We start from the raw sequence: 248,644 nt of genomic DNA, 5'->3' as shown, positions 1-248,644 counted from the left end.
CTAACCAACATCCATATCTTTCCAGCTCTCTCTACCCCTTCAACTCCAATAAACTTTTGACTCCACTGGAACCTACAATTCATGGATTTTGCCACACTTTTTGCTGTCCTTCATCCCTCATGTGTTCTTAATGTCCCTCCTCACACAGCATAAATTCCAGGTCAATCATTATAGTTACTCTTTTGCATAATGCATTTATTCATTCAGCACGTTTTTGCTGAACACCAGTTATATGCCAGACTCTATTCTAGGCACATGGGACACATCAATAAAACAGACACATATCCTGTCCTTGTGGAGCTTATATTTTGGTGGTAGGAGACAAACAATTAATAAATAAGTAAGTTATATTATATACTGGAATGGTGTTCTCAATTGGGAGTAATTTTGCCCCTCCCCCTGGGGGGGACATTTGGCAATGTCTAGAAACATTACTAGCTGTCACAACGAGGGAAGAAGTACTACTGGCACCTAGTGGGTAGAAGCCAGAGATGCTGCTAAACATCCTGCAATGCAGAGGGCAGTACCCAAATACAAAGAATTATTCAGCCCCAAATGCCAATGGTGCCACGGTTGAGAAACTCTGTTCTAGAAAGTGTTAGTAATTTGGTGTGTGTGTGGGGGGGGGGGGGGAAAGTAGAGCAGAGTGGGGGGATTGAAGAAAAATTTGGTTGGAGAGTATGATATATATATGTTTTTAAGATTGTATTTATTTGAGAGAAAAAGAAAGAGAGCATGAGGTGGGAGGGGGGCAGAGGGACAAGCAGACTCCCCGCTGAGCACAGAGCTTAACTGCAGCAAGGGAGGGAGCTCAAGCCCAGGAACCTGAGATCAATCAAGAGCTGAGCCCAAATCAAGAGTCTAGATGTTTAACTGACTGAGCCACCCAGGCGCCCCAGAAAGTGTAATTTTAAGTAGGCAGTCAGGTCTGGGTCAGCCTCATTAAGACGCTAACATTTGAGCAAAGGTGTGGAGGGAAAGAGACCACCAAATGGGTTTCCGGTTTCATTGAGAAAATTAAAGTACCCAGGGCAGGAGCCCACACATTCTTCCTTCTCTCCAATTACTTAGATGAACTGTTAGTGCTTCTAGTAAAGGCCACACCTACCCCTCGGAACTCTCATTCCCTCCCCCCATTCAAGGCCATCCATGTGCAGTCCTCTCCTCTGAAACACCACCACCACAGTCTCCTTTGACCCTCTCCCCACTCCCCAGCCACCATCTTATTTTGCCCCTGTCTTTGCTGCAAAGGTTCCTGAAAGAGCTCAGTATTAGCACTGTGTCTCCAGTATCTTTCCTCTCATTTTTCTTAAGCTCAGGAACTTTAGGCTTTTGCTCCCAAACTGCTCTTAATGTGGTCACCAGGAATATCCACCGAAGCAAATCCAGTCTGTCCTTCGTGCTCAGTTTGCTGATCTATGAACAGCATCTGACATTCTCCGTCACACCTCTGCCTTGGTGCTGCATCATCTTCTGCACGAACGCTTGTCTGGTTTTCTTCCTATCTCTATAGCCAATCTCCTTTGCTGGTTCCTCCTGGCCTCCTTTTATTTATTTATTTATTTATTTATTTTTTTTTTTTAAGATGTTATTCATTTATTTGACAGAGAGAGCACACAAGCAAAGCAGGGAGAGCAGGAGAGGGAGAAGCAGGCTCCCTGCCAAGTGGGGAGCTGGATACAAGGTTTGATCCCCGGACCCCGGGATTGTGACCTGAGCTAAAGGCAGAAGCTCAACCAACAGAGCCACCCAAGTGCCCCTGGTCTCCTGATCTCTACATGAAGTAGTATCCCAGGACTTCGTCATTGCTGATCTCATCCCCATGTACTCTTCACCCAGCTTCCCCTAATGTTAAATCTGACATAACCATGATATATTTATCAAACCTAACTGATGAAAACTATGAACAAAGCTACAGACTTTATTTGAATTTCACAAGTACGGTTCCCAGGTGCCCTGTTTTTTTTTTTTTTTTTTTTTTAAGATTTTATTTATTTATTCATGAGAGACACACACAGAGAGAAAGAGAGGCAGAGGGAGAAGCAGGCTCTATGCAGGGAGCCCAACGTGGGACTCCATCTCGGGTCTCCAGGATCACGCCCTGGGCCAAAGGCAGGTGCTAAACCACTGAGCTACCTGGGCTGCCCTGACTGGTTTGGTTTTAAGACTAAAGGGATCCCTGGGTGGCGCAGCGGTTTGGCGCCTGCCTTTGGCCCGGGGCGTGATCCTGGAGACCTGGGATTGAGTCCCACGTCAGACCATCCGGTGCATGGAGCCTGCTTCTCCTTCTGCCTGTGTCTCTGCCTCTCTCTCTCTCTCTCTCTCTCTCTCTCTCTCTGCGTGACTATCATCAATAAATAAAAAGTAAAAAAAAAAAAAACTAAAAAAAACCTAAAAGTCCTGTGACTCCCGGGTGGCTCAGCAGTTGAGTGTCTGCCTTTGGCTCTGGTCTTAATCCCACTTAATCCCAGGGTCCTGGGGATGGAGTCCTGCATCAGGCTTCCTGTGGGGAGCCTACGTCTCCCTCTGCCTATGTCTCTGCTTCTGTGTGTCTTTTATGAATAAATGAATAAAATCTTAAAAAAAAAAAAAGACTAAAATACCTGTGCTTCTGGAGTCCCCTCAGTCCTGGGCAAACTAGGATGGTCAGCCACCCTATTGACCAGTGTTTCTATTAATCTTTTTCAGTCACAGGATTCAACCCAGAACACCATGTTGCATTTAGTTGCCGTCTTCTTACTTTTTTCTAATCTGCAACAGCTTCGGTCTTTCCTCCTCTTTTATGACCTTGACACTTTTGAAGAGTGGTGGTCAGGTATTTTGTAGAATGTCCCTTAGTTTCGGCTTGCCAGATGCTTTCTCATGATTAGACTAGGCTTATGGATTTTGGGGGAAAATACTCACAGAGGTGAAGAAGGGTAGAAATTTGATATGTTTTACTCACTGCTATATATCCAGTGCCTTAGGACTGAGTGCCTGGCTCACAGGCACCAAAAATCTGTTTGTTGAACGAATAAAGAAGGTGACTGGATGATTCTGTTGAAATTATTTATTATTGTTTTGAAGTTTTAAAATGTTCTTACTAAAAATACTATCTTATCATACATCTTATTCGGAAGCTTTTTTCCCTCAACAATATGCTCTGAAGATCTACTTTAGGATGCATGGAACTGGCTACTTTACCCTGCATTTACGTGATTATAAATAACTATAATGGTTCTTTGGATTTTCCTCTTTACACATATATTAAATTTTCTCAGGAGCGGAACTAGGGAAGAATTGCTAGATGTACAGCAGACATATTTACATGTTGACGGATACTGATAAACATTCAGCTAACGTGGCTGAACGCACCCACAGTGCTCTGGCAGTGTTTGAAAGTACTCATTTTCCTCACATCTTGCTGACACACGTGACAACCTAAGCGCAGTGACCGCCTTAGGACTGCCTGGTCACTCCTCGGACTACATCTCCCAGAATACACCGCGGTCCCACGGCCTACCTGGAGGGCGTGAAATGGAGTGACCAATCCCTGAGGATTCCAGGAAGGTGGTGCAGCCTCCACTCCTCACCTACCTCTGGAGAGCCCAGAGCAGCGAGACTACCATTCCCATCAGCTACCGCGGATTGTCCGGCCCAGCCACCATTTCAAGACTCGGCAGGGACAGTAGAGGGCCTGGGACTGCACTTCCCGGCAGGCCGTGCGGCCCAAGGGGCGGAACTCCATTTCCCAGCAGGCTCCAGGCGGCGGGCGCCGTGGTGCCTTGTGTGGGATGTAAGCGCGGAGGTGGGCGCGGGGGACCCAGGCCAGGAGTCTCCTTGGGATTTGGGGGGCTTGGCTTAGGGGCGCCTTCTGGACGGACTCCAGGTGCCCGGGGGTACGGTCGTAGAGGGGGGCGGGGCGGCCATGGAGGGTCCTCAGCCGGGCGCACCCCCTTCGGGGCCGCGGCTTCTGCGGTTGTGGGAAGCGAGGAGGCCCTTTACAGCTTCGGTTGAGGGGTCTCCTACAGAAGAGGGGGAACAGATGAGCGGAGGGTGGGCGGGGAAGCAAGAGAGTGTAGGGAATGGGGGTGTAGGACGTCAGCCGAGCCTGGGAGGGGGTCCCTGGTGGTGCCCGCCCGACCCTCCCTCCGGCTCCTCCGCAGGCCGAGGCCCGCCGCCATGGGGCTGAAGGCCGCCCAGAAGACGCTGTTCCCGCTGCGCTCTATCGACGACGTGGTGCGCCTGTTCGCTGCGGAGCTGGGCCGAGAGGAACCGGACCTGGTGCTTCTATCCTTGGTACTGGGCTTCGTGGAGCACTTCCTAGCTGTCAACCGCGTCATCCCCACCAATGTGCCCGAGCTCACCTTCCAGCCCAGCCCCGCGCCCGACCCACCTGGCGGGCTTACCTACTTCCCTGTGGCGGACCTATCCATCATTGCCGCGTTGTATGCCCGCTTCACCGCCCAGATCCGTGGCGCCGTGGACCTGTCTCTCTACCCGCGAGAGGGAGGTGTCTCCAGCCGAGAACTGGTGAAGAAGGTCTCCGATGTCATCTGGAACAGCCTCAGCCGTTCCTACTTCAAGGACCGGGCCCATATCCAATCCCTCTTCAGCTTCATCACAGGTTGGAGCCCGACAGGTGGCAAAGGGCGAGAATCCTGTTTCACCTGGGAACCTCGGCCCACCCTTTCACAACACCATATAGTTTGCAGAGCCCTTTAAGACCTATAGGCCTTGCAAAGTGGGGGAGGTGTTACAACCCTATTTGCAGCTAGAGAAACTGAAGCTCAGAGAAGGGAAATGATGTGCCAAAGGCACAAAATGGCAGGGCTGGGACTGGACCCCAATCACTTGGCTCTGTCTCCTCAGCATACCCATCTCTGCCATTGAACAGTTACAGGAGCCCCTCAGCCCAGTATGAGGCACAAAAGGCAGATGCAGATTTGGGGAACAAAGAGCCAAAATCTGGCGACATCTGAGACACTTAAAGTGAACAGATGAGGAAGGGGCCTCATGTCAAGGAGCTTAAGACTCAGGACTTGCAAAGAACATTCTTCTTTGCTTCAAGCTCAGTTGATTGTCAGATCCTGGAGTGCCATGTTGAGAAGGAGTCTGAGGCTACTTCTGAGCCTAGCAGGAAAAGAGTACAGAGATAAATTAGAAGTATCTACCAGTGGGTGTGTGAAGAAAGAGTGTTGGCCAGAGGGTCCTGTTTTTGCTGTCCCTGTTAAAACCTAACAGGTACCTTAAAGCAAGGAAATCGTTGAATTATAATATGGTTGCAGAGAAAGAGAAGGGATAGAGTCAAAGGCTGGGTGGAGTTGTAGAAGAGCCAAGAAGGTCTTTTGCTGGGGCACCTAAAGTGGGAGGGAGAGGCTTCGAACACATAGGAGGAAACGGATTGAGAGTTGATGGGCTGGAGCATCTAAGGTTTGGGCACAGGCTCAGAGGCGAGGATGGAAGGGAGCATGGCCCATCACCACCTGGCCCTTTCCCCCAGCTCGGAGCTCAGAGGACTCTCTCATTACCTTCCCTTCTGCAGGCACTAAACTGGACAGCTCTGGTGTGGCCTTTGCCGTGGTGGGGGCCTGCCAGGCTCTGGGCCTCCGAGATGTCCACCTGGCCCTGTCTGAGGACCATGCCTGGGTAGTGTTTGGGCCCAACGGAGAACAGACAGCTGAGGTCACTTGGCATGGCAAGGGCAACGAAGATCGCAGGGGCCAGACAGTCAACGCGGGTGTGGCTGAGCGGGTACTGCCCCCCCCCCTTGTCCACTTCACATTCTGCTTTCCTAGCCCAAGCCACCTCCCTTCTTCCTATCACTACCTCCAAGAAGAGGGAGTGTCCACTCCTATCTCCTATCCCTCCCCTCTTCCTATCACCATATGCCAAGAAGAGGGAGTATCCCTTTCCTGCCTGTCATTCCCTGGAGCAGGCACAGGTGAGCCATCATGAGACATCTGGTCTTGTCCTCTTCCAAGAGCTGGCTGTACCTGAAAGGATCATACATGCGCTGTGACCGAAAGATGGAGGTGGCATTTATGGTGTGTGCCATCAACCCTTCCATTGACCTGCACACTGACTCCCTGGAGCTGTTGCAGCTGCAGCAGGTGAGGGGACCTGTGGGACCCTGGGGGGGATGCTCACCCTTCCTGTGTTTCAGCTTCCCTTTTGGTACCATGGGTTAATCATGCTTGGCCTGGCCTTTCCCAGGGCTCTTGGGGGACTAGAACTAGGATGTGAAAGCACTTTGGGTCCCATAAGGGGCTGGTTCCCGAATTCTGGCCCCACCTACCTGGTGGGAGGTCCCTGCTGGTGCTGGACCTCACATCTATCTGGTAGGCTGAGCCCCTCCTCACTTTCCCCCAGCTTATACCTCTCTCCTTCTGCCCCCTAGAAACTGCTCTGGCTGCTCTATGACCTGGGACATCTGGAAAGGTCAGTAGGGGGAAGTGACCAGGCTGGGCCTCAGGGGGCCAGTTGGCAGCCTGGACTCATGACCCTTTCGTAGGTACCCCATGGCACTGGGGAACCTGGCAGATCTGGAGGAACTGGAGCCCACCCCTGGCCGGCCAGACCCACTCACTCTCTACCACAAGGTGGGGACATCTCAGGAAGGTACAGAAGGGAGGCCTAACAGTGGCTGGGGTCCCCTTCTACCTGGGGACTGGGAGGGGGCAGGTGAGGAGAGAGGAACTTTATGTGTATTGGGGGTATTGCCCATCCATTTCCCATTTTGTATTTACTATGTGCATATTCAGTGCAGTCTGGGCTGTTTGGGGTGGTGTTCTGGGTTCCCTGGCCTGAATTTGTCCCCTTCGCCCTGCTTTTTGTGCTGCCTTTTTATTGTCCTAGAGTATAACAGAGGTCAAGTGTGGCTGGAGCACTGAGAAGGGGTTGTTAACTTCTGGGAGGTGGAAGGGGGTAGGAGGGACATTGGGCTGGGTTTAGAAGGCTTTGGTGTTTGTGTAGGAGTGTGTTGGAAAGCCTGGGAAATGGATGTACCCTGAGCTTGGAGGATGGCTCCCTTCCCTTTCATAGCCCTTGTTCTGTGGGAGTCCTTGCACTGTGGCCAGGCCTCAGCAGGCAGTCCTGCAGATTCTGGGGAGTGAGGCTAAAAGTGGTGGAGGTGAGATTGGAGGTGGGCTTTCTGAGATATTGCTGTGCCTTATGGGTGTGACCCAATGGGATTTGTGCCATCCACGGCAACTGGGGCTGCTCCCTGAGGTCTCTCTGCTCTATTCCCAGGGCATTGCCTCAGCCAAGACCTACTACCGGGATGAGCACATCTACCCCTACATGTACCTGGCTGGCTACCACTGTCGCAATCGCAATGTTCGAGAAGCCCTGCAGGCCTGGGCTGATACAGCTACTGTCATCCAGGAGTGAGGATCCCCCCGCTAGGGCCTTAGCCCGTCCTCTCTCCCCCACCCTATCTAATTTCCAACCACCCTCATCCAGGCATGAGGCCTGGGTCCCAAGCCCTATCCCCTTTCCATCCAGTCCAGGCAGCCAAGGCCACCATCACCCAGGAGGTTGGGACCCCTGATGAGGGCCTTGCACCTTTTCTGGCTCCCCTGTCCTCCCAGTTTCTAACCAACGACATCCAGCTGTAGAACCTGCACCCCCCCACCCTGTGCCCTTCCTTTTCACCCTTGCTCGGACCCATCATTTCCAAGTGAAGAACCCAACCACTCACCAGGTCCCTGGGGGTCCCTGCCACAGCCAAGACCCCACAGTGCCCTACTGCTCTCACAGCTACAACTACTGCCGCGAAGATGAGGAGATCTACAAGGAGTTCTTTGAAGTAGCCAATGATGTCATCCCCAACTTGCTGAAGGAGGCAGCTAGCCTGCTGGAGGCTGGCGAGGAGCGGCCAGGGGAGCAGACCCAGGTGAACCCAGGTTCACCTTCCCCTGTGAGCAGAGCTCCCCGTCATTGGGCATAGAGACTGCTCCATGGGACTGGGACCTGCCCTGGGGAAGGTGTCCATGTGCAGAGAGCTACATTCTCTGCTGCAGTGGCTGGGGCTCTGGGCTGCCTTTGAAGGAGCTAAGGGTATTTCCAGGGTTTCTAGCCTATGCCTTCAAGTAAAGGGGGGAAGCCCACCTCTCACGGTCAGTGCTCCTCATTCAGTTGAAGGGTGGGATGTAGATAAGGGATGGGTTCTCCCTCCCCCAAGTCCTGGCTAAGGACTGGTTTTATAAAAGGGAAGAGGTTCTAAGAGATCTTTTCCCCTATGTTCATCTCTTTTGAAGCCAGGGCTCTTGCCTAGCCAAGAGGCCTGGCCTGTGCCCTGTGACAGGGGGTGCCTCAGAGGGTCTAACCTGTACTTTCCTTTCCCCATGCCCAGGGGGTGCAGAGCCAGGGTTCTGCCCTACAGGACCCAGAGTGCTTCGCCCACCTGCTGCGGTTCTATGATGGCATCTGCAAGTGGGAAGAAGGCAGCCCCACACCGGTGCTGCACGTGGGCTGGGCCACCTTCCTAGTGCAGTCCCTAGGCCGGTTTGAGGGACAGGTGAGGGGAAGCAGTGCAGGGCAGGTGGGGAGGTCAGAACCTTTGTGATCCTGAAGATATTGGCTTGTCTCCTTTGGGTGCAGTTGAGACTGCGGCCCTGGGCCTCGATGGCCGAGGCTGTCCTGGGGTTTTAGCCCCTGGTCCTGCAGCCTCGTCCGTCTTTCCTCCCTGCTCAGGTACGGCAGAAGGTGCGCATCGTGAGCCGCGAGGCCGAGGCGGCGGAGGCCGAGGAGCTTTGGGGCGAGGAAGCCCGGGAAGGACGGCGGCGAGGCCCGCGGCGTGAGTCCAAGCCCGAGGAGCCGCCGCCACCTAAGAAGCCGGCACTGGACAAAGGCCCTGGTGGAGGCCAAGGGGCGATGTCGGGACCCCCTCGGAAGCCCCCAGGGACAGTCCCTGGCACTGCCCGAGGCCCTGAAGGAGGCAGCACAGCTCCGGCGCCAGCGCCCGCAGCGTCGCCACCACCAGAGGGTCCGGTGCTCACTTTCCAGAGCGAGAAGATGAAGGGCATGAAAGAGCTGCTGGTGGCCACCAAGATCAACTCGAGCGCCATCAAGCTGCAGCTCACGGCACAGTCACAAGTGCAGATGAAGAAGCAGAAGGTGTCTACACCTAGCGACTACACGCTTTCCTTCCTCAAGCGCCAGCGCAAGGGCCTCTGAACTGCCTGTCAGCCCTTGCGGTGGGAGGAGGAGGGCACTCAATCGGATGGAGGCGCCACCCCAGTCACCCAACTCCCCCGCCCGCCCCTCTGAGCCCAAGCCCCGCCCCCGGGCCTAGGGCCCTACGCCCCTCCTTCAGGCCCCACCCCCACCCGGAACCCTGGCTGCAAGTTGCTGGAGTACTTAACTACTCCAGGGCTCTGCGGTTCGTTGAGATTTAGAGCCCATCCCCCAGAATCCCAGCTGGCCAATGGAAACCTCACTTTGAGCTCCATCATTAATCTTTAAAGGTCCAAGCACTGGAAACGCCCCACTTCAGAACCGAGGCTCTAACCTTGGGCCAGACCAGGTCTGCTCACCGTTGCTCCCGGCCCGCGGGTCTCAGGTTTTGCCCTACACCCAAAAAGCACAGGTCCTGCCTTCAACCCGGGAACCTGGGACTCCGCTCAGCCTCTAGGAGTACATTTCCACACTTAAGAATTCCATCCCCCCCAAAAAAAAAAAAAAAAAAAGAATTCCATCCCTTGGGAACCCAAGCCCCCAAACCCCAAAGAACTTAAGAAATTTCAGAGTTTGGAAATCCTAGCTTCTTCCCCTCTCTGTCCCGCGAGTCTGGGACACGAAACGCAGTCTCTGGCCTGTGAATCCTGAGCCCTGCCCCCCCTCCTGACCAAACTGGCCCCAGATCAGAGCAGACCTCTTTCCGACCCTCTGGGAACCTCCCCGAGGTCCAGCCCGTCTCAGGGGACTCTGGAGGAAATCTGCAGGGGTTTACGAGTGGGTGAGGGGAGCCTGATCTCTTCCTGTTTTGTACATAGATTTATTTTTCAGTTCCAAGGAAGATGAATACATTTTGTAAAAAAAAAAAAAAAAACAAGCACACGTCCGTGTTTCCTCGGGGAAATGGCGGGCGGGACGGAGGGGGTCGGCCCTCTGCCCCCCGGCCGTCGGGCTTCCCACCTGCAGGGCGCGGGGAGCGGCTGTCTGGCTGAAGGGCCGCGCTCGGCTCGGCTCGGCTCGGCTCGGCTCGGCTCGGCTCCGCCGGGCCTCGGGGCTTCCCCTCCCCGCAGAGGGCCGGTCCCGCCGGCGCCTCCTCCCGGCCGGGCGGCGGGGCATCTCCTCCCGGCCCCGCCCCCGCGGCCTCCGAGCCACCCTCGCCGGCCCCCGCGGTCCTGCCCCGCCCCGCCCCGCCCCGCGCCGCGCCGCGCCGCGCCGTCCCGCGCCGGCTCCGCGGCTCCGCGGCTCCGCGGCTCCGCGGCTCCGCGGCTCACGACCGCCCGCCCGCCCGCCCTCCCGCCCGGCGCCGGGCAATGGCGCTGCTGCGGGACGTGTCGCTGCAGGACCCGCGGGACCGCTTCGAGCTGCTGCAGCGCGTGGGGGCCGGGACCTATGGCGACGTCTACAAGGTGCGCCAGGCAGCCGCACGGGCGGGAGAGCGGCGGGGAGGGCACCGGCTGTGCGCCCCACGGCGGATCCAGCCCCAGCCCCGCCCCCTCCTCATCCCGCTTCACCTCCTCCGCCCCTGCAGGCCCGCGACACGGTCACTTCCGAACTGGCCGCGGTCAAGATAGTCAAGCTAGACCCAGGTGAGGGCCCGGGGCCAGGGCCGCTGCACTGGAGGGAGGGCAGAGCGCCCGGCGGGCGCTAAGAGTTGGCCCCCTGAGAGGCAGGCCCCAGGCCCCAGGTACTGCCACTTGGAAATATGTCTGGCCCAGATGTGCCCATTTTGCAGATGGGGGCACTGAGAGCAATCCTATGAGCCCTCCCCCATGATGCCCTGTGCTCCCCAGGGGACGACATCAGCTCCCTCCAGCAGGAAATCACCATACTGCGTGAGTGCCGTCACCCCAATGTGGTGGCCTACATTGGCAGCTACCTCAGGTGAGGCTGCTTTATCCCCTTGCCTACCCCCAGGCAGTCCCCATGTGGCCCTGCCATGTGCCCACCCCAGTTCTGTGCCCCCCTCCCCCAGGAATGACCGCTTGTGGATCTGCATGGAGTTCTGCGGAGGGGGGTCCCTGCAGGAGATTTACCACGGTGAGGGCCAGAACTCCAGGCACCAGAGGGCCACAGCCTTTTTCCCAACCAGCCCTTCCCCAGCATGGGGCAGGAGAGGAGAGCTGGGGTCCTGGACTTGGGCCCTTTACTCCTTACTGGCTGTGTGACCTTGAAGAAATGGTGTCTTCCTCTGGGCCCTATCCCGGACTGTGCAGGGAGGGGATGTGGCCAACACCTCTTTCACCTAGTAATGCCTGGGTGGCCTGGGAAGGTCAGCATATCCTCCAGACTTCTGTGCCAGCCTTCACCCCTTCCATTACAGCCACTGGGCCCCTGGAGGAACGGCAGATCGCCTATGTCTGCCGAGAGGCACTGAAGGTAGCTGGGCCCTTGAGGCTGTTCATACCTGAAGTCCCCAGGAGCCGTGGGCAGGGAGCCCAGTTAGCCTGGCCAGTGTGCATGCGTGTGTGTGTGTGTGTGTGTGTGTGTGTGTGTGTGTGTTGGGGGGTGGGTGGAGTGCCTCAGGCAGAGCTGGCCTGAGGGGCTGTGGGTCCTAGGGGGGAAGGGGCCCCAACCCTGTTGCCGGAAGCAGCACATTTCCCTCTTGGCTCAGTCACTTCCTGTTTGGGGAGAGGGGAGGAGGAAGCTGCTTGGGTGGGGGGCCCAGTGGTGAGAGGGGACTCAGGAAAGGGGGGATAGTCCTGGGTGGTTGCTTGCAGGAGCTCCTCTTTGTCTCCAGGGGCTGCACCACTTGCATTCTCAGGGGAAGATCCACAGAGACATCAAGGTAGGGGTCTGGCCAGGGGCATCACAGGAGGGAGGAGGAAGCTCTTGGGGGCACCAGACGGGATTCTCTTTCCTCCATTCCCACAGGGAGCCAATCTTCTCCTCACTCTCCAGGGAGATGTCAAGCTGGGTCAGTACACCGGGAACACAATCAGGGTGAGGGTTCTGTGGGAGCTCATGGAGTCTTAGAGTCTATATTCAAGTGTGGGGTGTCCTTGGGCAAGTCACTTTACCACTTAACCCTTGGTTTCCCCACTGAGAAAGTGGATCCTTCCCTGCTAGAAGTTTGACATGGTTGGGTCTGTATGGAGTCTAACGTGGCACTGCGCACTTGGTCAGGGATAGAAGGTGGTTGACCCCTCTCGGAGGGGAACCTTGCCTTGCCTTACCTTGGACCTGTGGCAGTTGTGGCTGAACCTGGGCTGCCTACTCTCTCAACCCTACAGGTGCATTCCGAGCCTCAGCTCTGAGGTGATTGGGGAGTGGTAGCCAGAGGGCGGGTGGGAGTAGCTCTTTCTCCCCACAGCTGACTTTGGGGTGTCAGGCGAGCTGACGGCGTCCGTGGCTAAGAGGAGGTCTTTCATTGGGACTCCATACTGGTGAGGCTGTACAGGCCTTGGGCTGAGGGGGGGCAGCACAGGTGGGGCATCTGGCCATCCCCTCTGTGACCCTGCCTCTAGGATGGCCCCAGAGGTGGCTGCTGTGGAGCGCAAAGGAGGCTACAATGAATTGTGTGACGTCTGGGCCCTGGGCATCACCGCCATCGAGCTGGGCGAGCTGCAGCCCCCTCTGTTCCATCTGCACCCCATGAGGTCTGCCCAACACTTCTTTGCCCCTTGCCTGACCTCCAGGGCCCTGCTGACCTTCTCCCCTGACCTCGTGCTCTCCACAGGGCCCTGATGCTCATGTCGAAGAGTAGCTTCCAGCCGCCTAGGCTGAGAGACAAGACTCGTTGGTGAGGGCCCACATCCCCTGCTGGGGCCTCCTTCCCAGCAGTCTCCGCGGGGGCGGAGAACCTTCTGCCAATTCCCAGGGCGCGCCTGAGGAGCCCTGCTCGTTCAGTTTTTGCGAACCATCTGTGGGAGGGACCCAAGCCCTGCTCCTGGGCCAGGGGATTCAGGGTAGGCCGGGAGGAAGGGCTGATGGTTAATGATGGAGGTGCTGCCCTGTCACCACAATATTGCTTTCGCCAGCTGCCCTTGGCCTCAGTCTGGTTCCTGGGAGCAGACTCCCTCCTCTGGAATGGTGGTAGGGGGCAGCTGGCAGGATGCCCTACATGTATTCTAACCTGGGTCTGGGGGCGGGGGGGCGTTTATACCCACTAGGACCCAGAATTTCCACCATTTCCTCAAGCTAGCCTTGACCAAGAACCCCAAGAAGAGGCCCACAGCAGAGAAGCTTCTGCAGGTGGGAGACGGGAGCAGGGCAGGAGCCTAAATTCTTGAAGGTAGAGGCCTGGGGGCCAGGAGGCCAGGAGGCCAGGAAGCAACCTGTGCACCCCCTCAATTCTCTAGCACCCGTTCACAACCCAGCACCTCCCTCGGGCTCTTCTCACACAGCTGTTGGACAAAGCCAATGATCCCCACCTGGGAACCCTCTCCCCAGAGGACTGTGACCTAGAGGTAAGTGAGGGGAGCTAAGGAATGGATCTTGACCTCGCCAGGTGGTAAGGAATGCAGAAGTGATACAGGTTAGATTCCTTTATTTTTTTTTAAGATTTTTTTTAAGACTTTATTTATTTATTCATGAAAGACACAGACAGAGGCAGAGATAAAGGCAGAGAGAGAAGCAGGCTCCCTGTTGGGGAACCTGATGTGGGACTTGATCCCAGGAACCTGGATCACGCTGAGCCAAAGGCAGATGCTCAACCACTGAGCCACCTAGGCACCCCTTTTTTAAAAGGATTTATTTATTTATTTATTTATTTATTTATTTATTTATTTATTTATTTAGAGGCAGAGAGAGAGCACAAGTGGGGAGGAGGGGCAGAGAGAGAGGGAGTAGCAGGTACCCTGCTGAGCAGGGAGTCTGATGTGGGGCTGGATCCCAGGACCCTGAGACTGTGATCTGAGCCAAAGGCAGACACTTAACCTATTGAGCCACCCAGGTGCCCCCAGATCAGGTTCCTTAGTAACTTGAATATTTCCAGCACTGGGAGTTTTTCTCCAGACAAGCCCCCCCATTAGAAATCTTCCCTGGGCCCATCTTGCCCTCAGTACCATCCGCTTGATAAACTCCTGGCCTTAGCTCAGGCTGCCCTCACCCTAGCTTAGCTATCTTTTGGTTTCTGTGTGATCTTTCGCTGGTTTTCTCATCTTCTAAAGGAGGGTGCCGTTTAATCTTATAATCTCGGAGGGTTGTGAAAACAAAACACATCCGTGTATATAAAGCACTTCTGTCATACCTGGCGGGCAGTGAGTGCTGGATGTGTGTCAACCGTTTGTGTTCCTTCCTAGACTTACGACATATTTCCAGACACCATTCACTCCCGGGGTCAGCACGGCCCAGCCGAAAGGACCCCCTCGGAGATCCAGTGTGAGTCCGCTTGGGAGTCTACATGTGTGTTTATATATTTGGTGTGTGTGTGGGTTGTGTGTGTGTGGATTTAGTGTGGGAACTGTGTGTAGATTTGGTTGGGAGTTGTGTGTGTGGATTTGGGGGCTGTGTGTGTCTGAATCTAGTGGAGGGCTATGTGTATGGGTCTGGTAGGGGAGCTGTGTATAGATCCGGTGGGGCTTGCTGTGGTGGGGATCTGGTGGGAGCCTGTGTGGGGATCTGGTGGGTGGCTGTGGTGGAGGCTGTGTGTGTCTGAATCTGGTGGGGGAGTTGTGTGTGGGGATCTGGTGGGAGGCTGTAGGTGTGTGCATGAATCTGGTGGAGCACTGTGTGGAGGCATTTGTGTGAGTATGAGGGTCAGTCAGGAGCCCACCTTGCTAACTCGCGTACCCTGGGCCCCTCAGTTCACCAGGTGAAATTTGGTGCCCCACGCAGGAAGGAAACAGATCCACTGAATGAGCCGGTGAGGGGGCCGGTGCTGTGGGAGGGTGGTGTGCGGGGGCAGCCGAGGGAGCTGTGTTGGAGGTCGAGTGCCTCAGATCTCTGAAGCTGCAGCAGCTGGGCCCTGAGGCCTGGGAAAGCCGTGTGGGTGGGCTTGCCCCCCCGCCCCAAAACATGGGGTGGGAGGCTCCTTCCTAGGCACAGTGACCACACCTTTCTAGAAAGTAGGCCTGTACAGGCACGAGCCCACCCCCACCCTAGCATGGTTCTCTGCCCATTCTGTGTCTGCACCCAGCTGTCGTACCCACCAGCTCTGGCTCTGGCTGCTACTCTGTCCCCCTCTCACCGATCTTCTGTCCTCCTCTTTCATAGTTTCCTTGCCTCTCCTTGTTTCTCGCTCACAATTTTCTTGGCTGTTACCACGTCATTTTCCATCTGTCTGTCTTCTCTCCCACAGTCTCTTTTTTAAAGATTTTATTTTAAAGGTAAATAATAAATAAAGATTTTATTTATTTATTCATGAGAGATACACAGAGAGAGGCAGAGACACAGGCAGAGAGAGAAGCAGGCTCCATGCAGCGAGCCCAACGCGAGACTCAATCCCGGGTCTCCAGGATCACACCCTGGGCTGAAGGCGGTACTAAACCGCTGAGCCACCAGGGTTGCTCTCCCAGTTTCTTGATCACCCTCTCATGTTGCTTCTCTTCCCTCTGCTTCTCTTTTGGTTGTTCTGACTTGGTTTCCCCTCAGTGGGAGGAGGAGTGGACACTGCTGGGAAAGGAGGAGCTGAGTGGGTGAGCAAGAGAGAGGGAGGCTCCAGGGGAGGGGTGAGGAGGAGGGAGGCTTCAGGGAAGGGGCAGAGGAGGGAGAGGGAGGCTCCAGGGGAGGGGTGGGGGCTTATCTCGTCCCCTCCTGCCCAGGAGCCTGCTACAGTCGGTTGAGGAGGCCCTAGAGGAAAGGTGAGAAGCTGGGCCTGAAACAGGGGTGGGGAGATAGCTGGACCTGGGGCCTGGTCAGATTTCACAGCTCATGTCCCTCTGGTTTGTCCCCCCCCAGGAGCCTGACCATCCGGCCAGCCTTGGAACTCCAGGTATGGAGTGGGGAAGCAGGGCCCCTGTAGAGGTGCAGCTGGGAGTGGGGCCAGGTCACGGAGCCTTGCTGACAGTGGGGCTCAGTCCCCTGACTTTCCTGCCAGGAGCTGGACTCCCCAGGCGACACCATAGGAACCATCAAGCGGACCCCATTCTTGGGGCCGGCCCCCCCTGAGCCTCCAGCGGAAGACCCTCTATCCAGCCCTCTGGGTGAGTCCAGGCTTAGGGGAGTGGGAGGCAGGCTCGGGGTGGGGCTAGAGCTGGAACTCATAGCGGGTCTGTGCCTGTAGGAACCTCACCTCCACCTCTCCCAGGCCCTGCCAACCCCCCTCTGCTCCCCACTGCCTGGGCTACCATGAAGCACAAAGAGGATCCAGAGGTGAGGGGAGACCACAGAGGGGCTGGGACGATGGGACACTGGGGGTGCTACCTTGGCCCTGACTTCTCCCTCCCTTGCAGAGATCATCGTGCCACGGGCTCCCCCCAACCCCCAAGGTGCACGTAAGTGTTTCTTCTGCAGCCCTGCCGCCCTGCTGCCTCATCGCCTGCCACCCTGTGGTGCCTGCCTTCTTCATTGGCCTCTTGCCTTCTCCTCAGATGGGTGCCTGCTTCTCCAAGGTCTTCAATGGTTGCCCCCTGCGGATCCATGCTGCTGTCACCTGGATTCACCCTGTCACCCGGGGTAGGCCGGGGCAGGGAAGAAGCAGGAGCCTGGGAATCCACAGCTTGGGCTGGGGATGGGGTGGGATGGGAGGGTAAGACTGACCTCTAACCCTGTACCCACACCCCCAGACCAGTTCCTGGTGGTGGGGGCCGAGGAAGGCATCTACACCCTCAACCTGCATGAACTGCATGAGGATACACTGGAGAAGGTGAGGCCTGGCAGGCGTTGCGGGGCAGAGGGCCCGGGGGGCGTGGAGTGCTGACTCCCTGTCCATCTGTCATTCCATGGCCTCTAGCTGATTTCACCCCGCTGCACCTGGCTCTACTGTGTGAATAACGTACTGCTGTCACTCTCAGGTATGGGTCGGGGCAGGCGGGAGGCCAGGGCCACACCCTTCCGACCATCACTCTCTGAGCCCCTCTCCCTCCCTGGCAGGGAAATCCACGCACATCTGGGCCCATGACCTTCCAGGCCTGTTTGAGCAGCGAAGACTTCAGCAACAGGTTCCCCTCTCCATCCCCACCAACCGCCTCACGCAGCGCATCATTCCCAGGTCAGGGACCCAGGGGAGCCTGGCCAGGCCCCGGGCAGCGGGCAGCGGGTGGGAAGGGGGGAGGCAGAGGAGCAGGGCCAGGGTTGGAATATGGCCTCCGTGTGCCTGGGCTTGGATCTCGGATGTCCCTTGGCCTCTCTGAGTCCAGTCTCCTCATCTGTGAGTCATGTTGGCAGTACCCGCCCCAGGCCCATTGCAAACCGAAGGGACCGAGTGAGGCAGTTGTGGTTATTGGGGGACGGGGCACACATTTACTGAGCATTTGCTGTAGGCCTGGTCATAAGCTAGGCTTGTAGACAGCAGATCAAATGTGTCCTTGACGGTCAGTACCTGGCCCCAAAGTGAGCCAGAGGGAGAGCTGAGAGGGGTGCAGAGGCCTCTGGGAGGCTGGCTGTATAACTGCATGGAGCTGGAAAGTACATGGTGGGCTTCCAGGCAGGTGAATTTGGGAACAGCATTCCAGGCAGGGGAAGAGCACCAGTGAATTCTTGTGGGTGATCTGAGGAGTTGGAAGGCTGTTTGGCCTGAGGGAGGAGGGTGGAGAAGCCTGAGGGAAAGATGCATGAGTGGCAGAGCCCTTCCTTTGATGCCAGGTCCAGGACCTGGGTTTTTGTTCAACTGGCAGCAGCACCGTGAGCATTTTAGGAGGATCACTCTATATGTCACTCGGGACTCTCCTTGTTGCAGGTGAAGCAAGTCATTGACTTAAGTACAAAAAAGAATTTAGGGTTCATGTAACTGCGAGTTCAGGGGTAGAGTTAGCTTCAGGCCAAGCTGGATCCAGGCTTAAATGGCTTCATCAGGACTCTCCCGCAGTTCTTGGCTCTGCTTTCCTCTATCACTTTCATTCTCAGGTAGGCTTTCCTGTCCAGTGATGGATGCCCATAGTTCCAGGCCAGCATTCCATTAGCTAACAGCCCTGCAGTACTAGAACTTCCATGTCTGAGTAATTCCCACAGAGTCTGGGGGCCAGTTGTCATCGATATAGCTTAGGTCCCTGCCCACTTCTGAGCCTGTCCCTGTGGCCACAGCATGAAGAGCTTGGGCTGGGGGGCATGGGGGCCAGGCCTGGGTTACATGCCTTTTCTTAGAGCTGGGGGTCGAGAAAGCAGGGCTCATCTCGTCTAGACAGATAAAGACTAGAGGCTGGCTGTGCTGAGAGTGGTAGCAATGACAGGGAGGCTGGTGAGAGGGCACCCAGGAAAGAGGTCGGCGGAGTGACCTGAGGCTGTGGGGGTCAGGCTCCGGGGTGGTGAAAGCTGGATGGCCTTGGGCCAGATTCAGGAAGCAGGGTTGACAGGGTCTGGGGCCCCGACTAGAGTGAGCAGGAGGGAGGATGAAAGGACTAGGAGGCCTCAGGGATGTAGATTATGTCGTGTGTTTAATGAGATGTTCAGGAGGATGTCCGAGGTAGAGTCCCTTGTTCAGTCATCTAGAGAGTATCTACTCAGTACATGTCTGGGGGCTCTGTGAACTAAAAAGTCCTCGTGTTCCCCAGACATTCTTGTCACAACAACCAACCAATATAGAAAAGGTATTCCGTGGTGATGCACCTAGGGGAAAGTGGTACAGGAAGAATCAGGAAGGATCTTGCTGAGACCATGCCATTTGAGTTAAGAGTTAGAGCAGGCCTTGTTGATATCTGGGGGGAAAGCATCCCAGGGGGTGGGGGCAGGCAGCCAGTGCAAAGGCCCTGGGGCAGGAAAAGGCTTGGCCTATTTGAGGAACAGCAGGAAGACTGGTGCAGCCAAATGGATGGAGTACAGGGAAGATGATCTGGGGGGCCTTGTAGCCACAGTGAGGCCTTTGGCTTTGACTTGGAGCCGCCTGAGGGCCACTGCAGAAGAGTGACATGGACTGAGGTCTTCATGGGATCCCTCCAGCTGCTGTGTTGAGAATAGACTGAAGGGGATCCCTGGGTGGCGCAGCGGTTTGGTGCCTGCCTTTGGCCCAGGCGCGATCATGGAGACCCGGGATCTAATCCCACGTCAGGCTCCCGGTGCATGGAGCCTGCTTCTCCCTCTGCCTGTGTCTCTGCCTCTCTCTCTCTCTCTCTGTGTGTGACTATCATAAATTTAAAAAAAAAAAAAAAGAGAGAAAGAGAGACGCTCTCCCTAACTCCCTCTCAACTTGAAGTCTATGATAGGCGACTCCTCATGAAGCCAATGCAGCTCTTTCTGCCCACGGGTCCTGTCCCGTGCTTTAATAAAAAAAAAAAAAAAAAAAGAAGAAAAAAGAGAATAGACTGAAGGAGTGAGGGGAAAGCAGGAAAGCCTGTTAGGAGGCTCTTGTAATCATCAGGTGGGAGGTGACTGTGGCATGGGCCAGAGTAGCAGTGAAGGAGCTGAAAAGCAGCTGAATTCAGATTTTCTTTTGCAAGTTGAGTCAGCAGGATTTCCTGACAGTTGGTGGATAGAAGAGAAAGAGGAGTGAAGGATGACTCTGGGGTTTTTGGCCGGGGAAGCAGGAAGGATAGGGCTGTCATTAGGTGTGGGTGGAGCAGAATTCAGTGTTGTCACATTGAGTTTGAGATCTGTCTGCAGTGGGCTGGAGGAGGCTGAATTCGAGGAGAGGTCTGGGCTGTGGGCCTAGAGGTTGCCCTGTCCAGGTGGCTGGTGGGAGCTGGTAGGGATGGTGGAGAGGTCAGGCTATGTGGCTACCCCGGCGGTGGGGGGCTGGGGGTTCAGTCCCTTCCTGCAGTGGGCTCACTTCACCTACCACATCGGGAGCCCTGTGGCCCTGGGGCTTCTTCCTGAGCTCAATCCCCAAGCAAACCTCTGCTCTGTCCCAGGACCTGCAGGAAACAGGCCCGCCTGAGCCCCAGCGAGTCACTGGGAGCTTTGGGTGTGTGTTTGGAAAACCACAGAGTCACGATGTCCACTTCAGACATAAAAAGTAGAGAGCCAGAATTGTTTGGAATAAAAAAAAAAAAAAAAGCAGATACAAAAATATCTGCCTCTGTCCCATTCAAAGGCCAGTTGGGAAGGAGAATGGCCAAAGCAAAGGGAGAGAGAAGAAAAGAGAAGACGGGGTAAAGAAAAAGGGGCACAGGCTGCCTCGGTGGGGCCCACATCCCAGCAGAGGGCCCACACAGCCAAGGGTGCTGGGAGGAGGTGGCAGGCCTTCAGACGTGCAACCCTGTTCCCCAGAGGAAGAAACAGGCTCAGAGGGTCCCCTGAGGGCTTGGGGACAGCTAGTAACCAAAGCAAGGACTCCGCTTTTCCCCTGCCACCAAGGCAAGGCCAGCCATCCGCCAGCCCCCTGTGGTGTCGCTGTAGCCCAGGCAGTAGAGGGCAGGCCTTTCGTTCATTTGTGGTTTTTTTGCAAGTCTTTTTTTTTTTTTTTTTTAAAGATTATTTATTTATTTATTTATGATAGAGAGAAAGAGAGGCAGAGATACAGGAGGAGGGAGAAGCAGGCTCCATGCTGGGAGCCTGACACGGGACTCGATCCCGGGACTCCAGGATCGCGCCCTGGGCCAAAGGCAGGCGCCAAACCGCTGAGCCACCCAGGGATCCCCTTCTTGCGAGTCTTAATCTTCTTGGGCCTACCCGGCAGGGCTGGCCCTCAGCTCCTGCACCTTCTATGCTCTTGTTTCCTCATTCGCGTCTGCTTTTATACCTTGCCTCTGCCTTTATAAAGAGGATTTTCACTGACCAGAAGTAGGTGGGGAGGTAATAATTCAGAATGGGAAAAGCCAGTCCTTCATGAGTGCATGCAGTGTGCCAGGCTGTGTGCAAGGCCTTCTCACTACGAGTTCGGTGCCATCGTTACCCCCATTCTACAGATGAGGAAGTTGAGGCAGGAGGTGATTAAGTGAGTTGCTCAAAGTTGCACAGTTAAAGGTGTTTCTGCGACCAAAGCCCTGGACTGTAGGCGGCAGAGGTGGGTGCTGGTGTTGTGAGACCTGCATCCGATCTCGTGCCATGCACAGCTAAGCTACTCGGCCTCTCGGAGCCTCAGTTTCTCCCCTATGAGGCAGGGAAGGTGATAATGCCTATCTCAGGGCTCTGTGGGGCCTTGACCGTGGCTGGCACCCATGACACATACCCCGGTCGTCACCTCCACAGGCGCTTTGCCTTGTCCACCAAGATTCCAGACACCAAAGGCTGCCTGCAGTGTCGTGTGGGTAAGAGCAGGGCTGGGGCGGGAGTAGCAGGGGAGGGCTTGGGTCACAGGGTCACAAGCATGACCCGCCTGCCTCTGTTGCAGTGCGGAACCCCTACACTGGCAGCACCTTCCTACTGGCTGCCCTGCCTGCCAGCCTGCTCCTGCTACAGTGGTACGAGCCTCTCCAGAAGTTCCTGCTGCTGAAGGTGCGGGGCAGGCGGGGAGGGTGTACGGCTGAGGCCTGGGTGGTGGCAATGGGCCTGCAGGGGAGAGATGGAGACCTGAGCACCCCTGCTGCCCCCAGAACTTCTCCAGCCCCTTGCCCAGCCCAGCAGGGATGCTGGAGCCACTGGTGCTGGATGGGAAGGAGTTACCGCAGGTGTGTGTCGGGGCTGAGGGCCCCGAGGGGCCTGGCTGCCGAGTTCTCTTCCACATCCTGCCCCTGGAGGCCGGTTTGACGCCTGATGTCCTCATACCACCTGGTGAGCTAGAGGGGTGTGTGTGTGTGTGTGTGTGTGTGTGTGAGAGAGAGAGAGAGAGAGAGAGAGAGAGAGAGAGAGTAGCTCTGGTGGCTAGGGATTGTGTTCCCCACAGCTTGGAGCTCCCAGCCTCCCCTCTGCCAGGCTTCTGTAAAAGGTTTCATTAGACCACAGGGCTTAGCAGCTAAGAAAAACCTAACTGACGCTGTAGGGGGCCGCAGGGACAGAACCAAATGGGCAAGGTGGAAGCGAGAAACCTTCATTCTGAGCAAGCAAGCAGGACACTGGGTTGGGACAGCTCAGGGGAGCACAGTGAGTGGCCAGGGGCCTCAGTGCAGGCTTTCATTCTTAATACGACAGCCCTGCAAGGTCGGCATTGTCACGCCTGTGTTACAAACGAGGGAACTAAGGCTCAGAGATTTGTGGTTATGCCGTGATGGAGTCACACAGGGTACTTCTCCAGGCTCCAGAGACCCCGCCCTCCCACGGTTCCCTGGGTCTCACCTTGCCACCCTGAGCCTCAGGCCCCAGCTGGGTGGGGTGGGGGTGGGGGTGACTTCAGTCCGACTGCTGTGGGGTTGAAATGTGCTTGTGGGGACAGCTGACTGTAGCCATATCCCGTGTCTTTGTGGGGCCAGAGTGGGGCTGGTGACTCAGCCAAGCCATGTCTCCCTTGTCTGCCTGCAGAGGGGCTCCCGGGCACAGCCCACCAGGTGATCCAGGTGGACAGGGACACAGTCCTGGTCTGCTTTGACCGTGAGTGCCCCTGAGGTCATGGCTGGGGGCGGTAGAAGGGGTGAGGGGAAGGTGAGGGAAGCCATGTGAATGTGGGTCTGCCTCCCCAGAAGGGAAGGACCCCATTCCCACCCACCAGCCCTCTCCCTGTACAGGCTGCGTGAGGATCGTCAACCTGCTGGGCGAGCCCACGGCCATCCTAGCACCCCTGCTGACTTTTGACTTCCCCATCGAGACTGTGGGTGAGTGAGCCAGATGGTGTTGGGGTGGGAACATCCCCAGGCTAGAGCATGTGATATTGCCTAGGGGCCTGGGGCTGCACTGGGACAAGGAGGCAGGTGCCACAGCTGTGGTCTATGAGGACCTTGGTGGCCCAGACCTGGGCCCAGGGGGTGACAGGGGAGCCGGCATCCTCAGGGCAGGTGTAGGGCTCATGGCAGCCTGATTGCTCCTAGTGTGTCTGCAAGACAGCGTGCTGGCCTTCTGGAGCCATGGAATGCAAGGCCGTAGCCTGGACACCAACGAGGTAAGTGGAACTCAGGAACCTGGCTGCCCCTGACCTGGTTGTCTCCACCTCATAGGGGAGGGCCCGTTGGGGTGACCTCAGTACCCCTTTTCTTCCCAGGTGACCCAGGAGATCACAGATGAGACAAGGATCTTCCGAGTGCTTGGGGCCCACAGGTAGGATGGGGTGGCCCCGCCTCCCTTTCAAATGCCCCTGAGGCTATACAGATGTGCCCACAGGCCTTCCCTGCCTTACTCACCTCTGGTTCTCTCTCCTTTCCAGAGATATCATCCTTGAGAGCATTCCCACTGACAACCCTGGGGCTCACAGCAACCTGTACATTCTAACGGGCCACCAGAGCAGTTACTGAGAGGGCCAGGTCTGGCCAGTGGCATCCCCTCACCCTGCCCCCAGGCCTTAGCTGCCTTCTCTTTTAGGCAAAAGGGCCCCTCCCAGGTCAGAGGAGCCCAGGCTCTGCTGGTCTGAAGGGCAGAAATAATCCTGAGAAGAGTTTTGGGGCTGCAGAGGAGAGGAGAGCCGACCCCAGACCTCCCAGGCCCCGCAAAACTGGACCAGAGGAAGCTGCTGTCACCTCCCCCTCCCCTGTGGGCAGCCCAAGCCCTGTGGCAAGCGCCCCGGGCAGGGTGGGAGCAGGCCCAGGCAATCCATTCCATTTTGTTCCACATGTCCTTTCTATTCTTCCAGCCAAGAGCCTGCCCCTGTACCCTGCCCTGGGGAACATGGTATTTAAGAGAGAAACTATATTGGTATTAAAGCTGGTTTGATTTTACTCCACTGATCCCTTTTTGTTGGGGATAGGGGGTTGTGGAGCTGAGCCCACTGTCTCGTCTCCCTCCTCCTTCCCTCCCTCCCTCCTGCACATCTTAATGTGGCACCAGGTGCTCTGCATGTCCTGTGGAAGGGTGGGTGGACCATCAGTGTTCTGGTGGCTCTAATGGGGGAGCCAGCTGGAGGTGAGGGGGAGGCTTGTCGGGGGCACTGTCTACCGGGCATCCAGGGCCCAGGAAGGGCCAGCCACTGGCTGCTCTACCTTGTGCCAGCGAGGCTTCGGTCTCTGGACACAGTCTGCCCAACCTGTATCCCCTGCCCAAGCCTGGGGCTGCCTCCCTGCCTCCCAGCTGCTGTCTAGGTATCCATGTGCTCCATCAGGCCAAGACCACGGAGTATGGGCCCCATCATCAGGCTAGATTCTGGGAAGATTAGCCTGTGTCCATTTAGCAGGTATTCCAGATAGGCTCCTCAGTGCCAGACCCTGGGCTCACAAAGGGGTCAGTACCAAGATGTGGACCAGCCCCCAGTGAAGGGAGCCATCTTTGCTGGAGCCTGCATCTCAAAGGGGCTGCCTGTCTGCCCATGGCTGACCTTGTGCTTTGCATGGTCATTCTTGCACTTTTCCCTTGGTGGTCTCCATATCCTCAGGCCAGGGTGCCCCCTTCCATCCCCTGCATGGCTCCAGGCACTGACCAGCCTGCTCTTGACCAGAGTCTTTGGGCAGGTGAGGCCAAAGAGGCAGGATGGCCTTAAAGGAGAAGTCAGGTGCACACACAGGACCACGACTGCATAGGGTGGGAAGGCCCTGGGTCTGGGGGAAGAGCTTAATTAAGCAAAGGCCCACGGGTCAGTTCTCTAATGCAGCCTAATTATCTTTCTTCTGATCTTCAAGGCAAGTGTTTGAATTAAGAATTTCTTTCCACCAGGTGGGGTGCTGGTATTTGATACATGGATGCAAATGGGTGGGTGGGTGGTGGGTAATGGAAGCCTATGTTAAAAGCCTGCAGCAGCCCAGTCCCTAGCACCTGCCAGGGGCCCCTGGCCACCCCAGGTTGTTATATTGTCCTCTGCCCTCCTGCAGAACCCCGACTGCTCTGACTCCTAGGGTTTTTTGGCTGAAATAGATTGCCAGACAGGGAAGGAGACAGAGCTTCTGTGCATCAGCACTCATGCTTGAGTTCTCCTTGAGACCTGAAGGAGGGTGACCTGTACCTCCCAAGATCTGAAAGTCTGCACGTGCCCAGAGAACAGGTGATGGACCAAATGGTGGCATGATGGGGATGTTTGTTCCCTAACTTCCCGTTTTCCAGATTTCTGATGGAGATGGAGGACTAAGTTGAAGAGTGCTGGAGCTGGGGAGGTAAGCTCCCACTCTACAGAGGCCCCTGACACTGGCCCTAGGTGCCTGGGGAGAGTGGCCCTTCCACTCTCAGAGCAGTGGGAGAGCAGCCGGTGGCAACGAGCACCACCTTGTGGCCTGTTGCCACAAGGAGGCTTTGGGGAGTGAAGAGGGTAACAAGCTAAAGTTGGGGGTCAGGGCAAAGCAAGGGCTTCTTTTTTTTTTTTTTTAAGATTTTATTTATTTATGCATGAGAGACACAGAGAGGGAGAGAGAGGCAGAGACACAGGTAGAGGGAGAAGCAGGCTCCATGCAGGGAGCCCGACGTGGGACTTGATCCCAGGTCCCCAGGATCACACCCTAGGCTGAAGGCGGCGCTAAACCGCTGAGCCACCTGGGCTGCCCAAAGCAAGGGCTTCTGATAAAATATTCACTGGCATCGCAGGCTGGCCATAAGCCAAAGAAAGGCCAGGCTGCTGGCAATTTGTGCTGAAAAGACAAAGTGTTACTTTATTTATGTACTTTTAAATATGTGTTCAGTGTCCCTGGCATGCCATTAAAAACAAACAAACATAGATATAATGAAAAGTCTCCTACCTAGTTTGCAGTTACTGAACCCTTCTGAAAGTATCTAAGCAGTTCCATATGATTTATTCTTTTTTTTTTATATGAATAGTAACATATTCCATACACTGTTCCCCTCTTTGCATCTTTCAGAGCTAGTGGTGTTCTGTTGTATGGCTTTCCCACAACTCCTGTCCATTCACAGTAATTAGTTCCCTACTGATGTAAATTAGTTTCTATTGCTTTAATACTAAGAGCGACACTGCAATAAATATCCTTGTGCAATAATTATACCAATGGCACTATACACATTCGAGTGTCCTGCAGGATGAACTGGTAGTGGCATTGCTGGGTCAGAGTGGCCTGTGTTTGTTCTTGCAATAGCTGCTGTCAAATGGCCCTCCCTGTGTGTAACCTCTGAGGGCAGCTCAGCCTCTTTAAGCCATTCTGTGGGTAAGTGGAAGAGGCATGGGTGCCTCAGGACGTTTGGGTAACTGGCTCGTAGCCCAAGAGCGAGTCATGGGCCAAGGTGACAACCAAAATGTGGACTTCAGCATGGCGAGGGCCTGGCCATCTGTGGCAGGGCCAGTGCCTGGTCACTGCCTGGTGCACAACAGGCCCTCAGTCATGCTTTCAGAATGAAGGAATGGGCACAAGGTGGTTCTGGGGTGGGCCAGCTTGCTCAGTTGTGTTTTCCCAATAGAGCAAATCCTAAATTGGCCAGTAGGGCCTTTGGGAGATTTGAAAATACCGTAATACTAAAATGCAACAACAGAGATGAACCTCCAAGATAGAGCACTAAACTAAAACAGCAAATCACATGAAACTACACATATGTCAAAACCTCAGAAACGAGCAAAATCTAAAAATAATCTCTCAAAAAATAAAACCCTATAATGACTTAGAAAACAAAAAGCCAAGATAATTTTTCCTAGATTATGAAATCAGTGTTGTGAGTAGGACAATGGGTGAATCCCTCTCTATTGTGTGTGTGTGTGTTTTTTTTTAAGATTTATTTATTCATGAGAGACACACAGAGAGGCAGAAATACAGGCCGAGGGAGAAGCAGGCCCCATGCAGGGAGCCTGATGTGGGACGATCCGGAGTCTCCAGGATCATGCCGCTGGCCGAAGGCGGCGCTAAACCGCTCAGCCACCGGGGCTGCCCATCTCTATTGTTTCTTAAAACAGTTCTGTTGAGGGGCATCTGCCTGGCTCAGTCTGAAAAGCACACAACTCTTGATCTCGGGGTCATGAGTTCGAGCTTCATATTGGGTATAAAGCTTACTTAAACTTGAAAAAAAAATAACAGCCTGGGGTACCTGGCTGGCTCAGTCAGAAGGATATGCAACTCTTGATTTCAGGGTTGTAAGTTTGGGTGTAGAGACTACTTAAAATCTTAAAGGGGCACCTGGGTGGCACAGTCAGTTAAGCATCTGACCCTTGGTTTTGGCTCAGGTTGTGATCTCCAGGTTGTGACATCAAGCTCTGCAAACAGCAGAGAGACAACTTGAGATTCTCTCTCTCCTTCTGCCCCTCCCCACTGTGCTCTCTCTCTCTCTCTCTCATTGAAATAAATCTTTAAAAAAATAAAATCTTAAAAAAAACAGAGAGAAAAAAAACAGAGGGGAAACTGGCATCCAATATACCACATATATTGAAAATGTACTATCTGGTGATGACAGATGTATGCACCTGGGAAACCACCACCACCCTGTTTCCCTTTCCCCTTTGTAATCATACCCTCCTCCTCGTAGTAACCACTGAGCTGCTTTTTTTTTTTTTTTTAAGATTTTATTTATTCATGAGAGACACAGAGAGAAAGAAAGGCAGAGATACAGGCAGAGGGAGAAGCAGGCTCCATGCAGGGAGCCCGACGTGGGACTCAATCCCAGGTCTCCAGGATCACACCCTGGGCCAAAGGCAGGTGCCAAACTGCTAAGCCACCCAGGGATCCCCACTGAGCTGCTTTCCATCACTACAGATGAATTTGCATTTTTCAGAATTTATATGAATAGAATCGTATAGTACACACTCCTTTTTTCTCTGCCTCTTTCACTAAGCAGATTATGAGATTCACCTGTTGTTACATGTGTTCATAGCTATTCTTTTTCATTGCCAAGTACTACTGGATTTTATAGATGTACCATAGTTATGTGGCTAAAATTATTTTTTTAAACATTTTATTTATTCATGAGATACAGAGAGGGAGAGACATAGGCAGTTTGGCTAGTCACCTGTTGGACATTGGGCTATTTCCAGTTTTGGACTATTACAAATAAAACTGCTATAAACATTCATGTTTATGTCTGTGTGCATATAGCTTTCATTTTTCTTGGATAAATATTTCGGAGTACAAGGGCTGGATCATGTGGTGAGTATTGAACTTTTTAAGAAACTGCCAAATTGTTTTCCAAAGTGGTTGTACCATTTGACATACCCACAATCCAGGTAGGAGAGTTCTAACTCCACTTCCTCAGCAACACCAGGTATGGTCAGTCTTGGTTAATTTTAGCCACTCAAGGACACCTGGGTGGCTCAGTGGTTAAGCGTCTGCTTTCGACTCAGATCGTGATCCTGGGGTCCTAGGATTGAGCCATGTATCAGGGATGTCTGCTTCTTCCTCTGTCTATGTCTCTGCCTCTCTCTCTCATGAATAAATAAAATCTTAAAAAAATAATTTTAGCCACTCAGATGTATAATCTCATGGTGGTTTTAATCTGCATTTCATTCATGACTGATGTTAAGCATCTTTTCCTGTGCTTATTTACCATCTACACAACTTTGGAAGAGAGTCTGTTCAGGGGCATCTGGCTAGCTCCGTCAGTGGAGCATGTGACTCTTGATCTTAGGTTTCAAGTTTGAGTTTGAGCCCCACGTTGGGTGTAGAGGTTAAAATCTTTAAAAAGAAAAAAGAAAAAAGAATAAATTGTTCAAATCTTTGGCTCCTTTTTAAAAAATAAGATGGTCTTCTTATTGAGTTTTGAGAGTTTGGATACAAGTCTTTTATTAGATATATGATTTGCACATAACTCTTTATACTATGATTTCTAATCTGTACCTAAGTCACAAATTCCACTATTTCCCTGCTAGTTCAAATTACCTTTGGGACTCCTGGGTGGCTCAGCAGTTTTGCGCCTGCCTTTGGCCCGGGGCGTGATCCTGGAGTCCCGGGATCGAGTCCCATGTTGGGCTCCCCGCATGGAGCCTGCTTCTCCCTCTGCCTGTGTCTCTGCCTCTCACTGTGACACTCACAGATGTGTCTCTCATGGATAAATAAATAAAATATTAAAAACAAAAAACAAATTACTTAAAATAATGGGAGGTGGTAGGGATGCCTGGGTGGCTCAGAAGTTGAACATCTGCCTTTGGCTCAAGGGCATGATCCCAAGGTCCCAGGATTGAGTTCTGCATTGGGCTTCCTGCATGGAGTCTGCTTCTCCCTCTGCCTACGTCTCTGCGTACGTCTCTGCCTCTCACTGTGTCTTTTCATGAATAAATAAATAATATCTTTTTTAAAAAATAATGGGAGGTGGTAAATAAGCAATTTTTCAGGAAAAACAAAATTATGAAAAGTTCTTGATGCACAACAGATGCCTCATTCCATAGTAGATATTATTCCTAATTCAAGTAATGGAATCACAGGGGGAGCTCTCCAAAGGGCAGACACAGGTAAACAGCCATGGACTAGCCCTTCTATAGTGTCAGCTAGTGACATGATACTACCGATCAATCTTGCCAGGGGTTGGGGTTTCTGAACCACCAGATGTAGAGGGTTTTGTTGTTGTTGTTGTTTTAAAGATTTTATTTATTTGTTCATGAGAGACACACAGAGAGAGGCAGAGACACAGGCAGAGGGAAAAGCAGGCTCCCTGTGGGGAGCCCGGTGTGGGACTCAATCCCAGGACCCTGGGATCATGAGATGCTCAACCACTGAGCCACCCAGGCGTCCCCAGATAAAGAGTTAAAACATGGAAAATGCCAAAGATTATTAAGAAGGGCTGGAACTTCCTACTGTTTACATTCCAACACCAATTCTCTGACACCAACTGGGTGTCCTACAATCTGATTCAATTCTGACATGAACTACCCTAAGTTGGTGAAGACCCTGCAGGTTAAGGAATTCAGCCAGAAGTCCTGGGTCTCCAAGTAACCCACACCTCTGTCAAACCCAGCTGCAAATTCAGGGTTTCCACAACTCCCTTCAAGTTCATTAATTTGCCAGAATGACACACAGAACTCAGGAAAGCACTAAATTAATGATTACTGTTTTCTTATAAAGAATTCAAATGAATCACTAGATGAAGAAATGCAGTAAGGTCTGGAAGGGTCCTGAGCCCAGGAGCTTATGTCCCTGTGGAGTCCGGGTGTGTACCACCCTCCTGTCACATCAATATGCTCACCAACCCAGCAGCTCTCCAAACTTCATTGTTCAGAGTTTTATTTTAGGTTTTTAAAGACTATTTATTCATGGGAGGCACACAGAGAGAGAGACAGACAGACAGACAAGACTTAGGCAGAGGGAGAAGCAGGCTCCCTGCGGAGAATCTGACATGGGACTTGATCCCAGGACCTCAGGATAACATCCTGAGCCAAAGGCAAATGCTCAACCACTAAGCCACCCAGGCGTCCCTGTTTAGAGTTTTTCCTTCTTTTCTTAATAAAGAACTACAGGGGACAGCCCCGGTGGCCTAGCGATTTAGCATCACCTTCAGCCCAGGGTGTGATCCTGGAGACCGGGGATCAAGTCCCACGTCAGGCTCCCTGCATGGAGCCTGCTTCTCCCTCTGCCTGTGTCTCTGCCTCTCTGTGAGTCTGTCATGAATAAATAAATAAAATCTTTTTAAAAAACTACATTTTATTTATTCATGAGAGACACACAGAAAGAGAGGAAGAGACATAGGCAGTGGGAGGAGAAACAGGCTCCATGCAAGGAGCCTGATGCAGGACTCGATCCTGGGACTCTGGGATCACGCCAGATGATCTGGGATCAAGGCAGATGAGCCACCCAAACATTCCGTTTAGAGATTTATTTATTCATTTATTTAATTTTTCAAAAGGTTATTTATTTATTCATGAGAGACACACACAGAGAGAGACAGAGACAGAAGTAGGCTCCATGCAGGGAGCCTGATGTGGGACTCGATCCTGGGTCTCCAGGACCACACCCTGGGCCGAAGGCAGCACTAAACTGCTGAGCCACCTGGGCTGCCCCTGTTTAGAGTTTCTTTTTCTTTTTTAAAGATCTTATTTATTTGGGATCCCTGGATGGTGCAGCGGTTTAGCGCCTGCCTTTGGCCCAGGGCACGATCCTGGAGACCCCGGATCGAATCCCACGTCGGACTCCCGCTGCATGGAGCCTGCTTCTCCCTCTGCCTGTGTCTCTGCCTCTCTCTCTCTCTCTCTCTCTCTCTCTCTCTGTGATGACTATCATAAAATAAATAAAAAAATTTAAAAAATATTTTATTTATTCATGAGAGACACAGGGAGAGAGAGAGGGGCAGAGACACAGGCAGAGGGAGAAGCAGGCTCCATGCGGGGAGCCCGATGCAGGACTCGATCCTGGGACTCCAGGATCACATCCTGGGCCGAAGGCAGGCACTCAACCACTGAGCCACCCAGGAATTCCCCCCGTTTAGAGTTTTAAATTGAGGTTTTATTAATAGTATGATTGATTAAATCATTGGCCACGTGATTGAATGCAATCTCCAGCACCTTTCCCCCTTCTCAGAGGTGAGGATGAAAGTTGGATGGTTTTTCTGATCAGTGAGCATCCTGAAGTGATCCCAGGGCTCTCACAGCTGGAAATAAGTCACCTGTTAGTTTAAACTCAGGTATGGTCCAAAGGGGCTTGTTATGAATAAGGAAGGACACTCTTATCACTCAGGAAAGCCCATGGGGTTTTGAAGCTCTGTGCCAGGATCTTGGGACAAAGACAAGATACATGATTTTTTATTGTGCTGCAACCTTATAGAAAGTGAAGAGGCATCTGTGTCTGAAATCTGTGTAGTTCTTGCCACTGCAGCTCAAGAGGTATCCTATTCAAATCAGAAGTGCTCTCTGATCTCATTGAATCAGCACAGTACCCTGTAGGAGTAGCATCAATGTCTGTACTCTGCAGACAAACTGAGGCATGGAGAAATTAAATTACTTCCCTAGTTGCCAACTGGTGGATGGCTAGCCTGGGTCTGTAAGGCTCTAACTTGCCTCAAAACTTGGAAGAATTAGCCTGATGGTCCTCAACCAGAAAGTGGCATGAACTGCATTCCAACCCATGCCAGGAGTCTTAGACCAGTAGACTATAGTGGTAGACTGTGTGACGTCGGGGTAGTTGACTTAACCTCTCTGTGCCTCTGTATTCTCATCCATAAATTCAAGATAGTAACCATCTCTGAAGGTGGTTGTGAAGGTGAAATGAACTACTCTATGTAAAAAGCCCAGAACAGAGCCTGGAGTGGCAAATACCCAAACTCCTAGCTCTTAAGTTTGTCCTTGAAACACTTTTAAATATTGATTACAGGGGGCCCTGGGTGGCTCAGTGGTTTAGTGCCTGCCTTCGGCCCAGGGCACGATCCTGGAGTCCCGGGATCGAGTCCTACGTTGGGCTATTGGCATGGAGCCTGCTTCTCCCTCCTCCTGTGTCTCTGCCTCTCTCTATGTCTATCATAAATAATATATAAATATTTTTTAAAAATATTGATTACAGGGGTGCCTGGGTGGCTCAGTCAGTTAACTGTCTGCCTTTGGCTCAGGTCATGATCCCAGGGTCCTGGGACAGAGCCCCCACATTGGGCTCCCTGCTCAGCAGGGAGTCTGCTTCTTCCTCACCCTCTGCCCTTCTCACTCCTGCTCATGATCTCTCTCTCTCTCTCAAATGAATAAAATCTTTTTTTTTAAGGTTTTATTTATTCATGAGAGACACTGATAGAGAGGCAGAGACACAGGCAGAGGGAGAAGCAGGCTCCATGTGGGGAGCCTGATGTGGGACTCGATCCCGGGTCTCCAGGATCAAGCCCGGGCTGAAGGCAGGCGCCCAACTGCTGAGCCACCCTCAAATGAATAAAATCTTAAAAATAAGTTGATCACATACTTGACCATAAATAAAATTATACTTTAAAAAAGGGGATTTTCTTTATTTGAGGGGAGCAGGGGCAAAAGGAGAGAGAAAATCTCCAGCAGACTCCCTGCTGAATGCAGAGCCTAATGTGGGGCTCAATCCCACCACTTGAGCCAAAATCAACAGTTGGCCACTTAACTGACTGGGCCACCCAGGCACCTCCCAAATTATACTTTTTTGAAGAGTAGAGATTTTAAAGGCCATTATTCTATTCTTTTTTTTTAAAAGGATTTTAAAATTTATTTATTCATGAAAGACACAGAGAGGCAAAGACATAGGCAGAGGGAGAAGAAGGTTTCCTGTGGGGAGCCCAAAGCCGGACTCAATCCCAGGACCCGGGGACCACGCTCTGAGCCAAAGGCAGATGCTCAACCACTGACCACTCAGGCGTCCCTAAAAGGCCATATTCTGCAAAAATAGAAATTAATAAAGACAACCAAAATATTTTAACTTGCAGTTAAAAAATACTCTCCTAAAAATCCTGGATAAAAGAGGAAATGCATCTGAAATGACTAGAAAGTGGTGAGAAGGACTGGTCCATCAGAGGGCAGACAGAGCTGTAGGCTTTACTGGGGTCAGTACAGTAGTACCATTATTATGTTAATAGTACATCCCTAAGTATCCAGCTAGGTGAGCCAGTACAGCATGTGACTCTTGGAGTTGTAGTTTCAAGCCTCAAATGGGCATGGAAATTACTTAAAAAAATACAATCTTGGGATCCCTGGGTGGCGCAGCGGTTTAGCGCCTGCCTTTGGCCCAGGGCGCGATCCTGGAGACCTGGGATCGAATCCCACGTCGGGCTCCCGGTGCATGGAGCCTGCTTCTCCCTCTGCCTATGTCTCTGCCTCTCTCTCTCTCTATCATAAATAAAAATAAAAATTAAAAAAATACAATCTTTTAAAATATAATACATAATGGGACGCCTGGGTGGCTCAGTGGTTGAGCATCTAACATTGGCTCAGGTCATGATCCTGGGATTGAGTCCTGTGTTGGGATTCCCTGCGGGTAGCCTGCTTCTCCCTCTGCCTATGTCTCTGCCTCTCTCTGTGTCTCTCATGTATAAATAAATAAAGTCTTTTAAAATAAAATAAAAAATTTAAAGATTTTATTTATTGGTGGGAGGGGGAGAGGGAGCATGTGTGCAAGAGTGGAGGGAGGGCAGAGGGAAAGGGATGCCCCCGCTGAGAAGGGAGTCTGACAAGGGGATCGGGGATCCAATCTCAGGATCCTGGGATCATGACCTGAGCTGAAGGCAGATGCTTAACTGACTCAGCACCCAGGTGCCCCAAAGCACATTTTAAAAATATGTTGAGGGGATCCCTGGGTGGCGCAGCGGTTTAGCGCCTGTTTTAGGTCCAGGGCGCGATCCTGGAGACCCAGGATCGAATCCCACATCGGGCTCCCGGTGCATGGAGCCTGCTTCTCCCTCTGCCTGTGTCTCTGCCTCTCTCTCTCTCTCTCTCTCTGTGACTATCACAAATAAATAAAAATAAAAATAAAAAAAATAAAAATAAAAATATGTTGAGTTCTTAAAATGTATGGAACAATTTCCAGGTAACCTGTTTCCCTTTCCAATGTCTTCAGTAAAAACACGTAGTGAATACCCTTCAGTAGCTTTCTCTATCCTTCAAATGCAGACATGAACATGCACAGATATATATAGGGTTTTACAAAAACAAGATCATGTAATATGTATTTCTAGGCTTTTCGTATTAAATAACAGCACAGAAGTCCCTCTAAATCATTTGGTATGGATTTTTAAATTTTTATTATTATTTTTTTAAGATTTATTTATTTATTCATGATAGACATAGAGAGACACAGGCAGAGGGAGAAGCAGGCTCCATGCCGGGAGCCTGACATGGGACTCGATCCCCCGGGATCGTGCCCTGGGCCAAAGGCAGGTGCTAAACTGCTGAGCCACCCGGGGATCCCGATATGGATTTTTTAAAAAGACCTTATTTATTCATTCATGAGAGACAGACACAGGGAGAAACAGGCGCCAGAGAGCCCGACGAGGGACTCAATCCCGGGTCTCCAGGATCACACCCTAGGCTGAAAGCAGTGCTACACCGCTGATCCGCACCCGGGCTGGGCTGCCCTGCCCTGCCCTGGTATGGATTAACTGACTTTCAAGTTAGTTGGGGGGGGGGGGGGGGGAGGGTTGGAAGGCTGCCTAATAATCTAGGCTAGGGATTCCAGTTTGTTGAACCCTTCGCTTATTAATGGAAACTCACTGTTTCCAGACTTTCACTCTTACAGTACTGTAGTAAATGAAGTAGAAGACTATGAACACATTACATTATATAATCACATGCTGTGCTGTGGGGCAGATTCCCAGAAATGGGACTGATACTTTCAAAGTGCTTATTTTTAATTTTTCTTGAAAGGGGTACAATTTTAATAGACAACAGAACGGTTTCCAAAAAAAAAAGAAATTGAGTAATGTTAGCACATTTGTTGTTTGCTATTTTGATGGTTAGATTCCTCATTATCACCTTAATTTGCATTTTCCTGCAGGGGGGCAGTGTCTGGTGCCTTTTCATGTTTTTTTTTTTTTTTTTTTTTGCGGTTTGAATTTGCTCTTCCGAAATTTGTCTATTCACAGCCTTTGCTCATTTTATATTGTTTTCGTCTTTTTTCCTAATTAGTTTTTAAGACTTCTTTGCATATTAGCCCTTTATCATGTGTGGCAAGTATATCTTCCTAATGTTTTATTATCTGTTGGCTTTTATCCTACAGTTCTAATTTCTTTAGTGATCAAGTATATATTTACTAGTCTGAGTTTCTTGTTTTCCTTGTCTCCACCTCTAGATAACCCTGTTGGTCTCCTATATTGTTATTTTAGGTCTGTTTTATTGTTTAAGATCCTATACCATTTGTTAGCTGAATCTTTACTGAATCTACACATGGGGAATCTATTTCTGGTCTATTCTGTCGCGCTCATCTGTCTTTCCTTCAACAAATCACATTGTTTCATTACAGTGTCTTGCCCACTATTCCGAAAAGCGAGTTCCTCCTCAACCTCGTTTACAGGTTTCCCCACTATTCTCATAATTATATGACTTTAAGATGATGTAATCAACCCCCAACCTAGTTGATTCTATGGAAATACAATGTATTTGCAAATTAATTTTGTTTCTTTTTTTGTTTTGGTTTTTTTTTTTGTTGTGCAAATTAATTTTGAAATCGAATTATTATTGTTTTCTGCCTAAGATGATGTGTTCTTCCATAGGCTCAGTATCGCTTTGATCCTTCAAATAGACTATTTTATAGTTGTTTTTTTTTTTGTTTTTTGTTTTTTTTTAAGAAAACAGGAAGTCCCTTTTTACCTGCGGCGCGTCAACGGTTCCGGTTTACGGTCGCGCGCCAGCCCCTCCCCCGTCCCTCGGTTCCGGGTTACTATGGGAATCGAGACTTAACGTCACTAAGGGCTTCCGCGCCGGACCAAGGAGTCGACCATGAAGCGAAGGTCGGAGAGGCAGCCTTGCCCCATCTACGCATGCGCTCTCCTCTCCACTCCTCCCCGACCGTAAATCTCGTTCTGCCGGGTACCGCCGCGACCTCTCGCTTAATCCCAGAGAAACTGCTCCCCGGGGGAGGAGTAGAAAAAGAACCGGACAAGCGACAGCCAATCCCATGACACTACGACGCAACCGAGAATTGACCCAATCAACTTCAACCAATGAGAAAGACCCTGCCCCCTACGTCACAGAGCTTGCCCCGCCCCATTCCCCTCCTTTCTGGACTCCGAGCTCAGTTCGCGCAGTAACAAATGAAGTGCGCGCTGCGACACCTCCCAGCTCGCCAGGCTCGGCCGCCATTTCTTCCCCCCGGCCTAACGGTCCGGCCAATCCCAGCGTGCATCGAGAGGGGCTAAGGCTCCGCCAATCGGAGGCCGCCGATTCCGACCCCTTGCCTGGGCTCGGCCCAATCCAGGACTCGGACCCGTCGCCCCCGGACCGCCCCCGCGGCGCCCTCTCTCCTCCCTCTTTGTGCGTCTCGCGCCGCCGCCGCCGCCGCCGCCGCCCGCCGCGTGAGAGGACGGGCTCCGCGCGCTCCGCGGCAGCGCAGTCGGGTCCCCTCCCCCCGGAAGGTTCGCGAAGAAGCCGCCGCCACCACCGCCTAAAAGGAGCCGCCGGTGCCGGTCCCCGGGGGCGCCATGGCGACCGGAGCGAACGCCACGCCGCTGGGTAAGCTGGGCCCCCCCGGCCTCCCCCCCGTTTCCGGGCCCAAAGGGGGCTTCGAGCCGGGGCCACCGCCTGCTCCCGGGCCTGGGGCGGGGCTGCTGGTGCCCGGGCAGCCGCCGCCCCCGCCCGTGGGCTCGGTGGGAGCCCTGACCGCGGCCTTCCCCTTCGCGGCGCTGCCGCCGCCGCCACCGCCGCCGCCCCCGCCTCCCCAGCAGCCGCCGCCGCCGCCGCCCTCCCCGGGCTCCTCGTACCCGCCGCCGCAGCCTCCCCCTCCGCCGCCGCTCTACCAGCGCGTGTCGCCGCCGCAGCCGCCGCCACCCCATCAGGACCAGCAGCCGGGCCCGGCCGGCGGCGGAGGAGGTGAGTCGGGCCGAGAGAGCGCGAGAGGCGTCGCGCGGACGGGCCCGGCCGCCTGAGGGGCGCGCGGCGGCGGCGACGGCGGCTGCACGCGGCAGGGGCGCGCGCGCGCACGGGGAGGCCCCGGGCGGAGGCGCCAAGGGGCGCGCGGCCCGGTTCTCGGGCCCCGAGTGCGCACGCGCACTGGAAGGGGTGGGGGGGGTGGAGCGCGGAGGGTGTTGTGCGCAGGCGCAGTATGGCTGCCGGGCTTTGTGGCCCGATAATAAATGGAAATGGGGTGGGGGGGCTCTGTGTTGCTCTCTACAGCTTGGTACAGGAGAGGGGTGTCGAGCGGGTTGAATTGGTGGACGGGTTGAGGGATGTGCGTGTCGGGAGGGCGTGAAAGGGTCAATTGATGACGTGGAGCACCTTTCTGATTCTAGAGAAGTCCAAAAGGTAGGAAAGCGAGAGTAATTTATCTCTCTGTGCGAAGTTTTTACTGCAGTGAAAGGAAGAGCTCGAAAAATCCTCAGTGGTGTGGTTGGAGCCGGTGCACTTTTGGAGGAAGGAATATTTTCCTAATCTCCATTCGTTTATCTTAGAGAAGTCTGATATGTCTCCCCTTAGTTGTTGGGGCTTTCCAAGTAGAACTGATTTGTGTGTACCAGATGTGTAGAAAGTTTACGCTTCTGTTTTGGAGGAGGAGTATTTGGCTGCTGTTGGATAGCTTGTATTTTGTTGAACTTTTGATACCTCATTTAGGAGTTCTGATGTTAAGTGTCTAAATTAGCCAGGAAAACTGAATGCTTATCTTGACTAAACTTCTGAAGAAAAAAGTGAGCTTTTTGAAGAATTGGGCTTTTTCACTTAGTAAATTGTAAGTTTGGTTGTGTTCTGGTCCCTTTAGAAAGGTGGCTGGTGGGGTTTGGAGGTGGGAAGAACCAACAGTTTTCTCAGCATACTTTACCACATCTGATTATTCGGTATATTTTGTCTCCCCTGGGGTTTTTAAAACATTTGTGGTTGATGTTGCATATCTGAAACTGTAGGGATTAAGATTTGTTAGCTTGTTTACATACTTCACGTTTTTTTGACACATGTTATAAATATGAAATATGTTTTTGGACCCAGAGCCAGGTATCTTTGTGGCGGCTGTGTGTCTCTGATTTCTTGGGTATGTCTTCCATTTTTTGCCATTTACGTTTTAGGTCAAGTTCTCAGTTTCCCAGTCTGCCGAGGTTGTGTGTAGTATTATAAGTATCGTGAACTGCCTGTTGGTAGTTAGTTTGTTGGTTTATATTTGTATTTGATGGGTTTTCTCTGCCTTTAGACTTCCCAAGTAAGAAGCGGAAGAGGAGCCGCTGGAACCAAGATACAATGGAACAGAAGACAGTGATTCCAGGAATGCCTACAGTCATCCCCCCTGGACTTACTCGGGAACAAGAAAGAGCTTATATAGGTAAATACACGTTCTGCACCCAAATATGTTTTCAGATTGTTATGACTTATTCTGAGCAGCGTTTTATGTGTCCTAAATTTGAGACTTTAAAGTCTTGTTCTTTTGAGATGAGGTATGGTCAGGTGTACTTTTATGACTTCGACATAATCCATCAGTTTTTGCTCTGTAAGTCCTGCATTTGAAGCTCCTGGTTTCGGTCTGTTCGTAACAGCAGTGTTCTCCATGAGTGCCAGGAAGGTAGAGGGACCCATTTAGGAGTGAGGGTAGTCCCCAGTCCAGTACCCCACCCTACACTTTTCAGCTGCTGTTCATTGCCCGTTGGTGAGGTGAGTGTCTTCTGCCTCTCTGGACACGGCCCCAAGTGGAGAACACTGCAGGTATTATAAACTAAGTACCTTTTTCACAGCATGGCCTTTCACCATTTCATATTCTTCCCTCCCCTTCAAATGTGGTCTTTTACTTTTTATAGGTACTTTCTGAAAAACTCAGTTTAATCAAAGAGTGGTCCTGAAAGTGTTGGCAGTATACATCCCTTTTTACGATTTTGTTGAATTTAACCTTTCCTTCAGCATCTTTTCTGGTTTGGTCTTTGGAGAGCTGCCTTAAAACGAAGGCTCTTTTACTATTTATTATCAAAGAATTCTGCTGGGAAAGGGGTACTACTTGGATATGGCATGAGGTGATAGGGTAAAAAAGATCTTAACTGTTGGGAAATTTCAAGACAATAATTATAGTAATTGTCCACAATGTAAATGAAGTTAACCTCAAAATTACCTTTTTTTTAAATACAAGGTTTTTAATGCGAGTTTCACCTTTATTCATGTATCTCCAGCTGTCTCCAAAAAGTTCACTTGATAAGCATTTCCTACTAACCAAATAAACATCCCCTTTGGAGTAAATTAGGGCAAAGGCCGCCTAGGCCTGGGAGGCTGTAGCCTTTACAGATAAAAAGCTTCAAGGCTGGCATGTGTTATTCTTGAGGATCATAATTTCTTACATTTTTTAATTGCTGAGAGTTTTGAGGTGTTGGAATTGTTTGTTTTTACAGTACTAATATTTCTTCTTTCCCCACTGTTCCAATTTACTCCTATCCACCTCCTTGTCTCATTAGATTGGCCTGGGTCTTTACAACCTTTTGGAAATGTCCCTAGTGGAATGGCATCCTAAGAACACAAGCAGACTTAGAAAATGGGGGAAAAAAACTTACTCTCTACATCTCCAATTATCTTCCTGTGCAGGGAGTTAATGCACTGAGCCCTACAGGCTGTTTAGAGCTATAATCAAAAGTGGATAGAGCCAAAACAGAGGCAAGTATAGATCTCAGCTGTTTCTCACATCAGACCCCACACACCCTTATAGTTAGGAGTGCTGCCTGCCCCTGTGAAGGTGACTTTCACCTTGATTTCTTTAGCTTAATACTTGACTGTAAAGTCTTAAAATTTTCTGGCGTAGAAGAGCTTAGGGATCCACGTATCTTAATTCATCTTCTGTTTGTCATGGTACACACTACTTTGTACAATGACCCCAATATCTTCTCTTGATATGAATGTGGATTTTTAGTTCTTTGGAGTTGGATATGTGGTATAGCCTATGGGATGTATTTAAAATTAAAAGGATATCTTGGGTTAGACATGCATTAATCCTGTTGTGGAGCCAACTCAACTTCAACACAACCCAATAAGACTTGTCCTTATTAGGGATGCTTGCTCACAACTCTCAGACGCTGCAAAGGTAAGAAACAGAAACAGGTGGTTCTTCAGCACGCTGAAGACCGTGATCTGGCTCTACAGTTCCCATTATCTTGAGAAATCACCCGGGTAACATTTCCCTGAAATCATTGAACTTTTGTGAAACCCTCCTCTCTTTTTCACATACAGCCTCATTTTGTCAAGCTTGGTCTGAGGGCCACACACATCTCCTTGATCCACATTTTCTATTTCTACACCCCTACTTTGACTCCCCTCATGAGGAGCAAGTCTGAGCACAGACTTTAACATCTCATGGTTACTGGTTTATTAAGGTATATGGATTGTCACATAAGATTTGAATAAAAGCAACAGATATTGGGAGATCCTTCTTAGTATGGATCTGGTTGTACAGAAAAAGTATGTATAATAAACTTTACGAGGTGTTGAATTGTTGTTAAATGTCATGTGTTTAAGAAATTTTGAACCTGGTATCAGTGAAAATGATCTATGTTCAACTGGTATTTTTCCTTGTCCCATGTTAATTGGGTTTCATTTTGGGCTATGCTTAACATTTAATGAAGAAAAATAAACTCTCAAGAGTCTTGCCCTCAAAGTAATTTGGTTGGAAACAGGGTATTGGTGATAACATATATGGTTTGTGCAGGTGCCAATTGTATAGCAAGCCTTGGGGGGGGGGGGGAAGGGAGAGGTGAAAGACCTAATAATTGCTTTGATGTTAGCCTTAGTGAACAGTCTATACCGCTAACCCCTCTTCCAACAAACTGTTTGCTTCCTTAAGTGATAACCATTTTGAAGTGAAAAATACCTATAGATGTAAATGGACTCCTGCCGATAGGTGGTTGGGGGTTTTTGCCTCAATGTGTTCACTGATCAGTCGTCCCTTTCAAAGTCTCCGAGTTCTTCATGCTTGTTATTGAGATTTGAGATGTTTTTTGGTAACATTGTCTTTTTTCCATCCTTTTTTTTTCTTTCCTAACCTGGTTTCTTCCAGTGCAACTGCAGATAGAAGACCTGACTCGTAAACTGCGCACAGGAGACCTGGGCATCCCCCCTAACCCTGAGGACAGGTTGGGAAACAGTTTTAACCAGCTGACAGTAACGCTTTTTACCTTTTTCTCAATACGTTTTACTGGTGGCAACATACTGTGTCATTTCAATGAAATCGTAGTAAGACGACTGATAAATACTCTGACCATTCTGGGGCATAGGGTTTAATTAGCAATCTATATGGTCAGTCGTCAGTTAGAAAATTGGAATGGAACTTAATTACTAGCAGAATAAAAAGTTACAGGAAAATGGACACCTGGTTTTCAATTGGTAAGCATGTAGATTTTAACCTGATTTACCCACCCGTAGGGACAGTGAAGTGGCCCGTTAACCACCCTTTTCAGTAACTGCTTTGGTTGAAAGCTGAGGGTGTAGAGCTTTTCTCACAGGTACACGGTGCAGGGATTCAGAATATTTTTGAGCATCACTGAATTTGAGCAGACCAGAAACTCAATCTGGTTAGCTCATTGCTCCAGTCTTCCTGCTCATGGTTTTGAGATGGTTTTAAAACAGATGAGATTTCTAACCAGCTTCCTTCACTGCCAGTGAATTTTCCGCCTTGGCCATTGCCTTGGGGGTATTGGGAGGGGCCAGAATATTCTCACCTGTTTTGGGAAGGCTAGTAACCAACTCTAAATTACCTTTATTTTTTAAAGAGTGTGGTCTTCAAACAGCTGTGGTCACGTCCTTTCCGTGTATAATTTCTCTCACCTTTGAAAAGTAAAAAGTGAGAGAAATGAACTTTTTAATCAGGAATTTTATTGGCTGGTTGAACTTGAACAGCTAAAATCCAGTCCATTTAATAGGAGGGCAATATGCCTCCCTCGCATAGAATTGCTCGTAGTGCATGCAGCATTGTTGAAAACACTTCACTTTAAAAAGTAGTGTTTTGGGCTTTCATTACCCAATTAATGGCTCGTTAAATCAGGAAGATGATATAATGGTTTTAGAAGCCACTCACATCTTTCTGCTATCTTTTGCCAGGGAACAAATTTCTCCAAATGGGTTTTTTAATTTTAATGAATTTATCATTTTTTTATCCTGTAGTTTTTGTTTGGAGGGGTTGTGTTGTGTTGTGTTTTATTTTATTTATTTATTTTTTAAAGATTTGCATTATAGGTTGTAGACCACAACTGTTTAGTACTTTTTTGGCCTTTTTCCCTTTAATAATATGTCTAACAGGTTACCAGGCAATTCCTCAAAAGGTTGAATTTTTAACAAACCTTTGCATCCTGGAAAAATGGGATTAGTTGATTTATATGATGCCTATTCGGAGTGAAGAAGTTGGGCCAGTCTAACCTCTAGAATAGTAGCTTTTGCCTTTCACATCCACAATTTGGGAAGAGGTTAAATGGTTGTGAGGCTTTTAAATGACCAATTTGGTACTGGTAAACCTTGTTTTGTTGATCAGTCAGAAATGCTAATTCTAGACAGCTACGGGTGGGAGTTAGAAATGTCAAGCACGTTAGAAGTAAAACCAGAGCAGTTTTTTTTTCCTCCCTTGTATTCAGTTTGAAAGAGGGCCTAATGCCTGATTGGTCTTGCTTTTGAGCCCAGGTTGGAGGGAACTGCATGAGTTTCTTACCTTATTAAGGTTATTTCCTAAGAAGGTGTATTCTCAATATTAAGCCACTATGTTATTTTGATGTTAAGTTGCACAGTAAAAAATGTTTTTAAAATCTCTGTAGAGTTAAATGTATAAAATGATAGTCTAATGAGCTGGGGTATGTTGCTTTTGTTCACTATTACTGGATTGTGTTAACAGTTTATATATAAATGTTAGAAACGGAGGTGTCATTTAGCCGTCATTAGCCATGAACAAAGCTGACCTTTTATTCCATCGTGTGTGTAACGTGGTATGACATGGTTCCCTTTAGGCTGAAGACAGTGGGAGCAGCCGAGTTCAGTCCTTGCTCTCCAACTAGGCAAGGTTCTCTCAACTAAACCAAGGGTATAGGAGTCTTGACTACTTTCAGGATGTTTTTTTAATAACCTGATCCACATGGTCTCTTCCCTTCTTGCAGCTGCTACTAAATTTTCATTCAGAATATCAAGCTATGGTCCTTTTTGTAATCTCAACTCAGAATTCTAGGAGTGTAACTTCTCTCTTTTTTTTTTTTTTTTTTTAATTACCGCAAATCCAGCTGTGGTAAACTGACCATTTTATCATTACTATTTTTTACTTGTAGCAACAGCATTTTACTCCTTAAAAAAAATGAGAGAGAGAAAATCTGCTTTCTGGACTTGTAAACTCTGGTGGAGAATCCTAGGTTTTCCCCTTGCCGTTTGCAGGTCCAGACCCTAGACAAGTACTTGACCAAATCTGCATTTGCAGCCTCTAGCAGAAGCTGCTTTAGCACGTTAACGTTTTTCTCTACCCAGACTCCCCAACCTCGAACAGCCAGAAAACAGGTTGACTCCTGGGCCTTGGACACAGCCAGCCAGGCCATTGAAGGAAAAGCAGAGACGAAGCCTTGAACCATCTCTCTCCATTGTGGGGCCAAGTAGCTGCAGCAGCCTTGAGTCCCAGTTGCATTGGGTTAAAGAGCTTATACTTACTATGTGGCAGGGGTCCAGACACTCTTCCTGATAGGGCACGAGCTCTGCAAGAGTTCACATTTTACCTAAACTTGGGGTTTCCGTGGTTTATAAAGTTGTAATACTGTACGGTTTTTTAAAATGAAAAATCCGTATCTGGCAAGAAGAATCCAGAGGATGATACTGTCCTTGCCATTTACAACCCAAAGATTTTCCCCCAGAAGGACAGACTTTTTTTCTTCTCAACACTTAGAAGCAAAACCTTTTTTTTTTCTCCCTTTCTCACACACACCCCAGTCCCCCTAATGCTAAGCCAGCTTTCATCTCCCTATTCCACACGATCTTGAATAGCACACGTTACGGTCGGTTCCTCCGAAGAGTGTTGTGTTAGGGTCTGAGAGGCAGAGGGGCTGGGAAGACTAATTTTAGCCCATGTGGGATGAGAAAAGTAAAGGCAAAGCAGTAACGGTGATCTGTTTCCCACAGGTCCCCTTCCCCTGAGCCCATCTACAATAGCGAGGGGAAGCGGCTTAACACCCGCGAGTTCCGCACCCGCAAAAAGCTTGAAGAGGAGCGGCACAACCTCATCACGGAAATGGTTGCCCTCAACCCTGATTTTAAGCCACCTGCAGATTACAAGTAAGCAGAGGGACTGGGTTGTCCAGGCCATGGACGTGTGCAGATCACATGTGATCTGGGAGAATTATTTTGGTACTAATGTCACACCTCTTATCCTCAGATCATGTATAATTAATACGTGGTACCTAGGTTCATTCTAGAAGAGCTGTGGGTTATTTGTGTCCTCTCTCAGAAACATGCAGAGTCTAGGAGTCTTTTCTTTTTTAGACCTCCAGCAACACGGGTGAGCGATAAAGTCATGATTCCACAAGATGAGTATCCTGAAATCAACTTTGTGGGGCTGCTGATTGGGCCCAGGTGAGTAACTGCTCCCCACTTGGGATAATTTCTAAGAACCTATGAGACGTATCTGCCTTAGGCCCAGTTGGGTGCTGGTGGCATTGATGGTTTACCTTCCTGGTCTTTGGTGGGAGTTCATGCCTTTCTGTGAGAAAATCTCTTCAACCGCATTTTACTGCAGAGAATCAGATCTTGAGGATTGGTGTGGCTGACCTTAACTTAGAGATCATGGAGCTCTTGGTGGAAAAATCCCAACTCTGTGCACTCAGGTTTCCAGCCAGCGTGCTCAGCCCACTCTGTCCCCTGTGGCCTGTGAACTTGCCTGTCTAGTACAACTCTGTGTTTTCTGCCTCTGACAGAGGGAACACCTTGAAGAACATAGAGAAAGAGTGTAATGCCAAGATCATGATCCGAGGGAAAGGGTCTGTCAAAGAAGGGAAAGTTGGCCGCAAAGATGGCCAGATGCTGCCTGGAGAAGATGAGCCGCTTCATGCCCTGGTTACTGCTAACACCATGGAGAATGTGAAGAAAGCTGTGGAACAGGTAAGGCAGCCAGAAAGGAAGCCTCTTGCCAGAAAATCTAGTGGTGGCTCCAGCGCTTTATGTAACTGTAATTGCCCATTGCATCTCCACCAGATAAGAAACATTCTGAAGCAGGGTATTGAGACCCCTGAGGACCAGAATGATCTACGGAAGATGCAGCTTCGGGAGTTGGCTCGTTTAAATGGGACCCTTCGGGAAGATGATAACAGGTGTGTGATCAGTTTAGAGGGGAAAGTATGTACAAATCTGAAGAACCTATGGAAGTAGGGAATTTGGTTATAACTCTTGAGATGACCTTGCCTCCTCCCTCTCCACCCCACACAGGATCTTGAGACCCTGGCAGAGCTCAGAGACACGCAGCATTACCAATACCACAGTGTGTACCAAGTGTGGAGGGGCTGGCCACATTGCATCTGATTGCAAATTCCAAAGGTGAGGGGCTGGGGTTGTGTTTTCTTTGTAACTCATAGTATTTGAGATATTTCTTGAGCACCTGGTTGGTTGCTGTTAAGCTTTGGACCTGAGAGAGCCTTCATTTCTGTGAATGTGGTCTATAATGGTGTGATGTTAAAACTCAGGAAGATGAGAAGCAGTTTATGTAGAACACCTGACCTGTATTTTGCAACTCCTTTTGAGTTCAGAAAAATTAGAAATTTCCATTCTAGATATAAATATTTTTACTATAGCTTAGTATTAACTGGCTTTTGCTGCTTAGGATTGGTTTCAAAAGACTAAGCCATCTGGATTTTTGACCAGTTTTGAACCAGCACTTGATAGCAACATTTTTCTGCTTTTTTTTCCTTCCCCCAAACTGGGAATGTAGGATTTGATGAAAGTTTGTTCTTTGGAAGAGCCTGTGCTTCCTGGCCCATGTGGCTGGCTGGTTGCTCAGAGTCTTCTCTGTTGTGGCAGAAATCCACATGGCATCCCAGATGTAGAGCTGGGCACAGAACTGAGGACTTGAGACTATTTCGAGGAATGGGTAGAAAGGATGATGGAATTCCTCAAAATTCTGTCAGTTCCTTAGGATAAAACTTTTTCTTGGGATGCCTGGGTGGCTCAGCAGTTTAGCGCCTGCCTTCGGCCCAGGACATGATCCTGGAGTCCTGGGATCGGGTCCCATATTGGGCTCCCTGCATGGAGCGTGCTTCTCCCTCTGCCTGTGTCCCTCCTTCTTTCTCTGTGTGTCTTTCATGAATAAATATATAGAATCTTTTAAAAGAAAAAAAAACTTTTTCTTAATGAGAGGTGGTTTTTTTTTTCCCTTCTCTTTCTCTCCCTCCCCCTCCCTCTCTCCCATTCTCCCCCCCCCCCCCATCCCACCTTCAGGCCTGGTGACCCCCAGTCAGCTCAGGATAAAGCACGGATGGATAAAGAGTATCTGTCCCTTATGGCTGAACTGGGCGAAGCACCGGTGCCAGCATCTGTGGGTTCCACATCTGGGCCCGCCACCACGCCCCTGGCCAGTGCACCTCGGCCTGCTGCTCCTGCCAACAACCCACCTCCACCGGTGAGTTTCAGTTGCTTATTCTTGTGGTCTGGCTCCCCATCCTCTTCCTCAGAGATAGGGGGCTCTGGCCAGGTGGTTTGGGAAGAGTGCATTGACAGACATGGCTGGCAACATTGTTCTTCCGGATACCAGGATGTTTGGGGATCTTTCCCTTTGGGAAGATTCTGTTCTTATGTGTGTTTTGGTCTTGGCATAGCCGAAAGAACAGTGTTGCCACCAGGGGGCGTGGGCAAGGGACATTGACGGGAAATGCTCTCACGTAGTCTCTCATGTCCACTACCCAGAGCCGCCCACCGTGGATGAATTCTGGCCCTTCAGAGAGTCGGCCCTACCATGGCATGCATGGAGGTGGTCCTGGTGGGCCTGGAGGTGGCCCCCACAGCTTCCCACACCCATTACCCAGCCTGACAGGTGGGCATGGTGGACATCCCATGCAGCACAACCCTAACGGACCCCCACCCCCTTGGATGCAGCCACCACCACCACCGATGAACCAGGGCCCACACCCACCTGGGCATCATGGCCCTCCTCCAATGGGTAAGTAAGTGTCAGACCAGAAACCTTGGGGCTTTGGGATAAGCAAGGGTTGACATCAGGTTCCTGCGAACCAGAGGCAGCTCCCAAAGTGGCTGGGTATTTCACCAGGTCTCGTGCCATGGCTAGCGCTCTAGAAGGAGCAAGACTTCATCCTGGTTCAGGAAGTGGTTACTGTGTGGGGTAGAAACAGGCTTGCTTCTTTTTAAAGGCAAGGTTCCAGAATAAGGGTAGTGGTTACAAGCTGTGTGACCAAATAAACTATCGGTGGGGGCATCTTCCTCTGCCAGTTCAAATGTCCTGCTAAGTCCCTGCTCTTTCCTTCCATCAAGATCAGTACCTGGGAAGTACGCCTGTGGGCTCTGGGGTCTATCGCCTGCATCAAGGAAAAGGTAATGCAGCCTGTCATCTGCTCACTCTCGGGTATGCCCTGGGTCTGGGAGTGGGGTCTCTGTCCCAGGTCCATCTCCTCCTTTGAGGCCTCACCCTTGCCTCCACCCACCTGCAGGTATGATGCCACCGCCGCCTATGGGCATGATGCCACCGCCGCCGCCGCCTCCCAGTGGGCAGCCCCCGCCCCCTCCCTCTGGTCCTCTTCCCCCATGGCAGCAGCAGCAGCAGCAGCCTCCGCCACCCCCTCCGCCCAGCAGCAGTATGGCTTCCAGTACCCCCTTGCCATGGCAGCAAAGTGAGTGGAATATTTTGGGCTTGTGGGGGTGGGTGGGATGAAGAGGTGGGGCTGAGAGGAGCAAGAGAACCTCACAGCTCACAGAAGCAGGCAGACACCCAGGGAGGAGACTCTGCTCTCTGTTGGGGGTGTAAGTGGAAAGGGCCTCATGGCCCCTGGGGGTCTTGAGGAAGAGAGCTGATGTTTGGTGTGGTTGTGTCTGGGGACTGGTTTTGGGGGACCTGGAGGGAACATGCCATTGTGGGTAGGGTGCCAGAAATCCAGGCTCGCACAGGCTGGGCACTTTGAGCTGCCGGCTGGCCTGCACCTGTGTGGAAGGCCAGGTGGGGAGGGTGCTTGCATGCTGTGGAGAGGGGATGTGACTGGGGCCTGAGAGACTGCAGGGATGGGACCGGGCTGCGGGCAGAGTAGCTGTGGCCTTGAGGTTGAATGTGCCGTTCGGTGGTGGCGGCGGATGGGCGGAGGGATGTCAGAGCCGGTTCTTGTGTCTGGTACCTTCCCCTCAGCCCTTCTAGGGGCATTGGTGACAAAGGGCTTATTCTGTTAAGCCCAGAGACCTCGAGGCTGACCCCAGGGTAGTCCTGCCCACCCCTCCACTCCCCATCACCAGGACAGCCCCGCCCGCCCGCCCCCCACCACCGTACCGCATGCCAAGCAAGGAGCAGGCGCCCCTCGCCCCCCCATCCCAAGGCAGCAGCCGCAGAGAGCCGCGGTGTGCCCCCGCGCGTGTGACCTTGGGCTTCTTTACCACCCCAGATACGACGACTACCACCACGAGCGCTGGCACAGGGTCCATCCCGCCATGGCAACAGCAGCAGGCGGCTGCCGCAGCTTCTCCAGGAGCCCCTCAGATGCAAGGCAACCCCACTATGGTGCCCCTGCCCCCCGGGGTCCAGCCGCCTCTGCCGCCCGGGGCCCCTCCCCCTCCGCCGCCTCCGCCGCCTGGTTCCGCCGGCATGATGTATGCCCCGCCCCCTCCTCCTCCGCCTCCCATGGACCCTTCTAACTTTGTCACCATGATGGGCATGGGGGTGGCGGGCATGCCGCCCTTCGGGATGCCTCCAGCTCCCCCACCGCCTCCACCACAGAACTAGACTCGGTTTTTTAAGAAAATATATATTATATAGAGAGAGCATTGGTCTCGTTTAAACACACGCCGAACCTCACCATATGGAGCCAGACATTGGGATGCACGCATGTGATTTGTGTGCACGCATGTGTGTGTGTGCACGCACCGGGCTGGGCCAAGCGACTGAGGACTCGCTTGGGAATGGGCAGGTGGTAGTAGGGGCGCCAGCTTGGGCTCTCCTGGCGCCCCGTAGCATCGAGTGTCTTCTTTGTCTTCTTTCTCTCCTCACCCAACTCCCTTTGCCTCTCCCCAAACCGGGCCGCCAGGATCCCTCCCCGCGGCGGCGATGGCCCGAGCCATGAGAGTGAGGACTTTCCGCGCCCATTGGTGACCCTTCCAGGCAGACAGCCTCAGCAGCGCCCCTGGTGGACAGGATGGTTCGGCAAAGCAGCCTGAGTTATTTTTGTGGACGGAATCGGAACACGCTGGCTCCATATCGTGAAATTTTTATTAATTTTTTCTTTTTCTTTGTTATTTCCTTATCTCTTCCTTTCTTCAGACTCCGTCCAAGGAGATGCTCTTCCCCGATCTTCTGCTGCAATTAGATTCCTTTCCTTTTTCTCCATTCCTTGTTCTTCTTTTCCCAAGGAAAGGAGGGAGCAAATGGTTTTAGGTGCAAGCTTTGGCCATTAATGTCAGGCTATGTGGGAGGGGGATTCCTAAGATTTTCAAGGTTGCCATGAACACCCCAGAGGATTTTTTTTTTTTTTTTTTTGGTAGTGTGACATTTTGTCTTTGCCACCTGTAGAGTAGTGGGTTAATTTCCAGGTCCAGGGCCACCACCCATCCTGACACTCCTGCTAGCAATAGGTGGGCCCACCTGAGCCACCTTGGCCTTGTCTGCTACCCTGGTGAGTCCTTTCCATGCTCCCTGAGCACCTGAGCTGCCTCAGATTCCATTTGTTCCTCTCCTTCCTGGAAGGTTTCTTTTTAAATTTTATTTTAATCCCAAACATCTCAATGTTTTGCAGTGTCTAGGGGTTTGAGCCCCTTGTTTTTCGTTCTACTTCTTCTTTTCTCTCCTTTTCTCTCATGGAGTGATTATGTTGACAGTAATGTATAATGCGCGTTCTCTTCACTGGTTTATCTGCAGAAATTTCTCTGGGCTTTTTTTTTCGGTGTATGATTCAACACTGCGTTAAAGGGGGATGTTCCATTGAATAAAAGAGCAGTGTGGTTTTCTGGGTCTGTTTCTTCATTTTCTTTTCTCATCAAATCCCCTGTACCCCTAGCAGCTCCAAAGTTACCTCACTTGCCTGCATTCAGCACCTGGCCCCAGTCATCCTGTTCTCTCTGGGGAACCCCTGGGACATTCATTAAGGAGCCTCCTGTCTGCGTCCCTTTGTGTGGCAGCTAACTGTGTGGGTGGTCCCATGTCTCCCCCTTGTTTACTGGTTATAGTGGAGAACCAGGTTCTTCACCACTCCCACCCCTGCCTCCATCACCCCTTGATCCTTGGTCCCCATTGTTTTGAAGGCCTTTCCCTGGGGCTTGGACCTCCACATTTGCTGAGCTCCAGTTGTGCTCTGCCTGGAAACTGCCACCTGTCTAAGGCTCTGGGCCTAGGGAGGCATCGGCACTAAAGGTCAAGCCAACTAATCCTGCCTGTGAGGCACAGAGCAGCTAAAATTAAAACCGCCAAGTGGCTTTTTCTTTCTCTGTTGGTGACTTGCAGCCTGCCAGCACTGCAGGCTTGGGGGGGGGGGGGGGGCAAAAAAGTGCCCTGTCTTGTGCTTTGTAAGCGCTTCTTTGCTAAGGGTCTCAGGCCATTTTGTTCTATCACATCTGGGGCAGTGGAGAGGGCCTTTTGTGGCACCAGGAATTTCCATGTCAGGGCTCCACAAAGTATGAGGTCCTTACCCAGCTGTTGCTGTCCTGCTCCGTCCCTGGGGGGAGCTGCATCAAGCCTGCTCTTTCCTGACCGCCTTTGCTTCTTTTGGGGAGGTTGAAGGGGACAGCAAGCGCCTGCCACCCCGAGCACCTGGCAGGGGGACAACTCGAGCCTGGGCTGCTTTCCACTGTCAGGTTGGGTCTGACCACCACTTTCTCTGGAGCAGACCCCAGTTGTGTGGGCCCTGCCGGGTTGCCAATACATTTCTGCTACAGGCAGGTGGGTTAATGGAGCTTCAGAAGCAAGGCAAGTTCAGTGGGTTTTCCTAACCAAGCCCCAAACTTCAGTTGACTAAAAAGAATGATCTTTTTCTCTTTGTCCTTAACTGACAGAATGGGAGCAGGGCCCAGGGCCTAGCAACCCTCTTTGACCTTGGCTTCACCTCATTGCTTCCCCCACAAGCTTGGTTTCCCTGGTGGGCTCATTGGGCGGTTAATTAGCTCTTTGAAGCTCTGGAAGAGGCAAAGTGGCGCTATGTGGGTTTTAGAAATAAAATCAATAAATGACTTAACCACAGCCCAGCTATCTCCTGCCTCTCTCCCCTGGGGCCAGCTCCATTCCTATGCAAGCTCTCTCCCTGCTCCCTGCCATCAGCTTTTGTTAAGGTTTTGGAGGGTAACAAAGTGGCTAACTAAGGCAACCTTCTCAGGCCTTTCTCTAAGGAGCTTCAGACCCTGAAATGGAAGAGAGAGGGAAGGCTTGGCCCTCAAGTGCAGGGAGCACCTGCTTTTGTGGCAAAGTGGGGGAGAGATGAGAAAGGCTTCCCCAGCCGCCTTGAGACTGTGGAGGAAGAGACCTTTGCTCAACTCTATCTGTCCATCTTCTGCTGTAGCACTGGCTCCCTCCCTGCCCCAGCTTGGTGAAAGGAATACCAGCTGGGAAAGGTCAGTGTTAGGGCTTCGGAGAAACCCAAGATTGGTCCAGAGAAGAAGGCAGAATTTCTGGATAGAAACCCAGTCAGACATAAACAACCTTGAGTCACTCAAGTTAGTCAAGTGCTTCCAGGGTTCAAGATTGATCTGCACACGCAGCATGGGGGAGTGAGGGCTTGGAGAGGACATGAGAACACAAGGAGTGAGTCATTTTGAACCTTTAGGGTCTCATCATGCTGGGTTCGGGCTTGCAAAATAGGAGGGGGCCCAGGGTGGTGTCACCCCCAGAAAAAGCCTAGAAACTTCTAGTTGGGCACACAACAAAACCAAAGAGACCCACAAGAAAGATCGTGGGAGAAATCTGAAGTCATTCTGGGCACCTGGTGGGCTCAGTAGGGAAAGTGTGAGACTTGACCTCAGGGTCGTGAGTTCAAGCACCGTGTTGGGCATGGAACCTATTTTTTTAAAAGTAATTTCTTGGGACTCCTGGGTGGCTCAGTGGTTGAGCGTCTGCCTTCAGCTCAGGGTGTGATCTTCGGATCCCAGATTAAATCCTGCATCGGGCTCCCTGCATGGAGCTTGCTTCTCCCTCTGCCTATGTCTCTGCCTCTCTCTCGTGAATAAATAAATCTTTAAGAAAAAAAAAGTGATTTCTCTTTCCTGGTAGAAACGGGACAAGTCCCAGCTGAGCAGGTGTCTGGAGCACAGAAGGGCAGGCACCATCGCTGAGGCACAGGAAGAGGGCTGTCAGAGCGGGCCAGCTGGAAGAGGATCAGATGATTTGGGGAGCAGGATGGATAATTTGGGAATGATTTGGGAACAGGTTCTTAGTGCCAGGAAAATAAACTTATAAGCAATTAGGGGTCAGTGCAGAGAAGGTTTGTGTGGCCAGAGTGCTGCCACAACCGGGGTGTGAGGTGACAGCACAGAAATGGGCCACTTTGTCCAGAGATCACTGCACCAAGGAGCCTTCTGAGCTCTACTCAGCAGCCCCAGATGCTAGCCAAGCCCAGAGACCCGGTTCTTGGAGGGTGGGTGACCCTTGCAGGCCTGTGGGGGGAGCCTGGGGATGGGAGCTCCGGAGAGACTAGGGAGCCACCAGGCACTCTACTGAAATAGAGCACGTAGAAGACTAAAATTAACTGGAAAATACAGAGAAATTTAAGAAAGTTTCTGTATGCTCACTGCATCCGTGTAGGCACATTTGGGTGTTTTCCTGATCTTTGTTCTCACTTGGAAGCATGGCAGCTGTGGGAGATAACAGTAATGCGGGGGTGGGGTGGGGCAGAGGCAGGCAGGAGAGAGCAGCCCTCTGGAAGACTCGGAGTTTAGACCCTACATTAAACTCGTAACTCCAGGGCTGGGTCTACTGTGGCTCAGAATGTCCTCGAAGACAGCTAGGCCTTCCCCAAACCAGGCTCTCAGTAGCATCCTGCGGCTGTCCAGGCCTCTCTGACCTGCTTCCTTGGCCCTCAGACCAGAACACCCAGTTCTCTCCACCAGCCCACTGCCCTGGGAAGCCCAGGCACCCTTTGAAATAGCATAAAGCCCTGGGCTCCTTTTGCTCAAAGAACAAAGCAGGATCCAAAGTCTGCCTCCGTAAGAGTAGGAGGCAGCAGCTGGAGGAGGCAGGAATTTATATTCTCGTATGAGTGTAAATTGGAGGAAGGAGTTCACAGCTCAGAAAAGTAAACCAACCAGCTGAAGGTCACACAGCAAATCAGTGCTGGGGGCCAGGGCACGAGCAGTGGATTGGTGACAGAGCCTCTAAAGGGAGGTCCCGTAGCTGCTAGGCCACGAAGACTGAGTGGTGTCAGGTTCCGGCTGCAGAGGCTCCCATTTTCTAGGTGAGGTCACGCTGTGGACCCAGGCCCACTGAATCTCTGTCTGGTATGTGGGCCTGGGTGGGAGGAGCGAGTGGAAGGAGGTGTCTAGTCACCTGGCAGCTGCGTCAAAGGGAGATCTCACGCCACTGACCAATATGAGTTGGTGGGGGATGCTTCAGTTTATTCTGCCACCGTGGGCACAGTACTACAGTTCCCAGAGGCCCCTGCTCTAGGCTAGCAGCCCCTAGCGAAAGCTGGCCCGTAATCTGACTACCATCCCTCTCAAAAGGTCACTTCAGAACTCCCTGAAGGACAACAACGGGGGGGGGGGGGGGGGGGGGGACCAGAGTGGCTCAGCTTGGGTGGAGGTGGGGTGGGAGCAGCGACCTGCCTCAAGCGACCTCCTCCATCCCACCCCCTGGAACCCAGAGTCCTGGTCCCCCTTCTCTGACACCAGGGTCCTTTGCTAGCTACATCTGTTCAGGGCACCCTCACAGCTCCTGGCCCTTCAGCCTGCATGGGGGTGTCCTGACCCCTGTTGCCACCACATAAGCCTGTGACCACCAGACCTGGGCACAGACACCCCTCCCTCCCCACCCCCATGTCAGGCTCTACCACGGAAGCCTGACCAGAGGTCTTCCAGCTTGTGGGCAAATGTCTAAAACAGAAGCCAAGCTGCTCTGACGAAGGCTGAGCCTCCGGACACCTGTCCTCCCGACAGCCCTCCCTAGCTTCCGCAGGAGCGCTGACCGGCCCAAAATCTGGCCCCACCCCTTCATCCTCGAGCCAGGAGAAGGGCCCAGATCAGAGCGACGGCTCAGCCAAGGCCCAGCCCGCCAGCTCCAGTCCAGCCCTAGGCCTCTCAGGCAGCGCTGCTGTGTCTCATCTCTGACTCTGCGAAAGGCCGAGGCGGGCACAGAAGACCCCAGCATGCGGGTGAGGTCTGGAAGAAGTGGGTCAGCGCAGGGCTGTGAATGAGCCAGGCCAGGCCTGCTCTCCCTGCCCCTCTCCCCTCTCCTCCCCTGGCCACCAAAATAGCTCACTAAGCAGTCAGGCCAACACCCTCCCCTTGCAGGGGGAGGCGGAGCAAGCTGCCCAGAGCCAGGCTTTAAAACCCCCTGGGCTGCCGGCGAGCTCCACTCCCTGGCAGGAGGCAGTGCCTTGGGCACCCGGTCCACCCATCCATCCACCCATCTGTCCGTCTGTCCGTGCCTCCAGCCTGCCCTCCTGCAGCCATGTCCCGGCCACTGTCAGACCAGGAGAAGAGAAAGCAGATCAGTGTGCGTGGCCTAGCAGGTGTGGAGAATGTGACGGAGCTCAAGAAGAACTTCAACCGACACCTGCATTTCACACTCGTCAAAGACCGCAATGTGGCCACCCCAAGAGACTACTACTTTGCGCTGGCCCACACTGTTCGTGACCACCTCGTGGGCCGCTGGATCCGCACGCAGCAGCACTACTACGAAAAGGACCCCAAGGTGCTGCTTGGAGTGTCCTGGGTGGGAAAGGGGTCAGGATAGGGGGGTCCCCAAGAGGGCCAGATTGTAAGTGGCAGCCCTTTGTAGGGTCAGGGTTTTCTGCGGGCAAAATCAAGGGTTCCTTCCAGGGACGGAGGTTGGAGGAACAGGGGCACCAAGAGTTGCTGGTGCCAAGACGACTCAGGTAGAGAAACCTGGGGTGGGGGCAGGTGTGTATGTTGGGGGCTCGGATCAGGTGGGCTGGTTGCAAAGGCTTGGTGCCCATTCAGGAAGTGGAGGGGCTTCTGGTGGTTGGGAAGACCCCCGGGCCTGGGTTGGACCTGAAGTGGAAGGACGGGTCATCAAATGTGCATGCGGTGTGTCTGTACCACCGGTGGTGCTGGACAGCTGGGGTAGGGGGATCAAGTGTCTGTTGGGGTCATGGTAAATGTCAGCAACCTGACACTCTCGGGCGGGGGGAGGGGCCAGCAAGTGGGCCAGGGAGGGGACCTGGGAAATGGGGAGACCAGGTACCCTCAGCATCCCGGATTCTGGTATCTCTCTGCCCCTTCTTGGGGCTGAGGCTGGAGGACCAAGGGGAACTAACTGGGCACTGCAAGGACAGGAGGTGGCCAACTCTCCCCGTGACTCATGGTGACCTTGAGCAAATGACTGATTCCCCTGCACCTCAGGCTTTGCCCTCTGGGGGAGTACTTGGAGGTGCTTCTCTGGGTCCTGACTCCCCCATGGGCTGCCCGGAGGCTTATGTGCGATGGCAGGGGTTTTCAGCTCTCCTAAGCACCCCAGTCCCCAAGGTAGATATGGGAGCCCCATTTTGCAAATGAGGACATTGAGGCTCAGAGAAGAAAAGCGATGTATCTAAAGTCAGAGGCAATGCTAGACCAGAACCTTCCCGATGGTTCCAGAAGCCTGTGATGAGGAGAAAATAAATGGAGATAGGGCTGGCAGGAGTGGGACAGGAGGTGTGAGAGGCCTGGCTAAATGCTGCTAGGCAGCCCTGACTCCTGCCCTGCACCTGTCTCTCTGGGCAGAGGATCTACTACCTGTCTCTGGAGTTCTACATGGGACGGACACTACAAAACACCATGGTGAACCTGGCCTTGGAGAATGCCTGTGACGAGGCCACCTACCAGGTGCGGAGGGGGACGGGAGTGGGGGTGAGAGCGGGGCAAGCCTGAGTAATTGGGGGATACACCTGCTGGCCTTTGGCCTTGACCACTGCCACCCCCTGCCCCCTCCAGCTGGGCCTGGACATGGAGGAGCTGGAGGAGATTGAGGAGGATGCAGGGCTGGGCAACGGGGGCCTGGGTCGGCTGGCTGGTAAGTGTGCAGGGTGGCAGGGGTGGGGTGGGCAGAAGGGTTCCTTCTTGCCAGGCCCCTGACACCCACCTCTCTGGAAACCCCTAGCATGCTTTCTGGACTCCATGGCAACACTAGGCCTGGCTGCCTATGGCTACGGGATCCGCTATGAGTTTGGGATTTTTAACCAGAAGATCTGTGGGGGCTGGCAGGTGAGCAGCCTTGGGCCCTGGTCTGGTGGGGACCCAGGCCTGATGGAGAGAAACCCCATTGGATCATCCATCTCTGGATAGATCCAGAACCAGCCTCAGTTTTGACAGAAAGCATCTTTGTCTCTTCCCCCTGACCCCAAAGACTTCTGGTCACTCTTGGAATGGGTGGTCCATGCCTGAGGGACTTCTCAGGCTCCCATTACACACACCCTGTCCCATCAGATATCCTACCAGGCCAGGGGCCCACCCCAGGGCTCTAATTTGCACTCTATAGAGGGCACACTAGGGCTACTGCTCCTGCCCTACCCATTGCCCCTCTGGATCTGACGTTGCCTTCCTTTCTCCCCAACCTGCCTTGGGCTCAGATGGAGGAGGCTGATGACTGGCTTCGCTACGGAAACCCCTGGGAGAAGGCCCGACCTGAGTTCATGCTGCCTGTGCACTTCTATGGCCGAGTAGAACACACCAGCCAGGGGGCCAAGTGGGTGGACACACAGGTGAGGGAGTGGGGGCAGCTCCCAGTGAAAGGGTAGTGGGGAGGAGACTCTGGAAGAAAACAAGGAGATACAGAGAAAGAGCCTGGGGGCTACTGGACCCGGTGCGCTTTCCAATGGAGGACACTGAGGCTCAGAGAGGTTAAGTGGTCTACTCGAGGTCAAACAGCTGGAGCTAGGAGAGGCTGGAGACAGGGTCATAGAGGACCCAGGCCAAGCACAGAGCCCAGGAGGAGGAGGAGAGAGTCTCTACCCTGCCCCCCCAGTGCCCTTCCCCTGGCCTGGCTCCTTTCCACCTCACAAGACTCTTCCAAGAATAATCACGGTGACTTGACTCCCCAGCACATCTAAACTGGCAGCTCGATGGGAAACAAAGCAACAGCCCAGAAAGACAGGGAGAAAATGAGCACCATGAGAGAGGAATTGACTTGTTCAAGGTCACACAAGTTAGAGGGAGCCTAAAGCCAAACCAGGTGTCTGAATCCCAGCTCCATGAGTTCTTTCAGCTGTGGCTGGAGGTCATGAACCTCCAGGTGACTGCACGGAAATCTCTTGGCTTTCAGACGCGGGCATTTGTTCTGCTATCATCTGTGATAAGATTCAGCAGGGGCTCTGGCGGCCCACCTAGCTCTCTGCTCTTGGGCCAGTCCCTTCCCTCCTTGAACTGCAGCTTCCACTCTGTTCCAAGTACAGGCTCAGTTACTTAGTGCTGGGAAGGAAGGGTGCTGCCCCTGGGGGCCATGGATGTGCCCCCTGCCCTGTAGTGACAGGAACTGTCGGCAGCAGTTATTGAAGTTTGCCAATTGCGGGAGGTGGGGCCAGCATTAGTCATTGCTAATTAACCCCCTGGTCAACCAGGCAGAAGAAGCCCTTCGGACAAACTTGACATCTGTGTCCCCTTTAGCTGGGCCCCAGGCTCCCCCCAGCCCTCTCAGGAGCCCACAGCGTCCTCTACGTTGTGCTCAGGCCAGGTGGGCCTGCTCATCACCATCACTACAGGGTGACCACCAGCAGAGCCCCCCCTCTGTTCCTCACAAGCAGCCAGGCAAGGTGGGGTGGGCGGTGTGGGGAGTTCTGGTGGGGGATCCTCTCTATGATGAGGTCCAGAGACGTTGAGAGGTTTGCTCATGGTCACCCAGAGTTGGCGCTAAAAGCTGAGGCAGGAGGATGCCTGGGTGGCTCAGCAGTTTAGAGCCTGCCTTCCGCCCAGAGCGTAATCCCAGGGTCCTGGGATCGAGTCCCGTGTCAGACTCCCTGCACGGGAGGCTCTCTGCCTGTGTCTCTGCCTCTCTCTGTATGTCTTTCATGAGTAAATAAATAAAATCTTAAAAAAAAAATACGGGACAGGGAGTTGGCAGGGCACAGGGACAAAGGCTGGGATTCAGCTCTCAGGGTGCCACGGGGTCATGGGGCAGACACCCAGCTCCTGACAGCACACCGGACGTCCCCCCGCAGGTGGTGCTGGCCATGCCTTATGATACCCCTGTGCCTGGCTATCGCAACAACATCGTCAACACCATGCGCCTGTGGTCGGCCAAGGCCCCCAATGACTTCAACCTCAAAGACTGTGAGTCCAGCCCTGGCCACTGGCAGCCCCACCCTCCCTGGCCTGCACTCAAGTCCGAGCCTGACACTGGCCCCACTTTCCCCCCTCAGTCAATGTTGGTGGCTACATCCAAGCTGTGCTGGACCGGAACCTGGCTGAGAACATCTCGCGTGTCCTGTACCCCAATGACAACGTATGTTGTCACCTCCTGGGCTGGGAACAGGAAGCCTGAGAGCCTGGGAGAGGGCAAAGGACCGGGAGGGATGGTCTCTGGTACCTAGTCACACTCAGGACAGTTTTGTTTTTGTTTTTGTTTTTTTTCTTAAGTTTGTTTGTTTATTTATTTTGGTAATCTCTACACCCAGAGTGGGGCTCTAACTCATGACCCAGAGATTAAGAGTCATGTGCTTTTCCAACTGAGCCAGTCAGGTGCCCCGCACCCAGGATATATGGTTGGCTCCTTTGTGTCCTGTTTTTCCTCTGAGTTCTTTAAGAGGATGCCTAAGTCCTGGGGATAGCAAGTTAGGGCAGGGCGCTTTGGAGGAGCTGTTGTTCCCTGGCAGTGCTGACAGTACCCCTGGTCCTTGTGTGCCCCCTTCCTAACACTATCCCCCGCTGCTACTTCTTGGTGGGGGAAAGACCCTGGGCAAAAGTCTCCTGGCCATACCCGCAGCAGCATTAGGCCACCCCCTACCACGACCTTGACTTGCTCAGCCTTGCGTTGAACTATTTCCCAGTTCTTTGAGGGGAAAGAGCTGCGTCTGAAGCAGGAGTACTTTGTGGTGGCCGCCACCCTCCAAGACATCATCCGCCGCTTCAAGTCTTCCAAGTTTGGCTGCCGTGACCCCGTGCGCACAAGCTTTGATGCCTTTCCAGATAAGGTACCAGGGTCCAGGGAGGGTCCCTCTCTACACCTCCCAGGATGTGTGGCATCGCCTCTCCCCTCCAGTCTCAGCTCACCCCACTCACTCTATAAATGAGGAGGTAGAGGCTGGAGGCTGGTGGTGTGTGAGGGTGACCTGCTCAGAAGCCTCAATCGATGGGCACATACCCTGGAACGTCACCCTCGTCCTGTCCACAACTCCTCCGATGAGGCCTACTACCCTTGGCTGAGCCCTGGAACCACATTGGCCCCTGGAAGGGGCTCCAAAGGGTCAGAGGACAGTGATCACAGCCGTGGTTTGGATCCCAGACTGACTCCCAGCCCCACTCTCCACAGGTGGCCATCCAGCTCAATGATACCCACCCGTCCTTGGCCATCCCTGAGCTGATGAGGATCCTGGTCGACCTGGAGCGGCTGGACTGGGACAAGGTGGGCTTCAGGACCCCTCCACCCCGCTTGACCCTCTCTGTCTCAGGGTTCCCTTCCTAGTCTGGGAAGCAGAAGTATGTGAGCGCAGCACCCATGGAACAGACAACAGTGCGAGGTCCAGGGGGCGAGTGTCCTAGAACCCAGGGATGGGGCCCAGGCTCTGGGCTACACACCATGTATGGAGAGCCATCGGAGTTAGGCCTGGGGGTTCCTGACTCCCTAACCCTGCCTATCAGGCCTGGGATGTGACGGTCAGGACCTGCGCCTACACCAACCACACCGTCCTGCCCGAGGCCCTAGAGCGCTGGCCCGTGCATCTTATTGAGACTCTGCTGCCCCGACACCTCCAGATCATCTATGAGATCAACCAGCGCTTCCTTAACGTGAGTGAGGGAGGCCTGGGCTGGGGGACGGGGGAGTGCTGCGGAAGGCAGGTGCAGCGCAGCCTGAGACTCCGTGGGCAGGGCCCTGGGGGTATGGGGCTGGGGACCTGGGTTCCTGAGTCTGCGCCTGAGCTCTGGGCTCTCCCTACACAGCGGGTGGCAGCTGCTTTCCCAGGGGATGTAGACCGGCTGCGGCGCATGTCGCTGGTGGAAGAGGGCGCGGTGAAGCGCATCAACATGGCTCACCTGTGCATTGCGGGCTCACATGCTGTCAACGGCGTGGCTCGAATCCACTCGGAGATCCTCAAAAAAACCATGTGAGCCCTCTCCCTCCCGCTGGCTCCTCCCCTGATGACCCCCGCTCCTCCCGCTGGCCCCGCCCTCCCTCCGGGGAGGGGTCCTCACTACTTGACCCCCAGCTGGCCCTTCCCACAGGTAGCAGGCATTTATGTGTCATGGCCCAGATGTCCAGGACAGTCTTGTCCCCAGATGACCCCTTCTCACCTACAGCCACCCCCTCACCTCCGGGCCCCTCTCTGCAAGAAACCAGAGCGGGGCTTCCGGGACTCGGTGTTCCTTCCGCAGGGATGAGTAGTGACTCTCCAACCTAATCCCGCAGCTTCAAGGACTTCTACGAGCTGGAGCCTCATAAATTCCAGAACAAGACCAACGGCATCACCCCTCGTCGCTGGCTAGTTCTGTGTAACCCTGGACTGGCAGAAGTCATTGCTGAGGTGAGAGGTCACTGTATGGCCAGTAGGTGTCAACATGGGTCACTACGGGGATCAGCAGTGTAAGGACATATAGGTGGGTTATTATAGGGGGCCCCCCAGGAGGGCTGAAATCCATCCTGCACTGCGTTCCCCAAGCCTTGCATGTGCCTGGAGGAGGGGAACCATTTTCTCATATGCATGAGGATGCTCTGTGGGCTTGTGGAGGCCAACCAGGTGGGAATTCACAGTCCAATGGAGAGGGTCACCAACAGGTCACATCTGAAGTGAGACTGGCAAGGGGCATGGATTGTGAGCAGGGCCTCAAGGTCATTGCATGTCTGAGGAGAAGGCCAGGAGAAAGGCCCCCTGGGGTCAGGGCGGGTCAGCCATCAGAGTCCCAGGTCTGAAGGGAAAATGCAGTGCCCCGCACACACTGCATCCCTGCTTGGAGGCTGGAAAAGGAGGGGGTGTCTGCAGGGACTGGGCTTGGCTGAGCTGGAAAGGGACCCCTCCGGGAGGGAGAACCAAAAAGGGGCACAGGCTTGACTGTGAGCCATCTCCCACAGCGCATTGGGGAGGACTACATCTCAGACCTGGACCAGCTGCGCAAACTGCTCTCCTTCGTGGATGACGAAGCCTTTATCCGGGATGTGGCCAAAGTGAAGCAGGTAGGCAGTGCTATGACCTGGGACACTTGTGCCAGGGTGGGAAGGAGTGGGCCAGAGGTGCTGGGTGCCCGGGTCGGGAATGGCCGAGGGAGCTTGACTCTCCCGCAGCCTTAGGCCCCTGATGGAGTTGCCTGGAGTCCATGGTGAGAGCGCATCATTTGACTCCACTGGAAGAGTGTTAACATTGATTAGCAATGTCTGCTCTGGGCCCAGCGTGGAGAAAGGTGACAAGTGAACCTCCCGTCGTCTACCTTTCTGGGCAAGAAATGGCACTGAGGCTAAGTCCTATTGGTGAGCTCTTCCCCATCCCCACCTTCAGGAAAACAAGTTAAAGTTCGCTGCCTACCTAGAGAGGGAATACAAAGTCCATATCAACCCCAACTCGCTCTTCGACATCCAGGTGAAGCGAATTCATGAATATAAACGCCAGCTCCTCAACTGCCTCCACATCATCACCCTGTACAATCGTGAGTGGCGGGGTTTCACTCTGGCTCTCAGGGCTCCCCTCTGTACACCTGTTGGTGTACTACATACTTCCAATTCAGTGTCTCTCTTTTGGCTTTGGGCCAACTCTTGGGACATAGATTATCTCCATTTCATAGACAGGCAAATGGAGGCTCAGAGAGGGGGAAATGAGAGATTGGAGGTTACATAGCCAGTGGCTGTCCAAATCAGGTCTACTATCTCTCAGCCAGGGCCCTGGCTGGATGCATGCTGTCAGGAGGTATTGCCAAGAGGGAAAACCTGGCCCACTGTTCTGTGTTTCTCCACAGGCATCAAGCAGGAACCCAATAGGTTTGTCGTGCCCCGAACTGTGATGATTGGAGGGAAGGTGAGAAGTCAGGCCACAGACTGTGGCTCTGGTCCTTTGGCATCCAGGTTGAGGGTGGCCTGGCTGGGTTGCAGGATAGGGGGCAGGACGCTGGGCTGTGCAGCTGACTCCAGACTGTGTCCCCACAGGCTGCCCCTGGATACCACATGGCCAAGATGATCATCAAACTCATCACAGCCATTGGGGATGTGGTTAACCACGACCCAGTGGTAGGAGACCGCCTCCGTGTGATCTTCCTGGAGAACTACCGAGTCTCGCTGGCAGAGAAAGGTGGGGTGCCACCAGAGGGAGGCTCTGAGGAGTTCAGCCAGGAAGGAATATCTGTCACCTGTTCCTTAGCATACTGGCACTTGGAAGAAAAATCTGGGAGAGGACAATCCTCAAATCACAAGGATGTCCCCCTCTGATGGTGTAATTTCAGGCAGTACAGAATGAAATTATAGAGAAGATTGAAATTAGTGGGAAGATTTGCCCTTCAAATCACACACACACAGTGGGGTGGAGGTGGGGAGAGAGTCCAGGTTAGATTTCAGGTGTTCAAGATCATTAAGCAGTTGGGGGAGGCTGGTGGTGAGATGGAGATTCAGTTGGTTACTTCTGGAGGGTGAGGGTGGAGGGGGCTCTGAATCTGCTATACCTATGGCCAGCCTAACTCCACAGTCCCTAGCTGGGGTGGGACTGTACCCGGAACTGAGCTTGTACCCTGTGGCTGCCCCACAGTGATCCCAGCTGCTGACCTCTCCGAGCAGATCTCCACAGCAGGCACGGAGGCCTCAGGCACTGGCAACATGAAGTTCATGCTCAATGGAGCTCTGACCATTGGCACCATGGACGGAGCCAATGTAGAGATGGCAGAGGAGGCGGGAGAAGAAAACTTCTTCATCTTCGGCATGCGGGTAGAGGACGTGGAAAAGCTTGACCAGAGAGGGTATGGGGGTCAAGGGCTCCAAAGTTCACAGTCCACGGGCAGGAGGCCTTGAGGTGTGGCTACTAGAGGGCAGGGCTCCCTGGAAAGGCTGGCCCAGGCTGCACAGCGTGTTAGTTTTGGCCACGAGGATTCTGGAGAACTTGGGAGGAGGGACTTATAACACAGAAGGCTAGTGGCAGGGGAAAAGAAGACACTTGGAACTGAAGGAAAAAGAAGAAATTATATCAATTCTAGGACATATTATTTCTGGCATTTCTGGCAGCTGTGGCAAAAAGAGAACTAGGAGTACAGTAAGAACAGCTGTGCTTATGGTCAGACGTGCAGTTCTTCAAAGTAGATATTTTCCTGGCATTACATTTTTTTAATTAAGATTTTATTATTTATTCATGAGAGACACACAGAGAAAGAGGCAGAGACACAGGCAGAGGGAGAAGCAGGCTCCATGCAGGGAGCCTGATGGGGGACTCGATCCCAGGACTCCAGGATCACGCCCTGGGCCGAAGGCAGATGCTCAACTGCTGAGCCCCCCCAAGTGTCCCAATATTTTTTTAAAAATAATTTTCCGCCTTGCTTGTAGTTCTCTCTTTTTTTTTTTTTAAAGACTTTTATTTATTTATTCATTAGAGACAGACAGACAGAGAGACAGAGAGAGAGAGGCAGAGACACAGGCAGAGGGAGAAGCAGGCTCCATGCAGGGAGTGTGACGTGGGACTTAATCCTGGATCTCCAGGATCTTATCCTGGGCTGAAGGCGGCGCTAAACAGCTGAGCCACCCAGGCTGCCCCATCCCAATATTTCTTAAAATTTATTTTAAAATATATTTTTTCCTTCTCATGAAAGCAATACGTGCTTCCTAATTAGAAAAATCCCAAATAACAAAATAAGTCATTCATAATCTCATCACCCATTTTTAAAGCCACAGCCCTTTTTCTACGAATTTACGTGTACATGTGTACATATATAAAAGTTGGGAATAATGCACATACAATTTTGAGGTCTTAACACAACTTTGGATCCTGATGTCATTAAATGGCCTTTAAAATATTTAACATGTTTGTATAGGGTTCTATCGTAATGGACACACCATAACTTATTTAAGCAGTTCCCTGGTGTTGGACCTTATGGTTGATTTCTGCTGTTTGTCAGTGTAAATATCACTGTGATGACCATCCTTTTATATCTACGTCCACATCTTTATTTCCTTTAGTTGATTATTAGAGGGGATATTTCTGCGCCCCAAAAAGTATGAATTTTTTTTTTTTTTAAGCATGAGTTCTTAAGGCTCTTGATGCATGTTGCCAAATGCTTTCCAGAAAGTTGGTACCAGTTTACACTCCCACCTACTGCTTCTGAGAGCTGGCATTAAATATTGAAAGGAAATCCTCCTGTTGGGCTTGACTAGGAAGTTCAGACTTTGTCCTTTGGACAAGAGGGAGATAGGACATGTTTTGAGCAAGATCCAGCATGTTCAGAAGCAGGCTCCAGAAGGAGAGTCTGGGCTGCAAGGTGGAGACTGGACTATGTGTGTGTGTGTGTGTGGGGGGTACAGGTGGGGGCCCAGGGTAGGGGCTGATACCAGAACGCAAAGAGAGTGGCCTGAGTGTCAGTGCTGGGGATGGGGGTCATGGATGTCCTCTGCCTCTCTGCCCCTTCCTGTCTATGAATCTGACCAACTGCACCCACTCCTTGACCTGGGCGGCCAGATGGAAGTGGGGAGGAAAGAAAAGAGATGAGACTGGCCTTGGGGAGGGCTTTGAACCCTGAGGGGTGACTTAGGGGTGCTTGCACTGGCTCAGAAAGTGGCACCCAGGGGGCAAGCTGGCACCGGGCCAGCAATAAGTGCGGTTGGACAGTGAGTTTAAGGAGCTTCCTGGAGGATTGGTCTGTTGGTTCCTCCTGGGGCCTGAAGGCAGATGGACTTGGGAGAGGGAATGGGAAAAGCCATTCAGGAAGGAAACACACCAGTTGGGAGAGGTGGTGGCATGTGAGAGGAAGAGCACTTGGTCTAGGGCCTTGGCTCTGCTGCTTCCCTTTCGTCCTCTCCAGGCCTCAAGCACATAAGGGGAATGAGAAGCTGAGCAGGGAGGGGATGCCTGAGTGGCTCAGGGGTTGAGCACCTGCCTTTGGCACAGGGTGTGATCCTGGGTTCCTGGGTTCCAGTCCCACACTGGGCTCCTTGCATGGAGCCTGCTTCTCCGTCTGCCTGGGTCTCTGCCTCTCTCTCTCTCTCTCTGTGTCTCTCATGAATAAGTAAATAAAATCTTAAAAAAGAAAAAAAAAAAAAGCTGAGCAGAAAAGGGAAGCAGCCTCTGGGGAAGGACCTCCCGAGGGGTTGTGGCCCCTCCAGGGAGGGCAGCAGCCCGCTGGGCCTGACTTTTAAAATTTTTTTATTTTTAAAGATTTTAGTTATTCATTCATGAGAGACACACACACAGAGGCAGAGACATAGGCAGAGGAAGAAGCAGACTCCCTGTGGGGAGCTTGATATGGGGCTCCATTCCAGGACTCCAGGGTCACGACCTGAGCCAAAGGCAGATGCTCAACCACTGAGCCACCAGGTGCCCTGGGCCTGGCTTTTGACCCTGGGACTTCGGATTTCTCTGATTTTCTCCGGAGAAGGAGCCAGGAAGTCCTTTTCATGGTGTGGACCCCTCTTCCCCCACAGGTACAATGCCCAGGAGTACTATGACCGAATTCCTGAGCTCCGGCAGATCATTGAGCAGCTGAGCAGCGGCTTCTTCTCCCCCAAACAGCCAGACTTGTTCAAGGACATTGTCAACATGCTCATGCATCATGACCGGTGAGCTGTCCGGCCAGGGAACTGTGCAGGTGGGACTGCTGGGCTGAACTGGGCTCAGGTGCTGCATGGGGAGACTGGGCAGGGGTCCTGGGCATTTGGGGCCAGGCTCCTTTGGAAGCATGGAAGCAGCTTCAGTCTCCTGGCTCCCAGAAGACCACCAGGACAGGACGGGCTCGGCCCTTGACCTTATGGAGCCTCCTCCCTCTCTATTCATCTCCAGGTTTAAAGTGTTTGCAGATTATGAAGAATACATTAAATGCCAGGAGAAAGTCAGTGCCTTGTACAAGGTGAGGCGTCCCGGGCCAGGGGTTGGCAAGGCTCTAGTGGTCCTGGCTGGGATGTGGTGGAAAGTGCAGATCCCACTGGCAGAATGAACCCAGAGCTCTCTTTTGGCCTGTTTAGAACCCAAGAGAGTGGACGAGGATGGTGATCCGGAACATAGCCACATCAGGCAAGTTCTCCAGCGACAGAACCATTGCCCAGTACGCCCGGGAGATCTGGGGCATAGAGCCTTCACGCAAGCGCCTGCCAGCCCCGGATGAGACCATCTGAGCCTCCAGACCAGACCCCAAACTAACCTCTGAGTTTGTTTGCAATCCGTTGTGCCAGCCCAGCGCCTCATCCACGGCGGGGTACTGGAGTTCCATCTCTCATCCTCTCCCTGGAACCCCCCACTTCCCCCCCAGCCTCAAGATCCCAGTGTCCAGCGTGACTAAGGACACTGCTCCCATCCTGCCCTCTGGCTCCCCGCTCCCTCCTATTTATGGGTCTGACCAGCTGCACCCACTCCCCAATAAATTGATTCTCCTTGGGAGCCTCCTTACTCTTCTGTTGGGAAATATTTTTAGGTCTGGGCAGGCACAACAGCAGCTGCGCAGTCACCGTGCCTTACCCACCCCCACCCGCAGGTGCGTCCCCTCTGAAGGAGGGGGCAGCCCACAGGGGCGGGGCCCGAGATTCTCCAGCCTCCGTTCGGGCGTCACCCTCCACGCCTCTCTTCCCAGAGCTGTGTCCATACTAGGTCAGCGGCCTGCCAGGCTGGCCGAGGGCGGAGCGTCCTCCTGGGTGGGGCCCACCAGGCTGGGAGCTGGAACTTGGGCAGAGGCCTCCTGGGCTACAGAGGATCCACGCGGTCCCGGGCTGGACTTGGGAGGGGGAGGAGCCTGTGGGTGGTTGGCGCCTTCTTGGCTCCGCCCTTAGCCCCGCCCCACTGCGGCGTTTAAGGGTCTCTAAGCAGGTGGCTACGCTAGGTCTAAAGTGGTGCGGTGGGGGGGGGGTTAGGGCGGTGGACACTCACAGTCTAAGCTAGGCCGGAATTGCCCTCCCCCTCACTTTGGGGAAACTGAGGACCAGAAAGGGCCTGTTTCTAGGCTTCATATCACGAAGATTGAGGTGTGGGGGAGGTCCTGCTTCCCTGCCCTAAGGCAAGAAGGGGCAAGCCTCGAAAGGCACGTTTGAGGCCCGTGGTTTCATAGTGAGTGTATTTGAACATAAACGGCCGGAAATGGTTACCGGCTCCCCTAGGCTTGGCTTGTGGGGACCCCAACTGCCTGTGGCTGCCCCTCCCAAGTTCCTCCCCGCAGGAGGTGGGGGGGCTCTCACGCGGGTCTCCAGTCTCCAAGCTGCGCCGAACCCACGCCAGCTTGCAGCTGCCCCTTCCCATCTGGTCCCGCGGGGAGCCAGGCTTCCGGGGCCCGACCCTCCGGGGTGAACCCGAGCCCCCCGCCCCCATCCCCAGACATAGAGGCCCCGTGTTCAGGTCGCCGCGTTTTCTTTCCTACCTCCCACAGGCCCCTGTCCTCGAAATGTTCCTAGCCCCTCCTCCAGGCTGTCCCTAGGACCCGCTGCCCCTACCCCCCCGCCCCCCCCGCCTCATCTCTACCAGGTTATGCCCCTCGCGGCCCGCAGGAAGACGCTCGGGCCCGGGTCCGGTTAGCCCCGTGGGAACCGCTTGTCTCGAAAACAGGAACCAGGGCCGGGGGCTGGGCGGGGCGCCCCTTCCCCACCGCAGTCCGCTTCCTGCCCCTCCCGGCTTCCTCTGCCCAATACCAGGCAGGGCGGGGGGCAGAGGGGAGTCTGGGTGGAGGGGGAGAGGGCTCTCGGTTTAGTTGCCTCCCTCCACGTCCCGCGAGGCCTGACCTCCGCTCGCCCACCCTCTGCGCGGCGGGTGGCGCAGCCCCAGCCCGCGGCCCCGGCCCCCCGGGCGGCGCGGCAGGGGACGGGTTAAACTGCGCAGGGACCGCCGCGTGCGGGGCGAGGGGGAGCCCCGGGTGGGGGAGGCGCGGCCGGCTGTGCGGAGCCCCGCGCAGGGGCGGGGAGGGAGGGGAGAGGAGGGGAGGGGAGCGGAGGGGAGGGGAGGGGAGGGGGCGGCCGCGGCGCGGGGGCGGGGCGGCGGGAAGCGGGGCGGCGGCGCCGAGAGCGGGAGGGAGCCGCAGCCGCAGCAAGGCCGGCGGGCGGGAGCGCACAGAGGTGGCGCGGCCCGGCCGGGTGCGGGATCCGTGCCGCGGGTCCCAAGAGTGAGTGAGCGAGAGCGGGCGGGGCGCCGGGCAGAAGAGGGCCCGGCCCCCACGGGCGCCCCCCTCCCCCAGGGCAGCGCAGGCGGGCTGGGGGCGGCGGGAAGGTTGGTGGGTGCGGAGTCTGCGGCCGGGGTCCGGGTGGGAGGGGAGAGCCGGAGCGCCCTGGACAACCCGCGGGAGGGGGCGGCAGCCGCGGGGCATCCCGCTCTCCCCAGCCACGTTTCAGCGGGACCTTCTTCCACGGACCCCCCCATTTGACAGATGAGAAAATTGAGGCTCCGAGAGGCCAAGTGACTCTCAAGGTCACACAGCGAGGCAGCGGCAGAGCTAGACGGGGGTTGGCTCTGGGTGGTTCCTAGGAAAAGTCCGCCAGAGAACTCAGTAGGGGGGTCCACCTCCAGCCCAGGGGAGTTTGTGTAGGGGCGGGGTACCTTTTTGTGGGGCCAGGCTCTGGCAGCGTCGGAGGATGAGGGGTGTCAGGGCGTTGCGGCTGCAGAGCTCGTCCTGGACTGCGGATGAAGGGGGGGGGCAGCGGAATGGGCGTGTGTGCGCACCCATGGGGGGGTGTGCATGTGTGGGAGTGTACATACGTGTAGGTGCACTGTCTTGTGTGCGCGCACGTGTGCGATTCCAGCGCCTCTATGGGTGCGGAACTACAGGCTGGCTCGAGTGGGCTGCACGTCCGGGACCTGGTCCCATCAACGGGTTTGCATTTTGGGCTGGAAGGCTGGGTATGTGTGCCCCAGGGTTCCTTCCTGCAGGTGTGCGGGGGGTGAGTGCCATTGTACGTATCTGACGGAGGACGGAGGCAAGTGCCTGAGGCTCGCGTGTGTGAATGTGTGGGGTGGTGTCTTACACCCTAATGCGGGCCCCTGGCCTCGGGTATAGAATGAGTGTGTGTCCCTAGCGTGGGTGCGTAAGACCCTGCGGGTGACTAGAGTTGCCTGCATTCTCCACCCCTCATGGCGCTAGCGCCCCCTTCTGGGCACCCTACTCCGTGTGCTCCGAAGGTGGCCGGCCCCGGTGCGCTCACAGCTCGGCTGTGCCGCATGGAGCCTGGGTCAGGAACTCCGGCTGGGGAGGGAGATGGTCTGAAGGGCTGAGCCAGGACCCCCGGGGCCTTCACTGAGGAGGTGGCTCGGGAGCGCGCGGTTCCCAGGCTCAGGCTTCCAGCTGACGCGTCTCGGCCGCAGCGGGCTCCCCCCACCCCCCACCCCCCGCCCCGCCCCAGGAATGTTCTGCGCTTCAGCTCGCCTCCCCAAGGGCAGGCCCCTGGGGGCTGCCGCAGCCCCGCCTCTCCTCCCCGGGAGCCCGGGAGGGGGCGATGCGGGCAGGACGCCTGGGTTCCTCCCTCCCTCCCATCCCAGGGAGAAATTCCTCCGAGGTCCCCTCAGGCTCTGGGTTCCCAAAATAACCCTGCGGGGGAAGGGAGGCAGTGGAGGGCGGGAAGCGGGAGGGGCGCGGAGCCGAGCGCGGGGTGCTGCAGGTGCCTCGGGGGAGAGGACGCGAGGAGAACAGGGCCTACGGGGGCTGGGGCACAAACCGGTCCCCGGAGTCCGGCTCGCCCAGATCCCCGGGGAGCCCCTCCGCCTTCCCGCGCCTCCGAGGGAGAGCCGGAAGCCTCTCGGCGGGTCGGTTTCCCAACTGGTGGGTTGCACCATCCCGGGCCGGACCGTTTAACCCCGGGAGTGGCCGCGGCGGCCGACTCCGCCCCTGCCCAGCAGGGGGCGTGCCCGCCCCGCCCGGGGCCCGCCCGCCCGGGGCCTCGCCCCCCGCCCCGCGCCGGCCCCTCCGCAGACTCCCTCTTTGCCTCTCCCGGGACAGGGTCCGGCCCGAGCCCCGCGGGAGGCCCAGAGTGCAGCGTGACCTCGCCCACCCGCGCCGGCGGCCATGGCGGGCGCTCTGGACCTGGACAAGGGCTGCACCGTGGAGGAGCTGCTCCGCGGCTGCATCGAAGCCTTCGGTGAGTGGCACGGGAGGGCACCCTCAGCCTGAGCCCAGCCCGAGCCTGGGGCGGGGCCCCTGCCTCCCACGACAGACCCTCGGCCTAGACCCACGCAGTTCCGCACCCTGCCACCTTTTTAACGAAAGCCTGCTCTTCATCACAGGGTGGAGAGGGATCCACGCGCTTCAGACAGATAAAATGTTTCCCTTCCCTAGTGTGCTGGCGTTGAAGGAAGGGAGGGGTCCCCAGACTCTGGCACGCGAAGAGCATTATCTGTCTTCCCGGAGGATCCGGAGGAACTCTCTATCTCTGGCCTGGGAGCTGTTTCCGGCTGATGGGGGGCGGCTTCTCTGGTGAAGGGGTGCCCCTTCCCCCAAGCACTCAGGAAATGACCTCTGGATTCCTGACCCCAGGGAACCCAGACTTCTTCCGCCCCAGCTGGTTCCCCTCGGGACGATGGGCCGGATCGGATGCTCCCCCTCTCCGGTTCTTCTTCGGATCCTGCCTCATCCCTCTCCCTCCTCCCTACCTTTTCTCTCTAATCTGCCTCTTGGTTTCAGAGTCCTGGGAAAGCAGGTGATGGGCGGGGGGCCAGAGATCCAGCGGGCTCTGGGGTAGGCTTGAGGGACCCCAGCTACGGGCCGAAGGGCCAACTCGCTTCTCTCTGACCCCTCGGAGTTAGATGATTCCGGGAAGGTGCGGGACCCGCAGCTGGTGCGCATGTTTCTCATGATGCACCCTTGGTACATCCCTTCCTCTCAGCTGGCGGCAAAGCTGCTCCACATATATCCTTCCCGGGCCTCACCACGGCCCTGCAGTCCCAGTCCATGAGGGAGCGTGGCTGCCCAGCCCAGGCCAAGATTGGGCTTCGCTCCTAGAGCGTGGGCCGCTCCTGCGTCCTAGAGTTCAGGGCAGCCTCTCTAGGCGGCCTAGGCTCCACCCCTCTCCTCCTCCCGACTCAGGCCTCGCCCCTTCCCGCCCCCTCCCCACCTGGGCTTTGCTCTTCTGCTCCCTACAGTAGAAGACCTGTCCCTACTCCCAGCCCAGGTCCCTCCTCCGGCCTCTCTCTCAGAACCCAGGCCATGCTTTCAGCCACCCCCAGAACCTAGCGCCCTCCTCAAGTTCACCCCACATCCCCGCCTTCAGCCCCTTTCCGACAGGGCCGTCCCAGATCCCACCCCCAGCATTTCTCCTAGGTCGGGGCTCAGTCCTCAGCCTCCCTCCAGAATTCTAGACCCTTTCCCTGCTTCCCTTTCTAGAATTAGTCTCCATTCTTTTTTTTTTTTTTCTAAATTTTATTTATTTATTCATGAGAGACACAGAGAGGGAGGCAGAGACATAGGCAGAGGGAGAAGCAGGCTCCATGCAGGGAGCCTGACACCCGGCTGGATCCCAGGACCCCAAGATCACGGGCGGAAGGCAGGTGCTCAACCACTGAGCCACCCAGGCATCCCAGTCTCCATTCTGTATTTCCTTAACTCTCCTTCACCTATCAACAATCCCGGAAGGATAACTCCAATTCGCTGCAGGTGAAAACGTGCCACCTGGTCAGGTGAGTCTTCCTTTTGGGGCTCTGTCTCCTCCTCTTGCTCCCTTTGCTCAGGCTTCAGACTGGCCTGAAGGAGAGGAAAGGGACTGTTCTGGGAGTTGCTCATGTAGGTTTGAGCCCCGGCTCTGTCCATGGTGGGCCTGCTGCTGCAGGGCGTGCCTTCCTGGTCTGGGCCTGGGTATTCTAATCTGCCCAGTGGGTGTGGGGAAGGAATGAGACAGCAAGTGGGGGGACCACAGTTTGGGGCTCTTTCCCCCTCCCTGGGGAGCTCCAGCCCCTCGGGGATGGTGGGGGAAGGGCTGCCTTGGGTGATAATGAGTTTCCAGCAGGTACTGGATCTCAGCATTCCCAGCAGAGTTTGACTTGAACCCTGAGCTCGCTGAGCAGATCAAGGAGCTGAAGGCTCTGCTAGACCAAGAAGGGAACCGGCGCCACAGCAGCCTCATTGACATCGAGAGCGTGTGCGTGGGGGCAAGCTTGAGAGCTGGGGAGGGCACTTGGCATCCCACACCATCTGTGCTTAATAAATGTTTATTGAGTTGAATGCGTGAGGGTCATGTCACTGTCTTGCTTAAAAACCTCTGGCTCCCTGTCACCTTCACAATGTCTAGGCTGAGGATTAAGGCCTCTGATGGTCTCTGGCCAGTTTTCCTGTCTCATCTTCTACAGCCCCCTCCCATCCCATGCACTTCATCCCGCAGCTACACCACTGGTCTGCTCACCGATCTCCAGTCTTGCATCCCTTCCCACCATGGTGCTCTGCTCAGCTCGGTCCCCTTGCCTGCCTCTCTGTGTTGTAAAGACTCTGCTCAAGTATGGAGTGTCTGTGGGCTCACAGGTCTTCCAGGGCAGAATTTGTCATTCCCTCCTGTGTCCCACCCATGGCACTTGGTGCAGACGCCATCAAAAGACCTGTATCCGTGCCATGCTGTTTTGTGATTGTTTCTGTGTCTGTCTTCCCCAGTAGACTGTGAGCTCCTCAAGGGCAGGAAATGTGTCTTGCTCATCTCTCTACCCCCAGCACCTAGCACAGTGCTGAGTGCCTGAGCAGGGGGAGATAGCGGGAGTTGCTGGGGGAGATAGTGGGAGTTGCTGGGGATGGGTGCATCGGTGTCTGGCACGGTGCCTCAGACTGTGTGGGTCCTCAGTCAGCTTGCGTGGTGTGTCTGCGTGAGTGTGGGGGTCCTAAGGGATGGGGTATCTCCAGCAAAGGGCTCATTGCCCTTGCCTCACTTCCCAGCCCCACCTACAAGTGGAAGCGGCAGGTGACCCAGCGGAACCCTGTAGCACAGAAAAAACGAAAGATGTCCCTATTGTTCGACCACCTGGAACCCTTGGAACTAGCAGAGCATCTCACCTACTTAGAGTATCGCTCCTTCTGCAAGATCCTGGTGCGGCCCAAGGGCCTTTGGTCCAGGGTGGAGTTTGGGCTGGGGGGGTATTGGCCCTAGGAGGAACAGAGTTAGGGTATGGGGTGGGTTGGGGGGTTTCAGGGTAACCAATGAAGGGCAGCTGGAGGGTGAGGAGTGGCCATCTGTGGGGGGAGGGGCCTGCAGGGGCTGAGGCCTCTCCTGCCCCCAGTTTCAGGACTATCACAGTTTTGTGACTCATGGCTGCACCGTGGACAACCCCGTCCTGGAGAGATTCATCTCCCTCTTCAACAGTGTCTCACAGTGGGTGCAGCTTATGATTCTCAGCAAGCCCACTGCCCCTCAGCGTGCCCTGGTCATCACGCACTTTGTCCACGTGGCAGAGGTGCTTTCCCCTCCCTCTTCCCCAAGCACCCTGGTGGGGGAGGGGGTTGTGGGGCAGTAGGGTGAGGCCCTCCTTTCCACTCACCCACTGCCTCCTCTCCGGAAAAGCCGGGCCAAATCCTGGGCCTGTTCAATGACTCACTGCCTTCCCCCTCCTCATTTGCACCCCCACAGAAGCTGCTTCACTTGCAGAACTTCAACACTCTGATGGCCGTGGTCGGAGGCCTGAGCCACAGCTCCATCTCCCGCCTCAAAGAGACTCACAGTCATGTTAGCTCTGAGACCATTAAGGTGCCTGGGATAGTGGGGCTCATGGTGTGGTGGTGGTCAGGGGAAGAACCTCATCAAGCCCTGGGCCCAGTTTCCCAGGTCTGGCCTCCCTGAGAACTCCTGGTAGTGTTGGGGGCTGTGCACTCCTGCCCCCATTTGACAGATATGGAAACTGAGGCTCAGAGGGGTTCAGTGCTTTTCACAGGTTACACAGTGAGAGTGGCAGAGTAGGGGCTCACAGGGCTGCCTGACCCCAAAGTTTGTGCTTTTCTCCTCCTTTTACTCATTTTTTTTAACATATTGGGTGATGTATGTATAGAGATGTATATAAAGCATATGTAGAGATTAAAGAAAAGTTATAAAGAAAACGCTTGTGTAACTACCACCCAGGTCTGAGAAATAGAACATTGCCAGCCCCCGAAGCTCCCAGCACCTTAGAACATAACTCCCTCCCCATCAGAGGTAACCAATGCTATGACTTTCGTAATGATGACGGCCTTGCTCTTCTTTATAGCTTTACCACTTACGTATGAATCTCAAAGCAATATGGGATTTTTGTCGCCTGTTTTTGGATCTTCTATGAATGGAACTCTGTTGTATGTTATTTTATGTCTTGCTTCTTTCAGTTTTACGTTCTGTTACTTAGAGCAGTTGTTCATTCAGTTCTGTTGCCGTATAATATTTTATTCTAAGTCTACCGCAATGGATATAGCTACTCTACCATTGAACATCTGGAGGTCTTCCCAGTTTGGGCTGTTACAATCGACACAGCTAGAAACGTTCTTCTGGATCTTTGTCGTGTGCTGCTTGCCTTCCTGAGCCTCAGTTTCTTTTCCTGTTAAATGTTGATGATATTCCATGCCCCAGCCTGGTGTAGAGGTGTGGTCCTTGGCAGTGGGTGTTCCCTTGAGCTCATGACCCCTGAACTCTGACCCCTGGGGCTAAGGGAGACAGTACAGTGCTGGGGGACAGTGAGGGAAGATTTTCAACCTTTCACCCATCCCTGACTCTGACTCCTCATCCTCTCCTATGTTTCCAGGGCTGCGGGGGAAGGGCAGTTGAGCCAGTGATGTGTGTATGTGTGTGTGACCCTCTGCCTTTTGCCTCCCCTCCCCAGCTCTGGGAAGGTCTGACAGAACTAGTGACGGCCACGAGCAACTATGGCAACTACCGGCGCCGGCTGGCAGCCTGTGTGGGTTTCCGCTTTCCTATCCTGGGTGTACACCTCAAGGACCTGGTGGCTCTGCAGCTGGCACTGCCTGACTGGCTGGACCCTGCCCGGACCCGACTTAATGGGGCCAAGATGAAGCAGCTCTTCAGCATCCTGGAGGAGCTGGCCATGGTGACCAGCCTTCGGCCACCAGTGCAGGCCAACCCTGATCTGCTGAGCCTACTCACGGTGAGGGGTTGGGAGCAGGGATGCTGGGGGGCCGGGCACCAGGGCGGACAACCATATACCTGGTTTTAGATTTATGCAAGGCTGTGGATTTGGTCTTGAGTTCTAGGTTCTGATCAAGGAACTGAGATCCAGCCTGGGCTCCAGGGTTTGGAGTGGACTCAGATGAGTTCCAGGCTCCAAATGGGGCTATGGACTAAGGTCTGATTTTGAGGCTGGTATGTGGGCTTTTTGTGCTGAGCTTGAAGCTGGGCCTGGGTCCTGGGTTGAGTTCCTGGGAATGGGTTATATTGAAGGCTTAGGGTCCAGCTCTGGGTTCTGGATGCAGGGTGGTTTCTAAATATGGTCTTTTTTTTTTTTTTTAAGATTTTATTTATTTATTCATGAGGATGCAGAGATATAGGCAGAGGGAGAAGCAGGCTTCCTGCAGGGAGCCTGATGTGAGACTCTATCCCAGGACCCTGGGATCACGATCTGAGCCAAAGGCAGATGCTCAACCACTGAGCCACCCAGGCATCCCTCTAAACATGGTCTTGAGCTCTTAGAAAAGACCTGGGATTGGTCTTGGACTTGGTTTTGGGGTCTATGATGAGAGTAGGTTCTAGTCGATCTGGACTAGGTTCTAGACATAGAGCAGGGGCTTGAGTTTTGGGTCTAGTGTGAATTCTTAGTTGTTTCCAGGCTCTGGGCTGGGATCGGGATTGAAATCTGAGTGGGATTCTGGATGCTGGGTTGGGTTCTAGGTTGGGGCTTAATCTCAGAGCTCTTGGCTATGTTCTGACCTAGATTCTTGGCTGGATTCTTGGCAATGCGTTGTGCTCCAGGTTTGGGCCAAGGTGTGGGTGCTGGTTCTTGTGCTAGGCTGGTGTGTGGTTGCTGGCTCAATCTCTTGACACTGAGATCATGACTGGAGGCGAAATCCAGGCTGCACACTTAACTGATGGAGCCACTCAGGCGCCCTTCTAGGGTGTTTTCTAAGCTGGCCTTTGTCCTGAGTCTAGCATCTGGACTGGGTTCCAGGCTGAGTTGTGACCTCTAGGTGGACCTATGACCCTGGGCTCTGGACAGTGGGCTCCTGAGGACAGCAGGGGCAGTGGGTGTGATCAGACCTGTGTGTCCCAGGTATCTCTGGATCAGTATCAGACAGAGGATGAACTCTACCAGCTGTCCCTGCAGCGGGAGCCACGCTCCAAGTCCTCGGTGAGATAGGGAATCCCTGCTTCCTAACTCTGCCTAATGTCTTCCTCCCCTACTTCTGCCCTTCCTGAAAATCCCAGGACGGGAGGGTAAGCAGAGCTCTCAGAGGCTACCTCACCTCTCTAGCTTGTTGGGCAGGCAGGCTCCCTTCTCCCCATGGCCTCCCCGCTCCTCTCCCCTGGGCTCTGGCCTCCCTCCCTCTGACTCTCACTCAGTCTTGATCATCCCTGTAGCCAACCAGCCCCACAAGCTGCACCCCACCTCCCCGGCCCCCAGTTCTGGATGAGTGGACCTCAGCTGCCAAACCCAAGCTGGACCAGGCACTCCTGGTGGAACACATCGAGAAGATGGTGGAGGTAAGACTGTGGTAGCCAGCTTTGGCCCCTGAGCAGTTGGGAGACAGGTCGGTAGTGGTCAGTGAAGAGTGGTTTTGCCAGGCCACTACCCCCGGATTGATACCAGTGCCATGTTCAAAGGCCAGCGCTCCCTCCCAGAAGGCAAGGGGCATAGCCAGTGGGTGGGGTTGGGGGTAGGGGCGTGAAAGAGGGAGATAAAGTGGGAGATGGAGAGCCACTCACGTCTGAGACACCCTTCCTGACATGGACTGAGAACGTGGGCAGGACGTGGCTGTGCCTGTTTTATTTTGCCTCGTGTGTCCCTCTGTGTGCTCCAGTCTGTGTTCCGGAACTTTGACGTCGATGGGGATGGCCACATCTCACAGGAAGAGTTCCAGATCATCCGTGGGAACTTCCCTTACCTCAGCGCCTTTGGGGACCTCGACCAGAACCAGTGAGGAGAGCTGGGGGCTGGGGGAGCGGGAAGGCAGGCTCACTTCCCCTCCGTGTCAGCTTCCTCCTGTGCAAGATGAGGCCACTAAACCAGATGATCTCGGCAGAGGAAGCTACCAATGTGGGGAGGGGCTCTCATCTCAGGGGAGAGGCTGCCGGCTGTGGAGGCACAGGTTACCCCACTTGTTCAGATGGGGGGGTTCCACCTGAAGCTTGCAAAGACTGGCCTGGGGACAGAAGTGCTGCTTTACTTGTGGAGCTCATAGCTGGCAAAAAGTGTGGGCAAGTTCAATTCCTGGGTAGCCTGTTTTAATGAATAGAAAAGAAAGGCCTGTAATTAGCAGCACCCACGTACTTATCAACAATTCACATATTGACAATTTGGACAAACAGCTGGTTCTCTGAAGTAGGTTGGACATGTCCCCCACAACCATGTTTCATATCCTTGTTTTGCTGAACTCTAGTCAAAATTTTTAGTCCGACTCGGGTCGAGTTATATTTTAATGTTACTCATATTTCAAAAATCTGTTGTTTTTTTTTCATATTGCAAAACTCCGTGGTGAAAAAGAAATCCAGGTAGTAAAATAGATTTATAGTGAACAAAGCCCATGAATGAAGTAAGAAGTGAAAGTTCCCTTTTTCCTCTCTGATCTTTCCTATCAGGAGAGGTTATATTATCTTTAGCAACATGTTAGCAGTGTTACTGGCTTGGCAACACTGTATCCTTCCAGTCTTTTTCTTTTCTCCAAGCTTGTACAAGTTGATTTTGTTTGTCTGGGTCTGTTCCGTGGACAAACAGGAGTATCCTATACATCTGGCTCTGCCCATGGTGCTGGTTGTAGTTGCTTTGTTTCTGCTTCTAAGAACTGAGACCGAGTTCTAGGTTAGGTCCCTGGGTTGGTGGGTGGATTTTTTTCCCAGGTCCCATTTTCAGTAAGGGGTCAGCCCTTGGAGACCTTGGATATAGCTTCACGCAGGGGTTTCAGCCTTAACTCTCCACCTTCTGCATGCCCCAAGCCTCGTGCCCAGCTCATCTGGGTATCAAAACGCAGCACCTGGCTCACTGTGGGGTGGGGGGACCAGCACCCCCCCTCCAAGGGCAGCCTCAGCATCTGCTCCTCACTCCCTGTCTCAGCTTGAAGCTTGCTCTTTGTTTCTGTAACCCGGGGATTACCATTTCTTTCTCGAAAACTCACCTGTGCATTTAAAGCAAATCTGGATGTATTTTAACTAGGATCTATGTATTTGTAGCAGTAGGGTTTTCAGGTTTTTGTGTCATTGTTGTTTTTTAATCACTGTCTCGGTAGAACTGCACATCTTGTTTTTTTTGCTTTTGTTTTTGTTTCCCACTTAACCCTTTACCATGGACAGCTTTCCATGCTGCTTCATGCAGAACGACCTCATTCTTTAGAATGGTTGCAGTGGATCCCACTATGTAGCTGGGCCTTCATTTGCCTCACTATTCTCCTGCTGATGGACATGTAGACTGTTCCCAGTTTTTCGCTATTAATATACGCCATGCTGCTGTGAACATCTTTGTACCAATGCACTCAGGCCACTATTTCTGTAGGAGAAATTCCTAGAAGTGGGATAATTGGATCAAAAGATATGCACATTCTAAATTAGGAGAGAGACTGCCAAAGTGACCTCAGGCAAGGTTGTGCTGGCTTGCACCCCCATCAGCAGTGAACAAGTGCCCATTTCCCAACTTCCTTGCCAACAGTGGACGGTATAATAAGCTTTACAATTTTGTCAGTCTAATTGGCAAATGGTGTCTTGGTTAAATTTGAATCTCTTCAATACTAGTGGGGGTAGGATATCTTTTCATATGTTTATTGGCCTCTTATATTTCTTCTGTGGACTGCCTGTTCATATTCTTTGTCCATTATTCCACTGGATTTGTTGGTCTTTTTCTCATCGAATTTCAGAATCTCTGTTAATGGATATTAACCCTTTGCTGTTGAACGTGTTCGCAAATATTTTCTCCCAGTCTGTCATTTATGTTGTCTTTTGCCATATAAAATTTTTAAAAAATGTCGTGTGCTCAGTATGTCAGTCTTTTCCTTTATGGCTTCTCCAATGTGTGTTATGTGTAGAAAGACCCTCATCTCCTGGAAATTACAAAGATATTCTCTTACACCTTTTCAGATACTTTGATAATTTTATCTTTTTTACATTAGCGTTCTCAGTTCAGTGAGGAATCTAGGGTGATATTTTTTTGTAAATGGCCAGTGGGCCCCCAATGCCCTATTGAACTGAAGGATCACCGGGATCACATCATGGACCCCCACATATAATGGGCAGGAACTTCCAACAATGACCAGCCCTGACAGAAACAGTTCCTGGTGGCCCAGGACCTGTTAATGACACAGACACTATTGTAAATGCTTCATATATGCTGCCTCACTTAATCCTCGCAAAAACTCCCTGAGGCACAGGGATGATCACAATCCGCATTTGTAGAAGAAGAAACTGAGGCACAGGGAGATTAACTATCCCAAAGGTCACACAGCCAGGAAGCAGCAGACCAGAACTTGAACTGTGGTCTGTATCCAGAGCATGTGGTCACTCTTTCCCTAAAATGTGTTGATGGGTGAGAAAAGGGTTCTGTGGGAAGCCCTGGATTATGTGGGGAACCCTGAGCGCAGGTGTCTTTCTGGCATTCACTCACATGACAGTGAGACCCAGGCGGCTTTTTCGAATCTTGCCTGGTCCTGGAGCTCATCAGAAATCTCTTAATTCTCAGGGCTCCCAACTGGTGTTCCAAAGAGCTCACTTTGGAAAACAAAGTGGGAAAGTGCACAGCCCTTTTAGTTAGTATCCACGCCAAGTGTGTAAAGTGGGCAGGACAGGAATTACGATTGCCATTTTTGTGGTGAGGAAACCCGGGGAGAGTGACTTACCCAAGACCTCACAAGTAGTTAGTATCGGCCCCCACTCACCCCCTCACTCCAAGCATCTGCCTGCCTTCGGCTAGCGTTCTCTCTCCTGCACCGGGAGTTCAAAATCAGGAGTGGGGTGAGGGTCTTTTCTTTGGTAGGGAGGTTCCCAGTGGGATGGATTAGGCCGGTGGTGGGTGGTCCCCGGGGGAGGGCCCCCCCCTGAGGCGCTCCCCTTCCCCCGACAGGGATGGCTGCATCAGCAGGGAGGAGATGGTCTCTTACTTCCTGCGCTCCAGCTCGGTGCTGGGCGGCCGCATGGGCTTCGTGCACAACTTCCACGAGAGCAGCTCCCTGCGCCCGGTTGCCTGCCGCCACTGCAAGGCCCTGGTGAGCCCCCGCCCCAGCCACGCCCCTCGGCCCCGGCCCCCCCCCCGGCCCCGCCCGCCCCTGGCCCCGCCCCGGCCCCGCCCCTGCCGAGCCTGCTTAGCTGGGGCCGACCTCCCTAATTCCGCCTGCGTCTCCTCTCGGGGTGCTGCGCCTACCTAGCCAGCTCCGGGGGGCCCGAAAGCACCAGGGTCAGTGCCAGCCCCTGCCCTTGAGAAGGAAGACGTAGAGTCATTAGCCCTAAAGACCTCTTCCCCAGCACGGCCCTCTCCTCTATTTCAGATCCTGGGCATCTACAAGCAGGGCCTCAAATGCCGAGGTGAGCAGGGCTGGTGGGCTGAATTTGGGGGGAAGAGTTACTCTCTGGGTAGGGACCCTTTTTGTGTGTGTGGGAGCAATTGCGGAGCAGCGAAGTACCTTGCAGCCAGAGAGGCACGATAATTGTATTGAAGTGGGGGGTAGCCTTCAGTGGCCTTTTATTTTGGTGAGCCATCGGCCCAGGAACAGAACTCTGGGGAGGGCTTGGCCCTGCGGGCAGGATGAAGAGAGCACTGTGGAAAGAGATTCTCATTTTGGTGGTGGTGGGGGGGGGGTGCTCAGGAGCAGAAGATACTGGGGAGAGGGGCCTGCTAGAGAACCAGGTGGAGGGTGTTCTGACCAACGCCTGGCCGGCCTCCCCATCTGCCTCCCCCAGCCTGCGGTGTGAACTGCCACAAACAGTGTAAAGACCGTCTGTCGGTTGAATGCCGGCGCCGGGCACAGAGTGTGAGTCTGGAGGGGTCTGCACCCTCACCCTCACCCACCCATCACCGGGCCTTCAGCTTCTCCCTGCCCCGCCCAGGTAGGCGAGGCTCCCGGCCTCCAGGTAAGAGGGGATCTCATTGTGTATTGGCCTGTGAGGGGAGGGAGGCAGGGCCATCCTGGCAAAGTATTACCTTATCCAGGAGGGAAACCATTCCAGAGTTTGTAATTCTATTGTTTTGGTGGGGACGGTACAAAAAGGTTGAACAGGTAAGGGGGCCAGAGGGTGGCTCAGGAACCCTTGTTCTTCTGAAGCTGAGAGAGGCTAATACAGAAAGAAGAGTAAAAATGAAAGGCTTCAAGAGTCCAATCACAGGAGCACCTGGCTGGCTCAGTCACTAGAGCCCGTGACTCTTGATCTCAGCATAACAAGTTCAAGCCCGATGTTGGGCATAAAGCTTACTTAAAAAAAAAAAAAAAAAAAAAGATTCCAGTCACACTCTTACTTTGTGAAGGGGATTGACATTAGATTGAAGAGGGAATCATGTCAGCCATTTGCTTGCATTTCCCTTTTTGGCTGCTCTGGACACCATTCTGAGAAAAGTCCCTTGCCCTGAAAATCTTTGGTGGCTCTCTTGGGGTCTCTGGTGGTTTTAGGTCAGTTTGCTGAATGATAATTCCCCCAATGATTATTTTGCTGAGAACAGTCTGAGGAACCACATTAAACTGGGGTCTAAGGCAGTTGACCACAACTGTTTGGGTTGGCATAAGTCCTCAAAAATAGAAAAGATGAAACCATTTGCATCGAGCCTTCCAGAAGTGCTGGGGTCTAAGACATGAAACACACAAAACTGACACTTTAAGCAAACTGCACTGACAAATCGGTGGTGGTGAAAAAAGCTGTAGCAGAATGAAAACTTGGAAAAAGAGCCTCAAAAATGGGGCCAGTTGGTCATTCAGTGAATTGATTTTTGGTGGATGGGTCTGCTTAGGGATGGGGTGGGGTGCCTCCTGTGAGTGAGGGAAGGGCTGCTGAAGGCACAGGGACCCTGGAGTGACCTCCACCCCCACCTGCTTCCCTGCAGAGATCCGAGAAGAGGAGGTGCAAGCAGTGGAGGACGGTGTATTCGACATCCACTTGTAATGGATGGTGAGTCCTCCCTCCACAGCCTGTGCCACTGAGGGCTGGCGGTATGGGGGAGGAGGCAGTGGGAGGATCAGGGAGACAGGCCCTCTGTCCAAATGGCCCAGGCCAGGTGGACTCCTACTTTTTGGGGGAGGATCTTCCTTACAACCTTTGGTTGTTGTTGTTTTTTCCTTCTCAGTTGTGACTGGATCAAGCACTCCTATCTGCCTTGGAGAAAAGACTTGGACCAGAGCAGGAAGCCTGGGGTGCTGGGGCAGCAGGCTGGGGCTGGGGGGTGGGGTGTGAGGGTGGCATGCAGCTGGAGGTTGGGCCAGGGCTGGCGTCCCTAAGGTTGTACAGACTCTTGTGAATATTTGTATTTTCCAGATGGAATAAAAAGGCCCATGTAATTAACCTAGACTGGCAGATCCTAGAATCTTCATGGGGGGGAGGCAGGGTGGGGGCGGGGAACTGCGATCATAGGGACTAGAGTGTTGGAGTCTAGAACTTTGTAGTCAGAGAATCTTGGGAGATCAGGAATATCATGTATTGGGACTAGAATTGGGGGGTAGAACTTTAGAAGCAAAAAACCTTGGAACATAACAATTTGGGGAACTGGTGGTCGTGTATAACCACAGCCTTCAGCCTATAGCTGAAATTCCTTTACTTGACAGGTGACCTCTCAGCCCCTGCTTGAATACTTCCAGCAATGGGGACCTCACTGCAGAGAACCATGGGGGAGAGAGGGCAGCCCAGAGTGCCTGCGGGTAGGGGAGAGATGGGGGCGGGGCCTCAGGCAGCCCAGGCCCCAGGAGCCCCTGCTGGGCTTGCAGGCCTTAGGGTGGGGGCTGCACTCCTTAGGCTTGCAGCCTCCTGGCCTAGTGCTGCTGCCAGCCGGAAGGACGGTGACTTCCAGAGGAAATGCATATTGATCCTGCTCTCAGCCTCCTGTGGCTTCTCCCAACCCAGCTCTTCCCTCCTGAGTTTGCAGCACAGAGGTTTTGGGGGTCACCGCTACCTGAAGAAGTCAAAGACCACCTCCAAAGCTGGTGTGGGTGGAGAGGGTGGACTGAAGGTTTTCTAAGGATTCTGAAGCCAGGCCAGGCTCCAGCAGCAGCCCCCCGCAAGAGTGGGAGCTACCTCTTCAACCCCCCTAACCTGTCCTACAGCAGCTGTGGGTTATCCTGGGGGTGGAGGTTTGAGCACCCCAATTCCTACCTGCAAAGCAATGGCCTCAGCCCCTCCCTTGGGGTTCCCTGACTCCATGTCCACCTCTCCCCTTGAAACCCCACTCCTCCTGGGCCACTCCTCACTGAGGTCGCCTCCTCCCCCCTCTTGCAACTTCTCCACTGCAGCACCACCCTCCGTTAGGCCCCCAGCCCTGTCCCCCAGCAGGTCCCTCACACTACCCTTCCTCGAGTCCACAGCCCCCTCCTGCCCTTCCCCCTCTGAAGGCTGTAATATCCGTTTCACGATTTGGGGGCTGAGTTGCTATAACAACAGACGGTGATTGTGTTGTGAAGAGCAGCTCCCTCCCAGTGCCGCCGCCTCCCGCGCTGCCTCCATCCCTGCAGCCTGGTCGGCTCCCCTCCCTGCAGCCCTCAGCCCCAGCCTGGCCTCTTCCCAGTGTGCATGTGTGTATGGATATGTGTGCCCAGGTCTGCCCTGCCCAGGGAGTGTAACATGTGACTGTCATCTTATGGTTGCATGTATGAATCTGGTGTATGAGCTTTTACATCGTGTGTGTGCACAGACACACACGCTGAATTTGCTGCATTTTCCTTTCACCTGTGTCCCCGCTGGACTGTGCCTGGGGGAAGGGCCACATTGGGTGGATACCTTTTGGGGAGATGTCTTGAGGTGGTGGGTCCCGATGATGGTGGGTACTCTGAACCTTGGACCTTAACGGGGGAGACATCCCTGTGGCTGGGGGGGAAGGGCAGAAAGTGCAGCAGCTGCCAGGTGACCTTTCCTGCCCTTGATGAGCAAAGGTGGCCCAGGGAGCTGAGGGTGGGGACAGAAGACAGATGCTCATTCTTACATCTGTCCCTGTCCCTTCCCTCTTCCTATCCTGTTTTCTACCCATCTACAAGGGTCTGACAGAGTCTCTGAGTCACTGCACCTGTCTGCTTGCCTATCTGTGCCCTGGTGCGTGGCTGGACCAGTCTGTGTGTGTGCGTGTGCGTGTGTGTGCATGTAGGCTGTAGGGAGAGGAGGAGTGGGGGGATGGGTGGGGCATGGGCTGTGGGGTCAGAGAGGTCATTTCACATCTCCAGGCCCTGACTCAGCAGTTCCCATTCTCTGGTTCCTCTAGTGGCCTTGGTGGGGCCAGCCTGAGGGTCTTTCCAAGGTCAGAGTGGGTCTCAAGTCTGGGACCTGCCTCGGGAGTCAGTCCCAGACCCCTAGGAGATGCCCTCGCAGTCTGGGTCCCCTCTTCCCCCATATAGTCAGAGAGGAACACCACTGGTGGGTGGGTATGTGTGCCCCTCTACTAGGTAACTGGCCACTGTGCAAGGTGCTTCATGGGGGGCAGAATGACCCTGTGCGCAAGTCCTCCATGCACACCTATGCCCTGGGCATGCATCTACCTCTGAGAGCCTAGGCACCTGTGTGCTCAAGTTTGTATGTGTCTCTGTGTTCTTGGACAAGCATGTGCTTCCTGTGGGTGTCTTGCCCCGGTGGGGCATTTCTGCAACTGTCCCTGGGTATCTCTTTGGGAATGCCTGTGTGCACATGCATAGGTGTGCATGACTCTGAGTGTGCCACTGTGTGCCCATGTGTGCAGCAGTGGAATGTGAGTGTTCTTGCATGTTGCTTCTGGCTAGAGAAGCATCACTTACTACCGGCTATGCAAATCATAGCCCCTGCCACAGATGTCAGCGTTCTGGGGTAAGGTGGCAGAATGGTCTGGCACGCGCGCGCGCACACACACACACACACACTCACACTCACACACACTGTCGTTCCAAAGCCCAGTGTCCACCTTTGTGGTACACACACTAGGTGCCAGGTCCACCTTTGATTGGCCGAGTGAGTGAAGGGCTGTCCCCTTCCTCCCACACTCATACCTGCACACAGACTCCCTCATGGGGAAGGCCTCAACCCAGCGCACGCTCATCTGAGACTCCTGGTTGAGGGGAGAACAGAGGACTGAACTGCTGCCAGCATTCCTTCAGTGATCCAGGCAAAGTGCAGCCTTACCTCTGCCCCCAAACCACCTCCTACCGCAGTCCAGAGTTCTGGGCAGGACTGGGAACCAGGGTTCAAATTCGGATTACCACCAGGCAGGGGTGGGAAACCCCAAGCCCTCAGGTCTACCCCGCCATCATCGCTGTCTTTCCGTCCCCCACGGCCTCCTTCCTTATCCCAGGAGAGACCCTCACGCCTCAGCTCTAGGGGAAGCCGGGGACGCCCTCGGGTGGTGGGAGGCAGATGCCAGGCTAAGGGCTGGAAAAAGCCCCCAGAGCCCTCCGGCAGATCCTCCTTCCCTAGGCTCCAGGCCGCCCGGGCCCGTCCCTGGGCGTAGCCAGTAGAGGGCGCTGCGGCCCGGGCCCCCTCACCGATCCTGCTCCGTCGGGGGCCCCAGTCGGCGCCCACAGCCTCTCCTTGGGCACGTCCCAGTCCCGGGCGCTGCTCCGCTGGCCGGCGGGCTGAGGGATGCGGGACCCGAGGGCGCGACCCAGAAGGGGAGAGGCCAGGGCGCCTGGGTTCCCGGAAAAGACATTGGGACTGGGGTGGGGGTCGGCCCGTTTGGGAGCCTGGGCGCTGGGCTGAGGACCGCGAGAGGCGGGGAAGAGCTCGGATGCCCTGGGGCCGGGACGCCTGGGTCCCCGGCAGGGGAGGGAGGCGGGCCCGTGGAGCCGCGGGACGGGCGGCTTCTGCGCCTTCGCATTGGCTTCGCCGCTCGTCCGTTAGCACCGCGTGGCCCAATGCGCGCGCCTGGGGGGCGGGCACTGGTGCTGATGCTGCCGTCAGTCGGTGTTGCAGGGATGCGGCGGCGGGAGCAGCCGCCCTGACTCGCAGAGCATCCTCCTCCGAGCGGCACCGCGGCGGGGCGGGCGGACGAGCCGGCGGGCGGGGACGGCGGGGAGCGAGAGAGGCGCGAGGCGGCCGACGCCGCTGGCCCCGGCTCTACCACCCGCTGGATTCGGGGAGGCCCTGGGGCTCCGATCCCCACCCTCCAGCTCCTGGCGCCCCAGAACCAGGTAGGGGGGGTGCTGCGGCGGAGACGGGCGGGGGGCGGGAGCGGATCGGGGGAGGGGAGCGTGCGGAGGGGCGGGGGAGGCAGGAAGGATGGATTGGGGGGCGGGGGCGCTGCCGCGCTGAGAGGGTTGGCTGGGTGACAGCGAGGAGGCTAAGTGGCTGAGGAGGGGGTTGGGGGTAGGAGGCTCCCTGTGGAAGGGGCACTGGCTCTGAGCTGGGGTGAATGGAGAGAGGTGGGAGGGAGGGTCGTTGGGGGGAAGGGATGGGGCGAGAAGGAGGGGCATCCGGAGGGCTGGGAGGGAGGCTCTGAAGGGGGGTCCCCAGTCTGTGCTGGCCCCAAGGGCTGGAAGCAGTGCTCGTCCAGAGGGGCTGGGAAGCTGTTGTGCTCTGAAGGGTCTGCAGGGGAGAAGCCAGCGAAGAATTGGGCTTAGTGGGAGAAGGGGAGGGCGCTGGAGAGGGGAAAGAGAGAAGTGGAGAGGCAAGGCAGGAGCAGGGGCCAGGCCAAGGGCTTCATACTGGGGGGCACCATTGAGGACCAGGCTTTACTGGGGGATGGGAGCCAAGGGGAGAGGAGGTGATTGGGAGGGAGCAGAGGTGAAGGTGCCAAGGTGCTGGAGGCAGAGATGGGTCTGTGCCGGTGGAGAGCCAGGAAAGATGGGGGGCCTGAGGGAGAGGAGCGGAAGCTTGCGGGGGAAGGTTGGGGGCGATGGAGAGGGAGACTGGGAAATCAGCAGGAGGGGGCTGTGCTGGGGTGGGAACGCGCTGGGGGCGGGCGACAGGGTGATGGTTAGAGAGTGCTGCAGGGAGAGGCAGCTGCAGGGCCCTGGGCTTGCTCCCCCACCCCCAAAGAGGAGGGGACCATTTCTCAGGTCCCAGCCTCTCCCCCAGCTGAAGGAGCCATCTGCCCTGGGTTCTTTGGGCTGGGTATGAGCTCCTGAACCCCTGATGGCCCTTTGGAGGCAACATTGGCTTTTCTGGGGGCTGCTGCCTTCTTTACTTGCAACCCCCACTGGAGTCCTGGGCAAAGGCATCTGGTGCCTCATGGAACAAGCAAGGACTGGGAGGGGATTGTTTCTTGGTGCCTGGAGGTGAAGGGGGTAGTCGTCCAGACCTGGAGGGATGGAATAAACCTTAGAGGGTAGGTCTTGGGTGTTCAGTCCTCTCAGCTGCTTTGGGGATTTCCATACCCCTCTGGTTTTGTACCTGTGTCGGAGATGGGGTGGGGTGGGGTGGGTGAGGACCTCCCCCTCACTCCCACCCCTCCCTCTGTCCACCTGCCTTGTGTCTGGGTATTCCTTCTGGGGGACTTTAGGGCTTTACATTCTCTACCTTCTGCCAGAGAAGTAGAAAGAGGGAAAGGAGGCAGAAGGAAGAAAGAGTGAAGGGAGGTCGGCTGGTCTGTTAATCGTGAGGCCTTCTGTTTTGTGGATGCTTGAGCCACTCCAGTCCCTAACTCCTGCTGCCCCCAGGGATGCCTCCGGGGATGCTGGCATCTGAGGCTGGGTTGGATCTTCCTGAGGGTTGGGGAGAAGGGTCTAGCTGGAGGTTCCTTCATTCCTACCGGAGAAAGTGTCCTCAGACCCATTCTAGCTTCAGATCCACAGGGGTGGTAGCTGGGTGGCTGGGGAGTTCTCTCCAGGAGTCAGGATTCTGTCCTGGCTTTTCAGCCTGGGCTGAATCCACGCTATGGGCTCCTGAGAGGCTGGGGCTGGGTTCTGGAGGGGCTGTTAGGGACCTCTCTGGGAAGCTCTCACTCTCAGCCTGGGTCCAGTTGCTGCCTCCTGCCCGCCCTTGTCAGTGACACAGACAACCTGACACCGATACGTACACTCGGTGGCACCCACCCAGACACACACCTACACAGACACACACACCTGCATACACAATACACCTCCCGGCGGCACACCGCCTACATTCCCCTCCCGGAGAGACTGCCACCTCGCTGCCTGCCTCAGAGACCTCCCCCAAGTGCCCTGCTCTCATGTACATGACACACACACACGGCCCCTGCATACCCCCCAGAGCCCCAGCTCTGCACTGTTGGCCTTCACCCACAGTACACACACACACAGCCCCCCTACCATCTACCCATTCACCTCCCCAGGTTTACACGATCATGTCAGCACACCTGCACTCTTCCATGCACACCCGCACCCCTGGGACACACCCTCCTGGACGCCTCCTGCCCCTGTCCACATCATGAAGTGTCACGTTAGCATGTTGCCTCAGGCCTTTGTGTGTGTGCATCCCGGCATACACTCATGCTTGCTAACACCCTTTATGCCCTGGCTCACCCCCTAAGCTTCTCCCCCATTTTCATTCACTCCCGTACACTCTATATCTGCATACCCTGGGAGAGGCCTCACCCCATCCCCCAGCCCCAGGCCCTCCTACCCCTCCTGACCATGGCCACAATCCTTCCTGGTCACTCAGCTACACCTGGCCTTCCTCAGAAACTCCCACCCCTGGCACTAATCCTTGTGACTCTACCCCTGCCTGATGCTGGAGCCACACTGTCCATTCATTCCCAGCTCCAAGCCCAGCCCCCAGGGGGACGCCGACCATGTGTCTCACATGCCACCTACGCTGCTGCTCCATCTGTTGGGGCGGCTCCCCACCCAGCCCCATCCACACCGGCAGGCCTGTGGGGCTCAGAGACACACTCAACAAATAATCCAGCATCTGCACGGCACCTGATCATTTACAAAGCCCTCTTGCCACCACCACAGGGGCACCACGTAGGCTCAGCTCTGCCCCTCACTGAGCCTCAGTTCCTCATCTGTAGAATGAGGGTCCTCGTACCTACCTTATGCCTTCTTGCAAGGACTAGATAAGGTGACAGAAACAACGGTACATCATGTTCCTACTGTGAGCCCGGCTCTGGGCTAAGCGCTCTGAACTTTACCGGATGTATTTGCCAGGAACGGATCGAGCCTCTAGCAAGCAGCAGCTGTTTTCATCATGGTCATATAACCTTCCACACACATGTGCTCACACCTGTCATGGATACCCTTAGGAACATTCCCAGGTACCTCATGCTTACTCACAAGGCTGTCCCTGGAAACCACGTGTCCCCTCTGTATCACTGGGGTGTGCCCACCCAGGCCGGTGTCCCCCAGCTCTGCACAGAATAGGGGTGAGCTCACCCGTCCCCTGGCTTGCACCCAAGCTCCTCGGTGCCTGTGCTCCAGCCCCCACTTTGCCGAGTCATTCAATTGCACCTCAGTCCCCAGCTCATCCAACTCCTCAGCCCCACACACCTGACAAACAGCCTTATCATGCACGCCTTGAGCTGCCACCTCTTGTGCCAGCCCCCTGTGTGCTTCCCTCCATGTACAGAGACCTGTGCAGGGACCCTCCCATGTACACACCATTCACTTCCTGCCAGTGCTGCTATGGGACAACCCTCTCCAATCTTCCTAGACAGGAGGAGGTGCCCCCCAGAGTAGGGGAGGGTCCAGGGGGCAACATTTGAGTCTCAGCTCTGCCACTTCCAAGCTATATGACCCTGGGTGGTGGGGGTAGCCATTTCCTCTCTGAGTGTGTTTCCTCATCTGCAAGAGGGGGCAGTGATAAGACTTGCCTTGATTACTTTCCCCACCTGGTGGAATCAAAGGAAACATGAGACACGTGGAGTTTTGCACATTGCAAGATGCTGAGATGAGTAGTTTTAAATGTAATCATTAATAAAACATACTTTAGTCTATGCTAGGCACTGTTATAAAGTGCTTTATGTATATTAACTCTTAATTTTGACAATGCTGGTATTACCTCTATTTTACACATAAGGAAACTGAGGCCCAGAGGGGCTGAATAGTTGGCCCAAAGTCACACAGCCAGAAAGGGGGTAGAGCTGGCGTTTGAACCCAGGCTCCAGAGTTAGTGCCTCTGGTCACTATTTGTTTTTTGCTCATAGCTGGGGTGTGGCCAGGTACGGACATGCTCTAGGTCTTCCCAAAAAAGTCATCAGGGCTGGAAGGAGGGAGCAGAGAAGTGAGGTCAGAACTGCTTGTGGCCCACCAGGCCTGGCCCCTCCCAAATGATTCAAGGGCCCCCTCCTGAGCTTTTCTGAGCAGTAGTCATCCTGCCTCAGCTCACAGTCTCCACAGAAGGGGAACTCACCACTACTCACCACTACCCCCCACCCCCCCACCTCCCACTCCCCTCACCCCCGCCCTGGAGGCAGCCTACTCCATTGTTGGATGCTTTCAATTGCCAGCAAGCTTCTCTTTAGCTCGAGCCAAAATCTCCCTCCTCCTAACACGCACTTCTCCCACCTGTCCACGGGCTGCCTTCTGGGGCCACCAGAATGTGTGTAAACCCAGCTCTTCCTCCCTGGCGCCTGGGGGAGGCCCCTGCTGTCACACTCCCAGCTGGCATGAGAGGGAGCTGGCGTGAGGAGAAGAGAGCCAGAGGGAGGCTGGCATTCCCATGGTTGGAGGTGTGTGTGTGTGTGCATGCATGAGCACGCACGCGTGTGCGGTGTAGATGTGGCCAGAGATGGGGGTGGGTGATCTGAGGAGAAGGCGCCCAGCCAGGGGCTCTGCCAGTGTGGGCATGGACAATCCCTGCTCCCGGAATTTGCATCTGTTTGCTCAGGTGGCAGTGGTGGTAAAGGCCGGGTGTGTGTGTGGTGGTGGTGGTGGTGGTGTGGGGTGTGTGTGTGGGAGTGTGGGTGTATGTGTGGGGGGTGGTCACTGAGGCTCTCTATCGGGGGGAAGGCCCAGGTCTGAAATGGTGGGTACAGTGGGAAGCGCCTAGAGTGGAAGGCCAGGAAGCTTTGTTTTAGTCTTGCTCTGCTGTGTGGCCCTGGATCAGTCACTGCCCCTCTCTGGGACTCTGTTTCCACCTCAGATAAAGCCAGAAGATTGAACTCTGTGACCTCTGAATTCTGTGGTTTAGAGTCTGAGCGGCCTACTCAGTCTGGGTTGTCTGCAGAGGGCAGTGGTCCTTGTGGAGGCCACATCAGAGAAAGGTGGGCTCTGAGCTCCCCACGTCCCTGCAGCCTGTGGGCAGCGCAAGGTGGCAGGAAGGCCACAGGCATGAGAGCCAGTGGCCCCCTGACCTGCACTCACACTTGGGCAAATGAGTTTCTCACGTGAAGTTCAAGCTGCTTGTCCGTAAGCCTGGGGTGATGAGTGGACTCACCAGACCCCTGGAATTCGGGGTTAAATGAGACTGTGCAGGCGGTGGTCCAGCCAGGTGGTCCAGCCAGGTTCTGGGGTGGTGATCCCAGAAGTCACAGCCTACGTGCCACTGTGGCACTAGCCTGGCCTGGCTATGGAAGACTAGAAGGAGGTTGTCAGCCTAGGAGGACCTGGAAAGGGTCTGTGGAGAGGGCTCAGTGGGTGAGAGAGTAGGCCAGGTCCCAAGAGTAGCCGAGGCATCCCCAACCGACCCCCCCTCGGTGGGTCCCCTCCTCACTGGCTCAAGGCTGCAAAGTCCATCTGTGGGTAGGAGGCACTGGGTAGCTGACTGGGTGCAGAATCCCAGGGAACATGGGAGAGGTCAGGTCCCCAGAGGAACAGGGGCCAGAGATGGCTGGTAGTGTGCACTGAGCTGACTTGTCAGTCAGTGGGCACTGGAGAAGAAGAGTGTGTCTTGGGGAACAGTGGCTGGACTGTGGGTACAGGGGGCTTCCAGTGCCCTGCATGAGCCTGGGGGAAGGGCCATTGCCCTGTAGAACTCTAGGGGAACCATTTGTTTACCTGATGTAGTTGTGCAATGCAATGGCAAGGTGGCATGGAGATCTCCAGCCGGTGGCACGGAGATCCGAGGCCAGAGAGCTGTGTACCAGCAGAGGAAGGATGGTGTGTCCTAGGTTTGCAGGAACCCCCTGCATCCTGGGGGGAAGGGTGGGTTGGAGGCTGGGTCAGCAGAAACTTAGTTCCAGGGACGGGAAGAGCAGCAGGCTTCCCAGGGAACTGTGGGGGTGGGGTGGGGTGGAAGGAACGCAGGTGTCCACTTAGCACATACTCCTCTTGGGGCCCTCACTGTCTCACAAGCCTGAAGCTGCCCCAAGGGTCCCTAGGTCCGTGGAGAGAGGACCCAGGGAGGGCTGGGGCTTCCTTCTGGCCAGCCCGGCAGTCCCTGTGCCGGCACCGAGCCAGGCTGGCCTGTGCTGCGGAGCTGTGGGCTGTGGGGAGAATGAGTAATGAGTCGTGAGGGGCCCTGGTTCCCAGACCCTGCCCTCACCCCTCCCTGGAGACACTGCACAAGCCCAGTGTCTGCCCCCCACAGCTGCCTCACAGCACAGGACCCGCTCCCCTCCCACACTCCCCCTCCACAGCTTGGCACACACAGCCCCGAGGAGTCACCCCCTCCTGGATTCTCATGCAGTTTGCCTCCCCCCACCCTCACTGGCCTCCAGGTAAATTCCTTCTGGCTCCTAGGACCCAGGCAGCTACCTCCTAGCCTCTGGAGGCCTCCTCACCAACCTTCACTTGATCTGTGCTCTGCCAACCTCCCCAGCAAGGGAGACCCTGCCCTGAGGCTTTTTCAGTAAGAAGCCCTCTGGTAGCTCCCCTAGGGTATGACAGAGGGATTGGGCTCCATGGTGGGGCAGGGGGAACTAATCCCCTCCTTCTCCTGAGCTGAGGGGTGAGTGGACAGAGCACGAAATCCTATTCCCTCTGCTAGAGGAAATCGATAGCTAATTAATTCCCTCCCCAAAATGTGTTGGGAGGTGGGGGTGGGGGTGGGGAGAGAGGCAGGGCCAGTGAAGACTGAGACCCTAGCAGAGGGGGAAAATGACAGAGGAAGGGTGTCACTCTTTCGGCCTCCTGGCCTGTGGTCTCTGCCTCGGTTGAGGGTCTCCCTGCCCCTTCTGGAGAGGAGGGGGTTTGGCCTTTCCCTTCCCCAAGCCTAAGGGTCCCCCTCCCCTGCCCTAGGCCAGGGTGGGGGTGCATGTGTGTGGGGGTAAGGGCGTCAATCAGCCTGGGAGCAGGTGCTGCATTTAATTTGATTGGCTAATTAGCCCGCGCATGTTAATTATCTCCATTACCCAATGAGGAGAGGCAGTGGCAAAGCTATATATAACCCGGACAGTGTTCAGAGGGAGAGGGGGCTGTCTTCCTGGATTGCCTTCTGTCCCCTGCTTGGGAAGGGGCAGCCCTTGGAGGGGCAGTGAGGCAGGACACTTGAGTCCCCATCGACGCCTGTGGGATTGGGCAGGGGGTGGGGTGCTGGGGGTGACAATCAGAAAAAGCCTGATGGAAGGACTTGAGAACTTGGCTTTGAGGGTCTCTAGGAGATGGCTCCCCAAACTCTCCCGCTCTTCTCCTGAGGACTTCTCTGTCCCTTCTTCCTTGGCACACTTGTCATCCAACCATCCCTGCCCTCCCTGACTCTCTGCTCACTCCCCTGCTATGGTTTTTTAGGGTGCCCCTAGCTTTTTCTCTCTCCCCTCATACTCCGGCTTCCTCCCATGTAGAAAGGGACTACACCCATCTGATCTCCCTCACCTCTCCTCCTTTTGTTTCTCACTGCCCTGAGCTACACCTGTGGCTGCCCCATCGTTTGTCTCCTTGTGGACAGGCTGGAGTCTGGCCCATGTGGATATTAAGTTCCAGTTCCCTGCTGATGGGCTGTGTGCCCTTGGGCAAGTCCCTAGACTTTCTATGTGGGCTTCCCCAGTGGTTAATGGGAATAACGGGACTTCTCAGAGTGATTAAGTAAAATGCCATTTGTAAAAATGCCCAGCATCCAGGGCTTTGACTAATGCTGTTTGGAATAATTTTCTCCATCTTCTCTTTCCTCTTCTCCCCATCAGGCCACCTTTCTCCTCCATCACTCTTCTGTCACCTTTCCTGCGATTACCTCCCCTGCCCCCGCCCCCCTTCCATCTTTTCCTATCTCTTCCTAAACTTTGGCCCCTCCCTGCTTCTTTCCCAAGCTTCTCCCCACCTCCTTCCCTTCCTCCCTCCCCAAAATAAAATCAATGCAATATTCAGGAGGGTTGTTGGATATAAATAATTACGACTCGGAGTTTAACGAGATGCAAATTCCCCTCCCCGGTGTGGGGTATAAATTGCTCTCTGACAGCCCGTTACAAGGGTAATCATTTCAGAAAGGCAATTTTATGTAAATAAGCTTGCTTGCCTCCTGGTGGCTCCCCCAGCCCTGGATGGGGAGGGAGGTGGAACTGAGGGGTGAAGAGAACCCAGGTATTGGGCCAGGCCTGAGGCTGAGGACTGGAAACTGGATGTTGAGGGTGACAGACATTTAGGTTTAGGAAGGATCTGGGCTGGTGATCAGTGGGGTTGGGACCCAGGCTGGGGTGAGTGTTATCTGGGGGGGGGGGGGGATTGGAGATGTGGAATCAGATGCTTGTGTCCTTGCATGGATGGAGACGGTTTGGGGCCTGGCCGATCCTCGCTAGCTTCTCTCCCTTGCCCCCTTCTCAGCCAGGTTACCCAATGATCCCATTGATGAATTGGCGTTTAATTAATCCCAATGAATTATTTAGCAACTTCATTATCCAGCATCAGGAGCTGACGAGAGAGCCGCGACTGGCTGGCTGGTGGTGGGAGCACCACACAGATGTTGGGTGGCTCTGAGAGAGGAAGGGGCTGGGGTCACCAGCTTGGGGTAGCTCTCCAGGCCTCACCCCCAGGAGCTGGCCCTGGTCCTGACCTGGGCTCCCACCGAACCTTTAAGAGGCTACTACCCACTCGCGCACGTCTCAAATTAATAATCACCCTAATGAGTGCCATCTCTCTGCAAGTGCTGGGCCCCAGAACTACCGTCCACGGTGATGTCCCTTGCTCTGGGACCCTCTCTGGGTCAGGGCCAGCTCCTCAAATCCTAAAGGGAAACAACTGGGTGACGGGGGAATCAGCACCAATGATCCCCTCCCTTAACCCTTCCCCTCCTGCGAGCCCCTCATTAACCCTTTCCTCTCTGTTTCCCCGCAGGCATCCCTCCCCCACCTTTCGTTGGAGCCCGCAGCGGGGGAGGGGCGCCTCCTGCTCCTCCTCCTCCTCCTCCGCCGCAGCCGCCGCCGCCCCGGGAGGCCGGGACCTGGGCCTCTGCGCCTCGCCCCGCGGCCGGGCTCATGGCACCGTGAGCCGACGAGGGAGCCCCGCTCGGCGCGGGGGGCACCCGGCCCCCTCCCCGCCCCATGCACCCGCGGCTCTGAAACCTGAGCGGGGCCGGGGGCCGGGCGGGGCCGGGGGGATGGCGGCCGGGAGCCCGTGGCGGCCGCCGTCGCCGTCGCCGCCGCCGCCGCTGCCGCTGCTGCTGCTGCTGCTGACGCTGGCGGCGGGCGCGGGCGGCCTGGAGTTCGGCGGCGGCCCGGGGCAGTGGGCTCGCTACGCGCGCTGGGCGGGCGCGGCGAGCAGCGGCGAGCTCAGCTTCAGCCTGCGCACCAACGCCACGCGCGCGCTGCTGCTCTACCTGGACGACGGCGGCGACTGCGACTTCCTGGAGCTGCTGCTGGTGGATGGGCGCCTGCGGCTGCGCTTCACGCTCTCGTGCGCCGAGCCGGCCACGCTGCAGCTGGACACGCCGGCGGCCGACGACCGCTGGCACATGGTGCTGCTGACCCGCGATGCGCGCCGCACGGCGCTGGCGGTGGACGGCGAGGTCCGCTCGGCCGAGGTGCGCTCCAAGCGGCGAGAGATGCAGGTGGCCAGCGACCTGTTCGTGGGCGGCATCCCGCCCGACGTGCGCCTCTCGGCGCTCACGCTCAGCACCGTCAAGTACGAGCCGCCCTTCCGCGGCCTCCTGGCCAACCTGAAGCTGGGCGAGCGGCCCCCCGCGCTCCTGGGCAGCCAGGGCCTGCGAGGCGCCGCCGCCGACCCCCTGTGCGCACCCGCGCGCAACCCCTGTGCCAACGGCGGCCTCTGCACGGTGCTGGCCCCCGGCGAGGTGGGCTGCGACTGCAGCCACACGGGCTTCGGCGGCAAGTTCTGCAGCGAAGGTGAGCCCGGGGGAGCCGCCGCCGGGCGCCGCGTCCCGGGGTCTTGGCCTGGGGGTGTCCGCACCAGCACGCGAGGGTCGCGAGGGGCGGGTGAGGACGCGCGGTGCGGACAGGGAGCGCCCGGTCAACCAGTGATCTGTGTGGTGCGGCCAGTGCGGGACGCCCTGGGGGTGGCGCCGTGTGGTCTGGCCCTGCGGGGGTGGCCGGAGGGCGAGGGCCGGGCGCTGGCGGTCCTGCGGGTGGGGTGAGCGAGGGAGTGTGGGCGCCGGACTGGTGCTGGCGGGGGGCGCGGGAGAGGTCGCGAGGACGGCTGGCGGGGGCGGCGGGGTGGGCCGCCTGGGGGCGGAGCGCGAGGGGCCGGGGCGGGGCCGGGGCGGCCGCGGTCTGCGAGCCTCTGAGAGCGAAGCGTGGGAAGTACCGCCGCTGAGGCTCGGGCGGGACGGGAGGCAGAGGGACCGGGCGTGGGGAGAAGGGCGCGCAGCAAGGGCAGGTGAGGGGGGTGGCAGATGGCGGGGTTGTGACTGGGAAGGGAAGTTTTGGGGGAGGGAGAGCTTCCACGAATTCCCCAGAGGCGGAGCCGAGTGAAGAGGGGACAGGTCGCTGGTGGCGCCAGGCCCGGGTCCCTGTGGGCTGTGGTTCAGGGGGAAGGAGGGACTTGAAGGCACTTGCTGTACTTTGGTCTGGTGGGGGAGTGGGGGAGACATTCCCCATCAGTTTGGGGGTGGGGATGGGAATCTCCTTCGGCCCTGGTCTGCGGTGCAGGCATGCTTTCCTCTGTCCCAGATCGCTAGAAGCTGCGGGCCATCTAGCAGCTGTGTGTGTGTCTGCCCACTCTCTCAAGAGGTGGAGTCTTTGGGGGGAGTGTGTGCATGTGCATGTGTGTGCCTGCATGTGCCTACAGACTGGTGCAGCCCTAGGACTGCTTTGGGGATGGGTGTCCTGCTGGCTGCCAGCATGCGGACAGCCATGGGAGGAGTTGAGTCTGCAGGTGCGGCCCTGGGTTTGGGATATACAGTATTTTAACTGTGTATCTGCGGTTGTGGTGGGGGAATCCTTAAGGAGAGTGTTTGGATTGCTTTTGTGGGGTTATTTATATAAGGTTGTGGGATATATCTTCAGGAACTGTGTGTATTAAGTTAACCTGACACCTTCTCACCTTTTCTCCAAGGAGTTCAGGTGCTCCCTAAACTGTGAAAGTGTGTGTCTGTGTGTGTTTGCCTGCATGTGGAGCTGTGAGTCTGGCACTGTGTGTGTTATGTGCGAATGGTTTGCTTGAACAGAGTAGTGTTTACAGATGGGAGTGCAGTGCCTAGGAGATTGAATAGTACACAGGTGTAAGGGTGTGTGCTCATGTGTAGGTAACCGTGTGCATGTGTTTTAATGTGAGACCTCAGTAAGACATTGGAACTCCATAGAGAATCTTCCTTTTCAAGACTTTGAACTTGATTTTCTGATCTCTATGACCTTTCCCCTCCCAGCCTTTCTAAGAAAATAGGATGAACCACACTTCTAACTTGATGGAAGGGGGAATTTGAGCTACAGAAAGGTTACAGTAGTTAGTCCCTGGTCTCACTGGCAAAACTGGGCCTAAGTGTTTGAAAAATGCAGCCAGAGGCACATTGGTCCACCAGAGCCCCGGTGTCCATTCACTGAAAGGATTTATTGGCCAGTGAGGTGCCCAGTGAGCCAAACAAGGTGTGTGCTTTTGAATATGAGCTGTGTGGTTGTGTGTCTGAGATGTGTGGAGGAGAGACAGTTGTGTGTATCATATGGATGTGTTGGATGTGTATGAGATAAATGTGTTAGCTGTGTTGAGCTGGGAGAGATGGCTGCATATCTGACACATTTTGTGTGTGTGTGTGTGTGTGTGTGTGTATGAGATTCATGAAGAAAAGGAAAAGGGGTATTAGGTGAGTGCCATACAGCTGGTTGGGGGAGAGTTACCTCTGTGTGTATGTATGTGTGATAGCTGTTGGGGAGTGGTGGTGCTTTGTCTGTGATAAAAGAGCAGAGATAGTCCTCTCTGCCTTCCTAGTACCGAATATAGTACCAGGCCCTTAGTGGGTGTTTGATAAGGATTTGTAGAATGAATTAAGATATACTAATAAGTATTTGAGAGAATAAAGGCTTGGGTATGTGCATATGGAAATATGTCTGCGTATATTTTCAGATATATGTTGTGGGTGGGCCTGGGGTTGTAAACACTGATTGTTTCTGGAGGTGACAGGCACAGTGACAGCCCTACTGATTTGTCTCCTTCTCCCCACCCTGTGACCTCATTCCCTCTCTTTATATTTGTTCCTATTTCCTGGGCAGCTTTTGTAATATCCTGTGCTCATTACACTACTTCTAGTACATTCTCATCCAGCAGAGGAGGAAAGGAATGCACTCCTACCTTTGGGTGTGGGGGTTGAGGAGGAAGACTTTAAGGGGACTAGGCCTGGCTCCTCATCCCAAGACAGATCCCAGGGCCAGAGTCCCCAGGTTTCCCCTGAAGTTACAGTCACGTCATTATTATCTGCTTTGAGTGATTCTCAATTTTATGGAGATTGTGGGCATTTTAAAAAGCCAGTAATTCACAGTACCTTTCCAAATAGGAGTTATTTTTATATCTGTCCGCTGTGAAAATGGACGACTCAAACTGCTATGAATTCAGGAAAGCTTTTAGATGACTTCAATGTTATATTTGCCATTGTGGTTAATCAAATATACATTAGAAAAAAAGTTTTTTAGCTTTATATGCAAGACATATCAATTTGCCTTCAGTATCTGGTGTGCATATGGATTTGTGGATGCTTTGGAATCCCCCCTGCCTTCCTGGGTCTGGGCCTACCCATTGACCGAGAACTTCCCTGTTAGGAAATGTGCTTTTCCCTGCCCCCGCCCCTCCCCACCCAGTGTGAGGGGGGCAGTTCTAACCACAGGTAATTGAAGAGAGAGCTAAGTATGAGTAACTAAGTGTGTGTACCCACTGCTGATTATCACCAAAGCTGGGATGGAATCGACAGGGACTGTGCAGTGATTTGGATGTGAACTCCTCCTGTCACTCATGTGTGAGGATAAAGGGCTGAAAAGTGACCAGGGGAGAGGCTGTGCAGGTATATGTGTGAGACCTCGAGTGGAATGGGTGCACAGATGTATAGGACGGATGGCAGGGGTCTACCTAGTTCAGGAGAGGAGTATAAAGCTACTTGTAGTGATGGTGTGCCAGCAGGGAGGTAGAGGCATGTTATTCATGTGTGGGCTTCTTATGTTGGTTGGTGATTGAATTCTATAAGTAGCTATTGAGGCCTTCTTTGTGTGAGGCCTCATGTTGAGAGCTGAAGGGGGGTCAGAAATGAATAAGATGCTGCTCGGGGTGTCGGCTGTTTAATTGGGAAAACAGGTAAAAAAGCAGTCCAGTGTGTGGTGAAGAGCACAGATTCTGCAGCCAGACTGCCCAGGCCATGTGACCTTGGACTTCAGCTCTCTCTGTCCTGGTTTCTTTTTTTCTGGAAAATGGGGGGTAATAATTTGTACCTACCTTACAGAGTTGTTATGGGAGCTAAATCAGCTAATTCACATGAAGTGCTTAGACTAGTGTCTGGCACATAGAAGATGGTCAATAAACACCAGCAAAAGAAAACAGACGAAATAGTGTAATATATTCCCAAAGAGATGCAGCAAGGCAGTGCAGCTTAGTGATCAAATGCAGACTCAGGTCTGGGTTTCTTTCTTTCTTTTTAAAATTTTCTTTAAAGATTTTATTTATTTATTTGAGAAAGAGATAACGAGAGCAAGAGCACAGCAGAGGGGGAAGAGGGAGAAGCAGGTTTTCCTCTGAGCAGGGAGGCCGACACTGGGTTTGATACCAAGACCCCAGGATCATTATCTGAGCTGAAGGCAGGCGCTTAGCTTAACAGACTGAGCCCTCCAGGGGCCCTTCAGGTCTGGGTTTCAATCTGACTTCTGCATTTACTAGGCCTATGCCATCAGGTGAATGCCTACCCTTCGGACGAATTTTTCCTTACCTGTAAATGGAGATAAGCATGCTTGTCCCACAAGTCTGTTGTGGGTATTAAATGAATGTCTGGTACATAATAAATGGTTAGTAGATGGTAGTTACTATAACAAGCAGAATGCTATTGATCTTTTGAGGAGGGAGATGGTTTTACAAGTTGGGGAGGGGGATCCGTAATAAAAGGCATGCTATTGAAGCAATATTGCTATTGAATAAAAGGCATGCTATTGACCTTAGGCATGGATGAGTAAGCTTGGTTTGAGGAGGCCACCCCATGCATAGACAATAAAAACAAAGACGTGGAAGGAAGGGATGTGTACGCCATGTCCGTAGAGGGGCACCAAGAATATAAGAAAAAGAATGGAATCTAAAGCAGGAGAAGCAGGTTGAAGTCACATCTTGGAGTTTTGACTTAATCATTCAACCAAAATTTATTGGCTATTGTGTCCTGAGTATTGGCAAATGCAGCCACCAAAGAATCTTGAGTAGATATATGAATAATAAGAGCTATATTTCAGAAGCTGGGAGTGTGGTATAGAAGCATTAGAGGGAGCAGAGTTGTGCAGTGGAAAAATCAGTTGGGAGATAGTTCAAGAGAGAGAGATTTTGAGGCTCTGAACCGTGCTTGTCTTGGAGAGTGGTGAGGATGGGGGGTGGCACTTGTGACAGTAGTAGAAGCAGCGGTGCTGGTGCTCTGGTGCTCGGGAGCTGTTGCTGGGATGGAAGCTCTAGGACTCACAGGGAGGAGTCAAGGGTGATGGGGTTTCAAGTTTGCTTGAAGGACGGTGGTGGTGGTGATGGTGGTGGTGGTGGTGGTGGTGGTGGTGGCGGCGGCAGCGGCGTAGGCAGCAGCAAAGTGAAAGGAAAGTGGAGGATGGATGGGGAGCAGATTTGAGAGGGTTGGGTCACAGATCATACACGTGTCAAACTGCGGTGTCCCTTGATCTTAGACCAAGGCATCCGGGCTGTTGGAAATGTGAGACTGGAGCTTTGAGTTGCAGGCAGGGCTGTGGATGGAGACCTGGGTGCCACAGGGGCCTGTATGGAGAGAGAGACTATTTGAAGTTCTGGAATTGGATGAGGTGGTCAAGAAGAAGGTGAAGAGACTTCAGAGGAGCCCACAGTTGGAGAGGAGTGGCCACAGACATAGCGAAGGAGCAGTTAGAACAAAAAAAGAGACCAGATCACACAGTCAAGGGGGGAGGGCACAGGGCCTCACAGCTAGTGAGTGTTTTTCTCTAGGTGCCTTGAACTTTTATATCATTTAATTCTTGTGCCACTGCCAGAGATGGAAAAGCTAGGATCTGAACCTGGAGCTGACTCCGAGACCTGTTGCCCTGCCCACCTTTGTCCATGCTGCCTCCCGAAGCTCAGGCAGTTGGTCAGTTGTGCCCATGCATTACTCGTGTTTGGTTTCCTGGGGGGTATTTGGGGACAGCATTTCAGCAGAAGCCAGTAACCACCCCCAAATTCTTCGGGTCACAGCTTCTCCCTCAAGTCAGTATGTGACGAGGGTGTGTGCCTGTGTTTGTCAGCCAGCTGTCCCAGCACCAAGGAGGGCAGTAGAAATCGATCAGTAAAATCTCAGTCTTCAGGAGCCGGGGTGGGAGGGAGGGTGGGGGGGAGGAACTCACCCCGGAAAGTGGAGCGTTATCCCATTAAAGTACAGAACTCACCAACACTGAAACCATTTCAGATGGAAATCTTTCTGAGATATGTTGCACACCTCTCTGCCTCCCTAAACATAATATTTGGAAAGTGATTTAACCTTTTCCAGATGACTCAGGATGTCGTGATTCCCCTCAGGTATTGGCCTGTCACACAGTGGTTCCTTCATTGAGGTTTGTCCCTGCCTGACATGATGCCTGACTGCTGTATTTGGAGTCCTTAAATTAGCTTCTCTGAGTTTTTCCACCTCCTCTCTTAAGAGGAGTTGTCAGGTGGCACCTCTCTCCCCACCTCTCTGCGAACTTGGAAATCAGCATTGCCAAGCGTGTTGGGGCTGTGTGTCGCCACCAGTGATGGGGTTCTCGGCAATGTCTGAGAGGTTCTCCCATGAGGAGATAACAGTTTTTAATGTATAACTGTCAATCATGTTCGTTTTGGCTGCTCAGAACCTTTTCTTTTCTTTTGTTCTGGTCTTCATCACTGTCCTTGATAACGAATCTGCTGGAATCCCGAGTTCGTATTAGGCAAGACAATACCCTCTATGCCCGCTGGTGGGGCAGATAAGACCTCTGTGTGTAAGCTGAGTAAATGAGTCACATATGTGGGATCATTCAGTCAGCTGTAACATCCGATACCCGTGGTCCTGACAGTTTCTGCTGCTGGAGATGGCTCCAGGCTCAAGAGAGCAGTACAGGGGGTGGCTGGCATGAGAACCCAGAGAGGAGAAAGATACCCACAAGGAAAGCCTCACATGGCAGAGTGGTTAAGAGCAAGGGCTGCCCAGGGTCGAATCCGACTTTGCTACTTGCTATGTGTGTAAACTTGGGCAATTTACTTAATCACATTGTTCTTCAATGTCCTACTCTATAAGATGGAGGTGACAGTGTTGTTGCAAGGACTAAATGAGTTGCATGGAAATCCTTTACAACATGCCAGTCACTATTGTAAATGATCAATAAATGCTACTATGATCATTAACCCCGGTGGTCAGAGAAGGCTACAAGGAGGAGGTGAGACTCAGCCAGATCTTGAATGGGGGCTGAGATCTGTGGAGTGAGTGAGTGAGTGAGATCCATGGAGGTGGAAAGGAACAGGCAGGGTTTTCTCTCCAGCAACACAGCCTAAATGAGCAGTCTAGGAGATGTGAGCTGGGTGTGTAGGGGGTAGGGGGTGGGCGGAGGGGGGAGTGGCAGGTGGGCGAGGAGACCAAGATGGTTGTGCTTTGGGGGAGATAAGATAAGAACTGTAGAGTCAGGTCAGCTAATAAAAGTCTTGACTTCCAGCCAAGAATGTAGCCCATGGGAAGTTTGAAAGCCACATTTTGACTCTGTCCCTCACCAGCAGCGTGCCATGAGACAAGTCTCTTCCACCTTATGAGGCTCAGTTTCCCCATCTCTAGGAGAGACTGATATAGCAGCATCCACTGATGAGGGATGGAAACAATGCACAGAAAGAGCCAGGGACACTTGAAGTACTCAGTATGTGAGAAGTGTTTTTGATTATTCATTCAACAAACATAGGCATGCCTTTTCCTGAGCCGGGAACTGCAAGCAGCTGGAGGTAGAGATGAATGAGACATTGTCCTTGCTCTTGGATATTGCACAGTCCAGCCAGGAAGCCGACATGGAAATGCAATTGCAATAGAGATATAATAAAGTGAAATAATAATACAATGTACATATTGAGAGTGGGCACAGAAGAGGGGCGGCTAGCCCTGCCTGCGAAGCCAGTTGGGAACACAAACAGAGGTATACTGACCTGGTCTTAAAACAAGAGCTGAGGGTGGGAGGAGTGAGAACAGGGAAGGATGTTTTAAGCCAAGGGAATGGTATGTGCAGAAATGTAGCACATCAGAGGATGGACGGCAGCTGGGTGTGGCTGGAGCCTGGATTGTTGCAGGAAAGGAGGTTGGAGGGAAGCATGGCCGAACTTCCAATGGACTTACCTGAGAAGGTCAGACTTTATCCTGGAGGCACTGGGAAGCCCTGGAGGATTCTAAGCAGGATCATGACTTGGTTAGACCACTTTGGTGGTGCGTGAACTAAGAATTGTAGGAGGAAAGACTGGCTGTAGGGGGGGGATCATTGAAGAGGCTTATTAATATTCCAAGGAGAAAATCGAGGAGGGTCTGGACATGGGGGCTGTGGTGGAGGAGGGATGGGGGATGAAAAGCATTTCCAGGAGTTTTTTTTAGTTTTTAGGATTTAATTTATTTTATTTTTTTGAAGATTTTATTTATTTATTCATGAGAGAAACAGAGAGAGAGAGAGAGGCAGAGACACAGGCAGAGTGAGAAGCAGGCTCCATGCAGGAAGCCTGATGTGGGACTCGATCCTGGGTCTCCAGGATCATGCCCTGGGCCGAAGGCAGTGCTAAACCACTGAGCCACCGGGCTGCCCAGTTTTTAGGATTTTAGATGGTGGAACTGACAGGATCTGGTGATTGATATGAAAAAAAAGAGCGAGGCTGATTTCTGGATGCCTACCTTGATCAGAGAAAGCAGGCAGGAGGAAAGGGCTTGTGGGAGAAGGGTTAGGAAGTCCATCTTGGACGTGTTGAGGGTGAGAAGCCCATGAGACACTCAGGTAGAGCTTCTCTGAAGGCAGGTGGAAACATAGGTTGAGAACATGGAAGAGAGATTTGTATCAGAGCCACTGGAAAGTTCTGAGCATGAATGCATATGTGCACGTGTGTGTGTGTGTGTGTGTGCATGTGTGTTGATCACAGCAGTATTTAGACAGGTGTATCTGGCACCTGTGCCAAGAGAGCCTAGTTGGGGATGGACAGGGAGACCACCCAGGAGGAGGCTCTTGCAGGAAGCCAGGGGTGAAGGGTGAGAGTGTGGGCTATGATGACTTAGGAGCACAGTGATCAAAGTCAAAGGTGATTTTGTGCTGCTGGGCAAGATTCCTTTCCTGTCCACAGGAAGTAGGTACTACCACCAAGCTCATGACGTTGTTGGGAGGGTAATGGTGAGATGCATGGTGAGGGTCAGTATGGTACTGGGCACTTGGCTAACTCATGGTCTCTCAAACCTGGCAGAAGAGGGGACATGTTATTGGGTCACCCAAGAAATGTTGGTTGAAAGCAGTACCTTTGCCAAAAGCAGGGAAATGGGCACTTTGCTGCGGGGATGGAGATAAGCATGACTTTGGTGGTGGAGTTTGAATGTCAGAGAGCTGTCTGAGTAATTGCTCAGCACACAGATGGGGACGCAGAACTGGCACCCAGGGAAGAGGCCCAGTCTACAAACACAGGTTGGGGAGTCCTTAAGCCATGGAAGTGAGCTGTCACCAAGGAGGGCAGGGAGAAGGAAGGAGTGTGGAGGGCAGAGACCTGAGCCAGGAAGGGTCTATGATGGCAGGTATGGGACACAGGTGAATCAGCAGAAAGCAAAGAACAGCAGAGAAGGAGAGGTCAATGAGTCTCTAGGAGCTGACTCTTGGAAGCCAGGAGAGGGAAGGCTCAGGCAGCCAGCAAACCAAGCTTGCTTCTTGCACCTTCCTAAGTATAGCACGGCCCACGTTTGTGGCAGGTGGGAATCCTTTTTGAAATACTGGCCATGTTGGATTATCTAGAAATCACCATGCCTCTTTATTCGTACAGATGCTGGAGAGATGGTTGTGCTGACCAGGGTCTTCACAGACTGGGGCCAACGAGGTTCTGACATGAGACTCCTCATGAGAGCCCAGGGATTTTCCTAAGAGCTATTTTTCTAGCTCTCTGGCAACCCCTACCATAAATGCAATGGGATTCAGTTTATTTAAGAAAATTATTGTGGACAGAGCTTTTGGGGGATGCAGCTGGCAGGTAAAAGAAGCTCTCTGTGTGTAACACACGTAGATATGTTAAGGCTTGTGTGAAATGCAGATAGATGGTCGGTGGATAGAAAGGGAGGGGGCTGTGTTCATCAGAGGGCAGGAGTCTTAGCGGGCGGAGGGAGTGTGGGGTGTGGTGGTGGTGTATGCATCTAATATTAGGTATTAGATCACTGTGTGGGTATTGATTCTGCATTCAGCCTGTGTGTGTGTATGTATTACGGAGGTGGGATAAGGTCTGATAAATGACAGTGTGTGTGTTTCTGGAGTGCAGCTAACCCCCTAAGAGCCACTGAGCAAATAACATAAAATGATGCTGGAGGTAGGAGACAGTGTGTGCATGTGGGCGTGAGTGTGCACTGAACAGCGGTTTGTATGTATATGTGTGTATCCTGGGGCCTGCACGCCCATGTGCACGTGCATATGTATGTGTGTGTTTCCCCACAGGGTCTGTACGTTTGTAGGTTGTGCTGTTTCTCTGCCCGCCTGTTGCTTCCTCTAAAGTCTCCCAGTAGGTGGGCATGTGAGAAAGGTTTGGAGAAGGAGGTGACCTGGCTCCCAGAGCAGGAGTTGTAGCTTCTCTGGAGGAACTGTCCGCATTTGGATGAAGACCTCAGGGCCAGGCCCAAGCAGACCCCTCCTAGGTGAGGGCTGGCTACCCAGAGGCTGCGGCAGGACCTAGGGCCAGGGCCTCAGAAGTGATGTAGTCTGCCTCTCTCATTTTTACAGGGGAGGGCCTGGTGGCTCAGAGAGGTTACGTGCCTGGGGTGGGAGTCACATGGCACTTTGAGGCACAACTGTGTTTTCTGACCTCTATGGATAACTTTTCTCCCCTGGTCGGGTGGGAGGTGGTTGCATCTGGGTGTGCAAAGGCTTCAGGTGTGGGTTGTGAGAGATTATATGTGTCTCTGGATCACTGAGTGCCTATGTGTGTCAGTGTGTCACCAAGTGTGAGTGTGTCTCGGGTAAGCTCCATGTGAGTGTGTCCCCATCTGTCTTCGAGGCACAGTGGAATGCAGGGGAGGAGTGTACTTGAGAAAGTCAAGACTGCCTGCCTGCCACACCTGGCTCTCCTCCGATTCTGCATGTGACCTTGAGGGTCACTTCCCTGCCCTGGGCCTCAGTTTCCTGAAATGTAACATGAGATTTGGGTCCTCCTGGACTGCGTGACCCCGTGTATGAGGCATTGACTCCCGGGAGCAGCTCTCTCTCAATCTTGTTCCTAGCAGAGCCTTCCAGCCTGGGTGACTTGTGCCAGGACCTGGGTGGGCTCAGGGACTTTGAACTCATCACCCCCTGGGAACCCTGTTCTTGGTACCCCCACTAATGAGCCCTCCTTTCTTCTCTCTCTCTGCCTTACCCTTTCCTGCACCTTGCTGGCCTGCAGAGGAGCACCCCATGGAAGGTGAGTGATGCTTTTTGGTCATTGGGGTGGTGGATCAATCACCATGGGGTCTTATATGAGGGTATGTCATTGGCCACCTAAGGGCTCCCTCTCCTGCCCCATGTTTGGGACCTGCTAGGGAAGGATGTCTGGGGGTCCTCTTGGCTGCCTCAGCCCCACGTCTTGCCTGTTCCCTCTTTATTAGTTTGCTGGGGAGAACTGCTGGGCAGAGGGCAGGCCTTTCCACTTGCCAGTCTTCAGTGCTAGCCTGCCAGCTGGCATTTCCTCCTTTTTAGGGAGGAGACAGGAGTAAGGGTGAAGGGATGGCGCTGGAGGATCTGAAGTTCCAGAAGTGAGTGAGGAGACAGCTTTTTTTGCCCAGCCCAGCTGAGGGAGCCTAAGATGGCCACAAAGTTGGGGGGGGCGGCCCGCGGCTGGGGACTGCTTGGGTGGTCTGCTCTGGGTCTGAAAAATGCAGGCAGAGGGTGGGGAGCTGTGTCCCTGGGTCACTGGGTCAGCAGGTGTAGGTGGGTGACGGCTTCTCCACTCTGACACTTGAGCAGGCCCCCCCTGCCCCCAGGGCTGGTAGGTAGGGGCGATCTCCTTCTTTCTTTGGCCCAGGCCGCAGGCCAGGGGTAGGGCAGAAGCATGCCTCTCTTTGGAGTCCCTCTGTCCATTCCTTCCCTGTCTTCTGTTTCATTTTCCTTCTCTCTCTCTCTCTCTCTCTCTCTCTCTCTGGTTTCTGTGTTTACCTTTCTTTTTCTCCAGGGCTCTGTCTCTGGACCTCTTTCCTTGCCTCGGTTTTCCCCCAGGCTCTCCCTGGGCTCCTGTCATCTTCTGAGTCTTCCCCTCTGGCTTTGGTTGGCTCTGTCCCTTTTATTCCTCTGGGGTGGACAAGGCCAGGGAGAAGGGATGACTAGGTGAGATGGTCCCCCAGCCACTGTGGAGAAGGCAGGCAGCAAGCTGGGCAGGAGGTGGGACCCGGTCACCATACCTGGCCCACATTCTTACCCTGGAGAAGCAAGAAGCAGGTGGGGGGGGTGGAGGAGCTCCAGGCTGGGAGCTCCCTGGGCCAGGGCCCTGGCGTGCGAGGAGCAGGGGACAGCCTCCCGAGTATGCTCGAGGATGCCCGAGTCCTGGGTAGGAAAGAAGGGGAGGGCTTTTGGCTCAAGTGTGGCCTGGAATCTGTTATTCCTTGTGGTGTCCATGGTTTGGCTTGTTGCTTACTGATGTCTCTTCTCCTTGGGTGACCACCGTTCCCCTGATCCCAGCGGGCAAGCACCCATCTGAGTGTGTGTGTGTGAGAGAGTAGTGTGTATCTGTGTGCACACGTGTTCGGGAGGTTCCGCTGCTGCGTTGTGTCTGTGTGCCTCCGTGCACACCTGTACCTGTCTGCTTGGGTGCTGGTGCCTGAGCGCATGTGGAGGCGCGTGCACTCCCGTCATCGTGTCTTCTGTGGCGTGGCCCACATCTCTGTGTGCCTTCGTAGTAGTGTCTGCATCTATGTCTGCATCTCTGCATGTCAGTGTTTACCTCTGTGTGTGTGAGAGAGAGAGAGTCTGTGTGTCTGGGTGGACGCAACCTTCTGAGGGCTGGAGATAAGATTTAGTGCTGATGTGACTTTTACTTGCTCTTGATGTCATGTCTCCTCCGGAACAAAGGGAGAGATGGAGGGAGGAATAGAGAGGGAAATGAGCCTGAAGGGAAAGGCTTGTGGGGAGGAAGGATGGGGCAGAGAGATGGGAGAAAGGAGGGGGGTAAGTAGAGGCAGGAAGGAGAAGTAGAGGGAGAGGCAGAAAGGGGAGAACTTGGCGGGGGAGGGGGGGAAGAGCCAAGCTAAAGGAGAAAGCAGGAGGGCCTCTGGGGAGAGGTGGCCGAGCCAGGAGGGGACAGAGAGGACCCAATTCTTTTCTGAGCATGTCGGGTAGACAGGGACAAGAAGGGACACTGTCGGGGACAAATGGGGCATGAGGCCCTACAGACACTGCTGAGCCATTTGTTGGGGGCGGCATGGTGACCTGTTGGCTTGGAGATGGCACTGCGTGTGCCCGCCTGTCAGCGTGTGTGTATACACACCGGGGCTGTGACGCCTCTGTGTGTCTGTCTCTCTGTGATGTGTCTGCTTGTGTGTCTCTCAGTCTTGTCCCCTGCAGCTGTCTTCCTTCTCTTGATGCTGGTCTTCTTGGGGGTTCTGATAGAAGCGTTAAGGAGTGAGACTGGGAGTGGTTCCAGGGGGTGGGGTGGGCTGGGGCCTCCTCTGGGGCACAATGCTCTGGACTCTGCAGTTGAGATCTTGGAGTCCTCTTTTCCTGCCCCTCAACACTGTGCCTCAGGCCTAGCTTTCTCCTGGGGACCCGGCCATCCTGCTCCCCAGCCCCTGACAGCATCTCCTGGGGATTCTGGTTGCCCTACCTCCTTTCTCCCTAGCCTCTTGTAGCAGGGAGAGAAGACCCAGAAGCAGTCAGATAAAGTGCCCTAGGAAAGGACCCTTGGTAATGCCATCCATCACTGCCAGCCTCTTCTCCCGGGGGTGGGAGGAGGGGCTGATGCCACAGGTGGAGGTGGGGAGGGCTTACCCAGGCAGCCTGGGCACGGGGAAGGAGAAGAGATTTCAGACCTGGGAAATGGGGGCGGGGGGTGTGGGCTTAGGCTTTAGGGAGTGTACCCTCAGGCCAGGCTGGCTGGAGCCAGGGGTAGACAGGGCAGGGAACCGGCCTCCCCTTCACCAAGATGGCTGGTGCTGTCATGCCTGAGGGAGCCGAGCAGCTGGTTGCCGTGGTGACAGAGGGAGAGTGGCGCATGCTAATGAGGCTGCCTGGGAGCTGGGCAGTGGAAGGGTCTGCAAGGGGAGAGATGAGGCTCTGTCCCGCCCCATGCCGTCCTACAGGTCTGCGGGGCACAGAGGGCCAGTCGTGGGGCACCCAGCTCCTGGGCCTGGGTCTCCAAGGATAGGAGCCTGCGGAGAAGGCTAGTTCTGTCTGGGAGAGTTGGGTAAAGGTTTAGGGCTCTGGGTCTGGCTCCTGGATTTAGGGGATTTGGAAGAAGATGCTAGTGGATCTCGGGTAAAGTTTGTAGGGGGCATTCAGAGCAAGGAATTAGACTCAGTCCAAATGCTTGGTCCTCGCCTGTTTTGTGGATAAAACCTGTGTCTTCCGGAGAGCTGTTCTATCCCGATGCAGCCCTTCCCAGCTGCGGTCCCCTCCCCCAATTGGCTTGGGACGCAGAGGTGGGGGAGACCCATGCCTTTCCCCCAGAAGAAGTGAAGGGGGTGATGTGAACCTCTGCTCACGTCTTGCACAGGGTCCAGGCCTTTGCCCTGACCTCCTGGAGCACAGGCATCCTGGCCTCTGCTTTGTCTCAGAGGCACCTGGAGTTCTTTACCTTTATAATCCCACACTGGCCTGGCTTTTTGTCTCTGGGGCTGGCCACCCTCTCATTGCCACAGCGCTAGGGTGGTTTCCAAGGGCTGCTCCTTCCCGACCCTTTTGGCTAGAGACCTGGGACGCAGGGTAGGGGGCAGAGGGAGGGCCTGGCTGGTCATCTCAGGGAGCCCTGGGACCTGGGGCTGCCAGCCTTTCTGGGGGAGGGCTTTCTGTGGCTGGTGTTCCCCGAGGACTAGGATGCTGGTCCCATGGGCCAGATATTTCCCCCTAAGGTTTAGGAAGGCCTGGGTCAGGGCTGAGCAGGCTTTTACAAGGGGCCAGGTAACTGGAAAAAAATATCCCAGCCCAGCTTGCCTGCAGTCTTGGAGATAGGCCTTCTGTTTCCCATTTTCCAAATCAAATCAGCTCTTTGCTCATTTCAGAGAGGGCCAGGCCAGAGTAAGGGGGTCCGTAGAGTAATTTTGACCTCTCAGAGAGCCAGACCTCCTGCCCATGGGCCTTGGCTGCCCTCTTTGGTACTTGGTGTCTCAAAACGTGGGCCCTAGTCCCCTCATCAGGATCCAAGCTCAGGATCTCTGCTCCCGCGTTTCTGGTTCTCCTACCTGCTTCTGCTCTAACTTTATCCTGCAGAATCCGGGAGTGCAGCAATCTATATGGAGGTTATTGGTGGGAGGCAGCTGAGAGTTCTGGGGCCGGACAGATGCCTTTCTGAAGCCCACTTTGGTGGGAGATTCCTCCTAAGCCCAGGCCCCCTCGTACTCCCCTCCATCTTTTCTCCAGGCTCACCAGGGTGTGGGATGGGGTGGAGGGTGGGGTCGGAGGTCCCCCCTGGCCACTTAATCCCACGCTAACAGGACACTCTCTCTCTCTCCAGGTGGCTTTGATTTTTGTGTCGTGTTTTATTTTCTCCTCCATCCGAATCGTTTTTTCTCGTTGACTGTTTTTTTTTCTCTCCGCCTCCCGGAAGAAAAAAAAAAAAGAAAAAAAGAAAAAGGAAAAAGCAGCCCTCCCAGCCTCATGCTTCTCCTCCTTTTCCTTTTTTTTCCGGCAAGAAGAAAAAAAAGAAACCAAAATCTCCTCTCCCCCCTTGCAGTGACCCCCTGCCCCTACCCCTCCTCCCGTTCTGCCTGTAACCCCTTCACCCCCTTTGGTCCCCCCTTTCCTCTCTCTCTCACTCTCTCTCTCTTCCCCCCCTTATGCCCTCCACCCTGTTTCCGGCATCTGGGGGGGCCCCCTCCTCAGCTTCCGGGCTGGGGGCTTTCCCCTGATGCCTGTCACAAGTTAAAAAGGGTTTTTAAATTGTGGCAGCAAAAGCTTTTTTCTCCCCTCTCTCTGGCTGATTTTGATGACTCGTGTTTTCTTTGTTTCTTTCCCCTTTTCTTCTTTTTCTCTTCTTTTTTTTTTTCTCCTTTCTTTCTTTCTCCCTTTCCCCTTTCCAAGGTCCGGCTCACCTGACGTTAAACAGCGAAGGTATGGTTTGAAGTTCTGGTTTGGATTGGATTGGATTGGATTGCCCCCAACCTGCGACTGGATTTTCTGTTCCTCTCCCCGCCTCCTCTCCCTGCCTCCACCTGTCCCCCCTGCCTTCCTGCCCATCTTGCCCCCTGCCTCTGTCGTCTGTCTCTCCGTGTTCTGGGGACTGGGGTGCTGGGGTGGGGGGGGCTGGCCCCCATCTGTGCTCCCTTCTTCCCTTCCTCTGTCCTCCCTGCTGTGCTCCATCTGCCCTCGCCCTCATCTCACCTTGGTTTCTGACATCAAGAGATGTTGCAACTCCTGCCGCTGTCTCCAGTCACCCTTTTGAGTTTTCCTGGTAGTGTATCTTCTTTTTCCCTTCTCATGGTGGTGTTTTATTTCCTTCCACCCATTCCGATCATTCTTTCTTTTCTGTGGACCCAAATTCAAAGAGAAAAGCATGGGCTGGAGGAAGAGACTTTTAGGCAGCCTCGCCGACCTCCCCCTGTGGCTGCGGGGTGTCCTCTCTATCCACAGTGGCAGCGAAGAGGGGTGGGCAGGGTAGTGGAGGTGCAGGACGCCCCCTTCGCACAGCTGTCCCACTGTCTGCCCTCACCAGTATCCCTTGACCCTGTTTGACAGATGAGGACTTTCAGGCCCAGAGAAATGAGGTGACTTGTTAGTGGGTAGATGACATTTAGTTGGTGGTACCATTGGGGTTGCTTCTCTGTTTTTAGCCTCCCTTCAAACAAGTCCCTACCATCTTCCAAAGACCTGGTGTTCAGCAAACCTGACGGCCCAGGAATCCTGACTGTAACTCCCCCACTCCCCAGCGCTGAGCTCTCCCAGGTCTCCTGATCATTGGTTCTTGAGCTCAGGTATCCAGATCCTTAGGCATTGCTCCCCATGCCCAGGGTGGTCCTCCATTAGGGCTCATTGTCCATAGGGAGTCTTTAGCCTGTAGGCAGGAGAGGCCTACCAGATGAAGACTGGGCTGCGGGGAGAGACTCAGATCTGGAATCAGATTAGGTTTGGGAAAATAGGGACCTGGGATTCTTGCAGGGATGTGAAATTATGGCAAGAACTGTGAGGGTAAGGGGACATCCCAAGGGGGTAGTCAGGACCCAATTGGTTCACTCACATACTTCTTGCCTCTCAATGCCTGGTTCTGGGGGTGTTGGCGGTGGCACACCTTTGCCATAGATGAAGACGCAGAGGATCCAGAGCCCTGCCCCTTCCTCTGAAAGGTCCACAGCCCACAGCTCAGCTGTTATTCTAGCTTTACTTCTGGGGTTGTGGGATTGAGGTAGAATAGGGGCCCTGACACAGACTATTAAACCTCATTCTTGAGGTCCTCATCCCCGGAAGCCATCCTACAGGGTCTGGCAATAGGTGTGGGGGCCTGGGAGCCAGACACTGAGTGCACAAGTCGCTGGCAGGGGTGGGTGGAGAGCTCAAGCCAGTCTGGAACCCAGATGTGTGTGTCTGCGGGGGCTTCGGAGATGAGGCTTGGGGGTTGATGAGTGGGAAGTCATCCCTAAGAAAGGCCTTCCCCACATCCACGATAAGCTCCATCCAGGCAGAACCTCTGTTGGTGTGCAGTGCCCTGCTGAAGGCACAATGGAGGGACAAAGAACAGATGGAAACCATGGCCCTGCCCCTGAGAAGCCCCATGATCCGTTGGGCCGACAAGGGGACAAAGGTGACGTTAAGAGTGCTCTCTGCTGAGTGAACCAGGTGTAGATGGAGAATGAGGTTTGCCTTAAGGACAGGCAAAGAACACAAGAGGCCTTTGGTGTGTGAATCAAGAAGGTTTGGGAGGAGGGGAGCCTGTGTCAGGCTTTGGAAGGACTTGAGGAGCATGAACTCCTGCCCTGCAGGAGAAGGTGGGAGCGAAACCGCAGAGTGGGGAGGACAGTGAGCAAGATCCTGGAAGTGGAGGCTTGGGGACCCACAGATCCGCAGGGCTGGCCTGTTTGCAAGTTCTTGGGAAAAAGATGCTCCTGAGCCAGCAGTGAGGCCCCCGGTCCTCCTGCAGTCTCCCCACCCCTGGGCAAAGGGCAGAAGTTGGTGGCTGTGGGGTCTCATGGGGTCTGTGGGGCTGATTTGGCTTGTCATCTGGCTCCTTCCCCAGAGGCCCTGGAACAAGTGAGTCCTCAGAACAATACCCTCTCCCCCACCCTCCAAGCAGGACCTCTACCCTGGAGAGGGCCTTCCATCACCTCAAGGCTGGGGTGGGACTGGCTCAATAGTCCCCTGTGCCTGACTCCCCAATTCTGCTTCTCCAGTAGGGTCCTTACTGTTCTCCGAGGGGGGGGCCGGGAGAGGAGGAGCCGGCGATGTGCACCAGCCAACGAAAGGTCAGTGACCCCACGATCCCCAGAGAGCCCAGCCCTCACTCCTCACAGGCTAACTGCGGTTCCTGGGGGGCAGCTGAGTCAACAGAGGTGTACCCCTTAGCACCCCTTCTGAGGTCCACAGAGACTGCTGGGCCTGCATCCCTGGGACCTTCACACCCTGGTGTGAAGGGCCACAAACCTCCATTTCTTTCCTAAACCCCAGTTGTCCTAATAACCCTTTTCTGGAACACAGATGTCTTTTGGTGGCAGTTGTTCAGGTCTATCCCTGGGAACTATCTGGGAAGCAGGGTAAATCCCCCACTTAACCATCAAATTCTGGAAGCCTGTGAGGTGCCAGCAGCCTAGGGGATTCTGGTTAGGAGACATGGCATTTATAATATGTAGTATCACCTACATGAGCCTTCACCACCCTTTGCGGAAGGGTTCATTGCCCTGGGTTTACAGGTGGGGAAACTGATACTTGCTCGAGATGAGCCCCTGCAGCCAGCTTGAGGCCTTTCCATCCATCTCAGGGCTATATAGATTTTCAGCCACTTTCTGCACTGAGGCTGCCAGGCACTGGGGCTCTCGAGTCCTGTTTGTGTTCTGTAGCACTTGCCGTGCTGTTGGCTTGGGTTCCTGCCACCCCTGCCTTTCTCCCCACTGTTCGGTATCTCTGTCAGCCAACTCTTGAAAAAATGGGCAGGCCAGACACTGGAAGTCTCCCCTGAACTCTCCGGGCAAACCCACACACTGTTCCCTTTGTCTCCACGTCTACTTTATCACTCACCACCCTGCATCATAGCTGCCACTTCACCTGTTTGCCTCCCCCATCAGACTGAGCTTCCTGAGGGCAAGGGTTGGTTGTTGTCATCCGTATGCCCCTGGTGCTTTTACACAGCTCCTGGTACATATGTAGGCATGTGCTCAGCAATTTTCTTTTTTTTTTAATTTTAATTTTATTTATTCATAGAGATGCAGAGAGAGAGAGAGAGAGAGAGAGGCAGAGACACAGGCAGAGGGAGAAGCAGGCTCCATGCAGGGAGCCTGACGTGGGACTCGATCCAGGGTCTCCAGGATCACACCCTGGGCTGCAGGCGGCGCTAAACCGCTGCGCCACCGGGGCTGCCCAGCAATTTTATTTTCAATGGGTGAATGGTCTCTGTTCTCGAGGGGCTCATTGACATTCTAGCAAATAACTACAAGAAAGCATTGTCCATGCAAAGTGTATGAAAAGTGCAGACTTTGTCCAGAGGAGTTAATTTATTCATTCATCTAGAGAGAGAGGCAGCGTGCGTGCACACACAAAGTTACACACCAGTGCAAGAGTAGTTTATCAGCAAAATAGTTTGTAGTTTATGAAGCTTCATCCTGTCTGTTCTCTTTCTAGATGCCTCAGCAACCTGTAAGGTAGGCCGACGGTTAGTTCGCCTCTTTGTCCAGAGGAGAAAGCTGGGGTTTAGAGATTTGCCTCTTGGTCAAGGTCACCAAGCTGGGGGAAGAGCCGGCATTAGGCCCAGGTCTTCTTTCTCACATCCCACTTCCTCTCAAGGGAGCAGTACAAGATGTTACTAGGCAGTAAGTGCCAAATGAGCAGAACAGACAGCTGTAGTGCTTGAGAGTAGAGAGGGACGAAGGAGGGCTGGAGACCTTCCCGGAGGAGGGCTTTGAGCTGGGTCTGGAAAGGAGGCCGCCTGCTCTGTCCCTCAGGGCTCTTAGGAGTCCAGAACCGTTAACAGTGGTCTCCAGCTGCATTCAGCTTGACGAGGGACACTTGTGAGGCTCCAAGCTCCCTGACCTTGGGAGGTGAGCAAGTATCAGCCCTGAACCCCCCTTCCGGTGCGGGGGTAGAGGAGGGTGCGGGGTGGGCATCAGAAGCTGCACTTGTTGCTCAAGCCCTGCTGGGAGTTGTAGTTCCCCGGGGGTCTGCAGGCAACGGTGGGGAAGAGCGCCCCCTGGTGCTGTGGGTCTGCCTCCTCCCAGGTCTGGTTTGTGCTCCCCTGAGCATCACAGGCATCCTTATGGCCACAGAGTCCTCCTCCCCACCCATCAATCCTTTGAGGTCCTGCCGCCCTCCTCCCCATTCAGGGTCTGTCTCTGTCCTTCCCACCATCCTTAGGTTGTCTCGTTTACATTTGCTCATCTCCTTTTTGTCCCTCTCTTCCAATATTTACCCGGGTCTCTCTGGCTGCTCCAAGTCTCTTTCCATCTCTGGGCCTATCTGGGTTGGTGGCGGCGGCGACGGGAATTGGAGAACACATAGACGCCTCCGAATCCACGGTTGGCCTTGCCTCCTCTCCTAGGAGATCCGAGGCAGAGCCCAGAAGACTCGAGGAATGGCCCCGTTTCTTCATTTTGCCTTGGCAGCTGTGGTCCAGCCTCTGGCCCTCCTCTCTGGTCTCTTTTGTTCTGTCCCAATCACTTTTTCACGAGATTGCTTTATTCTTTCTTTCTGTTTGACTGTCCCTTTAATGATCATTACTTTGACTGCAGTGAAGGTGAGGAAATGGGAGGGGAGGCCTGGCTTCCGGGAAGGACTAGTGTGTGTGGCAGGCCCAAGGTCAGACGCACTCCCTGCTCTGGTCCTCCCCCCACCTCCCCCAGGGCCTGGGCAGTGGGCCTGGTTGCTATGGAAACGGCCAGCTCCCCCCCAAAGCCTTGGCTTTCATTCCCTTGAGGCCCCTGCCCCCTCTCCGGCTGGCCCTATTCCGTCACCCTCACCTGTTCCCCCCTCAGCGTGCTGCTTGTCTTAAACCAGACTGCTTCGCTCTATCACCTCTTGCTTCGTCCATTTCCCTTCTGTCCCCCGTGGCCATTTTTCCCCTTCTCTGTGGTCTCCCTCTTCAATGCCCTTCTTCCCCATGTCCCCTTTCTGTCTCTGCCCGACTCCCCTTGGCTTTCTGGCCCTTCGCGCTGGAGCCTGAAGGTAGGCAGAGCGGGGTTCCAACTGTCCCTGGGGTGCTTATGCCCCCACCAGCCTTGCTGCCCTGTGGCCTCAGGAAACCGGGCCTTGCCAGCTGCAGTGAGTGCGGTGCCAGGCTCTGGGGCAGCAGCTGGGGCCTTGGCATCCGGAGGCAGTGAGGATGGAGTCTGTGGGCAGTCTGCCCAGAGGGAGAGAAGCAGGGCTGTTGTGCGCCGGGGAGGGGCATTTGCAGAAAGTGCACCCGGGTTGCCGCCGCTCTTGCACGTGGTGCTTGCTTCTGTGGCCTGGCTCACAGAAGCGCAGGTGTCTTCTGAGGGCTGTGCGTGCGCCCTGGCGTTGCGCCCTGTTCCTTCCTGGGCCTGGTGGCTGATACTGAGCCCCCCTGCGCTGCGTGCAGGCGTGATGCCAGCCATCGCCATCCCCATCCACCACTGTGTGCTGGGGAGAAGTGAGTCACTGTCATAGTCCAGGTCCTCTGTTCAGCCCTGACTCCGCATCCCATCCTCTTCCTTCTGTGTGTGCTCTAGCTTGTGAAGATGTGGGGCTGCGACCCCCACTTCCCTCCACACAGCTATTGTCCTGCCACTTGTCACCCATTTACAGAATGTTACAAATCTCTAAGGTTCTCCCAGTCTTTTTGTCTTTTTTTTTGCTTCTGCTTGAAAAGTGCCTATGGAGGGAGCCCTATGTTGGGTGCTTACACACAGACACAGATGTACACCCACATGCACGCACACACGCATGAGACCTGAGCCATCTGCTGGCACTCAGGGGTCCTACTCCTGCCTTCTGGGGCCCCTCCTGGGGCCTGTCTGCACTGTCCTCTCGGGTCGGACTAGAAGATGGGGCTGGGGCTGGTAGCTGGCGTGAGGCCATCTGTATGAGCCCCACCCCCTGACCCACTGCTTCCTGGTGCACGTTACCACCACATGCATTGTCTTCCTGTGTGTCGTCCTCATGCTCCACCCCACCATTCCCTGTCCTCCTTTTCTGCTCCCTGCTGCCTGACAGGCCGGCTGGCCCCATCCCCCCCATGTGAGGCCTGAAACTGCCCCAGGCATTGAGAGTGGCCTTCACTGGAGAAGAGGCAGGAGTGGGAGGTGGGCTGCACGCAGGAGACCCTTGGTACCCCAGCCTTAGTGGAGGCACTCCAGAGAGAAGTCAGGTGGAGCCTCTTATTTCACTTCCACATCCCTTTGTTCAGGGGCACGACCAATGGAGGATTCGGGCCCTGTGGCAGCTAAATTGTCAGCTGCCAGTGTGAGAGCCACTTAACAGTCTCCTGCTTTGGAAATGGACAGGGGCGAAGCAGACTTCTGACAGTTAAGACAGCTGGGTCCAGAGAAGAGGATGGACAGGCTGGGGGATGGGAGAGGGGCTGAGCTTGCAGATGGGCCTGCGGGACTCCAGCCAGTGGCCAGGCGACATGCCCTGGGGCTGCTGGAGGGGCAGAGGGCGAGCTGGTGCGCCCTGCCCCACTCAGGCTCTCCCATTTCCCCACACCACGGCATCCAGGCAAGGAGGAGTTTGTGGCGACCTTCAAAGGCAATGAGTTCTTCTGCTACGACCTGTCGCATAACCCGATCCAGAGCAGCACGGACGAGATCACTCTGGCCTTCCGCACCCTGCAGCGCAACGGGCTGATGCTGCACACGGGCAAGTCGGCCGACTACGTCAACCTGTCCCTCAAGTCTGGGGCTGTCTGGCTGGTCATCAACCTGGGCTCAGGAGCCTTCGAGGCCCTTGTGGAACCTGTCAATGGCAAGTTCAACGACAACGCCTGGCACGACGTCCGGGTCACCCGAAACCTGCGCCAGGTAGGGGGAGCAAGAAGGAGGCCGGGGGACCAGCTGTGCTGGGGCAGAATGGGGGTGTGGGGAGGGGGCAGCCTGCACTGTGGGTGTGAGGCGTCAGGGCCAGGCCGCGAGGTGTGGTTCTGGAGAAGTTTGAGGCTTGCGTTGTGAGAGCCCAGGGGCGCAGGGCAATGGGCGGGCTGCAAGCACCAGGAAGCTGAGCTGAGAGGAGGCTGCAGAGCTGCCCAGGGCTGGGGCTTGAGGGAAGGGACAGGGTCTGGCTCACACTGGTGGCAGTGGCCAGGGTTTCAAGGGCCCTGGACTAAGAAGTCAGGTGACCCAGCAGGAGGGCAACTGGGGAGATGGAAGAATGGGTAGAGCATGGGAGGGTGAAGTCCTGGGAGCCTGTGGGAAGGCTCTGGCCTGGCGGAGTAGCTGTGGGTACCCTGAGTCTAGGGCAGAAAGGCGCAGATGAAAGCCTGGGGTCTGCAGGGGGACAGAGTGTGGCCCACCTTCAGGTGGGGTCTTTCCAGGGCAGAGGCAGAGATGGGGTCTGGGCAAAGTGGAAGTGCAGGAGGTGTGAGGGAGAGCAGTACTGCAGAGCATGTTTGGCTCCACCTCTCCTCTGGGCAACACACTTCCTTCTTTCCCTTCCCTGTGGGCCCACCAGCCCCTGGCTATCTTTCTATGGCTCCCAGGCCCCTTGCAGGAGCCCAAGGAAGACTCTTGGGTCAGCCCTTGAAGGATGAGATTCCTCTCTGCGGAGGTCCCTTGGCTTTGGCTCCCACATGGACTGCCTGGAGAGGGCATAAGCTCTGTAGTCCTACAGGGGCCCTCTGTAGCACTTATACAACCTGGGGGTGCTACGGCAGCTGAGGCCATCTCTGGCCAGGCTTCTGCTGGTCCTCTTAGCACCCCCCCCCCCAGCTTGTTTCTGGCACTGACAAATTCCTGCCTCTAGCAGAGTCCATGCCAGACCCTTCTACGAAATAAGAGCGAGGCTGCTGTGCGTGCAGGTGGTGCCTGTCTCCACCTTCGGACTCCTTTCTCTGTTCACTTGGGCAGGGGCCGGGGCTCAGGCTTTTCTCTGCTCCTTTTCTCTAGGATGCACTGCTTTTTCTCACAGCCGGTGGCAGGACAGCTTGTCCAGCTCCACTTCTTGCAAGCTGAGTGCCGCCAGGGATGGAGACCATCTCTGTCCCAGGAGGCACCACTGCTGCTGGGTTAGGGCCTCCTTTTGCTTAGCCATCCTCTCTGGGCTTCCTAGATCTAGCTGTGCGACAGCTAACCTTCCTCTGCCTCTGCTCCTTGTCACTGTCCCTGCCAGGCTCCTCCTCCTCCCCTTCCTCCTAGAAAGGCTTCTCAGTGGGAGTAGGGATGCTGGCAACCTCATACTCTTTTTCCCTCTACTCTTCCCCACTGCTGAGTGATGACCTAATGGGGGACCCTCCTCCCCTTGCTGTGAGGACTCTGTGGTGAATCGTGCTGTTCTTTCCCAAGCCTGTTGCTCCCTGTTGCAGTGGGGCTCCGACCTGTGTGCCTGTCCTCATTGCTCCTCATGCTCTGAGGAGTGCCATGCTCAGGGTGAGAGGGCTGCTCAGTGCAGTGCCTTGCTTCGTGTCACATCATTCTCTGACCCCATCAGAGGGCTGCCCTGGTTGTCACTATTGTCTGAGTAAACCTGAGTGCATCATGTATAGTTGTTATACTTGTCGGTGCAAAACACATGGCACCCACTGGGGGCACGGGGCAGGGGTAGGGGGAGTTGCTCTTGTGCTCCTTGCTGGTTTTCCCTCTGCAGGACCAGGGCTGTCACCCAGTACTGACTCTGGCACCCCGCTGCAAGCCCACATGTTGCTGGTCAACAAACATGTTGTACATTCACGATGCTACAGAAGGGAAAAAGGACAGTCCCTCCCCACCTGGTTCTCCAGCTCTCAAGGAGACTGGATGAGTCTGTTAAAAGTGAGCAGAGCAAAGCTATTCAAGTGCCAAGTGAGCAGCAGGGACCTTAAAAGTTCTAGGAATTTGAGAGGCACTGAGAGGAGGGTGAAGTCTGTGGCTAGGGGAGGCAGGAAAGCCACACACGGTGGGCAAGGTCTGGCCTCAACAACACTGAGTGTTGACAGTGACCCGGAGTGGCCTCTTTTGCGGCTCCCAGAGTCCGGGGATCAGGCTGGTAACTGCTGGAAACCACTTCCCCCAGCGCCTTTGACGATGAGTCAGAGCAGAGCCTGGTCCTGGCAACCCCGAACACAGGCCTGCAGGCCAGAGAGGGTGTCTGCATAGAGTTGGATTGAGAGTGCTCTTTAGGAAGGGTTTCTGGAGGGATCCGTGTCCCCACATGCGAGGTACAGTCCTGTCTGGGTCACTGACAATCACCGAGAAGGTCAGCCTCGGGACTGCACTCTGGATGCAGTGTCCTCCCTCGAGGCCCAGCCTGTAGCCAAGTCCATTCCCGGCAGACCTTTTGAACCCCTGCCTGTTCTTCAGGGCTTCTCAGAACAAGTGACTGGGTCCTGTCATCCCTCGAGCTGTGCTTCTCGACCAAGGACAGTGTGTCCCCTCAGGAGACACTGCCGATGAGACAGCTGCGTCCTAGCCTTGTCATCATGTTCCTTCCGCGTGGTCAATATGTGTGTTCGTTCTCTCTACCGGGTGGTACGTTCCTTGACGGCTTAAAACCAGCTAACTAGTGAGCATGTATAGTTGTTTCTGGAGCGGTTTTTCTAGTTCGTTTAGTCTCTTTCTTGAAGCTGGTTAGACACGAGGTTCTGGGTACGACGACCCAGCGGGTCTATTTCACACAAACAGCGAACTGCTTCTGATGCCTTGGGAGTACCTCCTCTTCCCTTACAAAGCTGGAGGAAAGCCTCTCCCTCCAGCCCTCTGGATTGTTCAGGACTGTGTCCCCCCTCCTTGTTTTTTACAGTGTTTCTCAGAAGACACTGGCATATCTCTTTTCTCTTACGAACCTTGCCTAAGTTTCATGAACGATCCTGTGAGGTGAGACATAGTCCCATTTTATCAATTAGCAAATCGAGACTCCGCACCTTCGAGAACTTGCCCCCAGTGATCCATTTAGGAGATGGTAGAACCAGAACTCTGTTTGACCTCAAAGCCGTGCCCATTTTTCTGCCTCCCAGGGAGAGCCTGGTGGTTGTCACTGGTGCAAAATGCAAAGACTGCTCTAATTTGTCATTTGTCTGGTGGATCTGCCATTCCTGGATGTGCCCAAATCTTGAAACATCTGAGCATTTGGCGTATCTCTCTGAAAAACGGGCACCCCCCATCCCTGCATAGAGGGAGCACCTCTTTGTCCCGAGCTCCTCTTGCTCACGCTTCACAAAGGTTGCCTGCCTCCAGGTTTCTGTGATTTATGATTTGTGTGCAGAGTTCCTGTTTTGGCTGTCTTAAGGGTAAAGGGCCCTCTGTTTCTGTGGGTGGGGAAAAGCTTTACCCTGTGGGCTAGTGGGATTCCTCAGTATTCCCTATCCTGGCATCGGGAAGGCACGGCCTCCTGGGTACCCCTTTCACATGCTCCACTCTGGTTGATTTGGCCACCGTCGCCATGGCTTTTGGTTTCTGGGCCCTCCCCTGCCTCTCCTACTCCAACCTTGCTATTTCTCAGAGGAAGCCAGGATGTCTTGAATTAGTAGAAGGTCCAGACTTTGAATCACATCTCTTTCCTCTCAATTCTGTCTCTGAATTTGCCATTCTACTTGTTAGAAATGAAAGTTGTCCCAAGAAAGTTGAAAACTGCTTTTTTTTTCCCTTTCTTATTTTAGTCTCCACAACTAATTCTAGTTGTGGTAGTTGGATTTTTACCACCAACCCTGCCCCCTGCTCCCAACTTTTTCTTCTGCCTTGCTTGACTGGTCAGTGATACCGGACAACTCTTACTTTTTTGGGTGCAATTTAGCTGCCCTGAAACTAATTGTCCCTTGTCCTGACTGGTTGGCCTCTTCACTTGGTGACAGTCCTGCCAGCTGGCAGTATTAATCCGCATATCCTGGGTTAGCCCCTTGCACCAGTCACTGCACCTGACATTAGACTCTTTCTTGCCTTCCTGTTATGTGAACCGCCTCGGCATCACTAATAATTGATATTGGTTATTCGGTACTTTTTCTAGCTGCTAAATATCGAATTCTGTTATTTTTCATTATATGAGGCCCTTATTAATTGTCTTTCTGAATTAGTCTGTGCCCACTGGTTATAATAATGCTGTAATTAATGGATCTGTCCCTAGAATACTTCTTGAAATCACACTCTTGGATGTGCAATTTAGTGTTTAATGGACATCAAGCAATAGTGTCCCACCATCTCTGATATGCTCAGTGAAGCCACCTCGGTCCTTTTGATTTCTCTTCCACAAAGACAAGGGTTATGTGGGAAGTGATTGTTGCCTCTGCCTTTGGCCTTGAGAAGAGAAAATAAACAGAGCCACGTGGGGGTGGGGACTCTAGAGACTGGGATACAGAAGAGGCAGGTTTATAGCTTAGGGAGGTGTAAGGAGTTTTAGAGAAGGGTGGGCCTCTGTGTTCCTTTTTATGTTGTGGTGTGTGGGGGATATGGATTTCTGGTCCTGACTGTGGGGAGTGGAGGCTCAGGGGGGCTGTGGGTGTGCATGGAAGGAGGCAGGGCTGCTGGGGAAGCCTTACCAATTCCAGGGATTTGCAAGGGGTGGGGTGGTGGGGGTGGGGCACTTAACTCCAGTATGGATGGTTGTGCAGAGGAGTATAAGAGAATGAGGCTGTTTGAAGAACCTGGGGAACTTTTGCAGGGGGTGGGGGTGGGGGATGGACCCTGGAAAGTCAAATTAGGCAGGGAGGAGGGATCAGCTATGAGCGGGAGAGCGGGAGAGCGGGAGAGCGGGAGGAGAGGGAGGAGAGGGAGGCGGATTGGGGATTAGATATGCTGTGAAAGTTTGCCCTCTGCCAGCCCATGGAGGGCAAGGTTTCCTTTTCCCTGTTCTGGTGGCAACTCTATCTCTCTTCTTTTCTCAAGGAAGAGAAACAGTAAAGGAGGAGCTGCCCCCTCCCCTCCATGACTCCCTGGATCAATTTGCCTATCCTCCATGCCCAGGAAAAGCAGACCCCTAGATCCCTTCCTATACTCCTTGTGAAACCTTTTCACTTTGCCTCCAAATGAGATTGTCTCTCATTCTAGCCAGTCCTGTGATTCTCTAGGGGGCATTGGCCACTCTTCTCCCAGCCTGACAGCCAGCTGGCCCATCACCAACCAGTTAACCCATTAACTCGATATGGTCACTGATCAGCCAGTTGGCCAGTTCTCTAGAAAGCCATCTGGTTGACCAGTTAGCCAACAACCCATTGTCCATTACCCAAGTCAACAGCCCATCCCTTTCTCGCACCCCTTGTCCCTCCTCCCTCCTTTCCCTCAACTCCCTAACATTTCAGCTGAAAGGACTTACTAATACTGCATAATTGGGTCTGCTTCTTAACCCCCTGCCTTCCCTCTCTCACCCTCTGTTGGAAAACCCCGTTGCCGACTCTGTGTGTGTTACTAACACGCTTATAACCCCCGGGGGACCAAGGGATGGGCAGGGACAGGTGGGGTGAGGTATGAGTGAAAAACCGAACTAACCTTTCTGTCTCATTGCGGAATGTCAGCCATCTTTAAGTCTTTGCTTTCCTGGTCCAGTTCTTTTGTTATTTTCTTCTCTACTAACCAAGGTCTTTAACTGTTCCCCTTCTCTGCAGCCGGCTCTTCCGGGAGGTGGGTGGACTGGGGAGCAGAGGAATCCAGAGGAGGGGTTTTGGAGGGGGGATTGGGAGAAGGGATTTAATTTTTGTGTGTGTTTTATTTCTCCCTCCCATTATAATTTAATTTTCTTTGAACAAAATACTTCAGTGGAGCCTAAGGTGGGAGGGTCTGAACAACCAGCCAAATATATATGGATATATATTTTTCCTCCTTCCTTGAGTTTCACAGTTGGTCATTTTATTTTTCTTTTCTTTTCGTTCTGTTCTTTCGTTGTTGTCTTTGTTGTTGTTGTTGTTGTTTTTTTTGACCCCCCCACCCCTCCCCCATATCTCCGGTGAAGCACGCAGGGATTGGACACGCTATGGTAAACAAACTGCATTATCTGGTAGATATCACTCTAATTGTCTTACCGTTTGGTTTGCCGTGGGTTTTTTTAACTGTTCGATTCTCCCTCTTTTGTTTCCTTTCCCCGTTTGGTTTTGGTTGTTTTGCTCTTCTGATTGTTTTTGGCGTCCTGGACAATCTTTAGATTTTTGCTTCTCTCTCTTTGAGTTTTCCTCTTTCCCTTTGCTTTCTTTTTTTGGTCCAAACTCAAATCCAAAAGACAAATGGAAATCAAGGAATTTGGCCTGTCCCTGCCCTAACCCTGACTCCTGAATTCAGATTCTTGGCCAGAGAGACCTGGGGGCAGGCCCCATGTTCATCGGCTCTGGTTAGACCAGCCCCGATGCCAGGCTGCTTATTTCTTTCTATTGCTTTATTTTGTTTCTCCCGCCCCCTCCCCCCTGCTCCCTTGTTTTTTTCTCTTTGATTTAGTTTCTTTCTTGGTCTCCTGAAAATCCATGGAAAACACCATCCCATGACATGCTATGCTCTGCTCACTGTCAGCTCCCGGACAGGGCCCTCGCGTTGGGAGTGGGGGCTGGGGGCGGGCCTCCAGTGGCAGCCAGCTGGGCAGGTTCCCCGGGGTGGGGGATGGCCCTGGGAGATGCCGAGTGGCCTGGGACCAGTCCAGAGCTCCTGCAGAGCAGCAGTTCATACGAGTTTGGGGGGCTTGTCCCAGGCTGGCTACCACGGAAGAGGTGACATCCCCTCCCTCACTCCTCAGCCTTGAGGGTTTGTGGTTCTATCTCCCCCCCTACATTTGCATGGCATGAATGGTCTTCTCCCCCCAGGAGGGATAGTGGCCAGTTTCCCCCACCGCGCTGCTGTTCTGACTAACACTGTGTTTCACACTGTCTTCCTCCCCTCCCATCTCCCCTGACCTCCGTCCCCTGCTTGTCCTGCATGGCCTCTGATGGGGTCGTTACCTTCCCAGGTGAGGGGATGAGAGGAGGAGTGCAGCAGGGCTGAGGTTGGGCTAGTTGTTGCCAAACTCCTCTGCTCGGGTTGGGCTCAGTTCCGGTGAGTGTCAGTGTGGGTGTCTGTGTAAACGCAGCTGGTGTGTGTTGGTGTGTGGGTGCGACTGTGTGTAAATGTTGGTGTGACATTTAGGGGGTGTTAGTGGGAGACTGTGCTGTGTGTCTGTGGGCTTCCACTGGTGACTCCACACACGTGTAAATGCTGGTGTGAACGGCGGGCTACGGGCTGGAATGGAGGCAGGCAGTGGGCGCTGGCCCTTATGTCCGGGGACACGATGGGCAGGAGCAGAGCAGGAGCAGAGTAGGAGCTGGGGCTGGCCCCTTGCTCCCCGCCTCGCCTGGGGGTGGGGGGGTGGGGTGTGCCTGCTGCAGGCTGTGCTGTGTGACATCCCCTGGGATTCCCTCGGGCCTGCCCATCCCGGCTCTGCAGCAGCAGGCAGTTAGTCATCGCCTATTAATAATGCAGAGTGATTGAGCACCAGGCTGGGGACCCTGCAGATGGACGTGTCTGTTCCCATGGGGCCCACGCTACTTGGGGCAGCTGCCTGGCCTGCCCAGCCTCCCCGATCTGTGAGGCTGCCTGGCTGGCTGGTGACAAGGGAAGCTTGCTAGCTGGGGCTCCCAGTCTGAGTGGCTCCGCCACCTCCCTAGGAGGCTCGACCTCTGAGGCTACGTCTGACCTGTCCTGATGCTTCCGCAGGCTGTGTTTCCCTGTACCCACAGACACGTGGTGACTCTGTGCTCTGCCCTGTCCCTAAGGCAGTGCCCACAGCCATAGCCATCTCAGTGCTCCCCAATCCAAAACCTCATCTGCTCATTCCCAATCATCCTGGTGTTCCTGTACAACAGTGCAGTGTCCCAGCGCCATCCCTTCCACGGGCTCTGCTCTCCGGCTGCTGCTTCTAGAAGTTAGCTGCTGTCCACCCCCTTAGGCCAGGCCAGAGGCTGAGCATTTGGACAGCGTTTCTATACAGAGTTTCACTGAACAGCCAACCTGTGGCTTTGGGGACAAAAAGGAGGCAAAATAAACTCCTGTGGCACACCCCAAACACCTGGGGAATTCCCTCCGAGAATTAGGACTCTGTAGACTTTCCTTCTGGTCTTGATTCAGTTAAAAATTGACCACATGGACTTGGGCCAAAGGTCTGTTTCCTCATCTTCTGAATAGCTGATAATATACCTGCATTGCCTATTTCATGGGGTCAATGTGAAGATCAAGTAGGGCAATGGAAGTGAAAGCATCTGTGCTCTGTAAAGGAAATTATAATTTTATTAATCTTTATAACATGTTAACTGATTATCTGTCTCAGTGTTTCCAGGGTGAGGATGTTTTTGTAAAGAAGTGATTCCTTCCCATAGCAAGCCCTAGAGAATACAGTGTCTCTGGACCCACTGGAGATCCTGTTCCCATCCCTTCTTAGGAATCAGTCTCGGGATGCCTGGGTGGCTCAGCGGTTGAGCATCTGTCTTGGGCCCAGGGCATGATCCCGGAGTCCTGGGATAGGGTTCCATATCGGGCTCCCTGCATGGAGCCTGCTTTTTTCTCTAAGTCTTTGCCTCTCTCTCTGTGTCTCTCATGAATAAATAAATAAAATCTTAAAAAAAAAAAAAAAAATGGAATCAGTCTCAAAAATAATAGCACAAAACCCCAGAATGTCTCAGGAATTGGCCTGGGGAGGAGGGCAAAAGATGGAGGAATGCAGTTACATTGGTTAAGAGGCAAACAGCGATGTCTGGTTTCAGCCTTGGCAAGGAAAGTTCCTACTAAATTCTAAGTTTTTAAAGTCCACAGTGTGAACATCGTGGCTTGATGACCAGGGTTGATTGCCTCCCAATGGCCTGAGTCACCTCATAAACTCTTGAAAATTTGTCCCCGGGAATCAGCACTTTCTGGTGAGGACTGGAGTCAGAGCATGGGGCCCCAAAAGAGATGGGGTTCACCCTGTTCTTACTCCCACGCATTCCTCAGCCCCAGTTCCAGGTGATTTTAAATTTATTTTTACTAACTCATTTTTATATGGTCTCTTTTCTTGTTATTTGAGTGCTTCTCCTTGGTGGAGAGGGTGGATACAGACCAAAGAGGTCAATCCTTTGAGAGGTTTGGGTCAAGTTGTGTCAGGACGATGGAAGTTTTCTTATAAAAATAATAATTTTTTTGCTCACACACTGGGGTCTTTGATTCTCCTAAATAGCTCTCACATCCTGAATATAATTTATTTTTTTTATTTTAAAAATATTTTATTTATTTATTTGACACAGACAGAGAGAGCACAGAGAGGAGAGGCAGGCAGAGGGAGAGGGAGAAGCAGGCTCCCTGTGACGTGAGTCCTGATGTAGGAATGGATCCCAGGACCCTGAGATCATGACTTGAGCCGCAGGTAGATGCTTAACCGACTGAGCCACCCAGGTGCCCTGAATATTTTTTTTTTAAAGATTTATTTATTTATTTATTTATGATAGACACAGAGAGAGAGAGGCAGAGACACAGGAGGAGGGAGAAGCAGGCTCCATGCCGGGAGCCCGATGCGGGACTGGATCCCGGGACTCCAGGATCGCGCCCTGGGCCAAAGGCAGGCGCTAAACCGCTGAGCCACCCAGGGATCCCCTAGGTGCCCTGAATATAATATAAACTTGACAAATGCCTAGATTGAGGTATCAGGCAGAGACTGTTGTCACTTAGCTTATGGGGAGACTGAGGCCTAGAGACAACCAGGGGCCACATCGCAATTATGGAGGGCCCAATGCCTTTACTTCTGCTATCTCATTTGATCCACATCATCAGCCTGGGAGAAGCACGAGGGATAGAGATGTCACACCCCTTTTATAGATGAACAGCAAAGATGGTTCTGAAAAATGGGAAAGGCGAAAGTGGTTTCTTTCTTTCTTTCTTTCTTTCTTTCTTTCTTTCTTTCTTTCTTTCTTCTCTCTCTCTCTCTCTCTCTCTCTCTCTCTCTTTCTTTCTTTCTTTTTAAGATTTATTTACTTATTTATTTGAGAGAGAGAGCACATAGAGGGAGAGGCAAAGCAGGCGGCTGGCTGGGCAGAGAGCCAGATGTGGGGCTCCAACCTAGGACCCTAAGATCATGACCTGAGCCGAAGGCAGATGCTTAACTGACTGAGCCACCCAGGTGACCCTGGACCTGAAGGTTTCTGACCTGAATTCTTTCCCCTCTAGCCCTAAATTTTATCAAATCCAGACATCAGGAGTTGCTGTAGGACTAAAACTGCTGGCCAGGTCATTTTCCTGTGAGTCTTTTCAACCTAATTCTTTCTCTAGCTTCTTCCTACCCCAAACAGATGGCCAAACTTGAGCACATAGGAGGCCTGACCCTCAGCCGTCATTCTCCTGTCTTCATGCCCTACTCCCACCCACTTAATCCCAAAGGGAGGCCTTCCTTCCTAAACTAATTCTTTTTTCTTTTTTTTAAAAAAATATTTTATTTATTTATTCATGAGAGACACACAGAGAGAGGCAGAGGCACAGGCAGAGGGAGAAGCAGGCTCCCCTCGGGGAACCTGATGCGGGACTTGATCCCAGGATCCTGGGGTCATGACCTGAGCCGAAAGCAGATGCTCAACCACTGAGCCACCCAGGTGCCCCTAAACTAGTTGTTCTTAATCACCTTTGGCTCCTGGATCCCTCTGAGAATTCGATGACAGCAATGGACTAACGAGAGAATTTTGCATACCTAGGACAGCCTTCAAAATCCCAGAAACCCATCTAGCCCATCCACAAGTCAAAAACATCTGCCCTCGATCTTATTCTCCTCTGAATAAGTTCCCCTCTTAGGGAGGTCAGTGACCCTGTGATCCTAGCAGACAACTAACTGGGAAAGGCTCCGCATGATGCCAGAGGGGCTCTCCTTCCTCAGCCTTTCTTCCTGGGTCAGGCCAGGCATGGAGTATGCCTGTGGGGATAGTTGTGACCAGGACCCGTTTCACATCCCACCAGCCTGCCTTAGAGGAGACAGGCAGAGCAGAGCAGGAGAGAGGTGGGCCCATCAGCGAGGGTTGAGGTCCCGCCCAGATCGGAGACTGCCCCTTGCAGCCACCTCCAGCCACCCTCTATGCTCCTGGGGCATAGAGGGAGGCTGGATTCCTGTGTCTTCCGTGCCTTACTCCTCCTTCTCTGACTGCGAACGGCTGTTCCAGGGCAGAGCCGTGCCTCATTCCCGTTGGCTACTCAGTCCTTACGCAGGGCCCTGCCTGTCTGGGTTGATGGATTGATGTGGGTTGGGTGGCGAATGTCTTCTGTGTCTCGAGTCCTAGCTGTGGTGCTTATGACCGAAAGGAGGATGCTTGGAAACAAGCGGGTGGGGACTTCCTCCCACTGCCTTGAGCAGGATGTGGTGTGCGAGCAGGTGTGTCTGGGTCAGTGATCAGTAGTGAATGGGTAGTGGGAATGAGTGTCTGAGTCACCTCTGCTGAGGAAGATGAGAGCCTCATGTCCCTTCCCTTTCTTTCTCAACCCATACATGTCTCTGTCCTAGTGGTGGCTCCTCTCTCCTCCTCCGTTGGAAGGAAGCTTCTCCTTCCTGCACCTACAGCTCCCTCGCCTCCATCTCTGCTCTTCCCCATCTTCCCTGGCCCCGCACGCCTCCTTACCTGTGGCTGCCTCTTTCTCTCCTCCCCTGCTGGGCCTGGCTCCCAACCTTGGCCCTCTAACCTGCATGTGTCCCACCTGCAGAGGCTGTTCTGTCGCACGGCCCCCCCTGCCCTCCTCCCCCGCCGGCCCCACCCCTTCCAGAAGCTGCACAGGGAGGGGGGTTGGGGGGCAGGGGCATCACGAACCCCTGGGGTGGAGGGGGACGGGGGAAATACTCCCCTGTTTCCTGCTTTTACTAACGAACCCGCCATTTTTGTGTCTGGACTTTGATTTGTCGGAGGGAACAGTTGGGTTTTACTAATCTCCGTCATCTCCCTCCTTGCCTTCCCCAGAGACTGTCCTCCATTTCCCCTACTCTCAGCTTCCTTTCTACCCAGTGCCCATCTCCCCGTTTCTCCCTCTACTTCCTCCAGCCCCAGGCTGGGCCCCCACTTCCTCCTATGTTACCCTGTCTCCTGCTACCCTCTCCCCCAGCCCCCAGGCCAGGGCTGCTCTAAAACACAGCTGCGAATTTGGGAGGCAGATACGAGAGTGAGTAAGGCAGCCCTTTCCCAAAAGGGGCACCACATGGCAGTGACTTGCATAAAGCTGTAGTGGGCGAGGTCAGACTCGTGCCAGCCTGAAGGGGAATTGAGGAGGGCACTCCCGGCAGGTTAGGTCCTTCTAGCTGTAGAATGGCCAGGGCAGATGGGCTCGCTGCATGGACTGGGCCAAGGAGAACCACAGGGTGAGGGAGATGCCAGTACCTTGTGCCCCAGCTGGGGCTGAGGAGGGAGGATGCAGCTGGGTGGCTCAGGGGAGGCTGGAAGGCCAAGCTCACTGAGGGAGGACAGGAAAGCTTCTTCCTGGGGATGTTTGGGGCCAGTGTTTCTCTGCGTCGTGAGGTGACTTGATGTTCACCTTTGATGACCATGATGTGCCCCTGGATTGTGCTGGGATTAATGTGGTTATGGGGACATGTCAGGCTGGGAGCTGACCCTTTAGAGGCTGACCATCTAGCTGAGGTGACCAGACACAGGCTCAGGAACTAATTAGTGGCCCACTTCCTGGTCTTGAGGTGGCATCAAGAGTGGAGGTGCAAGGTGGGATAGAGCTGAATTTGCCCCAGGGAGCCCCCTTCACCTACCACCCCTCCCCCTGCCTTATCCCACCCCTTCCTCCCAGTCCTCTACTTCCCTTTCCCTGGCCCCCTTCTGCCCATTCTAATCTTGTTTGCATGTTTTTGTGACTAATACTTTGATCCTTCCCTTTTCCACCCAGATCCCTACTTCCCAGACTCAGGTGGGTGGAGGGAAGAAGAAATAAACAATAATGACAACAGCCCTCCCCTTCAAATAAGACTCAAAAGCTTTCAAACTGACCCCTCCCACACAGACTTTCTGTCTTTGAACCTGGTCCCCCCAGCACAAGGTTTGATGGTTCCCAGGAGGGGGACCCCTTCAGCCCTCATTCTGCTCAGCTGTACCCCCAATCTCAGTGGGGGATTCGAGGGCCCTGTGGGGGAAGTTCCACTTGCCTCATTTTGCCCATGTTCTTTAGGAGTTCCTAACATCCTCCTCCCTACCCCCATAACAATGGAACCCTGGAGACCAGTCTCAGGTCCTGGCTTGTGGCTTGTCATATGGACTGGTATGGGTGGGTCATCACAGGATGTGACTGGAAGGCCCAAATCTCCACACGTTGCCTGAAAAGAGGGTCCTAAAGCGTGTTTGGGGATTGGAAGTGGGGGGTGAGCTGTGGTCTGTGGGTGCACAGTGTTGGGTTCACTGTGAGCCAACTTCCTGATGGCCCCTGTAGGAGCCTGCCCACTTTTCCTGGGTGACCATCTTAAGCCACAGCTTTCTTAGAGTGGGGCGCTCACAGTCCTGAAGCCCTTGGTTCTTCCTCCACAACCTTGCTGGGTCTGGAGCCCTTGCAGGCTGCTCCTATGGCTAAACTTTTCTGGGGTCAAGTGGGCATTTGTCTGGGGAGGGGGTAGATAAAATTTCCCTGCATTTGTCACTCCTCTCCAGGGTCACTTCTGCCTTCCCCAGGCCACTGTTGAGCCCTTGTCATCTCCTTGGAACACTGGGTGCTCTTCTATCCTTACCCACGTTGCTTTCTTACCTGACTTTTCAGCCCAGGGTTAAGGTATCCTGAGGTTAGCCCTGTCCCCCTGTTCCCTAACCTGGACCTGAGTAATGAAGGTGGTGTTAGTAGGGAAGACAATGATGAAAAGAGGGCAGGCTGGTGAATAGGTAGAGGGCTGCCCTCTCCTTGGGAGGCAAGAGAGCCACCGGCATATAGAGGGACTTGGGAAATAAACAGACCCTGGAAGAAGGCAGAGACCAGTGGGAGCCCTAGATGTTAGGGTGGTGGTGGTGGGAATCAACCCCAAGGGCATTATGTGTCCTTGAGGTAGTTCCAAGTGCTGCCAGTAGTATCTGAGCTCCTATTCTGCATGCCCTTGCTATCTCCCACTTCCCTGCTGGGCTAAAACTGGAGGGACTCCTCAGTGCCCCAAAGAGACAGCTGTAGGTGAGGCAAAGCCACTAAGATCCAAGGAGAATTGGTGTTCTCTACCTCCTTTATGAGAGATGCTCTGAAATCACATGAAGATCCAGAGAGCACCTCAAGAGGAGGCAAGTGAAGATGCCATTTGCATCTCCCCATAATGGGGCCTTGTCCTGAGTTCCCCACTCCTCTGTGGAGCCATTTCCAGAAACTACTTGGTGATCTTCACGGTGAGCATTCCAAGTACCCTTCAGGCCTCTGCTTGCTGAGATGGGGGCTGTGGGGCAGGCCTTAGCCCACCCTGAAACCATCAAATCTTGTGCTACCTCCTTTCCTGCCTTCCTTCTTTCCCCCCACTGTTCCTCTTCCAAGACAAGCAGACATAAAAATGGAGGGTCCCCCTCCCCTGCAGCCCCCTGGCCCCTCCCTTGCCCAGCCAGTGGCTTTTCCCAGGGAGTTGATGCCAGTTGTCTCCTTGTTTCTCCCCCTCCCTCCCTGGGCTGGGCAGGTGACCATCTCGGTGGACGGGATCCTGACCACCACAGGCTACACGCAGGAGGATTATACCATGCTGGGCTCTGATGACTTCTTCTACATTGGGGGCAGTCCCAACACGGCTGACCTGCCTGGCTCGCCTGTCAGCAACAACTTTATGGGCTGCCTCAAGGACGTGAGTAGGGCTAGGAAGGGTCTGGGGTCAGCCAGGAAACCCTTTGGTCCCTATCTTCAGTGGGATTTAGTCTGACGTGGCTAGCTGCCTGGCTCCTCTGATCCTTCCAAGGTGGTGGGTGACCTTTCCTCTTCAAAACCTAATGCCCCTGACTCCATCAAGAGGCTTCTTCTCTCTCATTCCCTTGAACCACTGAAGGCCCCCTCCTCTCAGAGGACCCTTGAAGGCAGCAGTAGCACAGAGGAAAGAATATTGAATGTGAAGACCAAAGACCTGTGTTTGTCCTGGCTCTTCCACTCACTAGCTCTGTGACCTTGGCCAAGTCCGTTGACTTGTATAATTCTTAGTGTTTGTATCTGAAAAATGAGTAGTCAGTACCTACTTTTCAAGGTGGGTGTGAGAAGCAGATGAGAGTGTAAATAAAAATACTGTCAGTTGGAAGATGTCAAGGAGATGTTAGCAGTGACTGTCTTGCCATTATTATGCAACTGCAATTCAGCAGGCACTGAGGCTGCCCTGCTAGGCTGGGCCAGAGGACAGAGCACAGACCATAGTGGGACAAGGGAGTTCTAGGACAGAAGTCCAAGGCAGTGATCCCATGGCATTGAGGAGGGGACTCCCTCCACTCCCATGGTAGGGTCCCATGGTGGTTGCTGCTGCTGGGCAGGAGTGGCTGGAAGCTGAGCAGCTTTTGCTTCTTCATCCCTGACCCTACCCGCCCCCAACCCCCCCCCCCCCCGCCCCCCGCTGCAGGTGGTCTATAAGAATAATGACTTCAAGCTGGAGCTATCCCGCCTGGCAAAGGAAGGGGACCCCAAGATGAAGCTGCAGGGGGACTTGTCATTCCGCTGTGAGGATGTGGCTGCCCTGGACCCTGTGACCTTTGAGAGTCCTGAGGCTTTCGTGGCACTGCCCCGATGGAGTGCCAAACGCACTGGCTCCATCTCCCTAGACTTCCGTACCACTGAGCCCAACGGACTGCTACTCTTCAGCCAGGGCCGGCGGGCTGGGGCCGGGGCCGGCAGCCACAGCTCTGCCCAGCGGGCCGACTACTTTGCCATGGAGCTGTTGGACGGCTACCTCTACCTCTTGCTGGACATGGGCTCTGGGGGCATCAAGCTGCGGGCATCTAGCCGCAAGGTCAATGACGGCGAGTGGTGCCACGTGGACTTCCAAAGGGACGGGCGCAAAGGTCAGGAGGCCTGGAGGGTGGGGGACCCTTTCACCCTCCCCCTGCGGGACTTCCTTTCCAGGCTCTCCCACACTGTTCTTCCCCTCCTTGCCCTGTCAGTCCCTTCCTTGTTCCTCCTGCCATGGTACATTGACTGGTAGGGGGTAGGGCTTGGAGTCAGCAGAGTGGGGTTCACACCTACTGTGTGTGTGACTTTAGGCCCTTACTCAGCCCCTTGAAGCCCCAGTTTCATTATCTAAAAAAGTCCTTAAGAAGAGAAAATGACTGAATACCCGTAAAAGCGTTAGCATGGTGCCTACCACAGAGTAGATAGCCCATTGTCCTTTACACAAAAATACAAAAAACCTCTCCAACCATGCCTCCCTTCTAGCTAGGTCCATGCAGCTTTCATTTATGAATTCACTCAACAAATGCTTGTGGAGTACCTACTGTGTGCCAGGTGCTGTTCCAGGTGCTGTGACGGGATGAGGGCGGCTGAAACAGTCTTGGCTGTCTCCGAGCTCATGCTCAGGTGGGGGAGGACACAGATGCTAAACGACCTGACACTCCCACCTGGTGATGTTTCTAGCACAATAAAGCAGCAGGGAAGAGAGTGCTCAGGCCAAGCAGGTGCTATTTCTTAAAACTTCTGTTGCTTCCAGCCTCCCTTTCCTCTACTCTTCCTTTTTGGTCTTTTCTCCCATCCTCTTGTTTCCTGCCCAATTCTCTCTTCACTCTACTCCACCGCGTTGACCAGGAGAGAATGAATTGATGTAAAGGAGAACTGACATATTATCCAATGTGAGCATTTATCAACAACAGCTAAATTGTTATGTTCCCCCAGGTGTCACTGCACCAGACTCGAGACTGGGCGGAGGGGCCGTTTCCCCCCTCACACACGGGGAGGAGGGGCATGCTCTGGCTACCGGAAACATCAGCCTCTCAGGGCAGGCTGTTTCTTCCTTTCTCTTCCCCAGGGAAATGTCGCCTCCCCCCAGACTTTATAGTACATGGGTTCATCCCCTGGTTTTGTCTCATGATGGCACCTGGGGGTCTTCACAGAGCAATTGCTGCCTCTCAGGGTTTCCCCATAGGTGACCAGTGACTTTCTAGATTGGAAGTTTGCCTAGGCCTTGCAGAAAACCCCGGGGCCTTCTGTTCCTCTCTCCCTTCATTAAGTGGTCTTCTTAGCCTCCCACAGATCTCTAGAGCCCCCACGCCAGGTCTGGCTGGTCCTTGGGTCACTGTTTGACCAGCTCTGGCCATTTCTGATATCCCACGTTCACATATACATCTAAGCCCAGCCTTGGGGCAGGCATCCCAACAAAGCGCTCCTTGACTTTTTCCATGTGTTTCTTTTTTAATTGTGTTAAATGACACTTAACATTACCTTTTTAACTACTTTTTAAAGTGCACAGTTTGGTGGCCTTAAGGACCTTCCCACTGATATAACCATTACCACCATTCACCTCCAGAACATTTTCATCTTCCCAAACTGAAACTCTGTCCCTATGAAACACTAACTCCCTGTTCTCCCTCCCCAATCCCTTGGCCTCCACAATCCTACTTCCTGTTTCTATGAATTGACTTGACTACTCTAGGGACCTCCTGTAAATGGAATCATATAATAATTTTCCTTTTGTGTCTGGCTCATTTCACTCAGTGTGTTTTCAGTTTCATCTATGTTGTAACATGTGTCAGCATTTCCTTCCTTTTTGTGGCTGAATAATATTCCATCCTATGTATATACCACCACACTGTTTGTCTATTTATCTGTCAATGGATACTTGGGTTGTTCCATTTCCATGTTGTAGAGCAAGGATCTTGGACCAAGACCTGTATTTGCTTTATTTTCCTCTTGTTGACTCTCCATTATACATTCTTTTGCCATCTCTTTCTTTCCCTCCATCTTCCTTCTCCTACATTTGGTTCATTTATTGAGAGTCCAGCTGGGCAGTGTCCATGTCCTGGAGGCCCCCCAGCAGGTGGGTAGAGTAGACAATCTGAGGAATCTGCTACAAATAGAAATGTGGGTGAGACCCGAGGTCCATATCTGGCAGCCTGGTGGGGGAATGGGTTTTAGCAGCAAGACCCTGGAGCGTCTGACACCTTGTTGGGGGAGAACAAGCTAGGGCCATGTTATTAAAATAGGAGACAGGGGAGTGACTTCTCCAGTTCAGGAGAGATTTTGAGCAGAGGAGAATATGCTCCAGATGAGGATCCCCATCCAGGGAGGAGGCCCCAATTCTGCTTCCTTAGTTTGACACCACATGCTCATGCTTTAGTCTCCCATTGCACCCCCTACACTGTCCAGGATCTCTGGCCAGTGAGGCCTAACGGAGACCAAACCCTTATTACCTCTCTTTAACCCCATGGAGATGGGCAGACTTTTTTTTTTTTTAGAATTCTTTTTGAGAAAGGAGAGGGGAAGGAAAAGTAAAAAAATATAAACAGGGCAGCTCCAGTGGCGCAGCGGTTTAGCGCCGCCTGCAGCCCCGGGTGAGATCCTGGAGACCTGGGATCAAGTCCCACATCGGGCTCCTTGCATGGAGCCTGCTTCTCCCTCTGCCTGTGTCTCTGCTTCTCTCTCTCTCTCTCTTTCTCTGTGTCTCTCATGAATAAATAAATAAATAAATCTTTAAAAAATATAAACAATAGTTTCATTATATAAGCTTCTGCTTTTTAAAGATCTCAGTAAAGGGTTTTTTTGTTTTTTTTTTTTTTTAAGATTTCATTTATTTATTTGAGAGAAAGAGTGAGTGAGAGAGAGCATATGATCAAGGGCAGAAAGAGGAGAGGGAAAAGAGGGAAAAGCGGATTCCACTACTGAGCAGGGAGCCCCAAGCAGTGTTCCATCCCAAGGCCCTGGGGTCATGACCTGAGCCGAAGGCAGATGCCCAACTGCTGAGCCACCCAGGCACCCCTCGGTAAAGATTTTGAAGCTCCCACTTGATCCCAAATCTTTTTCTTCAGGATAACCAGCCTTTCCTTCCAGAGAATTCTGACAACACAGAAGCTGTGTTCCTAGCCTCCCCTCTCCTGGCTGTCATCCTGTGTCAGGCTTCAGGAGTGGATCTGCCTGCCAGGCAGAGGGTTGGATAATGCAGGCTCTGCATGGCACTTTGGCTCTGCTTCTTACCCTCTGGTGCTTCTTTGGGCAGGTTCCCCAATCTCCCTAAGCGTCACCTGCCCCTTTGAAATGGGATCATAATGGACCACTTTCATAGGGTTACCTTGAGACTCGGATGTGAGTGAAGTGCTAAGTGCCTGACATACAGTCATAAAAGTTCAATAAATGTTAGTAGGAGGAAAACACTTTGGATTCAAACCTTTTAGCTTCCTTAGGGTTCCATGCCTCTGGTTTCTGGCCTAAGGGACTAGCTGGGGGAATGACCTATGAGTGATCCAGCCCTTTTGGGGCATGTCTGCCTGCGGTTGGCATCCTCTGAAGACTCATGTAGGTGCAGGGAGAGGAGTCTGGACAGAGGCCCACTGCCCACGGCAGCTGGCTGGAGATGGCTCACCTGAGTTCCTGAACTTGGAATATTTGTCAGGTCATATCCACGGCAGCAAATAAGGCTGACCCTCTGGCCCAGGGCTACGGGTGTGGGGTGGGAGGCCAGGGATCTCTTTCTGGCGCATGTTGACTCTCTATCCTGCCTTCGTCACTGAGGCACACTCTCCGTTGATCCCTAGGCTCCATCTCGGTGAACAGCCGCAGCACACCGTTCTTGGCCACGGGGGAAAGTGAGATTCTGGACCTGGAGAGTGAGCTGTACCTAGGCGGTCTCCCTGAAGGGGGGCGGGTGGACCTGCCTCTGCCCCCAGAGGTGTGGACAGCGGCGCTCCGGGCTGGCTACGTGGGCTGTGTGCGAGACCTCTTCATAGATGGGCGCAGCCGAGACCTTCGGGGCCTGGCCGAGGCTCAGGGGGCAGTGGGCATCACCCCCTTCTGCTCCCGGGAGACACTGAAGCAGTGTGCCTCTGCCCCCTGTCGCAATGGGGGCATCTGTCGAGAGGGCTGGAACCGCTTCGTCTGTGACTGCGTTGGGACCGGCTTTCTGGGGCGGGTCTGCGAGAGAGGTGAGGCTGGTTTTCACTCCACATGTCCCCACTGCCCGTCCCTGTGCCTCTTCCTCAGGGTGCCCCTCCCTCACGGGCCAGCCCTGGGTCTGCCATCCTTGTAACGATCCTCTCGGTCTTCTCTTTCCCTCCACTGGCCTTCACCTGTACCCCGATTCCCTCTTCCCCCACTTCTGGGGCAGAGGCCACGGTCCTGAGCTATGATGGCTCCATGTATATGAAGATCATGCTGCCCAATGCCATGCACACGGAGGCGGAGGATGTGTCTCTGCGCTTCATGTCCCAGCGGGCCTATGGGCTAATGATGGCCACCACCTCCAGGGAGTCAGCCGACACCCTGCGCCTCGAGCTGGACGGGGGCCAGATGAAGCTCACTGTCAACCTCGGTAACCACCCCACCTTGTGTTCTGGTCCCTTCTCTGTCCCTGCCTCTCACCACACCCCCTCTGTCTGGAGAAGCTGGTGGTAGCACCACTGAGAGTGGGTAAGGGAGGTGCCAATTTGGGTCAGAGCCCCTGAGAGCTTCATCCCCAGCAAGGATGCACAGTGTAGGGGATTTGGCAACACTATGTATGGGGGTACCCTGAGTATGGCCATACCATCTCCCCAAGTGCTCTTGGTATGACAACCGCTCTCCCGGGGCACTCATTTGGGTTTGGTGGTGTCTGTCCTGCATACACGTGTAACAATATAGCTTATTCTTGGTTGTCGGCTCATCCACTTACTCTTTTGCGGGTTCATTCATTTGGGAAGGACCTGCAGATGCCTAGTGGTGTTAAGCCTGAGTGCAGGTCAGCTTGTCTGGAGATGAAGAGGACCTGGCCCTGTACGTAGCCACTCTCATCTGCTCTGCGTTTAAAGAGCTGTGTGTTTGTGTGCATAGGTACACAGGTGACCCTGGACATCTCAGGACATATCTTTCTTGTCTGCTTTCACGTTTGAGTCCCATAGCTGCCCTGTGAAGCCACAGGATCACCTGCTGGGCTTGGCTTTACCTGTTTTATAGATTGTGAAATTCACTTACTGACTTACCCAACATCATAAAGCCAGCAATAGCTGGGAAGGAGCCCAGACTCAAACCCAGGTCCTTTGCCCTAAAGTACAATGTTTTCCCATTGCCTTTAACAGACTAGGGGATAGAGGGCAACAAGAATCCTCACTGTCAGACAGTTTGCCATCTCTGCTCCTGCCTAGAGCAGGCTGAGGCCCCACTTCACCAGGCAGTCCCCAGGGTGTCTGTATGGGCAGGGCCATCAGGCCTGCTGGGGCAGAAAGGAAACAGCAGGTGCACTCACTTGGCTCATGTCTATGGGACACATTGTAGATGCCAGTGTATTCTGCACCTGGGTTACAACAGTGACGACGAGGATCCTGTCTTGGTGAGGCTTTTGGTCAGGGGAACGCTGGAAATTAGAGGTCCTGAGCCATCCAGGCTGGGCTCACAACTGTCCATTTCATACCACATAGAAGTATAGCCCCCAGGGGCCTGCCACATCGGAAGATTCGGGCCACGAGGGTGACTCATTGCCTCCTGGGCAGGAAGAGGAGTAGGACTCTTCTGAGCAGATTAGGATCCTCAACTGGAGAGAACACAAAGCTTTGAGCTTTTAAATATTGATCTAGAGTTTCACCCTAACTTTGGTCTCTAGGCCATTTTGTGGGACAGACTGTGGTCTTTTGGGGCCCCATTGCCTTGTTAATAAATTTATAAAATGTCTTTCCTTTTCCCTTTTGGCCACTTGGTCTTTGTACTCCTAGGACAAGGATTTGCCAAGCAGGGTGGGGGCTGGAAGCAGGGAGGTGTGCAAATGGCCAGGGTTCCAGAGTTGGGAAACGTAAGGGCTCTGTGAAGCTCTGCTTCTGGCCATCATCACAGCCCACAGAGTGGCTGGTGGGGGGCAGCACTGCAGGGGGAAAGTGGGAAGGGAAACACCCTCTGGCCGATGTTCCGTGGTCTGTACATCCCCTGGCACCCCTGAAATTGTCACAGGAGGAAGGCACCAACCTAGGACCCCATGAGTGGCCCCTCGCTTCTCAGACTGCCCTGGTCTGTGTACCCAGACCCGGTGTGACATAGTCCTTCGCCCTGAGAGGTGTGTGTTCTCCTCACAGTAAGCACATGGCTCCTTGTGTTTGGTGGTGATACAATCGGGAACCTCTCTGGCCTTCTGTTTACAGGGAAGGCAGATGCTTCCTCCTGACTTAGGCTGTCTTTAGATAGGAGGCAGTGTCCTTGGCCAGGAAAAAGTTCTCTGGCGGGTCCTCAGGACCTTTCACCTTTAGGATCTAAGATCCTCTCCTTCCCATTAGCATGCTTTTCAGTCTGTGCCTCAGAAATACTTAAAAGTCAGAGAACAAGGTGTCCCCCAGGATGCCGGCCAGCAAGACAGTCCTCCCATCTCTCACCTGTCTTATAGCCTCTCACCCATGGCTGTGCCGGGCCCCACGCAGAGATGCCATCTCTAATATGGCTCATGACAAGCTGTGACCAAATGCTTGGTACAGATGCAGTTGTCGATAATACCAAGTGACACGTGTCTGGGGAGGCATGTGGCTGCTGTGTGATCCACACCCAACCATTCAGCCTTAGGCTCTGATGGGAAGAGCATTGGGCCTGGAGCCAGGAAATCTGGGTTTCAGACCTGGTCTTTTCGACTCTTGGGTAAGTCATTCCCCTCTTCTGAGCCTCTGCTTTATCTGTAAAATGAGGTTAAGGATCCTTGCTCTGCTTACCTTCTGCGGTGGTTTTGAGGCTCAGATGGAATAATGGGAGTGGAGGCATTGTACAGAAGCATGATGCATACATAGACACTCATCCAGCCTTCTCAAAGACAGATCTTACCAGGGTAGGGACCTAAGCTTAGAGCCAGGCCCCTGCTTCTCCATCCTGCTTGCTATCCAGGGCTGTTGGGGCCTCACAGGTGAGGGACAGCACCAAAGCTTTGGTTCTGGGCAGGATTTACTACGGGGGAACAGAGGGAAACCTGGCAAGGCTCGATCTCTGACCTCAAGGTCTTGTCCTGTAGGGAAGGAAGGCAGACGTAGGGGGGCAGCTGTGCAACCTGTCAGATGCTCAGTGGTAGGACACATGCTTGGTGCTGAGTCCTAAAGAAGAAAGTGAGGCTGCCAATGACACTTGGGGGGATAGCCTGGAGGAGGCACTCAGTGCCAGCTTCAGGAAGCAGGGCATTTGCAGGGCCAGGAAGGACCAACCAAGAGCTGCTGCCTCCTTCCAGGCAGAGGATGCTAGAGAAGCTGGACAGTGCCTCCTGTCCTGTCCCTTGGCCTCCACCATGCCTGCAGACATTGAGCAATACCGTAAGCACCCTGTCTGCAGGGTGGTTGACCTCCGTTCCCAGAGAACACTGGACTCCCCTGGATTCTTCACCCTGTTCCAGTGTAACCTGTGATCCTGGGTCCTTTTGCCCTTGGTATGGCTTCCCAGGCCATTGCCCAGCCTGGGCCGTCCCTTGGGGCCCTCCACCAGGCGGGCACAGTCCCAGCCATCAGTGAGGCTGACATGAACGGCGTATCATAATTAGAGAATCTCCAAGCTGGAGCTACCCTTAGAAGCTATCTCCTCCAGCCAGCACCCCGCCTCCCCACCTGTCTCATATGCGAATTAACTGTTGGTTCCTGCATCTCTGCTCAGAGGCCCATGTCCCAGGCCCCTTCCTCCGACGACCATTCTAATCACCGGGTCCACTCTTTCTGAAATTCCCACTGGCAGACCTTTCAGGCCATACAGAGTAAGCTTATCTCGTTCTTGTTGTAAGCCAGGCTGAATAAGCATTATGTTCCAAAGCCTGTTAATTCCCGAGGCCGTGGAAGGGTGCCTTGTGCCCATCTGGGGCCGACAGTGGTTCCCAGGCTCTTCCAATAGGCTGGGCTGCTGGGGGGAGTGCTCTGGACAAGCACTGCATGCCGCCGCTCTTAAGTGTTACCTCTGAGACGAACCTTTGGTCCGTGGGCTCCTGAGGCTCCTTGCAGAGAAGCCTTGGACTCACTGTCTCCAATCTGTAGGGTCTGAGTTGGGCAGGGGATTGAGTGGGTGTGCAGCAGGAAGCCTGGGTCCTTTACCCTAGGTTCCTTAACATGCAGGCATCTGTTTCTGCACACACTCATCCCCTCATCCTGGTCTCTGCGTCCTGCTAGGACTCTGGTAGGTCTGCGTAGACCTGTCACCTCCGTTCATTCCCTGAACCTGAGACACAGGTGACTAGCTAACAGGTCACTTAGCTAAAGCGGCCTGAGCTGGGCTCTGGGCGGGTGCGTGTGTGGAAGGGTTGGCACCCGCTCTCACTCCTGCTTTCTGCTGGCCTCTGGGATGGTGCCGGCTCTTTCCTGCAGTCTTCATGGGGTGCTTGCTGTCCCCAAATCCCACTGGAGTGGGGCTTCTGAGAGTGGGGTCATTGCCGGGGGCGGACCTGGAGCTGACACCTCTTCTCTGGACAGATGGGCCCCCATTCCCAGTGCTCCCCTGCTGGGGAGGGGAAGAACAGCTTTTCCCAGCAGGGGATCACCTGCCCTTCCAGCCTCTTTTTTCTTTTTTGGACCCTTCATTGGTGAAGACTCTGCTGGCCCAAAGAGAGCCCCCGCGACCTGACTCCAGGCCTGGCACCCTCCCACCCTTCCCCTGACCCCTCCTGTAGTGTCTTCCCTTGGCTCCCCCTTCCTTCCTCTTCTCTCTCTGCACTCTTTCTACCTCCTTCCTCTTACTGTGCCTCTGACTTCCCCCTGAACCTGTTCCTCCGCCTTCCTCTGCTTTCTCTTCCCTCCCTTGGTGCCAGGCTGTGGCTTAGGGTCCCGGCTGCTCCCCCCCACTCTTCTGCTGTGGTTGACGACGCGTGTAGAGCTCAGCCGTACTGCCCGAGGGGCCCGTGCCCTCAGAGCCACAGGGGAATCGGTTTACCTCCCCTACAGGAACCTTCAGGAGCCCATGGGATGCCACATTGCCCCCCTCTGCCTTTGCTTCCTGGGTGCAGGGGTGCGGGCAGAGCCTGTCCTGGGAGGAGCCGCAGGATGCCAGGATATTCCTGGAAGCTGTCCTTTTCCTGAAAGACCAGGGCCACCCCACTAGACATCTGTCTCTTGTTCTCAGCTCACAGGAAGGAAGGCTGAGGCTCAGAGAAGAGAGATTTGCCCACAGCCGCATAATGAGATTAGGATCCAGCTCCTGTGCCCCAGGGTGTAGGACTTCCTGCGGCCTTAGGCTTTCTGGGTCTGATGGCTTGGTGCAGGTGTCCAAAGGGCCCTAAGCCTCAACTTCCTAGGACCCTAGTGTTCTGTTCTCTCTGTAAGGTTGGCCACCTAACAAGTTGTGGGTAATGTGTCCCTTCGGGGGGACAGCCCAAGGCCCTGGGGCCCTGGGCTGCAGTTTTGTGTAGATAGTGTGCTTTCTGGCCACGTGGAGCCTGCTGATCCTGGAGTCATAGGATAGCAGTGCTGGAGCAGAGAGGTGGGGCAGGAGCAGGAGACTTTGCCTGCTTGTCCCTGATTTGCTGTGTGTCCTCTGAAATAATAATTTGGGGCCCCAGTGTCCCCATCTGTGAGGCCCTGACCCCTCCGTAGCACAGATTGATACTAGCTGCTCTAGGGTGAAGGATCACTGCAGTCCCCAGTGGCAGCCTTGCATCCTCCATGTTAGGAAGGGTAGAAGGAAGGTTCCTGTAGGGGTGGTGCTACTCCCCTGGGACTCTGGGAGGTGTATGGCCACCGGAAGGGAGCCCTGGGACAGACCCCGTCATTTAGCTCAGAGCCCAGGGCGGGCATGGAGAGTGATGTGTCATAACTTGGGCTCTGAGCAGGAAGTCGTCCCAGAGCAGGGGATGCAGGGCTTCTGGCCCTCCCCAGACATCTCCCTCCCAGAAATGCGGAGATGTGGGGTGGGTCAAGCCTGCAGCCCCACTATGATCCCCTGTACGACTGGGATTCCCAAGGTGCCCATCTCCCTCAGACAGGAGAGGCCTGGGCTCCTCTTCCCATCACCTGACTGCCCTGCCTCCCGGCTCTGGGGAGGGTTGGAGCCCTCTTGGGGGCAGGAGGGATGGATCCAACTGAGGAAGGGAAGAGGGCACCTGGGCACGCGTGGTCCCCAGAAAGTGGTCCCGGGGGGAACCCCCGCCCGCAGACACCCCTCCCTATGAAGGATGTAAAAAAAAAAACTTGTTCTACCTTTTTGTCTCCCCTCCCCCTCTGCCCGCCCCATGGCCCCCCCAGACTGCCTGCGCGTCGGCTGCGCACCCAGTAAGTGGCTTCCCTCTTCTTCTGCAGAGCCCCCAGGGTCCTGGGATGCTGGGCACTGGGATCTGGGGAGGGACAGTGTGGGGAGGACAGCCTTCCTCACTAGCCTGTGTGGGGATTGGGCAGTGGGTGTGGGGAGGGGAGCAGGCATGAGGGCGGTGGGGGTGGGGTGGCTGTGGAGGGCAGAACCAATGAGGCTGAACCAGGAAGGGCTGGTGGAGGGCCCTGGGTCAGCACGCTCACTAGCTCTGAGAAGGCCAGGAGACCTTGTCATCTCAAGTCCCCAAGAAGGTGGGGCAAAGACTTGGTGGGGGGGACAAAGACTTGGTGGCACCCGCAGCAGGACAGCCCCCCACCCTATGGCCAGAAGCCGGAGAGGCGCTGGGAAGTTCCACTGCATCTTCAGAGGTGGCCACAAGGGGGAGGGCGAGGCCCGCAAAGAAGAAGATGAGGGGTCCGGGCTTCAAAGTTCAGCCCTCCACAGCTCCTGTGTCAGGCAGGGGCTGAGTTTCTGCCATGTGGGGGTGCATTGAGAGGGGGTGCATTTAGAGGCTCTCAGCTGGGTGAGACGGAGAGCAGGTGTGGGCATTTCTGAGCATCCGGGTGTGCTGGGCTCAATGTTCTGTCTTCGGGAGAGTGTTTCTGCGTGGTGTGCCCTGATGTCATGCAAGAGAGCACTGGGAACATGGCAGACACAGGCCGAGGGGCTGTGTGTGTGTGTGTGTGTGTGTGTGTGTGCACGTGCACGCTCAGCGTGGTTCTGTGTGTGTTTGGTACCTGTGTGCCCATGCGTGGTGAATCCTGTCCCCGCTAGCCTGAGCACTGGGGGTCTGGGTGGTGATCTGGGAGTGCAGCACAGTTTCATATCATCCTAAAGAAAAAGATATTTTGTTCTAGACTTGAATTCTGATCTTGAATAAATGGTCATAATTGCTAAGAAACGTTCCTCTCTCTGGCCATGTTGGTTGTGCTGCGTGTGTGGTTGCACATCCAGGGGTGTGGAGTTGACCAATTGTGTACAGAGAGGTCACATGGGGACCCTCTGTAGATGGGGTAGCTGTGTGTCTATGTGAAGGTCTCACCGCCAGCAACGGAGCTGGGAGTACACAATACAAGTGGGAGCATGGTAATGCTCTGTATTTTTGAAAATTATAGGTCTATGACTATATGCTGGGAATTTCACTGCTGGCTACACACACTGACATTGAAGTTCCTTAGAAGACTTGGAAAGAAAATGTTGGTTGTAGGTATGGGTGTCTGTGTGCGAGGCCTCAGGGCACAACTCTGGAGGCACCATTCTCATCAAATTCTAATCCAATGATGCCCTTGGAAATTGCCCAGAATGGCAGCACTGAGTGTTATCTCGATTTATGACTGGGTGTGTAAAAATAGCATGAGTGTGTGTACTTGTGTGTGTGTGTGGGTGGGTGTGTGGCACAGCTGAATATGTGCCATAGGTTGAATGTGTGGACCTGGGCGCACATGTGTGTACGCGGGGGGTGGGGAGAAGACTCTGTGTGCTTGGGGGGGCCCACGGAGCCATATGCGAGTGCGTGTGAGGGCCGTGCTCACTCCCCCATTGGTGCCACAGGTAAAGGCCCTGAGACGCTCTTTGCCGGGCACAAGCTCAATGATAACGAGTGGCACACGGTGAGGGTGGTGCGGCGTGGCAAGAGCTTGCAGCTGTCTGTGGACAACGTCACCGTGGAAGGTAAGTGGTCTGAGACCAGGGAGTGGGTACATTTCTAACGATCTGTGGGTGGCCCTGTTCTTGGTGACAGCTGCCTGGGTCTCCACTCCTAGGGACCACATTCTGGCGAGCTACCGTGGTAATCTCTCCCTGAGGGTGGTATAGTATGGGGGGCCCCCCGACCATGGGGGACTGTTTGAGCTCCTTGCAGGTGGCATGGCCCCGGATGGCTGTGAGCACTAGGCCACCGAGTTGTCTGGCTCCTCCTGGGCCCTGTTGCCAGCAACCCCCCCTCCCCCATCACCACTGAGGCTCTTATGTGGAGCCGAGGCTCCTGGCACCCAAGGCCCAGCCCCGGAAATGATCCCCCAGTCTGCCTGCCTCATCTCTGTCTCTGGTCCTGAGCAGGACAGATGGCAGGAGCCCACACGCGGCTGGAGTTCCACAACATTGAGACAGGCATCATGACAGAGCGGCGCTTCATCTCTGTGGTCCCCTCCAACTTCATCGGGCACCTGAGCGGGCTGGTGTTCAACGGCCAGCCCTACATGGACCAGTGCAAGGATGGCGACATCACCTACTGCGAGCTCAACGCTCGTTTTGGCCTGCGGGCCATCGTGGCCGATCCTGTCACCTTCAAGAGTCGCAGCAGCTACCTGGCTCTCGCCACGCTCCAAGCTTACGCTTCCATGCACCTATTCTTCCAGTTCAAGACCACAGCCCCCGATGGGCTTCTCCTGTTCAACTCGGGCAATGGCAATGACTTCATTGTCATCGAGCTGGTCAAGGGGTGAGGTGCTGGGCGCGGCACCACTGGCGAGGAAGGGATTCCCCTTCCTGGGCTGCCCAGAATCTGGCCCCCAGCTGCTGGCTGAGACATCCAGTCCCCTGAACCCATAGCTCAGGGCTCAAGTCCCCAGCCACCTGCCAAGATGGAAAAGCAGCACCCCCTTCCTCCACTCTGGCTACTCCCCCGTTACTGCCTCACCAGGATTTTCCCAGTTGTGTCTGTTCTTCATTCACTGTCCTGGCTCAGGCAGGTCCTCTCTGTAGGCAGAAGGCAGGGCCCCTGCCCCTATGGCCTCTCTTGTCTGAGGACCCCCTCCCAGAGCATCTCTGTCCCACCCCTGGAGGTCCCTGTTATCCCCACGAATCTATCCCCCCACCAGCTCCCCTTCTGAGCCTGTTACAGGATCCGGCTCCTCTGTGGCCCTCCATCCCCACGTTCTCCGCATGATCGGACCTCACACCAGCAACCTCTTGCCCTTGGGCTGGGTCCTTCTGCTCCTGGGTCTCCCTCTCTATCCTGTGGTACCTAGGGTCCCCGCAAGCCATAGCTCCTCTTTACTCTGCCTTCCCAGCACTGCCCCTGCCTTGACCGGTGTCTCCTCCCTACCATGGGGCAGGTACATCCACTACGTGTTTGACCTGGGGAATGGCCCATCCTTGATGAAGGGGAACTCAGACAAACCGGTCAATGACAACCAGTGGCACAACGTGGTGGTGTCCAGGGACCCAGGCAATGTGCACACTCTCAAGATCGACTCCCGCACGGTCACACAGCACTCCAATGGCGCCCGAAACCTCGATCTCAAAGGTGGGGCCTGGGGCCTGTGGAGGAGGCCTGGCCCTAACTCAGACACCTCTCGGCCTCAGCGAGCTGCCTCCCATCCCTGACCAGTGTGCTCTTTCAGTTGGGTGGTCCTCTCTCTCCCCCGCCCACAGTCTCCACCTCTTTCCCCTTCTCTGCTGTGTCCAGCCTGATGTTTTCGGTTCAGTTCTCCAGGAGGCTGCCCTCAACACGTAAAGCCTGGCCACAGGATATGCCTTGTGGGGGGAGCTTGGCGGCCTCGCTCTAGAGCTAGCAGTAGGTGGTCCAGGGCTTCTGAAGGCCTTTTGGCCCCCCAGCTTGAGCAGTCTGCCTTGGTTGAGGGCTTGAAAGGGATTGGGGAGCTTAGCGCCCTGGCAGGTGCCTCCTCCAGATGGGAAAGGAGGGAGCAGTTGATAAAGGGACGACCGAGTAGTAGTTGTGGGGTGCCTGCCTGCTGCCCTTGTCATATACACTGGGCACTGGCCAGGCTAGCTCAGGCGACTCTTGGATTCAGGCTTCCCTTGTAAGCTTTGTGTCATACCAGAGTCACACATTCCCCTGGCCTCTTGGGTAGCCATGGAAGTAGTCCTTGCCTGCCCGCAGAATGGGTGCCTGAGAGAGCAGGGAAGAAGGAGGAGCCTCCAGGCCCAGGGCTTGGAACAGAAATGAAGATGAGGCCTGAGGCTTCTCGAGGCCACCGGGGCAACATGAGCCACCTCTTTCACAGGCTCTGAGTAGCCCTCAGCCCCTGGGGACCCCTTTGTGTCAGTGTGATTCAGACTGTCTGGGCTAGGGGAGGGTCCTCAGAGACCAGGGAATTCACCCACCCCCCGTTGGAGAGGAGAAAATGGGAGCTTCAGAGGCTAGATAGCTTGCCTTAGGTCACCAAGTGAACCGGACTCCGAGTTGGAGCTGGAAGCCTGGTCAGGTACTGGCAGAGTGCTGCCAATCCTCCAGGCCCCCGGAAGGGGGCGATGTGTCACAGATAATCCATAGTGGCGGCAAACCCCAGGGTGGCTTGGGCTAGCTAGTCTTGTGTTGCAAGGAGCTGGTGGCCAAGACTGTCTTGCCGAAGCTTTGCTAGGGCTGGCCAAGACTTCCAGGGAGTTGGGTGCGATATGGCCAGGCAGCAGTGCCTGGGATCAGGTGTCCCTGAGGAGAACTTCCTGGAGTCACTCAGAGTCCCTAGGCCCAGCGCCGGTTGTGGGGGAGAGGGAGACAGGGTCAGAGCACTGAGCTGGCTGAGAGAGGCTTGAAGGAGCCGTGGGAACAGAGAAGCAAGGGAGTGGGAGTGGTGCAGATGGGGCCTCATGTCTCTGAAAGGCCCTGATTACAGGCCGGAACTGGAATCAGATGTGTGGGAGAGAGCATGGAGCCCGTTCTTCCAGCTGCTCCCACCCCTCCCCACCAACCCCGCCCTGGGCATCTGGGCTTCTCTTGGGGTGGGGGAGCAGACAGATGGCAAAGTGGAGAAGAAAGAAGGAAGAGGTGGGGGTGGGTCGTGGGATCTCCAAACAGAAACTGGAGTCTGGGAGGGAGGGGATGCTGCGGGCCGGGAGGATTTGTCAACCAGATGCTGGTGTCCCAGGAGGTGGGACGGGGACACCAGGGTGCCTAGGTTTTAACCTCTCTTCTTTTGCAGGGGAATTGTACATTGGTGGTCTGAGCAAGAACATGTTCAGCAACCTGCCCAAGCTGGTGGCCTCCCGGGATGGCTTTCAGGGCTGCCTGGCCTCGGTGGACCTCAATGGACGCCTCCCAGACCTCATCGCTGACGCCCTGCACCGCATCGGGCAGGTGGAGAGGGGCTGTGATGGTGAGTGTAGGGTGGAGGCGTTAGGTGTGATTCTGCAGGCTGCAGGAGGGCCAGCTGCCCAGGTGCACTGGGGCAGCCCAAGTGCCCCCATAGCTCCGGGGCAGGGCTGCAGGGGCTGAGGGGTCTCTTGCCCTTCCTATTGCCTCTTACCTCCACCCCTTATCACAGGTCAAGCCCAAACCTAGCAGTCCCTGAGGTTCCTTCCCCTTGCCTCCATTCCCTTGTCAGGTTTTGGCCCTTTTAGGCCTGGCAGGGCTGAGAGCCGGACCTCTGGCCTGGCTCTGAAGCTTTCACACCTCCTGGGGAGGGAGGGGTCTTGACTGAGTGGGGGGTGTTCCTTCCTCCTGCCTCTTCCAGGCCCCAGCACCACCTGCACCGAAGAGTCCTGTGCCAACCAGGGCGTCTGTTTGCAACAGTGGGATGGCTTCACCTGTGACTGCACCATGACTTCCTACGGAGGCCCTGTCTGCAATGACCGTGAGTGCCCGGGGAGCTTCTGGCCCAGGCCCATCTGCAGGGACCATCAGGGAGGGAGGAAGGGTCTCTGAGAGCCATTCTGCTTCCTTCTTAGCCCTTCCTGTTGAGAGCCCAAGGGGAGCTGCTGGCTGCCTGTCCACTCTTGGAGACTTTTCTGTTGGGCCTGTGCAGGATTGCTGCTGCTGAATCTTGGGGGCAATCTGTTGCCAGGTGGCCTCCCCTCCTCATTCTGAGCTGGTTGGACACCACTCCCTTCACCTATGACCAAAGGTGTCAGGCTCCATTCCTCCTGGGAGATTTTGGTGACAGTCTTACATGCTTTATTTGTAGCTCACGCATACATGCTATTGCGTGGGACAGTGGGCGGGGGCAGGTGTTCACCAGGTGTTCACCCCTTTTCCTCTGGTACCCACAGAAGCTTGCAGTGGAAGTCTCTGATTTCCTGACCTGGGTAGGCCCACTCCCAGGGGGGCAGGCTCAGGAGGTTCCCTGGAGGCCAGGCCCAGCTGGCTTCCCTAGACTCTGGCTGTGCAGGTTCCCACCCCTGTCCCGAGGGAATCTCAGCTACAGGTTGTCCCTTGGAGTCACAAGGACACTCCTTAATGTCCTTGCCTGGTTTTTCTCCTCACCTGGGCATCTGTCTGCCAACTTGCATATTATTTAAGGCCCCTCCTTAGAGACGGCAGGGTGGACAGCAGTTTCTAGTCCCTTGTGGTTGGTACCCAGCAGCTGGTTAGAGCCTGGGGCAGGGAAGCTTCTATCTGAGGGGGGCAGTGGCTGGGAGAGGGGACAGCCTTCTCAGGCATCACCTGATGATCTTCCCAGGGGTAGGCCTGTTGAGAGACCAGGGATGTGACAAGTCAGTGGCCTGGGAAAAGATACACACATACACACACACACACATTATGCAGCACTGAGCTTCTTCATTTTACAAACTTGGAAACTGAGGCCCGGAGGGGTCAGTGGATTTCTGAGGGGTAGTTAATAGTCCATCTAGGCTAAAAACAGGTCACGATGCTTTGCCTCCATGCCAGGCCTTGGAGCCTTAGTCATCTGAGCCTGAGTCCTGACTTTCTTACAGGATAAACCTACCTGTTTCAGGGCTTGGGCTCTTGGGCAGATGTTGGGTTTTCTCTGGAAGTATGTCCTGTCGCCCTCAGTGTTGTCCTGGTTCTCAGGCATGGCCCAGCCTTGAGTACCTCCACATCCCCATCCTGTCTCCAGGGTTTTCTTGTCTGATCTGGTGCCCTCTGTTCCTTCTGAAGTCCCCAGCTGTGGCCAGATCAGGGACACCCTGGCTGCTGGGGAATAAAGACAGGGCTGGGCCTCTATCTCTCCAGCTCACTCTCTGTATACAGGAGATCTGGAGATGCTGGTCACTTTACTGCTTCATAGTAGCAACGCCTGCTGATTGTTTCATGTTTGGCAGCTCACAAGGCACTTTTAATTTGTTCCTCAAAAAAGGCAGGGGGATGGAGACCGACTATCCTGTTTAAATAATGAGGACACCAAAGCTGTTTCCATGCCCTAAGTCCTAGGGTGCTGGGGGCAGAGTGCAGCTAGGACCTAGGAGCTCCTGCCTCTGTTACCTCCCGCTGCTCCTTTAGTCCTGGGTGCTGGTGGTGCTAATAGTGGGCATTTCTTGCCTGGAGGGCAAGGGATCAAGGTCAAGAAATGCCACTGCCCATCGTCACTACTGCACTCCCACACACTGGAGCCTTCTGGAGGCGGGCATAGTGATTGATGGGGGTTTAAGGGAGTCATGCCATCTTTTTTAGCAGGGGTGGGAAGAGAGGTGGGAACAGCTTCTCCAGGTTCCAGGCAGGTGGGAGGCAGGGATAATTGAGGCTGGGGAGCAGAGCACATCTTGGCAAGAATCATCATCCCCGAGCACTGGTCTGTGTGTCTGGTGGCCGAGCCTGAGCAGAGCCACGCAGGTAAAGACAAGGTGGGTGCAGCTTGGCAGCTGTCGGGATTCTTCCTGCTGCTTCTCCAAATACCAGCCCTGGGGGGACCTTCTGAGATCTCCACCAGTGAAGGGCAGGCAGGAACCCTGGGGTTGGGGGTTCTGCCATTGCTTCCCAAACCCTAATTCCCTCTTCTCTGGGAGTCGTGCCTCCTAGTTCTCCACGCTTGGCTGTTTCGTGTTCATGCTGCCTCTCTCTGGCTGATCTCATCGAGGCCCTGGCGAGGCACAAGATCAAGCAGGAACCTGGCCAAGAGGCCTGTTCAGTTCACTCTGCCCCTGAGTGTGAAGGCTCTGAGAAGGCCGCTGGTCACGAAGAAGACAGGGAGGAGGGTTGGGGTTGTCTTGTGGGGGAGAGACTGGGATAGGGAGAGGTCTGACCTTCATTCCCTTTGTGGACTCAGTTTCTCCATCTGTGACATGGGGTGTGAAGAACCTCTGTGTCCCTTTACAGCTCTGTAGTCTGCACTGGGAAGGCAAGAGAGATCACAGGAGGGAACCCATCTCTGCCAAGAAAGAGAAAGAGAGAGAGAGAGAGAGAAAGGGAGAGGAAGGGAACTCCCTGCCATGGCGCTTGGGTTCAGGACCCAGGCACTCCCATCAGGCCTGCTATGGAGTGGGGGGGTGGGTCCTGTCTTCCAGAGCCCCCCCCCCCCCCCCCGCAGCAGTTCTTCACCATGTCTTACCCTGTTTCTCATCCACTTGCTCTGTCCCTCTCTGCAGCTTCTATTAACTCTCACACACCTCTCTCTTTTTTTGTACCTTCTGTCTCCCCCCCTTGCTCCCCAGTGCCACCCTCTGCAACTCTCTCCACTTCCCACTCACTAATATTGATTGCCCTCTAGGCGGTTTCCCTTCCTCTTCTCTCACAGCCACCAGCTCCTCCCTCCCTCCCTCTGGGACCGTACATTTTCTGCCTGCCCAGAGCTGTGTCAGTCTCTATTCCAGAGCCAGGGGCAGCTAAGAACGGGACAGAGGGGCAGGAGGACAAGGCTTGGGTGGGGTGGAGTGGGGGTGGGGGGTGGGGGGCTTTGCAGGCTGCCCTCTCTCCTCCCTCCCAGAGCCCTGTAGCACCTTGTAGCTTTCTCTTATGAAGGGCCTGGGGCCAGTGGGGGTGGGGAGGTGGTCCTGGGTGCTGACTGCATTTGAGAGTGGCCTGCAGCACTGTGCAGCTCTTGGTAACAGGTTTTGCCCCAAGATGGAATTCGGAATCAATAGGCAGGAGCGAGCCCTCTCCTGCCTGGGTGCCCCACACTCCCTCCCCTTTCTCATGTCACCTCCGCCTTCCTTTTGCCCTTCCTTTTGGCCTTTCTTCACCAACTCTCCTCCCCACCCTACTATACTGTTTCTTCGGCTCCTTCCAGTTCCATCTCCACCTCCCTTCCTATCCTTTTTCTACCCTCTGGCTCCCCCCACACATCTCTTTCCTGGTCCTAACGGAACCCAGATTGATGTGGGTGCAGAGGTCACATCCAGATGAAGGCAAGGGAGCCTCTCTGCACTTATCTCTTGGGCTATGACAGGTGCTTCCCAGAGGTCTCCAAAACTCTGCGGGCGGTGGGGGTAGGGGGGTGGGGGTGGGGGTGGGGGTGGGGGTGGGAGAGGGACAGATCTCAGTGAAGGGGCACCTAGAAGGGCTTTCTCAGCTGAACATAAGTGACCCAGGAAGGGTTTTGTCCTACATGGGACACTCAGTGGACCGGTGTCCTGCAAACTCCGAGGAGGGAGAGGTTGAGGCTGGGGGAGGGGCAGGGGTAGTGGAGAGAGGGAGGATTGGAGAAGTTCAGGGGTGTGCAGGGGGTAGGGGAGCACCCTTTTGGGTAGGTGGTGAGAAGACTGTGTGTGTGTGTGTGTGTGTGTGTGTGTGTGACGTGACTCACTCTTGGGTACCTTTGAGGCTCTGGGTCATTGTTTTTGGAGGGTGAGCTGGGGGAGGCGGCTGTGTGTATGTTGGCTGTTCATCCCCTGTGGCCAAACATGTATGTGTGCACGCTCATGTGCCTCTGCATGTTCACACCCCGTGCCCCTCCCCCGAGCTGCATGTGAGTCCGTGTGCCAGTGCCTGCGAGCACATGTGTGCATGTATGTGTCTGAGCCGACGTGTGCCTGCGCGCTCACTGGCGCCTGTGTGGGCACGTGGGTGGCTCCATACCCGTCCACATCCTAGCGTGCACGTGTGTTCCGAGGGGTGCGTGCAGAGGTGGCCGCGGCCACATCCCCGCGCGCCGGACCGAGAGCACTACCGGGGTGCGTCCAGGTGCGGGGGAAGGGAAGGTGGAGGAAGAGAGCTCGCCTCCCTCGCTCGCCTCGGTCGCGTTCAATTATTCAGCAGGGCCCCTTCTCCGGGGCGGGGGGCGGGGGGCGGGGGGCGGGGAGCGCGCGCGCCCGGGCGCGGGGGAGGGGCGGGGCGCGCGCCGAGGAGAGGCGAGCGCGGAGCGGGCTAGCCAGGTGCCGCGCGGCAGAGCTGCCCAGCGCCGCCCGCAGCTCGGGAGCCGCTCGGGTCCCTCCGCCCTGCACCCCCTCCCGCGCTCCGTCTCCCCTCCCCTCTCCACTGCTCGCCTCTCCTCCCTCCCCAGCTCCCTCCCTCCCTCTCCCTTCCAGCCCTCAGCCTCTGCAGCAACACTCCGCTGCCTCCATCTCTCCGCCGGAATCTCGCAGGCTCGCGCCTCTCCTCTGCTCAGCCCCGCTCCCCTCCCCTCCCCTCCTCTCCTCTCCTCTCCTCTCCTCTCCTCTCCTCTCCTCTCCTCTCCTCTCCTCTCCTCTCCCCTCCCCTCCTGCCTTCATTCCCCCCTCACCCGGATTTGCTTCCCTCCTCCCTTCTCCTCCCCCCCGCGCCCCCCCCGCCCCGGCCGCTCCCTCCTTTCCCGGGCCTCCGTCGGGCGGCAGCGGCATCGGCGGCGCGGCCGGCCCTGGTCCCCGTCGGTCTCCCGCGTCTCCCCTCCGGGCCCCCTCCTCCCCCGCTCGGTTTTTCCGCAGGATTTCCCCCCGCTCTGCCGTCCCTGCCTGGCCCCCGCGCCCGCGCCTCCCCTGCCTCTCCGCCCGGCACCATGCCCCCTCCCCCGGGCGCTCCCCCGGGTTTCTGACGGCCCCCTGCGCCGCTGCGACCCCGCCGAGATGCGGGCGGACCCTTAGCTCCTTGGGATGGACCCAGGCGTCCTGGATCTTGGCGTTGCCGCTGCGCGGACCTCGGATTCCCCGGCGGGATCCGGTTGATTTCGTTGGCTCCGGACCGAGGCTTGGGCTCTTGGTTTTCCTTCTCTTCGCCCCCTACCCCCCTCCCGGGGCTCGGAGCCGGAGGGGGGCTTCGCGGGGCCGCGCCGCCCCGCGTCCCCGCCCCCGGCCATGGGGCTGTGAGGCGGCCGCCCCCGGGCCGACATGCCCCCCGGGGGGAGCGGGCAGGGGGGGTGCCCGCGCCGCCCCCCCGCCCTGGCCGGGCCCCTGACGCCGCCGCCGCCACCTCTGCTGCCGCCGCCGCCGCCGCCGCCGCCGCCGCCGTTGCTCCTGCTGCTGCTGCTGCTGCTGGGGGCGGCCGAGGGGGCCCGGGTCTCCTCCAGCCTCAGCACCACCCACCACGTCCACCACTTCCACAGCAAGCACGGCACCGTGCCCATCGCCATCAACCGCATGCCCTTCCTCACCCGCGGCGGGCACGGTAAGTGGCGCTGCCGCGGCCGGCCGGCCCCCCTGCGCCCCCCTGCGCCCCCCTGCGCCCCCCTTCCCGGGCCTCCCGTGCGCGCGGCCCCGGCCCCGGCCCCGGCCCCGCGGGCCGCACCCGGCTTGTGCGCGCCCGGCCCGGCCCGGCCCCTCGGCTTTGCGGCCGCGCTCCCTCACCTACCATCTCCTGCTCGCATCTTCTCAGCCCCACCCTGCTTCTCCCGCAGCCCCTTCCTTCATCGTCCTCGGCAACCTGCCTCCATCACTCATTTCTTGCCTCTCCTTCACCTCCTTCTCCCCATCTCCGGGTTGTCATCACCTTCCTGTTTCCGCTCCCATCACCTCCCCATTCCGTCCTGTCATCCTCTGTCCAGCTCCCCCCTGCCCCGTGCCTCTTACTCACCTTCCTCATCTCCTTCATCTCTGCCACCTTACCTCCACCTCTGCCTCTCCCTACCTTCCCGGCTGGTCTAGCATCTCTGTGCCTCCCACCCCTGCAGGGGTGCTCCCCTCCATCCCTTCTGTCCCCGCTGCCTGACACGTCCCATCTCTTCCTCTTTCACCTCTGGCCCTCCAGCAACCTTCCCTTCTTCCTGCTCCTGTCTTGCCATCACCTCCCAAACAGGCAGCTCCCTCCACCGTCCCAGCCCTCTCCCAGCCTCCTTTCTCCTTTGCATGCCCCTTAATCTCTGCCGGGCCTTCAACTCTGACCCCCAGCATCTCTCACCCCTACAGCCCTATTGCTTGGAGCTTCCAAGCCCCCATCCCGGGCTCCCCATCACCTTCCAACTCAGGCTTCCTGTAATCTCCCAGCCCAACCTCCTCACCACCCCTCATCCCAATCTCTCCCTCACCTTCGTCCCAATCTCCCTGTCACCAAATCACTTGTGGTGTCAGTCCTCTAGCATTTTCCACTTACTGTCACCTCTTGTCTCAGCCCCTCATAACCTTCCACCTCAAAACCTCCTTCACCTTCCCTCTCAGACCACATCGTCTTCCATTTCCAACCTTCTATCACTTCTTGTTTCAGCCCCGGTATCACCTCCCATCTCAGCCCCCTCATCACTTCATAGCTTCAGCCCCGAGGTTCTCTGCGTCATATTTCTACCTGTGTACCTGCCACCTGCCATCTCTGTACCCCTGGGTCTCTGTGGCCCATCACTTCCTGTCAGTGCACCCCACAACTTCTAGTCTGTGCCATCTCCATCATCTCCGTGTCCAGCCGTCTTCCCATTTCACCTCATTTCCGTGCCAGACCCCCTCACTTCCCATCTCAGGCCCTCCTTCATTTCACATTCTCAGACCTCCTGTCACCTCCCATCCCAGAGGCCCATCACCCCCTGTTTTAGCCCACTCATCACTTCCCTTCCCTGTGCCTTGCCATCCCTGTCCATAGGGGACCCCCACCACCTCCATCTCTGTACCTCTCTCACCTTCCGCTTTGTCACCTCCATCACCTCCCATCTTTGTACCTCATTTGCCTCCCAGATCTGTCCCTGCCATCACTGCCTGTCTTGACTCCCATGGTGTCCCGGCATCTCCAAGCTTCCATCATCACCTTTTATCTTGACTCTTACTGTGTTGTCACCAGCTCTCACGCTGGACCCTCATCACCTCGCATTTCTGTGCCTTCCATCACTTCCCATTCCTGCCCGTCCATCACCTCTTTTTTTTTTTTTTTAACTCCACTTTTGTCCCTCCCTCACCTTCCATGCCTGTATCTTCCTCATTTCCCAGCCATGCTCCTCAGGGCCTACTGTGTCTGCGCTCACCTCTGCCTCTCCTGTGCTGCTCTGCTTCTGTCCATCCTTGCTTTCCAACCTTTGCCCCCGTGTCCCTTCCAGTCTTCTCAGCCCCTTTCTATGCTCCCCTGTTCTCCTACTTCATCTTTAGCTCATTTTCCATGCCTGTGTGCTGTCTTCCTCCACTTCCCAAGAGTGGCCCCTTCCCAGCATCCTCTCCATTGCTTTCTTCTCTCTTCCCCAGCAGAGGGTCCCTGCATTCACCTCCGTCCTGTCCCTGAAGGGGTCTCGCTCTTCCTCCACTTCCCAAGCCCATACCTTCTTGAGTGCTCTCGATTCCCTTTTTCTTTACATGAGCTCTCTGGCCCTTTGTGCCTTCATCTCTCCTCTTCAATGCCCCCTTAAGCTCCCTAGAGGCCCAATGTTGCTCCTAAAAGGGCCCATATAGGACACAGGCCTTCTGGGCACTGAGGCAAGGGACAGAGAGGTGAGATAAAGAAGGGGAGGTGGGGATATTGGGGGAAAGTGTGCGGGGGGGAGGGGGTAGAGGGCCAGAGGTGAAAGAGGAAGGGACCCAGAGAGGAGCTGGCCCAGGGCTGGTGAGCAGATTGGAAGGAGGGGCCTTCCTCAGAGCTGAGTGGCACAGGGAGGCTCAGTGAAGGAGCTAAAGAGCTGGGAGACCAGGAGAGAAAATGGAGGAGAGAGCATGGGGGGAAGTATGTGTGTATGGAATGTTGATGTTGGGGTTGCCTCCGAGATGGCCACCCCTTTGCTGTGCAGCGGAGAAGAACAGCCCCAAGAGGGCTCATGGCTGCCCAGTGGCACATGGCAGCAGTGGGGGATCAGGAGGGCCCTGTAGGACAGTGATGGAAGGTGGTGGGAGCCTGAAGAAAGGAGCTGGGCAGGGTCAGGCAAGTGAGTGGATGGAGGAGGGTCAAAGGACAGGTAGAAGAGGAGGGAGGAGGCCATCTGTTCTGGCTGACCCCCTCCCACCTCTGCTTACCTAATCACGAGGACAGAGGTGAAAGGATGGGCTTCTCTTGGGACCCCATGCTTGGCTAGAGGAAGAGGCCAGCTTTGGAGAGTTTTCTAGGCCAGGCGAGATCCTTCCCTGCCCCAACATCTCCCTAGCATCTCCCATTGAGAGGGAGCATCTCCTGTAATCGCTTCTTCACTTCCCTTCCCCTGGCTTCTCCCTCTATTTCTCTTTGCCTTCCTTCCCTTCTTCTCTTCTCTTCTTTCTTCCATTTGCCTTCCATCCCCAACCCCTCCTGTTACATAATATCCCTACAGACCTGCCAGACACCCATTGACACCCTTGCACCGGATGTCAGTCTGGTCATGGGGGACCAGTACACCTGAGTCCTAAAAATGCCCCAAGGGGGTGCCACTCTCCTGGTCGTTGACCCCGATTCCCATTCTAGAGCCTCAGCCCCCGACCTTCATTTGTGCTACTCCCTGAAGCCAGGGTGGTGGGATCAACTCTAGCCTCAGTTCTGAGTCAGTAGCTTCTAGGGGTTCTGGATTTATCACTCCAGCTTGCTTAGAAAGGGACTAGCATTGATTCCGATTCTGAAAATGGGCGTGTTAACTTGGCCTTCTGACTGGATGATTTATGGCCAAGAATGGGCATAAGAATCAAGAGGATATTGTTCTGGGATTCTAGATCAAGAGAGCTGAGCCCAAGGATATGGACCTGTGGAGATCCCCCTGGGTTATGGAGGTCTGTATACAAAGAGCCGGTATGGGCTGTGGGCACCCAGGACCATGGCTTTTCTGAATTGTACAGGACATTTTATCCTCTCATGATTCTAGACCTACCAGAAGGGTTTTGTCATGGCTTCTGGTGCCGCGGGGAGACAGGCAGAGGGTCTGCATATGTAGTTTCAACCACAGGGACATCACTGCATGTGTTTTTTTTTTTTTTTTTTTACATAGAATGAGTTTATTGTTTGGGTCTGGGTTAGCTAACCATATTAATGGTTGGTTGTTTTTTTTTTTTTTTTTTCTAGAATGCAAGTGTGTGGGAACTGTATGGAAGATTCTTGATCATTTAGTGTTTTATTGGATCAACGAATTTCTGGGTCCAGAAGGCCCAGACCATGTTGGGTGTGGACAGAAGGTGCCATTCCTGGGCCGTTGGTGGTCGGCACCTGGGCAGGTGGCATCTTGTGTGCAGCCAGAGGCTCTCTTGCCTTGGGCTTCAGGGTTGTGTGCTGTCCCCCCCTCCCCCATTGTGCACAAAGTGGTTCGCTAGCTACATGGGGAGGTCAAAGACGGTGGGTCTGGGCCATCCTGGAGTAACATTCTGAGCCTTGGCTTAGGTCCCTTCTCCAGAGCCCTTTCCTGGAAAGGAAAGTGTGGCTCCTTGTCTCTGCGCCCCAGGGAGTCTTGTGGCCAGGGGCGGAGAGGACAGGTTGCTGGGGGTGGGGTGGTGGTTGTTGGGAGTTACCTCTGGGGGTGGGGGGTCCGGCCTGGTAGCCACCCGGAGGGACCTGACAGAGCCCCGCCCCCCTCCCCATCCCCCTGCCCACCCCCCTCCCCTCACCAGGCTGCAGCGCCTCCCTGGCGGGAGAAATGTGTCCCCAGGGTAATTACTGCTGCCCCAGTCCAATAAGCCATTCAGCCCCTGTGGTCCAAGACGCATCTCCCCACCCGATTCCCCCACAGTGTAATAAATGCCCTTAGGCTTTCACAGGCCCACCCCGTGTCATAAACCGCCTGCAGTGTTAGAACAGCAGGGTAATAAACCCCGGGAGAGGCCTGGTGGAGCAGGGCCTGGGCAGGGCCGGGGGCGGGGGCGGGGGCGGGGACGTGTGGCCGTGCTGTCCTGCTGTCCTGCTCCGAGCCAGCCCCTGCCCTCGCTGCTGGCCAAGGCCGTCTTTGTGCGCTCACCGCCATGTTTGCCGGCTGCCTCGTGTCTCCTCTCGGAGGGAGCCTCCCCGCGCTGGGTCTCTGTGTGGCCGGTGTGTTGTCACCTGTGTGTGGCTGTGGGGTCTCCTGTGGGGCCTGCGGCCCGGGTGCCGGTGGGGCCTCTGATCCTGGAGGCCTCACTGTCCTGTGGGGTATGGGGCTGGCCTGCTGCTCAGGCCTGCTCTGGGCTCAGGCAGGTTCTCTCCAAGGTGACGAGCTGCCTGGGTTTCTCGGGTGGGGAAGTGAGGAGAAATAGCCTCCTTTCCCTTTGACCTGGGAAGTTTGGGAGCAGGACCCATAGAAATGGGGTTCGATGGGTCTGAGGGACCAAGAAACCCAGTAAGCCCCCTCCTCCGTCTGACTGGGGGAGGGGGCTGGAGCATGTGGGGTGAAGAGGCAGCAGCCTCTGGACAGGGAGGCAGGGAAGGGGGCTGTGTGGAAGAAGGTCAGCAGTCTCAGTTCCCCTGGCCCTCCCCACCCCCCAAATTTGGACTTGCAGCTTGTGAGTAGAGGGGGAAGGGAGGACCCTGGGTATTATGGTTGCCATGGAAACAGCCGGTTTTCCAGAGTGCTGCAGTGTTGGGAGTGGAGAGGCTGTAGGGGCTGAGGCCTACTCTGCTCCTGGCCGGCAGGCCCTGCCCCTTTCAGACAAGTGACCTGCCTGGGGTGGGGGTGTGGCTCACTGTGTACCCTGCCTCCAGCCAGCTCTCCACCGTAATCTAGGGGCCCCATCCTGAGGGTTCTGCCCTCACCACGGGGCCTCCAGGGCCCCAAAGTATAAAGGATTTTTCGTCTGAGGGGGCGGGGCCAAGCTCCTCCTGTCTGCTGAGGGTGCTTCCCATTGACAGCAGTATTGAGATGTCAGTAGACATCAAGGTGGTTCTTTCTGGCCTGCTCTGCCCTGCCCTGGGCACTGGGGTCATCTCCCCTCTCTGGCTAGATCTGGGGAGATGGAGGGTGTTGATGACAAGTGCCTTGGAGAACAGCTCTTGTTCCCCCCAGCCCCGAACCCCTGCTGGCCTCATGGCCTCTCTGGGACCTGGGCAACAGTCTTCCCTTTTCTCCTTCAGGGCCTAGGAGCTTCCTGGGGTAGAGCCCACTGATTGTCCCAACTGCACCAGGGCTCCTAGTCCCTGGGGTGAGAGACCCCAGGGTGCTTGAGGTGCCCAGCCCTATTGTTACCAGCTGGGCTGCCATCTTGACGGAGCAAGATGCTTCGGGCCTCAGGCCCTCCTGGAGCCTGGCTTCCCTGACCCAGGGCTTTCCATCCTACCCCTGAGTTCTCCTACTCCTTCCCAGCCTACCTCAGGCTTTTGTGCTCAGCCCCCCACCTGCCTTTCTCTCTGGATAAATCCTCCCCTGAACTCCTCTCCCCCAAGAAGCGCTTTGAGAGGAGTTGTTTGTGGCAAATTATTTAATTAAGTATTTTATGAATCTCATCTCCTCCATTTATGTTCTAAAGAATGGAAGATTGTTCTCTTCCTTCTCTGAAGGCCCCAGATTACTAGTCCTCTAGGCCTCCCAGACAATCAATGTTTCCTTCCCGGAAACTGGGTGACTGGCCCCTCACCCCCCACACCTGCCATTGTCTGCCCCTACCCACCCCCCTGCAGCCCAGTCACCGCAGGAGGGAACCTGGCGACTAATGGGGTTTATTTTGGGGCTGAGATCGTTAGGGACCTCACACCCGCCCCCGGCTGCCGGATGGAGGAGCCTGAGAGGGGGAGGGAGGCTGGAGTGGGGGAGGGCAGGGAGAGGGAGCCTTCATCCCTGGCTCTGAGTTCTCCCACTTTCTCTCACCTACACCCCCCTCTGTCCATCTGTCTCTCTGCCTCCTTCCTCCTCTGGCTGTCAAGTCTCTGTTCCGTACCCACCCCGCCCCCTGCCCCAGCCCCAATATCTCTCTCTTCTTTGCTGGGTAAGGCTCCAGGCAACCCCTCTCTGGGGACCTAGGCAGCCCCTTAATTGGGAGTGGAAACAAGGAGTCCTGGCCACACTGGGACCAGGATTTCCAGGGGCTTGGGAGTGGGTGGGGGTAGGTGGTGGAAGGGTGCCAGCCTGTGGGCTATGAGTCAGAGCTGAACACAGCCCCTGCGCCTCTCGCCATTGCCTGGGGCTCCTTGGCTTTGGTGCCTGCTCAGCTTGGGCTCATAGGAGCACACACCTCAAATCTGTCACCTCTGCCAGCCCTGGGAGAAGTTGAGCTGGGCGGGCCCGGGCCCCCTGGGTCCTGCCTGCCCTCCGTCCACTTCCCGGTCCCCTTGCAGCCTCTCCCTGGGCTCTCTCTCTGTGTCACTCTCTCTATTGCCTCTCTGTTTTGCTGTAATTAAAGCTAGAATTCTTGATGAGGCAGCTACATCTGTCTGTGCGCGTGCACGGGCTCTCAGCCGGGCACCCGCCTGCCAACTGTTCCTGAGGACTGCAGGGCCTGGTGGCTGCTGTAGGTATCACAGCCGAAGCCTGGTGGCCCTGTGCAGCCCTGAGGACCTGCTAACTTCACTCACCTGAAGTCATATCTCCCTTTCTCTTTTCTCTTTGCAGCCGGGACCACATACATCTTTGGGAAGGGGGGAGCACTCATCACCTACACGTGGCCCCCCAATGACCGGCCCAGTACGAGGATGGACCGCCTGGCCGTGGGCTTCAGCACGCACCAGCGGAGTGCTGTGCTGGTGCGGGTGGACAGTGCCTCCGGCCTCGGAGACTACTTGCAACTGCACATCGTAAGGATCCTGGGTCCTGGCCCCTGCCCCTCCTCCCCGCCCTCTAGTCTTCCTACCCTAGATCTACTCAGTCCCCTCATTGCCATGGAATCAGCACCTCACATCTTCTCTCATGTTTCCCCCAATTCCTGGAGGGCCCTCTGAGACCCTCTCCCTTCCTGTTGTCCATTCTCAGAGCCACTCTAGCTGATTTGAAGCTCCCCACTTCCTGACTCCATCTCCAGGTCATCTCCTGACCTTCCTGAACAGAGGGCTACTTGAGACTTCTAGGCCATTCTCCTGCAGCCCATGAAACATCCGCACATTGCAACTGCCCTGGGCTGCTGCCTGCCCACTGCTAGACCTATGGCAGCCCGCTGTGGCCTGCACCGATTCTTGCCCTGCTTCATATGCCCCTGCCCCAGAGCAGTCCATGCTTGCTTCTGCACCTTGCCTGTAGATCCTGCTGCTGCCTGTGCTCTGCCCTTAACCTCTGTTCCCATGACCTTTGCCCTCCCAGCAGCCCCTTTACCCTACCTCCCCTCTACCTTCCCTGGCCATGCTCACTCCTCTCTGACCTCTTGGCCCAGCCGTACATCCCCACCCTGGCCTCCTGTCCCACTTGGCCATACCTTTTTTTGCCCAGCTCCCCTCCTCAACCTCTGCTTCTTTCCAGTGCCTCCCTCTGGGCCTCCTACCAAACCTGCCCCGATCTGCCCTACCCACCCTACTGCCCTACACACCATATCCCCTGTCCGCTCTACCTGCCATATCCACCGTTCTTGCCATACATTTCATACCCTCCTAGCCGCCATACCCCCTACCCACCCTACCTGCCATACCCACTATTCTTGCAATACACCTCTGCCCTCCATATCCCCCTCCCCACCATTACACACCATACCTCTCTGCCCGCCATACCCCCTTACCCACCATACACCTTACACACCCTACCTGCCATACTGACCATTCTTGGCACACCCCTCTACTCAGTCCCCTCATTGCTATGGAATCAGCACTTCACATCTCTCATACCCGCCATACCCCCTTTCCATCATACCATGCCCTAACCACACCCCCCACCTGCCATACTCACAGCTCCTCTCTGTTTTCATCCTAACTCTGTCTTCAGGCAGCCCCTTTTCTTCCTTAACCCCTTCCCCATTTCTAGTCCTACCCCACAGCCTTCCCAATAGCCTCTGGCCTTGGTCTGTTTCATTTCTGCACTTAGCCTCTCCCCTGCCCCATCCCCATGGCCTTAACCCCTGGGCCTCTGACCTCAATCTCATATCCACCTGTAAGTCCCCTTTCCTTTCGCTGCCCGCATCCTGCATGCTGACCCTGGCCAAGGACCCCTGAGCTGTGGGTTCGAGTAGGGCAACCAGGCTCTATGTGCTAGAAAGGTCTGGGTGGGGGGTCCTGGGCTTTAAGGGGACCTTGGAAGTATGTTTGTGTTCTGGTCCCTCCTCATCTGATTGGACTGTGGCTACTGGCCCCTCCTTGCACATTAACTTTCCGGGGTACCCTGCACATCCCTCCCCCAACACCAGGGAGCAAAGGAAGGAGGTGTGAGATGTCCTGTGGGCTGAGTGGAGCTGGAGTGGGAGCAGCAGCCGCTGGGTGCTGGATGGGGGAGGCCAGGCAGAGAAGCATGTAGGGAAGGGGTGAGGAGGGATGAGTAGAGCCTGGGGAGAATGCCTGGAAGGTTTGTGCCAGTGTGAGCAAGATAGTGTCCCCGGCTGGATGTGAGAGACCACGGCCATGGACAGCACACGCGACTGTGCGAGACATGTGGGGCCAGGTGCATACTGACGGTGTTGGGAGTGACAGGGGACCTTGGGGGACCATGGGGGACAGGCTCTCGGCCTCTGATCACATGTGTTGCTCCATGTTTGCACTTCCCAGGGGAGTGTGGTACTTGCTGTTACTCCAGTCTCCTGACCCTGTGGCAGGTGTGGCTGTGTCTCCATGGCCTTCTCTGCGAGTTAAGGCTGTGTTCTCTCTCTAGACAGTCATGAGGAGCCAGGTGTGGCTTCGGAGCTGCTGGCCTGGGTTTGAGTCTCAGCTCTGCCACTTCCTTGCTCTGTCCTCGTGCAGCCACGCTGTGAGCCTCAGTGTCCCCTTTTGAGGCCCGATAATAGGATGGCAAGGGGACAAAGGGAGTCTCTGAGGTTTCAAGGACACTGTGTGTGTAAAGCCTCGGGACACGGCCCAGCCGACAGGAAGCACCCAGTGTCAGCCTACACCCTGATCATCTGTGATTCCAGCCAGACGTGTCCATCTGCCTATGTTCTGGAACTGCCTCTTTGACCAGTCCTGTGTGTCTTTGTGCCTGCAGGGTTAGGGGACAGGGTTTCCGAGCACTGAAGAGACAGCGTGGGGGCTCAGGGTGCAGGGAGAAAGGACCCACAGTCCTCACCTGGCACAGGCTTGTGGAGGAATGTGGCCTGGTGCCTGGTGTTGCTGAGGGCTGGGGTGGGGTGCCTGACCTTGATGGGGAGCCTGGTGAGGGTGGGGACCCTGGGGGGAGTGTGGGAGCCACAGGAGAGGCCAGCTGTGAGGGAAGAGTAGGGCCCAGCCAGGCTGAAGCCCCTGGGGGGCAGCCCCCAAGCCCCTCCTCTCCTGGTGACACACCAGCTCCCACCGCCGCGTCATTAGCAGCTCTCAGAGAGTGGGGAGGCGGCAGCAAAATAAGAGAAAAGCAATTTGACGTTTCTAATAAAGCGTCGCTCCACTTTGCCAAATTAATTTTGACTCCCATAATTATTTGCTGTAGGAGCGGCCGCGTTCTCCCCACCGCCGCCTAATGAGGTAATTGGGGAATTAGGAATTAATGACTTTAACAGAAGTGACAACTGACTTCACGTTGGGAGCAGCTCTGGGAACTGCCTCTCCCCCGGAGCGTATGGCTCTGAGCTCAGCTGCCTCCTAGGAAACCCAGGGGTCCTGCCTTCCAGTCACCCTGGCCAGCCCTCTGGCACCCCAGGTCCCAGGCAGCCTCTACTCCTTGACCACCATCACCGCCTGGCCCGAGCCTCATCGGTTGAAACCCTCAGAGGTGTCTAAGGGACTGATGCTATTCTGGGGTGATGTTATTGCTAATAATAGTACTGAGGAGCTTCAGCTCTTTTCCTCGTGTGTGGGGAGCACGTGATCATCCCGTCTCCCTGGGATGTTGTCAGTCTGTGGGTGGTGGGTGTGTGGGGCTTGCGAGTACTCTTTGTTAGGCGAGCCCAGCCTCAGTTTCCCTGAGGAGAGATGCTGCATTGTGTGTATATGACTCCGTGTGTGTGTGTGTGTGTGTGTGTGTGTGTGTGGCCTTCCCAGGTTCTAGGAAGGGGAGAACTGGATCCAGAAGTGAGGAAGGGAGTGGGCCTGGATCTCCAAGTGAGCCACAGCTGCCCACCTTGTGCCCAGCTCTTTGCAAAACCCTAACCCCCACCCCATCTGTGAGCCCCCCATCCCCATCCTCAGTGGCAGGTTCTTGGCTCTGCTGGATGCAGGAGTTGTTAGTGGAATGGGCCCTAATGCCCAGGCTGGACTGGGGTAGTCTTTCAGGAAGACCCCAGGAGTGTGTGTGTGTATGCTCTAGGGATCTGGGTCCCATAACTGTGTGATTCAGGGGGCCTAAGGGAGCCTGTGTGGGTGTCTGTCCTGTGTGGAGGAGGGGCATAGAGGGCTAGGGGGCTCAGTCCAGGAGTGCTGCCAGGAAGTGCAGGGGAATGGAATAGGGGCCCAGGTTTAGGGCCTCCTGGGCCTTCCCCTGGCTTCTTTTGATGTCTTTGGCCCCTCAGATAGATTGGCCTCAGTAGCTGCTCAGATTATCCCCCGGCAATCTCCCCAGACTAGTGGGCAAGGGAGAGAGAACACTGGCTTTGGAGTCAGGCCAACTGGGGTTCAAATCAGGGGTTCCTTTCCTGTGATGTGGATTTAGGGATGTTACTCAACCTCCCTTAGCTTCAGTTTTCTCCTTAGTGAATTGAGGATTCCATAAGTTTCCTGAGAGGGTTGCTGTGGGGATGAAGAGAACATATGTGTATAGTACCCTCTGAGGCCTGGCACATTTTAGGGGTTCAGTAAAGCACTCCCTCTTATGCTGGTGCCGTCAACAGAACTCTTCTGGGGCTGGATCCTCGGTGGCCTCTGGAGGGTTCCCCAGGCCCTGCCCATCCAGAGCCTGTGACCCCAGGTCCCAGAGGTTGCTGAGACTGACTCTTGGCTCCCCTCTTCCAGGCCTGGGTCTCTGACTTTCCTCTCCTGTCCTTCCTCAGCTCCCAGCCCATCCTCTACCCCTACACCCACACACTCACGTTTCCTTAGTAAGTCTACTGTGATTTGTCTCCCTGATCTCTTTCCATACTCATCACTCCCAAAATATAGTCCAGACTCCCGCCTTCACTCCTATGACTTCACATTCAGGCCTGACCAACATGGGGCCTATGAGCTGCCAGGAGAGGCATGTTGCTACCTTCGTCCAAGAGCCCTGGGGACCTGCTCAGTGCTGAGCATGCAGGGAAGGGGAGTCTTGAGGCTGGGAGTGGTGGGGCGTGGTGAGGCCAGACTTTCCTCAGGTGCTAGGCTGGCTTCCATGGGCTTCTCTGTTGGTTGTGCCCTAGAGAGGTCTCTAATGGCCCCCAGCTTGATCCTGGCCTCCTTGTCCGGTCCTGGGCTCAGTGGCCCTTGCACAGAATGGGTGCCCTGTAAACATTTGTGAATACTCTGAACGAACCAAAAGGCAAAAGGCAGGTGTGCTTAGCGGAGATGCTCCCTCCAGGCTCTGCACCCCACCGAGGTCCCGACCTCTGAGTCTCAGGTCACTCTCTTGCCTGCATGTGGGGGGAGGCAAGCTTGCCCACCTCTCTGGGCAGGTAAGAGGGTCAGCAAATGCAGGACTGGGAGATGTGCGTTGTAAAGCTGTGAAGTGCCACAGATCTGGGGCGGTGGTGGTCACAGGTGGAGTTCTAGAGTGAATGGTTATTGCCTCCTAGTCGCTGACCTCTCCTCCTTGTCCCCAGGACCAGGGCACCGTGGGGGTGATCTTTAACGTGGGCACGGACGACATTACCATCGATGAGCCCAACGCCATCGTGAGCGACGGCAAATACCACGTGGTGCGTTTCACCCGAAGTGGCGGTAACGCCACCCTGCAGGTGGACAGCTGGCCGGTCAATGAGCGGTACCCGGCAGGTAGGCGGAGCCGGCGCGCAGAGGAGGCGCTGTGGGCGGGGCGAACAGGGAAGCCTCTGATAGGATCACTGGTTGCCGGGGGCGGGGCTAAGCCTCGGAGAGGCCACGTGAGAGGCGAGGCTAGTGGCGACCAGGACTGGGGTATGGCTAAAGAGAAACCTCGGGATTTGTGAGCAGGGCTGGACCTCGGTGTTGGGAGCCTGTCGGCTAGGAGGGAGAGGGCAGAGCTGAGCTGGGAAGGCCGCAAGGCCAGGCCCCAGGTAGGGGTGGGGGAGAAGAGTAGGGGAAGAAGGGTAGAAGTAGGGAGAGTCTGACACTATTGAGGAAAGGATGGGTTTAGAATTGAAGGACAGGCAAAAATGGGAAGGCAGATGCAGAAACCAAAGAGAGAAGATCCATAAGTAACCCAAGATCTATCTTGGCAAGGAGGCAGGCCTGATCCCAAGGACAGGACCAAAGAATGAACCAAGGTCTTTACAAAGAGCAAGTCAAAGATCCATTATCAGGAGTTCTAGATAAAGGAAGAAAAGTGACCATAGAAGCTTAGAGAAAATGAACCCCAAAGTCTCAGAGAATAAGGGACACGGTCAAAGGGAAAGAATGCCACGTGATGAGAGTGCAAGCACATTCCACAGACCTTCTCTGGGAGTCTCCTAGGTGTCAGGCTCTGAGGACACAGGGAAGCAGGACATAGCCTCTGCTTGCAGGGAGCTCACAGTCTAGGAGTGGGAAGCCCGGGAATGCAAACAGACCTGGTTCCACAGTGTCACACAGTGTGACAGCTGTGGTGGCCCAGGATAGACCAAGATTCTAAGGAGCAAGGGGAAGGAGAGGATGAGGACATGGGAAAAATGAGGAGGCAGAGAAAGAGCCTCAGAGTGCGGGGGAGCCAGGGGAGGAGTGATAGAGAGATATGGGAACAGTCACTGGGACAGGAGCAGAGACGGAGGCAGTCCCGGAGTGATGCAGAGAGATATATGGAGATGTTGTGGCACAGACCCAGCCAGTGGGAGAAGAGGTGGACAGAGCTTCAGGAGGGAGAAGAAGAGAGCCCAGTGCTGGAGACTGAGAGGGAGGGGCAGGAGGGAACTGCAGAAATGCAGACTTGTGGAGGTATAATCTGGCTGAGCGACCCCACAGTCACACACGGGGGCGACCAAGGAGAAGGGAGAGCATCTGCAGCCTCACTCCCTCTCTGAGGCAGAAGTGACAGCCGAGGCGGGGGCAGAGTGGCTGCCCCACGCTGGCTGAGAAGGGTGTGGGCAGAAGGACAGGGAAAGGTGCAGGTGTGCAAACTCTCACAGGCCTGCTTACACTGGTGTAAAGATGCAGGTTTGTACCCCACAGTCTCTGGTGATGAAGAGAACCACATGGTCCCACCCTCCCCAAAAAAAACTACAGAGGCTGATGGACATATAGGACAAACACAGACACACAGATGACTACAAATACTCATAAGGTCAAACTGACATTGGAGAAAGGAAAGCCCTGCTGAGGGAGGCCTGCCTACACCAAGGTTCTGGGCATGTGTGGGGTCACTCAGGCACACAAACACTCCTGTGTGAAGTCTTGCGTGTGTGCAGGCCAGGCTGTGTAGGTGTGACTGCCCTACTGTCACCAGGCTTCTCTCTCAGCCACACTCATGTGAGGGCAACCTTTGTAGCAGTGAGGACCTCAGCCGAGGCTAAATGGGACTATACTGGGAGGACATGAAGGCTTCATCACATCAAACCATGACTTGGGTCCAGAGCTTCTTCCCATGGAGCCCATGCCTGCTCTCCTCTGCTCAGGGACCCCTGGCTGGGGATGGGGAAGACTGCTGGGTGTTCCCTCACCTGTAAAGCAGTGCCCACCTGTGTGCAATGTGAGGGCAGACGGTCGACGGAAGCCGAGTGTCATCCTGAGCAACACTGACAGGCAGGGTTGGCAGGTGGCATGGCCCAGAGCCTGGGCCTCCAGACTTTTAGGGAGCACAGAGACTCAGCTCTTGGATTCTGAGTCAACAGGACCTGCCTTTTAATCCTGGACTGTCTACTGACAAGTTGTCTGGCCCTGGGTGAGTCATCCAGCCTCTCTGACTGTTTCCACCTCTGAAAGATGGGGATAATATGCACCTCATAGTAATATTGCGAGAATTCCATAAGATGGCCCAAGGAAAGCACTAGAATGACATGGCCTAGAGGAGGTGCTCAACAAACAGAACTTCTGTTAGAATTGTTATGTACTCCAATGAGGCAGATGTACATTTTTCCCTTCCTCTCAGGACACATACAAGGACAGATACAGGCACACACAGGGGGTCCCTAAAAGACTCCTGCCCTCCTGAATGTGCTCTGCGTGTGTGCTTCCCCCACCTTGCCCTGTATGACTCCCTTCTGGTCCCTTCATCTCTCCTCCAGTGTCTTCTTTGGTACCTCTCTCTCCCATCCCCAGGAGGGGGATGGCCTAAGCCACCTCTAGCAGAACAAAAAACACTGCTGGTCACTTGCCAGTCTCCCCTGCTTGGCTGGGGCACTCTGTGGGTAAGGGCCAGGGCTTCATCCTTCATCTTCAATACCCGGCACCAGAACAGAGAAGGCACTCAAAATAGATGTTTGTTGAGTGACTAAAAGAGTAAACAATCCATTTTTTTACTCAGATACTAGTGACTTAAATCTGTAGGGAAGGCAAGGGCTCGTTGCGTCAGAAGCACCTAGTCAAGGCAGCAGCCGTGTACACACGAACACGTGGTGTGCTTGTCCATGGGAGGTGTCCATGGCATGCCCAGGGCCCAGGCCTCACTGGAGGCCAGCGCAGCTATGCAGTGTGAGATGAGCAGGAAAGCCCCCCCGCCAACAAGTTATTGAATATTGTACATGGTTTCAATGGGAGGAGTGGCCAGATTCCCAAAGGAAATCATTTCCATTTCCACTGCTACAGACTGGGATAATCCACAGTCCGTGGATGCAGATAGGAGCATACCAAACTCCTAGGTGCACACACACACACAGTCTTCCTATCTCCAAGGCCTGGACAGTGGTGAGTGGAGAGAGGGACAGGTAGGGATGAGAAAGGGTGGGGTTAGGAACTGTGGGGAGGAGCCTAAAGCAGAAAGGGTAGTGAGTGACAAGGCATCAGGAACTGGACTAGGTCCCTGGGGCAGAAATGAATGGGGCAGAAATGAAGGGACCTGAGCAGAGTGGAATCTGAAGGTCTTGGAATGGGGCTGGAGGTGGGGGGGATGGCTGTGGGAGAGGCAGAGAAGGGCAGAGGGGTGGGTGGGGCTGTGGGTGGCGGGGTGACCTGTAGCAGTGGTAGGCAGAGGGGATGGTGGGAAGGGTTACAAGGCTGTGGTGATGGGCCCTTTGGAGGAAGGGATCAGGGTGGAAGCTCGTGGGGTAGGGGTGTGGGGTGAGCTGGCAAAGAGCACAGTGGGGAGCCAAGCGCAGAAGGGAAGGGGAGCTGAGTGCCTGGAGAAGTGGTTTAAATGTTACTGTTAAGTGCGAGTGCCGGGCCACCCCCTAAATGCCGCATAAACCCCACTTAACCCATCCCTCCCACTTCTAAACCACCCTCTAAACTCAGTAACCAGCCGGGCCACTGACCCCTCCTACCCCCTAACTTAAACCCGCTAAATGCCCCTCCCTGCTCCACTGCCCCACTTTGGGATGGGGAAGGAAGGTGGGCACAACAGCTTGAGCAAAGATAAACCTGTTTAACCTCTGACCTTTGACCTTCCAGCTGCCTTTTCCTTTTCTGCTACTCCCTGTCTTTTTCTTTGGGTCACTCGTGCCCCTAGGGTGGGGCTGGCTCTGGATGGGAGCCTAGGGAGGGGATGGGGAGGATAAGGGACCCAGCGCTGCTTCTCCCGTCTTGGGTGGACCTTACCCCCTTTCTGGTGGATGTTGCTGCCTTACCTTGAGTCTCCTGAGAAATGCGTAATTACTTTGCTAACTCCTTTGGACTTCGTCGCCTGAGAAACCTACTGTCTTTCTAAACTTTTCCAAGGAAACTTTGATAACGAGCGCCTGGCGATTGCTAGACAAAGAATCCCCTACCGGCTTGGTCGAGTAGTAGATGAGTGGCTGCTCGACAAAGGTAATTAACCAGAATTAATTAATTAATTAATTAATTAACTTTAAAAACAAGATCTTAAAGGTGCAGAGCTCTCTCTTTCCCCACCGTGCCTTCCCCATCGCCCACCCCTTAGGGAAGGGACTGATCATCCCACCAGGATGCCCCCTTCCTCTCTAGAGACAAGAGTCTTCGTCTTTAGAAGTAGAGGGGTGGTTTGGGACTGGGCTAGGGTTTTGCTCAGAAGAGGTTTCCAAACCCCGAATGGGCGAGGGTGATCCTTGAGATTGTCCAGTTGAGACTCCTGACCACCCTGGTAAAGCAGGCTGGAGGGCAGATCAGGAGCGGGGTTTTATAAAGGGCCAGCCAGAGGGCCACAGTGCATTGAGAAGCAGGAAGCCTTTGGGAAACAGGAAGTGCTGATCCTAGGATCCAAAGGGAGGGTGGGAAGGCTTCACTGGGGTCATTAGAGGAGGAAAGGGATGAGTGGGGGGCCTTACATCCTACTGGAAAGACCCCTCTTTCCCAGGGGAGTGGTGGTGGGGCACTGTCTCTGGAATGGACTCCTGTTGGTCTGGAAGGCCTCTCAGAAGTAACAGAGGCGGGGGTAGGAGGATGCTAGGAAGGGTGTCCCATCCCACGGGGGTTTCTGTGCCTACTGAGCTGGTGAGCAAGACAGAACAGGCTAGCTGAGTGGCTATGTGTAGTGAGGCACTGCTGGGTGTGAGGGAGAAGGCCACTTGTCACCAAGGGAAGTTGGGGCCAAGGGCAAAGCCATCCCATTCCCTTCGGAGAGGGGGCGAGCTCTGTACCTCTAAGGCTAAACTCTAGGGGGGAAGTAGAGCTGTTAAACCCCTATCTAACCAGCTGATAACTGTGCTTTTAAATGTCCACTGGGGCCTGCCCCAGCTAAAACCCCCAAATGTCACCTCCAGCCCCTCATACAGCCAGCGGGGACTAAACATGCTGATAACCAGATGTGATAAATCCATAACAAGACAAAAAGTTAAAGGGACTGTAACAGACATCGCTAAAACCTACAGCCCCCAGCCGCACTGGGTTGCTCATTCCAGCGGGGTGAACTTTAACCCTTTGAGGAGTTCATTGTGGGTGGGGCCACAGGGGCCAAGTTCGCTGACCTGTGTAGCTTCCTCTCCATTACCCACCTCCCTCTCCTAGAATCAGAGAGGCCAAGGGAGCAGCCTGGGCTGAGGCTGGGACAACTTGTGACCCCCAGGCAGGCAGAGCTGGACAGGCCCAGGGCGGGGTGGGTGGTGGTGAGGCTAGTGGCTCAGGAGAGGTTGAACCCCAGCTGTCCTTTCCTAGCTATGGGGTCACGCCTTCTCTCTAGAGCCCTATTTCCTCTTCTGGAAAGTGAAAGATTGGGCAAAACGCTCTGGTGTTTCCCAGAGGTGGAAGGAAGAGCTCACTTCCCCTTCCAGAAGCCTTGTTCCCTCCTGAGAAGGACAGGGAAAGTGAGCCGGCTGGCTCAGCCTCCCTCCTGGAGGCTGCCGGGAGAATGAGAGGAAGTAAGGAGCAGGAAGGTATTTAAAAACAAGATCTGGGCACTCTTGGAGGGATTATTTTACAGTCAGCATCTGGCATGTGGTAGGTGCTCAATAAATATTTATTGAATGAATCAATTTCCAGTTCCAAAACATATCCGGTGAAGCCCAAGTCCCATGAGATGCTTCCCAAGAAAGAGATTTGTGGTAAAATGAGCTTGGGAAATGCTGAATCCTGTTTCTTCCTCTTGGAGATAGATACATGTGGACGTTGGTTTAATAAAGGCTCTGAGAAGTCCTGTGAGAAAGAAACCTGTCATTTAATTGTGAAATGTTTGCTTCCCAAACTTGTTCAACCACTGTGAGCCTTCTCCTCTTCATTTTCTCCTAACTTTTATGCCTGGGAATAATCTCTGGACGCGGTGGTCCTCAGGCACTCTCTGGGTCTAGTATTCCAGCTGCTACTAACCAGTGCTCAGCTTTTGTGGACGGAGTAAGGTGCTGGGCACTGGGAGGGTGCTGGAGGAGGAGAGGCTGAGCAGAGGGCCAAGCAGATCCCTGCCTCAAACCCCCTGCCATGGGTGGTCATTGGCTACAGGCCACACAGATGGTTGGATGGCCCAGGGAACCTGTGTTTCCAAAGAGGGAGTGGGTTTCACAAGTTGGACTATCCTCAGCCCAGGTTTTGGGGGCAGGGCTTACAGACACCTAACTCTAAACCAGATCTTTAACGAGACACTAACCAGAGGCTAACAAGGGCTAAGCCAGGTTTTAAACCCCCCAGCGCCAGCAGCTGAAGGTCCAGGGGAGCAGGGGCGATGTAGTGGTTCCTCTGTGCCCCTCCTCCCCAAATAAGCAACACCAAAAACAAAGTTAAATCTAAACTTAAACATAATAAATATCTTTTCTAAAAACCAAACCAAAGCAACAAACTCAGAGGGTTAAACCGACCCCCGGATCCACTAAAACCAAAGAAAACAGCCAAACCCCACCCAGGTGGGAATTCTGAGGTGTCACTGCTGAGTGGCGGGGGGGGGGCGAGATTGGAGCTGGAGCGGTTTTTTGGCTGTCAGCGAGCGAAGCAAGGTCCCTTTAACATTTTCCATCTGTGTGCTTGCACATCCTGGCGGGGAGGAAGGCCTCTGCTGTCCAGGGCCTGGTCCCCTGGCAGTGGCTGGGCCTTGGAGGGGGAGGTGGGGAGGAGAGACGGGAGCCTGGCCAGAGGTCGGAGGGCTTGGTGGTGGCTGGCAGGGCAGAGTGAGGCCTGCGTGGCTGCTCCCACCCTCACGCACGCCAGCCCTCCCCCCACGCACCATCCTCCCTGGCACCTTGGTGTCCCTCCCTCTCTGCTTTGACACGCACTGACCACTTGGCCTGGCAGTCTCCTTCTCTGTCTCTGTCTCTTTGTCTTCTCTGTCTGCTGCTTCTGAGGGCTCTATGGCTCAGGGCTGGACACTGGGCGTGAGACGTTTGGGGAAGCAGAGGGAGAAGATGGGGATCCAACTGAAGGAAGGGAAAGAAGGGGGGGCGACGCCCCTGGAGCAGGAGTGGAGAGGGGGATGGGAAGGTCAGAGGCTTGAGCATGGGGGCAGGGGGGGCTGGGCTCCCTCCCTTTCCAGCCCTTGTGTGCCTTGGGGGACCCGCCCCCTCCGGGGTCCCTACCTGGCTGGGCTAGGGGCTGTGGCTGACAAGGACTTTCCCTTTGGTGTCTGCCCCCTCCTCGTTTCTCCAACCCCCCACCCCCTTTGCTGGTTTCCCTCTCCATCCTCTTGCCTTCCCTTGCCTTCCCTCTGTTCTCCCTGTCCCTTTCCAATCTGTCCCCGCTGCCTGTCCCTCCCCTGTCTGTCGCCCCGCCCCCGCCGATTCCCCTCCCCACCAGGCCGCCAGCTGACCATCTTCAACAGCCAGGCTGCCATCAAGATCGGGGGCCGGGATCAGGGCCGCCCCTTCCAGGGCCAGGTGTCCGGCCTCTACTACAATGGGCTCAAGGTGCTGGCGCTGGCCGCCGAGAGCGACCCCAATGTGCGGACTGAGGGCCACCTGCGCCTGGTGGGGGAGGGGCCATCCGTGCTGCTCAGTGCGGAGACCACGGCCACCACCCTGCTGGCCGACATGGCCACCACCATCATGGAGACCACCACCACCATGGCGACTACCACCACACGCCGGGGCCGCTCCCCCACGCTGAGGGACAGCACCACCCAGGTGAGGGTCTTGTGGGCTGATGGATAAGGAGTGAGGCTTTGGCAGGGTCGGGGGTGGGGCTGATGTCTACACAGCAACTGTGGCACCCAGGGGAGGCTCCGAGGGGTCTGGGGGCATCCTGGAGGCTGCTGTATCATCCTAGTGGTCACGGTGGTGGTTCGGGTAGGGGGAGAGGTCTCCTTTCATGATGTGACCTTTGCCTTGGTGGCCAGGGGTGTTGTAGATGGGAAGGTGGCACTATTTCCAGGGGCCTTCCCAGTGTGACAGGGGAGTTTGGAGCTCCAGCCAGACCAGGCAAGACCACCTAAGAGGGAGGAAGTCTGGACCGGGGTGAGGGTGAAATGAGCTGGTCTGCCGGCCCCAGAACGGAGGCCAGGCCCAGTGGCGTGCGGGGAGCGAGCGGCAGATGGATAGAACCAGGGTGGCATCGCTCTGGCGGGGCGCATAGGTGAGAGCACTGGGGGTGCCTAGAGGCTCAGCTGGGGGCTGGCGGAGGCCCCGGAACAGCATCTGCCTGATTCCTGGTGCCCTTACAGCGGGACGGCAAGCCTCCTACCTTCTCGCATCTTCTCCTCGTGACTGTGAGCAGATGGCCCACCTAGCAAGCCTCGTGTTCTCTATGTCTAGTGCCTGAGGGGCTGTTGGTGTGGACAGTTTGGTGCTTTACCCTTCGCCCTGCCTGCCCCACCTGCTCAGGGGCTCTCTCTAGATCAGGGCAAGCCTCGGGGATTTGAGTTTATCTTCTCTTGTATCTGGATGGGATTGTACCTGGGGAGTGAGGCTCTCATGGGGCAGGACAGGCCTGGCTGTCGTGATGCCGAAAGCCAGTTGACCACATGTGACTTACAGAGGCAGCTCGGGGATCCGGCTGAGTTTTCTGGTTGTCGCCAGCAAGGACTGTGGCCCAGGGAGGTCTCATACCTGGCATGGTAGACCCACCACCCTCCCAACCCAAGCTACTTCTGTCCCTCATCACCCATGGCTGTTGAGCCTCTGTGCCTAAAGAAGACTCTGTGCTCCCAGGGGGAGGGGGAGGTCTGGAGGCAGCCTGGGGAGCAGGTCCCAACTCTACCACTGGCCTGCCTTTAGCGTCTGGAAGTGAGGGCTGGATTCCATGAGGTCTAAGTCCACTCATCCCTGCCAGTCTGTGCTGTAGGGGGCCTGGCACCAGCCAACAGCCTCGTGCAGGTGAGAGATACAAGTCTGAACCCCCTTCCCCTTTGCCTTCACTGCCAAGAAAAGCAAGGGGACCTGATTGACAGGCCTTGCCCCAAGGAGCAGGGAGCCCTGGGAGAAAGGCCTGGCCCTGCCCAAGGTTGGGCACTGATTATGCCCTGTGCCCAGAGGCAAGAAGGGCCAACCAGTCTCAGTGGGAGGGTGATGGGCAGACCATCCAGGTGGACGGAAGGGCTGGGGCCTTCAGGGTCACAGTTGTGTTGGGAGAACCTCCCCAGGAGAGGCTGGTGCTGAGGGGGACAAAGATGCTGAAGAAAACCAGTCTTCTGGAGATGAGGGTGGGGTGGGGGGTGGGGGGTGGAGAAGAGGCACCATGTGACCCTTTCACCTCTACCCCCCAGACTCCTCCCATCCTTGGTCTTTGGGAACTACACCCTGTGGTCTCTCAGGCTCCATTCCTGCCTGGACTCTGGGTTTCCCTCCCTGGGTCTCTTCCCTAACACACCCCGAGCACACTCCCCTCTCTGTCCCCTTACATTCACTCATCTTGGGGATTCTCTTTCTTTGCAATCAGGAGGAGAGAAAATGCTGACAAAGTCGGACTCCCGTTGCCATGACAACCACAGCCCTAATTATTGTGTGCAGCCTGGTTCCGGGCTCTGGGAAGGGGGTTGGGAGAGAGACGAGGGTGGTGGGGTAGTGAGGTTGGATCCAACAGCCACCTGCCCCCCCCCCCAGGTCCTGCTCCCCTTCTCTGCCTGTGCTGGCCTCCAGAAGCCCCCATGCCTCATCTCATCTCCCCCATGCCCAGACACCCCTTGCTCTAGCCCTGCACCCCCAGGTCCAGTGTCCAGTCTCCCTTGCTTCCTAGAAATAAAAGGCATAACATGTGCCATCTCACTGACCCCAGGGAGCTGTGGGGGCTGCTGTGGGGGCTGCTGCAGGGCAGGCGCTGGCCAGGCTGTGTCTTTGCACAGTGGGGCAAGGGAGGCCCCTCGATCACCTAGACAGCAATGGGAGAACTGGGGCATGGACCAAGGTGTATGTCTCAGGCCAGGACCCATCTTCTGTGTAGTCCCACACCCCAAGAGGTGGCTTTGGGGTCTCCTGACCCACCCCCGAACCATTTCCTCCCCCACCCCTCCTCTCGCCCACAGAACACAGATGACCTCTTGGTGGCCTCTGCTGAGTGTCCGAGTGATGATGAGGACCTGGAGGAATGTGAGCCCAGTACTGGTGAGTGCCTTTCCCCCCTCCCCTGCCCCGGGCCCGGTGACGCTGGTGGGAGGGGGGGCGACCATCCCTGCCACTTGGCCCAAGCCCAAGGGGCCTGCTGCCAGGCCTTAATTTTCCCTGATAGCTTCCTCTGTCTTCCTGCAATTCCCCTCCAGGTCCCTCAAACTGTCCCTCTGGCAAGGCAGTTTCTGGCCTGTAGGTGCCCCTCTGAGGTAGTGAGATCCTTAGCTGGGGATCCTGGGGTTGAGGGCCAAGGAATCCTGGAAGGAAAGAGGGAAACTTTTCCCTAGAAAGAGGAGTAACTGCAGCTTCCATAAGTCTTCATGGGGTGTGGGGTGGGGATGGGGGGTAGGTGGGAGAATGCAGGCCTAGGAACTACAAATCCCAATGGCTCTTGGTCCAAAACTACAACTCCCATCAGTCCCTGAGGCCTGATTTTTCCCTGGATATCTCCTGGATCCAGAACCCTCCTTACTCCCTGTCTCAGGGAGGCAGCCAGACAGACACTCTGCTATGGCTGCCAGGCCAAGCTGGGGTGGTTATACCACACGGCAGCTCTTTGCCAGGCAGTCTGCAGTGAAGAGGTGCCCTGAGCCAGACCTGTCCCTTGGTGAGATTGGGACCTGAGGTCTGGTCTAGATTTCTAGGGGAGCAGCTGCTATAGCAGGAGAGCAGGGCTGGGAGGGAAGGCTTCCTGGGGTTGGCATTCCAGGCCTCTGCTGGATCCTCGCAGCTGGAGAGAACGGTGTGGCCCCAGAGAGAGATCAGATTGGTAAAGGAAGGGTGGGCCTTGAGTGCCAACTGAGAAGTGTGGGGTATGGAGTGGCACAGTGGGTGCAAGGGCTGCTTACCTGAGCAGGTTGAAGGTGGCCAAGAGGAGCCGGGGGAAGGGAAGGCCTGAAGAGCTGAGGTCCTTGTGCTTACAGCTGGCAGCAGGAATGGAGGAAGGAATAAATGTGGCCAGATTTCCCAGCAAGGAATCATGGGACTTGGTGGTGGCCTGTATGAGCCTGTGGGAGTCTCATCCCTGGCTTGGGTTTCCAGAGACTTCTCCCAGTTACTTTGCAATGGTGGCACCTGGGCTGTTGCTACTGGAAGGCTGGAGGTTAGGGCAGATGTCTGCAGGGCTGGGGGAGGTGAGGTGGGCTGTGTGACTGGGGCATATCTTGTGAATCTGGCCTGGGGAAGCAGGGGCGTCTGCCAGTCCCAAAGGAGATGCTCAAGCTGAGGATAGGCTGCAACTGTGGAAGGAGTTTGGGGAGAGCAAGAAAAACCCTGGAGCCTTGGGGCAGGGGCTCCAGTTTCAGAGACCAGGGGCAGAGGCAGTTCTGGGGCAGGGGCACCCTGACACCATAGGCCAGAGCTGAAGAGGGTTGTTTGGTGGTCCTGGGCCCCGAGGCACTTGGAGGAGCTGCAGGCTGTTGGGTTGGAAAGGCCTCCTCATCCATAGCCAAGAGCTGGTGCTTTCTGGAACAGACGCCCTCCACAGTGGGGAGGCCCCTCTGCTGGGGGGCCATCTGGCTCCATCTCACTAGGCGATCTCAGCTCAGGGATGCGCCTGCACTCTCTGCCATTGCTCTGGGAGGTTCTGGGCATCTGGCAGCTTCAGTATGGCACTTCCCCTCGACCCTGCTTTACCCCTCTAACTAGTCAATACTGGGGTTTCCTGGAAGTGGAGGCAGTGTTTCTAACCCAGGCCTGCCAAAAGTGGCTGTGACCAACGGCCCCATGAGGGCCCTGGGATAGGACTCTGGGGACAAAGGGCTGGCAGGTCATGAGAGAAGGGCACTTGTCCCCCTCACATGTGTTTACACACATGTGCTCACTCTGAGAAGAGGCTGTGGGGTGAGAGGAGGGGTCTGCTCTCCCCAGGCCCCATGGAGAAGAGTGTTGGGCCAGGATTGGTGTGTAGGGACATGCAGCACATCCCGGACTGTACCAGGGCCACATGCTATTCCACCAAGGTCCTAGCATCCCAGCCCCAACCTGGAGTCTTATCAGGGGCCTGGCTGTGGCACCGAGTGTGTACACCTACTGGCCAAGCTCCCCTAGGCTGTGTGGGAACAAGGGAGTGAGGAGGATCTGAAGTCTGTGGGTCAGCTGCCCTCCCCCAATCAAAGGGCCAAACCTATGGGGGGAGGATGGAGGGTGGAGGAGGAATAGAAGCTGGGGGAATAGGGAGAGGCTGCAGCCCGGCACCCAGCTTTAAAAATAAGGACAGAGTGCATGCTCAAGCCTCCAGAGGAAACCTTGCAAAGCCCCCGGGTCTCCCCAAGGTGACACACATCTGATTTCCATATTTGCGCCATTCTGAAATGCTTTAAATTGGATTTTTATCCTGGTGGGAGGCCAGGCAAAGACCAAGATGACTCCAGAGCCCCTCAGGCTGATTTAGACCATGCTACCCCCCTACCTAGAGGGAAAGGGGACTCCAACCAGGGGCCCTCTCATGCCCCTGATGCAGGGAGGCTTTTTCCTCTGGTAGAGGGCCAGGCCTCCTTGCGCTCCAAGGTCAGTGTTAGAGGTGAAGGCAGCCTGGCTGGAGACAGTGGCTACCCAGGGGCTGACTCCAGGGCATTTGCATCCCTCCCACCTGCCAGATCGTTCTCCCTGGGTCCCGATGTCAAGCCTGGGATCATCCCTACTCACTTCGACCCTTTCTCTTGACTTGGGCACCTTCACAGATCCCAAGCCCCCCTCTTTCTCCTCCTCGCAGCTTGGTGAAATCATCATCCAACATGGTTATTTCACCTGAGGTTGGAAATCCAGTCAAAGAAGGGTATTGTTTGATAGACACAGTGTTTAAATTCTTTTGAGTGGGAATGCCTTGAGTCGGGGCGTGCTCTGCATAGTGGGTAATGTCTCACGGTCTTACCCAGCCTGACCCACACATTATGTTATGGGCCTGGCCCCTGCAGGGATGGAGTCTGCACCCCTTGAGGCACATAGGAAGTGCACACACACACTCAGATCCACGGAGGCATACATTTATATGCAAGCACACATGTCTGACCAGAGGCACACACACATATATCCATGCACATACATTAATGGATCTCCCAGCAAGCTCACACATGCCCACTTGCTTGCGGGTGCCTACCTGTTTGGACACACAGGGTTTTACCCTTACATATGCTTGTCACACAAGGTGTCTTCAGCCTACTGAGGCACGCTCACACACACTTACACTTATACCTATTGAGGCACAGACCAATGTTTAGGATCACAAGCACATGCTCAGAGGCACCCACATATTTCAGACAATCATCATGCGCATCTATGTACAGCGTGAGCTTGTCCACACAAGTCTTCTGACTCCCAGGGTTCCACGTTCACAGTCGGCTCACAGAAGCACATACATGTGTACAGATCCACCTGCATAACACAAGTGCTCTGACCGTCCTCCATGTGTGCTCAGACTTGCAGATGCTCACAGATGTTTCAAAAGGACCATGTACACATGTTCAGAACAGGCATGTACTAGGCATAGGCACACATATATACGCATTTGCGTGGGTTCAGAGAAGCACATGTCTGTGCTGGGGCTCCTAGAAGTGCATGTGGCACAGCTCTAGCCAACTATACACTCATGTTCAGACCTGTGGTATCCTGCCAATAAGTTCACTTGCACCAGGATGTACAAACGGCTCCTCAAAGGGATATCCTTGTGGACCAGCAAGTGTGCCCATTCCAGAGGCATGCCTGTGTGCACACCAAAGGCACCCATGTGCTGAGATCCACAGGGTACATGTGCACACATTCTGAGGTGGGCCGTGTGGACCTGGACCCAAGGGGCCATGCACATTCACACATTGGTATAGATCCACACTGGCACCCCTCTCATTGCCCTATGATGGGGGGCCCTTGGAGGCCCACCTTAGCCCAGACCCACAGATGCTCATTCTTACATTCATACTTATGTGTTCAGAGACACACACATGCTCAGACACACATATACACACACATATACACACTCAGATTCACACACATGATTGGAGTCATACGCATGCTCACACCTCTCAAGTCATACAGACTCATACTGAGTCCTACAGTGACTACACGCGCACACACACAAACACACACTTATGTCTACACTGGCCCACCTGGGCCCTCACAGGTACTGATGCACTTACTCATGTGCTCAGATGTCCACATGAGCTGCACATGAGAGGGCTCACATTCTCAGCCAGCCCCTCGGGCCATACAGACATGTTCAGACCCAGTAAACCGTCTGCCTCCCTGTGAGCACACACAGCTATTCAGACCCACAAGTGTACACACATGTGTACTCAGATTCACGTACTCCCACATGTGTTCAGACCCACAGAAGCAGCTCATGCACTCACCCCATATGTGTGCACCCCTTGTGAGGCTTTGCCCCCATGCACACATACACGAGCCCCTTAGAAGCATTCATAGGCTTAAGTCCACAGACTCACAGACACACTTGCTCAGACATAGCTTTTAGCTCAATCACAGAGGCACAAATGTTCGCATTTTGCAGCATTTCTTAAGGTAACACTAAGTGCTATGATAGATAACCTCCACACCACCTGCAGTTTAATACAAAGAAATGTATCTGTCTTTCATGTAAAGTTACAAACCAGTGTTCTTGTTTGGTGGGCAGCTCCTCTGCAGGTGCTAATCCAGGGCCTTGTCCACTACCATCTTGAAGCTGACCCATCCTCACCAGGTGATATCCCCAGTTGTGGTGGAAGTTGACCAACAGGCGAAGTCATGAAGGGGTAGGCTCTGTGGGCCAGGCCCGTGAGGGAGACGCACACTGCTTCTGCTGCCTCTGCCCACTGCTATCTGGAGCTCCCCTTCCAGGACGGCGGGGATGGGTGGCCTTGCTGTGTCCTCAGGAGGAAGAAGAAACAGATTTTTTGCCCACTGTGGCCTTTGGGTCACCAACAGTGCACTTCACTTTCCTGATACCCACAGAGCACAGCCACCCCTTCCCGAGAGAGGCATCCTGAAGCCTCACCCAGTCAGAGCAGTCATCGCAGATGTGAGGATGTCTGGCAGGTGGCTGCCCACTTGTCGGGTCCAGACTGGCTCCCAAGGACCCATATGTGGTCTGGATCCCCATGAACTAAGAGGATAATTGATCTTACTGTTCACACAGCTCAGCACACACTCTGAATCCAATGGGGGGCCAGAGGCAGCCACCACAGTAAAAACTCTAATTCAAAAAAGGGAAAGATGGAAGGAGACACACAGAGGCCTCTAGTTCTAAGCATTGAGGAAATTCAGTCAGCATACATTATATGAGACTCCGGCCCTGCACTGAGACTTCACCTCTGCAGTGGTCGAAGTTTCCTCCTTAACCCTTGCCTCTACTGTCTCCAAGAAACTCCCTCTTCTTTGTTTTTGTTTTTGTTTTTTTTTTAAGATTTTATTTATTTATTCATGAGAGATACAGAGAGAGACACACACAGAGAGAGAGAGAGAGGCAGAGACACAGGCAGAGGGAGAAGCAGGCTCCATGCAGGGAGCCGGACGTGGGACTCGATCCCGGGTCTCCAGGAGGACACCCTGGGCTGAAGGTGGTGCTAAACCATTGGACCACCCAGGCTGCCCCCTCTTTGTTTGTGGCTGTGGCGCTGCCCCGTGTGAGGCTCTGCCCAGTTCTTACCCTCCATGGCCATCTCTGAAGTCACTGTTGGGAAAATGTCCTTCTTGGGGGCCCCATGGTGTTGACACTCCATTGCCTGCTCCTGCATATTTGGGGGTCCCAAAGGCTCAAGCCGTCAAACTACACCTAGCATTCTTTCCTATACATACTTGTCAAGCCCTTTATTTCCTTGTTTCTCTGATTCCTTGCCGGTCCCTTAAGTTTGCAGTGACTATTTTGAGGGCATTTGAAACAGTAGGTGGGGAGGCCACACCCCCATCTGATCTGATCTTCGAGGCAATGGCTGATCCCTCCTTACTAGGGGAAGTTTCACTGGGTCATTGTCTCTCAAAGCCTTTTGGACCTCTCTTGTGATTGACAGGCTGGAAGCAGTGGCTCCTTTGACTACTTGGCAAGCCCCACATTTCCGGGCTCTCTCTGTTCCCTTCTCTGCTTGCAAACTCACCCACTCTTGCCTAACTTTGTCTTGTAATATGTTACTGAAAGCCGGCATTGTCACCCTGACTTTCTGGCATGTTCCTTTTGTGCCTCAGCCTCAGCAGGCACATGGCCTTCCCTGTAGGTCATCACCAGCAGGGTTGGAAACAGGTAACCTGCCACTGCAATATAGTTCTTCATCTTTCCAGCTGTTTTCCTTGGATTGTTATGTGGAGGCTACCGGCTTTTGTGATGCGCATTTCTAGTGCAGTATCTGTATTAGTTAAGGTAACATTTGTTTCCGTAACAGATAACCCCCACTCTCAGTGGGCACTTCAAGGCAGGTTTCTCACTCAGGTGAAGCCCTGCCAGGGTGCTCCTGGTCAGCAGGTGGCTCTGCCCCGAGGGGTGCTTTGGGAATCCAGACTCCTACCATCTTATAGCTCCTCTACATTCAACATGTGGTTTGCAAGGTCACCGGAAGGAGGAGAAAGAGCATGGAGGATCGTACACAGGAGACTTCTGTGGGCCAGTGCCCGCAGTGCCCACTGCTCAGTCCTATGGCCACATCTAAATGCAAGGGATGCTGGGAAATGTAGTCTCAGTGCCCAGCAGAAGGAGAATGAATTTGGGGAAAGGGACATTCACAGAGGCCTACCTCATGCTCAGACCCACGGTGGCACACTCACATGTTCTCAGTGGCTTTTGGGTCACAAACAGTGTATTTCACACTGCACACCAGGCTCAGAGGCAGGTGGACACACACACAGCCAAGAAGTTCACTTGCATGCACACGTTTGTTCAGATTCCTGGACACGCACGTTCGTGTGCTCAGATTATCATGCTTTGTGCACACATACACATAGATTTGGAGATATATGCCCAGGTGCACAGAAACAGACTGAGGATGTGTTCTTCTGCGTGCACACACACACACACATGCACACACATGACACACCTCCACCTGACCTTGAATTCACCTTGATGTTTGCTGTTGCTGAGCTGGTGTTTCCAAGTGGGGTGGGGCACCTTCCTTCAGGCCACAGTACACAGTTGCACAGGTGGTTCCCTGCTGGAACAGGTGAGTAAAGGCTGAAATCTAGCCGGTGTTCTCTACTCACCAAGCCACGTGTCCTGGTCCTGGGAGCAGGGCTGCTGCGTTCCCAGGACGTAGACAGAATATCTCTTTTCTGATTGTGTACAGATACCATTTGCCAAGTCATGCACCTGAAGGGCGGTGGCCACACTGAAGGGTTGCATTTTTTCTAACCTACAGGAAATGCCCTGTAGGCTAATGACTTTCTGGTCCGCAAAGCTGAGGCAGGTACCAGGTACTGGTGGATGGGCCTCAGCCTGCTGATTGCTTAGCCTCAGACACTCCATCTCAGTTCCCGATGCTCCTTGGAGGGTGGGTACATCCTGCTTGGGTGGGAATGGGGTTCTTGGGTAGAGGTAGGGGAGTTAGGAGAGCTGGGGGAGGAGGGACTGGGAGCTGGAGTGGGGAAAGGGTGCTCAGGAAAAGCTGGTGGTCTGCTTGGCCAGAATGGAATTATCTTTAGTAAGTGGGACTGACATGCCCGGACATTCAATCTCAGAGTGGAGGTGGGTGGCATCTGTGATAAATGCACCTGTGAGTACTTTCCAAGCACTGGAGCTGCCTGAAGTGGGGGAGGGGAGGGAAGTGGCTGAGGCTCTTTATCAGACTCCCAGGGGCGCCCCATCCCAGGGCGCACCCTTGTAGAGCTGAATCTGAAGTCCTGGGCATCACTAGTCCCTCCAGTACCCGGTAGGAAAGGCAGCCCAGGGAGGCCCCGATTGGACTTTCACAGTGAGGAGTCTCTGACGGGTCCTCCTCTGCCCCAGACCCTGCTAACTCCTTACCAGGGCAAGCTTGCCTGACCCCTCTTAGACCAGTGTATGACCCCAGGATAACCCAGCAGCCGGTGTTGCATGTGACTTGGTGGCCACAGATCCCAGATCTGTGGGCTTGGGTGAATATAGGGGAAAGGAGACAGTATGTGGTCTTGGCAGCATACTATCTTGGAGAGAGCAGGAGCTGTGGGAGGCAGAGATGGAGGCTGGTGTAGAGGATGTGAGTGAGCACAGGACACCCTCAGGAGATGCTGTCAAAGCTGTGGACAGAGAAGGGCCCAGGGCAAGCTCCCAGAGAAGCAGAGGATGCAGGGACGGGACTAAGACCCAGATATAGAGGCCAGGACACAGCTGGAGTTCAAGGGCAGGGATGAGTCAATGTGACCAGGCTTGGCAGGGCTCTGAAGCCTAGGAGAGACTGCATGTGGGAACTTGGTGGGAGGGGGGGGTGCTGTGTGCCCCAAAGACCTAAAGAACCAGGAATTGGGAGGCAGATGGTTATGGAAGGCTCAGGCTGGGCAGGATTTGTCTGTGGCTTAAGGCCTATAGCCCCCCCAACCCTTCCTAGTCTATCTGGGGGTGACAAAGAGTAGAGAGACAGAGTCTGTGCCCTGGTTGGCCTGATCAGCCCCTCTAGGGCATGACATGTCCCAAGCAAGGGACTCTTCCCTGGGCCCTAGCTTTGAGCAGCTAGCTGAGGGCCACAAGCCTGCCTAGGACAGCCTGATCCTGAAGCTTCCAGGAGCAACTGGTGGCCTCATGTAAGAGCTAAGGTAGAGATGACTGTGGGTGAGAGCTGGGTGCATGGAGCAGGGCTCCCATCAGGCTGAACTCAGCAGTGCCTGCTGCCTGTGGTCCAGGAGAGGAAGGGCATTCAGAGCCCAGCTGCTCTTGCTCATGAGAGGGGCTCCCACCCCACCCCACCCCCAGATACTTGGCTCAGAGGAAATGCTTGATGAGTATTCTTCTCCTTCCATTGGTCAGAATACAATGAGCCCCTCCTCTGTGCCAGGCCCAGGGCTGGGTGCTAGGGAGACAGGCAGATGGGCCTCAAGGCTTCCCTGGCAGTAAGCCCAAACCAGAAGCCTTCCTGGAAGAGGAGATTATTTGGCTGGACTTGAAGGATGAGTGAGATATGGGCAGGGGCAAGGTGTTCTGAACAGAAACCAAAGGTCGGAAAGAGGGCAGGTGGTATGAACCAGCAGGGAGGGGACCGCTACCATGATTGGACATAGTCTGTCAGTCTCCCCCCAAGAGCTGAGAGCTGAGTGTGCCCCTTGCCCAGGGACCAGGGTGCTGGGCCATCCATGCTGGGTCCAGGGCTCAGGAGGGGATGAGGGGATAAATAATTCATCCTAAGGCTGCAGGGCTGTGGAAGCCAGGCTGTGGCCTCACCCTGGGCCTGGAGCCCAACACCCTAATTTTATAGATGAGGAAATGGAGGTCCAGACAGTGAGAGAAGCTTGTCCACAGTCATAGAGGAAATAATGACAACAGGTCTGTGGCCTCCCAGGTTCACAAGCTAAGACTCAAGCAGATGACTGCAGGCATGGGGAGGATGCACCATGCCTTTCCAGGCTCTTTGTGAGACTTGGCTCTCCCTTGGCCTCTGAGGACCACAGCAAGGACTGGATAGTCCATTCATTCACCTTCCCTGACACACCTAGTGACCTTGGGAAGTCCTGCCCACCCCAGGCCTTGACATCCTCTTCCATTAAAGGCCAATGTTGGATGGTCCCAGCTCCACAGAACATGCTTGTCTGCTTTTGGTTCAGTTTCTCAGTGTGGCCAGGTGCCCCGGGGCTTCACAATCAGGGGTGCAGGTGAGCCCTGGGAGATTGGAGCATGGTGGGAGGAGCAGCCCGAGGAGCTCGGCAAGGCTACAAGTTCAATGGCAAGATTTTGGCTGTGGCTGGCCAATGTGGCCAAGGACAGCTCTTCCAGATTGCTGGGGCTTGGGATCCAAAGAGCAGAGTGTTTAAATAGCAAGCATGGAGACTGGAGGGCTCAGGGTGCAGGGAGCAGAAGAGCTGCAAAGATGTGGCAGCGGCACACGGCTGGCTTGGCTGCAGCGAGGCAGGCAAGACCTGGTAGCGCAGCCCAGGGACGTTTCCATCCCTGGGAGGGGGTAAGGGATTGTGGAGTCTTGAAAATCACACCCTACAGAAACCAGGGAGAAGCACTCAGATGGGGGCAGGGCTTGGGTAGAGGGAGAGCCAGAGAAGAAATTTCCAGCTCCAACCAGACCCAGAGGTGCCCCTCTAAGAAGACGAAGCCCTAGAGCCAGACTCCAGCTAGCCTACCCCACACCAGTGGGCTTACCATATTTGGAGAAGGGGCAGTGGATTGATGGGAATTGTAGTTGTTGACCCAGGGCCTCATGGGAATTGTAGTCCACACCCCTTCGAGGGCTAATGGGAGTTGTAGTTCTCACCCTTAGGGGCTGATGGGAATTGCAGTTTATGCCAAGGGTCCCTCAGTTATCAGACCTAGGGAGAGAGGAGTCCTAATCACCCCCACCTCCCGCCCCCCAAAACCTTCCCCACTAGTTCCCCTCCCCCTCCCCTGGGCCCTGTATTAGCAAGTGCTTCCTTCCCAGATGGCTGTGTATGTATTTTCTTTTCTTTTTTTGCTTTCTTCTTCTTTCCGTTGTTTTATTATTGTTTTAACAATAATAAGAGGGCCAGAGGCAGTCAAGCCCTGGTCAGGTCCTGGTGGCCCATGGGGGTTCTGGGGAGGGGGAGGGGGGAAAGCCAGTGGGGGTCAGAGGTGGAGGGTGAAGAAAGAGAAAGCTGAAAGGGAATTAGAGTTAGCTCAGGACTCAGGCATTCCTGTCCACTTCCCTCCCTCACTCCCACCCCCTCCCCACTTCCCCACCTCCCTGCCTCTACATGGCTTCTCACCACCTTGCCCAAAATCCAATGGGACAGGACCCTTCTCCAATGTGTGTTTCCTCCTTGCCCACTCTTCCTCATGGACCTTGTCACCTCCCACCTTCAATTTCTTGTCTTCCCATGGCCAGCCTGCAATAAACCTTCAAAGCTCCTTCCCATGATCATCCCCTCAACTCTTCTCACCCATGTAGAAATTCCTACCTAGCCACCAGTCATGTACCTCTTCTCCCCACCCTCCTTCCCACTGCTCCCCACCCCCAATGCACGCTGACACCAAGTGGTGGTATGAATTTCTCCATGCCAGCCTGCACTGTACAGATTTTAGCTTTGTGTTTAATGAGGGGGAAGAGGGCACAAGTGAGGGAGGAGAGAGAGTATTCAGGAGGAAGCAAGATGTCCAGGGAGAGAAAAGTGAGGGAGGGAGATACCAAACAGATAGACAGAAAACGTTGTACGGAAAAGTTGTTTTTTCTTATTTTTTCCGGGAGAACCCGCTTACACAGCTCTGTTTGTAATTTTTTTCTTCATGCTAAAATCACACGGCCTATTTGTTGATGTAAGTTGCCTGAATTCCGTGGTATGCTATCTTCTTTTTTAAAAAAAAAAAAAAAACAAAAGCAAAAAAAGAGAAAAATCTAGAAAAAAAAAAAAAAAACCCTAAAAGATACTGTTGTTAGGTTTGTTTAAATGCTGCTCTTGTATCTGTTTTTAAACCTTAAACCAGTAGAGTTTTTTTTTTTTTTCCATTTCTTTTCGATTTCCTTTCCTTTCTGTTCCTTTTGGTTTCTTAAGACAAACAAAAGACCAAAACCCAGTGAGCCACAGAGCCCGTGCGTGGGGTGCCCAGGGCATCTGAGCCGCTGCCCGCTTAAAGCGCAGTGCTCCGGCAGGCTGGCGGGCGGGCCCGGCCCGCTCTAGTCTCCGCCAAAGCCAATTGGAACCGATTTGGGTGTGTGAGGCTGTTGTTTCTCTCTCTGTGCCCGCCGCCTGCGCCCTGGGCCCTCGCTGACACCCTCTCTTCTCTCTTCTCTCTCTTGTTCTAGGAGGAGAGTTAATATTGCCCATTATCACGGAGGACTCCTTAGACCCCCCTCCCGTGGCCACCCGCTCCCCCTTCGTGCCCCCACCCCCCACCTTCTACCCCTTCCTCACGGGCGTGGGCGCCACCCAAGACACCTTGCCCCCGCCCGCGGCGCGCCGCCCGCCCGCCGGGGGCCCGTGCCAGGCCGAGCAGGACGACAGCGACTGCGAGGAGCCCATCGAGGCCTCGGGCTTCGCGTCCGGGGAGGTCTTTGACTCCAGCCTGCCCCCCACGGACGACGAGGACTTTTACACCACCTTCCCCCTGGTCACGGACCGCACCACCCTCCTCTCACCTCGCAAACCCGCTCCCCGGCCCAACCTCAGGACAGATGGGGCCACGGGCGCCCCCGGGGTGCTGCTGGCCCCCTCCGCCCCGGCCCCCAACCTGCCTGCGGGCAAAATGAACCACCGAGACCCGCTGCAGCCCCTGCTGGAGAACCCCCCCCTGGGGCCCGGGGCCCCCACGTCCTTTGAGCCGCGGAGGCCCCCGCCCCTGCGCCCCGGCGTGACCTCCGCCCCCGGCTTCCCCCGTCTGCCCACAGCTAACCCCACGGGGCCTGGGGAGCGGGGCCCGCCGGGCGCGGTGGAGGTGATCCGGGAGTCCAGCAGCACCACGGGCATGGTGGTGGGCATCGTGGCGGCCGCGGCGCTCTGCATCCTCATCCTTCTCTACGCCATGTACAAGTACCGCAACCGCGACGAGGGCTCCTACCAGGTGGACCAGAGCCGGAACTACATCAGTAACTCGGCCCAGAGCAATGGGGCGGTGGTGAAGGAGAAGGCCCCGGCCGCCCCCAAGACGCCCAGCAAGGCCAAGAAGAACAAAGACAAGGAGTACTACGTCTGAGCCCCGAGCCCCGGCACCGCGCCCCACTGCCAGCTGCCCCTCTCCGGGGACAGGGGCGCCCCGGGAGGACGGTGCGCCCTCTCCCTGCCGGCGCTCTGGGGACCCACTCCCTGGCTGCCTCAGACTTCTCTCACGAAGAGGAAACGCAAAAAACAAAACAAACAAAAAAAAAAACAAAAAACAAAAACCCGAAAAAAAAAAAAAAGAGAGAGAGAAAGAACGAAGGAAAAGAAGAAAGAAAGAAAAAAAGAAAAGAAAAGAAAGAGAGGGAAAAAAAAATTAGGAAAGGAAACCCCGTGCTCTTCCCCTTCCTCCTGCCGCCCGGGGCGCGCGTGGGCGTCCGTGCGTCCGGGGGCCTGTCTGTCCCTCAGCCCTACGCCCGCCCCGGGCAGGGCACGTGCTCACAGCCCTGGGTTGATTTATTTTTTTAAGGTGTGTGTGTGGGGGGGTAGTTTTATTTTGGTGGGGTTGGGCGGAAAGGAAGGCTGGGGGTTTTGTAAAGTGTCCACTCCTCATCCCGTTGGTTTTCTCCACTTTTCCTCCCTGCCTCTGGCCCTCCTGCCTTCCTTCTCTTCCCAGCCCTCCGGCCCCCATCCCAGGCTTGCTGCGTCTCTCTGTCCCCACCCTCTCCACTTCTTTTGTGTGTGTCTGGTTTCTCCCTTTCCTAACTTTGGGTTTCCAGAGTCGGTGGGAGAAGGGCGGGTGGGTGGGCCCAGCGGCCCAGCGAAGGGGGGTGGGGAGCAGGGGCGGGGCAGTGGGGTGGCCCCCTCTGAACGCCCCGACTCTCCCATCTAGGAGGAGGTGCTGGCCTGGTGCCGCCCAGGGAAGGGGCTCCTGCCGGGGAAGGCCTGTTCTGTTGTGTGCCGCCGGGCAACGTGCATTGATGGGGGCGCTGCTGGAGGAGCAGGGGTGGGGGGCGGGTGGGAGGGGAAAGGCAAATGCAGATATATATTAAAGACAAATTATCTAGATACCGCGAGCAGCAGCCTGTGGCACCCGTTGGGCGCGGGCACCGGGGAAGAGAGAGCCGGGCTTTGCCCACTGACTGCTGGGGTCACTTCTCTGCCCACAGGCTCCCTGCTCCCCCAGTTTTTTTTCTCTTTGTTAACAAATGTGTCTGAGTCTTGGAAAACACCCCAACCCCGGAAATGTGTGGGAAAAGAAAACAAAAACTTTCCAAATCCAACGGTCCCGTGCAATTTTTTCAGGGTGGGTGCTGGTGGGACGTTGGTCCTGGCTCCGAGGTGGGTTTTGGGCCCAGCTTGCTGCCCATGAGAGCTGGTAAGTAGCCTGTGAAGTTTTGGGCTGAGCGTGGTTTGGGGCTGCCGGGGGCGCCTTGTTTTTGTCCCAAGCCTAGGTCCCTCCTGGCCTAAGGGTGAGGCTGGGGGGACCGTTGGGGCGTGGCCCTGGTTGAGCCCGTCCACCTGGTCCGCTCAGCAGCACAAGCCGGAGGCAAGAGCGCTGTGTTGCCCCCTAGTGGCTACAGTGGGTCTCTGCCTCTGGGGGCCGCTTGGGCCAGGCTCTTGCAAGGGCACTGCCCCTGTTACAGGGGAAGGTGGGGTTCTTCCTGGGTGAAGAGAGCTTCGGGAGCTGAGTCCACACTCACCCCCAGTCTGCCTAACTCCAGAGTCTCTGCTTTCTCTGCATCCCTAGGGATTTGGTCGCTCTGGTCTGGAGCCCGCCCACCCCCACTCCAGTTCACGCTGGCTGACTGTGGGTAGCTCCTGGGCTGCAGGTGGGAGGAGAGCCTGCCCTCCGGCGCTTGCTCCTTCATGGAGACACTGAACAGGCCCTGGTCCCAAATGCCCTGAGACCCTGGTCTGTATTTGCTAAGCTTCTCGGTCGCAAGGAGTATAAACTCTTGAGGTGAGGTTGTGACCCGACTGTGTGGGCCTTCTCAGGAAAGCAGAGCACAGGTGGTCTTCATCTTCCAGGCGGCAACTGCATCGCCACGCTTCTGCCACTCAGGTGTTCTCTCCTTTCTGCGGGGTGGATCTCACCTCCCTCTCCTGGCTCTGCTTTCTTTTTTTTTTTTAATTTTTATTTATTTATGATAGTCACAGAGAGAGAGAGAGAGGCAGAGACACAGGCAGAGGGAGAAGCAGGCTCCATGCACCGGGAGCCCGACATGGGATTCGATCCCGGGTCTCCAGGATCGCGCCCTAGGCCAAAGGCAGGCGCCAAACCGCTGCGCCACCCAGGGATCCCTGGCTCTGCTTTCTTGTGTCTTTCGCTCCCCATCATCCTTCACTTTGATCTGTGTCATGAACTTCCATTCGCAGGTGGCTCTGTTGCTGGGCAGCTCATTTTTTTTTTTTTTTTAAGATTTTGTTTATTTATTCATGAGAGACACAGAGGCAGAGACACAGGCAGAGGGAGAAGCAGGCTCCATGCAGGGCGCCGGATGTGGGATTCGATCCCAGGACCCCGGGATCACGCCCTGAGCCAAAGGCAGATACTCAACCACTGAGCCACCCAGGCACCCCTGGCCAGCTCATTTTAAAAAAAGATTTTATTTATTTCAGGGAGAGAGTGAGATAATGAAAGGGGGGAGGGGCAGAGGGAGAAGCAGACTCCTCACCAAGCAGAGAGCCCCACGTAGGGTTCGATCCCAGGACCTGAGCTGAAGACAGCTGCTTAACCCACTGAGCCACCCAGGTGCCCCTGGCCAGCTCGTTCTTGGGGCATTTTCCAGGTCTGGACACTTCTCAGGGTCCTTTGGCTTGACTCCACAGGAGCCCCGCTTCCCCCTCCTTCCATCCTGGAATGCAGCTTTTGTTTTAGGATCCTCCTTACCCTGGGGTGTTTCCTCAGGGACCTTTGAGGGACCTTCCCCGAGTGCTGTCCCTGGTGAGAGACTGGGATCTCCTGGAGCTGCCCCCGGTGTGGACTTCCAAAGACTTGGCCTCTCCTTGTCTCCTTAACCAGCCCCCACGGGAAGGCATGGACCCTGCTTGTCTGCCACTGCTCACAGTCCTAGAACCTGGAGGAAGCCCTGATTCAGAGCAATCTTGCCAGGCCATCCTGTCCCCGTGCCAGTAATGACCTTGCCCCCCAGGATCTCTGTCCAAGGGATGGAAACTTATCTCATGTTCCCCTGCCCCATCACCACTAGCCAAAGAAAACAAATATAGGCAGGCAGGAGTTCCATGGTGCCAAGAAGGGAACATTCTTACTCTGGAAACTTCTAGAATGACCCTGAACAGTCCATCAGAGTAGAGGTCCAGAAAGAGGGACAGGGCAGGAGTTGGCAGGATGGGCTCCAGTCCTGCTCAAGGGCTTGGTTTTAAGAGAGGAGAGATTTCTGGACACTACCATTGACTCAGTTTACCCATCTGCAAGATATGGTCACTTCAGTCTCTGCTCCTTCGTCTGGGCATATGATGTTGAACTTAACACCTGGGCCTGAGCTGAGTTCCTTGGGGTCTGGCTGGCCTGGCAGTGACCTCCAGGAGTGTGCAAACAGCATCTGGGGTGACTGAAACCCCAGGAACCTCACTCCTTGACCCTTGTTACCTGCAGGGATGTGTCAGGAGATTCCACCTGGGGAGGATCTAGGGCAGAGTTGAGGGAAGAAGCTGAATGGAGTCTAGCTGATACCTTTGACCTTGAAGACCACACAACCCCCCAGGTAATAGAACACAATCTCAGCCAGGCCTGGAGTCTTCTGGGAGGACAGCCCTTTCCTGGAGGTGGATAAAGAGCCAAAGGAGCCTGCATGGCCCTCCCCACATACCCTCTTGGGAGAGCTGCAGTCCTGTCTGGAGCCAGGAGAGGGGCCCAAGTGGGTGCCGAGCCATTTTCCTGTCCACACTGCCTGAGGCCTCTATTGCCATGGGGAGAATGAGACTGTGGGGTAGTTGATGGCTTCTTCCTTCCCACACCCAGTTCCCTTGGCTCTTCCATCATGGGGTGCCCCTGCAGCCCCTGGGGTCGGGAGCTCCCTGCGGTGAGCATCAGAAGAGATGGAGTGTCCTAAGTGAAGGCCTGCCATTTGGGTGGTGGCACCCAGCTGGGAAGCAGGTCTTTGCTGCCCAGAAAGCCCCTCACCCTTCAAAGGGCATCCTCTCCGCCATGGTGATGACAGCCATCCCTGGCTGCCCGAGAGGAGCAGGGCCCTGGACCCTTCCAGCTTCCAGGTCCTGCTGAGTGAGGGGAGGACATGTTGGAAGCCGGTAGGGCCTGGATGGGTCCGGGAACCTGGGACCTCCTGGAAGGGCCAGGAGCAAGGCTGCTCTGCATGTGGGCAGGGGGAGAGCTCTGAACACTTGGCGAACTGGAGAACACTCTAGGGTTGAGGAGGAGCCATCTCCCACTACTCCTGGGTTCTCTCTTCTGGAAGCTTCTGGACACCACAGGGACTCAAGAATGCTGAGCAAAGGTGGGAAAGTATCTAGGGCTCGGCTGAGCAGCAGACAGGAAGGACCAGAAGTTCAGAGCAGGCTGAGACAAACTTGCCTTTGGGCAGTTTTACAAATGTGATCCCCACTCCCGCTCCTTTGTCCTGGGGGTCTCCACTGAGGGGTGGCCACAGGCAGATACCTGCTGCCCCCACCCTCAGAGGCTCAGGGCTGCAGCCCGTAAGACCAGGCCAGTGAGCGAACCTGTCTCCTGGGGACAAGGAGCAACTTTCTCTTTTCCCATTTGTCTTCTCATGTGTGTCTGAGCGCGTGTACCCCCATCACTGGTGTGTGTGTGTGTGTGTGCGTGTGTATGTGTCTGTGTGCACGCATGTGTAGGGTACCTTTAAGGAGGCGCCTGGAAGCAGTGACACAAACAGAGCAGAGACCACCTGAGCACTGCTCTGGGGTGGCTCAGCAGATTAGCAGCTGGTGGGGACCCCGATGGGCAGCAAGTGGCTTCTGCCTACACCCACATTTGTGTTAGGGGAGCTCAGGCGTCCATCCCTTTCCATGTGAGGTCTTGCCCCGGGTTTTCCTGTAAGTGGTGCCAGTAGACTCTGCTGGGTCTTGGCTGGTTCTGAGAGGGAGGCATCTGCCTCAAGAAACATCCCTGGCTGCCCAGGTTGCGTGGCCCAGGGCAAGCTGGGTGGGTGGGGGGGGGTCGTAGCCAAAGCTGGGCTCTGGAGACTGAGGCTTTCACTCGTGATTCTGCCCCTCTTAGCTGTAGGTCATGGGTAATTGGTTTATCCAACCTTACTTTCCCATCTGTAAAATGGGCTGTCTTCCTTGAAGGGTTTGGGAAAAGATAAGATGATGCCTTGAGGCATCCAGGATGGTGCCCAGCTCATAACAGAGCCTGAAAGAAAGGGCAGACACTCTGGCCTGGCACCAGGGGCAGAAAAACCAGCCTGGGAGAGGGCCAACCCATTGAGGAGCTCCCCAGAGCTCTCCTCTACCCCACCCCACCCCCACCTGTGGCTCATCAGTGGAGTCAGTGAAGGGCTGTCATTTGTTCCTTTATTCATTCTTTTGCCTCCTTCGCATTGCTGCCCCTCCCACCAGGCTCTGTGTGGGAGCTGGGGCCAAGGGGGAAGCCTCTGGGAACCCCTGGGTTGGCAGGGCAGGAGTCATGTGCATGGCCACAGCTGTGGGTAAGGGATTCATTCTGGCCTTGGGCTGGGCCCTGGGCCTGCAGGAAGGAGGCTATTGCCCTGGGTCCGGTAGGAGGGGCACAGAGGATGGGTCCCGTGGCTGGAATGTGGGGATGAGGGACCAAGGGCCAGAGCTGCCTTTTGGGTACAGCTGAGGAGCTGAGACATGTTGAGGCCCTTGGGGCAGTGCGAGGTGCTGGGAGAGTTTTGACTGCGGGTGACGGTGGCCTCCAAGCTCAGGGGGCAGTGGCCAGCTGGGGGCCGCCAGCAGAGTGAGCAGGGAGCAGGGTGGGAAGCTGGTCCCTGCTCCTCCTCACAGTCATGAGGGAGGGTCCTGCGAGGGTGCATGGGGCCGACCCCTTGGCCAGTCAAGCCATCCTCTCCTCCTTCTCAATCGAAGGTGGCTCCTCTGGCGGAGAGGGACAGCCCTGGGGCTTCTTCTAGAGATGGGGGCCTTTGCTGTCCTGCCTCCTCCGAAGGAGAGAAGGTGCTCCGCCCAGCGATCCTTGGCAGAACTCCCAGGAGGCTTAAAGGTGTGTGGATTTCAGGACCATGGGCCCCAGGGTGCTCTGTGTTGCCTTCTTTGCCCTGTTCAGACATGAAAGACAAAAGCTTTGTGTCTCGTGGGTGCAGCATGACCTATGACCCCTGAACTACATCTCTCCCAGGGACTCGAGAGGTCTTAGGGCGCTGCTCTGGGGAGCCCAGGAATGGGCCCCCTGAGTACATGCTGGGGAAAGGGTGGGCAGGTGACAGCCCTGCCAGCTATCGAGGGGATTCAGCAACAGATTCCGGGACCCCCAAGGCCCCCAACAATGCCTATCATGCCCCTTGGCCCCCCCTTTACAAAGGACTACAGGCTTCCATCCCCTGGACTTCTCTTAAGGTGGAGCTGGGGGTGGCCCAGCTATTTAGGCCTTAAATGGTAGAATGAAGAGCAGGAAACAAAGTCCAGGCGGTCAGCCGGGGGACCCAGCCTTTGGTCTCATCTCCCAAAGATGTACTGTTCCATCCCTTCCTGCACCTCTGCTTCCCCTGTGCCCAGCGATGGGGGTGGGTGGCAGGCCCGCCCCATCCCGGGGTTCTCTGGAGGGCAGAGAGGTCGGCCGCAGGGCTGAGTTCACTCACTGGTTCTGCACATCTTGAATGGTGTCGGGCAGCGGCAGGCTCTGGGTCTCTGGCAGCAGCAGGGCCACCAGGCCGCTCAGCACGGGCACTGCCCCGTACACCAGCAGGGGCAGCGAGTGGCCGTGCACACCCAGCAGCCGGACCAGAGGCCCCAGAATAGCTCCCCCACGGGCTGCCATCTGGCCCAGGCCCACCGCCGTCATCCTATAGTCACAGACACGCCAGTGAGGGGCCACTCTGTCTGCCCACGGCTTTGACCGCCCAGCCCCACTCTGTCCAGAGGGATACAGGGGTCCAGCGGGGGCAGGATGCACCTGGGCAGCCCTGAAGCCACATGGAGGAGAGGGGGGGGGACATCCGAGTCTGGGGAAGGCCATCCCCATCCTGCCCTCCCAGCCCCAGGCAACCCCTCACCTGAGCACGGTGGGGAAGAGCTCACCGGTGAAGATGCTGATGCAAGTGAAGGCGGCTCCCAGCCCCGCAAGCCCCAGCACGGCCAGGGCTGAACGCAGGGCCCCCAACTCTGTGGACAGTTAGCAAAGTCGGGGTGGCAGGGGCTCCGAGGTCAGATGGGGGCTGTTTCCAGCCTAAACCTGTCCCTAACCTCCCAATGTCTGTGATTCACCTCCATTTGGGTGTCCCCAGAACACATCCTGAGTGACCTCGTGGCTATGTTCAATGCTTACCCCGACACCCAGAGCCAGACCCCAGGAGTCCTCCTTGACTCCCTGCTCCCCGCCTATCCCTGCATTCCAGGACTAAGTTCTTATTTTATCTCCATAATTTTTCACGATGCCACCCCCTCCATGCTGTCCCTGCTTCTGTTGTCTGGTATAGGCCACCACCATCTCTCCCGATGCCCCAGCAGCCTCCTTCCTAACTGGGCCTCTGAGGAGGAGGCCAGGGCCTCTGTTCCTGGCTCAGCCTCTCCCGCTCCCCTAGGTGGGAAAGCCTCTGGACGCAGCTGTAAGCACCCGGACCCCCTGCTTACCGTATGGTACCAGCGTGTTGGCCAGGATGCAGAGCCCCGACAGCACCAGGGACACTGCCTGAGTGGGCCGGCGGCCCAGACGGCTCAGCAGCAGCAGGGTGCCTATCTTGGCTGGAATGTCCAAGACCCCGATGAGGGCCTGGAGCAGGAAGATGTTGCTGCCTAGGGCCTGCAAGTCCAGGGCCAGGCCGTAGAAGGTGAAGCCGAAGGCAAACCTGCGGGCCGGGGCAGGTGGAGTCGGCTGGGAGCAGGGCTGCTCACTGGTTCCTTTGTTCTCAGACCCGTTTCCACCCTCTTCCTGCAGGCTCTGTGGAGCGGGAGGGTGGTCTCTGTGCACCACCTTCCCCTGGGCTCCCCTGCCAGTGCTGCTTCTCCATAGGTTTGGCCAATGGAAGGCACTGGTGAGACGCTGGCAGTGCGGTCCTGGGCTGGGGAAGGCGGGATAATTCCTTCCTCCTTCCCTTGGGTGCCGTGGCTGGCAGTGGCCATGGCCCCTCTATGGCTGCAGCTTCAACTGAGCATGTCCTTCTTCTGTGGGCCTCGGTGGTTCTAGTCCTTGCTGAGTGGCACTGGCACCTGGGCTCTGGTAATACCCCCCCCTCCTCCCTGGCCCCTGCAGATGGGGTGGGCGTGCCTTCTCCTCCCCAGACGGCTGGGCAGTTCAGCTCTCCCAGCACCCTTGCTATGACTCCTCCTTAGGCATCTCTGCCATCCCCTCTCCCCCACCTGACCCCTCCTCCTTAGGCATCTCTGCCATCCCCTCTCCCCCACCTGACCCCACCTGGACAGCTTCCTCTGGGAGCCTGACTGCTAGAAGGGACATGGCTGTGCTGTCGGCCCTGTCCTGGAGGTGCTGTCAGGACAGTGGGACCCATAGGAGAGTCACTGGAGGCCCCTTGACTGGATGCCAACCAGAGCCCTGATTCCAGGGTCCCTGGGGGCCTGCAACAGCCCAAAGCCCACCAGAGGTGGAGGCTGGGGCCTTGGGTGTGGGTCAAGGGGACATCTACCAGCACAAAGTGGAGATACAGGTCCGGAGGCCCAGTCTAGGCATGCAAAACAGAGCATTCAGGCTGGAGGGAGCTTGGCCCGCACTCAGCTCTTCCTGCATGGCCGAGAGCAGGACCTGCAGGGTTGGGGTGGGAAGGTGTCAGCCCTGGGGGCGCCAGGGGGCCCTCCTCCCTAAGACCCTCCTCTTCCCAGAAGCCCTGAGCAGGGGCAGGGAGAGGGTCTGAGGGTTGAGCCCACAGGAAGGTCCAGCCCTGCCTTACCTCGGTGGTCAAGGAGTCCTCCACCGCCCCCTTCCCGTTGATGGCAGCCACCCTCCGCAGCTCCCGCAGACCCTGCTCCAGCCTGCCTGTGATGAGGAGCCATCGTGCAGACTCTGCCAGCCACCTGCAGGGGTTCAGGGGGGAAATGAGAGGGGCACTGCCTGTGGCCCCCGGGGCCCAGCCTGTGTGAGCCTCACTGCCCTTCTGTTTCCTTCTGTCCCGCGGGGTGGGGTGCTCACTGGCACCCACAGGCCCCAGGCTCAGTGAGGCCACACCGTGTGATAATCTCCTTCCCCTACAGGCCACCCTTTCTGCCTTTCTCCTTCTCCCTCTTGGACTGTGGTTGGGTGTCCCTGTCCTCCCCTTCTGGCCTCGCTCCTGACCTGTGGCCTTTCTCTTGCCTCACCTGGGAACCAGGCCTGGGTGAATCCATGTACAGTAAGGACCCTCCTGCGTGTAGTTACAGGACTACAGGACTGCAAACCCCCCAGGGTCCCCTACTGTCTGGCACCTCCCTGATGTCACACACAGCCTTTCTGCTCACCCTCAAGGCTGCACCCTCCTGCATGAGCTGGCTCTTCCCCCAAGGCCCCCTCCATGCAGGCAGCTTCACACCCAGAGGCTCAGGCCTGGAGCAGGGTCTTTGGTCCTGACATCACCAGCCCCCTCCACCCACACCCAATCAGCCACCAATTCTGGTCACTTCTAGCACCCCTCGAGCCTGTTCGGGCCCACTGCCCTTGCCTCACTTTTGACCCTGTGTTGCCCATGCCAGGATGACAGTTGCTGTCTCCTGGATGCGAGTTGGCTCTGCACATCCCATTTCCCCCTCCTCATGCCAGGACCCGGCCCTTAACAACAACCTGGCACCCATCGCCCAGACCCCTTGCCCTGGCCCTGCCCACTGAGTCCCTTGTCCTGCCCACCACTCTACACTGGCTTCTGCCTCTGCACCTCTGTTCAGGCAGGGCCCCCAGCCAGGCTCCCTTTCTCTGGGAACAGCAGCCAGGGGTGGAGTCACCTACTCCACATGCACCAGACCCTGAGGTCCTTCAGGTTAGCAGAGCCAGGGAGACAATGGGGACTCCAGACACACGTCAAGGGTAGAGTTGACAAGCCCCAGTGACCTGTTGGACTTGGGTAAGGGGGACGGTGAGGGATAGGGAAGTGTCATGGCAATTCGGACCCTGGGACCTCCTGGAAGGGGGCTGCTGTCAACCCTGAGGAAGCCTTGGGAAAGAGCAGGTGTAAGGAGATGTTATATTTGTGATGCCAAGACACCAGTCATGGAGATGTCATCAGGGGGATGGGTGGAGGCAGGGCCAAAGAGAGGATTTGGGGTCTGCGGCATGCGGAGGGAGTCAGAGCCTGGGGCACAGGTTAGGTGGCCGGGAAGAGGGCACCGGAACCTCCCGCCCCCTGCCCCAGGGAGAGGCCTGCAGCAAATAGCCAGGAGGGGTGCCCCGTCCTCCCCTGGCTTCTGCTGTGCTTCTTTCTGCAGTGACCACAATGGCCAAGCAAGTACTATGTTGCTGGGTCTGTTTGTGAATGAGCCAGGCTCAGCTCTGCTCTGCAGGCTGTCATCCACCCATCCACCCATCCATCCCTCCATCCATCCATCCCATCCACCCATCCACTCACTAGTTTATTATCTATCTATCATCATCTATCATCTATCTATCTCTATCATCTATCCCTCCCTCCCTCTCTCGCTCCCTCCCTCCACCCGTCCATCTACCCATCCATTCACTAGTTTATCATCTTCTTTCTATCATCATCTATCCAGCCAGCCATCCAAGAAATATTTGCTGTGCACCTATTATGTTTCAGGAGTTGGGCAAGAACCATGCCTGATTTATTTCAGGGCAGTGCAGATGTTCCCTAACCTCTCACGTATCTTGGCCCTGTGGGGGGGTGGGGCATGAGTCCCCTCTGACCACTGGGTCGTGGTCCCTGTCCTTCAGTAATGATGTCAGTACATGAGGCTGACCAGGGCTGTGTTCTAGGAGTGGGGCATGTGTGTGTGTGCACACATGCATGTGAGCTGTATCTTTGCATCCCACCCCTCAGCTTGGCCTTGTGCTGCCATGCCGGACACAAAGGGCTCAGAAAACATGCCTAGAGGCATGCATGCCAAGGCACCCAGGGACTCGAGAGGGTAAAGGGCCAAGAGATGATGGGAAGGAAGGGATGGGAGGAGGATGAGTAGAGGAGGAGGCACTTGGGAGGAGCAGGGAAAGGCCTTTGGTTGGAGTGGGTGAGCACTGTGGGCCTGGGGCAGCCAGCTGTGTCAGGCTCCTGTGCCTGTCCCCTGGCTGTGTCCCCCCTGGCCTCTGCTCGCAGGGTGGGGGGGTGGGCAGGTCTTCTCTGAGGAGAGGGAAGACACCCACCAGGAGTACACGAAACAGAGGAAGAAGGGCACAGAGATCACCAGCTGCAGCAATGCCCAGTCACGCACACCGTAGGCCACTGTGGCCATCAGGACCTGGCCGAAGCTGAAGCCCAGGGTGTTGAGAGTCATGGCCAAGGCTCGGGCCCGTGTCGACGTCCACTCTATCACTGCAAGGAGACCACAGGTGTCGGCCTGGGAGCCTGCACGAGCCTCCCTCGCGTGGCCCGTGGCGGAGACGTACGGAGAGTGCCGGTGTTCATCATGACGCCGGCCACGGCAAAGGCCACCAGGAAGCGGAACAGGCAGTACACGGGGAAGGTGGGGGCAAAGGCGGCCGCCGTGCCTGACATGGCCATCTGAAGGTAGTTCCAGGTCAGCACCAGCCTGCGCCCAAACCTGCGGGCACACAGACACGGGCATGGGGCGGGGTCCGCGGGCACCCCGCACCAGCCCTGGGGCTCTGGGGCGCCTGCACTGGCCTCCGAGTGGAGGTGGAAGTGGTGCTTGGTCCACACTTGAGTTACCCACCCATGAAAGGCTCGTACGCACCCCCAGAGTCCCCTGGGCCCGGGGAAGCTCGGAGGCGCTCTGGGCAGAGAATGAGCTCGCCGTCAGCAGGAGGCAGCTTGTGGCCGGGCAGATTTTAGCAGTGAACGTTGGAAAGGAGTGATGACCCTCTCCAACCCCAGAGGAGAACCCCAGAAGGCTCGGGGTGGGGAGGAGGCTTGCTCAGGGGCAAAGCTGGAAGGCGTGAGGAGTGTGACTCCCGTGCAGGCATTCCGACTGGCGGCTGAGCGCTTTCTCCCCAGACCCGGCGACAAGAGGCCAGGGCTATGGGAGCCTGGGAACACAAGGCGAAGGGGGCTGCTGGGACCGGGGTGGGGGACCTCACCTATCAGAGGCTCGGCCGCACACAGCAGCTCCCACCAGCATCCCAGACAGGTAGATGGACTGAGCCATGGGCTTCAGGGCATGGGAGTCACACACCAGGTCCCACTGGTGGGAGAGTAGTGGGAGGTAAGCCCAGATGTGAGGGAGCGGAGGCACTGATGGGGAGGCCCGTGGGAGCTAGGTGTGGGTAGATGGCCTGGAGACCTCTAGGGTGGTAGGCAGGGCTGTCCCCCTAAGCCTCTCCACATCACCCTATTGCCCTCTAGTCCCGGGTCAAGTCCTTTCTAGACTCATTAGCTCTCCCTTGCCTCACCCACTGTGCAGGGCCACCCTGAGTCGGTGCCTGGTCCCTACTCCCCCAGGTCTCTCTGGTTCTAAAAAGAGGCCCCTCCCACTTGCCCAGATTGGGCTGATTTGCCTCCTGGGGTTCCCTGTCCCCTGAGACAGACTGGAACTGCCTCCCGATGAGCGATGAGCGAGAGGAGGGGCCGGAAGTGAGGAGGTCTGCTGAGGTGGGTCCCTCCCAGGACTGGGCTGTTCTGAATCCAGTCAAATGTGAGTTTGACCTTGGTCCCTAAAGTGAGGACTTGGGGAAGGTGTCAGGAGAGCCTCTTACCTTGGCCACGATGGTGGAGGTGAAGGTGCTGTTGTCATACACCCAGCCGTCCACGCACGGCTCTGTGGCAGCCTCACTCCAGTTGGTGGCCGTGGCGTTGGGGTCCAGGAGCTGCCACTGTGGTTGGCGGAAGCGGAGACACTGGTGGGGCTCGTGGTTGGGGCCCAATGGAATGGAGACGGTCAGGAGGTCCTTGGGGCTCAGGGTCCCGGGGACACTGGCCTGGTCAGTGCTGTTGTCCAGGAGGGGAACCCAGCAGCGGTGGCTGGGCACAGCGGCCGAGAAGTTCTCCAGCATGCTCTGAGTGGTGAGCCACATGATAGGGACCACCAGAGCCACCATCTGGAGAATCTGAAACCTGCCCAGGCCACCCACTAGGTCCAAGAGTTCAGAAAATGCCATGGAGCCCACGCAGGGGGCCCAGTGGAGGTGCCCCCTTCACAGGAAGTGGCCTAGGGCAAAGGGGCCAATGTGGGGGGCCCGCTTGCCCCACAGCAGCACCTACTTCGCCAGCAGAGAAGCCTGGAGCATGGCAGTGGCCACCCACTTCGCTGACTCTGGGCCTGGTCTCTCCAGGCACCCACCTGGCAACTGTCACTTGGAGTGGCTCCAACTGGGACTGGGAGCTGTGGGATGTGACTCTGAAGCCACCGGCATCCTTCCAGAGACTCAGCAGGGCCTGTACCTCCCGGAGAAACTCAATACAGGAAGTGGGGAAAATGAAGACTGAAGTCACCCAGACTGGAATTAAAATGTGACCAGAGGATACTTACGGAGTTAGGGGTTAAGAATCAGTCAAAGTTTAACCTAGCTCTGAGGGAGGCCCAGAGGCAAGCGCATAGCTGTTCCTGTCCTGCCAGGAAGTGTGGCCCGGAGCACCTGGTCTCTGATAGGTGTAGGGGAGGCCTTGGCCAGGCTGTTGTCTCCCCGCGGCTCCCCTGCCTGCCTCACAGGGTGACTCTCCAGGGCACACTCAGGACAGGTGCCGGCCAGGGCCATACTGATCCTGGCACCGGCATGAGCCTGGATTGACATCTGTGTGTGCATGTGGCCTGGGTCTGGGTCATTGGCAGCCTGTGTGGCCCAGCCCCCCACCCAAACCCCTGACCTCCATTGTTTGCTGCCACTGATGGCCATGCTCCTCTGTGGTCACCCTCTCTGAGCCCTCAGTAGGGCTCTCCAGGGCCATCAAATGTGTATGTGTGACGTGTGGCAGGTAGAGGATGAGCCAAGGAGCTGTGACAGGGACCCAGCCATTTCTTCTCATGTACTTTGGGGCTCAAGGCTGCCCATTTGGGGAGTAGCTCCTAGCTGCTTTGTGTCCTGCCCACTCTCTCCCTGCCTATCTGCACAGCGCACCAGGTACAACCTGTTTGCCTCCCTGGCCTCTGGGCCCCGACGCCCCCACCGCTTCCCCCGTGTGCCCTGGGCCAACTTCATGGGGTCCTGGCCTTGCTCCTGGCCTTGCTGATGCTCGCAGCCTGGAATGCATCCCCGGGCTCACCCTTGGACCACGTCCCGCATGCACTACGAGTGCCTCCTCCTCCAGGGGGCTCTGCTTGCTTATGCTTGCCTCCCTCCTGGGCTCGAAGTCAGTAGTAGAGTCCCATCCTCACAATGGCCTGCACCTCTATTACTGTCCAGCTGGTCTCATTTCCAGCCAGGTCTTGGGGGGCAGGAACTCTTCTTTAGAGCATCTTTGGGACTGGCACAGAATTGGACAGCAAGTGCAGGCGCCATATAAATTTGCTTCAGCTGGCTTTAACAGCAGCTTCTGTTTTTTTCCAACTATAAAATTAGTGTACACACTCCCAAAAAGTTTCAGAAAATATTGAAAGGTACAAAGAAAACAAAGATCGCTCCTAAACCCACCAGCTAGTAGTCACCACTGCCGACACTCTGGCATAAGTACTTCTAGAGTCTGCTTTGGTCCCTGGCACGTTCAGGTTCCTCATTCTGGGCTGCAAACTAAGCTTCATGTCTCTTTTTGCAAAACCCAAGCCAAAAGGCTCTGACTTTAACTTGTAATTCTAACCTATTCCGTTTATTGGAATTACTGCCTCATGTGGACTCTTGTATGTTTTCTTTGCTGAATTTTCCCTTTGTTTTTTGTTTTCTTGTTCCTATTTTTTAAAAAATATTATTTATTTATTTATTCATGAGAGACACACAGAGAGAGGGGGACAGAGACACAGGCAGAGGGAGAAGCAGGCTCCATGCAGGGAGCTTGATGTGGGACTCGATCCCAGGCCTCCAGGATCACGCCCTGGGCTGAAGGCAGAGGCTAAACCGCTGAGCCACCCATGGAGCCCCTCCTTGTTCCTATTTTCTACTAAACCCACTGCATTTTCTTGCTCTATTTTCTTCTGTTTTGGTTTGGCAATCGTGCATGGCACTTCTGATAAACTCATATTGGAGCACATCCTCCAGGAGCTTTTTTATGCCACCTCCTGTCTTCAGACCTCTCAAAGGATGTCCTTTCTCCTTGTTTTGCTAAAGAAATAAAAGTCATTAGAAGCCAACAGTCTCGGGCAGCCCAGGTAGCTCAGCGGTTTAGTGCTGCCTTCAGCCTGGGTCGTGATCCTGGAGACCCGGGATCGAGTCCCATGTCAGGCTCCCTGCATGGAGCCTGCTTCTCCCTCTGCCTGTGTCTCTGTGTCTTTCATGAATAAATAAATAAAATCTTTAAAAAAAAAAGAAGAATCCAACAGTCTCATCCTCTGACCTGCCTCGGGGCCCCCCATTCCACCTTTGTTCCTGCTACTTCAGTGGCCCTCGTGCTCCCCCTCATCGTGACCCCCTTGGCTGTGTTCCCTGCAGCCCACCTTGACACTTGCTCAAGCCTCTTTAGCATCTGTCTTTGCCTTCCTACTGGATAGTTCCCACCAATGTACAAATATACCAGTTTTCAGAGCTCCCAGCTAGCTTAGTCAGAAGAGCGTTCGACTCTTGATCTCAGGGTTGTGAGTTTGAGCCCCACACTGGGGGTAGAGGTTACTTAAAAAAATAAGTAAATAAATAAAAGTTTAAAAGAACTCCAAATATGACATTCCCCCAATCCTCAGAGAAGCTCCCTTCCCTTTTTCTTTTACAGATTTTATTTATTTAATTGAGAGATATAGAGATAGAACATGAGTAGGGAGGGAGGAGAACCCGCTGAGCAGGGAGCCTGATGCTGTGGGGGTCGATCCCAGGAACCTGAGATCATGACCTGAGCTGAAGGCAGACGCCTCACTGACTGAGCCACCTGGTTGCCCCTAGCCCCCTCCCTCCCTTTTATCACCTCTCTTCAGCAGCCACCTCTTTTCCTACTACTATTTCTAGTACAATTTCACAAAAGCATCATGGGTGTTTGCCTCCAATTTCTCTCTTCCTATTCTTTTTTTTTTTTTTTAAGATTCTATTTATTTATTCATGAGAGACAGAGAGAGAGAGAGAGAAAGAGGCAGAGACACAGGCAGAGGGAGAAGCAGGCTCCATGCAGGGAGCCCGATGCGGGACTCGATCCCAGGACTCCAGGATCATACCCCGGGCCGAAGGCAGGCACTAAGCTATTGAGCCACCCAGGGATCCCTCTCTTCCTATTCTTTTTGGATTGATCCCCATCAGATTTTTGTCCCTGTTACACCCCAGTCCCCAATGACCTCACTGCAGCTGCATTCGGTGACCTTTTCTGGGTTCTTCTTACTGGAAGGCACTTCCCTGGGCCCACAGCTTTCATACCAGCTTCTGTATCCTTCGCTGGTCCCCTCCCTTCTCCCCACACTCCTGGGTTTTGGTCCTCTTCTCTACTGTTGGTACAGTTAACATCTTCAAGGACCCCTCCTTGCAGGGCTCAGCTTTAATCCAACTGCCTGACCTTGCAGGCCCATCAGAACAACCTTCTCCACATCCCCACTGGAGCCACTCTGGCCCCAGGGGCACCGTGTCAGCAGACTGCAGGTGGGGTCCTGAGAAGACGGGTAGAGGCTGGCAAAGAGTGAGCATTCTCACCAGAGTCAGCTCTCCCGGATCTCTGTAGAGCCCTGTCGAAAAGGAGGGTAAAATTTCCCATGTCCTTTCCTTTCTAACTCCAGACTCTTGTAAATTCAGGTTCTCATTGGTTGTTTGTTGATCTTTTCTCTCCCAGGGACACTATAGCCTCCGTGTCTGTCTGGTTCTGTGTCCCAAGAACTTGCTTGACTTCCTGTCTACAAGCGGGGGTTGGGGCGCAGGTTATCAGTTCTTGCATTTGCAGGCAGCACAAAGTTGGGTTGGGGGCCCCAAAATATGGCTGGCCAGACAGCAGTGTGGCCATTTGCAGCTAAGGTCCTCTCGCCTCTTGCCAGCTCCCAGAGGGTTTATCTCAGTCTTTTTTTTTTTTTTTTTTTTTTTTTTTTTTTTGTGGCCATCTTTGAGAGTGGCTCTGGATCTTGGGAGGGTAGTAGTAGCTTTTGCACCCTCTCTGGGGACACCTCTCGCGTCCCTGCAGTTGTTCGATGCTGCCAGGAGTCTTTATACCTATTCCCACCGCAACTTAACAAGATATTTGAAAGGATTAAAAAGTAGCTCTACGATCAGAAGTTGGTCACGTTTGAAGCTGATATTCAGAGCCTGATAGGAACTTTTTTAAAGGTCTTCTCCCCTAAGCTGAAATGAAACTATGTACCCAGAGAGAAAGAAGCCTTTCCAAAGACAAACTAAATTTCTAAATTTAGAACATAGGAATCTTTTGATCCATCTCAGCCGAGGATCTTCTCCCTGATAAAAGAAGCAAATGGAAGATAATATAGCTGGATGGGTGGGTCATCCCCTTGATATCATTAAGGCTGAAAGGCATTTCAAGTCCTGGACTGATGACGGGCTCACCTAGGAAGCGACCTTTCACAGCACAGAGATGAGGCTTGAAATGGAGCCCTTCATCTCCAATTTTTAGAGGTCAGGAAGGGGAGGATCCAGCAAAAGTGGGTGGTTTAGATTATGACTGTGGGTGAGGAGAGGGTCAAGGAGCAGAGGGTAAGGCGGATGAGCAGGAGCCAGAGAGATGGCACCATGGAAAGGCTTGGGGTCCGCCACCCAGAACCAGCCTTGGGGAATATCAGGTGTTAGCAGGAGATTGCATATGGCCCGAAAATGGGCACAGGTATGCTGTTGGTCAACACGGGTTTTTCTTGGACTGGGGGATGCACTGTGATCATCTTTCTGGCTGGATCGTGCAGCAGGTTTTTTGTGATTCCTCCCAACCCCCGACGTCCTGTGGTGACAGCAGCTGCCTCTGGTCCCAGGCCAGGCAGGAGAAAGGGCAGGCAGGAGTGCTCACTGTCAATGACTCAGCAGATTCCCCAGGCGGCTCGCAGGGCTGGCAGAATCAAGGCGGGTGGCTGGAGGGGGGCAGCCAGAGCCAGCTGGGTTTGCTCCTACCTCCAGGGTCCCCAGAACTCGGGACACAATATTAATGTGGCATCTGAGCCTCCACTCTCCTTCCTCCCTTCCCTCAGATCCATGGGCTGAATTCTTTAAGGCAGGATGTCTGTCCTGGGGGAACGTTCTGGGTTGGTCCCTTTGAAGGTGTCTGCCAGCCTGCAGCTTGTCACCCTTTCACAAAGCCTTTGATGACACCCCAGTGCTTCTGGGGCAAGACAAGCCGCCTGGAGCCCTCTTCTCCCTGGTCCATCCTCAGAGCCTTCTCTGTGCTGCTACTTTCACGTGGCCTGGGCCTGGCCCCCACAGAACACGACTCATTCCTGAAATGCCCCAATGCCGTCTTCTCTTGTTTGCTCTTTCTTCTGTCCGAGGGCCATGACCACCAGCCCACCAGCACACCAGCCCACTGCCACTACCCCTCCCTCCAAGCTCCTCCCCTGCTGCCCCTGCATGTCCCCCTGATAGCTCTGCCTCTGCAATGGCCCTGAGCTCTTCCCTCAGTCAGATGACGGCCCCATGTTTCCTCAAGGCTGGGTCAGAGTCCTCATGTACCCAGAGCAGGACCGGCTCATCTGTGGAAAGAGCATCACACACCCCACTTCACAGGGGTGTTTCCAGGACAAGAAGTTGTGGCTCTCAGAGGATCTTCACCTTCTCCTGACACCCCCTACCCCAACACATGTGGTGGTGCCTGGAGTTCCAACTTCTCCAGAACCTCTGAACGTCTGGTCTCTTGAGTGTTTCTTGTTCCAAACTGCTATTCTGAGCAGTTCTGAAAGTCTGGAACTTTCCTTTCTGGAGAAACACGGTGGCCCCACTCCCCCTCACCACTAGCAAATGTGCCCCACATGGGACCATGGGCTCAACTCAGATTTTCCCACAGAACAGCTGAGAGATACCTCAACATCTCGTGATGATGGTGGTGGTGAGGCTGATACCTAAGAATCATTGAGTCTTTTTCTTTTTTTTTTTTAAGATTTTATTTATTCATGAGAGACAGAGAGAGAGAGAGAGAGGCAGAGACACAGGCAGAGGGAGAAGCAGGCTCCATGCAGGGAGCCCGATGTGGGACTCGATCCCGGGTCTCCAGGATCACACCCTGGGCTGAAGGCGGGCACTAAACTGCTGAGCCACCCGGGTTGCCCATCATTGAGTCTTTATTGTGTGTTGGACACAATGTTAACTTCACTTCCTGTAGTAACTCATTTAATCCTTCCAACAACCCTTCTAATTAGATATTCCATTCTTTTCTTTTTTTTTAAGATTTTATTTATTTATTCATGAGAGACAGACACAGGTGGAGGGAAAAGTAGGCTTCCTGTGGGGAGCCTGATGTGGACTCGATCCCAGGACCCTGGGATCATGGCCTAAGCCCAAGTAGATGTTCAACCACTGAGCCATCCAGGTGCCCCTCTTTTTCTTTTTTTTAAGATTTTATTTATTCACTTGAGAAAGAGAGAGAGCACAAGGGGGTGGTGGGAAGTGGCAGAGGGAAAGGGAGAGGCAGGCTCCCCATTGAGCAGGGAACCTGACCTGAGACCACTACCCAAGCCGAGGGCAAACACTTAACCAGCTGAGCCACTCAGGAGCCCCAATATTCCATTCTTACACCCATTTTACCGATGTGGAACCTGAGGTTCTGAGCAGAGTCCAGAGTACACAGCTACCCTGTGCTAGGATCGGGACTACAGCCCAGGTCTGTTCAGCTGTGGTAGCTCTGTTTTTAACTTCTGAGGTTGGCTGAAGGCTGCGGGCAGCAGGGGAGGATGCCGGGGAGCCGCTGAAAGCCTCACGGCTAGTGTCCCTGACCCCTTGCCCCGTCCCTCTCACTGGGGTCCCGTTCCCTTCCCATTGGCAGCACCTTCCCTCACCTCTCATTTTCCTTGAGCTCATGTAACTCCAATCTCCTAGCTCAGCGCCTCCCAGAGCAAGCCCCAAGTGAGTCCCTGTCATCGCCCTTTGGTGCCCGGGGCAGGGATCCCTTTGCTTCTCTGCGCTGCCAGCTCGACCTATTCTCCCCCTGGACCAGATTTTAGCTCTACTTTTGTGTGGCCAAAAGACTCAGTAAGAGATTTCCTAGGACAGAGATGTGGCCTTCCCCAAGCTGACTTCCAGAGTCTCCCCCCAGAACAGCCCGTGTCCCCCGTTGCCACACCACACGGGCCCAGCCTCGTCCCCAGCCCCAGTGGGCCCTTGTGCACAAAGTCTTGCCTCCTGTCCCTGGCATGGCTCCGAACTCACCTCTGGCCTCAAGGCTGCTGACCCCGGGGGAGCAGGTGGGGGGGGTCACCGGCAGTACCCATCGCCCATGGGGACACCACTGGGTGTGGGGCAGGCACAAGCCGCTGGCTCGGTGCCATCGTTGGCAGGTGGCTGGGGCTCAGGGATGACTGTGCCGTGACTTTAATTGGCCCTGATCGCAGCCCCCCTGACCGTAGCCCCCCAGACCACAGTCCCCTGCCCAGGTGTCTCCGGCCCCTTGAACAAATGTGCTCTAAATAGGTCAAGGAGAGCGCTGGACGGCTTCCCTTTCAAAGGGAAAGTCTGGCCTTCCTTCACCAAAGGGACTTCGCTCTCCTTGCTGTGTCTAAAAGATATTTCATGTTAAAATTCAACGGAGAGATGTTAACCAGCCGTCAGAATAAGGCTTGTCAGAGCCCAGGCCTCTCAGACAGGCTGAACTTTGCCTCACTCTGGGAGGGTCTGGCCCACCCTGGGCAGCCACCGGCTGGCACATTTTAACAAGGCCGGATGCAAACACCGCTGCCAGGCCCTGGGGGGGAGCCCCGCGTCCTCGGACCTTCAAGGCGGGGGTCTAGCATCCTTACTGAATAAACCAGATGCTGCATAGCTGCATTTTAGGGACACCTGGTCCTCCAACAGGGTCCCTGTCTCTTCTTGGTTTTGAGTTGCAGCCTGTTGTCAAGAGCAGTGATGTTAGGCTGATGCAAGGACAAGCTGGGGGCTGGGAGCAGGTAGGGGTTGGGGGAGGACAGGCATTTTGGCAAAATCCCTCTCATTTTGCTGGAAAGCCCAGTGGCAGGATTTGGCCAGCAGTGTGCAAACACACTATGCAATCAGGAGTTTACTTTTCCGCTTCTGGGGATGAGAAGTGCACAGTCAGAGTTCAAAGTAGCCAGTGCCAGCCAGGTTTATTAACGAACCCGAGAATTCGCCTGAAAGGAGAGGCAGTGTGGCCTAAAGGTTATCACACAGACTCTGGAGTGGGTTTAAATCCCTGTTCTGCCCAAGCTGTGTGGCCTTGGGAAAGGAATTTAACTTCTCTGTGCCTCAGTTTCCTCCTCTGTAAAATGGGGGCAATCATTGTTCTGATCTCCTAAAGCTCCTGTGAGGACACAGGAGTTGGCGAGTTGGCTATAGCAGCCCCCGGCGAGCAGTGAATGCCCATTACTAATGTTATTACCAACATCTTTTACTTTTCTGACAATGGGAGGAGGGGGGAGACACCTGGGCGCCCCAGGAAGCTAACTTGAGAAGGGTTCATGGGAAGCTGGGGTTGGCCCAGAGTCAGATCAAGCAGGGATAGAAGTTGTTTGAAGGACAGGCATCGACGACACACCAGTCAGGCTGCTGTAAATCTGGGTCAAATGTGATTCATCTTTTCACATATGGCTGCTATTTGCTTGGCCGTTTTAATGAGGAACTCGTACTTTTTGAGAAAGAGCACCTGTGTGGATGTGAGGGGGACTGGACCTCCGGACTTACTCCCTGTCCATGCTGTTTGGACAAAATGCAGGAGGGTTTCGGGGAGACAGGTGGTGAAGGTAGGACTGCTGGGCTCCTGGTTACTTCCTGTCCCCGCTGGAGTCTCTGTCACGGGGCTTGTGTCTCCCTACATGTCTATACTCGATGGCCCTGTAGGCAAGAAATCAAAGGTCAGCCTCCAGCCTTTATATGCACACACTCACACATGTGCACACAGGCACTCACGCATGCACTCACGTGTTCACATATACTCCCGCACACACGCACACAGGCCCTCACACACAAATGCACACACATGTGTTTGTACACACATTCTCATGTGCATGCACACACTTGCACATGCACACATGCATGCATGGGTGCATATATTCACACACGGTGCATACACATGTGTGCGTGCATACATTCATACATGCACACATACTCACACGTGCACTGCACACACACATGCACACACACATTCACACACACACTTGCACGCATGCTCTGCTGGCCTCAGTCAGTAAGATTTGAGGAGACAGAGGGCGTGTTTGCCCTGCAGCAATGAGAACAACCAGGCTTGGTTGGAACTGGACGGTCTTGCCCCTTCTCCCTCCTTCTCTCTCCTCTGCTTCCTCCTGTCCCGGAGGTCTGCTCTTATCTCAGGACCATTCTGTCCTCTTTTTGCTGTAGTGTCTCCTGCCAAACCAGTGTCCTCAGGGTCTTGTGTTCCGCCATGCGGCCTGGGTGGGGTGGGGTTCCTCACTGAGACAGGTGTATCCCTAAGGGGTCTGTTCTCAGGTCCTGTGGGTGCCCCGCCTCCATTGGGTGCCAGGCTCTGGGCCCCAGCACAGAATCGCCAGGCACTTTGGGGTGGGACTTGAGGTCTCCTCAACTTACATGAGCTGGGTGGGGGTATAACAACACTTAAGAGTGAAGCAAGTTAACATGCTCCTTACAGAAGCAATTTGCTTTCTTTGAGACTTGCAGACCACTGGCCTTGGAAAATAAGGAACCAGAACATTCCCAGGCCACAGAAGCCAGCAAGTTGGCTTGAAGCTGCCTTGGCTCTAGGATGAGTCCAGCCATCTTTTAGCAAAACGTCTTTTTCTTTTTAAGGTCACACAAATGACTTCACTGACTTCCCTTTGCACATGCGTAGACCTTCCCCCTCCTGCAGAGAGAATAGAGTTGTCTTGCACAACCACCCCCATGGCACTGAGGAACCAGACCTTCTTGCACCACCCTGAGCACCGGAATAACTCTGGAGGTGGCATCACCGAGTCTGCATGCAAGCCAGAAAAGCCACAGATCCCTGCACTCCCTTAACGGATTCACTCACTCCCTTTAGAAATCTCTGGCCCAGGCAGAAACCTCAGAGTTGGCCTTTGGACAAGAGTACACCTTCTCCTGAGGTAGCCAGCCTCCAAAATAAAGCTCATCTTTCTTTCCAATCAAAACCTGTCTCCTTAGTATTGGCCTTTTGGGCCACCAGTGACCTAGCCCAAAGAACATGGTGCCTCCCAGTGATACCATGGGCAGGGACCCTGATCTGACGTGGGTGCCTGGAGCAGTGGTGGGAAGGAGGGTACTTGTGGAGGGGTGGAGATCCCTGGAGACTCTTGGCCACACTCTGGCTTGGGAAGGTGGGGCTCTAGGCTTTCAGCAGGTGGAAGCAAAGAGAATGGAAACACAATGGAACAATGGAATGTCCTCTTTGGCTTCTTCATGCTCTCTTCTCTCCCATTCATTCATTCATTCATTCGTTTATTCAACCAACAATTATTTTTAAAAATACCTGAGTCAGGCCCTGGAGCAAAGTTCTAGGGATGCAGCAAGACCAGGACAGAAGCATTCCTGCCTGTGAGATGGAGGGAGTGGGGAGGGCCAATGTCAGGAGGCCCACAAATTCTATAAGTGTAATGAAAGAAATCAAGAGGGCATGGGAGTAACAGGGAGGAGTGGGATGGGCCAGCACTGGGGACTTAGCCAGCAGTGAGGACTCAGCCAGCAGTGAGGATGGCCTCACCGAGGAGAGACAAACACTTACACCTAGACTGGGAAGGGGCCAAGTGGTGAGGGCCGAGCAAGCAGTAGGGCAGCAGTGTGTGGGAGATCCCTGCAGTGGGCAGGACCTGCTATGTTTCTGGTGCCACAAGGGGGTGAATGAGGGGGAAGCAGGCAGGGGATAAAGCCAGGTTACATGGGGTCCTGGGGGGTCTCGTGAGAATCGACAGAAGGTGAGAAGCCACTGGAGGGTCTCCTGTAGGGCAGTGACGGGAGCCCTGGAGAACACGTGGTGGATGGGTGTTGTGGGGGCAGCATTGGGAGCAGGGACCAGTGAGGATCTCCTGTGGTGTCCGGGGAGAAGTGAGCCTGGCTTAGGTGGTGGCCTTGATGAGGACAGACACAATTGGATGGGAGGTGCATTCCAGAGAGGGAAGCAGTGAGTCTTGGTGACATGGGGTGAGAGAGGGAGGGTTCAAAGACAACTGCTAAGTCTCTGGCTTCAACACCACTGGAGCTGGGCCATCCTGGGTCTGGGGGAAGGTCATGACTTCACCGTGGGCTGTGTTGAGATCCCGACGCCAGGAAGGCAGCACAGGGGTTGTTGGGTCCCAGCTGCTGCGAGAAGGGTCCTGCTACTACACAGATAATCCCAGTCTTGGATAGTCTGGCTGGAGGGGCCTGGGAAAGTAAGAGGCTGGAACCCTGGTGATTGCTCCCACCAAGTGTCTTGTGTGGCTCCTGGTGCAGCTGGAACATGAGAGGGGCTTGGCTCCTCCAGACACATTTTATGTGGCCCAAATGCTGTGTTTTATTATTATTTTTAAAGATTTTATTTATTTATTCATGAGAAACACAGGCAGAGGGAGAAACAGGCTACCTGCCCGGAGCCCGATGCAGGACTCAATCCCAGGACCCCGGGATCATGACCTGAGCCAAAGGCAGATGCTCAACCACTGAGCCACCCAGACATCTCTTTTATTTTACTTTATTTTTAATGACTTTATTTATTTATTTTGAGAGAAAGAGAGAGAGAGCATGAGCAAGGGGGAGGGCAGAGGGAGAGGGAGAAACAGGCTCCTCGCTGAGCAGGAAGTGGGATGCATTCAGGGCTCCATCCCAGGACCCTGGGATCATGACCTGAGCCCAAGGCAGAGACACTTAACTGAATGAGCTACTCAGGTGCCTCAAAATGCTGTTTCATTTTTTATTTGTTTTTTTTTTTAAGATTATTTATTTATTTATTCATGAGAGACACAGAGAGAAAGGCAGAGGCATAGGCAGAGGGAGAAGCAGGCTCCATGCAGGGAGCCCGATGTGGGACTCGATCCCGGGACTCGGGGATCACACCCTGAGCCAAAGGCAGATGCTCAACCGCTGAGCCATCCAGACATTCCCCAACGCTATGTTTTAAGCAAGTGAGCCAACATTGAATATTTTGAAGATTTCACATAAAAATTGTGACCTCTGATTTAAAAACACTCGGGAGATTTGGCCACCCTCGGCTCAAGCTTCAGGGAGATGCTGTCTGGGCCTGAGTGGCCTTAGGGCTGAGCCCCATATTGCCCCCGCCGGCTGGGCTCCCCACAGATGTTTGCAAGCTCACTCCTTACTTGGGGAAAAGGTGTTCCCATGTGGTAAACCCCCATCAGGTGGGCCATTCAGAAAACATCAGTCTTCCTGGGCTCTTCCTATTTTTCAAGCTCCACTCCTGACCTTTCAGCAGATCCAAGGGACTCCATCCAAATCACACCCTTCCTCCAACCACATCTCCGCACAGGTATCCGTGGGCACCCTGGTCGAACCATGTTGTTTCTTGCCGGGTCACGACAGCCACCTGTCAAGGCTCCCCGCCCCCAGCCCCACAGCCCTGACACGGATTCTCTGCTCTGGGACAGATCAGGGCCACCTTTCGGAATCCCAGTCAGATCATGTCAGCCCTCGCTTAAGACCTTACAGGCATCCTTCTCACCCAGAATCCAGTCAACACTTTCCACCACTGCCACTGGCCCTGGAGGCCCAGCCCTGCCACTTGGGTGGCCGCAGTGCCACCCTGTCCTCTACACTCACGGCCCAGGAGACACAGGCCTCCGGCCAAACACGCCTGGCCTTAGGGCCTGGGCTGGGAGCTGTCTTCCCATAGAGGCTCTGCTCTAGGCTCACTTTTATTTTTTATTTTTTTAAGATTTTATTTATTTATTCATGAGAGACACACAGAGAGAGGCAGAGACACAGACAGAGGGAGAAGCAGGCTCCATGCAGGGAGCCTGATGTGGGACTTGATCCCGGGTATCCAAGATCAGGCCCTGGGCTAAAGGCAGCGCTAAACTGCTGAGCCACCCAGCCTGCCGCCCAGGCTCACTTTCAAACTTAATAAACATGTAAGGCAGTGAAGCACCATAGCCATAAATGATAAGGATGTGTCATATAATATTGAGTTGGAAGAAGTAAGTGGCGGAAGACCACGGAATTCCACGCTGGTGTTGCTACAGCATATTGCTGAGGGACGTGTAAGTAGCAGACACACATACAGGAAACAAGAAGATGCGGGAAGACAGTGTTGGTGGGGGCCCCATAGGGGCTTCTGAGGACAAGTGAAGCCCCATTTCGTGTACAAAACCATTTGTTAATACTTTTTAGAAGATTTTATTTATTTATTTAAGAAAGAGAGATCGGGAGAGCACAAGAGCACGAGTCAGGGAAGTGGCAGAGGGAGAAAGAATCTCAGATACCGTGCTGAGCATGGAACCCAACGCAAGGCTCAATCCCTTGACTCTGAGATCACCACCCTGAGACTATGATCTGAGCCGAAATCAAGAATCAGATGCTCAAATGACAGAGCCACCCAGGCACCTCGATAATAATTTTTAAATTTGATCACCTCTTTTTTTTTTATTCTTTTTTAAATTTATTTGTGAGAGAGAATGAGAACATGCACAAGAGGGTGGGAAGGGCAGAGGGAGATGGAGATGCAGACTCTGCTAAGCAGGGACACCCGCACCGTGCAAGGCTCAATCCTAGGATCCTGAGATCATGACTTAGTAGACAGAACCACCCAGGCACCCTGATTAGTTTTCATATTTAAGTATATAATTTAATGGGTTTTTGACATAGGTAAACACCAATGAAACCATCTTCATAATTAAGATAATGAAATATCCATCACCCCAAAGAGTCCCTGCCACAACTTTGAAATCCCTCCTTCCCTCCTTTCCTCTTATCTTGAACGACCACAGATCTGCTTTTTGTGCTACAGAGTAGTTTGCATTTTCTAGCATTTTATATGCATATATTTTATATGAATTGTAAACCATTGCATAGATACACCAAAATCTGTTTATCTACTCATCTGTTGATTGACATTTGGGTAGTTTCTAGCTTTTGGAAGTTACAAATAAAGCTGTTGCAACCATTCACGTGCAAGTCTTTATGGGCACAGTCTTCCATTTCTTCTGGTAAATATTTAGAAGTGGAGCAGCTGGGTGGTAGGATTGGCTGTGTATAATTTTTTAGGAAATTGCCACACTGTTTTCCAAAGAGGTACCATTTTACATTCCCACAGTTGCCCCGCAATCTCGCCAATACATGGTCTTTAAAATTTTTGCCATTCTAGTGGGTTTGTGGTGGCATTTTGCTGTGGTTTAAATATGATGATGTGGTTCATATTTTCATACACTGACTTGCCATTCATGTATTCTCTCTGGTAAGCATCTGTTGAAACATTTTTAAGTGTTTTAAAACTTGGATTATCTTTTTAATTGTTAAGTGGTAAGAGTTCCTTATATTTTTTGGATAGAAGTTCTTTGTCAGACACAGATTTTTCAGATATTTTCTCCAAATTTGTGACTTGCCTTTTTGTTTTCGTAACAGTGTCTTTTGGAAAACAAATGTTAGTTTTTAGGAAGCCCAGCATATCATTTTTTCCCTTTATAATAAATAAACTTGCATTATTTTTTAAATATTTTATTTATTTATTCATGAGATACACAGAGAGAGAGGCAGAGACATAGGTAGAGGGAGAAGCAGACTCCCTGTGGGGTCTGATAGGGAACTCAATCCCAGGACCCCAGGATCACAACCTTAGCCAAAGGCAGGCACTCAACCACTGAGACAGCCAGATGTCCCAAGCTCATATTCTTATGTCCTATTTAAGACTTTTTTGCCACGTTGTTTTCTTCTAAAAGTTTTATAATTATAGCTCTTACAGGTCTATGATACATTTAAAAGTTAATTTTTGTATATGATATGAGTTAGGGTTGAGCTTCCCCCCCCTTTCTTCCCTTCCTCCTCTCTCCCTCCCTCCTTCTTTCCTTTCTTCTTTTATATGACTATCTAATGATTCCAGCATCATTTGCTGAAAAGATTGTCCTTTCTCTATTTATTTGATTCAGTACCTTGGTTGACAATCAAGCAACCATATACACATTGCTCTATTTCTGAACTCTTGATTCTATCATATCAAACAAAAATTACCCAATGTTGCTCTTCTTTTTCAAAATCAATTTGGCTGATCTAGGTCCCTTGCATTTTCATATACATTTTAGGATGAATGTGTCAATTTATACTGAAAAACAAAACAAAACACCTATCTGCTGGCATTTGACTGAAATTGCATTGAATCTATAGATTAATTTGTGAAGAATTGACAACTTGATGATATTGAGTCTTCCTATCCATGAATATGGTATATCTCTTGATTTATTTAGGTCTTCTTTAATTTCCTTCTGCAAAGTTTTATGTTTTTCTGTTTATAGATCTTGTCTTTCTTTAATTGGGTTTATCCCTAGAAATCACATTTTCCCATGCTGTTGTTAAGTGGTATTATGTTAAACATTTGATTTCTGATTGCTACAAGTATATAGAAATGCAACAGATTTTTGTATCTTGACCTTGTCTCCTGTAACCTTGCTAATCTCATTTATTAGTTCTAGTAACATTTTTGCATATTTCTTAGGATTTTCTACAATTTTGTCATCTGCAAATTAAAGATACTTTCATGTCTTCCTTTCTTGTCTAGATGCCTTTTATTTATTTATTTTTTTATTGCACTGACTAGAACCAATATTGAATAGAAGTGGTGAGAATGGGCATCCTAGCTTCAGTCCTGACCTTGACAAGAAAGCATTCAGTCTTTCACCATAAGATATGATGCTACCTGTAGGTTTTTCATAGACATCCTTTGTCAGGTGAGGAAACTCACTAATTTGCTGAATGCTGTTTATCAGGAATGAATGTTGAATTTTGTCAAATGCACATTCTGTATCCATTGAGATGATCATCTGGTTTTTCCTCTATAGTTTTTTTTTTTTTTTTTTTTTTTTTTACGATTTTATTTATTTATTTGAGAGAGAGCACAAGCAATAGGGAGGGGCAGGAGAAGAAGCAGACTCCAAGTTGAGTGGGGAGCTCAATGAGGAACTCAATCCCAGACCCTAAGATCATGACATGAGCTGAAGGTAGATGCTTAACTAACTTAGCCACCCAGATGCTCCCTCCTCTATAGTTTGTTAATAATTTAGTTTGTTAATCTTGATTTTTGAACGTTAAATCAACTTTGCTCTCCTGGGACAAACTCCACTATCGCCCTTCTTAGCGTAATGTTGGATTTAATTTTCTAAATGTTTGTTAAGAATTTTTGTGTCCGGGCAGCCCGGGTGGCTCAGCGGTTTAGCGCCGCCTTCAGCCCAGGGCCTGATCCTGGGGACCCAGGATCAAGTCCCACGTCGGGCTCCCTGCATGGAGCCTGCTTTTCCCTCTACCTGTGTCTCTGCCTCTCTCTTTCTCATGAATAAATAAAAATTTAAAAAAAGAATTTTTGTGTCCATGTTTGTAAAAGATATTGGTTTATAGTTTTTTGTTATATCTTTTTCTGACTTTGGAGTCAAAGGTGATGCTGGCCTCAAAAAATGAGCTGGAAAGTGTTATCTCTTTTTCAATCTTCTGGAAGATCTTGGGCATAACTGTTATTTGTTATTTTTTTGCTTAGTTTGGCAGGATTCACCAGTGAAGCCATCTGGGCCTGTTGTTTCCTCTGTGGGAAGGTTTTAAACCACAACCTGAATTTCTTTCACAGATATAGGGCTAATAATGTTATCTATTTCTTCTTAAGCAAGCTTTGCTAGTTCATAGCCTTCAGGAAATTTGTTAATTTCACGTAAGTTGTCAAACTTATTGGTAAAATGTTGCTCATAATATTCTTCTATCATTTTAATGTCTGTAGGATTGATAGTGATGCTTCCTTTTTCACTCTTGATATTGGTAATGTGTGTCTTTCCATTTTTTTCTCCTAATCAGTACATCTATAAATTTATAAATTTTATTGTCTTCTCAAAGAACCATGGATTTACTTGATCATTTTCTATTTTTCTGACTTCTGTTTATTGTTTTCTTTCTTTTACTTACTTTAGTTTTAATTACCTCTTTTTTTTCTGGTTTCTAAAGGTGGAAGCTGATATATTGAATTTGAGATTGCCTTCCTTTCTAATGTAATCACTTAATGAGATGTTTCTCTTGAATCTCTAGCTTCATCTCACAAGTTTTGATATGTCATTTTTTAAAATTTTCATTCAATTCAAAATATTTTCTAATTTCCTTTGCGATTGTTTCTTTGGCCCAGGGGTTATTTAGAGCGTGCTGTTCAGTGTGAAGGAGTTTTCTAGATATCCTTCTGCTACTGATTTCTAATTTCTCTCCAAGAGGATCCAAGTACATACTTTATATAATTTGAATTTTTAAAAGTTTATTACACGTGAAGCAAGGCTAGAGACCCATGGGACCTGTTGATGGGGAAGTGTGATCTTTATCATGAGCCACTAGAGGGTTTTAAGCAGATAGGGGATTTGATTTGAATTGTGTTTGATTGGTCTAGTGTGCGTCGGATTTAGGGAAATGGGGATATTTGTGGCTTGAGGCTTCCCTGAATCATCCAAAGAGAATGGACAGTTGTCTAGAGGGTCTGGCTCTCCAGGGAAGGGTGTGGGAGTAACTCTGTGACATGGCTGCAGATGAGGGTGAGGAGATTGAGGTGCAAGAAAGAGCTTTAGACTGGGAGCCCAGCCAGAGCTCAGCCGTGTGACTCCAACCAAGCATGTCACTCCACCTCTCTGAGCTTTTGTTTCCTCACCTCTAAAGTAGGTGGTCAGTCTCAATGATCCCACAGTTTTAGCAGCATGGGCTGCTGTCAGCACAGGGAGGATCTTTGTGTGAATTAGGCAAAGGTGTGACTACTTGAGACAGACAAAAAACCAAAGGGTCCCCTGTGTTGTGAGGCCTCAAATAAAGGCCTAATACTGTATGCTGCCTTGACATGTAGGGAAATCATGAGGGTCTTGAATGATAGAATTGCAAGCCCTGCCCCAACTGCTCCTGTGGAGTTCCCATAGCAAACAACACTTTTAGCAACCAGGTGCCATTCCTGTTACTCCTGAGCAGGGGGCTTCAGTTCCCTGTCCATGCGTGAGATTCCTTGGACAAGCCAATCACATCCTCCCTTGGGAATAGGGGTCACTCTGCCTTCTTGGTGTTACAAAGTCTGCCTCCCACAGCCCCTGCTAGTTCACGCTGTTTCTGTGTGTGGCACCGCTCCCCCTGGGCTGTGAGTACCTGTAAGTAATGAACACAACAACTGGTCTCAGCTGTCTAGTGTTAGACCATCCCAAAATCACAGGCAGGAAGCTCTCCCTTGCCAACGGGTATGTAGGAGGCGATGAACACAACTTCTGGGCCAGTGCAGCCTAGGTGGGATTTCAGCCTCCACAGGTCTCCTCAGCTAGTGCCTTGGGCAGAGGACAACCTGAACACCTGTACCTGGCACTTCTGTTAGCAGGTTCTGTTGGACTCTTGTCTGTGCTAAGATCTGTTAACCCTATCACCCTCCCCCTGCCCCCAGGGGTAGGTTCCATGATTATTTCCATTTTACAGATGAGGACTCTGGTGGAGGAGAGACCGGGGACCCAGATCAGTCCAGATCCTTCCCCAACCCCCCCCCCTTTTTTTTTGCTTAAAGATTTTATTTATTTATTTGACAGAAAGAGAGAGAGCACAAGCAGGGGAAGCAGTAGGCAGAGGGAGAGGGAGAAGCAGACTTCCTGCCAAGCAGCTAGCCCAATGTGGGGCTTGATCCCAGGACCCTGGGACCATGACCTGAGCTGAAGGCAGACGTTTCATCACCTGAGCTTCCCAGGTGCCCCCGGATCCTTCCCTTTCTGTCCTATGATCTGCTCTGGTAGATCAGAGGTAAGAAACCTGCAGCTCCCAGCTCAGTGAAGTGAGTCAGGAGTTCTGAATGAAGGTGTGAAGAGGAGAGCCTGGCAGGGGTTAACGGGCCATCCTGTTAACCGGCCAGGGTCTGCAGGCCTGAGGTTGGGGGAGCATCTGACCAGGATGTGGGGGAAGAGAAGTGAGTGGGAAAGCAGCCTTCAGCCTCAGTGGATGGCAATGCTGGCGCTCAGCCCAGCAGCCTGGCACCGGCCACGCCAGACCCTCAGGAGTCTCCAAACTGCTTCCACCCTCCACTGGAGAGAAGGCAATTCCCTTCATAGGGATCTTTAGCCAAAGAGGCTCCACACAGGCAGAGTTGCTAGAACCAGGTACTTTCTGTAATGATCACCTCTTGACGCTTGCCCCTGGCAGCTGCTGATTTCCTGGAATTATCGAAAGACAGAGCAGTGGTGTGTGATGAGACGACAGCTCAAGGCTCAGAGGGCAGAAGTGGGGGGTCAAGTCTTATGAGCACAAAAGCTCCATGAGATTAGGGTTTGCTTTTCTGCTGGGTCCCCAAAGCATAAGACAGTGCCTGAAACATAGTAGGCATTCAAAAAAGTAAAAGAGTAAGTCCTGCTTCCCTGCTTCTTAGCTGAGTGTCCTCAGGCAAGTTACATGACCTCTCTGTGGCTTCATTTTCTTGGCAGTGAGATCGAACATAACAGTACCTCATAGGGTTGTTTGGATTAAGTAAGATTGAAGCAGGAGGGGTCCCCTGAGTACCAGAGCACCAGCTGTTAGTATTGGTATTCAAGATTTTATTTATTTATTTATTTGTTTGAGAGAGAGAGAAGCAGACTCACTGCTGAGCTCGGAGCCCGACCCAGGGTTAGATCTCATGACTCTGAGATCATGACCTGAGCCGAAGTCAAGAGTTGGACGCTCTATGGGTCAATCAACTGAGTCGCCCAGGCACCCCCATCCTTTGTTCCTGCTCAGCCTGTTGACACCCCATGACCACGCTCACCCGGGACACAGCAGCCACACTCATGGGGCCTGTGCGGTGGGCCAGACCCTGTTCTCAGTGCTTTAATATAATAGCTTCAATTCGAAAACAGCTCTTTGAGCTCGGCTGGATTTTGTTTTAACCTCCATTTTGCAAATGAGGAAGCAGAATATCGTAGTGATTCTGGCCATGACATAAACTTGAGGAACTCTCCCTCATTTCTGTTCTCTCAAAGAATGGTGTGAGGGTAGCATGATCTGTTCCAGAACTGAGCTGTTGGTCTGCCTGCCTGGGCCTGGGATTCCTTGTGGCAGTCAGGGCTGGCTCCACCCTCTTGGGTGTGAGTTGGGTAAGAGAGGTAAGCACATGCCCAGGTAGGAAGGATTCAGTCCCAGGTAGTCTGGTGGCAGAGCCAGGCTCATCGTCTCTACATTTCCCTGCCTAAGGGACGATGGCTTTCTACCTGTAAGACCTTGAATCATCCCTTCATCTCTCTGAGCCTCTGCTAAACGGGGATGGGAATAGTCTCTTCCTGGCAGTGTGCTACGACGATTACACCAATTACACGATTATGTGGTTTCAGACACAAGCCTTATGCCCCCCGGGGTCGTTGCCCTGAGGCACCAGGATCACTGTCAGCACTCGCACTCGGCAAACGGGAGCTGCTGGTGCCATCTGGATGACAAGCCCAGCCCAGCTCCTGTCTCGGTGTCATCTAGCACATCTCCCTGACCCTTGGGCTCTCCTGTCTGGGGGCTGTGGGGAGACCTGCCCCCCACCTCCACAGCCCTGCCCAGCTACCTCCCAGAAGCCCAGCCCTATACTCCCAGGGTGGCCAAGGATCACTCACTGGCTCTCCAGGTCCTGGATGGTGTCAGGAAGTGGAAGTCCCTGGGTCTCTGGGAGGAAGAGCAGGAGGATGAGGCTGGAAACGATGGGAATGACACCATAGGAGATGGGGGCCAGCAGGGGCAGGGCCTGGCGAGTCAGCCTGATTAGGGGGCCCAACACAGCCCCCAGACGACCTGCCGACTGCAGGAAGCCATCTGCTGTCATCCTGTGGGTGGAGGAAGGGGGTCCAGACCCATGTAACAGCCATCACTTTCAAGAAGGGGGCTTTACTAGATGGGTGGGGTGGGGGGGGGCATGTGGCTGGTCCAGGATGTGCCAAGGGAGGGAAAGTTGGGTGGAAGGAGCTGCACTCCTTGAAGTCTCTTCTAACACCACCTCCTCCATGGAGCCCACCTAGATTTTCCCATCTGAAAGGTGCCTCTGCTTCCTGAGAACATCCAATCCAGTCCTTTCATGGACTCTGTAGGACCCACCCCATTCTCCCTGGTCGGCTGCATGTTCCCGGATGCCCAGCCCCTCCTTGTCCTCCCCACTGGCCTTCCCAAGGATGTCCCCTTCTCTCCCGCCCGGGGTCTGGCCGCCTTTCCTGGGTGCAGCATGCAGCTCAGCCTACCGCAGTACAGTTGGGTAGAGTTCAGGCTTGTAGACAGAGATAGAGGTTAAGCTTATGCCAAAGCATCCCTTTCCCAGCACGGCGAAGGCCACGCGCAGGGTCTGCAAATCTGGGCAGAGGAAGAGGGTTGCAGTGGTGTCCGCCCGGTGGCGGGGGCGGGGGGGGGTTCCCAGTCGGCCCAGAGCAGAGGTGCTGGGTCCTCCTGCCAGGCTTCTTTGATCGTACACAGGCGCCCTGTGGTGCTAACTGGGTGCCTGGCCGACCAGGGCTGAAGGGGCTGCGGGTGCAGGAGGACATCGCGGTGGGTGGGCTGGAGGGGGCGGGGCCAGAACCCAGCCAGGTCTGGGGTGGGGGAGGATGGCTCCTGGGGCCTGCTCCCTACAGTGCCACTGTGCTGGGGCCCTTTGGGTCCTGGGCGTGCTTCCTCCCGTGATGGAGAGGGTCATGAGCCGTCCTTCCCCCTGCCCTCCGCCCACCTGTGGGAACTCTGGTTTTTGCGGGGAGCCCTGGCAGGAAGCCGAGGCCCACTCCACACTCGGCCAAGGATGCTGGGCCTCAGCTTTCCCTGAGGAAAGGGATTACACCACACGTTGTTGTAATGAAGAGTCTCATGAACTGTCACACATTTGTCTTTGCAAGCTTTCTCCGAGCACTGCCTCTTGCTACTTGTTTAGGAGGCCATCCCTCTGCCTCCTTCCTTGGCCTCCCTCCAGGCTTTGCTATCAGAACTCACGTCCCTGCTCCTCCACCTGGCCTTGAGACATGAAAGGAGACTTGAGAGGGTTTTCAGGGCATTATAGCCTCATTCAGAAAGAAAACACTAAGGCAAGGGCCCTTACCAGCAATTGGCACACAAATGCCTCCTGCTTCTTAAACAAGGGAGAAGAAAGTCACCGCGGCCACCAGGCTGGGTGTTCTTGCCTCACTTCAAAGCAACCTAAAGGGCAGCCCTGGTGGCTCAGAGGTTTAGCGCCACCTTCAGCCCAGGGCGTGGTCCTGGGGCTCCCGGGAGTCCCACTCGGGCTCCCTGCATGGGGCCTGCTTCTCCCTCCACCTGTGTCTCTGCCTCTCTCTCTCTCTCTCTCTCTGTGTCTCTTATGAATAAATAAATCTTAAAACAAAAACAAAGGGCAGCCCTGGTGGCGTAGTGGTTTGGCGCCGCCTGCAGCCTGGGGTGTGATCCTGGAGACCCGGGATCAAGTCCCACATCGAGCTCCCTGCATGGAGCCTGCTTCTCCCTCTCCCTGTGTCTCTGCCTCTCTTTCTCTGTGTCTATGAATAAATAAATAAGTAAATAAATAAATAAATAAATAAACGAACAAACAAATAAATAAATAATAAATAAATTCTTAAAAAAATAAAAATAAAAAATAAAACAAAAACAAAAACAAAACAAAGCAACCTCACAGCTTCCCCAGCCCTTCCTCCCACCTCAGGCCCAGCCTCTGGCTCAGAAGTCTGGTCCCAGCCCTGGCCCTGTCACTGGCTACCTGAGTGACCTGCAGCACCTGGCTTCAGCTCTCTAAACCTCAATTGCTTCAGGGGAACAGGTGGGGGGCCGGTGGAGGGAGGGTTGGATGCCTGAGCTTGATGTGGCCAAGTGCTTGGGACCTGGGAAGGGGGAGGACCCCAGGGGGCGAATGCAGTGGGGGTGGGAGGCAGGGAAGCCAGTGCCCCAGGCCCTCAGCTAGCTCCTCAGCCCACTCAGGTCACCCCTCCATGCTGCCTTGGCCTCACCTTGGGGGACCAGTATGTTGGCCAGGATGGAGAGGCCAGCTATGGTCTGGAAGCTGGCCAAGGTCATGCGGCGGCCCAAGAAGCTGAGCAAGAAAGTGGTAGTGGCCCGGGCCAGTAAGTCCACAGCTCCGAAGAGGACCTGGAGGAGGAAGATGTCACTCCCCAGGTTTTGCAGGTCAAGGACCAGCCCGTAGTAGGAGATCATCTGGGAGAAGCTGTAGGGCAAAACCAGAAATCAGAACCCTGTCCCACAGGGGAGAGGGTACCCCTGCAGTAACATCACACCTGGGCTGTCCCAGAGGGCACAGGCCACTCTGCACAGGTCACTGCTGGACCCAAAACACCCGTCTTCAGAATGCAGGACGCGCTTCTCTAGAGTGAGGCCAGCCCAGAAACAAAAGGGCAGGCTTCATTCATTCATCCTTAGCTGGTCACTTCTCAGGATCCCTGGCCACCAGCCTGCGGGGACACTTAACTCTCTGGGCTGACAGGCTGTGTGGGTCAAGCTGAGCTCTAGGTCTGGCCCTAGCACCCTCTGACTCTGCTTCCAGTCACGGCCTCAAACCAAGAGCTGGCCCCAGCTCTGCTAGCCATGACCCTGCGGGAGTCTCTGCCCCTTCCTGGATGCCAGTTTCTTTATCTTGAAAGATGAGATTAATAGTAGAATGAGGTGGGCTGTGTTGTCCTTTTTTTCAGGATGGAAAGTCTTATTTTCCTAGCCTCTGGGAGTACTACCTCTCAGCTGGGGAGAACATCCCATGACACAGGCCAGAGTGAAGGGATCAGAAGGGCCACCCCAGCTCCTTGAGCCCTCCATGGCCTTGCTGTGACAGTCCCACCGGACTGCTCCCCTGCCCCGCTGCTCTCTTCCCTCCCCCAGCCTCCCCATCCCAGTCCACAGGAAGTGATCCCAAGAGCCCTCTCCAATGAACTTCCTCTCACTGAACTCCATCCCAAGTCTGCTGGCCAGTGGGTGAGGGGGGTGAGGGGGTGGACATGAGACAGACCACCTGGCCACTGGCTCCCGAGTTCCTGAAGCTGAAATTCACAGTAGCTGGATTTCAGCAGTTTGGAAATTGAATTTGGATCCAGCAGTGGCCACAATGTGAGATAATTCCCTACCACTTTTCAAATTGGTTCCCTTCGCTCACCTCAGCCCTCCCCTGGGCCGCACCTGAGTGCGGCACCCAACAGGCATCTGACACCACCTGCCAACAGCTGCAGACTACAGCTGCAGTCCCCGAGGAAACAGCAGCGTTTCCTGGAGTTTGTGGAAGCCACGTGGGGGAGGGGCTCAGCTCTGGCTCAGAGTTGACACCGAGGACCTAGAGCCAGTACCAAAGGGGTTAACAGTGGGAGCCAAAAACCCACCAGGTGAACCAATACCCAGCTTGTGATTTGAATAACAATGGATGCGGGTAGCCCCTGGGAGCCCAGAGGAAGCCTTGCAAGTTTTGAAAGAAAGGCCCGGGACATTCCTGGCACCAGGCACTCCTCATTTGTCAGAACTTAACCCAGAAAAAAAAAAAAAAGGCATTTGATCCATTCTCTATTCTAAGATGTAGCAAATATTTGCCATTAGAACCCATATGTGGTTAAATATAGCATGAAATAAACGCTTTCCTAATCTTTAGATTTATTTCAAGAGCAAGTATCCATCAAACCTGACCCTGACTTCTCAGTGTGCTCTCTGCAAGTCACTGGAACTGAATTTGTTTTATTAAGGGGCCTTCTCCTGGTCCCAGGTGCCTGTGGGTGCCAGGACCAGGCCTGCTGGGGAGTCGCTGCTCCCTGTGGGCCTGGTGGGCGGCCTAGGGCAAAGAGGTAGCTCAGCCAAGTTTCAAATCCTGTCCTGCCGTCTTGGGCAAGTGACCTGCCCTGCTGGGCCCTGTCCTGCCGTCCCATCTGTAAATGAACTTGAGGAAAGTGGGCCAGTGGCCCTCTTCAGTGGCTACCGAGGGTCCCCCAGCTCTAGAGACAGAGGCTCGGCCCCTAGCCTGGGCTTCAGCCTGCCCCTGCCCCTGCCCTCCAGCTGGCTTCCAGCAGGAGCCCCATGGCTCTCCACAGTGCCTGCGGGGACTCCTGCCTCCTGGGGGAGCAGGCCAAGCAGGAATGAGGCCCAGCAGGAGTCGTCTCCCCCACTCCCGCCACCCCTGCTCCGCCTCCGTCCCCCACTCCCCCTATCTCCCCCAACACAGTACAGGCTGCTTTTAGGCCACAGGCCTGGGCAATGAAAGCCCCAGCAAGGTAGAAGCCCACAGCGACCACCAGGCTGAATGCAAACAGGCCCACCAGCAACGCCCCTCCATACAGCCTAAGCCCTAGCTGACCCACCAGCCCAGGAGCAAAGTAAAGTTCCACAGCTTCCCCTACCTCCTCCCCGTCCCTCCCGGTTAACCCCAGCTCCCCCTCACCTCCAGGCAGACACCTCTCCTCCTCCTGCCTGCTGCTCCCCTGCAGTGTATTCAGTAAACCCCTAACCCCTTTGCTCTGCCTTGGGGGCGCTCTGTCGCGGCCCTGGGCCCTGGCCGCTGGCCTCCCCTGATCCAACCCCCTGGGCCTCAGCCCTGCCTCTGGGAGCGGTGAGCAGGCCCTACCTCACCAGGAACATGCTGCAGCTTCGCCAGCGGAGCACGGGCACGAGAAACAGGTCGAGCACTGACTTGCGGGCCTTCGAGGAGGCCACCTCCTCCTCCATGCTAGTCATGAGCACCTGCGGGGAGGACGGGGCGTGGCGAGGGGTGCGGGGGCATCGGCCGGCTCGGAAAGGTGTCCAGGTGGGCAGAGTGATGGGAGGAGCCCGGCCTTGGCTTCAGGAAACAGGAGAGCCTTGGGGTGGGGGCAGCGATGGAGAAGGAAAGATTTCTCTCCGTTTTTTGTTTTTTTTTTAACTCCCCGCTGAGCAGGCTCAGCAGGGAACCTGACGTGGGCCTCCATCCCAGGACCTAAGCAAAGGCAGATGCTTAACCAGAGCTCTCTTCTGCGGACCTGGCCCACCTACCCTGAGCTAAGGAGCCAGTCTCACGTCGCAGCTCTGGCCCTCTGAGCTGCCGGCCGCAGGCTGCTCTTGGCAGTTACTACACAAAGCCCTGCCCACCCTGTTCTTCATGGCTGGCATCAGGGCGCGCCTCCCCCTCCAGCCACACTGGCACCCCACTGCCCCAAAGTGCCCATCCAGACTCTTCCTGCACCCCTGGGCCCTGCCTGCCCTGTGCTCAGCTCAGTCTTGGTCAGCTCACTTCGTCCTGGAAGCCTTCCCCAATCCTCCTATCCCTATGCTGTTTTCTCGATTCTGACCGTACATCCTCCCACATCTACTTCCTTGAAATAATTACCGTCAGATGGGCACATCCAGTTTTCCAAACACTGAAAAGCCCTGTGAGGTGAGCATGCACTGTGTGTGGTTGAAAGCAGCGGACAGGGAGGCGAGGTGGGTTGTTACTGCTGTTATTGGAGTGGATAGCAGTGAAGTTGATGGTAAGACATAAGTGACTGTCCTCTCCCTGTCATGTCCCCCATTTTGGGTCACAAACAGTAGCATCTCACCTCTACAGTCAGTGACTTCGTGGCTTCCTTGTGGCCATTTATCCTGGACACCTTTTTGAGCTCCCGAAGCGCTTGTTCTGGTTTGCCCATGATAATCAGCCATCGGGCAGACTCTGGCAGCCACCTGTTAAAGAAGCAGATGCTTGGAATGCCTGGGTGGCTCAGTGGTTGAGCATGTGCCTTCAGCTCAGGTTGTGGTCCTGGGGTCCTGGGGTCCTGGGATCGAGTCCCACATTGGGTTCCCTGCGAGGAGCTTGATTCTCCCTCTGCCTGTGTCTCTGCCTCTCTCTGTGTTTCTCATTAAAAGGAGAAGAAGAAGGAGGAGGAGGAGAAGAAGAAGAAGAAGAAGCAGCAGCAGCAGCTTGCCTGGGCCTCTGCTTTCTTCCTGCATCCTGGGCCTTCCTCGCCAGGTCAGAAGGGGAAGGGAGCAGCAGCTCCCCCAGCTGCAGTGGTTGAGAGATGCCAGCCTCTCTCCTCTCTGCACTGCTAGGGCCAGGCTGGCAGACTGGCAGTCCCTCATGCTTTCAGAATAAAGCTGAGTCCCAGGGCCTGGCCGCCCTCTTTGCCCCTCGCCACTCCATCTGGCTTCCTGGCTGCCTGGAGCCGGCCTGCCTGAGCCTCGCATACAGCCCTTGCACGGGCTGCCTGGACATACAGTGGTCCTGAGCCCATTTCTATGATAGAAAGCTCACATCATGCTAAATTTAAGACACACACACTAAAAACATCCCCAGCCAGAACTGCGTGGTTTTATAAATGTAGTCTGCTTCTTCCCAGCGTCACGGTAGGGAGGGGCATCTCCTGGGTGAAAGGACTGGAGTTTCCCCAGCCTAGCAGGCTCAGGGAAGCTAAGAATTGTAGGGAAGCTAAGAATTTCCGGAGGCATAGTGGTTCAAAGAGGCGGCCTGCTGGGGTTCAAATCCTGCCTCTGGCACTTACCAGCTATGTGGCCTTGGCCAAGTCATTGAACCTCTCTGAGCCTCAATCCCTCATCTGAAAATGGTGGTCACTGTATCATCTTCCTCACTAGAAGTTAATACACATCTGGTATGACCACCGGCCCCTGGGATGCACCCAACCAGTGTGACCAGAGTGGCCTAATTAAGTGTGACTACGGGATGTCTCTCTCCTCACTTACTGGATCCTGTTGCTATGATAAAACTCCTCAAGATCAGTGGCTTTTGATCTGTTTTGTCTGCTGACGTGTCCCCATGACCTAAAACCATGTCTGGTGCAGGGCAATAAATACTTGAGAACGAACGAATGAGTCCTTGCTACTCTCTAAACCGCACAGTCGACTTGGTGCAGGTCTGTCCAACCCTGGTTCACGGACACAAGAACAACTTACAGGGTCGTGAATTTGTGACTGTTTCCTTATCTCTTCCTCCAGCCCTCACCCAAGCAAGTGTTGCCAGACCTCAAGGAGTTTTGCAGCACTCCAAATAATCGTGATAATGGTATCTTCTCACATCCAACACCAGTCCTCACTGACTCAGATGCCCAAGGGCGGGCAAGTGATGTGAAGGAATGGGGCTGGCAGGTGGGGGGCAGCTGGTGCCGAGGAAGGGCAGGCCCGGGGGCCAGTGGGCCAGTTGGGAGCCTCAGACCTCCGGCTAAAATGCCCACCCTGGAACTCTGAACCTCCAAGAAATCCTTAGCAGGGGCTCTGCACACATCGTGGCTCGCCATGGCTCTTCGCATCTCGGGATCCCCCGCCAGCTAGGGTGGTGGGGGTGAGGGACACCCTGGCACTCCCCAGCCTCCCTCCTATCTAGTGATGTTCTCCCCAAGGGAAAAGGCCCCACACTGTACCGACCAGGAGATCAGGAAGATAGCAAAGAAGGGCGTCGACATGGCCAGCTGGAGGGCTCGCCAGTCCCGCAGGACGAACGCCATGGCCCCCAGGGTCATCTGGCCCAGGCTATAGGAGCATCCCACGATTGTTATGGTGACAGCCCTTCTGCGGGTCGTGGTCCACTCCGCCACTGAAAGCCGATGCAGACATGCAGGTAAGGGCCTCGCAGTGACTTTGAGCCCCATCTTCCCCACCCCACGGTGGCAGGTGGAGGCCGAGCAAGGACTCACCAAGTGTCACTGAGATCATGATGATGCCGGCCACTCCAAAAGCGCTCAAAAACCGGAGGCCACAGTAGATGAGGAAATTGGAAGCAAAGATGGTGCTGGTGTTGGCCAAAGCCACCTGCAGGCAGCACCAGCTCAGCACCGGCTTCCGCCCAAACCTGTGTCAAGAGACAAGCACCGTGGGGGCCTGGGGTGGGGCCCTAGGGACTTGGGCATAGAGGACTTCCTCTCTTGTGCTTCGAGGGAAGGGAGGGTTCAAGAGGATGGGGTGCCTACCGGGGCCCAGCATCGTGCGCCCAGTGTGCTTGTTATAAAAATGACCTCATGGTCAAGAATGGGCTTTGGTTGGGATGCCTGGGTGGTTCAGTGGTTGAGCATCTGCCTTTGGCTCAGGTCTTGATCCCAGGGTCCTGGGTTGGATTCCTGCATCAGGTTCCTCGCAGGGAGCCTGCTTCTCCCTCTGTCTATGTCTCTGCCTCTCTCTCTGTGTCTCTCATGAATAAATAAATAAAATCTTAAAAAAAAAAAAAGAATGGGTTTTGGTTGAATCACTGTATTTTTTTAAAAAGAGATTTTATTTATTTATTCATGACAGAGAGAGAGAGAGAGAGAGAGAGAGAGGCAGAGACACTGATAGAGGGAGAAGTAGGCTCCATGCAGGGAGCCCGATGTGGGACTTGATCCAGGAACTCCAGCATCACGCCCTGGGCCAAGGGCAGGTGCTAAACCACTGAGCCACCCAAGGATACCCGAATCACTGTATTGTACAACCAAAACTAACATTACAATGCATGTTCACTAACTGGAATTTAAATAAAAAGTTAAAGAAGATGGACCTTGGCATCAGAAGCTGGGTTTGAGCCCAGCTCTGTCCTGTCTGGGTGGACCTGGCGCACACAGCTCCATGTCTCTGAGCTGCTGTGAAATGGGGGGTGTGCATGATGACAGCCTCCTAGAGTGGTGACAATCATGATGGTGAGGAAGGGGGCTGTACCAGTCAGCTCCTCATCAGCCTGCGCAAGGGGACCCGAGCTCTGGGGGAGACCACCTCAGCTCTCCACCTGCACACTCACTGTGCTGCTACTGCCCCGAGGCTGGCTCAGCCCAAACCACCTGCATTTAGCTAAACTGTGTCAGTCCATGAGATAGATGTGGCCAAAGCTCGGCCCTGCCTGTCTGAGCAGTGCCCAGGAACAAGGACATCTAGCCCAGACCCAGGGCCAGGTCGGGATGCTGACTCCTGGCCCTGACGCTGGGCTTACTGGGTAACCTGTGGACCGGCGGGGATTTGGCTCCCTGTGTGGACAGCCTCTGGGGAATGAGCCATATAGCTGCACGGCAGCTGGTCCTCTGAAAGCGCCACCTGGACCATGTCCTTCCCTGCTGCCCCAGCTCCCCACCACATTCGGGATAAAATAAGGCCCGCAAATAACGATGGTAGCAGAGCCACAGCACGAGCCAATCCCGTGCCAGGCCCTGGCCCAAGCTCTGTATGTGATTAATTAACCCACAACAACCCCATGGATGGAGCCAGGTCCCCACTTACAGGAAGAAACTGAGGCACAGAGAAACCACAAACCCGCCTTCTAGGGAGCTGGGCAAAGAGGTGCAGGGATTAGAAGCTAGTGGTCAGATCCCCCAACCCGGGGCCCGCAGGGTCAGGAGAAAGTTGGGAAGCCATTCACTCATTCACAAAATAATGATTGAGGGCATTCCGTGTGCCGGATGCTGGGGTCACAGCACCAAAGCCCCTGCCTCCTTGGAGCTGTGTCTTGAGGGGACACACACAGTAGATGAGCTAGCAGGTGAGTGAGCAAGTACTGCCAGAGTGGGTGCAGTGATAAAGGAGAGAAGGCTCGGGGTTGGTGCCTGGGCCAGGGCGGGGCCTCCAGCTTTTGGTGGGAGGAGGTTGCCCTGGGTTGAGGCCTACATACTTGGCATTAAGAAACCATGGGAGAACCTGCAGAGCAAGGCACGGCCACCGCCCCCTGGCCACCAACCACCTCAGAGCTCTGTACTCCCCGGATGCTGAGGGTGCTCCCAGGGGGGCTGGCAGGGCTGTGCAGGAGAAGCTGAGTGCCAAGCAGGGGTGGGTGAGGATGGGGGAGAGGCAGAAACTTCCTCAGGGCAGTGGCCCTGGAGGACTTTAGGCTGGCATCAACCAGATGCATATAAGTTTCTGCAAAGTCACTCTGAATGGAGGCAAGAGACCCTTGAGGGGGCCAGGGCCTTCCCTGGGCCAGAAAGGCAGGTGGTGTGGCCAAGGCGACGGTATGGAGGAGCGAGACGTGGGGCTAGGGGGTGTTCTGTGGGGCTGGGGGTGAGGGCAGGAGCACAGGGCTGGCTCCCGGGGTTGGGTGTGTGCCATCGGCTGGGGGGCTGTTTTCCTGGATGGAGTCTGGTGTGGAGGGGCTGGCCGTGGGGAGTCAGTAGTCCAGCTTCAGCTGCGCCAAATGTGAGGCAAATGCCCCTCCACATGGAAACTCCAAACAGGCAGCTGGGTTTACAGGCAGAGTGGCAGGCCTGCAGTAGTGGGGTGTGCAGCTGGCCAAGAGAAGGTATGGGGCTAGGTCCTGGGGGCACCACCTCAGAAGGATGAGAGGCAGAAAGGGGAAGAGCCAGAGGAGGGGAGGAGAATTTCTATTTCACAACATGTCATATACTTGGAGTTGGAAGAATATACTCACCGGTCAGAGAGGAGGCCCCAGAAGACAGACCCCATCAGGACCCCGGCCATGTAGATGGACTGGCCCATGGGCTTCAGGCCCTGGTATTCACACACTAGGTCCCACTGGAAGAGAAGGGGGGCACAGCAGCTTGGTTCAGGGGCTGTGGACTAGCAGAGCCTGGCTGGCAGAGGGAGGTCCAGGTTGGGAGGTCCCTGCCAGGAGCACTTGGTCAGCCTGGGTCCTGGGGGACGAGGGTGCCCCAGAGTCCTAAGGCCAGGTGACAGAGGTAGAAGGGGTGTGCTGGCAGGGGCCCCAGCTCTGTCCTCCCAGCTAGCTGCATGGCACACATGTGACAGCCACTTGGGGCGGGCGGTGGTGGGCAGGGATGGGGGGTAGCTGAACTACAGGCTGGGAGTTCTAACTCTGCTGATCGCTGGCTGGGTGAGCCTGGGGAGGTCCTGCACCTGGCTGAGCCTGTTTTCTCACCCAGAAGCGGGGCTGTGCAGCTGCTTCCCTCACAGGGCCGCCAGGATGGGCAGAGATTGCTGAGCACGTGTCACCATAATTTTTGAGTGCCTCCTGCCCAGGCCAGGGCATCCATCGCCTGAACAGCCCCCACCAGGCAGCCCTACAGTAAGGCCTCACAGCTTTGCTCCATTTCTACCTTTCCATCTCTCTTGCCAGGGCCACTGCTGCAGGAGTCCCCTTTCCCCCAGGACAAAGTGATCTCTGGAAAATGCAAAGCAGATCACTCACTTCCTTGCCCCAAACCCTCCTGTGACTTTTCTTTGCACTTGAAGAAAGTGCTCTTCATCCACCTTCCCCCGCCTCGTGGCCTAGCCCCTGACCTTTTGCGCCCAGGCACACCGGACCCCCTTCTGCTCCTTCAATACCCCAGACCTGCTCCTTCTTGGACTTCTGTCCCCACCCAGCTTTCTCCCCACTGTCATGTGCCTGATTCCTTGTCTCCCAATCCAGGTCTCACCTCCTGAGAGGCAGGATGGGACGTGATGGAGACCCAGACTCTGGATCCTGACGGTCTGGGCTGAGCCAGGTTCTGGAGGGTTCGAGCTGTGTGTTCTGGGCAACTGATTTCACCTCACTGTGCTTCTGTTTTGTTCTTTACCAGATGCAGACTGTAACAATCCCCCCACCCCCATCCGCTCATGACATGGGAGTGAGACTATGGGGACAGCATCCAGAATAGAGCCTGCAGCTCTCCCGTTAGTGTGGGTTTAAATGTTGATTGATTCTGAATCTGCCAACAGAATGTCAGCTCCTCCAAGGCTCCCTGCTTCTCCTGGAACTCTAGTCTGTGATCAGGGTCTGGGCAGTGAGCAAATATGTGGGGAGGGAGTAGTGCCAATGGAAACCGTTCGATCTTTCCAGGCATGGGAGGGTGGCCGTCACTGGGGGGTCAGCTGAGAGAGCCGTGGGGTTGGTGGAGGGCGGCCCTTACCTCCGACACGATGGTGGAGGTGAAGGTGCTGTGGTCATACACCCAGCCGTCCACGCACGGCTCCGTGGCAGCCTCGCTCCAGTTGGTGGCCGTGGCGTTGGGGTCCAGGAGCTGCCACTGTGGTTGGCGGAAGCGGAGACACTGGTGGGGCTCGTGGTTGGGGCCTGGTGGGATGGAGATGGTCAGGAGGGCCTCGGAGGTGAGGTTTGCAGGGGCCTCAGAGCTATTGTCCAGCACATGGGCCCAGCAGCGGTGGCCGGGGATGGCAGCCGAGAAGTTCTCCATCAGCAGCTGGGGAGGCACCAAGATGGAAGGGAGCAGGAGAGTGAAGACCTGCAGGGCCTGGAAGAGACCCCCTCCCCCTGCACGCTCCAGGAGCTCAGCAAACGCCATGGATAGAGCTGCAGGTGGCTATCCTGGGGCCAGGGAGCCAGCGAGGGTCCAGCTACCGCCAGGAACCCCTAAGAAGCCCAGGATCCCTGGGCCATCAGACCTTCCACCCGCACTAGCCTGCCGCTGGGGTGGGACAGCGGGCTAGCACCGGCAGTCAGTCCCGAGATGCCCGGATGCTTTGCAGAAACGCCTCCTCATCACCCTCTTTCCGGGAATGACCACTTGGGTGCCCCACCCCTCCAGAGAGGGGACACTGGGGACAAAGCTCACTGTGCCCCGGCTGCCTGGGGCATCCGCGGGGCCCTGGTTCTCCAGCACCAAGAGTAAAAGATCAAGCAGGTGTGAAAAAAATAAGATGCAATCCGCTGCGATGTTACTGAGTTACCGTGTGGAGGGAAATAGCACTAGGCCTTGGCCTTGGTTAAAGTTTAATCTTAGCGTGGGCTCCTGGGCAGGACGGGCAGGGCTCGCTCCCGCTCCCGCCACCGCCACCGCCACCGAGGGAGGCTGCCCTGCCCCAGCTCTCTGCTGGGGGGCTGCTCGCATTCCTGAATCCCAACTCTCAGAGCAATCCTTTAAGTCAGGAAACTGTTGGCCTCAACTTCACTCATGCTGGGCTATGATTTCAGCCTGTTTTGCTAAAGCCCTGAGGCTTCGGGGAAGTGGGTAAGCTCCAGGTGGGATGGAGCTGGCGAGGGCCCCCTGCCCGCCCCCAGCCTGTGCTCACTGCCTCCTTTCTGCACCCCTCCCGCCAGGCACCTGGCAGACACATTACTTGGGGAAGCTTCTATTTCGAGGTTCCAGGCTGCCTTTATTAGACTGGAAGCTCCCCCCGGGTGGAAAGCATGGCTATGATCTCCTGACATCCCTTCGAAGCCCCTCTTGGGCCTGGAGCTGAGCAGGGGTGCAGACGGGGAAAGAGTGAAATCCAGCCTCCCCGCCCCGGTATCTAACTCAGGCCCAGCTCAGTGTGGGGGAAGGCAGCCCCCTCCCCACCACTCCCCCTAGGCTGAGCCTCTTGGTAGCAGTGGCTCCTGGCACCAAGGGCTCGCTGTGTGCTCAGCTCTTCGCTGACCTTGCTGTCCATACCCTCTCCTCCGCTCCTCACAGCAACCCACAAGAGAGTTGTTGCTAATTCCTCTAGACAAAGAAACTGAGGCTCAGAGAAGGCAGGCAGCTTGCCCCAGCTCACACAGCAGAGCAGCGATTGGAACCAGACACCGAAGCCTGAGCTGTTTCCAGTGCCCCTGGCCAGCTGCCACATGGCCTCTGGCCTGTCAAGGTCCAAATCCCAGCTAAAGGCAGGAATTCAGGATTGGGGTCAGAATTAGGGCCAGCCAAGGAGCAGGAAGTCATCTCCCAGGCTATGAAAGGATGGGCTGGTCAGTTGCGGAGAGAATTCTGATGAGTGCTAAAAGTGTGGGTGAGGTATGGGTAGGTGTCTGGACTCTGAACTTCCCAGAACCTCCCCAGAGGGCTTGGAGAACCTGGTCATTGTGGCAGAAGGCTGAGGAGCCAGGGTTCTGGGCCTGGATTTCAAAGCCAGGGCTGCTTCTATATTCGGCCTCTCTGGGCAGGAACTCATTATGAATTTTTTTTTAATTTTTATTAAGACTTTATTTGTTTATTCATGAGAGACACAGAGAGAGGCAGAGACACAGGCAGAGGGAGAAGCAGGCTCTCTGCAGGGAGCCCGATGTGGGACTTGATCCCGGGACCCCAGGATCATGATCTGAGCCAAAGGCAGACGCTCAACCACTGAGTCACCCAGGCGCCCTCATTATGAATTTTAAAATAGCAAATAGAGAGACGTGGCAAGAGAACCAACCCGTACTAGAGCAAAGGAGGCCATAAGCAAGGGGCCCATTGGGCACAGCCCTAGTGCAGAAGCCCGAAGGCTGAATCTCACAGTGAAAGGCTTTAGGCCATGGTTGTGCAAATATCATCCTCACAGGGGAAGGCCTGCTCCCCGTACCCCTGGGTCAGTGACTTTGAGGGCGCCCATTTCTGGCCCCTGAAAGGCAGTGCTGCCATGTTCGGGTTTCAAAACTGAGCATGAGTCAGAAACCATGGGAACACGGGCTGAAATGCAGTGTCCCAGGTCCTGCCACAAGGAGAGGCCCCAGAATTTGCATTTAAAAATAAGCCCCCAGATGATTCTGGGGCGCGGGGACCTGGCCTCACTTGGAGAATTGTGGGGCTAAAGGGAGCTGCTGAAATCCATGGCACCTGTGGGAGAATTCTTGTCTCTATTTCCTTTTCCCATATGCCTAAAAATGTTCTCTTTTCCCCTGCCCTTTGCCTGTCATGGACGCCCCTAGGCTTTGCTTACAGCAGAAGGTCAAACCTCCCAGATTTGCCAGAAGGCTCCCGGAATCTCCAACTGACTGTCTGCTTCCAGGCCAAGGAATTTTTAATTTGGGTTTTGGGTTTTTCTGGGGCTGCCTGGGGGCAGGGCTTGGTGCAGCTGCGCCGCCACCTCCTGGTCATATCCGGGACTGCGGACTCCCAGCTCCTCGCACAGCCTCTCCTGTCCTAGGCACCTGAATCCCCCAAGGGCTCCCAGGTGGAGGGGGGCTAGCGGGCGTGGGGGAGGGATGCAGGGATGCAGGCAGCCTCAGATTATAGCTGCCAAGCTTCCAGAGTGTCTCATTGAATTAATTAGTGCAGCGTGAGCCCCCACTGGTTCTTAAAGAACCAAAATTGCCATTGGGCTGACTTTTCTAGCCAAGGGTTCGTGCAGGTGAAATGGCAGGGGCAGCCAGGGTGCTCAGCCACAAGCGCAGGCCTTCTGCCTAAGGTGACAAATGAAATGGGATAATGGATGGGCCTGACCTGGAATATTAGCCATCACCTATCAGCACTGCCGTTCCCTGGACGCCTTCTCCTTTCTGTTTTCTTTTCTGGCATATCAGATCCAGCTGGGCTCCCTGGACCCGGACTCTCCCTGCAGTAGCAGAAAGACCCGAGATCTGGATGGGGAAAAGGTGAGGTTCTCTCCTAGATTCACACAGCAGCGGGCCTTAAGCTGGTAGCACTTCTTCCCTCCCTTTGAAGATCTCCCAGGTCTTACACGTTATAAAACCCCATCTGTGCAGACCCTCCTAAGTTCAACCAAGGGATTTTTTTTTTTAAGATTTGTTTATTCATGAGAGACAGAGGGAGAGGCAGAGGCAGAGACACAGGCAGAGGGAGACGCAGGCTCCCTGCAGGGAGCTGATGTGGGACTCGATCCCAGGACCCCGGGATCACGACCTGAGCCAAAGACAGATGCTCAACCACTGAGCCACCCGGGTGCCCCCAACCAAGAAACTTTCTGGAGGAAGGAGGATGAAGGGAACCTCTTCACTCAATTCCCTCATTCTTTCCTATGGTGGGCATGTTGTAAGAGTCCCAGCCTCACATAAGGAAAGCTCCTTCTCTGTACCCTTGGTCCCAACAATGCCACTCCCCAGGGGAACCCACGGGAATGCACCTTCTATGTATTTGCAAGCACATCAACATAAATCATTATAAATGGTTGTCTTTAATTCAGAAGTTGTATGTGTCCATGGCAAACAACCCAATGGTCCAAGACTGTGTAAAATGACAATTAAAAGTCCTTCTCCACTGCCACCCCCCCTGCCGCCTCAATTGCCCAGAGACAACTGCCACCAACAATGTATTTTCTTCCAGAAAAGTCTTAGAGCATCTCCAACATATGCAGTGTTTTATTACTATTTTTTAAGATTTTATTTGTTTATTCATAGACACAGAGAGAAAGAGGCAGAGACACAGGGTGAGGGAGAAGCAGGCTTCACGCAGGGAGCCCGATGTGGGACTCGATCCCAGGTCTCCAGGATCACACCCCAGGCTGCAGGTGGCTGCAAACCGCTGCGCCATTGGGGCTGCCCTGCAGTGTTTTAAAATTGTTGAATAGGCAGTAATTTCACACAGTTCAAAGAGATTGTGAAACAAAGTATATGATGGAGAAGCTCTCTTTCTCCCCACCCTTTGCACCCTTTGCAAGGGTCCTACTTGCCGCCCCACTTGCAGGAAACCAGTTTTAGTTTCTTGTGCATCCTTTCAGATTGTCTTTCTAAAAACATAAACAGGTAAATGTGCATTCTTACTTCATCCCTTTTGATGCAACAGTTTTTCACTTTTCATGTGCTTCCCATGGCATTACCCCCGCTTGTACTTGGGAGCGTGGAGCTTCAGTTTTTTTTGGCTGCAGAGTATTCTACTATATAGATTTACTATAATTTATTTAACTGGCCTCCTGTGGGTGAACACTTGGGTTGCATCTAATATTTTGATAATAAAAAGGTCCTGAAATCAGGAACTTTGCACATATACTCTTTCCAATGTGTGCTACTGTAGCTGTAGGATAAAATTCCAGAAGTGGTATCTTGGCGATCATTTCATAATGTGTGAAAATATCAAATCACTACATATACCTGAAACTAATAGGAGATTGTAATAGCAATTTTACTTCAATTAAAATCAAAATCTAGGGATGCCGGGTGGCGCAATAGGCTAATCATCTGACTCTTGACCTCAGCTCAAGTCTTGATCTCAGGGTCATGAGTTCAAGCCCTGCATTGAGCTCTGTGTGCTGGGCATGGAGACTATGTAAAAAAAAAAAAAAAAAAAAATCCAGAAAGTGGTATTGCTTAGTTGAATTGTGAAGTATAAGTGAGTCTGTGGCTTTGGAAGGCAGCCCCACTGCCCTACCCAGGGCCACAGCCACTGCTACTGTCCCAGCCCCCTACCTCAGGGCACCGTTACCACACTTACAGGGCCTGACCCGTATCACAGAAGACATGTGGCATCTCAGCATAGCTTTATTTTGCATTTCTTTTTTTTTTTTAAAGATTTTATTTATTTATTCATGAGAGACACACAGCAAGAGGCAGAGACACAGGCAGAGGGAGAAGCAGACTCCCTGCAGGGAGCCCAGTGCGGGGGGGGGGGGGGGGGGGGGGGGGGGGGGGGGGGGACTCCATCCCAGGATCATGACCTGAGCCAAAGGCAGACACTCAACCACTGAACCACCCAGGCATCCCTGCATTTCTTTTCTTATGAGTGAGGGTGAGCAACTTTTAACATATTTAAGATGTATTTGCACTTCTTTTTCTGTGAGCTGCTTCTTCACATTTTTATCAATTTTTTATTGCAGTTTGTAATTTCTGTACTAATTTCTATAATAAGCCCCTAGATAGTAGGGAGGTTGGCTCTTAGCCTGTGGAGAAAGTTTCCAGTACTTTTTTCCAGTCTGTCTTTTGACTTTGTTACTGTGCTGTTGTTACTGGTTTGTTTTTTCTTTGTAAAATTTTTTTTGTTACTGAATTTTCAATCTTTTCTTATTTGACTTTTGGATTTTGCATCATAATTAGAATAGCCTTCTCTACTCTGTGGTATTATTTTTTTTTAAGATTTTATTTATTCATGAGAGACAGAGAGAGAGAGACAGAGACACAGGCAGAGGGAGAAGCAGGCTCCATGCAGGGAGCCCGATGTGGGACTCGATCCCAGGACTCCAGGATCACGCCCTGGGCCGAAGGCAGGTGCTAAACCTCTGAGCCACCCAGGGATCCTCCACGCTGTGGTATTAAAGGAATTCTTTCATGGCTTTCTTTAAGAAAAAATTTATTTATGGGGTGCCTGGGTAGCATAGTCGGTTATGCATCTGACTCTAGGTTTCAGCTCAAGTCATTGATTTCAGGCATGATCTCAGGGTGATGAGATTGAGCCCCATGTCAGGCTCGTGCTCAGCCTGAAGTCTGCTTAAGACTCTCTCCCTCTCCCTCTACCCTCCCCACCATAAATAAATAAATAAATAAATAAATAAATAAATAAATAAATATTTTTCAAAAAATATTTTTTTATTTTTTATTAATTTTTTTTTAATTTTTTTTTTTAATTTATGATAGTCACACACAGATAGAGAGAGAGAGGCAGAGACACAGGCAGAGGGAGAAGCAGGCTCCATGCACCGGGAGCCCGACGTGGGATTCGATCCCAGGTCTCCAGGATCGTGCCCTGGGCCAAAGGCAGGCACCAAACCGCTGCGCCACCCAGAGATCCCCCAAAAATATATTTTTTTTTAAAAAAAATATTTTTTAAGTAATCTCTTCACCCAACGTGGGGCTTGAACTCTCAACTCTGAGATCGAGAGTCACAAGGTCCACCAACGGAGCCAGCCAGGTGCCCCATGCTCTGTCTTTTTAAGTCAAGAATGGCTGTTGAGGGGCCCCTGGATGGCTCCGTCGGAGGAACATGTAACTCTTGATCTCAAGGCTGTGAGTTCGAGCCCCACGTTGGGTGGAGAGATTACTTAAATAAATAAAACTTAAAAAAAACAAAATCTTAAAAAAAATTGGTTATTGAGTCTGTCATACCACCTTTCAGCATCGATAAAATTCATGGTATGACTTTTCTTATTAAACCCATGAATATGGGGTGCCTGGGTGGCTCAGTGGTTTAGCACCTGCCTTCGGCCCAGGGTGTGATCCTGGAGTCCCAGGATCAAGTCCCACATCGGGCTCCCTGCATGGAGCCTGCTTCTCCCTCTGCCTGTGTCTCCGCCTCTCTCTCTGTGTCTCTTATGAATAAATAAATAATTTTTCAAATCCACGAATGTGATAAATTACATTCATGAATTTCCTGAATCATATTAATGAATTTTCCAAAATATGCCGAACCACCCTTTCATTCCAGGAGGGAACATGCTGAGACAAGTTGTGTTATTCCTTTAACGCTCTGCTGGATTCTGCTTGCTAATGTTTTCTTTAGTGTTTTTCAGGAATCTTCACATGTGATACTGGGCTGTGATTTTTCTACCTACCCCCATTCTCCCTCCTTTCTTCTTTCCTTCCTTGCTGGTCTTGATATTAATGTTATACTCACTTGGTTGAAAATAACATAGCTGTTAAGTTTCCTTGCGCCCTGCCTCAATTTACAATAAGGGACGGCTTTTCTTCCGTCCTCTGCCCACTCTAATCATTGTTCCATAAACCTCTGTGGTTTAACAAGGTCTTGAGAGGCTCTGGGAGGGGGAAGAGAGATGGTGGTAGAGGGTGAAGGCCCAGTTTGCATTTCTGGGAGGCAGAATTTTGACCAGTCTGTCCCATTCTCCAGTGCGCCCTCCTCACTGTACACCTGTCTGAGCTCTGACCCCATGCAGGAACTGTAAGGGCTGGAAGGTCTGTAGAAACCCCATTGCAAGCTTTGGCCTTGTCCACTGGCCTTTCCCAAAGTGGGTGGCCCGATGTCTACAGTCTAATCTCTAGATCCTGTGAAGATGATTTTATTTGGACCAACGGTCTTTGCAGATGCCATGAAGTGAAAGATCTATTGATGAGAACCTCCTGGGTTATCCAAGAGGGTCCTAAATCAAATGAATGGCAAATGTCCTCATAAGAGACACATGGAGGGGCACCTGGATGGCTCAGTCTGTTAAATGTCTGCCTTCGGCTCAGATCATGATCTTAGGTACATGGGATCAAGCCCCACATTGGGCTCCTTGCTCAATGGGGAGCCTGCTTCTCCCTCTGCCCCGCCCCCGGCTTGTGCTCTCTCTCTGTCAAATAAATCAACAAAATCTTAAAAAAGAGAGAGAGAGAGAGAGACACACACACAGAGGAGAGACACAGGAGGAAAATAGGCCATATAAGGACGAAGACAGAGACTGATGTTCTGCAGCCACAGCCAAGGAATGTGGGAGTCACAGGAACCTGGAAATTATCCCCTAGGGCTTTGGAGGGAGCATGGCTCGGCAGATGGACATCTGGATCTTGGACTTCCAGCCTTCAGAACTGTAAAGGAAAAATGTTGTTGTAGTTTGTGGTACTTTGTTCCAGCAGCCCTCATCTACACATTTAGGCATTCCACTTTGTTCTTGACGTCATTTCCCAGCAATTTCCCTCCGCCTACCAAGACTTAGATCCTCAAGGCAGTGGGAGAATTTGTCACCATTTTGGCTCCCCAAACACATATTAAATGCCTACTGGGGTTAGGCCCCAAGCTGGACCTTGGGGACCCAAGATGAATCAGCAAGGAGGCACACCCAGGGGAAAGACTGATGCAAAAAAAATTGTCCCAACACCGTCATGCAAGATCAGCTGGACCCAACACACAGGGAGACAAAGCGGAAGACATTAACTGTCTGGGGGACTGGGCCAAGCACTGAGAGGGTGCGAGTCTGAGGGCAGAGGTGGGATGAATGTTCTGGAAATGGGCAAAGGTCCTGAGCCTGGGAAGGAGGGATGGAGAAGAGGAGCTGGCCCTAGGAGGACATGGAGGACTGCAGCAAGACTGGGGCTTGGGCACGCCCCACAGGCAGCAACTCCAGCAACGGAGGGATGTGGGTAGCTTTGCAGTTTTGAAAGATCTTGGTCACAGTGTGGGGATGGACTCGGGTGAGGCAGGGCCAGAAGGAAGAAAACTAGGAAGAGGCTTTTGCCGGGCACAGGACTGAGCCTGAGCTGCAGATGGTGAGGACCGGGTAGATCCAGTAAGTGTGGAGGTGAACTGACGTGAACCACTACAGAATGACGCACCGGGCCTGGCAAAGTCTCCCCAGAATAAATATCCTAATGTACAACTTCTTCTTCCTCCTCTTCCTCCTCCTCCTCTTCTTCTTCTTCTTCTTTTAAATTTTATTTATTTGAGAGAGAGAGGGCAGCAAGAGAGAGAGAGAGCACGAGCAGGGGGAGGGGCAGAAGGAGAGGGAGAAGCAGACTCCCCGCTGACCCAGGGACCCTGGGATCATGACCTGAGCTGAAGGCAGATGCTTAACAGCCTGAGCCACGCAGGCGCCCCAAGGTACAGCTCTCCTGCAGATCCTGACGGCATGTATAGTATGTGGGAGTTTTGAAATGTCTTTTCAGTGACGGGGCAGCATCCTGGCCTCTGGCCCCCACAGAGCAAGCCTGTCTTGGTCACATGCT

General features: G+C 54.5%; 8 protein-coding genes and 5 long non-coding RNA genes across 79 annotated transcripts; 7 read left to right on the top strand and 6 right to left on the bottom strand.

Moving 5' to 3' along the window:
- Positions 1-3,584: 3,584 nt before the first annotated feature.
- On the top strand, positions 3,585-9,648 carry MEN1 (menin 1). Of its 5 annotated transcripts, none has more exons than XM_077862298.1 (10): positions 3,585-3,775; positions 4,146-4,606; positions 5,525-5,733; positions 5,964-6,092; positions 6,380-6,420; positions 6,494-6,581; positions 7,231-7,367; positions 7,741-7,900; positions 8,336-8,500; positions 8,677-9,648. In XM_077862298.1, coding segments are annotated over exons 1-10 (1,875 nt in total). In that variant the 5' UTR covers positions 3,585-3,773; the 3' UTR covers positions 9,160-9,648. The 5 variants fall into 5 exon arrangements, with proteins under 5 accessions (XP_077718424.1, XP_077718427.1, XP_077718426.1 ...); XM_077862301.1 differs by having other exon boundaries at positions 3,585-3,868; XM_077862300.1 differs by having other exon boundaries at positions 3,585-3,878.
- Positions 9,649-10,449: 801 nt separating this feature from the next.
- MAP4K2 (mitogen-activated protein kinase kinase kinase kinase 2) lies at positions 10,450-23,867 on the top strand. Of its 4 annotated transcripts, none has more exons than XM_077862280.1 (32): positions 10,450-10,565; positions 10,688-10,745; positions 10,950-11,040; positions 11,132-11,196; positions 11,480-11,535; positions 11,897-11,944; positions 12,031-12,073; positions 12,470-12,542; positions 12,624-12,755; positions 12,836-12,898; positions 13,269-13,350; positions 13,458-13,565; positions 14,400-14,478; positions 14,904-14,962; positions 15,691-15,734; positions 15,861-15,899; positions 15,997-16,030; positions 16,136-16,241; positions 16,346-16,410; positions 16,491-16,532; positions 16,629-16,713; positions 16,824-16,903; positions 16,991-17,051; positions 17,131-17,248; positions 21,319-21,377; positions 21,461-21,564; positions 21,663-21,840; positions 22,525-22,593; positions 22,728-22,814; positions 23,028-23,098; positions 23,198-23,253; positions 23,360-23,867. In XM_077862280.1, exons 1-32 carry the CDS (start codon positions 10,470-10,472, stop codon positions 23,445-23,447), a joined length of 2,439 nt encoding a protein of 812 aa, XP_077718406.1. In that variant the 5' UTR covers positions 10,450-10,469; the 3' UTR covers positions 23,448-23,867. The 4 variants fall into 4 exon arrangements, with proteins under 4 accessions (XP_077718406.1, XP_077718405.1, XP_077718407.1 ...); XM_077862279.1 differs by having other exon boundaries at positions 16,322-16,410; XM_077862281.1 differs by lacking the exon at positions 15,861-15,899 and having other exon boundaries at positions 16,322-16,410.
- A 12,747-nt stretch (positions 23,868-36,614) lies between these two features.
- On the top strand, positions 36,615-50,671 carry SF1 (splicing factor 1). Of its 15 annotated transcripts, none has more exons than XM_077862284.1 (14): positions 36,616-37,438; positions 38,745-38,873; positions 41,574-41,649; positions 44,654-44,806; positions 45,014-45,103; positions 45,445-45,628; positions 45,722-45,837; positions 45,953-46,060; positions 46,958-47,138; positions 47,402-47,675; positions 48,005-48,064; positions 48,181-48,360; positions 49,117-49,321; positions 49,756-50,671. In XM_077862284.1, the coding sequence occupies exons 1-14, from the start codon at positions 37,051-37,053 to the stop codon at positions 49,883-49,885; spliced, it is 2,274 nt and encodes a 757-aa protein (XP_077718410.1). In that variant the 5' UTR covers positions 36,616-37,050; the 3' UTR covers positions 49,886-50,671. The 15 variants fall into 15 exon arrangements, with proteins under 15 accessions (XP_077718409.1, XP_077718410.1, XP_077718411.1 ...); XM_077862293.1 differs by having other exon boundaries at positions 36,630-37,081; positions 47,402-47,679; XM_077862294.1 differs by having other exon boundaries at positions 36,631-37,081; positions 48,010-48,064.
- A 4,218-nt stretch (positions 50,672-54,889) lies between these two features.
- On the top strand, positions 54,890-67,566 carry PYGM (glycogen phosphorylase, muscle associated). Its single transcript, XM_077862278.1, has 20 exons — positions 54,890-55,556; positions 56,588-56,689; positions 56,798-56,876; positions 56,964-57,067; positions 57,433-57,564; positions 59,017-59,128; positions 59,218-59,300; positions 59,845-59,988; positions 60,327-60,419; positions 60,656-60,802; positions 60,956-61,119; positions 61,422-61,536; positions 62,082-62,183; positions 62,503-62,650; positions 62,957-63,015; positions 63,144-63,285; positions 63,736-63,943; positions 66,609-66,743; positions 66,964-67,030; positions 67,146-67,566. The coding sequence occupies exons 1-20, from the start codon at positions 55,314-55,316 to the stop codon at positions 67,293-67,295; spliced, it is 2,529 nt and encodes an 842-aa protein (XP_077718404.1). The 5' UTR covers positions 54,890-55,313; the 3' UTR covers positions 67,296-67,566.
- Positions 67,567-69,135: 1,569 nt separating this feature from the next.
- On the top strand, positions 69,136-83,709 carry RASGRP2 (RAS guanyl releasing protein 2). 5 transcript variants are annotated; one of them, XM_077862275.1, is made up of 17 exons: positions 69,136-69,259; positions 71,084-71,222; positions 71,887-71,989; positions 72,694-72,756; positions 73,080-73,214; positions 73,994-74,144; positions 74,335-74,508; positions 74,682-74,798; positions 75,895-76,176; positions 77,296-77,373; positions 77,604-77,726; positions 78,044-78,159; positions 81,286-81,427; positions 81,707-81,743; positions 82,119-82,289; positions 83,251-83,315; positions 83,491-83,709. In XM_077862275.1, the coding sequence occupies exons 2-16, from the start codon at positions 71,150-71,152 to the stop codon at positions 83,307-83,309; spliced, it is 1,824 nt and encodes a 607-aa protein (XP_077718401.1). In that variant the 5' UTR covers positions 69,136-69,259; positions 71,084-71,149; the 3' UTR covers positions 83,310-83,315; positions 83,491-83,709. The 5 variants fall into 5 exon arrangements, with proteins under 5 accessions (XP_077718401.1, XP_077718402.1, XP_077718400.1 ...); XM_077862276.1 differs by lacking the exon at positions 69,136-69,259 and adding an exon at positions 69,378-69,990; XM_077862274.1 differs by lacking the exon at positions 69,136-69,259 and adding an exon at positions 70,513-70,890.
- Positions 83,710-96,656: 12,947 nt separating this feature from the next.
- On the top strand, positions 96,657-194,052 carry NRXN2 (neurexin 2). Of its 32 annotated transcripts, none has more exons than XM_077862262.1 (22): positions 96,657-97,416; positions 108,290-108,307; positions 113,110-113,139; positions 115,413-115,481; positions 119,899-120,200; positions 126,244-126,267; positions 134,872-135,033; positions 135,787-136,225; positions 139,901-140,287; positions 140,470-140,673; positions 146,507-146,533; positions 148,122-148,241; positions 148,629-149,010; positions 149,627-149,817; positions 151,454-151,627; positions 151,985-152,104; positions 164,921-165,102; positions 170,097-170,268; positions 174,256-174,345; positions 177,706-178,031; positions 180,365-180,443; positions 192,890-194,052. In XM_077862262.1, the coding sequence occupies exons 1-22, from the start codon at positions 96,672-96,674 to the stop codon at positions 193,192-193,194; spliced, it is 4,548 nt and encodes a 1,515-aa protein (XP_077718388.1). In that variant the 5' UTR covers positions 96,657-96,671; the 3' UTR covers positions 193,195-194,052. The 32 variants fall into 32 exon arrangements, with proteins under 32 accessions (XP_077718388.1, XP_077718366.1, XP_077718387.1 ...); XM_077862240.1 differs by having other exon boundaries at positions 126,244-126,288; positions 146,507-146,535; positions 148,115-148,241; positions 192,308-194,052; XM_077862261.1 differs by having other exon boundaries at positions 115,410-115,481.
- LOC144292249 (uncharacterized) lies at positions 116,395-118,633 on the bottom strand. Its single transcript, XR_013359696.1, has 2 exons — positions 117,635-118,633; positions 116,395-116,863 (listed from the first exon to the last, which is right to left on the bottom strand). It is a non-coding gene; the product is annotated as an uncharacterized LOC144292249 (long non-coding RNA).
- Positions 152,402-158,326, bottom strand: LOC144292246 (uncharacterized). Of its 5 annotated transcripts, none has more exons than XR_013359691.1 (4): positions 157,906-158,326; positions 154,452-154,576; positions 153,197-153,405; positions 152,402-152,937 (listed from the first exon to the last, which is right to left on the bottom strand). It is a non-coding gene; the product is annotated as an uncharacterized LOC144292246 (long non-coding RNA). The 5 variants fall into 5 exon arrangements; XR_013359692.1 differs by having other exon boundaries at positions 154,452-154,538; positions 157,906-158,320; XR_013359689.1 differs by having other exon boundaries at positions 153,197-153,402; positions 157,902-158,316.
- LOC144292247 (uncharacterized) lies at positions 161,509-163,031 on the bottom strand. The gene is made up of 2 exons (XR_013359693.1): positions 162,362-163,031; positions 161,509-161,812 (listed from the first exon to the last, which is right to left on the bottom strand). It is a non-coding gene; the product is annotated as an uncharacterized LOC144292247 (long non-coding RNA).
- On the bottom strand, positions 184,891-187,695 carry LOC144292248 (uncharacterized). The gene is made up of 2 exons (XR_013359694.1): positions 187,479-187,695; positions 184,891-185,303 (listed from the first exon to the last, which is right to left on the bottom strand). It is a non-coding gene; the product is annotated as an uncharacterized LOC144292248 (long non-coding RNA).
- A 258-nt stretch (positions 194,053-194,310) lies between the features above and the next one.
- Positions 194,311-216,605, top strand: LOC144292250 (uncharacterized). The gene is made up of 2 exons (XR_013359697.1): positions 194,311-194,475; positions 216,265-216,605. It is a non-coding gene; the product is annotated as an uncharacterized LOC144292250 (long non-coding RNA).
- Positions 198,598-206,795, bottom strand: SLC22A12 (solute carrier family 22 member 12). 5 transcript variants are annotated; one of them, XM_077862238.1, is made up of 11 exons: positions 206,622-206,730; positions 206,038-206,154; positions 205,423-205,526; positions 204,772-204,926; positions 204,529-204,697; positions 202,139-202,262; positions 201,878-201,993; positions 200,868-201,082; positions 200,291-200,399; positions 199,877-200,080; positions 198,598-199,336 (listed from the first exon to the last, which is right to left on the bottom strand). In XM_077862238.1, the coding sequence occupies exons 3-11, from the start codon at positions 205,488-205,490 to the stop codon at positions 199,276-199,278; spliced, it is 1,221 nt and encodes a 406-aa protein (XP_077718364.1). In that variant the 5' UTR covers positions 205,491-205,526; positions 206,038-206,154; positions 206,622-206,730; the 3' UTR covers positions 198,598-199,275. The 5 variants fall into 5 exon arrangements, with proteins under 5 accessions (XP_077718364.1, XP_077718360.1, XP_077718363.1 ...); XM_077862234.1 differs by having other exon boundaries at positions 206,038-206,793; XM_077862237.1 differs by lacking the exon at positions 205,423-205,526 and having other exon boundaries at positions 206,622-206,793.
- Positions 216,606-222,435: 5,830 nt separating the features above from the next.
- On the bottom strand, positions 222,436-240,096 carry SLC22A11 (solute carrier family 22 member 11). Of its 3 annotated transcripts, none has more exons than XM_077862231.1 (10): positions 239,319-240,096; positions 237,878-237,981; positions 235,194-235,348; positions 234,925-235,093; positions 233,109-233,232; positions 232,160-232,275; positions 229,563-229,777; positions 227,826-227,934; positions 227,211-227,259; positions 222,436-225,794 (listed from the first exon to the last, which is right to left on the bottom strand). In XM_077862231.1, the coding sequence occupies exons 1-9, from the start codon at positions 239,709-239,711 to the stop codon at positions 227,235-227,237; spliced, it is 1,410 nt and encodes a 469-aa protein (XP_077718357.1). In that variant the 5' UTR covers positions 239,712-240,096; the 3' UTR covers positions 222,436-225,794; positions 227,211-227,234. The 3 variants fall into 3 exon arrangements, with proteins under 3 accessions (XP_077718357.1, XP_077718356.1, XP_077718359.1); XM_077862230.1 differs by having other exon boundaries at positions 227,211-227,417; positions 239,319-240,095; XM_077862233.1 differs by lacking the exon at positions 227,826-227,934.
- Between the last annotated feature and the right edge of the window lie 8,548 nt (positions 240,097-248,644).

This window comes from Canis aureus, chromosome 21 (genome assembly GCF_053574225.1).
Source record: "Canis aureus isolate CA01 chromosome 21, VMU_Caureus_v.1.0, whole genome shotgun sequence".
Lineage (NCBI taxonomy): Eukaryota > Metazoa > Chordata > Mammalia > Carnivora > Canidae > Canis > Canis aureus.
The sequence above is the reverse complement of the archived record's forward strand: the minus strand, read 5'-3'. Positions and strand labels throughout refer to the sequence as shown.

Bases quoted from the DNA above. Each gene is read 5' to 3' on its own strand.
- MEN1 (XM_077862298.1), top strand. The intron at 6,093-6,379 runs GTGAGGGGACCT...TCTGCCCCCTAG, and splicing joins AGCTGTTGCAGCTGCAGCAG to AAACTGCTCTGGCTGCTCTA. The intron at 7,368-7,740 runs GTGAGGATCCCC...CTGCTCTCACAG, and splicing joins ACAGCTACTGTCATCCAGGA to CTACAACTACTGCCGCGAAG.
- MAP4K2 (XM_077862279.1), top strand. From the start codon at position 10,470: ATGGCGCTGCTGCGGGACGTGTCGCTGCAGGACCCGCGGGACCGCTTC. The intron at 10,566-10,687 runs GTGCGCCAGGCA...CCGCCCCTGCAG, and splicing joins CCTATGGCGACGTCTACAAG to GCCCGCGACACGGTCACTTC. The intron at 14,479-14,903 runs GTGAGTCCGCTT...TGGGCCCCTCAG, and splicing joins GACCCCCTCGGAGATCCAGT to TTCACCAGGTGAAATTTGGT.
- SF1 (XM_077862283.1), top strand. From the start codon at position 37,051: ATGGCGACCGGAGCGAACGCCACGCCGCTGGGTAAGCTGGGCCCCCCC. The intron at 38,874-41,573 runs GTAAATACACGT...GGTTTCTTCCAG, and splicing joins ACAAGAAAGAGCTTATATAG to TGCAACTGCAGATAGAAGAC. The intron at 41,650-44,653 runs GTTGGGAAACAG...TGTTTCCCACAG, and splicing joins CCCCCTAACCCTGAGGACAG to GTCCCCTTCCCCTGAGCCCA.
- PYGM (XM_077862278.1), top strand. From the start codon at position 55,314: ATGTCCCGGCCACTGTCAGACCAGGAGAAGAGAAAGCAGATCAGTGTG. The intron at 59,301-59,844 runs GTATGTTGTCAC...ACTATTTCCCAG, and splicing joins TCCTGTACCCCAATGACAAC to TTCTTTGAGGGGAAAGAGCT. The intron at 63,286-63,735 runs GTGGGGTGCCAC...GCTGCCCCACAG, and splicing joins AGTCTCGCTGGCAGAGAAAG to TGATCCCAGCTGCTGACCTC.
- RASGRP2 (XM_077862275.1), top strand. From the start codon at position 71,150: ATGGCGGGCGCTCTGGACCTGGACAAGGGCTGCACCGTGGAGGAGCTG. The intron at 71,990-72,693 runs ATATCCTTCCCG...ACTCTCCTTCAC, and splicing joins GCGGCAAAGCTGCTCCACAT to CTATCAACAATCCCGGAAGG. The intron at 81,428-81,706 runs GTGAGCCCCCGC...CCTCTATTTCAG, and splicing joins GCCGCCACTGCAAGGCCCTG to ATCCTGGGCATCTACAAGCA.
- NRXN2 (XM_077862239.1), top strand. From the start codon at position 96,672: ATGGCGGCCGGGAGCCCGTGGCGGCCGCCGTCGCCGTCGCCGCCGCCG. The intron at 148,242-148,628 runs GTAAGTGGTCTG...GGTCCTGAGCAG, and splicing joins GGACAACGTCACCGTGGAAG to GACAGATGGCAGGAGCCCAC. The intron at 149,011-149,626 runs GTGAGGTGCTGG...ACCATGGGGCAG, and splicing joins GTCATCGAGCTGGTCAAGGG to GTACATCCACTACGTGTTTG.
- SLC22A12 (XM_077862234.1), bottom strand. From the start codon at position 206,439: ATGGCATTTTCTGAACTCTTGGACCTAGTGGGTGGCCTGGGCAGGTTT. The intron at 200,400-200,867 runs GTAAGCAGGGGG...AACTGTCCACAG, and splicing joins CAACACGCTGGTACCATACG to AGTTGGGGGCCCTGCGTTCA. The intron at 200,081-200,290 runs GTGAGGGGTTGC...CTGTGACTATAG, and splicing joins CTCTTCCCCACCGTGCTCAG to GATGACGGCGGTGGGCCTGG.
- SLC22A11 (XM_077862230.1), bottom strand. From the start codon at position 239,711: ATGGCGTTTGCTGAGCTCCTGGAGCGTGCAGGGGGAGGGGGTCTCTTC. The intron at 237,982-239,318 runs GTAAGGGCCGCC...CTTCTCTTCCAG, and splicing joins CCTCCACCATCGTGTCGGAG to TGGGACCTAGTGTGTGAATA. The intron at 233,233-234,924 runs GTCGGTACAGTG...CTTCTTTAACAG, and splicing joins GCTATCTTCCTGATCTCCTG to GTGGCTGCCAGAGTCTGCCC.